Source organism: Psittacula echo (genome assembly GCF_963264785.1).
Source record: "Psittacula echo genome assembly, chromosome: 16".
NCBI classification, from domain to species: domain Eukaryota; kingdom Metazoa; phylum Chordata; class Aves; order Psittaciformes; family Psittacidae; genus Psittacula; species Psittacula echo.
This window is the reverse complement of record NC_137752.1, coordinates 821,384-1,077,183: the sequence shown is the minus strand read 5'-3', so window position 1 is coordinate 1,077,183 and position 255,800 is coordinate 821,384. Positions and strand designations below refer to the sequence as shown.

The window sequence follows — 255,800 nt, the reverse complement described above, 5'->3', positions numbered from 1 at the left end:
GCTGCCTTCAGTGCATGAGCATCACAGGGGACATCAGGGGATGGCAGGCGATGCTTGGGACCCCCTTCCTCTGTGCTGAGAACTGGAGGCATCTGCAGAGCTGTGACATGGGCAGCTGGTTGTTGCTGTGCGGTGGGGAGATGGGCACATGGTTCCCTCTTTGGGTCTCAGCTGAGGATGCTGATGCTCCCCTGGCAGCCAGTGAGCTCCTGCCTGACCTTGCCTACCCCAGGATGGGTTTTGGGTGATTCAGTACATTCAGAGAGGACCTCACACAACCCCATCCACTGTTTCCCCTGCACAGGAAAATTAAGGGGTGGTGGCCAGATGGTGGCCCTTACTTCACACAGCCTAATTCTCGCTGCCCTTTACTAGGATCCAGATTCAAAGAACAAACGTCCCTATTTTCTCCTCAAAGAGCAGGGTGATGGTCTCCCTCCTACCTCCATAATCTCCTCCCTCCTGCCACCTTTCTGCAAACCCCTCACAGAGCCAAGCACGTGCTGAGGGTCCTGCTCTGCTCCTCCCTGCTGGGTTGGAACTGGATGAGCTTTAAGGTCTCTTCCAACCCAAACCAGTCTGTGATTCTATGATCCTCCACAAAACCCCCTCCACTCTCTGTGGACGAAGGACTGTGCTACCCAGGGGTAAATACCCAAATCGAGCATTGCAATTGATCTTCACTGGAGAACAGCTCCAGCAAACATGAACCCCAAGGATACTGCTTCATGGATGCATTTAGGGATACCCATTTGTAAATCCCTCCTGTCTCCTCCCCTTTTCATCACTCCTGTACAAGATCCAGATGGATCTTAGAATAGTTAGGGTTGGAAAGGACCTGAAGATCATGTCGTCCTCTCCTGGGCTGCTGGCTCGGCTGACACTTTGATGGTAGGTCCTTCAAGGGACAAATAGACCCAAACTATTTATTCCTTTCTCATAAGGGGGAGAGATGCCAGGCACGAGCATCACTGTCACAAGGTGTGTGACAGGACTCACTGCACAGTGGCTGGTTCGGTGCATCTGACACTCAAGGAGCAGGCAACCTATACTCAGAGGAAACCATTCCTGTGTGATCCTCCCAAACAGCCCATTGCACACAGACAGAATCGGTGATGGATGCAGCCAGGATACCACCATGGCTGCCAGTGTAACAGTTTTCCCTCTTATCTCTTCTTAGGAATTGCCTCAATCACAGGTACAGATACTGGGGGTGAATTTCTCCACTGTTTTTACTGGCATCAACCCAAACAAAAGCAAAACCTGGTGTTTCCTAGAAAACTGGCCTGCTCTAGCAGGAGATGCTAACAGAGGTGGAGAGACCTGACCAAAGCTGTACATCCAGCCTGCCCACGGGCACTTAATGTCCTTTTCCTTCCCTTGCAAAGTGGAAATACTCTTGGAAAATACCCCTATTTGTTACTCGTTTATACAGCATGTAGTCCAAAGTGGCTCTGGGCCACAATCAGGCAGTGCTGTGCTCCAAACAGTAAATCTAAATTAACACACTTCCTCCTGTTCCATTACCAACTGCTGCAGCATCCCTGGCAGGGAGGCAGGCTCAGCTCTGCTCCTTGTCCAGGGGGAAAGGCATCCCAACGCCATAACTGATCCTGGGGGACTGGCTTCCAGCCCACAGCATCTCCCTGCTCTGTCAGCTCAGCCCGTCCTGGCACATCCCCTACTCACCTTCACCACCCGCAGGAGAGCCTCTACGGGTGTGCAGAGCACACTGGTCATGAGGATGGCATGGAAAAGTCATGGATTGGCCAAGCCAGAAAGGTGACACTGGAAAAGCTGCCTCGGTGTCTACCCATGCCCTGAAATGAAACTTTCAGGCAAGTTTCATTGATTTATCTCCTTCTCTGAGGCTCTGATCCCTTGGGCAGTGTGCTTTGGAGGCAGACAAGGCCACTTCCCATGGATTTTCACCTGCTGTCTCAGCACTGGGAATGCAAAGGACTGAGGGGATAGGAATGAAAGGCAAGCTGCATGTGTGCATCTGAAAACATGGCATGTTTGTTTGAAAGAAAACATCTTTCATTCTTCACAGGTCTTCACCTTCCTGCTCAGCAGTGGGTTGAGGAGCAGACACCGACAGACTTCAATTCATTCACTCATGCTTCAGGGAGACCAAGTGAGAACAGGTCAGAAACCAGCGGCGTGCGTGAGGAATGGTAAGAACCAGCCTCTTCCATCAGAGAGAAGAATTAGCACAGCCGCTGGAAACATGGGGAGCTGCAGAAGACAAATAGCAGGACGAGAACTGGAAAAGACAGAGGCAATGGCAGGAGCAAAACCAGACCCCATCCAGGTTGATATTCTGTAATGTCTGCTGCTTGTCTCTTTGCTTGCTGCACTGAATCAGTGCACGGCTGAGGTGAGGACGGGGTGATGGATGGATGATGTGTGAGATGGCAGCTCTGGTGGCATCCAGCCTTGTGGTTCCATTTCTGTGAGATACTGAGTCCTTTCCCCGCTGCCCCATGAAGTCTCAATCGACCCCAAGGCACAGTCTGCTGCTGTCAGCTGCAGTGCCCCGGCAGGAACAGATCTGTTACAGTCTTCTCTCCATCACTTGAGCTCCCTCATCCTGTGCAGGCAGCATGCGGGTATCCTGCCTTTGTGTCCTAGTGACTTCCCAGAGCCTATACAGGTGTATTCAGCATTGCCTGACGGTTGCACAGCCAGTTGCATTAGCAGCATTGTGTTTTCCTTTGCTTGCTGGTACAGCGGTATTTTTTCCCCCATCAAATGTTTCAGTCCAGGCTTCACAGCTGGAAATTGCTGTTTTTAAAGAGCAGAATGAGGCCTTTCCTGGACTTTTCAGTGCTCAAATAATTCAAGGACCTGAGGAAGAGATAAACCCCCCCCCACGCAAACTGGGTGCAAGAATGCAGAGATTTCTGCAAGCATTTCCTTCTTTCCTGGCACTGGAAAGCGGTTTTTGCACTACGTATATTCTCTTGGAAAGAAAGCAAACCCCACATTAGCAGATCCTAAGGGGCTTGCAGGCTTCCCAGCAGCCCTGAACTCACACAAGGGTCAATGCTTTATGATAACAAACTCCTCTTCTCCCCAAGCCAGGCAAAACTTCCAGCATGTTCCTGGTTTTCTGACACTTGCAGGGAAGCCACACTTCATACCCCCTTTTCCTACCAATAAACGGGGTCAAGGAAGATAACAACCACCATCAGACTCAAGGGAAGACTGCCTGGTGCAGTTCTGCAGCCTGATCTCTTTTAAAATAGCACTAAATTGTGCATCCTTGCTTGGGAGAGATTTCAGCTGGAAAAAAATAGCTGGAAAAGGTGAAAGTCAAGTCATTTTGCAGAGTTTACCTCTTTCATTTTAATTCTGGTACACAGCTACCAGGCCATCTGACTGGTTTATGGGGCTTTGGTGTGCTCCATGGTATTTCTGGAGGGCAGCTATTACATGGAAAGCAGAATTTGCTCTCAGATGTTTTGCAGCCACTGGAAAGATGCAAAAAGCTTCAGACCAAAAAAACCCAAAGAAAAAAGGCGAAAATAAAAAAAATCATTAAAAGGAAAACCAATAAATTCCTGAATTTCCAGCAGCAATTTCAGCTCATAGGGAGGGAAGTGCAGACAACAGCTTATGTTGCTAAAAATCCCCGTTTGCACTGTTTTGGGTTCAGCGTTTTAGCCAACTGCTAAGAACTTTAGAGTAAATCTCAGCATTTCCCAGGGCCCAGATTGCAGATTGGACCATATACCCTGAAATGTTTTTATTTAATTTGAGTCCACATTATGCTGCCTACATATGGTGACACACACATTTCATTTTATGTAGCAGATGCTGCTTTGCTATTGAGAATGTAATATACTGAGTACATTATAGTATCATTTGGTGTAGGGTAACTGCAGTGTTTTCTAACTCTGATTAGCCTTAATTTTAAACCTGATTTCCTAAGGAAATGAGGCCTGTGACATCTCGCTCATGCATGCTGGTGCACACTGCGCATCCCTTCGCTTGTCCATCACCCTCCTATTTCTTTAGAGCTTGGGGGCCAATTTCGATGCAGAAAGGGAAAAACCCAGTTTGCTTCCACTCACACTGCATAAAATTACTTTATGTGGGAGATTAACTTCATGGTACAAGTTCATGAGTCCTGGGAAACTGAGCTGACACAGCATTTTCCCCCGGACCATGGGCACTGCTGAATAATAGAGAGATAAGGGCAGTAAGGTTGCTCCCCAGCAGCCCCTGGGAAGAGGCATCACTCAGACTGAATTGTGCTGCTCTACACAGGGACAAAAGCTCATCTCAGCCTTAATTACAAGCTGATTAAAGCCTATAAGCAATTCCAGCTTTGCTGACCTCCCTGCTAAGCTCACCCTGTGGTACCCAGCTTGATCCGCAGAGACCAGCAGTGATGGTGTCGCATCGGGGCAGTCCCAAGTCCTGGCATGGAAGGGGTGATGCTTGGCCAGGGCTCTGGGATCTGGGATCCTGCTGATTGCATCCCACCCACCTGCTCTTGTTTGCAGATGATTTCCACAGGCTCAGCAGAGCTCTGTCAGGAGGCGGTGGGGCGCAGCTGTGCCTGGAACCAGTGGCACTGGGAAAGCCAGGGGACGTTTGCCTGCAGCTGATGTTGATGGAGCTCTGCTCTCCTCTGACATTTCTCTGCTAAATATCATGAGACAACAAACAGCAGAATAGCTGCATGCCCGTGCCCACCATTCAGCTGGCACAAACACAGAGGAGGAGCCACAGAGATGCTCCCAGGGCTGGAGCAGCTCTGCTCTGGAGCCAGGCTGAGAGAGCTGGGCTGGGGCAGCCTGGAGAAGAGAAGGCTCCTGAAGGGGAGACCTTAGAGCAACTCCAGTGCCTAAAGGGGCTGCAGGAAACCTGGAGAGGGGCTTGGGACAAGGGCCTGTAGGGACAGGCCAAGGGGAATGGCTTGAACCTGCCAGAGGGGAGACTGAGATGAGCTCTTAGGCAGAAGCTCTTCCCTGTGAGGGTGCTGAGGCGCTGGCACAGGGTGCCCAGAGAAGCTGTGGCTGCCCCATCCCTGGCAGTGCTCAAGGCCAGGTTGGACACAGGGGCTTGGAGCAAGCTGCTCCAGTGGAAGCTGTGCCAGCAAAGGAGCAGATCTGCAGAGGACAAGAGCTGGCAGTGCCACTGCACTCACCATGCAGGGACCCCACTGCCCCGGGCTGCTGGGACCTCGTCCCTCCCATCAGCTGTGCCCACCACAACAGAGGCGATGCCTGGGCTGATGCATGGCAGAGCCAACACCCGGAATCCATGATCCCTGCCACAAACTGCAGACTGCCATAAACAGCACTTAGTGATACATAATATATGAAAATGGCTCATGCTGAGCTTTTAAATACAGAAGAATATTTTTTTCCTCTTAGTACTATTCCAATATTCTTCTGCAGCTATGGAAGCACCATCATAAATATTTAAAATGAAGTTTATAAGACCCAATCTGTGCAGATTGAATATTGATGGCCACCAACCCTCTGACCTTTACATTTAGGGTACAGTGTGCATAAGCCAGCCTTATTAACCTGTACACCACAAGTCAGCCTGAGCTGGGGGTGCTCAGGCAAATTAGGGCCTCGGTGCCTTCATTCAGGTTTCTCCAGCAGACCCACTGCAGTTGAATGCTTCAATCAGAGCCCATCAGGGATTTTCAGACCCTCTGTCCGTGCTTCCCAGCTGGTATTTCCTTTTGTTCCTTTTCCTGAGGTTTCTGACTCACACTCGATGTTTTCACATTGGAGCCCTACGTCCCCTCTGCTCATTCGGCTCCTCAACCCTCCACTTTCCTCCTCAAAACCCTGCCCAAGACGGAGCTGAACCCACCCTGCAGAAGGATGTAAAGTAGGAGCTTGGTGCCTGTGCTGGGAGACAAGGCTGAAGCTGGGAGGACAAAGGCAGGAGCCAGGACTGGACCTCCTGCTGGGTCCATCTCAGAGGCACAGCAGAGGGGATGCACAGCATCCGTGCCTTTGTGGGATTTGGGTGTTTTAGAGTAAGGCAGGAGCCTCTCAAGAGCTTCCAGGCCCTTCAGATCTATTTGTAGGCAGGCGTCTGAAACACTCTGATCTATTTGCATATTTAAAAATAAGAGAGAGGCGAGAAGATAAAAGGGAAGAGTCTGCGCATGGCAAGCACTGACCTGCAGAACCCAGCCTCACAGGGAGCACCCAATGAAAGGAAGGTGGCACCCAATGAAATCCAACTCAAGCTACTGGAAAAGGCAAACCCCATGAATTTTTAAATCCATTTTTGTTTGTTCTTGGCCTGCTCCTGCCCTTTGCTTGTTTTTCTGATTTTTTTTTTGTTGTTCTTCTCATCAGAGCACCCGGCTTGTGCTGCCTCACAGGCAGGGCTGGGGATGCAGGTTTCTGGCTGTTCCTGCTCTAGCTGGACCATGTGTGTCAGGCCCCATGTCTTAAATAACCCAGCATGGATGAGCAAGGCTCAAGTGCTGTTTAAAGCTTAACGGGGTTGGTAACAAGTGCTTGTGGCTCAGTTTGGGCAGTCACGTGCAGAACTCATTTGCAGCATGATGCCAGATGAGCACCACCCAGATGCCACTTCCAGGAGAGGTGCCACAGAGGATGTTCACAGCCAAGCTCTTGTGTGTGCTGCCACCTTTCCAAATTGCCAAGTGCAGTTTTCTCATTCACCAGTGACCACTGATAATCAAGGGCAAAATGGGCTTTTATTGCTCTTCTGGTGATGGGTTTCCCATGATTTACGTCCACTTCTGCCTGGTGTTCCTATTCCTCTGCCATGGGGCTGGATTAATTGTGCTGCTAACGAGTGTCTACCAGGTGTGTGTTACAAATTATCCATGGGAGCTGGACATGGCTTCTCTGACTCCGCCAGATTTGTTAGCTGGAACTGATCCTGCTGCTACATTAGCTGGAAAATAAACAAAACCACAGCCAAGCTGGCTGCGAGCCCATTCCAGGAACCTGCTGGAAAAGGCAGAAGGGCCAATATTGCAATTAATAGGTCCACGGGGGTGTTTTGAGAAGCGCTTCAGTGTCTTCACTTTGCTCTAACCCTTTGCAATGCCTTCAGTGCTTCCTTTCAGACTGAGCCGAAAGCTGCCACAGATAATCCCTGCGCTTCCCAGCTCGCTCCCCATGGAGACCCACCAGCATCCTGCCTGTCTCCTCCAGGGCTGCTGACAGCTTGGAGGGGTGCAGGAACAGCTGTCTCCACTCTTTCCATCTTGGTTCCTTGTAAAGATACTGGATCAGAGAAGCCTTTTGCCATCCTGGGCTCCAACTGTGTCCCCCTTCACAGACAACCAGGCAGCAGCTATAGGTGCTCCTGGGCAGCCAGGGCTTGAGCAACCCTGGAGCCTTTAACTTGGGTCTTCCTCGATCTAACCCATTCTGTGCGAGCCCAAGGTAACATCCTCAAAAACTCTCTCCTCCTCTCGAAGTCGGATGGTGCCAGAGCTCCTGGAGGTGGAGCTGGCACCGAGGCAAGGCGCTGCTTCCCCTGCTTTCCCCAGGAAACCCTCCCAGCTGCCAAATCATCCATTGATGCTTCCTGCAGCCCAGGGAGCCAGGAAGAGAGGCTGTAATCATCCTTCTGTGTGTAAATAGTGGGGAGCTGTTCAGATGGGAAGAGCTGTGCAGGTCACAGGAGGTCTTAGAGGGTGTAAGAAGGAGTAATCGGGGAGAGCGGCTGTAGGATGTACAGAACCATGTGCTGGCTTCCATGGGCTGAAATTGCTGGGGTCCAGCTCTCATCTCAGGTGAAGAGGCAAAGAAAAGATGTGAATAGGTGGAACCAGAACTATTTATGTCTCTAAAGGATCCGTCCTTCTCACGGTTCTTTTGGGATCCTCTTTAATAAGCTTCGCAGATGAAAACGTTTCCTCAGAGCCATCCGAGGGGGTACCCGTGGGAATCTTTGGCACATGAGGATTTGGGAACGGTCTCGCTGCTTTGTTCCCTCCTGTATTCAGCAATCTTGTCTCCTATTCCAGTGGTTTTTGCAGGCTTCCTTTCATGGTGTCACTGTCTCTGAGCCTGGTGGTCTGCACAGCAGGAAGGGAGCTCCGGGAATTGCACTGGTCCCTGGGGATTCCTCCATCCCCTCCTGCTGACCCCGGGCTTGTGCTTTCTGTCCTCCAGCTCCCTGGTTTCTAGCACCTGCCTGGGAAAGGGCAAGGACCTGATGGAGTTAAGCCATTTGCAGGAAGGGGGAAGGTCACACACCTCATCAAAGCAAACCTTTGTGGGTATTTAACTAGCAGCTGCTTGTGGGCACTCAGCACATTAGCAGAGATGCTGCCATTTGTTGTGCAATCATCATTTCATACCCTCTCCTTTGCTTCCCCTCACTCCACAGTAACCAAAATGGAGCAATAAATATCCAGCCTGAGGGGGACAAATAATCCCTGAGCCTGACCTGCTCACTGCTGGAGCATAAGGGTTTGGAGGGGGCAAATGGCACAGGGACACCGCAGACCTCTCCTGTGACCCGAGGTGGGACCTGGAGGGAAAGAGAGCACGCGGAGCAATCCCAGCCAAGCTCCTGATGAACCCTCTCCAGTTCAAAACTGGTCCTGCTTCCCTTCTGTATCCTCAGGGAGAAGAAAGAGCCAAGTCCATGGGGGGAACTGAACTGTTGTCTCTGCTGCCTCAAAGGGACTCCAATAGCCATGGTTTTAAAAATTAAATGCTTGCATCCAGTTGTGTTTGCACTGTGAAACGTCCTTATCCAATGCAATCACTTCAAATCACTGTTCTTCATGTCCTCTGAGGCATCTGCAGTGAACAGAGGGCCCAGGTCAAATATAAACCTTCTGGCTTATTTGGGAATGTGCGTGTCTGTTACCATTGCATTAATGAACCATGTAAATCATAGCCAGTTGTTAAATAATGGAGAGGAGAAGGAGGGGAAGGCAGGAGGGACTTTAAACCCTTTGTACAGGGAGCTTTGCGTTACACGAAAATCTGTGTCAGTGCTGCAACTTGCCAGCTTGCAGGACATAAGTTTCCCATCCAAATATTGCTTCTTCAGAGGCTCTTGCTGCTCCCAAGAGACTCTGCGGATATTCATAAAGCCCAACTCCAGCAGGCCTTTGGAGGCAGTCACAGAAGGCTAATATGAATGTGAATATTTTTAGTTATAAAAAAAAGGAAGAAAAAGGTAGAGAGAGACAGGATGCTCGTCTTCTCAGTGCTGCTTTCCTGCAGTGCTGGGAGGCAGGGATCAGACTCTCCCGTCTGTCACCGACTCCCAAATACACAGCGATGCTTCTTGGCATGTCAATCACCCTTCAGCCTGCACATGATAAAAGCCCGGTCCTGAGAGAAGTGTTTCAGTTCCACATAATGCACTGCAATGACTTTAATATTGAAGGGAAGGGGGGAGCTGGGTAACCGGACATATTGCTTGGCTGGGACTGTGGTTTTCTCTGGCTGTCTCTCTTTCCTCTCCATCTGTCCCAAGAGCCAGCATCCTCTCATTTCACAGCCCTGCGATGCAGGCAGGGGGCTGGGTTTGCCATTTCAGTCCTGCTTGGCTGGATAAACCCTTCCTACCCCAGGCATTGTGGCTGACTGCTCATGGGCACCAGTGGAGGGGCCACACCAGAGCAGACATGCTATTTAACTAATACATATGCACCAGCGTTACACAGTTACTGTAAGGGCAGTGAATGGAGGGTCTCATTACTCTGTTTTTCACTGCTGCTCATGTCACCTGTAACAAGATAAATTTCCTACCCATTTCATCAGAGACTTGATTCCCGCTTGATTCCTCTGGAAGCTTGGCACTTGCTGTCCAGTAGAACTCTTTATTTGCTGTAGATGGGTTGAAATCCACTCCTCTCAATGTTCCTTTCCTGAAATGACAAACCAGGATGGTACGAGGCAGAACTGTTATTGCAGTTACCATTTTCCCAAGTCATCTTTACTAAATTCATCCTGATGTTCCTGCCTGCACTTTGGCTTAGGTTACTATTGGAAATCGTGTTTCAGGAGCTTTGTGTTTGGCCATCAGGTGATGAAGCAAGAGAGAAAAAATAAATAGCTCATAGTGATCCTCATCTATTGTAAACTCGAAGGGGCTCTTTCTAAAACTGGCTTTAAACACTTCAGGTTTCAAATGCTGTCAACAGAAAAGGAAGCATTTGCTCCTTTTGCAGTCACGTAGATGACCATCAGCTGCGTCCCTTCTGCAGCACCCAACATCCACACTACCTTCCAGGCTGTGGGTGTCATCATGGCCAGTCAATGGAGCAGGAATCTGTGTTAGGCCCCCAGGTATGGATACATCAAGCAGGGAGACAGCTTGGTTCTGGGATCTGGGTTTGCTGAACTGAAATACACTTGAAAAGCTTTGGAGAAGTGGTATCTGAAAGCTGTGGGTTGGGCTGACTGGTGACAAAAGGGACTTGGAGTCACAGTGAATCATCCCAAAGCACTGCATGTGAGTGAGCCGGTAGCGTTGCACCCACCAGGGATGAACGTCATCTGCGCACTGACAGACGCATCCTGCACCATCCCATTCAAAACATCCTGCTAAACACACAGAGAAAAACACATTCATCTCATGCAGCGACACTGGGACAGTGTTTTCCCTTCTGTCCTTATTGTCAGTATCAGATCGCTTAGATCATTTACCAGCGCTATGGAGATGTGTTTACTTACACTGGCTTGCACTAGGTCAAGTCTGGAATCAGTCATCCACAAGGTAAAGTGTGACAATATTTCATGCCCAAGTAATCTGCCTTGTGAAAGAAATGAAGCTTACATGGTGCTTGGGCTCATCTGATCTTTATTTCCTAAAGAGACATATTTCCAGTGCTCATCATCATTACTAACACAAATGTTCAGAGCTGCCTGCACTGGGAGGCTGCGAGGAAACATCCACTGCAGCAGCAGCAGCCCCAGTGAATTCAATTTGCCCTGCTGTAATAGCAGAGCAGGTCCCGATTACCCTACAGGGAAGCTGATGGACTGGGGTGCCTGGGGGTTAGCTGCCTTGTTTCCCATCTCAGCTCCACTGGCTGTGATTGCCCCTGTGGTCCCTACACGAGGGCAGGGGAGAGCATCTCTGCACTGTGGGTGCAGCATCTGCAAACCCCTCTTTGGGGGGACCAAAGAAACCAAGCAGCAGAGCAATGATAAAAAATTGAGCTTACTGGTCCATGATGGAGATATTGGCTGGCCATCAGGGTTCAGGCAGTTATAGCCGCATCAGGGAGGGCTTCAAAGCAGTGTGTCCTTTCACAAGCCTTTCCAGTCAACTGCCTACAAGATGACCTTCCAGTCTGTGGCCATGCCAGGGTTAGGCAGCGCGTGTTGGTGATGAGGTGGGAAAACAGGTAGAGGCATGGCCAAGGTGTGGTTAGAAAGTGGTTTTACCATTTTGCCCCTTGATCAGCTATTGCTACTTGAGCTCTGGTTTCCTACAGCAAGCACGCAGGCCTGGTCTGAAGCCTAATGGAGTATGTTGGCACGTGGGATGGGACTTGACTTACCGTAATTGCCTTCGGCACCAAGGATCCCACAGCAGAGCTCCCATTTGTTTCACTTGGCCTCCTGCTGACAAGCTGCACCTTGCTGCACAGAACCGACCCATCTCCATCTCTGCCGGGCCCACGGTGCTGCTGCAAGTTTCTCTTCCCATTTTGAGGCTGAAATGTGCAAATGTATGTATTTATACATAACTGCTTCTTCTGCTGAGGTGTCTTTAAGCCAAGCTGCAGTGAGACAGATATGCATTTTATTTATTTAATAAGGAGATGCCATCAGTGCCCCAAGCTGCACATTTTGCTTCTGCAGGAGTCAGGTGTTTACATGCTGGAATAATGACCCATCAGCTGAGCTGCTGCGGAGTGACAGGGACATTCTGCATTTTATGGCTTTCTGTGAAACAGTCCCTAGTCAATAAGCACAGATTTTCTCAGGAGGAGAAGACCTGTTTGCAATGGATATTTGCAGGGAAAAAGGGAGCTCTGAGCTGGAACAGAGCAGGACAACAGCACAGGGTGAGATTTGCCATGATGGAAACTCTCTGGGACCCAGAGCTGGAGAAATGTAATAACAACAGAAATTTCTATTTTCTCTGCTGAGATTAGTGGCTTTGAGGCTCCGTTACCCTGCCCTTTGCCTTGCATTTGTTAGCTTTGGGTTGGGTGTTTTTGCAGTGATTGATGCCTAATGCCAAACACCCAGTAGGCAGCATCCTGCGCTGTGGTGCGTGTTGGTGGCACAGCAACATCACCCCAAGGGGGTCACGGCTCCCTGCACACACAGTCCAGGCCCTACCTGCTGACACAAACGGAATTGCTGGAGAAGACCTGAAATTTCCACTCCTTGAGTGATTCCAACACTTGCAATGGAGCAAGAGAAAGGAAGTTCCAAGCCAGGCTGCAGTGTGGTGCAGGGGGTAATAAAACCAGCAGCAATAAAGCGTTTAGAAATGTTTGATAAGAAACTATTCCTTGCTCCCAGGCTTGCAGCTTCCCTTATTTTTCTCTTTCTTTGAAAGATTTGAGAGCAGTCAGGATTTTAAATACATCCACATAATGCAGCTTCAGCCAGCAAACAGGATTAAACCCCGGCTCCAGAAAACGAAAGGAAGTCAGATCACTTGTCAAAATTAAATTTGCCTTTGGATGCCATTACTTTCTACATTAAAAAGCTTTGGGGATTAGGAGATAAAGGAGCTAAATCCAATCTGGAGACAGGCTCAGAGGAAAATGTCAGCCCGGCAGTAATCCAGGCTTGTTTCTCTAATAGGATCTTCCCCAAGTCAAGGAAAGTGAGAATAATTATTGAATTCCATTCTGAAGTCTGGCTTTCTTATCGACCAGCTCAGCATCACTGGGTCAGTGCTAGATCAACTGGTGGCACAGACCTCACAGCTCCTACCAGCCCCAGGGCAGTTTGCTTTATCCTCCCTGCAAAACAGGCCCCACAGATCTATGTGTCATGGATGGATGGATGGAACAGCGACTGAAGCGTGCCCAGCCACGGAGCAGGGAATGGTCTGTCTGGACCCGAGTGGGTCACTGGGGGGTGATTGTTCACCACGACCCACGGCCAACAGGAAAAGTCCTCTCTCAGGTATTGTTTTCTCTAACAGTAATAAACACACACACATTATGCTGAAGCACAAATGTGCTGTTGCACATCCTTGTGCCATAACCACCGCAACCGCCCAACGCTTTCCATGTTCCAAAGACCCAGAGGAAAGGAGCCTTTTCTAGCACATTCCCCTTCATCTTTTGAAGCACAGCCACTGAGCCAAAATTACAGCCTGCCCCAAATATCCCGGCACCTCAAAGGCTGTAACCATGGTTGCACAGTTATCTGCAGGCATGGTAATCCACACAGACACGCATGTATTGACTCAGAGGATGATTTAATTCTTCAGCATGGTACAAAAGGCACGAGAAGCCCTGTGCTACCTGACACACTGATGGATTCATGGCAAGGTTTCCTTTAACCCTAGCACTGGACAAAGCTCTTTGGCTACCACCAGGGATGGAAATGAGTGATCAATAAACATCAAAGTGTGCTAGGGCTTAGTGAGGAACCGTACACGTGCTCTGCTTGCCAAAGCCATGGAGATCAGAAGATGGGCTCAACTTGGTCTTGTTTAATGCAGGCCCAGATGATCCTGGTTGTTCACAGATGGGCAAGAAGCAGGCACCAGATATGTGTTGTTTTTAATAGGATAAGGAGAGCAGGCATCTCCAGAGAGCAGAGAGATCATGCTCTGGGTTCAGCTGAATGCAGGTGCCAAACTGTGGGTCAAGAATTATTCATCCAGAGACACTCTTCTGCTGTAAAGAGAATCCCAAAATAGTCTTGGAAAGAAGCCCTTGGAATAGGGCTCTTCTATCAGGTAGGGAAATTAAAGGCTCTACTAGACCCCAGTGACTTTGGGGCTGGACAATGCACCTCCTGACGTAGCCGGGGCAGCTCTGAGCCTGTAGCAGGTGATACAGAAGGCAAGTAACTGTCTAACAGGATGAAAACTGATTTTAAATCCTCCTCTGTGTTTGCTAAATACTTTTTACCCATTGTCCAGGCATTGTTCCAACAGGGGAGGGCTGGGAAGACCGCAGGACCTCCCTTCCAAAGTTAAAGACCTGCCTCTATCCTTCAGATCTTAAATGTCACAGATGTGAAAAGGAGAGCAAGGCCATTGCCACCAACCTGTGTCATGCCCAGAGCTGCTGCAGGGGCCATATTCTGCCCCTGCACCCTCCTGCAGCCCAAAGCACACCCATGAGCAGTGCAGATGTCCTGGAAGGACCGCGTTTGGAGAGAGGCCCCTCTCACTGCGTGTGTTTCTCCTTTTGCAGCACTCGAGATGTTGGATCCTGGGGGATGTTAATTTATACAAATGACAAAGGCCAGCTAAGGGGAAAAACGGCAGCAAAGCCCAGCCAAGTGGATGTGCTGGAAGGGTTTCTGGAGCTGGCAATGGGGTTTAATGACAGAGAAAACCATTGGGTGACATGGTCCTACCAGGATGCCACTGCCAGCCCTGCCCCTCCTGCTTTGGCACAGGGACGTGGCTCTTCTGCCTGATGCATTGCTCTATTTAATTAAACTAGCTGTAGGGAAATGTAACGTTTTCCTTCAGTAATTCATCCCCCTGGCTCCCCCGGTTTGTCATTTTAATTACAGCCAGCCCCAGCCCCAGCTCGGATGTTTGTGGAGATCAGTATTAAATCAGGCTCAGGCCTTGGGGCCCCTCTTTTGCTTTTTCTTGGCTTTTTACAGCAAAAACCGACAGGGTCTGAACGTGTGTAAAGGACAATGCAGCCACCAACGCAGAGACCCCAGCAAGGGAAGGCTTTAGCCCGGTTTACTGGGTTGCCATGAGCTGGACAGTCAGTCAGGTCGGGGACGCCAATGGCCAACGTACAGAGAACCAGCTCCAGGGGAATGTGACCACCACCATCTCCACGACCTGGCTGCAGCCATCCCTCCCTCCCATCCTGGTAGCTCGGATTTTCCCTAATGCCTGTGCTGCACCTTCCTTTCTTCAAGAACAAATAATCTGCCCAGAGCTGCTTTGATCACCGGCAGTGTTTCAGTTATGAGCTATAAGGCATTCAGTGTTTTTCTTAAACCCACAGCTTCAAGGTTACCTGGGAATCACATGTTTTACTTTAAAACAAGCTTTTCTTGCTTGCCTTTAAAGTGCCAGAGCAAAGGTGGAAGAACACTGATCCATGCAGCAGCTAATGGCTCTGAAACAAAGGCAGGAGGGAAAGAGAAAGGAACCCAAGGAGAATTCCCTAAACCGGATGTTTCCACACAATTGCAAGGTTTCCCTGTGTCCAGTTCAGAGCAGCAGCACTCCAGTGCTCGGTGGTTCTGGCAACCAGGAGCTGCTGTGCTGCCAGGGCACAGCTTCATCAGTGCCTCAGTTGGAATTTCCCTCCCAGGAGCTTCTCAGCAGGGAGCAGCTGCTGGAGGTGCACAGGACCTGACCCAGCCTCTGCTGCCTCCTGAGCATCAGCACCCAGCACGCCCCTCGAACCAAACGCCAGCTCTGATGCCCATCACATGTACGCATGTGTGTGAGTGTGAAACTCCCCAAAGACAGCAGGTACCTTCACTTGGCATCAGACTCCTCTGCAGCACAGGAGGATGCTCGGCACTTCACGGCAGCACGGATGGGAGCACGCTGGCAAAGGGGAAGCAAAAGGGAGGCAGGACTGCCAGGTCCAACTATCTGAGAAACAGCAGATGGAAGGAACAGGAGGAAGTGTGACAGGAGTCAAGATGGTGATTTTGCACAGGGGGAACTGTTCTTTCCAAAAGCAAAGGCAAAACCACCCCAAAACCAATCCTGTCAACAAGTCCCTGCGATGATTGTGACCACGAACCCTCATAGGGACACCTGGAATTGGCCCAGGTTTTCACCAGCTCTGAGCTGCAGTTACACTGCCCTGCTGAGAGCATTCACTGAAGATGAAGTTATGAAAACCAGGGGCTGTGCAGGCAAAAGCAGGGTTTGTGTTTCTGTTTCTCATCCCATACACAGAACAGGGAGGAGAGTGGCTGCAGTGGTGAGCCCCTTGTCCCTGCCCTGCGCCTCCCCTGCAGCTCTGAACACCTTCAGCAGGAGGGCACCCATCCCCTGGACGCCCACCTCACCCTGAGCCCTAGAAAATGGGACAGTGCTTACAAAGAGAGGAATTGAAGCCTGAATACGGAAGCCTCAGAGAAAGAGCAGCCATATCTAAATGCCAAGCAAAGAATGGCAATATTGCAGCAACACCCGTAGCCTCTACAGGGAAGGACCAAAATGCTTGCACTCACCCGGAAGCACAGAGAGACCTAAACCCTTCTGCTTCCAGGCCCTCCCCTTGTACAGCCCCCGTGCTAATGACCTGGTGATTAAGAGTCATTAAGGGCTCATCACACCTGACTCAGGCTGGCTTTAGGCTACAGGAGCTTTCTGCAATGGGAGGTGGCTTAACCCTGTCCTTCCCACCCAGGATGTTTGTGAGACCTCTCGGGACGTCCTGTGCACCTTGGGGTATTACCCATGAGCATCAAACTGTATCCAGACATGGGGAAGGCTGGGGCTGATCCGGGTCCTGCTCCATGTGTCAGTGTCACACCTGGCACCTCCGACCACGAATCTGAACGATGCAAATAGTTTTTACAAGAAGCCATGCTTCTGTCTGAGCCCTTCGGCTCCATCGCACCCAGCTTCCCACAAGCAATGACTGGGCACGGAACAGGAGCCTGCAAAGCTGGGGAAGCACCGTGTCCCATTTCCAAGAGCATCCAGCCCCAGGATCAGAGCATTGCCAAGCAAACTGCTCCACTGCAGCTGCGGGAGGGGCAGACACAGCCCCCAGAGCTGCAACGGGGCTGTGGATGCTGTGTGCTTGCACTGAGGAACTCCCTGAACTGACCTTCCTGGTGTTTAGGGGTGGAAGGATGCCTCATGCCCACCGGCACGGCTTGATGTGAGTGCTACAGAAATGCTGAAGAATAAATGAAACGCATCCAAGTCCCTTTAGAAAGAGGAATCAATCTCATTTGCACCCCTCACCTGCAACTCACTGAGTGCTGATGCTAGGGGAAAGTTCCTCCCGTTTCCCTTTCTTCTCAGTGTGTGTCCCCGCAGGCATCCCCCCTGCTCAGCTCTCCTGACCAGCCATATGCCAGCACCACGCTGGGAGCATGGAGCAGGATCAGACCCTGTGAAGAGGATGAGCACAAGCACACAACATTTCTGTGCTCCCAACGTGCCACATTGTGCACAACCTCACCTACTGCTGCTCTCTCCTTGCTGCCTCCTCAGCATCCAAGGGCTGGTGGCTCTTGCTCACAAACTGTCCCGTCCCACCCAATGGAGCCAAGAGCTCACAGGATTCCAGCGGGTGAAGACGATTCAGCAATAGCAAATTACTGCTTCGCGTGGATATTCTTGACAAGAACATAGCAGGAATCAGCAATCTGGTTAAATTAGCTTTCATTACCGGGTATTTCAGTATCTTTCACCACATTAGCACTGAAACCTGAACCCTGCATCAAGGCTCTGTAAAAACAAGTTCTGCAGACTCCAGTCTCTGCCAGGACTCAGCGTGGTTATTGCAAAGGAATCAGATTTGCCCTACCAAGGCCACCAAGGAAAGCTTTCTGTGCGAGGCTCTCCTAGTGCTAAAACCAGCTATAAACCCAAGTTGACTGGAAGCCTGAAGTATTAATGGATCAGCCTCCTTCTGCTGGCCACGTGGAAGTAATTGCTATGGAGTAAGACTGAGAGAAGATCCATTTATATCTTTCCTGGAGTATTTTTCCCCAAAGGAAATTAGCACCTCTCTCCTACATAGGCACTGTATGGTTTCTAGTCTCTTTTTGTATGCTTGACACACTTCTTTTCGCTCTGTCTCTCATCCTAAAATGAACACACCTGCTGGAACGAGGGGGAAATGCTAAAGAATGGGAAGAAACGTAAATAGTAAGGTTTTGTCACACTTACTAGAGAATGCAGGGGTGACAGGGCCCTGCGGCTCCCCATGGAGAAAGCTGTAGGTGTTAACACACACACGCACACCTTCCACTAAACCAGGTTGCTCCAAGCCCCATCCAACCTGCCTTTTGTTATACTTACAGACAATGAACAAAAAATGATGATGTAGCATCAGTTTTATGGGCTTGGCTTGCTGGTACGGAGTAGGAGGAAGCCTACAAAGTCCAGTGCTCACCATGAGCCATCCATCCTCGGCTGCTGTACGTAATAGTCTGTTCCTAATGAAGCCTGAACTGAAGCCAGTGGAGTTGTACAAAGGCAAGGGGGGGGGGGGGAATAAACCAGGCATTGTGCTTTAAGTCTGCATTAAATCTTGCCTACTGAATCGGTATTAAATATTAGAGATCATTCTGTACCTGCGGGTGATGAGAGGCAGCAATGCTGAATGCAGCACCTGCTGTATTTCATGCTTAGGCCTCGCACACTGGGTATCCAAGAGAAATATGTTGGAAAATATAGCCCTGCACATGTTGTTAAACATGATCTATGTTGTACCAAAGTCCTCAGTGGTTCAGCACAGTCTGTTGAACCACTGTAATGAGGAGGAGGAGGAGGAGGAGGAGGATCCTTTATACAAAACCAGTAGTTTATGAATGTGGACTTCAGACACTAAACTTGGCTGCTACATATCAGAATAGATCTGGCAGCTCTGAGAGTGATTTGGAAGAGCAAATCCCTTAGCACATTGCCTCCGAAACGGAACTAAATAAATCCCCAAGGAATAACCCAGTCTGTGGTCCCTCCTTCCATCAGGCTCTTTGCTCTTGGCATCTTTTTATCTGCAGTTACATTACAGTGGTGCTACAGGAGGACCTGTCTCAGTTTCAAGTGTATCAGCTTTCTAATGGAGATGCTCCAGTTTCAACCTTTTGGAACACCAACAGAAAGAAGGATGCAATGTTGTCAGAGACAGGAGAGGAGAACGAGTATTTTCTTGGGTTGCTCACTGATTCCCATACATGTGCACTCACAGCTGGTAGTTTCCAGATCTCTCTCTGCCAGCCTTTTTCCACCATTCCTTAATGATGGGAGACATTTGCAGTGGGTTCAAGGGGTTAATCAGAACTTCAGACTGGAAAGTCTTTTTCCTGATGTTCCTGCTCCAAGAACTGAGCTAAGGAGTGACAGTAAATGCCTCCTGTCCATATGAAACTGGTGGTGATCTGTACCAGCAGAGCTTAACAGAGGAGGATTTAACTGGAAGCAAAACTTAGACTGGCCCAGGTTGTTCCCAGGGCTTGATCAGACACAACTGACACCATGAAGAGCTTTGCCAGTGACTTTATCAAGCACCTGATTTGATTCCCAGCTGATGCAGTAAGAGCTGCCCTTGCTCCTTTTAGTTACTGATCCTACCTTGGCACCTCCTCACACCTGAGGGGTCCCCAGTGCTCTTGGGGAGGGGATTCCCATGCTGGCACCCAGGAGCTGAGCAGAACACAGGGGCCACAGGGCACGGGCACTGCATTGGGGTCTGTCATTCCATCACTTTCAGGAGGAGCTGCTCCACAGACACAAGAGCCCCAGGTTTATTCTGCCCCATTTGCTTCTCAGGTGAAGAGCAGCACAATGCATAATCCTCTGTGACAAAGAGATTTTCCCCAGGAATCCCATAAAGGACTTGGAAAGGACATTTATGGCTTCATAAAGCACTTTGCTAACGACCTGCTTTACCACTGCTAAATCAACTGGAATCATTTAGTGCTGTCCTCTTGTAGCTTCCCACATTCGGTCTACAGGGGGAAAGGGAAAAAAAAGAGAGTGCTGACATTTGCAAAATACATCTCAAGCCATATTAGATGGTGTTAATTAAAATGACTTGCTGGGTAATGAGCTACAGGAAAAGAGAAATCAATCTGAGCCGTAGCAATGAAGCAGGTCTCCCGCTCTCCACCGGCATGGGCAGCACCAAAGGCCCCCTGGCTCACCCCAGCCTCCTTCACAGCATGTGCGTCCATACCTGGCCCTGATCGATACCACCAGAGGAGTCGAAGGATGCTGCAAGAGCAGAGAAAAAAAAGCAATAAAAGGGGAGAAAACAGCAAAGCAACGTGAACGAAATACACGATTTCATCCCCCAAAAGGTGCCTCTCGGGTGGTTAGACTGGAGCACAGATTAACAGGAAGGTGAATGTTTTATAACAGCATTGCAGGCAACCTGTGTATTCGAAAACTGAATCACAGAATGAATGTAACCCCATCTCCAAAGCAGCCCATCACAGGGCTCTATTGTGCAGTGAAGCTCGGCTCTGTTTTCACTCAGCATTGTGCAGCTCCAAAAGTCCTGTAAACATCTGCCTTGGTTTAAGTGCTTCCTTAACACCAGGGCTTTACTGAGCAGGAGCCTATTTCTGAAAATGCAGTATAAGGCTTCTGCCTTCTAAAGCTCTTATTGTCAGACCAAAATGGGCAAGACTTGCTGGTAAAAGGAGCCTGGCTGCCAGCGCCGGAGAAAAGTGGCCTTTATTCATCTTCCAAACAGGTACAATCAGGCAAGCAGTGATAAAAGCTCTCTGCTTTTCCCAGCCCAGCCCTGGAGGACAATATGCAGAGAGAGAGGGGAAGTTCAGTCTCCCAGGCCTGCCATCAAACCCATACAGCACATCATAAATAACAGTAATGGTCCTTTGCCATTGATTCTCTCTTGAGGCTGTCATCAGTTAGCAACCCGGGCAAGCGCAGCAGGGCTTGGGCAGAGCTGGGCTGGGCCTCCTACAAGGCATGGGTTTCAGTTGATTCTCTCTCGATTTGTCTTTGCCTCTGAAGCAATGCTGCAGAACCAGCAGCTCATTTCCAGACCTATTCACTAGACCATTACACGTCCAGAGAGGCGGTGGATGCCCCATCCCTGGAGATGCTCCAGGCCAGGCTGGATGTGGTCCTGAGCAACCTGTGATAGTTGAATATGTCCCTGCTCATTGCAGGGGGTTGGACTAGATGAGCTTTTCCAACCCAAACTATTCTATGATATGTCACACATCACATGTCACCATTTTACCTGTGTTTCTAACAGAAGCAGGGAGAGAACTAAAGCAGCACCAGAAGATGCAGGTTTTTCCTCTCCCCAGCTCTCACCACCCCCTGTGTATTCAGGCACACCACAGAGCTAACACACCTCTCAGATTTTCAAATAACTTATCACTGCACAAGTACCCAGAGCCTCCCAATCTCCTCCCCCTGTTCTGTCCTCCCCAGCTGTGTTTCTCACAAGCACAATGGGAGCCAGGGCAGAGCCGACCAGAATCAGCAGGAGGCTAAATAGGGAGAGGGAAGAGCATCTTCTGTTCCCAGTGCCCATGGGAGAGAGCTCTCCTCCCATCTTACCCTCACTCCCATTATTCTGCCATTAACAATGGACACAGCTGTGATGACTATGGAGGAGGAGAAGCCCTGGATGGGGCTTGATAAGAAACCCTTTCTGCTGCTCACACACACACAGAGCAAAGGAGAGGAAAAGATTCCTACCCATTGCCAGCAGCAAAGCAGGCACTGTTAAGGGGAGCTGGCAGTTTGGCTGTCAGTCTTCAGGCTGTTCACCAGCACTATCTGGTGTCACAGCACAGTGCCTTTGCCTCCTAATGTAGACCCAAATAGTTGATAAGTGCTGTCAGGAAAGGTTTGAATGAAGGCAACGGCACCAACACGCCTTAAGCAGAGGCTTTTATTTATTCCAGCGAAGCCTCTGATGCGTGACCCTGCGAATCTGAAGGATGGGCACATATGCACCTCAGATTTAACTTCTTAACTAATGTATTGATAGCGAGAATGGGAGCTAGGGCAGTGCTCTAGCAAGTCTGCTGCTGGTGATATACTGAAGGCGGCTCTGAAATGCCATTGCCGCGCTACAGCCCTTGGGAGGACAGGGCAGATCAGCGCTCCAGATTGAAGGCAATGTGAAAACTGGATCATGCGCAAGAACACATGTAGGGAGTTGTTATGAAAACCCCTCCGCCTCCCTGCTGACAGCGATAAATAGCCTCAGTTTTCCCTGGTGAGCAATAGGAGTGCCAGCTTTCACTCTGGGGAAGGCAGAGCCAGAGAGGAGAGGAGGACAGCAGGATGGGAGGGAGGTGGATGGGGTTTTGCAAAGCACGCAGGATCCAGCCAAGGGGGGACAGTGTTTTGACAGAGCTGGATGTCTCCCCAGGGCTGGGATGTGCTCGGCAGCACGGGATGGATGCAACCCCCCCCCCCCACATCCAGAAGGGAGCAGTTTTGCTCTTCACACCTCGGGAGCACTCAAGTATTTCCCCCACGCTTTTGCAGCCAGCAAAATTGTTCACATTTTCTTAAAGGAAGACATCAAGCAAACAAACGGCAGTGCCATGCTCGTCACTGCTTCCAAGGGATTCTCTTTGGCCATTATGAAGTCCAAGGGGTAAAATACAGAAGTGGGCAAGCTCGGCTGCTCCTCCCCTGCTTTCAGAGTAGCTCTGCTCTTGGAAGGTGTGTGTGCATCTTGAATTACCCAGAGAGAGGGTGTTTCAGTAACTAGAAGATGGGAGGATAAATATAAATCCATTTTCAGAGTGGAGTTTTACAGAAGCCGAGCCAAGGTTTGTGCACACCACCATCACTTTCATACCCAGACTTGAAAGGCTCCAGATCCAGCACAGAACTCCACAGTTCTCTCTTCCTCACCGGCTTTCATTTCTGTCCAAGAAGTAACACAATCCAGTTCTATGCCCCCAAAACCCACTGTGCGCCAGTGTCAGGAGCAGCAGGGAGACTTTGGCACGTAACTGGCATTGAGGGGGGAAGGAATCATCCTCTTCTTGTAAACTTGGCAGGAGTCCCTTTGGTAAAAAGCACATAAAAAAAGTGCCTGTGTCATTAGAAAAATGTATGGGTTAAAGAAATCATCCACAGAGATGCGATGCCAGAGGAGCCCGTTGCCTTCAGAAAACACTTATCAGCATCTTTGTCAGAAGCCTTATTTTCCTCTTTCTTCATAAACTACCAAAGATGATGGAATGCAGAAATAAATGATGAATGAAAGGCCTTAATTAAATACAAACCAAGAGGGACTTGGGGCACTGTATTTTAATTCAGGCTTCTGACAGCACTTCATAAGCCCGAGGACAAGGGCCTACACGCATTTTGTAATGCAAATGAACTGCTGCACCAGCAACCTTCACCCCCCACTCCAGAGGAAAGCTGAAAGCTGTGGAAAAAACCCCTCTGAGAGGCCAAGGAGAACTGGCCATTTGTGAGGAAAAGGCTGCAGTGAGCAGCGTGCTTGGGCGGCAGAGGTGAAGCCCTGGGGGGTGAGAGCATCCTCTGGTTAGGTGGGGGTTTCATGGGAAGTTCATGGGAGAAAGGGCTCCTGTGTCCCGAAACCAGAGGTAGTGGGAAGGGGCAGGGGAGAAAGGGTCTTTTCTGTGCTCATCTTTCCACATCACAGGAGGAGCAGTTTCTGTTGGGTGGGTCTAACCAGGCAGTGGGTTCACATGGCGCTGAACACACCTTGGTCCCGAGCAGCACAGTGCACCAGTGCCTGCATGTGCATCACCAACCTGGGGGAGATGCAGAGAAAGAATGTTGTTGCTTCTGAGCACAAGAGGATCACGAACATTTAGGGTCAAAAACCCCATTAAAATGATAAGAAATGTCTTCCCAAATACTTTCAAATATGCTACTCCAAACATCAAGCCTTTATGTCAAGCTGGGGCTGACTGGAATAGCTGCTCCCTGCAGCAGAGATGGTAAAGGCAAAAAGAAAAGGGTCAGCCACTGGTGTTGGACTATTTCACTGTAACCACAGAGCAGCCAATTAAACATTAGCACAGGAAGACTGCAAAGGTGTGTCCCAAAGGTAGCATTTCATCTCCAGTCCACATCACTGCACAGCACAGGAAGAGACTGAAAAAGCATCTCCTCTGTGTGCTTTTTCTTCTTTTCCTTCTCTCTTAGTCCTTCCAGATCTAATAAACAGGGCTAATAGACAGCTACAGCCAGAGATTTACTGCATTTAAGCCTGATGTGAGGATCCAGAGATGGAGCCCTTAAGCACTGATTTGTATTCAGCACAAGCTCTTAGCTCGGGGAGCAATGCCAAGCGCGGCACTGAAATTCCCGATTTCACAGTGGAAGACTTAAAAGGCTACAGGCACAATGTCATCAGAGATGGGCTGAACTCATTCATGAGGTTTTTAATAAGAGTCCCAGGCTCTCCGTTTGGGTTATGAGAGGATTTATGGGTTTAGAGAAGAGCGGTTCTCAATACATCTCATCAGGAGTTCAAACAGGAGAATAACTCTTTAGGAGACAAATGACAGTGGCCAGGGCTGGTGACAAGGGAGCTGGCTGCTGCAGCTGGATGTGCTCCCATTCCAGAGTCCCCATCAGGGCTCCTCTTTCCCAGAGCAGCCTGGAAGCTGGAGAAGTGTGGAGAAGCAGGATGCTCACTCACAGCCCAGTTTGTGTTCCCATTTGCTTCTGGTTTCTTCAGCCGTCAGGCATTTCAAAGAGCCTAGAAGCATTGCCAAGGCTTTTTCCTACAGCTGTACCATCAGGAAGTGGAACCTTTGTCCTATAAAATCCCAGCAGCTCACCAATTTTGGGGGTCTCACAAAGCAATCAAAGTCAAAGCTTTTCCAGGATCACTGAACTCATACGATAGAGTCCAAGACTGCACTGAAGGAAGGGCAGGTACCATTTGCATCTCAGCATGAACCCATCCCACACGTCCTCCTCAGAGGTGCCCCTGTGGCTCAGCTCATCAAACACTGGACTCAGACTCACTTCTCTCTGGCGGTCAAACTGACAGCTCAATGCTCTGCCATCAATATTAATCACCTCATTAACAAAGGCTTGGAAAGCCAGGCCAGAGATGGGGGAAGAGGAAGGGGAAAAAGGGATGGAATCAGCAACCCAATCTATCGCTGAGATTCTTCTGGTTCTGGCTATAGGTTTCTTTCTTACTCCCACCCCGACTCAGCCCGAGCTGGGGGGGGCAGATCTGTGCAGTTAAACAAATCAGTGGAGGAATTTTCTCCATGACATTCAGGGGCTGATTGTAACAAGGCAGTGCCAGAGGATTTTAATAAATCCTTTTAATTAAGTGATAGGGTTTAGTATTAAATGATGATGAAAACTATAAATCCTTGCCCAAAAACCTGAGTTCCGTGTGCGCAGACTGAAAAGGGCATTCCTCTCCTTTTAGCTTCCCGCCTTTTCCAGCCCTTAGTACAATAGGATTCAAACAATTAATTATCAAACAATCCAGGGAGCTATGTCATTTATCACCCTGCAAAGCAGTCTTGTCCGTCACCCCAAGAGACTTTGCTCATGCACCTCATGGCCAATCACAGCCAGCAGCAGTACCCAGACCTGCTCAGCCCTTGCTTCGGCAGGAACAGGTCTGTGTCCTGCTCCTACCCTCACACTGATCCCTGGGCACGCAGCAGGAACTTGCCTGTTCCACAGTACATTGCTTCTTGAAATGAGAAACATCCCTGTGGGACCAAGCTCAGCACCTTGCACAGTCCCACGGGAGAAGGAAATTGCTGCCAAGCAGGAGCACACAGGTAGAGCAACAGAAATCCCTGGCTCATTCATTTACCCCGACCAGACCCAAAGGCAGGGTGAGAGGAGCTCCTGGCTTGTTAAGAAGGGGGCTGGTGGTGAAATGAGAATCCCAGGAGGATGCAGAGGGAGGAGATGTGTGAGCCGCTGTGGAGCTCACACCGCCCTTCCCTTGAGGCTGTGCCACAGCTCTGCTGAGGCTATGTCTCAGCTGCGGGTTTATCTCATCCATTGAACACAGAGCTCATACAATTCAGCACAGGGAAACCTTGAACTAAGCAGCCAAGGGCAGGAAAGAATGGAATTGCCTGAAAAGTTTGAGAAAAAAGAAAGAAAGAAAAGCCATATTCAGCACTGTGCACAAAGCTTTACCCACTCAATGGGTCACTTTATCCATCACCATTTCGTTGTGTAACACAAGGGCTCTCAATGCAGCATCTAGAGAGTCAGCAAGGACAGGAGAGAAGAAACTTCACAACCAGAGAGATCGTTCCCCAAGATCGAGCCTTGTCACAGCCCTGGCAAACAGAGGCTCTTTGTTCCCATATTTACCTTGCTTCACCATCAGAATGGCTGCAGAAATAGAAGTGCTCATTTTCTCCTGCCAGGCAGCTCCCCCCCTCCAGTGGGACATCAGGGCAAACAGCCCAGGGTACCCGGCCACTGTAATCTCGTTTTCCGATGAGGCTGATGGTGATTTCAGGACGAAATCCTTTGGAATAGCTGCTGAAAGGCTGCAAAGAAGGTGAAGGAAACATATAAATAGGATAACACAGCACTAAGAAAATAAAGGGGTAGTAATAGGAACTTTCTTAATATGAGCTTTGCTGTTGCTATAGCAGGACCAGTGCTCTGCTGCTATTTCTGTAATCCACAGAGGCCACACCAGGACCGACACCACCACTCACCAGACAGCCCTTGCTTCCACGTTTAAAACATTGCTCCATCACTAAGCAATTCTCCCCATACCAAGCACCATCACAGGCAGTGAAATTTCTCCCATGAATCTTCCTCAGGCAGAGGGTGCCTTGGGGTCTGTAAATTCACTGAAATGGTTCATGTTCATTAAAAAATATCTATTGCTCCAATTAAAAGAAAAGCTTAAATCTTGATAGGGCTTTTTTCCATTTCCAATGCTGACAGCACTAAACCTGCTGACTTACCACCGCTTGACTCCAAAGGAGACCCATGCATGAGGGGAACTGCTTCTGAGCCCACCTCAGCTTGCAAGGAAGCCCCCAGCATCCGCTGGCTTTCGATGGGGCAAAAGCAATCAGGAGGCTTAGCTGGTGGCAGCCTGGTTTAGTCCCATGTGCCTCAGGATTAACCCTCTCAAACCAAGGTACATAGCACAAATATGTATGCTGTTCAAAAGCAAAGACACAGGTAGCCCTGAGGTCTCCCACCCTGGGGCTTTTCCTTTACTTTGCCATAAGCATCACCCCTCAGAATAGGGCTCTTTGCCCCTATTCACCAACATCACCTGAGTTACAAATGTTACCTCCTTATCGCCCAGCAGCCCAGTGATGCTGCACTTCTCTGCTTCCAGCCAGATGCAAAACCCTACAGGAATCACAAGAAATGCCAAGGTGAGGGAAAGAGGGACACAATCTGCTATTTACCCATCCCTTAGTGAAACAGAGGGTCATACATCTCCCAGTTAAAGTTCTCTTGAAAGATGGCAATTGCTGAAACATAACTTATTGCTGGTAAAACACAATTGTTTTCAATAATTAATATACAATATACCTTTAAGAAAGGCAGAGGTCTTGTGGGCTGGAGGGTGCAATTATTGTTTCATGAAAGATTGATTACATGTGTGGCCACTGATTTGAATAATGGCTCGGTTGACACTTTAAATGGAATGATAAATGAGGTTGGGTCCACTGCTGTGACTTGATGCACAAGTTGACTCAGGAATGCCAGTGAGAAACAGCAGCATCTTCCCAGCCCAAAAGGTCATCTGAAATATTAAAGAGCTGAGGATCAAGTAACTATGAATAAGGTCAAACAGAGTGTTATGGGGCTGGGACTGGAATTAATTGAGTGATAGTTGTCCTATATTAATGCATTCATTTCTATTTTGTCTTTGTTATGAAAGGAATCCAAAGGGATGGCGTCACTCCCAGGTGAAAGGCAGGGTGTTTGTAACCCACCACAGCAGAAGAGCTTCCCTGCCCAGAGGGAGGAGGAAGGTGCCCATTTGAAATGATGGGAGCCATCTGGAAAAGGTGGGGGAAAAGTGCTGTGAAATCTCTGGGAAGGAGAGGAGCCAGCTCTCCCCAGTGGCAGAGCCGGGGGGGGGGGGCAGTTCTGAGGCTGCAGCACAGCAAAACCCACTAAAGGCTGAGGGCACAACCCCTGCCTGCAGTGCTCGCTCCATCCTCCCTGGGCAGGGCTTCCCAAACCTGAGCGATGAGCCGGCTTGGATGCTGGCATTGCTGCTTGCACACAGGGCTGAGCAAGGCAGATCCAACTCCCCAGGCTGGGGCTGGCAGCCTGACTGCTGCAGGAGGAAATGGAGCCCTTGCTTTTCTTTCAGTAGCCATTGGCAGCTGCCTCCATAGTCATTGCACAGCCCTGTACCTCCAGCTTTCTTCAGAGGAAGCATGAAAGGAGAGCATCCAAAGCGCATTGTCCTGGGGATCAGAGAGAACTGTGCTCAAGGCAAATGAATGAAGCCCATGACATTTTGGCTGTAGCATCCTTGGGTTGTTGGAGCTGGAAGGAGCAGAGTGGGGGTGAAGGAGTCCCCTCTTTTTAGTGGCAAGTGGGGATCAGGCCAACACCAATATCCTTCTGCAGCCAGCCAGGTTTGCAAGGCAGGAGTTAACAGTAAGAAAGAATAAATACATGTTGGAAGTAAGTGCCTTAATTATAGTCATGATCAGTTTTGCCCTAGACTGCAGCGCTAAGGAGACCCTCTTCTATCAAAGTCAATTAAAGGGTTGCTATTCTCCTAAGCCCCAGCAATAAAACAAGAGCTGTACATATCCATTAAACTGCAGTACACATCCATTAAACTTCCTTTTGCTGCTGCAGTTCATTTACTGCCAGGTTTGGATTTGATTCTGATCTCATTTACGTGAGTTTTACCCGGGTGTAAGAGCAAAGCTTTGGCAAAGTCCATGTGGCTGATTTACTCCAGCCTAGTCCAGACACTGACATTGTTACAGAAGGGATGAGGCAGATACTTTCATTTCAAAGACGTGCAAATAATCTTTGCGCATCAATAAACCCAAGAGATTGATGGTTTGCTGAACAGGCGGCTTATTCTACACACACACAAATCTCTATGCAGCTCTTGAAACCAATTCCTCCTGGAGACAGGAAAGCTTCCTCCCTGCAGACACCTTTGGGAAGTTTGTGCAGAAGAAGAGCACCGTCTGCAGCCTCCTCCTGCCCCCTGGATCCTGGGAAGTAGAGCTGGCGGTGACAACAGTGGGTGCAGTGCTGGGACTGGCTGGGCCGTATGCACAAAGCTGAGCTCCCTGGGCAAAACCAAGCTCCATTCCCAAGCTAGCAGCAGAGAAATCCAGAGCTGGGAACCCCCGGGCCCTCAGCTACAGCCGCTGTCCAACTACAGCACTTAAGAAGACCAAAAGCTTTTTCCCTTGTCCGAAACCTGGCTGGGTCAAGAGGAGCAAAGCTCTTCAGCCGGGGCTTGTTTCTCCTCTGTGTTTTATCAGACACCAAGAGCTCCACCTCATTTACACTGTGCTGTCGGCCAGGCCAACCCTTTCACACTAAACCCTCAGAAAACGATCTTGAGCTTCTCCCCTTTACTGAGACTGAAATCTCTGTCCCACCTCCATCTCCCAGAGCCCTTCCAGTGCCCTGGGCACAGTCAATTCATGTTCCCTCCTGTGTGTTGAGGTTTCATACAGGCGGTGTTGGGGATGCTGCTGCAATGGCAGATGCAGCTCAGCCACCAGGCATGGACCGCAGCACATCCAGGAAGTTTAACTTTTCACCACTGCTGTTGGCATTTCAAAGAGCTCGTGGGGAATCTGCTCCTCAGTGCAAGACAAGGTGATGAAATTACCAGCACTTGAAAGGTGCCTTTGCTTTCTTAAGGTTTCCTCATGGTAGTTTTCTTAAAAGGAGCTGAAGATAACAGGGAAGTGGTAGAAAAGTAGAAAAGAGAAGGGAGAAATCAATGTTTGCTTGTAGGCAGAGCACAAGGGAATGGAGGCAGGTGGGAGGACACTTCCATGAGCATCCACATTTATTCCACGAGCATCCACATTTATTAAAAGCTTGCATCCCAGTGGCTTTCAAAGTTGTGCCTTTGGAAAGATTCATGCCTATCAGCAGGCATCAATACCTCCATCCCTTTACCTCTCTGCAGTGTCCACCTTTAGCATCCCTGGTTCTCACTCCCTGCTCCAAGAAACTGTGGATGCACAGACAGAAACGCTCATGCGAAGGCAGAAACCAAGGACTTTGGATGTTGTGCTGGATGTGCCTTTGGGGTGACCCGTGGCCATGGTGTTCATTTTGCCTGTAAAGCAGCTGCAAACACAAAGCTGTGCGCTCTGTGGCAATGAGCGGGGTGGTAATGAACCTGAAGAGAAAGAGAAGAAAAGGTCACCCAGCCCTGTCTGTAATGCGGCCCTGCAGAAAGACCCAGCAACTAATTAAAACTGTGGGCTTTGCAGCCAGGAATACTAATCCTTACCTCTGTACTGGCTTAATGATCTACCTTGGTGTGCTTCTGCGTGGAGGGGGAGACAGCCCATATTCCATCTAATTGGCTTTGTTTTCATAACTATGTCCCCCCCCGAGATCTATTTCTAAACCAATTTGGACTGTTCTTCCAATATCCTTTTTTTACATCCTTATGATCATCTCATTCGTTCTAATTTGGAAAGAGGTCCCATGAAAGAACGAAAAAAACCCTGAATTTCTTTGGGTTTATGTGGTGCATGATGTGAATTTCCTGTCAGCAAGACTCCGGCTCTCCTCCCAACAACCCTTTATGGTTTTTAATCCTGATTAGGAGTAAATCCTCCATTTTTAAGGGAGAAGATTAATAACAGCAGGAGCACTGCAATGGCTGTGGTGGAGTCTTCCCTTTAAAATCAAGATAGGTTATTTTTGTAACTGAAAAGTTCAGCTTCACAGAGGAATAAATTCACTCGCCCACAGGAGGCCCGGCTGCTCTCTCCCTGCCCTCCAGTCTGTTAATCTCGGGTTCGCATTCTCTGAGCTCTCCAAACCCTTGGGAAATACCCTCAACCCATGGAGCTTGCAAAGGGTTTTAGCCTTTCTCCTTCTCAGTTTAGTCTTTAATTATTAAAGACCACAGAAATCAAAGGTGAGAGCTTTGCAATTTCTAGCCCCCACTAACAGCTCTGTGCAGTGATTTGCAGAGCCAGAGCCGTGATCTCGCTCCAGAGAGAACGTGTGGGACTGTCTGGTTTATGAACACCCACCTGGCACTTCCCAAACTCTTATAGCAGCAAGCTATCAGGTTGATAACTGTGTCAGTGATCACTGCGGGGCGTTGGGGCAGGTAACGGACCCAGAACATGCGCTTTTGTGCATGTTTGCTTGCTTTTAAAAGTCACATTGCAGCAGCACTTAGCAAGGACATGCTCTGGGCCAGAGATGTAGGGGTTTGTACCTGTGATTCCTGAGCAAGGCTGCATGAAGGCCACCAAAGCCAAGTCTCTGTTTCAGCTTCCTCAGATGAAGATGCTGACCCCAGCCCTGGAATTCACCAGCAGACAGGGAGCTGGAGAATGATGCCAGGGGGTTGGAATTTACAGGTGCCTAAATCCCTTTTGCAATTCCCATTTGAAAGTGTGATTCAATTCTTCTCTCCGGTTATCTAAAGGTGAAGCAACCGGTTTCAGGTGTTCTTAAACTGGAGCCCCTCAGCTCAATAGGGAAGGAAGCAGCTTCTGAAAGCATTTCATCCCTGTCTGAGGAGACTGCAAGCAAGCTCCAGTACCCGATGCCTATGCCAGAAAGGATGTATTCCCTTTTTAATCAATTCCACACCATTTCCATAGCCTTGCTGTATAGAAGACCACATCTGGGAGTGTCACAGTGGTAAATGATAGCAGAGGGAAAGAATAATTTAGTGTGCAAGGCACAGGAACTAAGAAATGCTTCCAATGAAGATCTGATGTGCATCAATGGGGAGTTGATGAAGATGAACAGGGAGGAAGGCTGACTCAGAGAGAAGTGGGATGGTGTGGAGGAGGCATGGGGGATGCTGCAGGAAGAAGAGGACAAAGAACCCCTAATTTCCCTTCCCTGCTGTGGTGATGAGCAGGGGACCCCTTCCCTGGCAATATACACTAATGCTGGTGCCCTGGGAGCTGGAGCAATGACAAGTTACAGCGTGGGGGAAACCTGTAAAACAGATTGATATTTATGGGACATCGTTTCATTACAAGCCACGACAGCAAACCTCAAGCTGGGCACCGTAATGCTCTGTCCTGCTTCTTTTCCCTTTCCCCCCCACTCTCCTGAAATACAAAGCATGCTTCAGTGCTTGTGTATATATAGATATCTACATGCAACCTAAAAGCAATGGAATACGTGAGTCAGCAGCATCCACGTTCAGCAACAAGATCGCTCCTTCGAGCGAAGCACGGTGTGAACACACCGTAGCTCAGCCCTGCGACACCGGCCCCTCGCCAGAGCCCCGCTCGGGCTCGTTCCTCGGGGGGAAGCGGCGCTGCTGGTCCTGCAGCCCCGGCGCGGCAGCGCTCAGCGGGGACAGATGGACCCTGCCGTGACTCACGGTGTGGAGGCTCCGGGCGGCAGACGGCGAGAGGCAAAAACAGCTCCCCATGGTGGCAGGCTGCCACCGCCTCCTGAGCCAGCAGCGCGGGGCCCGGGCAGCCCCCGACCCGCACCCGTGGCACGGAGCCTCCTGCCCAGCTCAGGTCCTTGCAGGGACACCCCTCCAGGTGGCTGGAGGACCATAGAATGGTTTGTGTCGGAAAGGACCTTGAGCTCATTCACTTCCAACCCCCTGACACAGGCAGAGATGCCTCACCCTAGACCGTTTCACCCGAGGCTCTGTTCAACCTGGCCTTGGACACTGCTAGGGATGGAGCATTCACCACTTCATTGGGCAACCTGTGCCAGCGCCTCAGCACCCTCACTTCTTCCTTATATCTAAGATGGGTGCTCTCAGCCCTCATCTGTAGCGCTGGGCCCATCCCTGGAGCTTCAGCTGGAGGAAATTGTCCCAGAAAGCAGAGGGAGATGATGAAGAATTCATTTAGCACCGTGCACGCAGGGGGAAAGGTCTGGGGGAAGAGGTAATCAGTCAGAAATGATTGCAGCAGAAGTTTCAGGATGGTTAGCATATTGATGGAGTTTTTAATCATACGTTAACCTTTCCCCGTTCCTCCACCCTGGGAAAAATAGCACAGCGCTGCTTTGGTTCGGTGGAAAGGGCTGCCCTGGGGCTGCTCTGCCAGCCCCTGCACTCATTGCATTCGGCATAAGAAATAAGCGCCTTTGAAAGCACTTTAAGTGGCTGTGGGCCCCCCAAATCCCTGGGATCCCATCTGCAGCGCAATGCAGCCCTCGAGGAGCAGCTCCCTCCCCAGAAGATCCTGTTTATTCATTGATTTCATTTCCTTGCTGATATTTATTTATTGTTGGTGGGTTTATTTCTCCAAAGCAAACAGGAGTGGGTAAAGACTCAGCGGGGATAATAAATGCTGTATAGGTGCCAAAAATAAATTATCAACAGATGCTACACAGGAACTAAAGGTGCTAAAGAGCTTCCGCTGCTCTCACGCTCCTCGGGAAATGCTGTTCCTTCCTGCTCTGAAACCACACGTAGGGAATTAAACCAGTTTTCTCATGCAGTGTTTCACATGGATACTCCAGATATTGACCAAGGATGGGTGCTAAGGCAAAGGACATGTCTTTCTTGGTCTTGGAGAAAAATAGCTTTGGATAAAATCAATTCCTTTGTTCCTTAAAGCCTTTTATTTCACAGAGGTGGCACCTCCGACCTCTCCTGGAGCAGGGTCCAGGCACACAGCCCAGATGATTGTGTATTATTTCTCCTCCCTGCTACCATTGCCACAGGCTCAGAAATACGTCCTGCATGTGACACCAGTTGTGAAGGGCTAAGCTGAAACGTAACTCTGGACACGTCACAGGGCTGATGGATTCTGCATTGGCCCTGGCCTGCTGGGTCTCGTAAGCTCCTATAATTTCATTTTCCTGCTGTGATTTATGACCCAAGGGGTAAGGCCCTGCTCGTGTTATTTCTGGGGTTTGCAAACAGCTTTGCACTTTGGGACTGAGTTGACAGAGAACAAGAAAATGGCACTAACGGCATCAGCAAATTATGGGATGACAGAGCTCTGCAGAAAGATGGGACATGGAAACTTCTCACCAAGGATCTCAGAGTTGTTGATGACAACCAAAATACTAATCTGTTCTTGATTGCCTGTCAACCAAAATTATTCATCCCCGGAGAGCAGATATTTGCAAGGCTCTGTCTCTTTGGTATTTAAACATATGGGCAGAGGATCCATCCTGGTGATAAATGGAACTTGACAGGTCTAGAAAAATCAGTTACACCCCAAATCCAGACAGGGACTGGGAGCTTCCTCCCATCTCTGGGGAAGTTGGAGCCTCCTCCCCTCTGTGCACCACACTGGAAGAGAAACCTGCCCCGCTGCAGGCACATGGGAAGCAGAGCCCATCATGGATGAGAGATGCAGCTCAGGCTGTGCTGCCACAGCCAAGGGGTCAGTGACCACTGGGACCCATTGGACTGGCCAGCAGTAAATGTATTGACAAGTCAAACCTCACCTGGTGCAATGGGACACAGAGCACCTGGCATCAACAGCACATCAGGGCTCTGCACCAGCCAGGAGAAGGCACAGATCAGCTTCATTGAGTGCAGTCGAGAGAGCTTCTTTATGCAAACCTCTCAGTAAATCATCTACACAGTGCCTATAGATCTCATCAGTCCAAGGAAGCAATACTTAATGATTTATTCTTACAGCTGGCTGAAAACATTTCCCTGAAAGCATCTCTTTAAGGAGAAAATGGCTTCTTAACAATATGGACAGCTGGTGAAGTTTCTCATTTTGAGGATTTTCTCATCCAGAAAAGAGCCATTTCTGAGGATTTCTGGCATCTTGAATGATGAAAGAAAAAGTCAATATTTTGTCTAAGGTTTTCTCCCCCTTCCCACAAGGAAAGGGATAAATGTATTTCAACCCCATTTCATTTTTCATTACTGGTTATGTGGCCTCTACCACACCGGAGCCCTGTTCTAGGGCATCCACAGCATTACATGACACAGAAAAAATCTCCGACCCAAGAAGCGCACAGTCAGGCATGGGGAGACCTTAGAGCCTAAAGGGGCTGCAGGAAACCTGGAGAGGGGCTTGGGACAAGGGCCTGTAGGGACAGGCCAAGGGGAATGGCTTGAACCTGCCAGAGAGGAGACTGAGATGAGCTCTCAGGCAGAAGCTCTTCCCTGTGAGGGTGCTGAGGCGCTGGCACAGGGTGACCAGAGAAGCTGTGGCTGCCCCATCCCTGGCACTGTTCAAGGCCAGGTTGGACACAGGGGCTTGGAGCAAGCTGCTCCAGTGGAAGGGGTCCCTGCCTGTGGCAGGGGTTGGAGCTGGAGGAGCTTTAAGGTCCCTTCCAACACAAACCAGGGTGGGATTCTAGGATTTGGGAGAAAACAGGTACAAAAAGCTGCAGGCTCAGGGTGACAGGCTGGGACCCAGCGGCGCATTCAGTCCCTTTACCCACCTCAAAGTCCTCATGCCCTTGACCAAGTCATTTAAAGCATCCTTTCTCCAGCCACTGTGAGAAGGGGTTTGGATGTTACTCACGTCTGCTCCGGACTCACTCTTGCTCCCATAGCTCCTGTTTCTGATTCCTTGTCCCCACATTGGCTCCTATGTTCAGCCAAACTCTCGCAGGGCTGCAATGAACAATAACAGTAACTATCTAATGAGCTTCCCACTTCCACACCTTCAGTTTATTTTTCAGGCTTGATTACTGAACTCTGATTTCTCCCACATCATTTACACCATCCCGGCTGCAAACAAACAGGCAGTTTATTACCTGCAGTTTGCCTCTGCAAGAGGGCTGGGGCTGTTCTGGTTCTGATGGGTTGGAGCTCGGGTTTTTTTACCTCTGACTGGTATTTCTAAGCCCTTTCCTGGGTGAGGTGATAGTGCTGCATTTGTTATTGATAGTATTTCCATTTAGATGGAGGCTGTTGCTCAGTGCAACATGTGCACTGTTAAACAAGGCTCTTTCCTCCTGCAAGAGGCAGAAAATTATGTGATGGAAAAAAAATGTTGGGAAGGGGAGGGGGGAAAAGGGAGAAATCACAAAACTTGTTACGAAATCCAGCAGGATATATGCCTGCAATAAGACATCTACATCTTAATAAGGCTGTGGGTAAAGCCTGGATTACACACCCAGCTTTATATGCTATCTGCTACTCAGCAGCTGCCTCTCCTGAAAGCTCCTTTCTCTCTTGCCAATCTGATTAGCTCTCTAGAAAATCAGAAACAAACCAACATGAAATCCTTCGCTTTTACACAATAAATAGAAAGGCAGCCGCGAGCAGGGCTTGGCTCAGGCCCAGAAGAGCCTTTTCAAGTGGATAACGACTGCACAGGGCAGATGTTTCAGGTGGGTCCCCTTTTAGTCACAAATTGATATCTGTAGTGGAAATTAAAAGGAGGGATCCTCTGAACAACAGGGAAACGCATCCTGATGGGGTCTGCGAATCCCTGCCAGCCCTTGCCCTGGCCAGCAGGAAGAAGGCTCCAGAGCAGCAAGAGGAGGATGTGGAGCAATGCTCAGGCTGGGCAGGCTCTTACAAGCAAATTAAGGGGGCCCTGATCCCCCCCAGCTGGAGTCCCATCAGATCACAGCCCCCAGAACGGGTTTGGGCTAATCCAGAGCTTAGGTCCAGGACCCTCAGCCCCACTTACTTTGGCAGTTGGTGGCCTGAAGATGCTCCTGTCCCTCCTGGCTGGCAGCCCCAAGTTATAGGCAGTGGTTATACAGAGCACAGAAGGGGCAACTTACTGTGCCACGGGTGGTTTTAAGCCATGGGGACCCAATGGGACAGCTCATCTCCACCCACCCTCGGCTGTTTCCTATCTCTAATCAGAAAAGCAAAGAAAAGGAGAAAAGCCTTGCACTGAACCAGCTTTGCCAATCACATCTCACCAGCTCCGGGCAGCTGGGGCAGGATCTGCAGGACCTGTGCTGCCAGCCCTATTCCCATCATCCTGCCGAGTAGAAAACACCCCTGGAAACCACCTTCATCCCTGCAAAAAGCAGAATCCAGCCTGGATCTGCTCCAGAAATGCACTAGTGCCAGGGCTCAGCTGGCCAGGCTGTGCCTGCTCTGGGTGCTGGGGACAAGGAGGGACGGCAGCACCTTAAGCTGCTTTCTAGGACTAACGTGCTGAGCCGTGTTTCTGAGCCAGGCGGGGTCGTTCCTCGCAGGATCCACGAGAGGCTCTTTTCTTGCCATTTGCAGGGTCAGCTCCAAGCCTAACTCGCAGGTGTGAAGGAATCAGCTCCATATTGTACGTTGGCGGTTGCTATGGGGGAAGAAGTGATTAATTTATCACCCATTCCAAGATCTGAGGAAAAAAAGATAGAAAGAGACAAGGAAAAGAAGGAAGAAAAGGGAAAAAAAGCCTCAGACTCACTCTGCCCGAGCTGCATGGGAGCATTATTTATGGTCCAAAACTGCCACAGACATCTGAATGTAAAGCAGAATCACATCGTGGATAACATTGTGCCCTGATCAGAGGAAAAAGACATCTGAGAAGGAAGGGGAGGGAAATGGCATGTTTTCAGTGAGCCGGGGAGATTGCAAAGGGATTTTAATTCCAGAGATGCTGAACAAATTGCAGATGAGACTCTATGAGAATAAATAGCATCTGGTCATAGATCAGCACAACTTGATTTTCTCCCCTTTAAGTGCAACGGTATCAATCTTTGGAGGGGAGGCGGTGACAAAATCAAGGTGGCAAATGAATTATTCCTCACACCTTTCTCTTTACACAGGAGGAAATAAAACCAACCTTGCACTCACGGTGTGAGCTGGGTGAGCTGCTCTGCTGGGCAGGTCTGGGCTGGGTTAGAAACTGGAATGCAAAGCAGGAAAGAAAGCTTGGGGGGGGGGAGGTATTTCTATACAATAAATATTTAATAGTGCTTCACGTTTCCTTCTGAAGAAACTTATAGCAGGGATTAATTTCACACCTCTCCCTGTGCTAACGCCCTTCAGCAAGGTTAATCTTTGCCTGATACAAGTTTGAAAATGAAATCCATGCCGGTGTACAAACTTCCTCAGCAGTTTGATTCAATCCCTTTCGCTCGGCACCAACATGATGGATATGCATCTGGAATCCACAAACGCTTCCTCTTAGAGCAGATAATTCATGGAGAGGTGCTCCCCTCCTTCCCTCTCCCCCTCTCTCCCTGTTGTGTATCTTAATTAATGCTTCAAGTCTGGCAGCTTTTTGATTTCCATTTCAGAGCAGGGGCTCTGATCAGCCTCTTGAAAGGAAAACCTGAAAGAGGGACAGTTTGCTTTCTGGTGGCTGCTCCTGCTGTCTCCTGCAGCTCAGCATCAGCCGGTAGCAGCGAGGAGCAGCTCCAGGCTGAGTCCCACCAGCACTTCCCCAAGACAGGCTTCTGTCTGGGAGCCCCCACAGGAAGTTTGTATGGGAATTAGCACTGAGCCCAAACTCATCACCACACGTGTACATGGCACCCATGGCAGAGGGACCCCATGGCCAAGTCCAGGTCCCTGCTCATTGCCCAGGAGTTTTTCCACCTATAAAGGCACAGTCAGAGCATCTTTTCCCTTGGGGTCCCCAGGAGATGATGCCCAACCGCAGCCATCCCAATCCCCAGGGGCTGCAGGGCAGCACCCACCTTTTGTACAGCTGGGATGGTGGCTTGGCCACAGCAGGGGCTGTCTCCAAGCTCAGGCTGGCGGTCAGCACCAGCCCCATGCTCACCCGATGTGGTTACCCTCTGAGGTGCTCAGGGAAGGGTCCCCCAAGTACAGCCCATGGCTTTGCCCTGCCTGAGCCGAGGAAATGGAGAAAACAGGGAATTTGTGAAGAGCATCTGAAAAAAGCCAAGAGTGGAGCAGAAAACACTCTGCAAAGAACATCTCGTTGTCAAATTAACATATTAATAATTAGGCAGGATGAGAACAGGAAGTCCCAGCGCAGGGCCCGGGGATGGCACATTTGCTCTCTGTGTTCAGCTGTGTCGAGCAGTGATTCCAGGGGTGCCTCTGAGCGTGACAGCCTGCGCCTTACAAGATGTAATTTTAGCCCTTCAGAGCTCTCTTAGTTATGCATCTCTCCCAAAACAAGTGTGTTGGCTTCTCTCCGAAGGAGAAAAACAGCTTCTTCTTCAGGGTTCTCACGTGTTTAATGTCTTTGGGGTGTTTATTTTTGCTCTGGGCTATTTGAGAAAACCCATTAAGTACAAGCATAAATTGCTAAGTTTTGTTTGCTGTGAAGGTAGAAACATGCAGGGTCTGCCTGAACTATTGAGTTTGTGCCTCAGGAGAAAATCACTTTGCTGCCATGGTGCTCCAGGATGGGAAAAACCTGCAGCCCGAGAAGTTACAAGGAATAACTGAAGAGGCAATAGATACCATAATGAAATGACAGCACATCAACACTGCCCCTGATTCGGAGATAAAAAGCAAAGTCAGGTTTCAGTTCTGTGACTTGGGGAAACCCCAGTGAGACCCCCAGCTCCCCAGGTTGGTTTTGTGCCCAGAGAAGATGCTGGTGTTGCAGCTCTCCTTGGTGAGGCCAGGGACCACCATTCCACCTGGAAGTGCTGAGGGAGGGATGAGTTAAGAATAAACTATTTCCACGGCTGTAACAACCCAAAGGATTGCTCCTTGGTGCTTCTGCATCATACTGGTGGACCAGAGCTTGGCACTGGTGATGCTGTAGACAATCCCCAGTGGCACAGGATCCTGCTCCTCTGGAGAGCAGATGGAGCCCGGCCCGAGGGGAAGCACTACAGAGCTACTGCACATCCCGGGACTCAGCTGCAAGCATTGAATGCCAGCACTGGTATTCAAGTGTTGTGTTTTCGTATCATTGCTCGAGCTATTGAAGCTGCACTTCTGCACTCTCCAGCATCAGTCGTGCCTCCTGGTTGAAACCAGAGCTTGGATTAAGACAGATGCCTTGAAGAGCATTCCAGCTCTGTGGTTTTGGGCCATTGTGTAATGGCAGGAGAGCAGCTCTGGTTGAACAGTGACTGACAGATACTGAGAACATCAGCCAAGGTTGGCTTCAAAGATTGTTCTTGCTTTAAAGTAAGGAAAACACATGGAAAGAAAAGAGAAAGGAAAGAAGCAGCAGAAGCCCTCACTGCTGTGACACGATAATTTATGGGTATTTATGCTAAACCATTGCTTCCCACCTGCTGCTCTCGCACTGTGCAGCACGGCAGAGCAGGGAATGTGGAGAAGGAGAGCAGGAGAGGTGGCTGAGGCAGACGAGCTCAGATTCAGCGGGGCCCCATCCTGCCCTGCCTTCCCTGCACCCCGGCAGAGGGCGGGATGCTCTGACCTGCTCGGATCAGCCATGTTAAACAAATACCCCCAACCCTGGGAGCTGTCTGCCGGTGGGGTGCCCGGCTGGCAGGAAAGCGGAGCAGTGAATTTGCAGTGGCACCGTTCCTGTGCAAGGTGTGAAGAGAGAGGGGGTACGTTTGACTGGTGCTCTATCAGCTTCGGCTGGAGACTCTGCAGCTTAATTTTCAGGTGGTGGTGAAGTGCCAGGAGGCATCTCCAGCTCCCTTGCTCTTTCTCACTGACAGTCACACGGAGCTGGGTTTTTTCTCCCAGAGCTGTGGGTCAGGTCAGTTCTAGCCTTTTGATTGAGACGTTAATGAAAACCAAGTCAACCCAGGCTTGGCTGGGGAGATGCTGGACAAAAAGCAGCTGAAGAATGAAACCAGCTCTAGCTTGGCTCGTATGCTGCAAAAGCCTCGCCCTACCCAATGCTTTACACATTCTCTTCATGCATATTCCTCTCCCCTTCTTATTATAGCCTCCCACTTTATCTTGCTGTTTCTTGCTCCCCAGGAGAGCTTTAGTTCCACTAAAGAAACCAAACATTTTGCATAAAACACCCATTCAATTTTAATTCTGGCTTGTTTGCCCAAAGTCACGCAGACCAGAGGGGAGAGATGCCCAGGATCTCGTCTCTAAATTTAACCAGAGCCAACACTTCTTGTTTAGCCCTTATTTTTTTTTACCAGTCTCATGTAAACACATATTTAAGGAGCTGGGTGGAGCATCACTTTGAGAGAGAACAACAGAGCAGGGTGCATCCCAGTCAGGGCCATCCTGTTTGCAGAGAGCAAATGGTGTGATCACAGTGTGTCCCTGTATGGCACGGATCAGATCAGGAGCACTTACACGGCTAAGCTGTGCCCCACTCGTGTGCAGCACCCGCAGCCCAGGCTGTGGGTCCTGACAGGGCTTTAGGGACAGCCGGTGCTCCACCAGCTGAAGCAAAGCCAAGGGACTCAAAAGGAAAAGGCAGGGAGCCAACAGACACACAGCAGCAGGAGGACCCAGCCCTTCCTCCAGAACAGGGCTAAAGCATAACCTAAAGGATCATTCCCATTTAAAGGCAGGGAGCACTCAAGCAGCCACTCATGTTATACCTTAGGAACCAGCCGGGGAGCAAACACACACGTTCTTAAGCCCAGGTCAGCTCAGGTAACTGGGTAGGAAAACTCTTCAAGCTTCATGCTCTCAATACACAGAAAAGCAGCGTTCCCAGCCTCGCCAAGACCCTGTGCTAGACAAAACATCACAGGAGGCAGTTGCTGCCCAGGGTGTGAGTTTGGGTTGAGCAGCCCCACTCTCACCCCAACACTGAGCTCTCTTGGGTGCTCACACGGCTGCTTTCTGTGTGGATCTCCCCAAAATTACCCTCCACATTTCACGGGGCAGAGCTCCTGCACTGTAGCTCTAGCACCAAATCACAGACTTTGTTACAGGAAAAGGGGTGAAAAATACACCACTGCTTCTGGGTCTGGCAGTGCCAAACCCAGTCACATTCTTTCTTCAATCTCTGCTTTTTCCTAATGACAGATCAAAGCTCCTTTCAGCAGCAAGACTTTGAGGCACTTGCTAAAGTCTTTGCCGCAACCAGCAGCGATTGAGTGCAAATCACAACTGACAAGTCAGCACGATGAGCTTAGTGTCACCTTGAAGCATTATCAGGATCTAAGTTAAATCTTTCTAGCCAGGTCTAAGTAATTCAAGTTATTCCCCCCCAGTTTCTTCCTGTAGCTGTGGTACCTCTGCATTTCAGGGGTATGAGTTTTACCACTAATTGCAGCCAAAGAATAAAGGGGAGAAGTTGATGGGACACACAACAGGTCTGGGTCATTGCAAAGCTTTCTGCACAGGGTGGGTTTGTGCATGTGTGTGTGCACTGTACGCACCTGCAGGGTTGCAAATAAGGACATGCTCCTAAGGCCCAAGCATCTTCTTGAACCTGCAAACCAGTAGCGCCAACCAAATGTTCTTTGCAAGAAGCCCATGAGAACCAGAGTGATGCAAATCCAGTAGCAGTGGCTGACGGTGAGTTTGATGATGTGACTTCTTACAGTGGTTTCCAGAGGAGCCATCATCTTCTTGCATGTCTTTCAAGGAGTGAAACCCACAGAAGGCAAGGAGGAAAGGATGGGAAGAGCGTCTCTCATTTTGCTTCCCCCAGCACATCCACACAGCAGTGCTGTGGGGCCAGGGCATGAGTCTGGGGGTGGTGGAGCTCACCGGGAAGCTGCAGAAAGAGTTCGCGTCCTGAGTTCATCTTGGGGTGAGATCATCTGGAGCAAACGCTGCAGGACCAAGCAAATGCTCCTCAGGTGCTCGTGGCGAAGGCGGAGAGCTGGAGGCCACTTGATTTTCTCGTCCAGGTCCCACTGAAATCCCCAGGTTGGATTTTTGCACTGAGTTGATTGGAGTTTCTCACTGAGGGGAAAGAAAAGAGTCCAGGCTTGGAAATTCTCTCTCTGGTGGGTTGGGTTTAGTATCTTGCAGTATATACGTTACCTTTAAGCACTGTCACTGCTCCTCCGACGAACTCTTCAGGCTCCACTAAGCAGAGGGGTCTTGGGGAGATCCCGCTGCAATCAACTTCAAGAAGACATTCACATCGTGTTGGGTTCGGTGGAAACAGTAAACTTGATTTATTGAAAAATCATCTATTACATTTATTCCTTTATTACACAGGTTTAAAATATTTAAAAATATGGGCATTACACTTAAATTTTGTGACACGTTTATTGGACTTTGAAGAAATGTACAATATCCCATCCGACACTATAGTTTAAAAAGGGCCTTATGTACTAGAATTTGTTTTTTCCATAGGCTTTATTTTTCTTATCAACATTTGTTCAAGTCAATATATATTAAGGGAGGAGGGAAATAAAATTACACAAAAAGAAGGTCTGCAAATACAAGTAGTAATTTTATTGCAATATACCGTAGCTAAGTGGTCTGGGGGCATCGGAACAGTTCGGAGCTCAGTACAATTACAACACGGTGGAGTTCGACAGAGGAATTTTTTTTTTCTTTTCTTAAAGCAATGAAATAAAAAGAAAAAATAAAAAGAAAAAAGCTCCTTTGATGAAAATTTATAACAGAATCACATGACCTGGGCAGGCGCACACGTGTGTACATACATCAAGATATGGCTTTTCTGTTGCAGAAAGGAACGTGCAACCTTTCCTGACCTTCCCACTGCTCCTGAACAAGGCTGTTGCCAAGGTGACTGAGAAGCTGAATTCTCCTATATATTATTATCATATTCTCCTTTTCACTACTTTGCTGCCGGAGTCTGCAGGGTTTAGGGTAGCACCTTGTGTATTTTTTGTCCCCCAAGTGAAAAAACAACGCGAGAGAACAGAGCAGGAGAAGGGAGAGGGATGGACATGGCTCTCCCAGACCAACAAGCACCGCGCAGCATCGCCGCTGCCTCCAGCACGGCTTCGCCTCCCTTCCTTGGCTACTGCTGCTCTCTGCTTGGGAAGGAGGGGGAAGAAGACATCAGATATAGGCTTTTCTTCACAGTAAATGTGATGTCTTTTCCTTTACGGTGAAAGCCCCCCTTTGGCTCAAGCGCTGCTGGAATACTCCAGGCCAAGTAATTAAAAAAGCACCCTGCAACATCTATTTCCAGCTGAGAGATCTAACCGAGGAAAATGGGCAGGGGGAAGACACACGGACAAAGACATGGAGAAAGAAGATGGTGTCACCAGGTTGAGAGCCGAAAACGCTGCATGGGAAGAGAAAAATCCCATCCTGGCATTGCCACCGTGGGAAGACCAAGAGAACTGCAGACTCCCGGGAGCGCGGCGGGCGGCATCGCACCCGGCTTCAGCATCGCGTCAGGACAGCCAGCAACTACATAAATTAGCACCACAAACATGCAGCGAGTGGGTACAATCTGGTGTGGCTCCCACCGCCTAAGAGGCAGCGATATTCTTGGGGAGAAAGGAGGACAAAAAAGATGTGAACACTTAATACTTTTTGTACATGGACCGTACTAAGCAATGAGTGGGTCTTCTACATAACAAGTACAGAGGGGACATGCATTTATAATCAAAGACTGTAGCAAAAGCCTCCAGTCTGCGTTGAAAGCAGCTAAAAAGCAAAAGCTTGTGGGAGATTGGTCAATGGCAGGGTATCACCAGTGTTGTATTAAAGTCATTCAAATAGATAGCACCACAGAGACATGTAAAAATAAAAAGCACCTTTTTGTTTCCTTTTCTTTACACTTTATATTCAGAGAAGACCAATGGGTTTTCCCTTGCCACTGCAATCTGCCGCTGAGAATGGAGGGAGGGGGTTTAAATCATTATTATTTTAAAAGAATGCTGAAGGAAAAAAGGAAGAATTAATTTAAAACATGGATGTGAAGGTAAGCAGGTGGATAAAAAGGCAGAGACTCAAAGCAGATCCTACTTTTACTTCAGGGTTTTTGTAGAGACCTTGTTAAAATGTGGCTTTAGTTTCCTTACATTGAAGGGAATCATTCTACAACATGGAATTGCCACCCCATGGGCCCTCATCCTGCCAAGGCTCATGCCTGGGCACAACTCAAAGACCCTCCAGATGCAGGGTTGGGGTTGGGAAGACCAGGAGTTGATGCTTGGCTGGGCAGTGGTGGGAAGGGAGCCGAGTTCAATCCGGACAGGGTCACATGCATGTTTTGAAGCCAGAAACATTTCAGCATTTAAAATAATATACAATACAAATATTTACTTACAAACATACAAAAATATAAGCACCTTTAATACATGGGAGAGAGATGCCCAGTATGACTTTTCCCTATCGAATTCATGGGGTGTCATTTTCTAAAAGATGGAATTACATGATTCAAGGGAGATACTAAACCTTCTGGAAGTAGCCACGACATCTACTTGTTAGAGCTGATCCCAATGTGGTGGAAGTCAATAAAATGCCTCCAATGAGCTTTGGCAGGTTTGGTTTGCAGCCGGGACTGCTGGGATTTCCACGTCAGGCTGAACACTGGAGTTTCAAGGTTTTCCTCAATGATCTACAGGCAAGTGCTTGGTATCGCTTTGTGGCAAGAAGATGATGAAGCAGCAGAAGCAGCAGCATCCTTTGCTGGCAGTGGGGCCTGCTCGGTGGCCATGGAGCAGCAGCGGTGGGAGCAGCACATGGCCAGGTCCCGGGGCCACGCGTGCGGCGGTCGGTCATGAGATTCTGTGTCTGTGGTGGGATGGGTCCTCGTGGGGCTCGGAAGAACCAGGGCAGGACGAGGAACAAAACGAAACGGGGATATAAAATAACCCATCGCTGTCCAGTTTCAGAACGTGCATGTGACGAGGAATTCTTTTTTTCTCTTTTTTTTTCTTGTTTTTAATTAATTAAATGGCGCAATGAGGTTACGAGGTTGCTCATTTGGAGACTAGTTTTCAGGTGGCTCTTAGCCCATGAAGCAAGCTGGTCCCACCTCGAATCCAAATTTCTGTGATGCTTCTCCAAAGTCATTGAACATGATGTCGACTATAGGCACTTGTTCTACTTTGGGCGTGTTGATTTCCAGGATAGTCTTCTGATAGCCCTTCTTTGCCTGATAGGGAGAAAAGGGAGAGAGAGGAGCTCTGGTGATGCCTCCAACCCAATAACAACAAGTTCACATGGATAAGCATTCACCAGGCAAGCTGGGAATATGGTGATGGTCTTACCCAGGCATTTCTGAGTGGAATGTGAGGCACCCAGCACCCAACCACACATTTGCCCTGCAGATTTAGCAGGGAGGTTCTCAAGCAGGATGGTGACCACTGACGATGGCCCCACTGTCCTGAGCCCAGACTTTGGAGCAGAAGCTGCTGCCATGCACATCAAAAGACACTAACTCTGCTGTCAGCACATCTCACAGCTGGAACAGGAGCCTGGTTGTGCTATAGCTGTTTTGCCTCCCTGAGGACACGCATGGGTTGTTGAGCAAATAGAAGCGATTTAATTTGAATATATTAGTGTGACTATTATCCGAGTGCTAGCGGAAAGATCCCATTTAAAGTCTGATGGAATTCACAAGGTGATGGTGTCTTTTTAGCGTGCCTGGTAGCCATACACGTAGTTCCGAAATATAAATAATTATTAGAGGAGCAGAAGTGCCCCTGAGGGCGTGCAGAGCTGCACAAACAAATGGATTTATGGAGCAGCTTTAGGCTCTACTGTACGCTCTGATTTGTGTGCCTCAGAAGAACAGGCTGTATCACAGAATGAACTGTGATAACACATTCAAATAACAGCCTGAACATCAGCCTTTAGCTTGGTCCTGCCAGGACTCCTGTGACAACACTGTGCCAGGCAGCCCAACTTCATTTTCCACATGGTGGGGCTCAATCTTGCCTGTGGTTCAGGAATGATGATCTACCAGGGTACCAGAGATGGTACAGGAGATGCAGAGCCTCTTTCTGCAAGGCTGCAATAAGCTTCTTAGTCATCTTTTACCTCCTTTCTACAGCCCACAGGAACATCTCTTGCAGAGAGAAAATGCCTGGGAGAGGCGACCAAGCAAATAAACTCGAAGGAGCCCCAGTCCTCTTTCCATGCAAATATCCCTCATTAAGGAGATGAATGCCAGGCACCTGAGTCAAATCACTTGAACCAAAAGGGTTTTCAGCCAGCACATCTGCCTTAAAACATGCAACATGTGATCCTGCAACATCCCTGACACTTAAGAAGGGAAAGGGAGAGGAAAGGCACTTTCCAGTGAGGACGCATTGTGTTAGCAGGAGATATTAAGTACTTGAGGATAAACTCCCCAACATGGCTTCAGAAGTGGGATGGATGGATGGATGCTCTTTCCCTCTCTGCCAGTCTGTTAAAAGAAGTGATTCTAATCTGATTTTCCTCATGGCTCCTACAGTAAAACACATGAGCGTGCCAGAACAGAACCACTTTAATCTCATATTCTGTGGAGGGCTTTTCCTGTCAAACATCTCAATCTTTCTGTCCCGTGGGCTTCAAGCGCTGCAGTTCCAGAGGGTGAGAATTCCATGTGCCTCTGCACCACGCTGGGGCTCAAAATAAACACCAGCAGCACCTGCTTTGCCAGATTTTTAGCTCCTGAGGGCAGATTTTGCAGAGCTCAATCCCAAATCAAGCATCCAACCACTCAATTGAGAGCAGAGGCAAAGGGAGGATGCTGGGCCCCTTTGGAAACTCATCGCTTGCCTCTCTCTTTGTGAGCGAACAGGGGGAGAGCAAAGGCAAGGGGTCTTTTAAAAGCACCTGTGGTTTTAGGCAGGTCCCTTTACGCACAGCCAGCAATAAAGCAAATCAACCCGATTCCTAGAGGTGCTGCAGCTCCATCCCTGGCAGTGTTCAAGGCCAGGCTGGACAGAGCCTTGGGTGCCATGGTTTAGTGGGAGGTGTCTGTGCCCGTGGCAGGGGGGTTGGAACTGGATGACCTTAAGGTCCTTTCCAACCCCAACTATTCTATGATTCCCCTGGCCTCGAGCGGAACCACGTATTCCCAGCTTTAGGGAAGAACAAGCTCAATGTATCTCATGCTGGGGACAACCCTCCAGGCAACTGCATCAACAGACACAGGAAATGTAGAGGTGTTTGCACCGAGTCAAAAGGTGCTGGCCAAGCAGGGCAGGAGACGGACACCTCCCGCAGTGCCCAGCGCTGCGCACGTACCGCACAGCCATCGAGGGCAGCTCGGATGTAGGGGTTGTTGTCGTAGGACATCTCCTCATCGTTGGAGCCCAGGAAGCGGATGGCCTTGTCATAGCTGTTGGTGGTGGCGTCGTGCCAGGCTACAGACTGGTAGCAGTTGTAAGTGATGTTCTGGTGGGCTGAAGCACTCAGGAGCCGGAGGAAGGTCATCTGCACCACGCCAATGGGGTTCCCGTCTGAATCCACGTAGGAGAGCTATGGGAAGTGGAGAAGGGGAAACACTGGGCAGTGAGGGGCAATGCAACAAGTCTGGGGGCTCTGAGGACCACCAGTCTCCCCCATTTTTATTATCCTGTGCATGGGGCTTGATCTCACCACCTTGCTGAGGTGCAGACCCTGCTCCTGCCATGCCACAGATACAGGGCTGCAGGACGTGGCCAGTGAGGGGCAGTTTATTTTGTTTGTGGGATGCAGTCTGGTTGTGAGCTAAAAAAATCAGGTTAATTCATGGCAGGAGGAAAAATGAGGAGGGATTTCAGCCCTGGTTGCAAGAGGGTGCAAATCTGGGGATACGTATCTCAGGCTTAAGCCAATAGTGAGTATACTTCTCCAGCTTTTGAAGAGGAGAGAGAACAGATTTCTGTAAGGTCTGGGGCTCTGTCTGTTCTATGTGACACTCTTTTCTGACTGTTGTGGGTACTTCACTCTGCACACACGGAGGTATTTCCCATTCATTCTTCCTGGGCATCAACACGCTACCAGAGCTGCTGCTTGTTACTGTCCTCTATGGACAGTGGGTGTATTTAGAAACAACCAGGAGAAAAATACAGGCACACAGACAGTGTGGTGTTCTTCAAGGTGCCACGAAACACTGAGTCGTGGTGCGAGCTGCAAACAGTAGAAGAGATTCATAACCAGGCAATAAAACAATGAATTAAAAGGTAATATAAATAAATAGATATACCAACCGGTTGTCAGGATGCTGTTGCACTGTCCTCCTGAGAGTGAAATATGACTGACCATGAGAGAGCCGCGCATGCCAGGAGAGAGCTAACAGAAAACCACCAGCACGTGGAAGGATGGGCACAAAATGTCAAGTGCACGGCACGCACCCAAAGACGCGCGGCATTACTTGTCTGCAGGACCTACTTCTCTTATTTCAATCAGGGCTTAATCTGGGAGACTGACTGCTTGTTGAGGGGTCTCGGTTCCTGCTCTGCCTCTGGAGACTGCACAAAGCCCTGTCCCACCTTTGTGACTGGAGCCACTGGGAGCTGGCTGCCTGCATAAGGCTGGCTCATGGGAACACGGGTTTGCAAAGATCAGTCCTTTTCTCTGTGATAGTACTTCCCTGCAGCAGATGCCATATGGCTGTGAAGGGTAACAGGACAGGATGGGTGCAGGCCCTGTTAGAGCTACTGGGGACTGGGTGTAACACAGAGGGAAGGAAAGCAGAGTCCAGAAAAAAACCACATCTGCATCCCTTTTATCCCTCTAATGCAGTTTGGCTGCATCGTGAGAAACGGTAAGAAATCAGATCCAAGAACTCTGTGTCATTGATTAATGATGGTGCAGAAGCATCAAAACAAGATGTTTTCTTTGTGTTTCATTTCCTGTGCCCTTCGTCCTTCAACTATCCCAGGAGAAAGGTGAGCACACCTCATGCAAGCGCTGAGATTCACACGGAGCTGTCTATGCTCCCTCAGTGCTGAGCAGCCGGGTGGAAACCTTCCCCACAGCATCAGGGATCCCTGTGGGGCTCAGCCCCCCGGGAGACCGTGCTCAGGCTGCACGGAAAGACACCAGGGACCTTCTCGGTGGAGTACCATGGGCAATGCAGCACCCAGGGGGGACTCAAACTCATTCATCTCACCAGCTACACACAGATTTCAACTGATGCTGGATCCAGGCAAATGTCTCCCCAGTTTATGAACCTCATGGTTCCAAGTACTGACTGGGGAGAATGAGAGGTACTTGAAATTAAATACTCAAACTGCACCTTTCTGGCTCAGGTGCTTTGTGGTTGGCTTATGCAGGTCAGGTTTGCTTAGGCAGGTCTGGGTTTAGGCAGGTCTGGGCTGTTTAGGCAGGTCTGGGTTGCTTAGGCAGGTCTGGGTTGTTTAGGCAGGTCTGGGTTGTTTAGGCAGGTCTGGGTTGTTTAGGCAGGTCTGGGTTGTTTAGGCAGGTCTGGGTTGCTTAGGCAGGTCTGGGTTGTTTAGGCAGGTCTGGGTTGTTTAGGCAGGTCTGGGTTGTTTAGGCAGGTCTGGGTTGTTTAGGCAGGTCTGGGTTGTTTAGGCAGGTCTGGGTTGCTTAGGCAGGTCTGGGTTGTTTAGGCAGGTCTGGGTTGTTTAGGCAGGTCTGGGTTGTTTAGGCAGGTCTGGGCTGTTTAGGCAGGTCTGGGTTGTTTAGGCAGGTCTGGGTTGTTTAGGCAGGTCTGGGTTGTTTAGGCAGGTCTGGGTTGTTTAGGCAGGTCTGGGCTGTTTAGGCAGGTCTGGGCTGTTTAGGCAGGTCTGGGTTGTTTAGGCAGGTCTGGGCTGTTTAGGCAGGTCTGGGTTGTTTAGGCAGGTCTGGGTTGTTTAGGCAGGTCTGGGTTGTTTAGGCAGGTCTGGGTTGTTTAGGCAGGTCTGGGTTGTTTAGGCAGGTCTGGGTTGCTTAGGCAGGTCTGGGTTGTTTAGGCAGGTCTGGGTTGTTTAGGCAGGTCTGGGTTGTTTAGGCAGGTCTTCCACGTGCTGGTGGCTTTTTTTCCCAAAGAGAAAATGCAGGACAGGTAAATAAAGAAAGAAAACGGCAACACAAAGATGGAACAAAGAGTTCCAAGTAGCACTGAAATTCCTATTTAACAAACTAAAGGGCCCTAAGGTCTAGGCTGGCAATTCAGCCTCTAACTTGGCTGATAAACAGACTGAACAGGGAAAAAAAGCAGAGAAGGTGAAGAAATGGAGCTACTCGTAACGTTAACTGATGGAGTGCTCTGTAATTAAGCCATGAGTAGCTGCCCTCCAAGATGCTACGAGGCTGCAGCCTTGGTTTTGTGGCCTTGTTCAGTAATGCAGAGAAGCTGCAGAAGCCATATCCTTCTTGTGGGCAGACCCAGAGCAAAATGTGCTTAGTGGCAACGAGACGCGGCTTAGGAAAACAACGCGGTGGTTTGCTTTGTTGTTTGCCTTTAAGGTGGAAGTTTGGGCCCTCCCAGAAACCTCTGCCCTGCCGGGGCAGCTCAGTGCAGTTCAACAGAGCAGCTCCTGCTTCTAGGGCAGGTCAGGTTCAGCCACTATTTCCTGTTTTCCTAGCTCTCATTTGTCTGGGCTCATTGTCTGCATCCTGCTCATCCTACAGGAGCTGATACCCGCACAGGAGAGTGCTGTGGCTTAAGGAGACCTGGTGTACACTCATCAGCGCTGCTCTGACCTCGCTGCCCAGGGCTGAGGTTCTGCGGGAGTGATCTATCCACAGCATGGATGTCCTGTTACAGGACAAAACACCAGAGCTTTTTCTCTGTTCTATGTGTTGCTGCCTTGCTGGCTGACATCAAACATCTTCTGACCTTAGGACAGGACTTGAAGAAGTCCTTCACTGGGACTATGTCAAACTCCTGTCCACCAGGCTTGGCCAATGCACGTGGCTTGCAATCCTTTAAACCTTTTAAGTCCTTTAAAGCAACGACTTCATCTCTCAAAGCTCTGGGGGTGGCGTGGGAGCTCCTGATGTGGCTCAGCTCCAGCGCAAGAGACAAAACCCATCCTTAGGGAAACCCTGCCCCAGAGCAGAGACGTAGAGATTCACACCTCACCGTGGGTACAGCAAGCATGGGCTGCGCTAGCACTGTGCCCTGTTCCTGGGCTTCTAGTGAAGCCAATGGGAAAAGTGTCCCCACTGGGTTTTATTTCCTTTTCAGTATTCCACCTTAAACATCTGTACTGCAACGTGGGACAGGGATTAGTCCGGCATGCAGAGCGCAACAGGCCTGGCCATACCAAAGCAGATGAGGTGCTCTGATTCAGACTAGGGCCGAGGTTAGCCACTTACCAAAGACCCCCGCTTGTATTGACTATACCATGTGGAAGGCTGCTCTTTGGGCCAACGAGCCATTTTACTCTGTAAAATATGACAGGGGTTAAAGAAAACAGAAAGCACCAAGATGCATCTTACCAGTTTACCGCGCTTGAATTCACTGAACCAGGAGCCTGGGTTTTCCTTTGGCCAGGAAGTAATTCTAGCCTAGTTTGTGGACGGCAAAGGAGGAAAGAGAGAAAGAAGAAAAGAAAAATCAATTAAAAAGTTCCATTCGGTTCCCCAAGCAGAGTGTGCACATCTTATAGAGACTGCCCAACTTCCTTTACACTGCTTTCTTAATCCTTATACACCACTAACAAGAGCAATTGGCAGCGCCCTAAGGTGCCAGCAGCCTCTCATGCAGAAGGGACAGCGTGGTGCTGCCCAGCAGCGCCCTGGCACCAGCCTCCTTGGCTAAGGGCTAATGATGTCTGCCTCCTACATACTTTGGATGCAGAACCAGCAGTGCAGTCTGTTGGCAGGACAGATAAAAGGAAAGATAAGGAGGGGAAAAAAGGAAGTATCAGTGGTAAAGGATCTCCATGGGAGGGCTGGGGTGGAAAAGCAGCGCTGATAATGGGGAAGGCTGCTGTCTCTGTAACACCAAATCCAGATGCTGTGGGGCTGGGAAAGGCAAAGAATGTGATTAAGGAAAAGCCTCTGCCTGCCTCTGACACTTGTGTAGCAATAAGGAGCAGCATGCACAGTGCATCCCCCAGAGTCAGTGCTGGACCATCACACATAGTGAAGGTCCAGCTACCTGGAGCAATGCAGGGGGTGACCTTGACAAGAAATGAGCTGTTGGAGCATCCTTTATGGCAGCCGCATCTCATCAGCTGAATCGCTTTTCAGGTCAGAGCACAAGGGAGGAACGTGGCTGCTCCCTGCTCCCCGACCCTCTCACGAGCTCCTGCACTGCTGCCGTAAATCCTTCCAAAACCAACGGCCAAGCTACATACAGGTGTCTTGGGATCGTCCTTTCCTTGCCAGTACGTGAGCCATAAAGCAAGTCAGTGTGTTTCTGCTGGGTTAAGGATGGAGGGAAAGGGGGTATGGCTTAAAGTCTGCTGTGGCTTACAATAAAACCACTCAGCCAATACTTAATGCTGCTGTGGTAGCTGGTTTCATTCCTCTACGTGGGAAAAGAGCAGGCTGAAGCTTTTCCTTATTTACAATGTATTGCAAAAGTGGAGCACAATTTGTATTTGAGGAGCATCTCAGAGCTCAGAAAAGCAACTCCACAGCGGACGTGGTGAGGCCAAAGAGCAACTCACAGGAGCCTGAGCAGCCCCAAGATCAGGGGCAGATTCTGTGTTTTAGCTGTCAAGATTTAGAGGAAAGCCATGGCAAGTCAGTGCAAAGGAGAGGAAATCCATCTCCTGCTTAAACAACCAAAAACCCAAGGAAGATTTATGCTGCATGTCACTTGTCCTGCGCTGGCCCGTATTGCTGGTGGATGAAATGCAGGAAGCAAATGGCTTTCAGTGAACAGCTTTGTCTGCACCTTAACCCAGCCCAACTGAGGCACCGAGGGAGCTCCCCAGGCTGCTTCGCAGGCGTTTCTGCTTGGCCAGTGTGAGAGCTGGTCCCCAGGCACTGGGGAGAGCAGCTCTAGAAAACAGCACAGGGGACAGGGTACGGCTGAGCTAAGCACATCATCACACAAAGGACTCAATCAGCTTCGTGCATCCGCGCCAGGAAGAGCTCAGAGGCCAGTTGCAACCATTGAGGATCATTTACGCACAGGAAACACCAGGAAAAATGACAGGAGAGAAACGTTTGTCTGCTCTGCCTCAAGACACAGCAAGGGCAGAGGAATCAATGGTGCCTGTGCATGCAGAGAGCAGAGCAGCCTGGCTGCAGGAGGGAAGGAGTTAAATGAAGCTCACAGCTCCTGCACCAACACACACTTCTGCCTTTCTAAAGCAAAGCAAAAAGGTGTTAGCATTTATTATGCCTGGGAAATCATCAAAGACTTGTCCCAAATCACAGTTTAATTTTGACTTACTCGAAGAAATTATCTTTATAAACATATTCCTTATTTTAGACACCAACGCTGCATAACAAAGGAATGCTCTGGATCTTTAATCCTTACTTGCTATTGTTCAGTTCTCCTGAAATGGACTGTCTATGAATATTCATATTAGGAAACAATCTCTTATCACCATGCTATGGGAGGGGGGAAGTTGTACAGACTTACTCCTTCAGATTTCTTATCAGGGAAGATGCAAGTCTCTCCACCAGCTGTGAAGTTACAGTACACTTTGAAAGAGTCCCTGGAACATCCTTGGTTAGGATCAACCCAGTATTCACCTGGATGCACAAGAGGGAAGAGAAGGGAAGAAAGAGTCAGCACTGGGAAGAAAGGACAATCCAGCAGCCGTCTTATCAGGAAAGTTTCACCTCTGGCATAGGCCACTGTTTCTATATATTTTTTGGAAACCAGGTTATGATCTGACTCTACATCACACTGTGGCACCTCATAGGAATAGCTGATTTTCACCATATATCCCCATTCTTATAATAGAGTGTATATATATAGGAAGGAACCTGCAACGATCATCCAATTCAACTCTTCTCTATGTATTCTGTCAGCCACATTCCTCACGAGGCACCAGGGCCAGAGACCCCCCAAATTCCTTCTCTTCCTGCACTCGCCTGTATTTACCATATGGGGCTGGGAAAACTCAGGGTGTTTTCCCCTCATCCCCCCTGTCCTGGGACCCACCATCTGGGAAATCGGGGTGACAGAGCTGCAGATCCTTGCAGGTACGTGCTGGATTATGCTGAGTGCCCAATGGATGCTTCATTTGCTCTATTTCCAGTTTCAAGGAATTCAGCGAGCCGAAAATTTCCTCCATGCCATCTGCATAGTCCATGTAGTTGTCGGCATTCCCATCGTCCACCAGCTGGCTGGCGTCAATGTTCCGCCTGGTCCTCTTGGAAGACTGGATGGGCAGCGGCTGGATGACTTCTCCAGGAGGACCCTGATTTGTGGGGGAAGAAGATGCTCATTGCACTGCCAGTGGGGAAGAGACAGAAGAGGTGGCCAAAGCAGCCACCAGTGCTGAGAAGCAGCATCACAAGACATACACATGACATGTAAAACACCCGTGATGGCACTGATAAAAACCCCGGCCACCAAACTTGAACATTGGATCCATCTTCTCTTTACCCATTAGTAACTTCTCCCTTCACATCCTGCTTTCTGCCCAGCATCTCTAAGAGCTGTCAATGCAGGGACTCCTGATATGCTGAATCTCTGTCCAGAAATCTTCTAGCCCCTGATATTACAATACCCATTAAATGTGAGCCTCATTTCATGCTTCATGTAATGGGTTCTACTTACAGGAGGCCCTGGGGGCCCAGGAAGACCCGATTCACCCTTTGGACCTGTTGGACCCTGGGAGGAAAAACAAGGGAAAACCACGAGTCACACGGGGAAAAGCACTTGTCACTTCCAGCACATCCCAAACATTATTTCTTTTAATAGTCTCTTGTGGCAAAAACTGTCTTCCTGTCTCTTCTTTCTGTGCCCTTCATGCACATAAGAGGGGTCTTCTTGCATCTCCCTCCAAAGATGCTTAAGGAAAAGAGATCAGTGAAATGATTGGGGTTAAACAGTCAGATTTTGCTGAGGCTTCCTATGGAAAAGGAAGGCTGTTCCAGTGCACAGCAACGTGAACTCTTCAAACCAACCCAACGGTTTATAAATCAAATAAAATCTAAAAATTAATTAAACGTTGAATTCTGCATGGGAAGGAGAATGAGGAAGCTGCCCAAGAGGAATTTTTAGCTGCCTGCATGGGAGATCTGTAACATGAATCTTGCTTCACTGTCACATTCTCATTCTCACTGTGTTCTGCACTTCCCAGCTCGCCACCTCCCGCTCCACCGTCTATTTTTAATACCCGCCGCCTTACAGCAGGAGGTTTTCTCCCAAGGACTCTGCACTGGAATCCTCCTTGAGATCTCTGCTGCACTGATGTTCACTCAAGTACAGTGAGCGCAACAGAAACCCTCCCCAATTACCATTCCTGGGCTCAGGCAGCCTGAAAAGGCTGCACTTGCTAAGGCCATCTGTGGCCAGTTGCCTTAATGCCACTGACAGGGAGGAGCTGCAGTGGGTGATACACTTAAGAAGCTCCTCAGCTTCTTCATTTAACAATGTCTATACTCACTGATGATCCTTTAGCACCTTTGGGACCAGGCGGACCCTGTGTGGAGAAAAACCAGAGCAGAGTCAGTACAGTTCTAGCAGAGAAGGCAGCAGCAGAGTCCCCTTAGAGACAAGGTTAAACAAGGTGGATTTATAAATTCACTTCTTTTCCCACTTTTCCCATCCACTGGAGTTCAGTGTTATTTGCCAACATACAAAACGCATTTATGTCAGATCCATCTCTGTCACTGCTCCACACTCCTGCCTGGATGGGGGCAGGAAAAGCTGCTGGGTCATTACTACAGCCCAGGGCTGGTCCTGGCTCTGTGCTGAGGGCACACAGCAAATGCTGCTTACCCAAGGTGCAGCCTTTGGGCATCCAGTGAAAAATGTACCAAGAGCAAAAAGTGCAAGAAATCACCACGCGATTGTAGCTAACCCAAAAACCAGGGAGAGGGACATTTGTCTTCCATCCTGCCATGCCCACTGCGCTCATCTCTCGGCTTATCCATCACCCCCAGTACTTCCGTAAGTGTTGTAATAGGCTCAGCTGGGCAAACCCATCCCCATCAACTTCCTCACACAAGGTCAGGCCAGAAAGGCTCTGCTGGGTGTATCTGGGAGCACAAAGGTGACTCCACAAAGACTGTGTAGCTCCTGGGGAATTCAAAGGCAATTGTTTGTCACATACCGGTAATCCTGGTGGCCCTGGAGGTCCGATCGGTCCAGAAGGACCTGTGATACCCTGGAAAATAAAAGCAGAAAAGCATTGATGTGTATGCACCAGTGCTGGCATGTAACTACACAACTGACATCTGCTCACAGCTGATGAGGACTGAATGGAGCTGAATGAGCTGAATGAAGGACTCTATTCAAATCTGGAGGTTTAACTGGTTTTTAAGCATGTGCACAACCAGGGAATCTCCTACCTCATTTGGCACACAGTTGTAAAAACCTGTCCTCTGGATGCATATTTAATGGTACCATCCCTCCAAGTCTATTCAACCCTTTTCAGATGACCCTTGAGAACCTGTTTCCCACTAAATTGAGTGATTTTGGAGCACGTCCATCTCACATGTAGAATAAACCGCATCAATATAGAAAATATTCTTCAAGGTTGAGCATCTCTGCTATGCCATACCTGCTCAAAGCAGCAAATCCCACAGCTCAAAAGCATGTTCCATTAAGGTCCTATGGAATATTTACCTGCTCTCCTTTGGGTCCTGCTGAGCCCTGGGGGCCTGGGAGACCTCTGTCACCCTTTTCTCCCTGCTCTCCTGGTGGTCCAATAAGACCAATTAAACCTGGATGACCCTAGGGGAAAGCAGCAAAAGTTAATAATGGTCTCCCACTTAGAATCACAGAATCTTAGAATAGTTAGGGTTGCAAAGGACCTTAAGATCATCCAGTTCCAACCCCTCTGTCATGCACAGGGACACCTCACACTAAACCATGGCACCCAAGGCTTTGTCCAGCCTGGCCTTGAACACTGCCGGGGATGGAGCATTCACAACCTCCCTGGGCAACCCATTCCAGTGCCTCACCACCCTCTCAGTAAAGAATTTCTTCCTTAGATCCAATCTAAACTTCCCCTGTTTCAGTTTTAACCCATAACCCCTTGTCCTGTTCACTACAGTCCCTAATGAAGGGTCCATCCCCAGCATCCCTATAGCCCCCCTTCAGATACTGGAAGGCTGCTCTGAGGTCTTGGGTAGTTGAGGTACCCAAATGCCAAAGCCACCCAGCAAAGACATTGCTAGATACATCCCAAATATCTAAGCAAGGTTATAGGAGTTTGCCACCTGCAGGACGCCTCTACAACGGCAGACATGAGCACCAGGTCATGCAGTGAGATCATGTGTGTTATTCTCACCTTCTCTCCTTTAGGACCAGAGTCTCCTTTAAGACCAGGCAAACCTGGTGGGCCCTTTGGGAGACCGGGGAAAACAAAAGAGAGAATGAATTCATGTAAAATGCATTCACCCCTGTCAAAAACACATAGAATTTGATGGTCTGGACATACCATTGGGCCTGGAGGACCATCTGGGCCAGGGGATCCCGGGAGACCTTGTTCACCCTGTAAAACAGTGCAATTCCCTCAAAACAATTACTCAATGCTCCCAGCTGGGATTATTCCCATTATTCACCTTTCCTCATCTGGCCCCTGTGCCAGGGAACATTTGCCCTGGCTTCTCACAGGTGGTAAAGGCAAAATGATTTATGTTCCTTTCATGCTCAAATCCCTACTGGAAAAGGGACCTTGTAGGTCATGGAAACTCTCACCCATGGAGAGGGGGTGAGCAGACTCAAGTCTCAAATAAAATATGGTGGGAGGTGATATTCACTGTTGCATTATTTCCACTAAATGTGTTTTATCTGCTGTCAGGCATTTAAGCATCTCACTGGGAGAAAGGAATCTTCCAAGCACATAGGTTATGGTAAGCACCAGGAACAACCTTGCCCAGCAGCTTTCCCAGACTCTGCTCAGTTTGGGAATACTCACAACTGGACCAGGAATCCCTCGAAGACCATCAGGGCCGGGCTTCCCTGGAGCACCCTGGGGACCAATCGGGCCAGTCTTGCCAGGAGGTCCTTCCAAACCAGCTTCACCCTAGATGCAAGAGGCAGCATGGTTTAATAGGCACTGGGGCATCAAGCGATCTTCTTGAATACACCGTGGCTGCTGCCAGGATGTCACAGAGTAAACACTGGTCCATGCAAAGCACGTAAAGCTTCCAATACGTTCATTTTCCTGCTGCTCCCCATCATTTCTGCTGATTTCCAGCAGGAACAGCCTCGGAGACTGCGAGCTCTCTGAGCTGTCCTGTGTCTGGTCCTGGGATATAATCTAGCACAGGACATCCTCTGCCACCAGCGCTCCCACAGCTGCCACAACAACTGGGCCTATCATTTGCAATCCCACTCTCCATCTTCTCACCTCCCTTACCAAAACAATCCTGGTCCAGTAGCGCTGTTTCTGCCCTGGGAAGCAACATGGGGCTGTGCACGTCTCTCATTTACAACACATTGAATTGCCAAATATGGCACTTTGTAATTTCAAAACAAGTACAACGATCCCATGACCTCAGCAAGCCCTAATTATCTCCATGGAGTTTGTGAAAAGATGAAACATAAGCTTAGATTGAAGGCCAACAGCCCCAAATTCAGGCTAATTTGTTGTAACACGTAGAGAAATCAAATCACTGTCTTTCAAACACCAGCACTGTCAGAGGGAGGTCCCTTTGACCCTTTGACATACAAAGGGCAGCAGAAGTGAACCCCCATCCAGCTCTCACCTTGGCTCCTTTCTCTCCTTGTCTTCCTTCAGGACCAGCTGGACCAGGAGGGCCCTAGAGAAAGCACAACATAGATGCAAATCACAGTTAGATCCCACAGATCTGAAATGGTCTACTGGAATTAGCAAAATGATGCTACAGCCCCAGGGAAGAAGACAAAATGGAGACAAATATCTCAGAAAAGCTTTTTAAATTAGCTTCTTGCTAAACGAATCCCTGGGCTCTGCAGCAAGGCAGGAAGAGCGGGAGCACCTCATCCTTGTGTTTTCTTTTGGCTGTTAAGGTCTCAGTAATCCAGGGGATGTGGCTGACAATTTCCCAGCAAATCCCAATGGCTGGGATGGTGCATCATGATATTCCTTTTAATTATTTTTTATTTCACATGCTACTGCTTTGCATCTACTGGAGACCTACTACTAACATTAGTTTCACAAATTCAATACAAATACACTTGGAAGAACACCCCTAAACCATCAGCTTACCCTTTTTCCTGGGGGTCCGGAGGGGCCCGGCTCTCCCGTGGGACCAGGGGAACCCTAGATGGAGAAGGAAGGAGAACAAGCCATAACTGCACCACGAGACATGGGAAGGAGGAGCAAATGTGTAAAGCTTGAGTTGAGCTCTGGAGCTTGTGCTGAGCCGCGGCGTGGGCAGCACAACTCCCAACACCTCCTCGGGGTGCAGGTGGTTTCTTGTTTTATCCATTCCCACCAGGAAATACCAGAAGGCACAGCAAAGTTTAAATGAAAGAGTTTTGTTTTCCCGTAAGTTAATGTTTGCTTTGGGGATGTATTGCTAAGCAGCCTGGGTGGGTGCAGCAGCCAGGCTGACACAGGCGGGAGGGACAGGCACCAGGGGACCAGGGCAGCAGAAGCTGGTGGGAATTGGATGCTGTATGCCCTTGGACCTGTGCACAGGAACCATGGGGAGTGACGGGGAACAGAGCTCATCTATTCAGTTACTCACGGTCTGTCCAGGTTCTCCATCATCACCTTTGTCACCAGGAGGACCATCTTGACCCTAAAAAGGAAGAAGAAAGAAACAAGCAGATGAATTTAGGGTATGAATACAGCTGAGGAAAGCACAGCAGCAGCACAAGTGTTCAGTGGTCTTCATGCCACCAGCACCATCCCTTCCCATCTCTTGTTGAGAACACTGGTAACAGCAAATGTCCTATGTCAAATATTGCGGGCAGCAGCACTCATACAGCTACTATCCCAAAGGTTGTAGCATGGTCAAACAGTCTTACAGTGCAACTCCTTACTCTTTCCCACGTAAAGGAAGAGTAAATTCCAGAGGAGCTGCTGGTGAATGAACCGCAACTGCTGTATTTTACTAAACCAAGAGCTGAAGTTCCTCAACCTAACTGCCCTTCTGTGAGGCAGACACTTACAGCTGGACCAGGTTCTCCAGGAGGACCAGGGTCACCAGGGAAACCAACCGGACCCTGCAGAGAGAGAAGAGGGATATCCCCAAGTCAGAGACATTGCATCTGGAGCACTGTGGGGAGCACAACACAGGGAGTCAACAAACGGAGCAAAGCCCCAGTTCTCCACCCTCAAACAGTCCCAGATCACATCCCATCCTTGCATCTTCAGTGACTTCATCTTGTCCCAGCCACCAGCTGAGCTCTGCATCAGGCAAAGCAAAGGCAACACTGGGAGCTTCATTTGGTTTTTCATAAATACATGGACAAACAACAAGATCCTCGCAGCTTTGGGGAATGTGCAGGTCGGAACATTTTGCTTTTGCTTACTACACGATGCTTGCTTACTACATGATCACAGGAAGAGCCTCTCAAGGCATTTAATGACTAAAACACTTCACCATTCTTCTCCATACAATGTCTATTGTTTACTTCAAACGACTTCGAGACCAGTGTTCAGACAATAGGCTTCAAGCAGTAATGTGATACCCCCAAAGCCCATCTGTTGAGAGTGATGATTGACTTTCCTGCCTCCTCTGCTTAGCACAGCAGAAAGTTCTTCAGCAGGCAAGCATCAAAGAAGCTGGCAAGATAAATACTGTACCATTGTCATCTGGTATAAATCAGTATAGCTCTACTGGCTTCACTAGAGCTATAGCAGTCAACATCAACAGGGATCTGACCCTACACATACGACTCCCAAATTCACATATATCTCCTCCATGCTGTTTCAGAAGCTTCGTTCTGGTGCAGAGGACCTTGGAAATACAGAAGCTCAAGTGCAAAGCGAACCTACTGCAGGCTCACCATAGGGGTGAGCTTTCTGACAGCCTGCAAAAAGAACCAGTAATTCAAGTACTGCTGGAAGATGAGGTACAGCTGGGTCTTTTCCTCATGAGCACCCTAAAGAAGGGGATCAATATCATCTATCATTGGAGGAGCAATTCTGTGGCTGGTAAACTGCTCCAGATTTCCACAAAGATCTCTGGAAAACACCTTTTCATGCAGAAATCTCTGCGGGGCAAGACAAAGGAGCACTGCTTGGGCAGGAGGGGTACTTACAGGGCTGCCTTTGGGACCATCATCGCCTGGTGGACCTTTGGGGCCAGGTGGACCAGCAGCACCAGAGGGACCTGCTTCACCTTTTTCACCTCTTTCACCTTTAGGACCCTGTAAAGGAAAAAGGGTGCTTCTATTTTCCAGGAAAACAACTTGCCAATCTCTAACTCCTCTTTGGATCAATTCTGAGAAAGAAGCTTTATTTGTATCTCAGAGCACGAGAACATGATTTAGCAGTCCCTTCCCACGAAGGCTGAATGGTGTTCATGATGTTCAGCCGTGGGTAGCCCATGTTCGGTGACTAAACGTTACACTATAAATACCCAGGAACATGGTGATGTGTCACCCAATACCCAGACCAAGAACATGACTGGTTCAGCCCCTGCAGCTGAATCCATGCCTCTCCTACACCCCTTAACCAGCTCTTCAGAAGGCCACCCGTGAAGAAAAGCTCTTCTCCATCAGAGCAAGAGCCACCCTGCAGTGTACTTACTGGGAGGCCAACCTCGCCGGGAAGACCAGGCTCACCAGATTCACCAGGCTCACCCTGCAGAGGGGAAAAGAGGATGAGCAAGCCCGTACTTCTGCAGGGTGCTGAGGTTACTGACCCAGCAGAGCCTCAGCCACGTTTCCCCGGATGCTTTTTTACCTTCTCTCCTACTGCACCAGGGTTTCCTATTCCCCCAGGAGGACCCTGTGGACCATCTGCTCCTGGTGGTCCCGAGGGACCTCTGGGTCCAGGTGGGCCTGGTGGGCCCTGGGAGAGAAAGGGAAGACAGATTTAAGACACATTTCTTGGAGCAACGTCTGTGCCAGTAACAAATAGAGAAGTACAAAAGCATCTCACCATTTGCCCAACATCACCCGTTTCTCCCTTCTCACCAGGCGGTCCAGGCAAGCCCTGTGGAGGGGATGAGTTTGAGCTGTGAACATCTCAGATGGAGCCCCAGCTCTCATCACCCTGAGCCCTTCCTCGATGCTGCAAATTACCTGCAAGCCCACTGGGCCAGGGGGACCAGGGAAACCTCGGGGTCCTTCATCACCTTTCTGACCAAAGAGGCCTTGCTGCCCTCTGGGACCTGGCTCTCCATCAGCACCCTAAGAGGAAAGGGTCTAGCACAGCTTAGCAAGGACATGAGACAGATGCAAAGCCCCATCCCCACCACCTCCTTCTGCTGCCAGTGGTAATGCCCTGTGCATCAGCAGCGGCAGGCAGGAACTGCCAATCCTTGCAGTGCTCCCCAGGGGACTTTACAGTAAGAAAGGGGATTTCTGCCAACAGGGGACAATACTCACAGCGGGGCCGGGCTGACCGATCGGACCCTGGGGGCCAGTAGGCCCTGGTGGACCCTGTCATGAAACGGAAGAGCAACATCAGCATTAGGAGCTCAGAGTAAAAAGACCTCACCTGGGAAAGGCGATGCCCGTCAAGACAGCCTCCACTTAATGTGCATTAATTCCCAAAACAGAGGGAGGGAACAGTCAGGTCTCCCCGGATCCACCAGCATTCCTCAGCCCTGGTGCCAATGGCACAGCAGACACATCTGAATGCACTTTTTCTCCAACAAAACACTATCACACCGCTCAGCTCTATCTAGATACTTAAGTGTCATTTATCCTCCCCTGGCTCTGAGCAGTGATAGAGGGTGCCTGAGAGTGCTGCAGACAACCAGAGAAGGGGCTACAGCCCAACACCTGACTTGAATGGCAGGAGCTGCTAGTGGTATTTACACAGTACAGGGGGACATGGAAACATCCCAGTGTGTTCCTGGGAGCTGCAGGCTCACACCTCAGGTCCTCCCTCTTTTTTCCATCGTGTGGGTACTTGATGAAGCAAAGGAGAAGGCGAAGCAATGACAGAAAGCAATGAAATTGGTATTTTCTGTTTCCAGCAAGTCACACACCAGAGCCACGCTCCTCCAGGGAAGCAGCTTTGGCAGCATCCACTCCACTCACCTGCTCCCCCTTGTCGCCCTTGCTGCCCTTCTGCCCGGGCTCCCCGATCTCGCCCTGCCAGGTACACAGGGACACAGTTAGCTCACGTGGTGACCACTTCCATATCCCAACATTCAAGTTGTTTGTCTCCATTCCTCATCCCAGAGATCCCATGGAAATACCCCAGAATGTTCTAAAAAACCCAGAGATTTGGACACTCCTGGTGTACCCTAAAATGTTCCGCAGCTGCCACGCAATGCGAGAACCACCGTGTTGCAGCCCTTGTCAGCAGTGATGGGTGCTTCATCACCGAGTCCTCCAGACCAGAGGGGCTTAATAAGTGAGTGGGGGAAGGTAATTAATTGGGAAAAGCCAGGCACCCGTGGGCAGGCCGCCTGCTGCAGACTCTGGGGGGGTGATGGGTTTCAGATGGGTTTCTGCCCATCATCAAGAAATACCCTTTGGGTGATGGCCAGCAGCACATCCAACCCACTGATGGAGGCAGCATGGGGGCAATGGGGCACATTGCCCAGGTCCTTCCCAGAGCGACCCTCGCAGCAGGAGCTGCTCCTCCCACCTTGTCTCCGTCCTCGCCGGGGGGGCCAACAGGACCTGCAGGACCCGGCAGTCCCACGGGGCCCTGGATGCCATCCCGGCCAGCCGGCCCTTGGGGACCCTTCTCGCCCTGGAAGCAGAACAAGCAGCAGGTCACACAGAGCTCTCCTCCAGCCAACCCATTCCACCCCATTAACGTTTTATACAGCTGCTAGTGACCCCTGACTGCGTGGACATACACAGCTTTCACCGATACTTCATCAGACTCTGTGCTCGCTGTCTGCAACAAGACAAAATGTCCATCTTGAGAGATAAAGACAGAACAAACGTATCTAAATGGTGAATACCCAGATCAGAGCTGCAATTTCACTGCTACAGAGCAATATACCCAGATTTAATCTCAAGCCTCTGCCATTTCTCTCTGGATGACAAACAAGACCCCAAGTAATTTATAGTCCCACAAGCCAGTTTTTACTGATTCTGGCCCCAGCACTCCCTGCCTGCTCCCTCCTTGGCTGAACCCCAGCTAAGAGGGGCTTCTGCTTGGACATTACTTGTGTTCCTCAGACCTGAGCCTTCAACCACATTTGTTTGTTTTAAAGGAACCAAAGAGCGAATATTTTTTGGTTTCCTCAGACATAATTTAATTGCATCTGAATCCTGGGTGCTCTCCTCTGAATAATTAGATGCCACATAAATTGCCCATTCATCTACGCACTGATACATCACATAGGTGCTTGGCAGGACAGATGTTCAGAAAGCTGATTCACCAGGAAATTCTTGCCTCTGGACTAGCTGCTGGGGTTTAGAATAAGCAGATACAAGATACAGTGGCTGATAAACATTTTGATGACAACAATCACTGTAAGTGTCCTCATGTAGTCTGGAACACCTGATGCCAGCGTCTGCTTGTTTTGCTGGGTCTGAAAGCTGAGCTCATGTTTGAGGCATCACAGCAGTCCCTGCAGAGCCCCTTGGGTGTGAGCTGGAGGCCCAGCCTCCCTCCTGGGGCCGGTGCTGTGCTCTCCAGGGACAGAATGCTCATCCCAGCCCACTCCCTCCTGCCACACGTGGCATTTCACGCGCGTGCCTGGAAATGAAAGACGTGTGAGTTTGCGCGGGCTGATGGTGAACGCTCCGGAGAGGGACCATATGGCAGGACTCAGCCACGCTCTGCACGAGCGGCTCTTCCCACAGACAGGATGCCTGGGAATGAGAACGCAGCATCCCAGGAAATGGAGCTGAAACCTCCACAGCACTTTCCTGTGCTGCCCCTCAACCGAGGCAGAACAAGGGTCAGGATGGCTTTGAGTTCAATGGGAACTGCTATCACACCCTTGGAAGCAGTGGTGGGGCTGGCTCACTGCTCTGCCCAGGGACAGGTCCTTGGGCTGTTTGTCACTAGGAGGTCACAGAGCTGTCACTTCGCCTGCTCAGTCCTCATCCCTTTTCATTGCCTGGAGACATTCTGGTCCCTGGGGTCAGATCCAGTTTTGATAGCACAGGTGCCACAAACAGGGCAGCTGAGCAGCTGACAGCCGGTGGTTTGATGCACCCAAGATGAGAAAATTCCCTTCTAATTGAACTTCCTTTTTTTATACACCAACCCCAAGGCCTCTCCATGCCCAGCTTCCTACTGTGCACATTTCTGCTTGACCCACAGCTGTTTATCTTTATACTGGTACTTACTGGAGCTCCCTTTTCACCCGCGGGTCCTGGAGGTCCCTGGGGACCAGGTCGCCCTGGTAAGCCAATCGGGCCAGCTGATCCTGCAGGACCACGCTCACCAGGAGAGCCCTGTTCAGAGAAGGAAGAAAGGAAGCATTAACTGGAGTATTGAGCTTCATCTATACACAGACAGAAAGAAATCCAGCAGTCGGATGCTGCAAATGCATTGTCAGGAAGTGAGCACGTTTGATGGGGTGGCTGCCATGTGGTGTCATGGAACCATCAGCCTAAGGGATCTTGCAGAACTTTTATTAACTAAAATCTCTGGAAGGGCTGGGTTCTCCCCTGGATGGTGCCAGGAGCTCAGCTCCTCGGGGCTCATTATCACCTTGGAACAAGAGCATGAGCAACTTCATGGCCAGTGCAGCAGGGAGGCTTCAATGATGAATATTTTCTTGTAGGAGGGCTGCACTGAGCATGAGTCTTAAGTGGGGACAACTTTCAGAGGTGACTTAGAAGCAAAATTCTCCACGTCTTGAATCACTGCTGTTCCCTCAGCTTGTCACGTATGTTCACAGCTGATGCCACGGGATGACTGAGCTATTACATACGTGTCTTGTAAAATAAAGCAATATCCAGCAAGTTGTTGGTTAGCGCAAGGGAAATAACGGCTAAAGCTCCGAGCTGTGACTAACCCTCCGTTTCTACTTGCCAAGCTTGTAAATGTGTTAGGTGGTGCCTGTAAGGGCAAGGATACTCACTGCTGGACCGGGGGGGCCTGGGGGACCTTCGTTGCCCTTCAACCCTGGAGCGCCCTGGAGGAAGGAAAACAAAGTCACTCTGGGTGGTGGGTGCTGCAGCCCCAGGCATCCTTCCTTGTGATGGAGACCGAGCATCCTCTACTCACAATGGGGCCAGGGAGACCTCTCTCCCCAGGGAAGCCTCGCAAGCCGGGGGGACCGTCCTTCCCTGGGAGGCCGGCGGGACCAGGGTCCCCCTGCAATGACAGTGATAAAGAGCTGAGGACCTGCAGGCTCCAGAGAGACCCAGCTCCTCTCTCTGGGCTCAGGCTGTGATGAGACCCTGTGAAGCATCATCGTAATTTCTTATCTGAATCATCCCTCCCCATCTCTGGGAGCCAGGCAGGCATCCAGCTTGCAAGGAGGGTGAATTCCATAGGCTGCTCGTCCCTACCTTGGTTCCTTCTTTTCCAGTGAGGCCAGGAAGACCTTGTTCACCCGGGGGACCTGGAGGACCTGGGTGTCCCCGCTCACCCATTGGTCCAGTCTCACCAGTTGGACCCTGAAGAAACAGAGATTGAGGAGAAGGTGATTGGTATCAGCAGAGCAACCCATGAAGGAAGAGATGTAGGCTATCAATTTAGTCCTTTAGGCTGCAGTGGGATGGAAGACGCTCCTTCCCTTAGCTGTCCTCTGCAATGCCACCAGGAATCCCTGGAGAGATGCCTCCTTTGGCATCTAAAAGAACCTTGTTTTAGAATGAGTAACATTGCACCAGGCAGACTAGCAGCACTGCGAACCTCTGGAATGAAAGTGTTCACATAAATGAGATTATTACTACAACTGTTACGCCTAGGTTTTGGGGATTTATAAATGAGAACTTAGCAAGCTCTCCACAATTGTACTGATTCCTCCTTCTATGGGGCATAAATAATGGATTAGGCTTGTACTACACAGCAATTACTGACTGCCTCTGTGCTACACTCGGGCACTAATGGTGACAAGTGTAACATAAGGCCCAGTGCCCGAGGTCCCCAAGTGACCTGTTGTGGAGGAGGACAAAAGCCACATGCACCACTCTGTAACGTCCCTGCATGTTGATATCCTCTGGGACAAGGGTTGCAATTCCTGTCACGCTGCAGGGTGCCACTTAGTGTAAGCAGAGTGATAACATTGCAATCGCTCAGCAGCCACACATCACGCTAACTGCGTGCAGCAGAGCCAAATAAAATTGCCATAGAACCTAATTTGCACTTGAGAAGACAGACACAGTCGGCAGGGAATTGCCCCTAATCAGGGAATTTACAAATCAGGGACTTTACACTGTCATTAAAGAGGACAAATTAATTACTTTCTCATTAAAGAGCAACTTCCCCAGTAGCTCAGGGAAGACTCAGCCCAAAGCCAGTCCTTCTCAGCCTAGGACTGCCTACAGAACTGGTCCATGAGCCCTGCATGCCTGTGCTTAAGTGGTACAAATTCTGGTTGTGCAGTTACTGATTCCACCAGCCCCACTCTGACAGAGTGTGGCAGCACCTTACATTAGAGAGATGCATTTCTTCATAGCGACATGTAAGAGCACTCTTGCATCATGCTTGCACTGCCCAGCAGCTGTGCAGCCCTTGGAGATCTCATTTACCTCTCTGGCTGCTTAAGGTCTTTTAGGCCGGTTGTGTGTAGCTGGTCTCTCTCTCACCCTACACCAACATTACACCAGGAAAGCTCCATTAAGTTCACAGGAGCCACCTTATTTACAGGTGTTTATCTAAATACCATCCTAACACCTTAAAACAAGGTGGGCTGGGACCCACTGGGGTATTTCACACCCTGGCCAGGAATTCCAAAGCCATCCAGTCTGCTTTGGTGTGACTTTGCCTTCCCTGGAAGAGGGGTCTCTGTGCTGTAAAACCCAAGGCTCTGGCAGCCGCAGCTGAACCATCAGAGCTGCAAGAGCCTGTTGTGCCGAACCAGTGAAGATGAGCTGGAGCAAGCATGAGCCTTTGTTTCTTACCTGAGGGCCTACGACACCAGGGGGTCCTGGGGGGCCAGTCTTGCCTTGGAAACCCTGTTAGAGAAAGGTAAAAGAGAAAGAGATGACACCTCTGGCAAGGAGTGCCCCAGCGAGGTCCCAGGCTGCCACCCGACTGCTCCTCTGGTGAGACACTGATGGGGAATGGATGGACACCAAAGACAAAGGAAGTGAGAAATCCAACAGAAGGTGGAAAATTGTCTTTGTACATGTATACAGGGGGGAAATAGAGGAAGGAAAAGGGATTCTCAAAGCTCAGCTCTGTTGTTTTGATGGAGCTACTGTGGTTTGGCTGGAGGACTGGCCATATGTATATATGCTACGTTCATAAGCCCTGCACAGGAAATTGCTATTCACAAGCCAGGGTGAGTTTCTTCGTGCTGAGCAAGTCTTAAAAGCCATTTCCCTTCTGCTGCTCCCTGTTCTGGTGCTGGCTTAGGCTCAGCTCTGCTTTAGGCTGAGCTCACAGGAACTCAGAGGCTGGGTGACCACCTTCCGGCACTAACCTCCAGCCCTGCTGAAGCCCACCACCCACCAGCCTGGGGCTGGGTGAAGCTTCATTCCCTTCATCACCTCTGGAAAGCAATTCCCAATGCGTTTCTCTCCAAAGGCTGATGAGTAGCAAAGTCTCCAGTACTTGCAGTGACATTTTGAAGAGTGACAATACCCAGCTCTCACCATGGCAGTTGTTTAGCTCTCCTAAGCCACTCTTTAAAAAGCACATTAATTATCATTCCTACTATAGCATGCTGACAAGCTTGAGAAATGGCATTTAGGGCACACAGGCTATTTTCTCATCGCCACAAAGGAGGATCAGATAAATCCCAAGCCAACGGTAATGTATCACGCTAAGAAATCTTCTCTGTGTTATTCTAGCTGTCTGCAGATCACAGAAAGTATTCTGCCATTGATGGGGAAATGGCAAAATGTCTTTGTGAAATGAATGTACAATTTAGGCTCTTATCATGGACAAATACTGTGCAGGACTTCCTCTAGGAATCTGAAGAAAGGGGTTTCCTTTTATCCTGTATTGAGCCTTGGGACAGGGTCTTTAGAATCTGTCATGGGGGTTTTCGTTGAGCCAATCTTTATAATCTAATATGGCCAAATATTTCAGCATCCTTCAGCGTGCCTGTTTGATACTAACTGAAAAGTAATATAAAGGGAAGGAACTGACACACAGATTTCAGGTCTAGGCTTCCCTGCATGAAGGTGCAGAGTGCCCTGACAAGGCCACTGCTGTGGGAATGGTATTTAATTTGGTTTTATGCACTGTAAAAGAAAAGGGAGACAAAAAAGGGGACTTGGCTGCCTGGATCTGCACATCCGTGTGCGCCCAGGAGGATGCAGGGACAGTGATCCGTGCATCATGGCAGATGAAGAGAGGTTTTGTTTTCTGGAAGGGTTTGCCTGTGATGGACAAGCAATAACTGAAGGAAGCTACTAGGGAGCACTTTCAGAGCCCAGATAATTGAATTCTCCATTCTCCATCCATATTCATGCAGCCTTGGGGGCTGATACTTTATTCCCCAAAGCTGATAATAGCAGACGTAAGGGAAGATTTACTGCTTCTTCCAATTGGAATGTAGGTGTCCTGGATCTCATGGATAACTCAGGGAAGGAAGACTAAATGTCACAGTCAGGCTGTGGCAGGTGAAAACTCACTTTTAAGTTAATCCTGACCTGAGGGCTGTGTGTTCAAAAATACCACAACCTCTGCCTTAAAGTCGGTCTTATGGAGTGTAACTAAATCTCGGGTGATGCGCTGAGCAGGATTTGCATTGCCTTGCTTAGCAAATGCCAGGCGAGTTAATTAAATTGTTGTGTGATAAGCTGAGGGGAAAAAATGCATCATGTGCAAAGCCTTTTGATGCTCATTTGCTCAGAAAGGCTGTGGAGGAAAAGACAAAGCTAAGTAGAGGAAACTGGGGAGGGTCTCCTGTAAAATTAACACAGAACAAAGAGTCTATGTGCTACCATGCAGCATGCAGTGCTGGGGAGAGGGACATCCCCAAACAGGGAGTGAGCTGGACTGTAAACAGCCCGGGAACAAAAGCAAACACCCCCAGAAATACCAAACAGAAAGACGCTGATCACTGCATGCAGAGGAGACAGAGCAGAAGGGGCATTTTTGCTCAGGGTATCCTTCAAGCCAAAAAAGATGCAGGAGACAGACCAGATGCACAACAGCCAGGGTATCATCATACCTTCCACATGCCTCATCGTTCTCCCTTGGTGAGAAACAATGATTACATCTGTGCAACAAAACCTTTTAAAATGGACAAAGCAGGATGGGTACGACCGCGAGGAGCAGCCAGGAGCTGCTCCAGGGCTACAGCAAGGGGTTATTGCTGGGGGGGCTTAAGCAAACCTCAGTGAGGCTTTGGCTAAAAGGCAGCGTCAGCAGGGATGCTCTTACTCAGGTGCTGAGGCAGCGGCTGCAGGAACCAGGGTGGACTGAAAAACTAGAGCAAAACCCTTGCACCTCTCATCTCAGCCAGGAGTTGTCTTCCTCTCACAAGCATGGCCAAAACTGGTCTGTAACTCCTCTGCGGTGCAACAGTTCTTGGTGTTGGCCACATGGTGCATCAAAAAGTGAAAAGTGTTTATTTCTCCTCATTGAATGTTCCAGAGAAAACAAAACTGCCCCTGACCTAACACAGCTGGGTTTGGAAAGCTTGCGAAGGATGGAGCCTGTCTCACATTAAAAAGCCTCTGCTATCACAGCCCTAGAGTTAAGTCTCTGGCACAGAGATGTAAAACCGCCACATCTCCCAAGGACAGAGTGGGAAATAAAGCACAGACTTCACTCATAGTGCTCCCAAGAGCATCGGCACAGCCTCCCCCTTCGGAGAGCAAAGGGACGAGCACTTTGGCAAGTCCTTGGGGTACCAAACCTGGACGTGGGGCTGATCAACCACCCCCAGCTTCTCCTCCTCAGGAAAACAAGAGCCATAAAGTGCTGGCCTGTGCTGGTGCTGACCCTGACTCAACCCCAGCCAACATCTGCCACCTTGTGAGGAGCTGCCCCTTGCACTTATCATGGCAGAAACCCAACTGCCGCTGATGTCGGTCACCAGCATCGCTGCATCTCTGCTCACGTTTTCTCCATGCATTATGCATGTGTTGACCTCTATGATTTACTGAAGGGACCAGGGAGGAGTTGGTGCACAACCTCCAGATAAACCATCATTAGACCGACCCGTCCTGCTCAGAAGAGGGTTGCTTCCCATAGACCATCCCGTGCAGCTGGAGAGACACAGACCTTCAGGGAAACCAAACGTTGGCCACATCTCCTCAGCTGCACAGAAGGGTTTAGAGAAACCAACCGGCACGACGAGGCTCAGGACTAATGATCTGCCCAAGGGGTTTGGCTACTTACGGTTTCTCCTCTCTGTCCGGGGTGACCAGGCAATCCATCCTTCCCAGGAGGACCCTACAGCAGAAAACCAGGGTGAGAAGGAACGTCACTAAGTGCTCAGTAGTCAAACTGTGTAAGGACTGAATCAAATCTGCTCACCTCCTTGCATTAGTTTCCATCTGTTTTATAGTGAAATGGAGGTACTAGAACCCTAAAAGATACATCCCTTTCCCACACATCTCCCAAAGCAAAGCTTTATCTTGGAGGTCCAGAGCAGGAGCGAGATGCTCATCACAGGGAAGGAAATCACTCTGAAAAGGGTTCTGACTTCCTCCCCAGTGTGTAATATTGCAGAGACAGAAGTGTTACTCTGTTGTGCTGTCCCCCAGAACACAGGGAAAATACAGAACAGAGCAGCCATGAAGGATCCCAGTGATATTGAGTCATTAGGAAATGAACATTTATAATCAGCTGCAATTTACTCGGCTATTTAAAATCTTGAAGCGTGGGGTTATTATCCTGATGTCTCAGTAATGCCTCTTATTGGGTATGGCATGAAGCTGAGCTGGCACAGCCGATCACAGCTGGATGGGAAAGACTTGATGTGTTTCTTTGCATGCTCTACAAAGAGAGGTACTTACAGGGGGGCCTTTTGGTCCAGGAAATCCAGTCGGTCCTTGAGGCCCTGGTGGTCCCTGGGAAGCAAAACAAGCCAGAAAACAAGGTGAAGGAACCTATAATGCTTTACTATGAAATATTAGCTCTGTGTGAACAGCATGTGAGCTCATAGATATGGGAAATCACCTACTTCTGCCACAAATAAATGCCCCAAAGTGTGAGATGCAGCCGCATGAGGCCATCCCTGGTAAAGAACGCATGGAGAGATGGGAAACACCAGGCATGTTTGACTGACTGGTCTGTCCAGCTGCAAAAAGCACTGCAAACCTGAAAAGGGCTTTCAACCACCTCATGCCTTTCCCTCCCAGTGCTATGGAAAACAGGTCTTCACCCACCCCAGCTCAAGTGAGAGCACCTGGACTATTTTCCACCTACTGCACTATAATGTGGAGAAAGCAGCATGAGGTTCCCAAGGACCATCTCCTCCAGCCCAGGGCTGCACAAAACCCACAGGTGACTTCTCCCTTTCCCAATGGAGCAATGCTTGCACAGGACACCCAAGGTCCTACTCAAGCCTTCCTTGCAGCTCCAAAGAGCTGCCCACTCCTCTTTGCTTAACAGAGCACTTGGTAGGATGCTCCTGGCAAACCCCCCTGAGCACTAAGTCCTGCTTTATCCCCACCAGCTTGACTTACCCTTTCTCCAGGAGGTCCAGGGGGGCCATCACCACCAGAGTTGCCCTTTTGTGAATAAACAAAACAACACCATTAAAAATACATAGCTCCCCGTTAAGCTGCTGTGCACAAAGACTTCAATGGCACTGAGCCCATGGTGACACCCCACCGACCCACCCCAGCCCCTCTCTAGCAATAATTCTGTCTCAGGAGCAGCATCCAGTGACAAATGACCCACTGCTCATTCCCCCCACGTTGCTTAATCAGAACACAGGGAAGATAACATAGAATCATAGAATAGTTAGGGTTGGAAAGGATCTTAAGATCATCCAGTTCCAACCCCCCTGCCATGGGCAGGGACACCTCACACTAACCCATGGCACCCAAGGCTTCGTTCAACCTGGCCTTGAACACTGCCGGGGATGGAGCATTCACAACCTCCCTGGGCAACCCATTCCAGTGCCTCACCACCCTCTCAGTAAAGAATTTCTTCCTTATATCCAATCTAAACTTCCCCTGTTTCAGTTTGAACCCGTTACCCCTTGTCCTGTCACTACAGTCTCTAATGAAGAGTCCCTCCCCAGCATCCTTGTAGGCCCCCTTCAGATACTGGAAGGCTGCTATGAGGTCTCCACGCAGCTTCTCTTCTCCAGGCTGAACAGCCCCAACTTTCTCAGCCTATCTTCATAGGGGAGGTGCTCCAACATCAGTGAGCTCAGGACATTCCCACCACCTCCCGGCTCCCCTCCCAGAGGTAAATGCTGCAAAGACGAGGGATTTATCAAGAATTCATGCCGACACAAAGCCCAGGCGTTTATTTCTAAAGCCAGCAGCGTGGTGGTGACAGATCCTCAACACAAAGCTCTGCTTCCATACACCCAGTGACTGATGGTCAGGTAAGTGGTGCCTGGAGCGGGGTCTGCAGCTGAGCGCGCCTCCAGACTGGCAGGAAAATACCTGTTCTGCCCCTTCGCCCATGGCACAGCCTAAAGCCTCTGTGGTGGTTCAAGCGCTACTTAAACACCAACACCAGGGCTGAGGGGAAGTGTCAGCAGGTTGTAGGGCTGGCAGGTCCCTATAGCACGAGGCTTCTCTCCCTTCCTTCTGGTTGCAATGGCCCTTCACTGGTGCATGTGCTTGATGTCTTGCTGAAACGCGGCCAATGCGTTTCTGGGACCTGCATGTGCTTTATGGTTAGGTTACAAGCCATTTGGCTGGGTGATGAAGCTCAGGAGGGCTTGGCTTTCAAAGTACAATGGAGAAAGGAGAGATGGGAAATAGAGAGCAATGAGCTCAACAGTCCCTTATACCAACACTTTTTAAGACACAATTCCAGCAGGCTTCTCCAAAACCTTACCTTTGGGCCAGGTTTCCCAGTGCTTCCCCTAGGGCCTCTTTCCCCACGTGGACCCTTGAAAAGACACAAAAGACAACATCTGAGCCTTGGTACTCACAGCACTACACCGTGATCACCCAAGCATCAGTGAGTCATCCCACCAGCAGCAAGGAGCCTTCATCACTGCCTCTGGAGGTCTTCTGAAGACTTTCACTGGTGAGACCCAGCCCCAGATCTCTGCACCCCCTGTGCTTAGCTTTAACTGCTGTAGGTCAGATCCTACCCAGCAAGGACACAAATCAGATCCCCCTTTCCCCTGGCCTTAACAAGCTTTCAAATCACACAGGAATGAAGAAATGGGTTGTTACCGTTGGACCGCGTTGCCCCCTTGGACCTGGTTTGCCAGGTGTCCCCTGTAATGAAAAAGAACTGGAGTTAGTAACCAGTATTGCAGGCTGAGCTCACTGCAGATAAACCCACAGGAAAAGCATCCTGAGTCCTTTAAAACACCCCAAAGACGTTCAAAGATGACCATGTAGTCTTCTAAAAAGCCAGCAAAAAAGCTCTTCAGCTCTGCCACCCCAAAACCTATCATCCCTTTTCCCACTGAGCTCTGCTCACCCTGCTCCTGCCATGGGGAAGGGCTGGTCCTCACCCTGGCCGGAAGCAGGGCAGGATGCACACATGGATGCACACACGGATGTGCACACGTGCTGCTAGATCTGTGCTGTTCAGTGTTTAAGGAACGACAGGAGCTGAGCAGGATTCCTGCTCTGAGCAGTTATTTTATGCCACAGCAGCCAATTACGGTGCCCCACATATTTACAGACATTTCTTCATCTCTGTGAACTTTGTGCTAAACAAGTAATTGAAGACATTGTTTTGCAGCAGCGACAGAGCATCAGGCTCATGAGACGTGACAGACACGCTCAGCGTCCTGTAATGGGGGAATCTGATTGAGTCTGAGAGAAGAAAGACAGAGATGGCTGTGTCCTCACTCTGGCAGCACGTTAAGCTCCATTACCCTGAGCCTGAAAGAAAATTAATGGCCTAGAGCCTGCTCCCTGAAAACACTATTTTGGCTCATGTCAAGTTACCTAGAAAATCCCAACAGGTTTAACTTCCTTCCTTTGGACCTGCAGTCCATGACTGCTGTCACCTGTTAAAGGAGGTAAAACCTTGCTTTCTGTGCAAGGAACACAGGCTGCTTAAAATACCACTCACCACTTTCTGCCCTGAATCCATCATCTTGTAATCTCACCTGCTCCTATTTGTGCTCATTAACCAGGCGAACATGAAACGGGAGCTGGGAAACTTTACAATCAACTTTCTTCAAGCTACTAAAATTAGTCCTGCTGAATCCTCCTTGCTCTGCGGCTCCACTTGATAAACCCTGCTGGCATCCCTTCTCTAATGAATTACAGCAATCAGTTTCAACTCCTCCAGTTGGACTTCCTTTCGCTCCAGAGGCTAAGCTCAGAGCAGGTGGAGAGGCGCGTGTGCCGCGTCCCCGCAGGTACCACAAACCCTCCTCTCCTCCTTCCTCAATTCTATTTTTAAGCAAAACCTTCCCCTGCTTATTGCTGTCATTAATCACGAACACAGCACCGGGTGCTGCTCTGAAGAATTTATACAGCACTGTAAATGTACACAGACCTATATTTTTCAAGCCGGGATACCGAGGGAAAGCATCTAAATTCACATTATTTCCCAGGCACCCAAATAAATGGTTGTATTTCGGTCCCTCCACACCCCCCAGGCTCTGTCAGACGGGGCGAGCAGCAGATCTATTACCTCATCCTAATGGCAGGGGCCTATTAGCTCTAAAAATAAGACCACTTATTCACGTCTAACTATTGATTTTATGATCAGGGTTTGCAAACATCCGAGCAGCTCCCCCGAGCCTGGCTGCGGGCACCGAGCAGCCACGCTCCTCATACCCAACAGGTCACACTTCTCTAACCCACCAAGCAGCTTTCCCCCCCTCCTTTTTAACGTCACCAGCCCTTTTGTGCAGCTGAATAGCCCGGAAGCTGAGGTCTCAGGACCAGGGAGCTTTAGTGCTGTGGGTCCTGCCAGCACCAGAATTCAGGTGCCTGCTCCGTGTGGGCAGGATCTGCTGGTTGGGTTCTTCTACCTTTGGTTTTCATCTTTCTTTTTATTACTTAAGGCCTTGGGAAGACTGCTTTTGTTGCTGAAACAATGAGCTGGAAAGCTTATTTCCATTCCTACAGGATGATTGTAAGGGAAACGTGGGATTCAGATTATTTTGGGCATAACTGTGTTGAATAGCACAATAGTAATACTGGTAAAAAGATGAACAAATGGGGTTTGCTTATTTCAGCTGCAAATTGAGTTACTCCACAGTCACTGGAGAAGCAAATCTTAGAATCTCTTTCTTGACTGCATGTGGACATGCTTAAAACCATCAGCAAATGTTTAGTGGGCTCAGGAGAAACAGAGGGAGATTTCTGCGAGGCAGAGACCATTCTTTGCTTTATCAAGCCTAAATCAATGAGGCTTGAATTAAGTTGATGGTCTCCATTTGGTCTGGCGCTGTGGGACCCCAGCTCAGTCTATTGTTCTGTATATAATTGCTTTTCACTTCTTTCATATTGGATACTTAGGAGAAAGGAAAATAAAAGGAGGATAGCGAGTCGGTTCCTGAGCATCACTATTTCTGCTATTTGTAGAAGATCTTCAAGCTGTCCCTTTCCTAACCAAGACATTTGTCTGTGAAAATCTTCTCTCTCTCCCCTCTTCCACATACAAATACACTGCTAAACCAAGCAAAAGCTGCTGGATCAGGTGTGAAACAGCAGAAATGGCCCAATTACACACTGGAGAGAAAAAATAATTCAAATTACCATAAACCAAACCAACATGTGGTGCCAGATTGTGCTCCCCCTTAGGGGCCGGGGTGCCTGTCCCTGTCCCTGCTCCCCACACACAAACCCCCTCATTGCTCTCCATATTCCCATCTCCTTCCTTTCCACCAGAGATTTGGGGCTGCTTGGTGCCAGCCCCACAGTGCTCCGGAGCCCAGCTAGGGACAGGGTCCCCCAGGCACCTCTCGGCTCCTGAGGTGGGACAAGAGGAGCTTCTGACCTTGAAATACACAGAAACCTTTCCAATTCCTAGACTGAAGAAGTGTGAGGCCTGCAGGTGTGCAGCCAAGTGTCCTCAGTGCCTCCTCCTAAGAGCACAAAGCTCATTTAGAATAAGAGTAAGCAAACTGCTGACGTTTTGTCTTTTCTTATCATCACTTGGTCCTGACACTGGTCCCCTTCCCAGCACACTCCTGCTCCACCCTCAGTCCCTCATCCTGCTGAACACTGCCAAAATGCAACCAGCCCAACCCTTGGGGTTTTCTCCAATCTCATAACCCACCAGCAGTCTGGTACCTGCTCCGCTCCCTGACAGGTTTCCCACCCCAGTAACTTGCCTCTGCATCCCACCAGAATCAAAGTAGCAGCTGCATCAAGAGGGATGCTGCTGCTCGGGGCTGCAGAACAGCACATCTCCACCCCGCTGCGGTGCTGAGGCCGTTTTACACCACCTGAAAATCCAGCCCAAGGATTTTATTGCTGTACAGTTGATAAAGCCGGTGGTAATTACAGAGCTACAGTGAATTCAAGGCTGTTGTGGCAGCTGCTTTATTCACAGCTCCCTCCCCCCAGCCAGAGCTGAGGGAGGGATGGGGATGCTGCATTTTAGTTCAGAATGAAATGAAATTACTCAGGGGGGAAGAAAAAGGGGGGGTGGATATAAACCAAATTTCAGTGGCATGTTATTAATGCAGTGCAAAGTGATTTACACTTTCTGGGCTCCTATCAAACATGTCTGTTAGAAGTCATTTGTATTTAAATGAGAGTACAAAGGAAACTAATTCCACTCTCTCTTCTCACCCCCCCTTTTGTGAGCAGAGCTGGTGCAGAAGATGACTTCATGTTTGCACTCTGAATCCCCTAATTCTTGTCAATTCTTCTGTCTTCCACAAAGGAAAACCACCACCAGTGCATTTAGACAATCCCTACTAGGAAGCAAAGTCTGTGGAGTGGGAGTGAGAGGTGGAGACAAGTCTGAAGGATGGAGCCCCCACATTTTAAGGGTGTCTGTGAATTTAGAAGAGCTCTCATTAAAAGGAGAAACTTGTGAGACTGTTTCCAGTTATGCATTTTGAATCTCAAGTTGGGCTAAAGATGGTTCCTGCTGCTGCTGAACAGATTCACCCATCTCCAATAATCACTGTTAATTAAAATGCTCTTTGTGCCCCGAGCAAAGTCTGACGGTGCTGGAAGGATCCAGGTTTGGAGTCTCTTAAAATGCCTTGAGGGAAAATTTACGGTGTTTAATTGGGAAGCTGCTGTCTGCAGCACTGACTGTGTGTTACCAGCATCCTCCTCTCTCACAGCCAGCACTGGGAGTCTCCTGCTGGTCCTGGAATGACCCTCTTTGGGCATCCCCTTTGTGTAAGAGCAACCAGGGCACCAGCCCAGCAGGCACCCACAGCGCAGCATTCCCTGCATCCTGCCCGAGGATCTTTCTTTGGAGAGGGAAGAAAATCAGCCAAGCAGCTCGACAAAGCGGCCCTTACCCGTGTGCCCTTCTCTCCGTTGGCTCCTGGAAATCCTGGGAAGCCGATGGAGCCCTTGGGAAAAGAGCAAAGAGAGAGTGAGTGGTTCAGGACACTGCCAGGGGCAGCTCTGCCCATGCACACCAGGCACCTGCTGGCCTGGAATAACCCTCAGTGAGCGCCCGCTGCCATCCACAGCTCCCAGTGCTTCTTGTATTAAACCCTCCTTTAGTAAAAACAAACCCAAAGACAGACCCGAGATGACCTCAGAAACTGCATCTCATCCAAAAATAACAGCAACAGAGGCCATGCCTCACTCCGAGTCCCTGCGAAGGCTCAAGTCCTGGTTGTGCCGGGTGCCTGGGGAACAGGCAGCTCTTGTCTGGGAGCTCCTAAGTCACTACATTTCACATAGAAATTTAACTCCTGGCTTGTTCCTTTGTGACGTGAGCGCCTGGAGAGCTGCAGCCGCTGCTCTTGAAACAGGAATTAGGAAAGAAATGGAAAAACACCCATCCCAGAGAGAAAACGCAAATTCAAACATAACCCATCACCACCACAGCCAGCAAACAACCTCTTGCAGGTAATGAGGTCTCCAGTGCTGAACAAGCCTGCTTGGGCTGGGTGTTTTTCTCAAGCAATGCACATGAATAATAAAGTATGATTCCTAAAATAAAGAAGTTGACAAAACCATGAGCTCCCAAAGCCTCCAGGGCGTCTAAAACCGGGGCTGCAGCCTCGGGCTCTGCAGTGGGATTCGCAGGTCTCATTTAAAGAGCACACTTGAAGCTGGCCCAGCTGAGGGTGGGTGTGCAGTAAAGGTGGGTGCAGATCTGCGAGTGGCAGGCTCATTTTCATTTCAGGGAGACCCTGATTCATTAGCTGTTCTCCTTGATTAATTACTTAACACTAGCGCAGACCTTTGAAGATGCTAAACAGAATGCAAGGAGAAGGATTGTTACACATACTACTAGCATGACAGCTCATATGGAGCCTGTTTATATCCCTCCCCAACACTGTCCTGCACCCCCTCACATGCTGCAGCTCTGTCCCATCACATCTCTTCCCACTGCTTTCCACAAGACTGAAGTGATGCAGAAGCAATCACTGACTTCATAGAATCCCAGACTGGTTTGGGTTAGAAGGGACATAAAACTCGCCCAGTTCTAACCTAAATCTCCCCTGTTGAAGTTTGAGCCCATTCCCCATTGTCCTGCCCTTGCCTGTCCTTGTCAAAAACCCCTCTCCATCTTCCTTGCCAGCCCCTGCAGGTATTTCCAGCGGCAGAGGGCTGGGGGCTGGTTTTACCCCTCTGTCAATCTGCCCTGCCCGGGTGGGAAGGAGGGACCACTTGTGGTGGTGACGCTGCTGCTCCACCTTGTCCATTACCGGGGCTGAGCCCTCAGCGTGGCTCCATCCACTACCACAGCTCGGCCGGGGTCTGCTGTGCTCCCGGCACCCCCTGGGCCCCCCCCAGACCGAACCCACCGAGTTACCTTTGGGCCCTGCCTGCCCGGGTAGCCGGGCAGTCCTGGCACGCCGAGCTTTCCCTGGAACACAGGTAGAAGTGTGTTAGCATGAGCAAGGGAGACCTTGTGAGGAGCTTCAGAGCTGCACCAGCAGAAAGGGGAGATGCCAAGTGCAGAGCAGTCAAGAGCAGAACACATGATATGGGTGAAATAAAGCTGTTGGGGCACCACAATCACCCTCTGCCCTCCCTGGGGTAAATCAAGTGGGTCTGATGCAGAGGGATCACCACAGATGTGTCGGGGACCTACTGGTTCATTTTTGCTTTCATTTTCAATGGGATGCACACAGAGATCAGGCTGGAGTCCATGATATTCCAATTTTTCAGTCTTTCTCCTCTGGTCTTGTTTTCAAGACATTGTACCCAAGCAGATAACACCAAAGGGACCAATATCTCAACACGCTCAAGTCACGCTGCTGCAGTAAAACCATCAGCCCTTGGTCTCCTCTGGTCTCTGTGTGGAACAATTCTTACCCCCTTCACACAAAGCTCCTGCAGCTCCTCTTCATCGCTCTGCCCTAAAATCCCCCCTCCCCATGCTGGGCCCTGCCCCACCACCCACCCAAGACACTCAAAGCAAAGCAGGGTTTACAGTGAAATGTCCCAGGGTGATTCCCGTGGTTGAGACTCACCTTCTCTCCAGCAGGACCAAGAGGACCAGGATCGCCATTGGGGCCAGAGCGACCTTTGGGACCTTCAGGACCATCCTCACCCCGGGGGCCAGGAGGCCCGATTTCCCCCTGTTAATGACAAGACAGGCATTGATGGGGCAGGCAGGTCCCAGACCCCACCGTCGCTGACAGCAGTACCCTTGTGGCTGCAATCCATCACAGACTTACCCGGTCTCCTTTGATGCCCATATCCCCTTTGAAGCCAGGGAAGCCATCTTCACCCTAGATAGTGGAGAAGGGAAAACACAGACAAGGTGTATAGATGAAAAGAAAGCAAAAAAAGCTTCTCTAGCCTCACTGTATGGCCCCTACCCAGGGAGGACGAGATTGGGTCCCTGCACTGCCCATCACATTGGCTTCTGTGAGCCTTTGGTGTGCACAAATGAACATGAAACCCAGCCAGGGTGGGACAGTGAGGTCCCAGAGGGGTCAGAGCAGGTATTCCCTACATCCCATCCTGGCTGCAAGTCAGGAGCATGGATTTGGCCCAATGTGACTGACACCACCAGCACTGAGAACCAAGTATTTCTGAAGCACAACTGGTTTTGTTTTCCTGGAGGATGTTTTACACCACGCTTTGAGGCAACCTCCAGGACAGTGGCAGTATTTCTTTCAGGCAAGAAGATTCAATTGCAGAGCTCAAATCAATAATGTATTTCATCCCACAGCAAACCTCTGGCAGGCAATGAAGACACAGGTTTCCAGAAAGACTTTTGAAGTTTGGAAGGTCCCTGCCAGGATTCCCTAAGCTAAAACTGTGCTGACGAATTGCTGCGGGCAGGAATGAGGGAACATGGATCTGTTTATGGGACCAAGGAAGGTTTTTCTCCACCACCTGGCTTTTCCTCTGGGAGAAACAACTGCATCCTTGGACACACAGAGATAGACTGGGCTGATTTGCTTATTGGCTTGGGGTTTACAAGATCAGCACATCCCCTGCACCATCCCCTGCACCATTACCCTGCTGTAACACACCTCAAACCCTTCAGCTCCATTCCATCACTCCAGCTCCATGACAGTTGTGTCATGAGGAAATCATCCCGACACTGCGCCTGAGCTATAAGTGACGGCTGGACCCAGCAAACAGCTCAGATCCTGAGCATGCCATGGAGGCTCAAGCACTCCCTGGTCCAAGCCAAGATGTGACAGAACATCACGGCAGGTCCCAGCACGCACCCGCTCCAAAATCAAAGAGGAGACCAGTCCTTTGGGTGCTCAGCCCCTGCTTCCTGAGAGAAACCTCTTGTGCAGGATAAAAGGTCACGGGGAGCATCCTGAGGGACCAGTCTGCAGAACTGCTCAGAGGCCACAGGAAATCCCTGCAAACATGCAGTGCTAACTCACCTTTTCACCTTTGGTGCCTTTCAATCCACGAACACCATCTGCTCCCTTGCAGGAGATAAAACAAGATGTTACACATGCATAGGTAAGCTTAAGAGTGAAGAGTCATTCATCACAGTGATTTGTGCTTCCTGTGCTGTTGACAATGGTATCTCTGCAAACTGTGATGTTCCTAACACATTGCTAATCAAATATCAGCTGCTGATGTCTGGCCGGTAACCAGTGAGTACCTTATAGACACAAACTTGACTTGGTAGGTGGGGTTGGTGGTTTCTGCCCATTCCCTGCCCAGAAGTTACATTTCCAGGGCTAAAACTCACTATGAAAAGCTTTTCCAACAGCCCATCCCCACAGACGCCTTGCCAACATGCTGAGATCACTCAAGCATACACATTAAAACCCATGCTCGAGCTGTGCACAGGCACCTGGGAAGTGAATCCACTCTGAGGACATTGCCAGAGATCTCCATGCTGTGCTGCAGCACCGTGTCCAACACCCCCAAGGGTTAAGCCTCGCTCTTTTCTTACCGTGGTTCTCATGTCTGTGTGTGCACTGTCTTTTATAAAGCACATTTAAGGACCAAAACATGGAAAAAAGCAAAGGTAACACAACCACTGTGGGCATTTATGACATGGTGCCCTCCAAAGCTTCACCACGGCAATGAGCCATGGTGTTCAGCACAGAGGTGCCGAGTGTGGGCAGGATCTGCCCCTGCTATTGCCACCAGCCCAACCTGCAGGATCCCCAAGCTTCCCATCCATCCTGCCTCTTGGGAGCAAGCATCATCCTTCAGTACCTACCCCAGCTGCACTGGGCAATGCATCTCTGACAGTGAATAGAAGCAGCTTTGGTTGTTTTTCCTTTGAGTACCAGTATTTTGCTTGGGGTAGTTTAAATTTATTCTTCCCTTCAGCATGTCAAGAAAAAGTATAATTAAAAGCACATCAACGTTTGTGCAGCAGGACAGGGGCTGGTGGGAGCTCCAAGTTATTTACAGCTGCAAACCCAATGAGACATGTATTTCTCCCGAGCTGGAGGCTTGTGCAGTTAATAGAACACTGCTTGTAGGAAGCAAAACCTTGTCTGTACTCACTATGGGTTTGGTGCACGACTTCCTGTAGATCACTCTAATGTGGAACAGTTCCACTTTAATGGTAAACACAACAGCAAACCATTCCCTAATGGACCACTATGTCTCAATCTGCAACCTTGCAAAACAGGAGATGGAAGCTTGTGTTGGCTAAATACATCCCTTTAAATTTTGAAGGCAGAACAGCAAATGGGTCTCTGCTATTGAAAAAATATACAAGAGGGTTTAAGAGGGCTTCGCTTCACCCACAGTCCGTCCCCAAGCTGTGCTTGTATCTGCTAGCACAGATTCCTGCAGATTCATTGGACCTCTGGGATGCAGGATGCATCTGCACCTGAACTAACACATCTTAATGGGCATAACAGCCACTGCTGAATGCGGAAAAAACATCCACAGCCTTATCATCAGCATGTGAGTGCTGCAGGCAGCAGGAACAAGGAAAGAGTTGGAATTCAATCCAGTGAAAAGAGCACATTGCTGAGATGCTTCAGCTTCACCTAACAGGGTCTTGGTCAGGAACATGAAAAGCTTGCTTTGTTTTAGTAATGGGCTGGTTTATTAACAAGCCTTGTTAAAATCTTCACATTCTGGCTGAGATTTACTTTGGTTGTAAACTGGAAATGACCAGAATGGGCCTGAGCCATGCTCAAGAATAATGAAAGAGAAATCCCTGCAAAGCACTGAGTGATGCTAGGAGGGGTTATTGAAAAGCGGGGGACTTGTAATCCTCATGGCCTGAGAGAAGATGATGGACCCTGAGGTGGTCCTAATTGCTCTGGTAGGGCATCTGCATCCCCCATCAGTGTCCATCTCCAGCACAAGCTGGAGAACTCCAGTTGAACAAGCAATGCCATGGACACTGTTTCTGTGTCCTCCTCACCTTGACTCCACGTGGTCCTGGGTAACCGATGGGGCCCTGGGGACCTGGTGGACCCTGGGGTGGAAAAAAGGCAAACAAGAAAAACACGTCAGAAATCAACAGGAAGGCGCAGCAATAAGGAAAGTGTGTGGAAAGCACATATCCTGGCCATGTGGCTGCTTTGGACTGGATGGAAATGGTAGCAGCCATCTGAAAATAGCTCAAAATAGCCAAGAGCTTTACAGGAACATCACCTGGAGCAAGTGCACAGGACTGAGCCAACGGCAAAGATCCAAACCATAGGAAAAGGGGATGAAAAGAGTCAGGGTAGCAACAACTCTGATAACAATGATTTGTGGTTTGGTTTAAAGAAAATAGTTCTCAGAGAGAAAGAGCATGTTCTGCTGTCTCCCCTCTTCCAAACCATCCTGGTTTTGCAGTAACAGAGAGCTTGCAATGACAATGATCACAGAGAGGGGTTATTGCCTGAGGCACAAGCCTCGGGGTGATGTCCTTTGGCCTGAGCTACGTGGGACAGGAGATGCTCACAACGCTCCTTTCTGGCACTGCAAATCCCCAAGGACACCAGGAGCTGTGCTAGGCCACGGTGCCCGATACATGCCCTGCAACAGCTCCTGCTCACCCTCACTGCCACGCACCTGCAAATGAATCATGTTCTTTGGTGAACCTGGCTGGCTTTTAATTTGCTCAGTTCCTAACTAAACATAAACCCCTCTACATCCCCCAGCCTGACATGGACCAGCTTTTCCAGCCTGAGAGCCAGGCAGAGCTCATGGGTCCAACAGCATCCCAGACCTTATGGGAATGCCGGCTGGAAGAGACCCGCAGCACCAGCACCACTCCGAAATCACCTCACTGGTGTTTGCTAAACCTCCCCCAGCACAGGGAGCACCAGCACAACCACTCACTGGCTTCTTGTACCCTGCAGAGGCTGATGCTTGAATTCCCAGCCCTGGCTGATGCCAGACAAGCGGCTGCAGCCGTGGGTCGTGTTCCCTGCAGCACCCAAGCACGGCTGGGGCTGGCATCCATCAAACCCGACTGCTCCCATCAAAGCCAGATGCAATGTTTTCCAACCAAATGGGACACAGCGGGAATGCAGGGAGTAAATCTCCCGGACAGACGGCCGCGGTATAATTCATGTATAATTCAAGGCCTCCAGCCTCTGGCAATATTCTCAAATATATTGTTAAAGAGGGGGTTTGAGGGGGAGGGGAAGGAAAAGGGAGGCCAGGAAACACAACGAGAGTTATTTTCCTCATTCCCTGTGCCACGAAGGGTATTTATTTGTGTCTGGTTAAGGGAAGGTTTCCCTTCACAGTTTCAGTTTTTATGTCTGCTGGGTTATGGAGTGCTGCCGGCCGGGAAAGCCGGGAGGAGCAGAGGAAAGCCCAGCCCAAGCACCAGCAGAGACCCTCGAGAGATTAAATCTGGGCTCAGCTCCCAGATCTCAACCAGGTTTGTTTCTTGTCACTGCCACTGACCCACATCCCCCGGCTGCCCGGCCGTCCCCAGAGCCCCATGGACATCTGTCCCCCTCCAGCTACAGCAACCTTCCCCTTAGCAGTGATGAGGGCCATGGTGACACCTACCTGACTCCCCTTCTCTCCAGGAGGACCTTCCTTGCCAGGGTGACCCTATTCATAAAAGAGACCAAAAGGAAAACGGGTTTAGTGCACATCTGATGCTCCAAAGCCAACAGCTCGCTCAGGCAGCTATGATTTATTTGTAAGAGAAGAGCTGCTCTCCAGGAAGCTCTCCCTGATGCTAGCAGCCCCTGAAGCCAACTTGTAAGAGTGACCTTTCCCCAGCAGGAGAGCAGCATTTGGGCCCTTGCTGGTGTTCTACCAGGTTATTTATACTTTTACTCTTCCCCACCTTCAGCTGAGAAGCACAAAGCACGTTGCAGTGCTCCTCACCCATTAGAGCAGCTCAGTGAGTTCAGCAGCACAGCAAAAGGAACAAAGGGTAAAATTAACTCCATGTGTGGGCAAACCTGGGAAGGGCGCAGGACCCAAGGCTGGTCAGAGCCCCCCATTCATTTCCCAATCCCTAGAGTCCATTGCAGGATCTCATGACAAAGGCTCAGCTAACCTGCATCCCCTGCAACCATGGCTGGCTGGTGGCCAGCATTCCTCTTGGGATTTGATGCTGAATAACTCAACATCCAAGGGTTTCCAACACATTCTCATTCATCACCTTTAGAACCCTTTGGCTGGGGTCGTAGTCAGTAGCAAACAGTGTGAATTGACTCAGATAGAGCTTGGAGGATTAGAGAGAAATGGGGGGAAATCCATGAAAGTAATTTTTAGTGTTGATTTCCCGACCGCTGGAACCCAAAGGAGCCAGGGTGGAAGATGACTCTCTGGTTGGTAGTGCCTATACAAAAGCAATAACCCCCCCCAAGGGCACTCACTGCACACCCAAGGACCAGTTGTTTTATAAAGATGATGAAAACATTGCTCTAAAGCCCCTAAGACCTTCTGCACTCAATGGTTTCTTTACTTACAAACTCTCCTCTAAATGCATCAATTACTTGCTACCAATATAACAAGGAAAATCCTAAGAGTATTTTCCACCATTGCTCTTCAGAACAGGCATGTCAAACAAGCCAGACTGCATGAAACAAGCTGGTTTAAACACAAACAACAGTTGTCACTTTTACAACAACAAAACATGCAACCTGAACTTGTCCTGTGAGTTTAAGGTCACCGAGAGCATCAGTGCACAAAGAGGGTCATTTACCCGTGCCTGCCTTCAGCTCCTGGTAGCTGCACCCCCAAGAGGCAAACTGGAAGTGCAGCAAGATTTCTAAAGCTTTGGTCCGCTCTGCACTAAATCATCACCAGTTTCAAAGTGCCCATCTCGGTTACTGTTGCCAAGACCAAAAACTGATGGGCAACTCAGCTGGCTTTTGGAGTGAGAAAGGCCCTCAGGGATTTTCAGGTCCAAGCCCAGTTTCTATCAAGAGAACAGGGGCAGGTTTTTGTCCCTGGAAAGAGCAACCCGTATGCTTACAAACTACAACCTACCTGCACACTATCTGGCTACCTGTGGCAAAGACCCCATGTCCACACACCCCCACACATGCTCAGCTTGCAGGTCTTATCCAGCCTTCAGTATGCATGAAAACAGAATGGGCATCTTCTCCAGCTGAACTTCCTGGAGGCTGCCGCAGGAATTTCACATCAAAAGCTACAGCTTTAGAGATGTTGTGGGATTTGCTTTAGCTGCTCTGTTGACTCAACTAACCATTGCCTGAGTGTTCGAAACGTCCTCTGAAGGAATGACAGTCCAAGGGTGGGAAATGTCATTTCTCTTGCCATGCTTTTCATCTGCATTATGGGATGTAGCTATTTTACATTTATCACTCCTAAAACCAGGTGCCTCTGAGGTGTGTAAAAGTGAGATCAAGTTTAAAGGCCAGAGATTAAGACCGATTTCTAGAGCAAGGAGCAAATGATGCTTAAAGCAGGATTAGGAGGAAGCTGCAGGAATCCAATATTGACATGCAATTTCAACCTGCTCTTATCACCGTTCCACAGCAGTGCCCAGCGGCCCTGAGCAAGATGAGGACCACCCCATGCTCGTGCTGCACTGTGCATAAACATGCTCACACACAGGAGAGCATCCCTACCTCAGTGAGCTGCCAATTGCTGAAACGGGGGGGGAGAAACAGGAGGAGGGGAAAGAGAGGCCCCAAGAGATGGTGAGAAGTACCAAGTGCTGCACCGTGAGGCTCAGCAAAGCTTGGAGCAGGGACAGAGCTTCTCAAACTCAAACCCTTCAACCCAGCCTTGCAGGCTCACGTGCTTCACTAGCCCACAGTGCACCTCAGGGTGGATGGGTGCAGGATCAGGCCCCCCAGCCCCGGTGCCAAGCAGAGACCCAGAAAAGAACAACTTACCGGAGGACCATCAGCCCCAGGCATGCCAGGGAGACCGGGTTTGCCCAGCGGCCCCTAAAAACAGATAATCAACACAAGCAATGGTCAGAGCCTCAGAACATTGGAGGACGCAGCTTTTCAGACACAGTTCTTGTTTTTCCTAGCTCTGAAAGGCTGCAGAGGGGTGAATCTGTCAGCAAAGCTGCTGTGATTGCAGGCAGTCTGCTTATTTCTGTGGGCAGAGTTGTTCCAGCATCCCAGGATGCTGCAGTGTTAGTGCCAGCACCTTGTGTGTACAGACATGGTGCAGCAGTGGGAGCTCAACACTGGGGCATGAAGCATCAAGCTGTGTCCTGCCAAAAGGCCAAATGCTGCACATGTCTAAGGACAAGTTGCAGGATAATGCTCCTTTGCAGGAGAATTATTGATAACTGGAGTCCAACACCAGCGGGGATGCTCTGGGGCACACATCAGGATGCACACTGTGTCCTCCTCAGCGGGAGCTCAGCAAACATCCAACAGTTACTGCTCTGAGGGCAAAACTGTTTCCCTTGTTTAAATCCCGATGGTCTCAGTGCTTCTGGGGGTGGAGGGACACCCAAAGGCAGCACCCACCCTACAGCAACAGCAGTGGAAAATCAGGGAGAGCTGGAGCAGGCAGGGAGGAAGTGGAGGGATCTTGGCTGAGTGAGCCAAATCCATGGGCTCTTCCCATTACCATCCCGCTCAGACTTCCAGGCATTTAGCCCACAGAACAAGATAATTCTCAATCCTCTCCTAATGCTTTACCATCAGAATGTTTCTTTTAAGGGGGGAAATGAATGCAAATATTATGAATTAGAGGTAAACCGTGCTTTCTTGTCCCTCTTGTCTGGAACGAGAGGCATTAAACTTTCATAGACACGGCTGCAAACAGATGTTGCATATGGAGCAAAGGAGCAGCTGAGGCAGCACACACGTATCAATGGCAACAGTTGTCTGAAGCCAGAGCTCGGGATTTAAACTTACTTTCTCTCCTGGGGGACCGATCGCGCCTTGTGGACCTGGAAGACCCTGTGAAGAGAAGAAAAACCCGGGGTCATTAAGGAACAAGTTATTCCTTGCAAATGCATCTCGGCAGTGCCGGAGCTGAGCATGATTCTAGTGCCTGACACGGCTGCGGACTTGCCCAGGTCCATTCATCCTCAACATGTCTGTGAGAGACGATAACATTTCATCTCCTCCCCCAGGGAGCTGCACCGCTCGGCCCCAGGATGGAAAAGAGATGCTCTAAGAGGTGAGACTTGCTGAGAGCTGTGGACAAGGCTGGCAGCAAGGCCTGGACATCTCTGTCACCCTTCTGGCTGCAGAGCAAGTGGACCTTGAGATCCTGAAAGTCAGGCATGAGCCACAAGATGTGAGTTGGCCAAAGAGATGGCTGGGACCTGGGTCTGGCTTTGCCTCATGGCAGCAAAACCCAGGTGAGAACCAGGGGATGTGGAACTGGGAGTGTTTTCAGGGAGAGTTAGAGACAGTGATGTATCATGAAGGCAATTCCCAGCAGATCTCCATAGCACTGGTCCTGTCTCTGGTGGGGGAATGAAGTTTGCTCTAAACCATCATTCCTTTCTCCTCCCCATGGAAAAAGAGTTTTCCTCTTACCTGAGCACCTGGGTTGCCCTGCTGTCCTGGGGGCCCCGGCTCACCTTGAGGACCCTGCGAGGAGATAAGGGCAGAGCTGAAGGCAGGAGAGATGAGAACGGAGCCGAGGCTTCCTCTGGCTCCTGCCCCTGTGCAGCATCCCAACACCCTCCCTAACCCTCTGCTGGGAGCTGAGAGCTCCTGGGAAAGGGAAACAACCTCTCTCTGCAGTGGGACAGGAAGAAGGGAAGTGATTCCAGGGCACACTCACTTCTCTGCATGGACAAGCAGCCCAAAGGAGCTGAGCAGGGCTCTAACACTCCCTGTCTCTGCACTGGCTCTTGGGCAGGGAGCTCATTTCATCCCATCAGTACAACGCATGAAGCACAATGATTTTTTTTGCCTCTCAGTTAAATGACTGTATTTTGATATTCATTAGAACAACACACATCTCAATGAAAATGTTTGATCTTTCATGGGGAAATAATGTCTAATTCCACCAGAAATTATAATAAATTAACATCCATTTGCTGCAGGAAGATACTCTCTGTGGTTTTCACAGGCTCTGGCAGGAATCTAGACCAGGCTAAAAAGCAATTAGAAAATCTAATTTAATAGAGTACATTTTACATTTCACTCTATACAATATCTCAACTGCCTGTAAAATTTGCAGTGAAAACTTACCACATTCCCCTTGGGACCAGTTTGTCCGTCCATGCCAGCCACACCCTGAGGAAGGATTTAGAAACAGCACTAAGAAAAGATCTTGTTCTTTTGCACCACAAAGGCAGAGAAATGGTAACAAAAATAAATAAAGGAAGCCCTTTGGACCAGGGGGAAAGGGAACACAGCAGGTGATTTGCCCCCAGCAACAGGCAGGCGTGGAGCAGCAAACGAAAAGGAAAAGCCCCATCCCTGGCAGTGTTCAAGGCCAGGCTGGATGGGGCTTGGAGCAACCTGCTCTAGTGGAAGGTGTCCCTGCCCATGCAGGGTTGGAGCTGGGTGAACTTTACGGTCCCTTCCAACCCAAACCAGGGTGGGATTCTATGAAAAGAGCTCACTTGGGATGTGAATGCATCGCTCAGTGAGGCAGCAGGTGAAGGCAATGGGGCTGTGCTGCCTTATGCCAAACCAAAAGGCAGCTGGGATCAAACATGTCCTGAGCATCTCCATTAATGGGGTAACATGGTACATGGTCCACTGGAGATGTGCTGCTGGGGCTTCCCCTGCCACTGTTTTGCTCTGGGGCTGAGCAGGATACAGGCTGTAACAGTGTGCTTGTGAGAGAAGAGACCATTTTGGAGCACATCCTGAACACTCATTAAATTTCAGCAGGAGTAGGAGCACAACGTGAAGATGCCTTTGCATCCCAGGAGGGGTTAAGGGCTTTACAACGCTCCCCATTACACACTGACCCCTTTTGCTCTAGCAGCAGCCTGGGGTTTGGTTTTCAAGTTCTGGGTCTCCAGCGAGCTGCAGTGATTTATAGGAGAGCACCCGTGTCAGCACTCCCAGCAGTGCGCAGCAGACAAGGTGACTGTCTCCCGGATAAGAAACAGCACATTCTTCCCTTGGCTTTTGCCCGAAATATGAACAAACTGCTTCAAAGTCCCACCAGCCCTCAGGCAGAAGTTAATGGCAAAGCTGCTGTGTTAATAACTCTCATTCTTCCCTTTCAGCCTGAGCAAGGCATTAATATTTACTCAGGTGCCCCAAATCTTGAGCTGCTTTAAATGGACGTGACACCACTGAAAATGGGGGGGAAAATGGCCTTGGAGCTTTAACTGTATTTTTTGAATACCACTGCTTTTCATTGCACAGATGTGTGCGATTATGCAGCTGCATTATCTGCTTGGATGACTAACGGGAACAGGGTGTTTTGCCCGAGGAGGGCTGCAGCCCCAGGAACTCACCGGTGGCCCTGGGGGTCCTGGCGGCCCCTTCGGTCCCAGCAGTCCTCGGGGTCCCTGTTGGGGGAAGCAGATGGAATTAGTGCTCCTGGAGCCCTCTGTGCTGCTGGAGCGGGATGAGCATCAGCGGGGGTGGCACAGCAATGACCCTGCTGCTTTTGCTGCCACAGCAGCTCTCCTGGTTTACAAACCAGTACCAGGCACAATAACACAGGCACAGACACGTAGGGTTCTAACCCTAGGATTAGAAGAAGTCCCACTTAAACCAACATTTTATTACTAATGTAACCATATCCCTGGGTTACCCTGTAATGCACACGATGACACAAACCCCTTCACAGCCAAGTCACTCCAGCCAGGGAGTGTCTGAAGAGAATGACCTGATGCCATTACTGGAGCAATGGGGTTAGCATTCAAACTCTCCCCAGGTTTCATTTTTAGCACTGACAAGTCTGTACAACTCAGCAAGGCTGGGAAAGGTTTTCAGCCTGCAGCATAAATGTGCATTTCCAAAGGCATTTGGTTCTTCAGCCTTAACCACCCAGGACTCCTGGAATCACGGTGTTTCCTTTCCATTTGTGGCTTTCGCACCAGGTTGAACCTCACATCATCTTCATGGAAAGGGGTAGGATTGGAGCATCACACTGAATGAGCAGAGACATGGCAGGGGACTTGTCTTCATTCAGTAGGAAGCTTTGCAAATACCAGCATCTCCTCTACCTGGAGCCTTCAGGTGGATTTGTAGTAAAAGGAATGGGATGGGGACCTGTGCGCCCTCAGCTGTGAATCTGGAAGCTCACAATTAAACACAGGCTGTTGCTTAAATGAAGGACCATAGAACTCGGGACATCTACAAGGATGGTGCTTGTTCACTGTCACAGAACAAAATCATTCCTGAGTGAAGGGCAGCTTTATCTGTCTGCCCAAATATTATATGTCTCTCTTTTTATGATGCAGAGAGAACAGAGGAATTAAAATGAAATGTTACAGGATAATAAAGGAGACATTAAGGAAAAGTCTGATCTCGGATACTGCAGGGATTCTGATTCTGGAAAAATGCAGCAAAACCTGGATACATCGACCAAGAAATCTGTCCCTGGCACCAGGGACCTTCATGGGCCACAGCCCATCCTGCTGCTCTGCTTGTATCACCCAGTGATGGGAACCACAAAGAAATGGAACAGGATGAAGAGAAACCGATTCTGAAGTCCCACCACTTCTTTCAGTTACCAATGAAATTGGGAAGAGCCTCTTTTGGCTGAGGGCAGAGAAAGAGGCAAACGTGCACATTTAGGGTGTAGATATGACAAAAAGCTTCCTCTGGTGCCTTCATTCTTGGCCATCACAGGTATTTTTACTCACATTGCTGAAATAAACATGAACTTCCCTGCATGCATTATCATCTGTTAAGCTCCTCTTTTGTTACTGTCTTACCTGAGCACATAAATGCTTTTAAGAAGTTAATAACCCGTAAGTTATTGCTTAGACATGTGCTAAGGAGACAGCTGAGTTGATTAATCTTTCCTAGAAGTTCATCAGACATCTTGTCTATAATTTAGTTCCAGTGAGTCCGTAAATGCCAGCCCTTTCCTTTCTCACATAAAGTGTGTTCAAATGTTCTCATCAATTACTCTCAGGCCACCACGCTGGGCCTTAGAACAACAAAATAAGCCATTCTGAAAGCAAAACTCATGGTAAATGGAAGATAATGTTCTTTTCACAACAGAAGGAATGCATTTGGGATGAAATCAGCACCCAACAACTGTACTACACACAGAGATCTGCAGCCAGCCAGAAACAGAGTTTACCATTGCCAATAAAGTCAAAAATAGTCAGTATCAGGGGAAAAAAAGTACTTTTAGGGTCTCAAATTGACGCCCCAACTGTTTCTTTTCAGTGGTAAACTCCCTGAAAGCATTTGTTACGTTAGTCAGGAGATTTTTGTCCAACACCACCTGCATCTTTAGAACCTTACTGGTACCAAGAAGCTCCCTCCTGCTCTAGCCCTGGCTCCGCAGCTCTGGTGTTCACAGCATGTGGAGGCCAAAACACCCACAAACTCTGCAGGTTTCTGAAGTTTTGTGCACTGTGAAGTGAATATTGAGCCCACTGAAGTCAGGGCTCAAAGTCCCCTCAAGCTCAGTCCTGCCAGGACTTAAAAGGAGTTACTGAGGACCCCAGCACCAGAAGAACTGTCCCACAGAACCACTAAAACCACTGTTACCATATCAAGACCTTGACCAAAGCAGTGCCATCAGTGTACATCAAGGCAAAGGAGGAGATACTCACAGGTTCTCCAGGTAGACCTCTGGGTCCAACTTCTCCATCATCTCCCTGTTCAGCAGCGAAGGCGCAGAAAGAAACGGCACAAGAGACAGAACAAGGCAGTTATATTTCAGTCACATCACAGGTGTTTCACTCTTGTTAAACAATATTCACGCAGAACACCAGCTTCCCTGGAGTAATAGAAGGGCAGCCGTGCATAAGGAAGACCTCGTAAGCCTGGAGACTAATCCTGCGTGGGCAGAATTTACCAAGGATTAGAAATGCTGCAGGGATACGTCGTAATTCATGTCCATGTTTATAAAGATGGATTTTGGTAACAGAAAGGACAGCGTAGAAACAATTCAGGGCATGTGAGTTAATAACCACAAGATTTAGTCCCATAGTGAATGACAGGAGAGTATGGGAGCACCACGCTCAATATGACTGAGCCAAATCAGCTCCTCAGATAAAGCAGAGGCAGCAAAGGGGTAATTCTTCATCCCTCCACTCTCTATCTCCTTCTGATGCCCACGGATCCCTCACAAGTATGAGCTGGCGCTTCCCCTGAAGTGCTTTTAAATCACCCAAACCCTGAGGCTCCCTATAGGAAATCAATCCCAGTAGCCAGCCCTTGTAAACCCTCCTCTTGTGCTGCTGAAATCCACGCTCTTCCTTCCAGCCATTGCCCTCGGAGCTTCTCTCCACACACCTCAATGGTTTATTTTTCTCTTTCGGATTAAAGTTCTCCCACTGCTCATTCTTCCCCCCCAAGACACGGGTTTGCTCTTTTCACTTTCAAAGCATTTACAGCCACAACTAATTTCTCCTCACAAACTCGTGGTGAGGAGTGCATTATTATCTGTGCTTTACAGAGGAAACAAACAGCCAGAGTGGGAAGAAAACATCGTGGAAGGGGATTAGAGCAGGGGAAATCCCTACTCGCTCCTCTGGTTAAACCACAAGCTCCTCACAGGCCCTGCTTCAGCATTTGCAATCTCTCCTCTTAAACCAGCCCTTCTAGACCTAGAACCACTTAATGTGAGCTTTGCTAAAGGCCTGTGACTGTTGACTAAACAGTGTGGAAGGAGAAGGGAACAATTTAATCTTTGATTCCCTTTCTGTCTGGAATCTCTATTCCCCAAGCCTTGCTGCAATCTGCTGGGTCTTTGAACATCAGAACTGATGTTTGCTCACCTGGAAGATGATCATTTTCCTTTTGTTATTTCATTCTTTTAAGGAAACCTGACTTTTCTGAGCAGATCTTTAAACACAAATTCTTCTTTTCACTTCCTCTCCCACCTCCCTGCTCCCTCCCGCCCTCCATGGCCATCTGCAGCATCCCCAGGACACAAGGACCAGCAGCAGGAGACCGGCTGCTCCTGCCACGTCTCTGCCCGATGTGGCATCTGCTTCTTGTTTACAGGAGTCAGTTCTGAATTCAAAGGGATTCCCAGTCCAGAGACACACTTACCCTCTCCCCATCCTCTCCAGGTGCCCCAGGGGGCCCGTGGGGGCCTGGCTCACCCTACAAAGGGAAGGGAGAAAAAGCCTCAGAGAAGGTGGACACACTCTGGCAATGGAAAACACTGGGGAACGCTGATAAACCAGGTGATGGATGTGACTTTTCTGCCTGCCCTGTGTGCTGAAGGTGCCCTCACGGTTCCTTTCTATGTGCTCTCCAAGCAGCAGCTCCCCTCTACCTGCTCTGGGCCATGTGTAGGCTCCAGCATGGGCAGACTGATGTCCTCTAGGGTAAGAGCTCATGGCATTTATTGGTAACACTTTGGCAGGGAACGGGGAACTGAGCAGTAGCTCCTTCAGGAGCAGGGCTCAGGCTTTGCAGTTACTGCTTCACCCAAGCCATGCTATTCCGTTTCTGGCTGATTAAGCATCTCTCTAAGGCACCATCTTCCCTTTCCTGTGTAGCTTGTAATCACGATGCAATCTCCGCTGTTCAAACACTCCCTTGCTTTATAAAGCCATGGCTGTGTTCTCTAGGGAGGGGAGGCATGATCAGCCTGCCAAAATAACCAGCCTCTTGTGTTTTTTCCCCTTTTGTTTAATTATAAAGAGAAAAATCCCATTATAATTTTGGGCAACTTCCATCCACACCCGCACTGTCTGAACGCAGGGTTTGCCTCTTGCTTTATTTTTCAGTCTGCATTTTATTAAGGCAATTTCCCCCCCCACCTCCCAGCCTTTCCAATTTCAATCAGGCCCAGAAGGATCTCACAGCTTCCTGGGATGTGAATGCTGCACCTGGGAGGGATGCTCTGACATCCCACATGCTCTGATGGGACATGGTCACACTCTCCCAGTTGCACCACTGTGCCTCATCCCCAGCAGTAGCTGTGGCTCCTCCCAGCACTCCCCAACCATGGGCTCACCCCAGACAGTGGCCAGAGGACAAGTGGAAGGTAACTTACTCTATTTCCTTTCTCACCGGGCAAACCAGCCAAGCCATCAAACCCTCGGTCACCCTAAAAGAGAAACCAGGTTAGTTCACATTCCCACCTCCTGTTGCATGTCTTTACAACTGGGAGGGCAGGTTGATCTGGCTGAGGTGCACCGGGGGAATGGGCAGCTCTTGCTCATTGGCAGGCCCTGGAGCATCGCTCTGCCTCTGCTCACTGCAGATCTCCTTCTCCTTCCCAGTGCTGCTTGTTATTTTGCTTCCCCTTCTTCCCTGCATCCCTCCTTTGAGGGCAGTCGACACTCATTAAAGCACTTTACCAGATAAATGATTTGCAGTCTCCTGTCTCTATATCAAAACCCCATCTATTCCAGCTTTAAGTATCTACATAATAAAGTACTTAAACCTTCTAATACATGATTCCCTGAGCAAACTTTCTCCGCATTCAATTTCAGTGGCACAGCTTCTTCCTTGCTTGATAATACCAGCAGATCACAGCTGAATGAAGGGATTTTGTCTCAAGTAAAAATACAAGGCATTAAAATTCCTCACCACACTTTCCCCATTTGCTCACCCAGGCAATAGGGTGGGGGGGTTGTAGTTATATTTTAGGACATTTCCAACTGCTCATTCATGCTTGTTTTCCATAATTGGCATTCCAAAGTATTTGTTCTCCAATGGCAGCCAAGGGAGCACAGTTCATTCTTAAGAGGATCCAGCAATTAAAAACATGAAAGGAAAACACGGATTGCTATTGTGCCTTCTAGGTGTGTGTCTAACTTCTCCCTCTCAAATATGGAGCCCCTGCACCGGTTCAACCACCTCCTGCAAGCAAGGTGGGCTCCTGCTGCCAAGGATCCCTCAGCTCACTGCTAAAAGAGCAGATGCAGATTCCAAGAGCACATCAATGCACGGTGGTACCTTTGGTCCTGTCTGTCCCGGCATTCCCCGGGCACCATCGCTGCCGGCTCGTCCCTGCAACAGAGAAAAGCAAAGTCAAGCACAAAGGACAGGGCAGGACCCAGGGACATTTGCTCTCTGCTCTGCGGCCGAGTGAAGCTTTATTTAAGTCAGAGCTCTCTGAGGAACAGCTTCCCTTGGGAAGGAAAACGTGCTGGTCTGGTTTGGAAGGAGCATCCCGGGCTCAGCCTGGTGTGAGACACATGGCAGCAAAGCTGCTTCACTACAGGGGATGCTGGGACATGGTCCTTGGTTTTAATTTGAAATCATCATTTCCCAGCACGTCTGAAGAGATGATAATCACTACCTTCACCAACCGGAATATGCTCGGGAAAGCCAGAAGTGGGTCACACAAAAGACTTTCTCCTTCCTTCCTCTGACAAAGCGACGAGCCAGAGGACGGTGTGAAATGGAAATGAGCATCAGGGATGTCGGCAGAGCAGGTGAGCACCGTTTATACCAGCTCCAGCAACCTCCAATGCCTGGATCCTCCCTGTGCACTACTGAGACCTGGGAACTGTCCAAACCAGCCCATTGTTCATGCAGCTACAACCTCAACAGCACAGAGGAAAAGAAAACGAGGACAAAAGACGGGGAGCGTGTACTTGCAGCTCTCCCCACGCCACCCAGCCCTTAACTCCCATCCTCATCTGTGCCTGCCCAGATGGACAGAGAGCTCCTGGACGAGGCACTGCTGGCCACCGGCCTGCTCTTGTGCAACGCTCTCGGTGCTCAGGAATTGTTTGGCAGCAGAAACAGTTTCTAGCAGGGACCGCAGCTCCCGGGACACTCACCCTGCGGCCTGGCTTTCCTGCTGGACCAGGAGGACCCTGGATGCCTCGCGGACCCTGCAAGGCATCAAGGAGAGAGGAAGAAATGCACCATCACCCATAGGCATGACGGAGGGACCCAGCGCTGCTGGGGCTGCCCGGGTCACCAGGGCTATGAAATGGGATGTGGAGTCCTCAAGCAGAGCCCATGGCTCAAAATACACAGGGAAGACTCAGAACTGAGTATCTCTGCACAGGAATTACACAAGGAAGCTTTTGCCCTGCAAGCAGCTCCACGCAGTGGAGATAAATTACTTCCCCCACTATTAGAAAGTGGGAATTTCCCTTTATTCCAGGATTTACGGCTTGGGGGAACAATTTCCTGAACATCAGCAAACTCCTCACACTCCAACCCAGCTCATATTTACAGGACTCCCCCACGGATGTCTCTGCAGGAAAGCAAAGGGAAGGGAAGGCCTTCCACCTGCAGGATCTTACACTGCTAGCTTAAAATTATGTCTCAAGTCTGCATGTGGATACATTTATATGCAAAGCAGATGTTCCCGCTCACATTCAGCTGGCACTGGGTTACTGACTCGCTCCTTCACAACAGCATCTAAAGCAGGGCATTCTGCCCTCCTTTCCCCCAGATCTCCTGGTTGCCCAGTATGCCCATACTCACCTGAGGTCCCATTTCTCCAGCTTCTCCCTTTAGTCCTCCACTGCCCGGGGGTCCCTTTGGACAGAGAACAGGATTTATTACATTTTTCCACACCAGAGCCAGAGGGAAGATTCACACCATGTTAAGAAAGAGCCATTCATGCAGGTAACCCAGAGCATCCATGGCTCTGCTCCATGCTCGCTTGCCCATTCACTTACCATGGGGCCTGGCCGCCCCGTCAGACCCATTGGACCTGCTGGTCCTCTCAGCGCCAGCTGCAACACAAAGAGAAACGTTGCTCAGTTGGTGTCTCTGTTTCGCTGCTGCAATGGGACAAAGCCACCATCGTGCCACCAGCCACACGTTCCCTCCTTGTTTAACCCGGCCTTGAACACTGCCAGGGATGGGGCATCCATAGGGGTGTACAGACAAACCCTGCCCCAGACTTTGCCACGTGGAGGGGTGAGGAATTACCTACACCTAAACCAGAGGAGAATCTGCCTCTGCAGCCCAGACCCCCTTTTCCATCATCATGCACAGACACAGTAACATGGATGCTTCCAGCAACAAACCATTTAAGGTAAATACCAGAACTGTGCCTGGCCAGGCTGTAGGGGCTCGCTCACATGTATTTATGATCCCAGTCCAGGTTAGGAGGATTTCTTTCTTTACCATCCTGAAAGTTCAATTTTGGAGGAGTTTTTCCCTTGGTTTAGTTACTACTTAAGACCCTGCGAACAGAACAACAATTCTATTTGCACCAGGGGGCTTTTAGCTCCGTAATTAAGGAGTCATGGAACCATGCATCAAGTCAGTAATCCCCATGGTGGGTAATGGGGCTGGTCCACACTTTAAAGCATCACTCAGGCAACTCGTTCCCTCGTGACAATTGAACACTAAAAGAGTTGTCATTATCTGTGTACTCCAGTAATTAAAATCTACCCGCAATTGCACTTGGAACGACATAAATATTGCACAAATGCTGCGTGTCGTGGCATCTTTTCACAACACCCCGTTAAAAGGGAGATGCTCTGAAATGCTGGCAGCTGGGACAGCGAATGCTGCCTGATGAAACCCAATTTTAAAGGGAATAAATCAACCTGAAAATGTAATTAACAAGGATAACAAGAAAATCTACCCCCAAAAAGGAAATAAGATGTCCTTCCCCCGCAGGATTCCTCTTCCATTCCTGCCATATCCTGTAGCTTCCCCACAAAAGCAATTTATTTCCCTTTCTGCTTCGCTATCAGGGTTTTCAGCTGGAATTATCTAACAATAGGTAGAAGTTAACCAAGAAATAGATGGGTTTTTTCCTTTATGGAACTATCCAACTTTTCATCCCCAGCCCAGAAGCCGCCCGGGATTTGTTTGTTTGCTAAACTGAACATTAATTCAAATAAAGAGAACCACCAAAACCAAAAGAGACAAAAAGGATTTGGAGGGAGGGGAGGGAGGCGCTTGGGGTTTTTCATTACAGGCCCAATTTTCAACAAGCAGAAAACAAAGAACAAAACCAGAGAGCCTGAGCAAGCAGATGCTTCTCATGAAGTGCTCGCCTGGTCACATTCCCAGCAAAAGAAAATGCTGATGGAAAACTGTGGGCAGGCTTGAAATTAGGAAAATAGGGACTGACAAGGTAACAGCAGACACACAACGCACTGGTATTATCCTCAGAGCAACATTCATGGACAGGAACACGCAGCGGCTGGTGGCATCAGCGCTCTGTACTCTACCTGAATACGTATAAGGTCAAACTCCTTTGTAAGAGGGGGGTTGGATGGAAACCAGAATGGTGTCAGCTAAGCCAAACCCCTTGTTATAAACATAAAAGGGGCTCGTGCCCCCCAGCTGGGTGGAGATGCCAGTGAGCTTTAGTTCATTCAAGGGTGAAATAATTTGCTTTTTAGCTTATCTCAACAGCCTGTGTTAAAAGCGACCCCCAAGCACTGTGGATGGTGCAAGACATCTCTGACACATTCATCCTGCTCCTCCTCTTCCTCGGGCACCTGCTGCAAGAGACATCCCCACCAGCCTTCACTTACCCTGGCCTGCTGCAGGATGGCTTGGGCTTGAGCCTCCTGGGCTGAAACAAGAGGTCCTTTGGAGCTGGCATCTCCTCCTCCGCTGAAGCGAAACTGATGGGAACAAGATGCAGAAAGCAGGTCGCAGGGTGGCTGTCCCTCCGCCCTCACACTGGCCTGACCCCTCAACAGCTGTTCAATGCGACCAACCCAGCACCAGAGCTGTTCTTCCAGACCATCCAAGCAACCATTGCGCTCTTGGGTCACCCCACTCACAGGAACGACCCGACTGCTTCCCATGTCCGTACCCACACAGCAGATTCTACCAGCTCAAAGTAACACACAGTGAGAGGGGCTGCGGGCTCTGAGCTGTAAGGACCTCACACACCACCCTTCAAAACAGAACACAAAGTTCTCCCAGGGCTGATACTCCCCATGTGGATGCTTTTGGCCAGGAGACCCCCGGAGATGGGGTTGCATCAGGTTATTTGGCTCTAGCTGTCTCTTTGCCCCAGGACAAAGGCTGTATTTCCCAAGCATGGCAGTGTGCTTCAAAGAGCAGAGTCTGGCCTATTGTTCAAGCCAGGATCCTTCAGCGTACAAAGGACTTTAAAACCCCCAAGCTTTACTGGTTTATTTTCCCAAACTTGAAAGGGAAGGAGTTTTGTGTTTAATTCTGCCTCTCCCACCCCCGACAGCCACAAGCCCACTTCCCAGGACACACACCCTTCTCCTGCTGTAGCTGCATGTGCATTTGCGGTGCATTTGGGGTTTTGCAAGAAGGACCCCAGGCTGTAGAACCTACTTGGACCGTTCTTTCACCTCCATTTCACCTCTGCCTTTCGCTTGGTTGGCGCTAGGTACATGACCACACGAACTTGGCAAGCAGCTTCAAAGAGATGCAATTTATAGGCCTACAGTCGGTCACTGTAGGGACCAACAAACGTATTGTAACGGCCAGCTAAGCTCCATGTTGAGCACTCGGCCCAGGCTGTCCCAGGCACCCTGCCAGGAGCCTACACAAGTATCGCTCTCCCATTTGGAGGTCGGAGAAGGGCACTGTGGTTTTTCACTAAAGACTCTTTCCCTTTGGTACCTAACCACTCATTTGCAGCAGCTGGTTTCCATAGGGTTTTCTTACATCAAAGCAGGCACAAAATATAACCATTCCTTTAAGCATCCCAGGACCAAGAAGGCTGACTCGGTACTTGCTAGCTTCAATGCACATTAACCACAGGTCATCAAAAGACAGCAGTTCATTCAGGTGCTTACAACTGTAGCACCTGCTTTGAAGAACTGTTTGAGGCAGCAGGAAGGGTTCTGCCCTTGGAATTGTCTTCCGTTGCTTCTTTATGACTCACTCTCCAGCACCATGCCCAGTCACAAACACTTAAGCTTATTCATCCCTTCTGGAAGTTTTGACCTAGCTGCCCTGTGCTTCTGACCAATGAAGAAGTGACAGTGCTTTGCAGAGAGTAAATTTACCAGGGGAACTATCTGGACCCATCTTTTACACCAAGGGAAATGTGTCCTTGATGGAAAAGAGATGGGAGACTTCTACAAAAACAGGCACTAAGCGGTAGCAAAGCCAAGAAGCCAACTCATTTAAATGCTTGTACTTACTGGCAGCATGAGCATTGTCCCTGGTGGTCCTGGCAAACCATCTGCTCCTGGGAGACCCGGGCGACCAGGTGGCCCCTACAAGAAACAAGAATAGAAATAAACTTCTATGGTGTCATTTTAGTCATGTCCATATGTAAGTAGTCATGCTCGCAAAGGCTTATGTCGTGATACAATAGGCTCGCTATCTGGACAGGCAGGTGCTGAGTGTGTGGGCATCCCAATGCCATGGCAAATTTTGTGGAAGCCCATTTGGAACACACACGATTTTCCTTAGGGATTCCCTCTTGTTACATCCTGGCCTCCGTATTTCCAGAGTCTGCCATATGCAATTTTTGAGTGAGCACTGAAAGTCTCTGCAATGTTCCAAGTTAATGGAATCAGTGTTTAGTTGGGTCTGTTAAAACCTATTAAAAACATATATGAAACTTCGTAACTCAGGTCAGTGAGATAGAAACGTGGAAAGATAAATACATTTCTGCACATGTTCAGTCATCTGGGTCATTGCATTTTTCTCTCTTCCGTCTTTCTGTTAGTCCTATGAGGCTACTTCTGTCTACAGTAGAGTGAGTGATCCTGTCAGTGGCTGTAAATCAGCAGGACTCTGAGGATCTCCATGGAGCTGTGCTGATTAACATCAGTTGAGTCTCTTTAACTCAACTAAAGAAACAAGCATGCAGTAAAAGATCTATTGATGGAGCTATAAATAATCAAATATGGCCAATTTTCCTAAGACAGCCCATAGATTATTTGTATTCCCAGTTGTGCACTTGGCAAGAAGTTGAAGTTAATCCAAATTTGCACATCCATCCAACAATCCTACATGCAATGAGGATGACATCCAACTACTCAATGTGCATGCCTGATTACAGTTTCACATCAGCTCAAGGAGCTGAAGGCAAGACAACTTATTACATCCAACTGAGGCCAAGAGGAGCCCTGGTGCTCAGTCCATGGCAAGGCAGGAAGGGCAAGCAACAGGCGCCTATGTCAGTTCTTGCTTTCTTTGACCTGCCCGATGCCCTCCAGCCCTCGCAGACACCAAATAAAAGCAAAAGTCAAACGCTGCCACAAATCAGACACCTATGGACCATCTACAGGGACACCAGAGCCACACCTTGACCCAGTATGTTGCACACTCACCCCACAAGGCAAAGGGAGGTGGGTAAAGGTGGGAAAGGAGCAAGGGAAATAGAAACATGTCACAAGATCCCTAAAAATCAAAACGTTTTTAAACAACCAACCAACCAACCAACCCAAGCACCTGGTGTTTTATCCCTGCTCCACTGTCTTCCAACAAGATCTTGGTGCATCTTTTCGGTCCCTGTTCTTCCCTTCTCTCTATGTCGTGTTCAACTTAACATTTCCCTCGTCACCTCCCTCTTAAAAAGGGACCCAAAACACTCAAGCACTAAATTAGAGCCCAGCTCCAGGGTGGGGGTGAAGAGCTGCTGTGCTCCACCCTGCCCCAGCCAGCCCATCGCCCAGCCGGGCTGCGGCTGGACCCACACCGCAAGTACAGGGCAGAGCCAAGGGCTGCACCACAGCCAGCCCAGAATAACAGTGCTGCTCCCCACGCTGCAGCAACAGCACTGCCCAGGGAGCTAGCAGGAAGAGAAAGAAACCCAGCAGCAGGCTCGGTGTTGAAGTGAGTCTGCACAACACACCGGGATGCCCACTTTTCAGGGCAAGCTCATGATGTTACATTCATGCTGTTTACTCAGCCTGGCTGACACTGAAGCTCTTGACTCCGCTGCTGCGGTGCAGAGGCCAGGCCCATCTGCTGGAGCAGAAGCACAATAAATAATTTAGGCCAGTCTCATTTTCTATAATAAACTTTGTTTCCTTTCTCTCTTCTCCTTTAACGCCAAGTCCAGCAAATGATGGATCAGGAAGGAGCTTATTTATCTCTCTGTACGTACTCTGCCTGACAAACATCGGTGCAATGTTTTTATACATAAACACCTCCCTTTGTTCCATGTTGGGTCTGTGAGGTCTCTTCCTTGTGGGGTGGAGCAGTGGGGGGCCATGGGCTGGAGGAAAATCAGCCCCATAAAGCACTTTGTAAATTGAAAGTCATGAATGCCTTTCAGAAACGCAGCACGCCAGCCCCTCAGCTGGTGTAAATCTGTGTCACTCATTATGTAAATAGAGATTTGCTGATATATAGCAGCCAGGGATGGGGACTTCAACTTTCATTTGGTGCAGTGCTCTAAAATGCCATGCTGAGTGCAAACACTAATGCAGTATTTCAAGGCAATGTTTACACTGAAACCTCGGTGTTAGCGCTGAGGTTCCTCGAGCAGCAGGCAGTGACAGTGGTGCCCAGCAGCCCACACTAGTGAGGGAGCCTGAGTTTGCTTCAAGTGTCTCTCTCAGACTATTTTTCAGCCCTGGTCAGATCATTCTACAACAGAATCCCTTGCAGCATTTGGGGTCTCGTAGGTCCAGCAGTGCTCACTGGTGGTAAAACCGGCACCCTGAACACATCCAGCCTTTCAGAGCCCCAGTGAGGATTTTAGGAATCCTATTACACCTCTGAGATGCAAACCTGTCATTGGGGGAATAAATCCTTGGGACACAATGACTGTATGGTCTTGGAAGTTACAGCTCTCGTTCTGTGATCAGCCTTCCCCATGGACAAGCTGATCAAGCCCAGAGCACCCCAATACCCGGATTTCCAAGCGCACAGCAGGGCTGGTGCAGAGCTGCAGTTTGCTCTAACGCTGCAGCTCATCATGTTCAAAGGAGCACATTTCCCCCATTCCACTTTCTCCACTCCAGTGCAGAGCACCCATCACAGAGCTTGCTGGTCTCCTCAGCGCCGTATTTCCTTCTTCCCACTGCTCAGAGAAACCCAAGTCATCCTAAACCGCCCTCCTCCCAGATGAGTGCTCTGAAGCCTCCCACAACCAGGCTGCTCCGCAGCTTGCCCGGTGCCACAAGCTCTTCTTTGTGTTGGAAAATAAGTGGGATAAACGAACAAACTGACATGATGAATAAAACAGAGCTAAATGAGTGTTGGCCAATATTAACATAGCTGAATATTATTGGTATATTAATTCAGTGCACCTGCCTGATTGCAAATAAGAAATCCTTCTATCAGATGTAGGCATAGGCAATGTTCCTCGCCGCACACATTGAAGTGTCATGTAAATTCATGAGCTATGTGCAGGGTTAATAATAAACAAATTAAAAGAGGAGCTGCTGTAATTGAAAAGGAGTATTTTAATGCAGTTGCAGCTCCGGGCTCTGCAAGTTCATCACTTCTCGATGCACAATATGCTGTGTTACATTCTGTTCTGGCCACACAAAAAAGCAGGATATGCTAGAATGTAAATCACGCCTCGTTTCAGGGTGTGGAGCAGCATCTCTGGGGACAACGTGTCTGCTGCTGCCTGGCTTTGCAAGGCCACTCCAGAGGAGCCTGGCCAAACGCCTGCATCTGCCTGGCCCAAGGGCAGGAGCACAGACTGCCTGCAGCATCCATCCCGCCAGGCAACTGAACACTTGGGAGCAGCAGCAGCAATGTCAAGGGGAGAAAAGGACAAAGCTGGGCAACACACAGGACCCTTCCAGGATGAAGACCCACCAAGAGCCTGATGAAGCCACACAGCTCTTTTGACTAGTCCTAGGCCACTGCAAGATGCAAACCACTGCCGGGACCTTGCCCATCCTCTCTGAAGTCTCATACCCAAGGAGGCAGAGGCCTTCCTTGGTCCTGCGGTTTCTCAGGGGTTAATCCAGCCTCAGTGAGTGGTGGCCCTGGCTCCTGGCCATGGGCAGAGCCTGCAGCTGCCTATTGACTTTCTGAGCTTGCACACACCGATCAATGGAGCACAGTCAGGGCCTCTCGTTCTCAGTCATGTCACAACCACAAGAAGCATTATTACTGCTCCATCAAAACCCAGTAACACACCCCGGGAGTATGGGTGAGCTGGGGTCCTTACAGCACTGCTCTGGGGGAGCCAGCAGGCTCCAGGCAAGTCCCCAGGCACCGAGAAGGTGACAAAAAGCCTTCATTAAAAAAATACAGGGCCCAGGTTAGAGCCGTTGCCACAGGAGCGTCCCAACACTGAAGCAGTCTCCTCAAGCACACCTTAACCCCACAGCAGACACTTCCCAGTGCAGGGCAGCAGTGGGTTTGTTTCTGTCAGTGGCTGTAGGTTGCAATGTCCGTGTCATGGGGCTGGGAGGTGAATAATGAAGGCTTGGAGCCAGCTGGTTGCTTTGTCCTCCACTGGAGGAAGGAGACTGCCCCCAGGGAGGCACTCAGGTCCCAGGGGTCCCAAACCCACCCTAAGGGGATAATTTGGAAGACCACCAACTGCAGACGGGCAGTTTCCCATCTCTTCCTTATTGCAGACAAGAACCACCTCTATGGGAGAGGAATGACAGCAGGAGCAGCACTAGGGAAGGACAACAGCTCCGGGGTACCTCGGACAGGAAAGGGAACAGCTGGGTTTCTGGAAAGGGAAAAGCTGGGACACCTCGTGTTGAGGAGCACCTCCTGTGAGCTGTGTCCCTGCTGCCCCCTCCCTCCTGAGCTTTCCAGGAAGAACTCTGGAAAAACAGGCTTCCAGCCAAGCCTGCCTTCACAAACCCGCACGGAGGGAGGCACATTATTGCCTTTTACACTAAGGGACTGTCGGGATGCCTCAGGCCACAGCCAGCTCCAGGTGGAGGCTGATGTCAGCGCTGCTGGGAGCCCACTGGAACAGCAGAACACCAGAAGCTGTTTTGAAAGCGCATCTGACTGCGCTCGACATCAAGATGCACCAAAGCACCCAAACGGTGTCAGGCTCCAAGCTCCATTTGTTTTGCTCACAAAGCTGCTGAAATCAATGAATTTACTCATGCGAAGTGACTGCTGCTGGTCCACACGGCCCCTGCACCGCTGCTCAGCTGCCTGCAGCACACCCTGCTCCACTGGGCTGCACCGAGCAGGAACCACTCTGCTCCTGCCAGCGCAGCTCCACATCGATGCTCCATCACCCAAACCAGCATTGCTCAAGGGCACTCCTCTCATTTCAGACCCAAACTGAGCTGCTCCGGCAGCCAAGAATGATCCCATCTAAGCTCCTGTGCAAAGCCAGAGGCCATCAGTGCTATGGTGAGTGTTCCACTGGATGTCAAGGCACAATCCCTGCTGGGTGCAGGGCTGGAAGTGATGTGCAGCCTGTCCCATTGGGTACCAGACAGGCACCTGCTTGCCTGGCTGTCTCTGCCAGGGAGGGGGAACAGGCTAGAACAGGGTGAACAAAAGCAAAACCTTGTGTTGGTACAGGGTCATTTCAGAGACTCAGCTCACATTTTGCTGCTCACATGGTGCTGGTGCAACACCTACTGATCCAAGGCTCGAGTCCAGCAGCTCCCAAAACCACAGGCCAGATCCCAGGTGAGGACCTAGCAATAATGAATAATGATGCAATTGTGACCAAAGTGTGGTGCTAAAATGTGGGATTCAGGGCCTTGGTCCACAAAAGTGCTTTGGGAGCAGGTGAGACATCGCAGAGCTGGAGGCTTCTGCAGGCAGCAGTTTACAAAGCAGTTGCTGCCAGTGACAAAACTGATTTAAAGTAACATCAAAACCAAAGATGCAAAGCCCAAGTTACAGCCCCACTTTGCACAGGCAAAATGACCCAAAGAGGAATAAAACACGAGTACTCACTCTCTCCCCAGGGTCACCCATTAAGCCCACAGGTCCAGTTGGTCCTGGAGGTCCTGGAAGACCCTAGCATAGAAAAGACAGGTTAAAAATAAGCTGCTTAAAGCTTTCTCTTCAGTTCTGCACCAGGAAATGGACGCAGAGCTCTCTGCACCCTTCCTGGGTATCTAGAAGCAACAGAGCCCTGGGCTGGCGGCACACGGAGCCCTCCATGTACATCAGCACCTCAGAGCCACGTGCACCCTGCGGTGCAGACAAAGGGACACTTACTGCTGGGCCTTCGGGTCCGGGGGGGCCTTCCACCAGCATACCCTGAGCAATGGAAGAGAAGACAGAAACATTAGCAAGGCACAGCCTCACGGTCACTCTGCCCACAGGGCTGGAAAGCGCAACCCTTCCTCTGTGCTGAAGTATTCCAGGTCTTGCTGCTGGGTGTGGGTATCCCCGAGCTGCAGCGTCTCTGCTCTCTCGGGATGAGAGGCACAAAAGTCACTGCCCCCTGAAGAGCCAGATACCATCTATTTAAATCACATAGGGCATGGCAAGACAGCCGCAGCCCCAAGCTCACCCTCACCCAGCACAGGGTCACCTTCCCAACCGCAACCCTTCGCCCTCAGCACATGGCCAGCAAAGGGCAAACCCTGGGGCACATCCAGCCTGGATGGTGCTGGAGCAGGAGAAAAGCTCCTCTTCAGGAAGAAGCTGTTTCTAGACCCAAGCAGCTTAAAAAAAAAATGTTAATAATCAAATAGTGGGGTTTTTAAATGACTTTCCCAGCAGCCTGCGTGCTGTGATTTATCTGTGTACCCAGGAAATCACTGTGTGTGCAAAATGGTAGAATAATGTTATTCCAGTCCTTTTAATCTAAACATTTTGTCATAACTTTAAATCAGGTCTATCACATACTCAGTAGAGTCGAGTTTTTCTCCCCCCCCTCCTCATGAATACATAAGAGGCAGGAAAGAAACCTCTCAATAATCCCAGCAAATGCTTTCCTGACAGCATCAGGACAATCTGCTGGGAAGAACCCCATGGTGAGCACTGCCCTGTTCCCTCTGTGCCAGTGACCGTGACCCCAGCAGCATCCAGGGTGAGCCAAAGCCATCCCAGCACTGCCCAGTTCATGGGCAGCAAACAGGGACACTTATCCTACGGGGTGACATCTGCCTGTAAGACCCTGTAGATAAGCAGTGAGTTCGTATGGGAGAAGCCAGGAGGAAACAAGTGCAGGGACTGGCCTTAGGTCACCCTTGGCCGGTCTCCTGGACTCAGCTCTGGTGCTAAAAGCCTCAGCTGACCCCATGGCAGCCACTACAGCAGAAGAGGGCTCAGCTGAACCCGTTTGAAAAGGCTACAGGGAAATCCAGGCATTCCTGCCCCAAAAGCCACAGTTTCTAAGCCCAGAGGAGCAAAAAAAGGGGTGAAACATGAACCATCCCTGCTTCCATTAGCAGGATGCCTGTTTCTGCACCACTAATGCGTGGCCAGTGCTGTTTTCTGTCTCTCCCAGTGTCCATGCTATTCATTACCACCTCGTATAAAACCTGGCTCCCACCTCACTTGGAAGTGTGAGGGGAAATTTGCTGCCGCTGCCATCACAGAAGGAAGCGCCTGCGCAGCCGTTCTTCACCAGGAAAGAATTTAGGTCTCGGGCTTCATCCTGTGCCCATTTTGACAGCAGTTTTCCTGCCTGCCATGGAGACGCTGCTCCTGTCTGGGTGGGAATCAGGGTGAACCCTACACAGCATTCCTCTGACCTGCACTAAGTGTCAGCTATTTGCTGCTGGAAGCTACCGAGAAGATGCTGGTGGAGAAAGTGTCCCCCAGGACATCCACTAAGCACTGGCTCCTTTTTGGGCAAACAACGAGGACACTGTGCAGGGAACCCCAGAGGTCCCAGCAAACCTTTTCCCACATGGAACCCCCAGGGTCCATCCCTGCTGAGACCAACGATGGCACATTTTGCCGTGGCAGGCTCTAAACCAGACACCAGTAATTGTGTCTGGGCTGATGCAGGGCCACAGCCCACACAGGTCTCCCCAGGACACACGTGGGTTGCTGGGTGACCATGCCATGGGCTGAGCATGCTGAGGTTCTGCTTCCCATGGCCAGCTGCAGAGCCTGGGGCCGCTCCTCAGCCTGGGGTAAGGGCCGGGGCTAATGAGCCGATTTGCAATGCAAACATCCTTGGCATCCTCCCATATTTATCTGTTGGTTTATGTTGAGCTCAGGCTTTAGGGACATCTGGAGATTCTCCTTGGCAAGAAACCGCCACTGTTTATATGACTGCTCATCAACAGGAGCAATGGAAAAGTGGGAGGGTTTGGGGACCAGGACTGGGTTGGGGGGGGGGAATGCCACCAAGGGCGATGCCTTGGGGGTACAGCAAGCAAACCATGGAGTTGGGACTGTCACAGGGGAAAAGAGAGCATTGCTTCCAGTCAGTCAAGACCCAGGTGCTACCCACAAGTGCAACTCATGTCACAGGAACAGCCCAGACACCGGCTGCAGCACACAGAGGTGTGTGCAAGGGCTGATCACACCCTGCCTGGGGCAGGCAGGAGCACCAGGGCCCCCCCAAGCACAGGCAGCCTGGAGCCTTCAAGGATGGGGGGTCCCCACCATCCATCAGCCCTCCTCACCCTGCGGCTGTGCTGCCCCGCTGCCTCCAGCAAGTGTCAGCACCGAGCAAGGATTGAAGGACAGGAGGGTGGAAGGGAACAGAGAATAAAGCCCTGCAGGATCCCACTAACGCCTTTGGGTTTCTTCCCCCTCCGCTGCAGCTCCCATCGGAAAAAAAGAGCTAAAGAGCACAGCGAATCCGAGTCTGTGCTGCAGAGGAACCGCACGGCGAGGGACAGGGCGGCATTTGGTCTTGTTTACTCTCTGGCAAAAGCGATGCATGCTCCAGTGTTTTGAAATAGCAAAGGCAGCCAAATTCTTTCTGGATGATTAAACTTAACTGTTTTGTTGGCTTTGTAGCCTTTCAGATGGGCTCTGGACAGGGCAGACTGGTTTCTGCCATCATTTCCCTGAGGTTCAGCTGCCCCCCACCCTTCCCACACCTCTGATAAGCAAACTGCTCACTCCTTTTGTCTGCAGGGTGGGAGCGAGCCCCAGGAAGGAAGAGAAGGAAAGGACAGAAAAGCTTTTACAAGATGCTCAATTCAGGCTTGTCAAGCCCTGCTGCTGCACAACAGCTTCCCCCTGCTCCCCCCAGCAGAATGTCGGTCAGAGAAGGAAAGGGAGGAAGAATTAAAGAGAAAGAACAGTGATGGGAAGTGCTGCTGCACTGGGCCCTTGCCAGAGAAACGAGGTTAATTGAGCTGCTGGTTAATTGAGCTGCTGGTGTGTGGGAGCATGCAGGGAGGCGGCTGCAAGGACCTGCGGTCCCGGCTCCAGGCTGGGAGGAACACCCATGGGAGCACCTCGGCATCCTGGTACCCAGCAGGGGACACACACACACGGCCATCAACCCCCAGCCTCTTGCTCTGCCCAATGGGTACCGGTGAGCAAGCCCCAGCTGGCCCCACAGTGGCTCCGTCCTCACTTAACAGGGTGCTCAGTTGGGCACCCACAGTTTTTGCTGACTGCAGAGGGCACAGGAAGCTCTTTTAGAGAGAAAAACAGCCCCAGAAACAGGCCAGGAGAGATCATAGAGTGCTGGGTTCTACCCCAGATGACATTGGGTTTCTCTGGAGGCTGGTGGGACCCTGGAGCAGGAGCAAACCCATCCTCTCCCACAGCTGTGTGCTGGGAGAACCGCTTCATTTCCAGAGAGATTAATTCATTAGCGGCACAATTAAAGCCAATCCCAAGCTGCAAGGTCAGGTCAGGATGTGACTTGGCCACCAGCACTTGGGGAGTGGGGTCACTGCGAGCTGAGGGCACTACAAACCTCCAAAGAGGTGAGACCTGCCCTCTGCCTGATGCTTCCCCTCTGAAAGGCCTGGGTTTATTCTGGTAAATAAGAGATTTCATGGGAAATCCTGAACTTCTTCATGATTTCAGTCACTGCTCAAAGGTTTTTAAAAGAAAAATGTACAGTATTTTGTATTTGAAGTGTTTAAATGAACCAAGTAATTCCTCCATGGGAAATTCTCCTCCCAGCTGTACCAGAGCACCCCAGGCCACATCAAACATACCCCTTGGACTTTTCCCTTGGGAAAACACTAACACCAAAACACCATTTGCTCCTTACCGGCTCAATAATTGCGGGCTCCCCTTTCTGTCCCTTCTCGCCCCGTGGGCCACCGATCTGCAGCACACAAGGGAAACACAAAACCAGAGTCAGAGAGGACATCACCCCCATCAGCATCACTGCTCTGAGCAGGATCTGGAGATCCTGGACCAACTTCTGCCCCAAAAGGATGCTGGTGCTCATGTAGAAGAGAAACAGGCACCTCCTCACCCCGTGCAGAGCACGTGCAGTGCAAGTGAATGAATCCAAGTGAGATGTTCTCGCTGGTTTTCACATTGCTGATCTTTATGCTGTTAATGATGGGGTGACAAACATTTTGAGCCAGATTCACCTTCTATGGGAAATAAACTCTCTTACCCCTTCATAGATGGTGTCCTGGTTGGCAGGCATGCCAGGGCCAATATCAGGAGAGACTGTTCGGTCGTAATAGTTATCATAGTAATTCCCATCATATTCTTTTATTGTTTCCTCAGTGAAATCTTTATCCAGGTCGTCTCCTCCCTGAGCAGCCTGGAAGCAAAAGAGCAGCAACACTTCAGGCTGTGCATGTTGGAATAAGGGATGCAGGGCTTGCAATGTGAGGAGGATGTATTGTAACAAGAGTTGTAAAGAACAAGGACAAGAAAAGTTAAGTTCTGGAGTTCTAAAGTCTCCAGGGACCTCTAAGGGTCTTCTCCAGTGGCAGGGAAGAAGGACGGGAAGATCTTTACGTCAGAAACACCCTGGCTTTCCCCGGGATTCCTCTGTCAATCCCTGGAATAACACTGAGGAAAAGCTTGAGTGAGGAAAACGAAGCAGAGCACAAAGCACCAGCTCACATCAGGAGCACTCTGCAAACTCTGAAGACCTGAAGAAAGAGGCAATGGAAGTTTCTAACTCCAAGCCCTCCTCATCTCTCACAGCCTCAATAACAGAGATGCTGGATCATTAAGCACCAGAATTGACACATCCAGTCTCATAGTCAAAATGCCCACCAAAACCTCGATCTGTTGTTGTGAGTATCTGATTACAGGAGGAAATGTGGAAAAATCCAAGTTCGCTTCTACCAAACCTCCTGTTTGCTTATCCCGGGATCCAAACTGTGACCGGAATTGTGCAAAAAGCAGAAGCAGAGGTTTTTCACAAATCCGATGCATTAATCCCTGAATCCTTCCTGAATCCTTCCAGCAGCAGATGCTGGGCAAGCACATCCAGACAAGCATCAGAATTTCCTTGCTTCTCTCCATCCCCCTGTGCTTTCTGCAGCCTGGCAGGCAACTGCCTCTTGGCATCATTTGCTCCGAGCAGCACTGTGAAGAACATGTGCTGCTGCTGATGGGTTTTTTGTTTCTTTCCCATCCAGGTAATGACCAAAATGATCCATAAATTGAATTATTTCCAGTGCTTCACAGAGAAATTATCTCCTCCCTACTATGAATTCAAAATCACTTAAATGCCACCATCATTTCCAGACCTTGTTTTGGTGCCAAAACTGCTCAGAACCACTGAGCACAAGCATCTGCATCCAAATTCAAGAGGTTTTAAATAAGAATAAGCCTAGTGCTAAGGCTCTGATACCCCATCTTCTTTACCTTTGCAAGCACCAACCAGTCTTTGCAGGAATTATAGCTTGGCAATTACTCAATCAGAAGGCTCAGAAAAGTTAGCATCACTTTTCCTTTGTGCTGTTCAAATGGATTGGGTGCTATCACACTCTCTTTTATCCTGTTTGCAATCTTTTATCTGGGTTTGCACTTCGAAACCTTAAAACCTGTTTATCTCGCTACAAAGATTCTGGATATAACACAGCAAGCTTGTTCCAGACTGCATTGCTTTAAATGAACATCAAAAATGTCCGGGATGATGTTTTGATTAAGGTCCCAAAATCCATTTGCATGGGAAGATTTGCTTGAATAACTGGGCAGAGGAGGAGCGAAATTCTCCATGCTGAGAGCTGCAGGTGCTTTGGAGGAAAACCAAAATGAAAGCCAAAAAAGTCAGCTCCTGAACAATGCTGGTAGACAACTAAAACCAGTCTGCAAGGGAAACAGGAGGCCCAAAAATCAGTGCAGAACACTGTGCCTCTGCTTTGCTGGTAACAGCTTCATTTAAATCTCCTTTTAGTCCTCCCTTTAGAGAAACAATGCAGATATGAAGCCCTGGTATCTGCATCTGGACAAGTAAAGCAAACTGCCTGATGAATAGCAGGCAATGAGCAGAATCTACCTGCTCCCAGCTCCTCTTGTTCTCGGGAGCATCGCTGCCTCCTAAATCTCAGAATTGCTTTCCCGGCATTTATCAGCCACGATGAACCCCAGCCCAGGAGAGCTCAGCGCCTGCTCCTGCCTCTCAAACCTCTCGCACTGGTTTCACTTGTACAAAGCTAAATCCCCTTTCCATTCCCATCGTAGGAATTAAAGTCTTCCCAAAATGCTGTCAGGTGAACTCCAACAGCACCGGGCTCTGCCAGCAGGAGCCTGGGAGGTGAAATCACACCGCACATACCCATAGCCACGAGCACTTTGCTTCCTGAACCAGCCAAAACACTTATGAGATTCTTAATGGACATTTTTTTCTCTTTTTCTAAAGAGCAAACAACCTTCTCCAGCCCCCTCAGCAGCTCCCAATGAAAGCCTGTTCTTAATAACAGGTATTAGGCAGGCAACTCCATGCAGGAGGTGCCGATCCCCACTTCCATACTGCTCACAAAGCAGCCTGGCCTGCTGCTGGATTAGCAGATTTGGCTTCCCCAGGAGTTCCTGGTTGCAGGAAGGACCCTTAGCTCCCACTCTGAGGTTTCAGCCTGCAATCCATATCCTCCTGGGTGCTTGTCCCTCAGGCTGGCTCTTCCGGGGACTCTTCCCTATGTCACACTGCATTAGCCTTTGCCTCAGTGCATGGGAATCTCCTTCTGCCAGGCAAGCTGTGTCCTTTGCTCTGCTCCTCAGCTAAGAGATTCACTGGAGCAACCTCCCACCCCGGGAGCCATCCTGCAGCCTTCCCTGTCCAAATGCCATCTCCTTTGGAGCTGCTGAGTGGAACAGTTGCACTCTGTCCCTGTGAGATGCTTTGCTGAGAGAGGGTTGAGCTTTCACACAGGAAAGTTTCACCATGTGTTTCCCTACCTGAACTTTCCTCCTTTTATTTCCTTTTCCTAACAACCAAAGCAGCCCTCGAGCCTCTTGTTTCCTCTTCCAATTTTTTCTAAGGTCACGCTATCCAATCTTTAATTCCTCTCTGTTAGAAAGTTCAAGCTTAGCCAAGGATTTCTGGCTCTTTGTCAGGAAACAGCAAACTTTCCCGTCCATGGGTTCCCTCAGGTTGGCGCTCACTTCCTTGATATACTGGAGCCTTTTCTGTTTCTCTCTGTGCATCATTTTGGGTGGCTCAACCTCCTCCTCCGCCACAGTTTCTACACTGATTGGCTGGACACGACCCCTCTGCATCACTGGCCCCAGGGCGCTGAGTCCCCCCATAACCACCACAAAACTCTGCCAAGTCCCATCCTACCTCCCAGGAAACATTATCCTGCTGTCAACTCCCTTGCTGGTGCTCCTGGATAGCAAAATTGGCCTCATGTAGCATTATTTCCTTACCTAGTGAGCTGTACAGCACGTGGCTGCAGGGCAATTTGTCTAAGTCTCATCTGAAGATGAGACCCACATTCATCTGCTTGGTGTACATCAGCCATGGGACCTGGACTGCTCTCCCCTCTGAGCAGCTGTGGCACAAAGCAGAGGTCCTCACTCTGGTGGATGCAGGAGTTTGAAATCAAGGGTTGGTCCCAGTGTTGAAATGGATTTTTTGAGCATTACAATCTAAACCCCTGAAGATGTTCAGTGGGAACGACAAGATGAAAAACACTGATGTTTTCCACCAAATCAACATTTTAAGGATTTATATTAATAGCTTTGAAATAAAATGATTCTACTTAGATTTTAACAGCAACCCTCATTTTTCTTCTTGTCACACAAGCACTTCACAGAGGGAAATGCAGATGTCAGCACGAGCGCATTTTTCCAGGGGAATAATCCTTCCCTAAAACCTCAATATCTGAGTTCCACACCCTGAAATATCTGGAGCGAAAATATTTTACAAGGAACTTCCTCTTCCAAGAGCTGCCCAAAGCACTGCCAGATTTACCACATGGGTGAGCACATCCTCGCTGCTCTCAGGACTCTGAAACACCACAATTCATCAAAGCCACAAAGTGAAAGGTAAAAGCATTCACTGAAATTACATCGCTCTCGTTGTAGGTGATGACGGTGCTTGTGGGGAGCTCGGCTTCCACAGCGTTCTCAGTCAGTCCCCCCTGAGGGTCTACTTCTTCATTGTAGTTGACATCCTCGTAGGGCAGAGGTGTGAAGTACTCCTCGTTAATGGTTTCATAGTTGTACTCATCCACGAGGGGATCACCCACTGTAGGATCCTCTTTGGTCTGCCTGTCAGGGTCCCCTCCATCAGGAGATGGTGTGGGAGCAGGATAGTCCTATCGCAGGAATAGAACACCAGAATCAGAAACAAAAGCAAACCTTCCGCACCAGCCTCCACCTCCCCTTCTACAAAGGTGCCATTTGTGAACCACATCTTTGCCATTGAATTGGTACCTGCTTGGTTTCAGGTCTCTCTCCAGCAGCCACTTCAGGAGTGCTGGGTTTGGTGGTGGGAGCTTCTGGCTTTACAGATTCATCAACATCTTCATAGTAGGGGTACTCATAGTAGTAGGTGTCACCTTCGCCCTCCGCGTCAGTGTACTGCAAAGAGAAGATAAGAGGCAGAAAATAAGCTGGCAGCACCCAAACGCATTCCTGCCAGCTCTTTTAGGCATTATTTCATATCAACAGGGCCACACTGCGATGCAGATCCATGCAATGAAATCTTTCCCTTCCTCTTGCTCATCAGCTTCTATGAAACCTTCACCAAGGCTTTGGGCTGCTATGGCAAGGCTGTGATTTGAGGAGGTTCTAAATCATCTCTCGGCCCTCTGATCAAAGATGACGGCCCAAACCTGCAGCAGTTCAGTCACCCATGATAACACAATACAGAAACATCAACTGCTTTTAGCCTTGCACTGCTGGGACCTCCCAGGTCACACGTGTGACACAGTGAGAGAGGTGGGAAGAACACACTTGAATTGTGCAGCTGCTCTGCGAAGCCGGGGTACTATTTGCACTCTAAGCACTAATAGTATCCATGTGACTTCCCATCCACCCGCAGCCCACAGGGCTCCAAAAGCGAGATATTTTCAGTGTTTTCCACAAGGCGTCAGTCATTCTTCAAACTGAAACACAAACAGAACGCTCGGTTACAGCCAGGCATGGCAAATTTCTTTGCCAGTCCATCGCTCTCACTGGCAGCAGATGCCGGCGCGTGGAAGAGTTATTCTTACATGGAGCAACACAGCCCTAAAACAAGCCAGCCCTTGTTGAGCTGCTGGCTCCAAGGGAAGTTTCATTTTCCTACTACCACTTATTTTGACTATACTGAGGTCTATTTTATTTTACTTATTTACTGTTTCTCCAGCAGAGCTGGCACAGCGGTTACAGCACTTCCCTGGGGCTGGGCACCCTGCGAGCATCACCCTCCTCCCCAAATCCCTGCTTAGGTGGGGGGTTTTCATTCAGTCCCAAAGCTAAGCCAGAGCAGGCTGCTGGCCTTACAGCTTCCTAGAGGGGAGATTTAGACAAGATCTCAGGCAGAAGCTCTTCCCTGTGAGGGTGCTGAGGCGCTGGCACAGGGTGCCCAGAGAAGCTGTGGCTGCCCCATCCCTGGCAGTGTTCAAGGCCAGGTTGGACACAGGGGCTTGGAGCAAGCTGCTCCAGTGGAAGGGGTCCCTGCCCGTGGCAGGGGTTGGAGCTGGAGGAGCTTTAAGGTCCCTTCCACCCAAACCATTCCAGGATTTGTGGGGATTTGGCAGGAGTGCACAGATCTGAGACTGGCTGAAAGCAAGAGAGTGCATGGACCAGCAAGTGGGACCAAGAGAGCAGCCAAGATACTGTGAAGCAGCTGAGGATGGCAGACCCTTCAACTGCTGTGAGCTGAGCCTGAGACCTCTTAAGAGGGTGTAAAATTCAGGTGATGCTCTTCTGGAAATCAGCCACACTCAGGCATCTCTAATGCAGCAGCAGAAATAAGAGGGCATTTTGTACCAGTCCTTCCTTTCCTTATTTAAAGAAAAGATCTGGGGCTAACTCCTTGTAGAAAAATTACTGAGCACAGCAGCTTATACAGATGAGTTGGAGCCAAATGAAATTCAAATGTCAAATGCACGGGCAGAAGCATTTCCCCCTCCTTGAACACCTGTTCTCAGGGAATATTGGGAAAGAACTGCTACATCTTTTTACAAGTCCAACAGTTAAAGTTGGAATCTAGAAGCAGGCGCCTGCTTTGGACAGGATTCACCTGCCAGGGAAGGTCGGGGTTCCACACTCAGCTCAGGTCATCTCCCCTGCATGGCTTTGAGCTCCAAGCGAATATTCATTTCAGTCTCTGGAACTGGGAGGATCCCAGAAAGGAAACTCCTGAGGGCAAGAGCCAAGACCAGAACCTGCACATCCTACAAACAAGCTCTGTCTCAGCCTTAACAGATCAGTTGCAGGGAAGCACAGAGGGAGGAAGGAGCAGAGTGTTTCCAACTGCTCTGTGGAGCTGGATGCTGCTGCCCAGAAGCATCCCCAAACCCCACAGGAGCCTTACGTATTCATCCTGGTTGGGGTCCTGGGACTGGGGGGAGTCGGGGATGGCGGTGTCGCAGTCGGGGCTGTAGTGTTCGCAGTAATCATGGGCTGCTCGCGGGTCCGCCACGATCAGGAGCTGCTGGATGTCACCCTGCAGGGAAGGAAACACAGAGCGTTAGGGGACGGAGCGATGGAGCATGGGACCGCAGATGAGGGGACAAACACCACCAGGAAATGAAAAGCAAAATGCTTGGCCGTGCCTCCCCCCTGACACAGACACATCACCTGAGACGAGCCAAGGGAAACCCTGCTGTGCTCAGTGCCAGGTCAAGCAGCCACTTATCTCTGTGAGGTGTGAAGCCACCGTGCTTCCTGCCCAGTCCCAAATGCACCTTCCCAAAAGATAACCACATTAATTTCCAGGTTACTGCAGCAGCCCAGTGCAACATCTGGGCACCTTTCAGATGCTACACAAGTTACTTTAAAATTGAGCATTGGGTTAACCTCATTAGTCATTGTTTCCTGTGAGCAACCTTTACAAAATTAGCAGAAATGTCTGCAAAGTGGTTTTCAACTTTCTAATTTAAGGGAAAAATATTCTGTCCTTTGCTTTTTTCTTTTTCACAAACCCACAGAGCAGTTCTGTCACTGTTCTGGCTTTTGCTTTTTCAGTGTAACCACCAAAACTGGGGATGCAGCATTAGGAACACAAAAAACGCCAAGCTTTTGTCTCAGAACATGGCCAGCTCTGGCCATTGCCTGACACCGTGACCCATGTGGGGAACGTGGCCGTGGTGTGACCCTGAGGACATCTCCCAGCCCTGAGCAGAGACCTGAAGGAGCTGAGGGTTTCTAACACCATCCATCACTATCCTCATCCCTGTCTTCACAGGCATTCAGAGCATCACACCAGGCTGCTCCTTTGGAGCTGCCTCCACTGCAGGATGCCCAACCTGGCCAAGGCAACTGGCTTAAAGTTGATTGATGGGAAGATCCTTCCAGCTGCTATTTCTGCCCGCAGGACTTCAACCACCCTGCCCCTCATTGACAGCCACATTAAGCCATTAATGCCCCTGTCACTTAGGTGGTTGAAGCTCCCCGGTTTCCATTGGATTGTGGGGAATGTCTGGCACTGTTGGGATAAGCTGAAATAAAACAGCCACAAAAGCAGACTTGGTGCTTGTCTCTGAGAGGCAAGGAAGGAAGGCTGAAAGCTTTTTCCTCCTGATAAGGCTGGATTTACACCTCAAGGAGAGCTGATAGTCTGCACCCTATAAGTGACCAGGACTATAACTGTGTTTCCTTGAGGAATAGATAAAGCAAAGAAAGGCATGTTGGCTAAACACAGTGCAAAAGGTTAAGCAGAAGAGAATTTGCTAAAGCTGAGTTTGCTTTTAGTCTCAGCTGATGGCAGCTCCTGAGCTATGCATGGGGACAGATCCTGGCTCAATGCCACCCTGCTTCCCTGCAGTACATGAGGAGCTGAGCATCCTCTGGGTTTGATGGCTCAAGACATTGGCAGCATCTTGGAGCACATGGGAAGGCATTCCCTGCACATCCCAGAGCCACAGGCTCATGTCTTGGGGCCATGGCACAAACCCCAACCTCCCTCAACACACCAAAGGACAGTGTTGGTCCAGCAGCTGCTGCTGAGTAAGGGGAGAGAATGAACAAGGGAATCTTCCTGCTAGTTCTGGGTCAAGAACCTGAGAAAATCAGTGCGTAACTGAATAGATTTGGTATGTGAGGGGTGCCAGAAGAGAGAGGGAGCTGCCTCAGACAGCTCCGTCAGAGCTCACCACGCTCTGTGAGCACCATTCAACATGCCTACTATTTTCCCATTTCCTTTTCAAACCCAATCAATCACTCTGCCCAGCAAAGTCCATCCTTCCCTTGTTTCAGCAGCAGCATTCAAGCATGCAAGGTCAGAAGGAAAACCAATGGACCCAGCTTTGCAGGGATGAGAGCCCCAGGGAGCATCTGAGCTCTGGTACAGGCATGGGCTTAGCAGCTCAATGATGGGGGAAGGAGGAGAGCTCACAGGGTGCTAAACCATTCATCTTTGTTTCATTACCAGCAAGTGCGCAGCACTGGTGGATACCCAGTGTAGAAAACAGGAGTAAAACCTTGTTAGCAACATTCCCACTCAACTGACCTCATCCCTCAGTGCAAAACAATAAAATGGGCTAATTTAGCCTGCAATAAAAAGCCCCACTCTCCAAACTCCACAAAAGATGCACAAAGCTCTGCTGTCAAGAGCCCCATTGCTTTGATTTAAAAAGCTACTTTAAACAGAGCGGGCCATGCTGGGAGCCTTTTGTGTCCTCTCAAGTGTGCTGCCGCTAATAGATTTCCCCAGGAGATAGCTGCCCCCAGCCCCGCACCCTTCCTCACTCGAGGCTCTATTTGTTGCACTGCTGTGCTTACACAGGACACCCCAACCCCTCTCCTTCCTATGTCAGCATCTGCTTTTCTCAGCAGCAGCAGCGATAACGGAGATACCGTTACACATGCAACACATGGCAACAGCAACCGCTTCTCCACGAAGCCTTTGTAAGGGAGAGAACTTCCAGTTACACAGAGGAAGTGGTTTAAAGACTTTACGAGCCAAGATATTTCAGGGTTTGAGACTCATTTTCAAGTAAAGAGGTATCTAAGTCAGGGAGCAAGTCAGTAACACACTGGTGTGGCTCCAAAGGAGATGTCACCAGCACAGCATCCTCCAGGCACCCATGCAGGTGGGTGAAGTCCTCCTTTGGCATAGGAACAAGTTGGGCATATCTGGGTACAGAGGGCTCCAGGAAGTGCCTCAGTACCTGGGGTACTTGTTAGCACACAGAGGCAAGGCACGGTTACACACATCCAAAAAGTCAGTCTTTGCCTGAAAATAGCCAATTTCATCCATCAGAATAACTAGGCTTTTAGAAAAGGAATAAATCCTATATTGAACTTTATTCTTAGAGCTTCCGATGAAAAGGAAGAGGCAGGACAGCACATTTATGGAAGTGATTGTGAAGCCCAAGGCTTTTATATGCTCCACCAAACCCATGAAGGCGCTGTTAGGACCAGTGAGAATTTGACATTTATGGCAAAGCCATTTATGCCTGATGATTCGTTTGCTTTATAGATTAGGTCCCACCGAGCCAGTTGAATTCAAGTCCCCAGCCAGCTCCCAGACAAGGCTGGAAAAGCTCTTTGAGAGCATTTTTTAACACTTATTCTATATGCGTGCAGAAATGTCACATCACTTCCAATGACATCAACTGCAGTAACGTGGGGAGATGACTGTGGTTCACCAAAACAAACAGCTGGCGAGGCCAACCCCAGTGACTTCATCTGGCACCAGCGGCAGCTCCGCAGATACTGGGATTCTTCAGGGCTCCCACTGCACCGCACTGACAATTATGGGGCTGTTGTTTCACTGCATCACCCCTGAAGTCTTGGAGCTTCTGAACATTCGTAAGCATAAATCCTGCTTGGTGTGTTGTTTTAAGCTCCTGCATTTAAATTGGAGCCACAGGCCCAGGATGTCCAACTGTAACACACCAAAAAACTATCTGAATTATTGGAAGCAATTGGGATGTTGCTGGGTTTTCTTATGAGAAACTCATTGGTTCCATAAATGCAAACCCATCTGGATGGCTTCAGAGTGGCAGGGGTTCAATGCAGCTCTATGATGAAGTGAAAGCTTAGGGATCCCAGCCACCAGCAAGCTTCCAAAATACCTAATCCCTGTCTGGGAGCCCTCGGATGTTCCACTTGATAAAGGCTGCCATCAGCACTTGCCCTGGACACAGGCTCTGCCCAGGACACAGCAGCTGCCCCACGCCAGGAGGCTCCTTGGTTGCACTAAGAGCTGTGTGAACCCAAAGTCCTCATTGAAGGAAAGAAGCAAGGGGTGACCCAGAGCTCCCCATGCCCCAACTCTGCCACTGCAGTGAGCCCCAAGTCAGATGTACAGTAACCGCTGAGAGCATTGGGGCATCCTTACCCTACTGGCATCATCCCAGAGCCCCTCTTTAAACACAGCTGCTCCAGAAAAGAAGCCCAATGGCAGCAACAGGGTCAGATGAAGCCTTGTCACCCCCACCAGCCCCTGTCCTCTGAACCCCTCTCACTGGCCAGACCTGACAGCAGTGTGCTCACCAGACAGAGCAACTTAGTACCTAAAGGGCATCCTTTGGGCTTCCAAAAAGCCTGCACTACAAAATGGATGTGAAGGCAATAGCCGAAGGTCTGGCTAAAAAAAGCTTGATTCACATGCAGTCATGAGTCAGCTACAAATACTTGGTGGTTTGGGTGAATCCAACCCAGATGTTTGCTTCCCCATCCTGCGCAGTGGGGCTGCAGGAATGGACAGGGCAGCTTTGCTGTGAGGCTGCTGCTATTTCCCCTCTCGGGCTTCAGTTACCACAAAAACGGCTCCTTCTGGTTTTCAGCACTCAGATGGGAGCCTCTTCTGAGCCCTCTTTAGAAAAAACAGCTTTAATTAAGCAGAAAAGGGATAGAAGCTTCACTGGAACCAAATATAACTTCAAGGAAATACCTCTCAAGGGCTGACAATAGTTCCTCTTTCTCACTGCATCTATCTGGGAGAGCGGGTAGCCCCAGGAACCCAGCTCTCCACCCCCATCAGTCTATTCCTGCACTCCCAGTCAAAGCTCAGCCATTCACATTTCTGGTATTAGACCTACAGAACACAAACTACAGCATTATCTGGAGAACCCACATGGCTCTTCCCCTGACCACAGCAACAAGAGGAAAATAAACCCTTTGGCTCAAAGGTAAACAACCTTCCCAGTAATTTCCAACCTTTATTTTATGATCCCAGGGAGGATGCACACAAGGATCCATCAGCTCACTGTTAGTCCTGGCCACTGGATTTGAAGGACTGGGGCAGGAAAGCACAGTCCCCTCCTCTAATGTCTTTTCTCCCTCCCTGAACTCTCCTAGCCTCCACTCCTAGCTGCTCTCAACACCCAGCCCTGCTGCAAGGGATGGAATCACAGTCGGGCAATGCCACGTCATCCTTCCTCCATCTGGAGCTGCTGGATCCTCGGGTCAGCCACTCCATGGCTCTTCCTTCGAAAAGAGGCTGTTTGGAGCAAGGGGCTGTATTTTCTATGCGCTCACAGAGACCGCAGCGCGCTGTAGGTCTGTCAGGGTAATACAAATTACAAGCAGTTTAGCAAGGACTCGTTACTGGAAGGGAAAGGACAAGCAATTCTCTAAGAGGAGAACAAAAGCCAGATGGCTTTGCTAATTCTGGAAAGCTCTCCTGAAGAAGCTGTCACTCTGCCAATACCCAAATACCAGTCAAGGACTCAAGTCATTAGCAGAGCAGGAGACACTAACACAACGTTCATTTCCAGGCAGCTACTCCCCCCTCAGCCTCACTGACCACAGTGTCCATCACACCCCACCCTCATGCAAACACTCCCCTGGCAGCACTGGCACAGCACCGAGCACCCTCCGCCTTGATGGAGCTTATGCCAAAGTCCTTGTTTAAGTGACAAGGCAGAGCTAATTCGCAAGGACAACATAGGCAGGGCTCACCGGCAGTATGGACCATTTACCTGGCAGCACTCTGTGGGTGATGGGCAGACCCATCCACCATTCCAGCTTCCAATCCCCAATGGGGGAAATATTTTCTTGCCTTTCCAAATGGCTGAGTTTGTCAAACCGTTAATCACTGCTGACAGCCCAGAGCCACGTTGCTCTCCCCACTCCCACACAACATCTCTCCAGCCACCCATCCCTCAGCCCTCTGCCACCCTGATCCGTTCAACCATCATGTCCTGCCCCAAGACTTTCTCACACAGGGACTGGCAATGCCCTGCAAAGAACAGAAAAGGGGCAAGATGAAAAAACCTGACCAAGCTCAAATGGATGTTTAATGATCGGGCAAGAGCCCAAGTTTAGCTCCAGACCTGCCACTCGGACCACATAGTCCTGTCCTCCCTGCACCACCTCCCCATCCCTTCCTTGCCAACACTGATTCATCCCCAGGCACTTCACCAACTGAAACCTCCATCCTTTCAGGAGACATCCAATCACCAGCTTAAAGATCCCCAAAAGCTCCAGGGCTGCTTTATGCTTTGAGGCAGTTGTACTCCACCTTATTCAACCTTGACCCTGACTGGCTGCTCAGCACAACATGAGCATCACACAGTATGCTACAGTGTGGCTCCCACCATAAGTCATAAATCAGCATTACTTCCATGGAACAATGTGTCTTCCCTCGCTAAAAGCTGATGCCTAGACCTTGGAGGACAATTTTTCTCTGGAAATATACCACATGGGTGGAAAAACCCAGATAAGGCAAATTAGCAACCTGGCGTTTAATTAAGGTCCAGGAACTTACAGGACACAAGGCAGAGAGAAAAACAATCCTTAAGGAAAAGGCAGCTCGGAAAACAGGTGGTGTCGGCAGAAGCACAAAAAGCACCAAATCTACAAAACATTTACAGCAAGGCTATTGTAGCAATGCACTTCTCCAGGGGTTTTGTTTCAGAGCTGGAAAAGCCGCTGTGGGGACAGAGCAGCATCCCTCCTCCAGCCATGGTGCTGATGGGGCAGGACGAGAGGCACAGCTGCCGGTGAGCAAGGGGGATTTTTTCCAGCAAATGGGAAAATGTAAGGTAGAAAGAAACCAGGAAAAACACACCTACATGTGTTCGGTGTGTTACCTTACAGGAAGGCAAATGTGGCCACTAGAGCAGAAATGGGGCTGTGGTTTAACCCCCTTGCACCAGCCAAGAGGCTCCCGCAGGAGCATCCCAGGTCAGGCAGTGCAGAGCAGGAGGCAGTGTCCGGCCCACGCACGTACCAGGGGACGCGTCCAGCTTTCCCTTGACTCATGATCTTAAAGGCCTTTTCCAACTTAAATGAATCCATGATTCCATGTCTGGTGCTGCAAACCACCAGACACCGCGGGCGTGCTCCGCAGGGAGCGCTCCAGAGCCGACAAGCACTCTGAGTAACTGCTGCGGCTGAATGGACAGGGGAGCAGGACCCAGCTCGAGCAGAAATGACTCCTCAGCTTCTGTTTATCCTCACGCCCCACAGCTCTGCACCCGCAGCCTTCCATCAGCTGCTGCAAGCGTGGTGGCATCACCCTCACTCACTCCAGTTCTTCAAAACAGAGTATTTGCGAGCTTTGATTTTCCCTTCCCCTTCAAGCTCCCACTCCTTTAACTCAGGTCCCTTTTAAAACTGTTGGCCTTCCATGTGGCCAGCACTCTGCTGCTTTGTCTGCATTCCTCCTCTTTTGGTGGATCACAAACACCAGAACCCTTTCTCTGAGCTAGGAAGGGATGCCCAGGGCAAAGCAGTAGCCAAGCAGCAGCAACTGCAGGAAAGGAAAAGGCAGTCAAAACACCGTCAAAAATAAAGCAAATACAAAAACCTGCTAAAACCACCCAGAGACACAGATATCCTTAAACCATCATCATCGTACTCAGCTCCACCGGCTATTTTTATATATTTCTGTCTGTTCAACAAACCACAATCTATCTGCAAGGAATTTCTGGGCATGAAACACTCCATTATGGACACAGAAAGCAGAATGCAATGAGCAGTGTCCCCCTGCTCTGCAGCCACAGCCGGGATGGATGGACAGGGAGAGGGGCTGCAGGGACCAGGGGGACAAAAGGCTGCTTTAATAGTCCCTCATCCTCCTCTACAGCCTGACCAAGCACTGCAGTAACTTAGGCAAAATAATATGAGAGGTTTTTGCAGCTATTCTGCAAAGAGGGGAAAAATAACAACACAAAGCTCAGGTTTGTAAAGGGTCAAAAAGAAAGAAAGAAAAGAACGCCTCGAAAAAAAGAAGTCCCCTCCTCCCCACCCCACTAAAGACACGACGTTACCATCAAGTTTCACTTTCCTATTGTAAAGTCACTCTTGATACTTGCAAAATGAGCGTTTTTAAGCTTTTTGGTGAGTGTGCTCTGGGCAGATGCTCTGAGCCCCCCCAGCAGATCAGAAACACATGGGAGGAACAAGGCATCAAACCCGCACGGGTTTGGTGAGCTGCACGACTCCTCGCTCAGATTTCATCCCATTCGAGTGGCTAGTGTCTCTCTGAAGCAGCAGCTGCATGTTTGGTCACCCACAACATCTGGTTCATACATGTACACCCATGCATACAGAAAGTCCTTAGTTATTACCCAGGAACATGGTCCTTTTCCAGAGCACTTCACCTCATGTGATGCACAGTGACGAGGATGCAGCCCCTTACACACCATCTGCACACTTCTCTAAGCTCCCCTTTGAAGCCACAGTGTTTGCATTTGTGTTTTGCACAGCCATGCTGCCTATTTAAACGTGTATTTTCAAGCATGACATCTATAGGTGCAGCTGTTAAGCACTAACTCAAACCAGCTCCTTCACTGGAGGAAAGCATCCAGATTTGGGTACTTTTGAAAGACTGACTTCTTTATGACTTTGTTTCCACTCCTGGCACAAGGCACGCACCCTGCCAAAGCCTGTCACAAGCCCTGATTATTGGGATTTCCAACCCCTGCAGCAGATGCAAAGCCACAAGACCTGCTTGTGGTACCCACCAAGGCTCCAGTTTCAGCCCCAGCCGTGCAGGAAGCCCACACTTGCAGTGGGTGAACACGAGTTCCAAAAGGACCACAGGGCTGGCGAGTGAAGAACCGTGTCCATCGACAAGGAGCAGGCTGCTGTGGCTGTCCTGGCCAGCTGGGGACCATCCACTGACACCCTCCTCTTGAGAACCCATTTCCAGATCTCCTGCAGTGACACCTTCCCAAGAACAGCAAAGGGGCTGGAGCTGGAGCTCTTTGGCTCACTGGGACTGGGTCACCAGAGGTTCTCACAGCTGTGGGATGGAAACCTTGCAATGAGATCTAGCTAGACCATGCTACAACCCAGGCTTGACTGGAAGGAGTAACTGCTTTGCTGGCTTCTTTCTGAGCACTAGCTGGGCAAAGGTGTGCCTGCTATTTCAGGGGAAGAAGGGAAAAAGAGATAAAAAACCTGACTCCAGAGAGCCCTTCCAAAGTGACTCAGTTTTCTTTGGCTGCTCCCAATCTCCCATGGACATGGTAAATGCTCTGACTCTCCTTCCCCTGTCCCGTTTTGACTGAAAAAATAGGAAACCAGTTCTGAGAAGAGCTGGAACGAGAGAAAAGCAGGTTTAGACTCAGCACACAGGGCCAGCTTGGCAGGAGGACGTGGCACCCTTGCACCATCTCCTGGGGAACATGTGAGATGTTAAGGTCAAATCCTGTGTAGGTCCTTTGCAGACCTGATCCCTGCATGCTCCTGGTGTCCTGATCCCTGCATGCTCCTGGTGTGGGATCCACTCGGGCAGAACCAATCCTTGCACTTTGCCAGCAAAAGGAGCTTGAACTGGGTTTATCCCTAACACGGATCCTACCTAGAGGGAAGCATTTGGAGTAGAGCTGTTGTATGCATGAGAGGGAAACACCTTCACCAAAAAAACAACCCAGCCTTCTGGCCACCTCTGTAATTACAACTGCTAGCAGCTAAATACTCATCTCTGTCATGAACACCAGAAACCACATGGAGGGTTATTAAATCTGAAGGTTTAAGCTAACACATGAGGAAGCATTCTCCTCTAATCCATTCATTAGGACAGCAGTGCATTTTTTTGGCTGGTTTCCCCTGAAAGCAAGCCATGTGTGATCCCTGTGCAGCCACAGGTGTGTCCATCCATCCCAATAACTCCTGAACCTCATATAGCTGATTTCAATCACTTCTGACAGAGGAAAAAGGCTCAAGATAATTAAACTCCCATAAATGTCATGGAAACAGACAGCTTAGTAAGAGAAATGCATCGTTCAAGTTCATTGTCTGAGGGAGGCTATGCAGTGAGTTCACATATGGTGAGCTATAGGCATACACAGTAAAAACACATCACTTTGATGTTCCTACTATAAGAAAAGTTAAAGCAACCACAAAACAAATTAGAAGGAATCTAGACTTGACTAATCTCAAGGCATCTCTGAGACTCCCAATTCCCACAGTAACTGGAGAAAGATGAGCTGAAGCACCACAAAATAAGCAGTTCTTGTTGCTGTTCTGCCTATACACAGAAAACACCCTCTTCTCCTCAATTTTCCAGACCCAAGAAGAATGGAGGAGAAACCCAAGTGTGCCCAGGTCTCAGCTGGCCAGCTCCCTGAGGAGCATCATGGACACAGCAGAGCCCAGAGGTTTGGGTGCTACCTGTCATCAGGGGATGGCCACGGCCAGGCTGTCCTTGCCACCCAGGCAACCTCAGATGAGCCTTTACTTAAGAACAGCGGCTTATCCATCTGCCCAACAGACTTGTAATTGCCACTGTCTCACCAGCAAACACACTGGGATCAAACCCCTGGAGTTATTTTTTCCCTCTATGACCACACAGCAGCTTGTCACTCTGTGATTTCTGCTTCAAACTCCTCATTTGGTAACTTGAAATCAGCATTTACATCATACTGCACACAAATTACAGTGCTGATCCCTAAAAATAGAGGCCCCACAATCACCATGTACTCTGCTGTCACTGTTTTTACATCTAACCCGAATACAACTTTTATAGCATGGTCACTGTTAGGCTTTTTTGCCCCTCCCAATTACAAATGCTTCTCCCAGGAATAGTGTAAATCCATAGAATAGCATTGAAAGGAATGCTTTAAAAACTGCCCCAGAACTGCACTGCTGAGCCCCCAGGTAATCGATGCACCCACCATCTGTTCACAATATTGCTACCACCAGCTGAGGGTGACCTCACAGCAACAGAATTCAAACCCAAAGCTATCAGATATAGATCCAGAACTTAAACATGGTTTTCTTTTCTCCTTTCAGTTGTCTGTTCCAAAGAGTTTGCCAAGGAATGAGTGGAGCCCCACAGCAGAAGTTTTTCAAGCAGCTCCTTCCAGTTGTTTTCCAATAGGAGCTGATTTGGCTCAGGCCTATTCACACGGTGCAGTTCTGTTCCCTAATTGAAGCATCAAGTCAGATTACGCTGCTGAGCCCCCGCAAGCAGCAAATCAGACTATCCAAGAAAATCTCTTGACACTCGCTTGGATGTGCTTAAGCAGGACAATTCAGGAGGCACCTGGGAACGGGCTTTGCTGCTGTCACCTCCTCGTGACAGTCAAGGGAAGAAGTTTTCTTGCGAGGATAAAGCTAGGGAACAGCGTGACAAGGTGGTGCTGTCCCTGACAACCATACCAAGTGCCCAGTATGCCAACGGGGCTCAGCCCCCACCAACCAGTGATGCCGGACCGGCTGGGAAGGTACCAGAACAAAGCAGTGCTTGGCTTCAAATCAGCGGTTGCAGTGAAAGGTAATGAAGTGTTTTGCCCTCCTCTGCACACACCCCCTATGTGCTGCTCCTGCAGCCTGCACCCACACCACCACCCTCCAGCACGGTGCTAAGTGGAGCCCTGAGGCCAGGCTGTGGGGACCAGCACAGGTCAGCATTGCCCCATGGGCAGCATCCCACAGAACTCACACGCAGTTCCATTAACAGATAGCCTGCACGCTGTGGGAGGCATTTCCATAAAGGGAGGAGAGCGTCAGCCTGACCTTCCACTGCCCAACATGGAAATTCAAAGGAAGAAAAGCAAACAAAACAACAAACATGAAAGCCCAGCCCAGGCCTCCGAGAAATGAATAGGACAAGATGAATGGATGCCATTGTCTACCATGATCTGCCAGGCCTTGAACCAGCAGTTAATAAAGCTGAGCGGGAGAGGATGGAACAATGAGCAATTTCTGTACACGGAAGAGCACTGCTTTTCTGAAGCATCAGTGTCCTGCGCTCCATAGAACAGCCTCAAAAAAGTGATTTTCTCCATCTTCCTCACTGCATTAATTAGGAATCCCTGGAACAAGCCCAAGTCCCCTTGACCTCCACTGCTCTTTGAGCACCAGGCAGCCCAGTTATCCTGCACCAGTGCCACCACTCTCCAGGTCCCAGTTGTCACCCCATTGCATCAGGGCCCAGTGCCCATGGCCCCATAGCCTGGCTCACATCTGAGGTTCTGCTCTGGGCAGAGCCCTTTTATCCCAGGTCCATTCCTCACATGAAGTGAGGAAATCACAGCGTTTTCCTTGGAGAGGAGATGCAGCCTGGAAGGAGCGTGCAGTCTCCATATAAACCCAAATTAGAGCTCGCAAGGCTGCCAAAAGCTACCCAGCCCTTGCATTCCTTCTTGTGGTCATGCAGACCTCACCACATACTCAATGTCCCTATTTTCTTTACCATTTCATTTAGTGCTGCATTTCCCCCATCCAGCTTCATCTCCTGATGTCACTGCCTTACCAAGAGCTGATTGCACCGTTCCAAGTTTCCTCTCTCCCTCCAAATCAAATAATCCACTAATAACCGAGCTAAAGGGCTGACTTTTTCCCTATAGAAGTTATTTTTCAATGACATATGTGTGAACCAGAAGGGATAGTTTAAAACCAGATTCTCCCTCATTACAAGCTGTGGCACAGCACAGCGCTGCTCTTTTGTGTCTTCCCCCTCCGCGCAGAGCGATGCCGGTTCCTGGCTCCGGTTTCACGTTGATTTATTTCCCTTTCATCTATGGAAAATGAGGAACGAGATCAGCTTCTGCTGGCTGCGCCGCCCACACCAAGCGGGACACGCCAGTGCGTTGTAAGGGGGACTCTCACAGTGGAAAATATGGAGTAAAGTGAAGCTCTTGGCTTAAGTTACACAGTTGAAAACCCGCTGTTGGAGCAGCGCTGAGCCAAAGTGGAGGCAGTTGCTCAGTTTTTACTCAGCCCTGTGTAAACGAGGTCCTAGTGTCTGCCTGGGAGGTGTTGGTTCCAACGAGTCAGGAAGATCTGGGCTTTGTTCCCACTCTGGCTATGGTGGAGGTGGGGGATGCGAAGGGAAAATGATGGTCTAGGAAAGATGGTCGAGAGAGACTTGAGGAGCCTTGGTACAGAAAAGGAGGTGGTGGCAGGAAAGCAATCCAGTGCAAGGTCTCCATCAAACATCCAGCCATAGCCATCTATGATGGCCAAACAACAGACAGCATTTCACAGCTCCATCAGACAATTCACAGCACTGCTACAAGGGCAGGAGGAGCAGCCAGGGAGGCCCCACATTGCTGCTCTGTGGATTCCCCTTCCTCGCTCCCTAAACACTTCCCAAACTCCAGTGTGAAACCCCAGGTGAGCCCTCAGACAGCTCCAAAGCCCACGGCTCCTTTTGGAAAGCCTCAGCCTCCCCAGTCTGGGCTCACTTCCATCACTAAAGAGTGGCTCTTTGCTTCCAGCAGCACTTCAGGGCTTCCTGCTCTCACCCCACAACAGCTGGAGCTCTTCTGAGCACTCAGGTACCTGAAAGCCCCCCAACCCCTTGCTTTTACTCCATAGGTTTTTTCCCTCGTAGCTGAATTCTGCTGGGACCTGAGCTGCCCTTTCCTCTGCCCCATGGACAGGCTTCCCCCCCCGCAACTGCTACAACCCCAAGATCCACCCTGAGGTTTTGTCCTCAGCCCATCTCACCGAGATGGCTCAGGATCAAGGGCTTTGTATGCACAGAGGCTTTTAATCATGACTTGGAATGTTTTCTGCCCCAGGAGGTAACTACAGAACCCAGGTTTTATGGATTAAAGGGAATGGGGGGAAAATGGGCCTGGCTGCCAAAGCTATCTCAGGATAGAGGTGGGATTTCTCGCTTGGCCGTGGGGATTTCTGCTGACACATGCAGAATTTAACTTCACACCAGATTTTGGTTGGGAAAGAATTTTCCTGCCTTTGGCCGGGGACAATCACCAAACCAGGGAGCAAGACGTGCTGGGACCACCCCAGCAGGGAGCTTTCCTGTAGGTTCCTATGGCTGTTTCCCACCATTGCTGCAAATTTGGCCAGCGCTGCTCAGGAAGGAGCTGACATTTGGGCATAACACCTCTTGTTCATACACATTCTCCCTCCTTCTCCAGGAAACTGGACCATCTCCTTTGTCAATGCTCACACACCTCTCACCTCCATGCTCCAAAGTATTTGTGCACTTATATTTCAAAGCTGTGTAGCTGGCTCTTATATCCCTGCAAGACAACCCCTGTGCAGCATCACCCACCTCAAACTCAGCATTCAGACTCATGTTTAACACAACCCCCTATGTAGCTCCCATAACTAAGCTAACCGGGCTCTTTCCCCCCCAGGAAGGGAGCTGGGTCTGTACATCCTATGGCCTGAGGAGCAGGTCTGAAGTTCACCCCAGAAATGCGGTTACCTGAACAGAAATCATTCCGCAGCAGGAACGGATGCAGTGTGAGCGGCATGGGCAGTAGCTCAGCATCACAGCCCAGGTTCTGGAATGCTGAGCAGCAAAGCAGGAAGAGGATAAATATAATTTGCAGATAAATTTGCTTCTGCCGGGCATCGAAGCCTCAGGAAACCCTCGCTGTGTTTGCAGACATTCCCGAGCAGAGAACACTGCACAAAAGTAATATTCACCATGAATTCTCTCATCTCCCCACACATTTCGCTTCAGTGGCCAAAGCACTGTTTGTTCAAGCAGCCTTGACCTCCCGAACCACAGCCAGTATGTGGCTACGTGTGGAGAACAATGAGCCCACGGTTAGAGACTTTTTTCCGTGTTCTTGGAGGGAATAGCAAACACACATACACCAATACACAGACCCCATCCAATATTCTGCACAACGCATTAGGAATACCCTCTTCCAGCTCCCATCCCCAGGGTGATGTATTTATGTGAACATATACATTCGATCCCGCTCGGCTCTGTCAAAGTGAGTAGTACACCTGCACACTGGGGATGTCTGGAGCGGGCCAGGATTTTCCTCTGGGCTCTGGCAAGCAGCCCGGACTGCCTCAAAAATAAAGTGAAATAAAAGAGCAAGGCCTCCCCATGTGTGAGGAACATGTGTTTCATTTGTTCCTGCCTAAGGGACGAGGGAATGGGTTGAACACAAAGTCAACTGGGAGGCTTCTAAGTTAGGATGGTCTTCTCTATGCGGGGTTTACTCTGCCCTCGCTGCAACAAGAGGCTACGTGCATAAAACCCTGGCTTAGAGAGAGGACAGACTTCAAGCCATGTCCTGTAAAACAGGACAAAAGCAGTAAAGACCTAAATTCCAAGGAAGCAAGGACACAAGCGCACCTCACTGCAGAGCTCAGTGCTCATCATCCTCTTCCTGTCCCATCAGTTTGGCTCAGCCAAGCCTATACTTCCTACAACAGCTTGCTGTAACAATGCAAATCAATCAATGTTTTGAGCACAGAGAGGAGTTTTGTTCTATCCACAGATTTCTGTTCCAGAAATTCACTCTTATGCAATAAGGCTGATCCGTGTGTCACCTCCCACATGGAACAACATTCCCAAATTAGCAGGGAAGGGGAAACATGCACTGATTTGGGCCGGTGGCACACTACTGCTCACTGCTTTCAATAACCCTTTCCCATACTGCATAGAGATGCTGCCAATAAAGTTCAGCTGGAAACTTCTCCCCAGCAGCATGAGTATTTGGCTTTTCCCCCATGCTCAAGCTGAGGACAATCATCTTTCCCTAACACGTCCATTTGGTCTGCTCTTCAGTGCCTTCCCAACATGCTCAGGGTCCCCTTGCACTGCCCTTACTGCTCCTGAAGCACTGTCCTGCTGCCTGCAGACATCCATGTCCACAAGGCCACTTTAAACCTTGGCATTGTGTCAGGGGAGAGGAGCTGGTTTCCAGCATTACATCACCCTGTCTGGACTCAGCACTCAGCCCGCTGCACCTCAGAGTTTCCATGGAAGAAACCAAGCCCCCTCCTCCTACTATTCAAGGGGGGGAACAAACTACCAACAAAGCCATCAGCTGCAAGAGTAATGACACCAGAGCTAAGAGCATCAATCATGTGTAACGAGCCTGCCTGGGTTGCTGCCTGCCAGCATTTAACTACAAAGCTCTGCCAGGTGAGTGTCAGGAGCAACCAGACAAAACTCTATCCCTCAAACCCCATAATTCCTGTGGTGATGGAAATGGTTTTGAGGGATAAGCTTCGCCTTCCAGAGACCGCTCAGTTTTCCTTGTTAGCAGTTTTAACTGATTACCCCACTCTGCAGGAGGTATCCCACAGCAGGGAAAGTTGTGCAACAGCCTGCCTGTCCTCTCCATGCTGTGGCCCAGGACAGCAGTGATGGAAAGCCCTGAAGGTATCACTTAGCATCCCTCCCCACTGGCAGTTCTCACCCAGCATCTTTGCTTGTGTCCTCCAAATGGCAAAAGCTCATTCAAACCAATTATCCTGCAGGAGTCTCCCAAAGCAAGGCAACCATCAGGCTCCAAACTGCCTGTTTGAGTCATGGCACATCCCTGCTCTTGTGACCACAGGCAGGGAAGCCAGTACTTCCTCAACCATGTCCTTCACCAGCCATTCAGAGGGTTAATCCTGGATTTTGATGGCTGCTCAGTGCCCCATATCCTCAGCATTCCCCCTGTTTTGTTGACAGAATCATGAGGAGGGATGCCTCAGCAAGAAATCGCTCTGGGTTAGATGCCTTTTCCCATCTGAAGCATTGATTAAAAAGCCCTTATAATGACACTGAAAGGGCTGATGTTTAACTTGGCCATATTAGAAGATAAATGATGCACTGCCTAACTTAAACATCGATAAAGCTCTTTCTGGTCTGTTGAAACAGTAAAGCACATCTCCCCACACACTGCACACCATCAGAGGCCTGAAGGCATTTGATAGCAGCAAGCTGCAATAATTATCCACACATGCCAATGCAGAGTTTCTTTTCCAGTTTATGAAATGGAATTTACCACTGAACCAAAAAAAAACGCCCAAAATCAAAATAGTTAGAAACTATTGAATATGCGTATTTTGTAATCATGACTAATAAGGCTACATCATTACAGGCAACCCTGACCCAACCACAACGCTTGACTGCAGTCCAGATGGCTCAACTGCCAATTACCCAGCAAACCTCAATGAAAACCAAGAGTCTGAGCAAAGTGTATGCAAACAGTCCATCTGATGTTTGAACCCAGGCTCCCACTTGCCGTGCTGGCACCTGACAGTTCGAGGTCAGATGAAACAGCATCAGTCCAGGCTTGAAAAGACACCACCTGAAGCACAGATGAACTTTTACAAGCTGGTTTGCAGTTCTCATTCTGGATGTGGTCCTGCCCCTCCCTCAGAACAGACACTGCTGAAACCAGACGATGTCCCTGGGCACCTGTGTAAGGTGATGCTGCGTGCAAGGCTCTGCCAACTGAAGCTGAATATCACGTTTGGGTTTTGATTAGACTGACTGCACTGCTTGGACTCCGGCACAAACCCCTCACAATTAATTGCAAACCCATCCAGAGTTATAATCTTCAGTAACTGGAGACATTTTCTAGGCAGCATTGCTCTTCTGGAAGAGCCTCATTCTGTGATTTAATCCATATGTCTCAAATGCACCATTTTGCTTAAGAGAATCCCTTTGAAAAAACAAAAGCAGAAGAAATGACGAGAAAACCAGCAACTAAATGGAGAATTATTGGGAGACTGGGGAAAGCTGCAGACATCTTCAATACCGAGCCCTCCTGCTGGCTCAGAACATTGGATTTTCCATCACCTCACACTATGGTATATGCTGGGGGTGTAAAACATCCACTCTTTGCACTCCCTTAAAGTCTCTACAGCAAAAGAGGTGAAATCAGATTTGGCAGGGCCAGGAGGGCCAGCAGCCAGCCCTGAACTGGCTTCTTCCAGCAGGCTGTGAGGCAGGAAGAACACGGAGCATGTATCTGCAGCGCATCTCGATGGAGACATTCACATTAGCAAAGAACCGTAATTATAAAGAAGTGCTTTTTGAAGGCTAACAAAAGCTTGATAAGCAGGAGCTCTGCCTGTTCCTCCAAACAGGAACAGCAGAGAGCTGTGCCAAGGCAAGCTAGGGTCTGGATGGGAATGAGACACGGATTCAGACCTGAGGCTCTTGCAGCACATTTGCCCTCCTGAGCTGAGTTACCACCAATCTGTCTTCTCCTAAAGCCCACTGTGCTGGCAGCATCACTATCACTGCCCTCCTGCAGTAGATAGAGGCTGTTTGATACGCTAACGGCAAACCTGCAAAAGGAAGCTCCTGCATTTCTCCATCCTTAAACATTAAAATAATACTGTTAAGACGCACACATACATACAGGAACCTGTTTTAATTCATACACCTTTTGCTAAGGCAAAAAAGATCCAATTTTTTAACCTCAGAGGAAAGCAACACGGAGAAACTTTAATAAGAGCACTTTCCAGAGCTGGAAATGCTACAGCCAAGAGCATGGGAAGGGAGGGAGGAACCCCTGATGATGGTGAAATGAAATCTGGGACTATCAACCCCAGTGATAATTGGTTTTTAAGTGTAAACAAGGCAGAAGATGAAAAGAGAGTTGGCATTTCAACCTGAGAGCAACACAGCACCTGAACAGCCCCAATGTCTCTGTTGAGAGCACTGTAGCATCTATTCTGCTTTGTCTTGTTGCGCCTTGAAACACTAAGAGCACCTCTGGCACCTTGCCTGGGCTTTCTGGCTCACCTCAGCACAAATCTCTTTCCCTTCAGCCCCGATGTCTTGATTTCACCAGTGGTCTTCAAGCACACAAAGGAGGAGAGAAAATGAAAAGCACCATCGTTTCAGCATCATCCAGATCCCAGCAGCGCAGCGGATCTCACCCCGGGATGAGCTCTGGCATGAGCTGACAGCAAATCCTCTGTCAGCCCCTCACATTCCACTGCACTGGCAGAGCCGCGTCTGCAGGTGTCCTCAACCCCCTCATTCTGCACCTTGTTTGGCAGGATCAGAGGAACACTCCTGGTTTTACAGTACCAACCAGACCAGTGAGACACCGTTGTGGTACCCAGGTGGACAAAGGAGACCAGAGGAGCCAACAGTAAAAGATGTAAACCTTAAAAAGCAATATACACATGCACTGAGCTTTTCCACTTATAGGAAAAACAACTTCATCTACACCAGACACTACTGCAAACCAATGTTATTTCCAGAGGGTCAAGACACCAGGTTCCTTGTGGAACAATCACGCAAAATCTTACACAGATGAACCAAAAATCATTGACATCAGATGTACCCACTTGTTACCAGGGTATTGTCACCAGTTTTACATACCACCACCTTAATGATGCCAACAGTAGCTCTGCCAGCCGGGTGCTGTGCAGTGCTTTTAGCAGCACAGCAGCCTCACACAACAGTCTCTTCCCAACAGATCAGAAAACAAAATGGGATATCAAAGATCAGTTGTGAAGTGCAGGTCCGCAGAACAGTGCTGAGCAGCAGAGCAGAGCTGAGCCACGCACTACTGCAGAATCCAAACTTCTTCCTGTGGGATTACATGCCATGCTTCAAAACACCACCGCAAAGGGGTTAAGTTCGCCTAATCCAGCCCCAGGACAGTACCTTTTACCTGCCACAGACACTGCAGCACTTCCCATGCACAGAGCTCTTCCAGCTGCATGTTATGGGATTTCTGTTCACTGCTGCAAAACAGCCACTGCTGGGACTGAAGCGCAGCTCCAGCGACCTTCCTGCACCAGGGCCTGAACTTTGCTTCAACCCACATCTGCTAAACCAGTACAAGAGCCTCAGCCCAGAGCCAGCTGAGCTGCTTCTCCATCAGACCACCACGGCAAGGGGCAGGTTGGAAAAGCCAACCCAAGGGAGGTGCTGTCCGTGTCGATGTTCAAATGGATAAAGCTGCCCACTGTTATGGCTAAGCACAAACTGGGCCAGACTTCGGGTAGGGGTGCGAGAGAGATGGTATCGGAGCCAGACTGCTTGCCCTGAGAGAAGGAGGAAGGCACAGGGAGGTAAGTGCTGTCCCCTGAACCCAGCAACAAGTTACACACGGAGCAGAGAAGCTCCTTGGCATGGGCATCTTCCAAGGATGCTCTCAAATTAAAGCCCACGAAGCACCCAAATAGCCCACAGCCAGGTTTCATAGGTACAATGTGCAGCAGAGGTGTACGTGTAACAGCCAAGTAAACCTTGAATAGGGCAAAGCTTTGGTCTGACGGTGGCTCAGCTCACTCAGCTCTTGCCCCAGCACAGGCTCCCAGGGATTCATCAGTCCAAGCAAAGGCTGATGGGGCAGCCCTGGGATCAATACACAGCTGCCACAGAAGGACTCACACTTCAGCTTGTTATCTCCACAAGAACTGGTGCGATCCTGCACAGAAAAGTGAGTCCTGCAGGATATGGAGCAGGCAGCTCCTGCTGATCCTACAGGCCTGGAGTGGGCAGCTCCTGCAGGGCATCACTGCGGAGTGGGGCCGCATCACCAGGATGGCTTGGAAAATCTCCCTGGGTTTCAGGCAGAGGATGCTTTGCTTTCTGGACAAGGGATTTTCCCAGACTTCATTCTCTCTGTTCCCACATCACGAGACCGTGCTACCCAAAGCACACCCAAAGAAACAGTTAAAGCCTCTAAAACCAAGATCATTCACATCTGACTTCCTCCCAGTGCTGCTGTAGCCACAGGAGCACTGCTTACTGCAGCCTGCAAGCAGAGAGAAAGTGTTTATCCTGCACCATGGGCTGTTTCTTTCCTCTTTCACTCTCGCTGCAGAAAGCCCTTTGCAGTCTCACAACAGCATCCCCTCAGTCACAGCTTGAAGCCACCGCCACTTCCCAACCCCGGTGTGAGCCTGTCCTGACATTTGTAACCTTCTGTTTTGAACAACAGCTCAGCACAAAACTCCACTTGTGTAACCTGGCCTCCAGGCTGGGCCCCCTCTCAAACCTCCGCAGCCATACAGAGACCCACACAGCCCCAGCCGAGGGCCTGGCAACGGGAGGAAGTCGTTTTTCCACTGCAAGAATGCTGTGCTGGAGAAGTACTCGGGAACTCCTCTCACCTTCCCCACTGGGCTCCTGCTGCAGCAGGGTACGAGTCAGGATGTCCCCATCTGGGTGCTCAATGGGCAAACACAGCAGAGCTGCTCCTCCTGCAGCCCCAGCTGGACCTGGAGCTTGAGGAGTCACAGCTTCCAAACCAACATGTGTTTTGGGGTTATCGGATTTCAGTCCTGACCAGGAGGAGATGAATGCCCACGACTTACAGCCTGGCCCAGTGCTGCCTTCCGCCCCACTCCCAGCAAACTGGGCTATGCTAACTTGCAGCAAAAGGGACAAACAGAAGAACTAGCCAAATCCATGGGTGCAGAAGGCCCTGGGGAACATCACGTTAGCTGAGGTTTGCAGAGCAGTTACCACCAGCACAAGCAGCAGCCTCATTTCATCACTCTGCACTCAGTCCAGAAATTATCAGCTTTCCAGGAATACATCATTGGACAGTGAACACCCATTTCCCATTGTTCCGAGCCATGATTTTCCCTACAGTTTCTGCTTCGGCTTGCAGAAAGAAAGGAGGGACCAAAGGAAATTAAGTTGCTGAGTTATGAAGGAAATTAGGTTATAGTCCACTGCCTTCGTGGGACCTATTCATTACCTCCAGTTTAAAGCTGCTGCTGTCTTGATTAGTGTGTGGATGCATGAAAACCCTTTTTGTCTGGCGAGAGTGACAAAAGAAGAAGGGACAGATTCCAGGACTAGAGAGGGAGGTTATACGCCTGCTGTGTAGTATCAGAACATTTGCTACAAGGCAGAGAAAATACTTGCTAATTGTCCAGTTCTCAGTGGCCAGCCCCATGGGAAGCGCTGATGGGTGCTGGAAGAGCACTGACACCCATCACTGTGCCTTCCCTGGCCTGGCAGAGGAATCAGCAGCCCAAAATCCAGGTAAGCTCTAAAACCCACCTGGGAACATCCCAAACCTCAGGGGCGCTCCACTTAAAACACAGCATCCAGTGCAACCGCTGACGTTTTTGGCAGAAGGTCCAACCTTTGCAACAGACACTCCGCTGCCCATTAAACCCAGCCTTACTTCCCGTTTTAATTGTTAACCTTCCCAGGGAATATCTATTAATTTGATACAATTTAGAGCTTCAGCTCTAACTCTGTAACTGGGATTTTGGCAGCAACCTTCAGTCCATGCGTTCTTGCTCTGTTTACAGCAGACCAGCTCCCAGATGTTGGCAATGTTAAATAGACTGGAACTTTCCTCCTGAGTGGCAGCAAAATGCAGACAAGAGCTGGCTTGGCTTCAGCTCCAATTATCCAGTGCTAGAAGATGCGCCCCATCCCTTTGCTGGGTTGGGGAGGCCCAGGAGATACAGCTCTTCCTCCACATAAATGCAATAAAACTAAGGAGATAGAGATCAATAGGTCTTAGTTTACACTCCAGTGCACTGGCACTGATTTCAGGGAAGAAATCCTAGCTTGCAAGAAAGATCAGAGACAAGATTCTCATACACATGAAAGGCTCACAAGTGCAGCAGAGCACTGAAGTCGAGATTGCTGGTGAAATGCATATATTAAACTGGTTGCTGAACTATGGGAAGAACTTCTGCCATATGTACCTTGGCTATAAACAATCCTCTATCTCTTTGCTTAAATGAGAGGAGCTCATGGTTAACATTCCACCCATCACGATGCTGGTTTGATTTTTAAAGGCAGTTGCTGTGTGGGAGGTGACAGGGCTGCCAGGCAAGCTGGCGAGGAGAGACCCCTTATGTCACGGTGCAAGAAACCAAGAACTGATGGACAACGCATGTGAAAAGAGCAAGCTCCTACTGCCTCGGAGTGAACTGTGACTTGCAAAGAAGCTGCTTTCCCCAGCCTCTATTTACCACCCCTGCAGCTCTACCTAAATCCTAACTGGGATGAAGGAAAACTTTCCCATGCTAACTGAGCTGAAGAGCCTCAGATACACAAAATCCCAGTGCAGGGGCTAGTCTGAACCCCAGCAAGAGCATGAAGAGCAGAGGCACTCACTGCAGCTGAACATCTGGCCCACTGTTTGCATCATTACTACAGAAAGAACTTCCCTAGTTGAAACAAAAGCTTACAAAGATATAAATGACACACAACAGTGTTCCATAAAGCAAAAACACAATGCAAGTTCCAAAACTGAGCTGCAAATACCCCATCAACCAGACTCCAGCTCATCACCTCTGTCAAACATCTCCAGAGCCGTCCATTGGCATGACTTACCTCAAAGACTTCCTCATCCAATATCCTTGTTCCAAATACGATGATGCCATTGACGTCAATGATGGGATGGTCACTTCGGTCCAAGAACTTGGTTATCTTCTTTTTACAGTCCAAAATCAAGGTGACATTTTTCTTCTGCACACTGATAGCTACTCTGTGCCACCTAGAAGAACAGCCCCCAGATGTGTTAAACAGAGCCCTGGGCTTTCAAGAACAAGCTAACAATTGTATAACAATGACGCTTTCACAAACTGGTCTGCAAATCTTCATGCCAGCCACCATCTGCAAGCACATGAAAACCATCCTGGGGAGACTCTGAAGATATCACTTGAAATAGAGGCTGATTGACAGATGATGCCATTCACTTCTCATCCCTCCAGAACATGTAGGAGCACACCAGTTCTGGCTTCAAAAAGAAGCAGAAGGGAAAAGCCCACCAATAACTCCCTGGCTATTCCTCTTTTCCACCCTCCTCATGTCCTGCAAAAGACTCAGTTGGATTTTCCAAGACAAACTGATTTCTTCAGGCTCTTTGCAACAGAAGTCACTGTTCCTGCTCCCATAAGTGCCAGACAGTTTGCACCGAGTGGTGTTTCTCACCTTACAGATGCAGTATTCATTCACCAAAGGACACTTGGCAATAGTCAAAGGTGCATATATACATTTAAACATACATGACTTCTAGTGTACACAACGTTCAACATGCTGGTATTCATATAAACAATGTACTTTTTCCTTTGTGCACAAAGTTTCACTTACTTGCCATCTGCTAGGTTAATGCCTCTAAAGAGAGGATAGTCTTCTGGTCCTGGCTTTCCTGTATGGTCTTCATACAGGAATACAGGAGATCTACCCAACTCCACACCAATTTGCTGGATCCCTTGCTCATTGTAAATTGAGATCAAGAAGGACTGACCTCCTTTCTTCGCTTTTACAGTGGTTAGAATGGAGAAGTCCTCTGGGAATGGGGAAGCTGGAGTGGAAAAGCAAAGAGGTTAGTCAGGTTTCTTTGAAGATTAAACCCTACAGAAGCAGTCCTGTTGCCTAATAACCCCTGGGGACACCTCTCCAGATGTGTGCAGACCAGCAGCCCGAAAAATATGGGGCAGCACCTCAGTTGCCAGGTGAAGATCAGGCTTTCCCCCAAAGCCTGTTGGGATAAAGGATTGGGATGGGCTGTACCCCAAAGTAGATTGCACCAGCAAGACCAGTGTAGAGCAGAGTCCCCCAAGGGCTACCTGCTCTAACGGCACATTAAAAAGCCAAGCATAGAATTGAGCATCTCTGAGCATCATTCATTTATGATCAGAAAGGCATTTTTCAGCCCCTGTTGCAACCTGCCACAGAGCCAAAAGCCACCCTATGTTTGAACTTGCAAGCAAAGGATGGCAAGGGATCTGCTGGTTTGGGATGAGATCACAGTGCTGGGGAAACAGGGACTCTAAAAACCCTGCTGTTTTCAATCTGTGCTATTTGCACCTAACCCTTTCTTAGCATGCTCTAGAGCTTTTTAAGAGACAAGGCAAAAACTGTTTCACGTATCATGAGGTCCCCAAATTAACTAAAGATGTCAGAGGGACAGAGGAAATGAAGCAGCTGGGTGCCAGCTCAGCACACACAACATTGAAGGGGTTTATTTAAGGGAATAGGGAAGTTGCATCAGGTTGTGTCTGCTCCACATGAGAACAGTGTCTGTGGCTTCGGCTTTCAGGACTGGTGCAGACAGAAAGATCTGCAAACAGAAAAAAACCTGGCAGTAAGTAGGGGACACTGATTTGTCTGCATGTTAGAAAGCATTCAACATTTCCTAGCTCTTTCTGCGCTCAGGAGAGCCACCCTGTCTGATCTCAGGCAATTCCTGTCTGTAGTTTTGCAAGGTTTGGAAGCTTAAAGTCTGCAGTAAGCACTGTCAGCAGAGAGCAGATGCTCTGCACGGGAGGAAGGGTCAGTCCCCTGAAACACTAGACAAGTGCGTGTCAACTTTCAAGTCACAGATCACACCCTGGCCTGGACACAACTCCTCTACTTGGGATTTCTCTGTCACTCAGACTGGGAAGATGAGCCCAAGCTGAACATCCTGGATGCACATCCCAAACAGGACATCTTAAAAACACCAGAAGGAGTAGTAAAGGGGATTTCTTGCTCAAATGATCACTGAAGAGGAGACCTACAGGGCATAGCCTGCTCAGATGCTGCATTTCAGGGGACCTTTCCTTTAAGGTCCAGGCTTTCGGAGACAAGGGTTGCATTGTATCCCTGGGTATCTGCTTGAGAAATCTTAAACCCTGGCAGGGTAAAGTGGGGCAGCGGAGCCGCAGACACCGTGGTGTGTGCTGGGACCAGCGACGTGTGGCAGCCAGCAGCAAGCAGGGACGGGAACACCACAACCCATCAGCTCTAAGCTGCAGACACGTAGCCATGTAAAGCACAAGAACTGTCGAGCTCCATGCCCATAAGCTTCAAATAGATTTCCTGCACCCCTGCAGGCTGTTTTTAGGTAGTACCCCAGGGCTGCATAAGGGATTTTGACCCAGGGAGGGGACCACGACCATGGGAGCGTTGACCACAGCAAAACCAGCAAGTTCAAACACATGAGCTTAACCTCTCCTCTTCTGCCTGGGACTTGCTTTAACTCCTATGAACAGTGCTCTAAATGCATCTGCCTGCCTAGCACAGGGAGCGGGAGGCAGGAGCAGGCTGGGCTGCATCAAACCCAGCACTGCTACAAACAGCTTGTGCAAACAGAGGACACAGAGGGGAAGAGCTGAGGATACCTACAGAGACACACACTGTTTGCACCAAGTTAATATCCCTCACCTTAGTTAAACATTTGGGAAGAAGCATAAGGCAGTGTTCTGAATAGAAGACTCACAGTCAGTAATTAAATGCCATGATTATAGCCTGATTTCCCCCTAGGACACAGACCTAGATGTTTGGCAAATGCAGGCATCCTATTATCCTGCCTCCCATAGGAACCACTGAGCTTTATCTGCCTCCTGCTGTACACAAATCCTCCTGTAGAGCTGAATCAAGACCATACGCCTTCCTGGTTCCAATTACAGGCTACAGTTTTGGGCCTTTTATGTAAAATAGTTCATGTCCAAAATGTCATTAGGAAGCCACAACGGTACCTTCGGCCTGGACAAGCTGCCAACTCATTAAAAAGCTGCTTTTAATTTTTTTTCATTATTAAGATGTCTCCATGGTGATGCGAGTTTTTCAACCCAAATAACCATAATGGATGAATTATAGCTGACATTACTCTGTACTGCTCTGCTGTCCTGGCAAAACAACAATGGCTTCACTGTCACAGCTAGAAGTGACCCAGGCTATTGAATGATGCACACAGCCACACCGGCAGCAATACTGATAAATGCATCATAATAAATATACGAAGCACTAATAAGTACTAATAAATACAGAGTAATAAATACAAGAGGATTTGGGTCAATTGATAAAGACAACGGAGACAACCCCTCAACACCGGGTCTGGGATTAAGCCCTTATCTTCAATTAATTTCTTCAAATGAGCTCATGCTGAGAGATGCTGCACATCCATCCCATCACTCAACAGCACTGCTCCCACGCTGAATTTAGCGCAGCATCACCTTCTTACCCCATGGCCAAGTCCTTTCACATTCACCACATGCAACCGCCTGCAAAGGCAGCGAAGGGTTAAGATCCCAGTTCTGCAGATGGAGACCTGGGAAGTGCTGAGGAGGTCCAGGGTGGGTACAGACCCCTCCACCCCACACAGCTCCTGCACAGCACATCAATGCTGTGGGCTTCACTTGAGTACATTGCACCCCTGGTATGTCCCAGTATGCAACCCAGCAGAGCCAGGCTGAGCTGCTGCTATCCCAAGCATCAGGACCAGGAACTAAAGGCTTCTGTACTAGCTCATGTTCTTCAGGATAGGGACAGACAGGACTGTGTTAACCCAGACCCTGCAGGTGTAGCCAAACACAGCCTGAAATAACGAGCCCTGCTGCTGAGCTGGGAAGGAAGAAAAGCTCTGGCTGCTGAATAGCAAAAAGTCAGCAAAAGCAATGAGCTGAGCCAGTTCCCAATGCAAACACAAAGCAGATCTGTTGTGGAGATGGTGTCATTCCCAGAGTCACTCTTCAAAGGGAAACAGCTCTTCAAGGGTGCCACCAACTTCTGGCCTTCTTCATCTGAGCAGACTCAGCTTCAGAATGACTTGTTTTCCTCAGAGAGGACTGCTCGAGCTATTATAGAAAGGTTTGAGCTCTTAAACATACACCTATGCAGACACCCACAGGAAGTGTGGAGAATACTGAGTTTGCTTGAAGAATGCAAATGACATTTTGCTGTTTGCCACTGAAAGCTTTGCCTTTCTTGCCTCTGCTTTTGCTGGGAAGCAGAACTTGAGGGAGTGGGGACAAAGAGCATCGCAGCAGGATTTCTCACTCTTGTGAGTCTGTAGAAACAGATAAACTTTTACATGTATCTTGCTTTGCTGGCTGTGGCAGCTGAACGCAAAGCCCATCAAATTGCCATCTTAGAAAAGCACCAGCTTCTAATGAGCACAAAACATCACGTGCAGTGTACATTTGCCTCGGGTACTCTATAACCCGCCTGTTAATAGGAAATCACTAACCCCACATTCCCCTGGTACGCTGCATTGCAATTACTTTATCATCTTTATCTCCTCTCTCATTCATCTGGTGGTATGAGCTGAAGTCACATCTAGCTATGGAGATGCACTGAGAAAACATCTGTTCATCTGATGGAAAACACTGGGGGTTCTTCACTCTTCCCATTTCCTTAGCAAAGAGCAGAGAAGACTCCATGACTTTGGAAGCCTCCAGAAAGGGACAAAGCTGCTTCCATCACCCCATGGTTGTCCAGATGATTAAATGACTGCAAAGTTGCCTGATGACACAAGGAAACACCATCCAGATCTTCTCACCCAAGGAAGACAGCAGACGCAGAGCCAAGAACTCAATGAGGACATGTAAGTAAGGTGGGACAACCGTAAGAAAATCTCCTACAATGCCGAGTTCTCTCCTGTTACCGTGCCTCAGTTCTGCATGTTGCCTTGTTCTGTTAATCTCTGTCATAACTGGTGCCATCCAGTCTCCTTACTACATCAACCAGAATACTCCATCCTTGTCTTTATTTCCTGGGATCACTACTGTTTGCTAGAGGTGATCAGGCAAGATTTCACAGTGGCCACGACAACTACTGGAAAGCTCTCAGATCCACTACAGTTGTATATTCCAAAGTGGAACCACTTTCTTGAAGCACTTCTGAAGCAGATGATGCCAGTTAGGCCAAAACTTTAAGCCCTTTCAGATACATGGAAAGAGAGTACATCAAACTGATTAGACACGCACTGGTCAGGTTGAGCTGATCTTGCCTTGGGACAGACAGATGAATGCAGGGGCCACTGCAGGGCTCCTGAATGAATGTTCATCCCTGGGATGAATATTCCTCTGGGACATGAAGGCACAACCTGGCTGAGGGGTGCAGTTGAGCACATGATGGTATTATCTATAGTCAGAAAGGACTGTCCTGCACCGGGCAGCAATAAAGACAAATCCAGGGTCTGTTCTGCACTTCTGCAGATACTGAAACAGGGCTTTAAGCAAAGCCAAGCAGCTCCTTTGCTAAGGGTTAACCGTGCCATGGAGGGTTACCAGCCCACAGCACAGGCACAGATGCTCTCATCCCATACGCGAGACACAGGGTATGCTCCTGCTCACCACAGGTTAAACATAATTCACCTGCTTATTGTCACAGCAGGATAATAATGAAGTCTGAAAACAACCTTAATGATAACAGATGCAATGAAGGAAATACAGGGCTGGAGGATGCCAGCGCAACAGCGGTCCAGCCTCAGAGTGCTCACTCAGGCCACTGACAGGCTGGCTCTAATAGATACAGCATGTTCATTAAAAGTGGTGGCACACACATTGCCGGGGATCTAGCTAATGCATTTTTATCATTAATTCTCTCACAAACGCCAAAGGAGGATGTGTGTGTGTGTCTGCTTTGCTTAAGTCACCGCTGCTTCACAGAGCAGTTACATCCAGCATCTTTCTGCCTCATTGCTAAACCTTCCTCAGCAAAGGCACTTTCCTCAAACCTAACAAAGTCCTACAAACCATGCCTACCCCCAGCATCCCTGCACTCCTCCATGTAAAACAGGGATGCAGCAGTGGTCCTCATGGTACCTGTATGGTACATGTTCAAGGCTGAAGCTCTTGGGCAGTGAGTAGTTTGGGTCTATAATGTGTCCAGTCTTTTTACAAGCACATTTTACTCTGCAGCAGTGATTGGCCATTGGGCTGAAAAATTAAACCCCGGTGCATCCTCAGTGACAAATGAAACAGCAGCAGCAGCCCACACACTCTTCAATGGCTTTGTGAACTTCTGCATTTAGTGGCTTTCCCTAAGGAACCTCCCATTCCTTCAAACTTCTTTCCTTGGGACATCTGTTCTCGTGGGGCAGTCTATTTTTTACATGGTGATTATTTATGCTGTGAGAGACACCACAGCCACAGAGTAAGACCCCACTGTGCTTGGCACGCCACAAACACGATGCAGTTTGCGTTCCTTTGCATCTTCCAAGTCTCTCTCCCCAGCTGGACATCACTGTGATAATGAGACAGTAGAAACTGTCTAGCATGGGAAGAACAGATGTAGGCACTGGCCACATCTGCTGTGAAGCCCATCACCATGTGCAAGTGCAATGATAAAAGAACCACTTACTGGGATGTTATTTGATGGCTGAATGTTTGCAGCCCCCTGAAACAGTGGAATCACTCCCTGCCAAGGGATTATCCAAGCACACTTGGAAAGTGAAGGAATCGTGCAGTGCCCTACATGTGCCGGCAGAATCTGAGAAAAGCATCAGATATTTCCATATGACAGATAAAAAGCCGTGGACTCACCAGGATACAGCTGCTTTGTCGGTGCACTAAGCTGAGCATCTTTTGTTACTCTGTAAGCAACATCTGCTTCTTTTGAAGATCTTCTGCTTGTGCAAAACCCTGTTGTTTTTGTTATACCATCAGGTAAATTATGAAAATCTAATACCTTCAAGAGGTCTGCAGGTTCAGCTGTAAAAAGAAAAGGAGAAAACAAGAATTAGCAGGCAACAAGAGCGGCGCTTGTTCAGATCCAAATCACTATTAGTCAGCATCACACCAATCAGTCATCCCAGTTCTAAAAACAGATGAAATATGTTTCCAATACATCTGCAAAAACATTGCTAATACCAGCTTCAAAGCCAGGACACTGTGCTGCTGGTCAGAGACGCTAATTCAGTGCAGAGAGGAACAGCTGTCTGCATGAGGGCAGAAGGCAGAGCACACTGTCAGCTACAGAAGTTAGATTTGCTGGATGTCTTCACTCAATCTCCATCATTCAAGTACATCCTGGGGATTAAGCATTAGACAGGAAATTCATGATCTGAGAGAAAGGCTTTAAGTCAGAAGTTGCCCTCATGCTGATGCAAACATTCCCATTCCTTTTCCTTAAGTTGGTTGATCCAGAAAGCTGTTCTGAAGCAAACACCTGAGCCAGCTTCCCTGGAGGGTTACACACACCACACACAACCTCCACTCACCAGTTCACACTAGCTGTGGTAACAGGTCAACCACAAGCCATGCCTCAGGGTATGTTATGGCAGAGCAGGATGCCAGCGTGGTGCTTTGATGCTGATGGTTGGTCCTGCTGCCCATAGGCTCACCCACAGCCTCGCAGCATTTGAGCACAGCATCTAACCCTGCCCGGGGTGAGACAAGGCAACACGAGGCAGGGATGCAGCTCATAGAATGATCACAAATAGCCCAACTGCATTCAGAGAGGTGTGTGGCACTACTGCTGCTGCAAAAAGGACACATCTCCCAGTGCAGGAAAGACAGGGAGGATTTGCAAGGGATGTGCCATATGCAACTGGCTTCATCCGTGGGGAAGGGCTACAGCATAGCCATCAGCGCTGAACACAAACACCGCAGGCAATGGAAAGAAAGAGCATGAACAGATCTTTTACAATATGAAAAGTTCTGGTTACCAAGAAGATCAGCCTAATATTTGCATGGAAAATCCGTGCACATTGTTCGGCAGTGTTTAAAAGTTTCCACAATCCTGAGAAGCTGGGCTCTCAATGAGAGATTACAAACATATGGCAGATCCAAGCCAATGCTGCAGATAAACCAGCTGAGAGCCTGGCCTGAGCAGCACACAGCTGCGCTGCTTCCTCATCTCTCATTCCTGTTAGTATACAGATGACACACATTCGTCTGAGCTGTCCTTGACACTTGGATCTTCCCACTGCCTTCAATCATGTTTCATTTCACACAGAAATATCTGCATTCATAGAGCCCAAGCTGCATTTAAACAACTAAAATTACAACCAAACTCCAGCTTTGCTTCCAGCTACCTCCCTGTGCTCCAAGAGATTCAAATGAGCCAGCTCCTAAGCTGCCTCCAACATGGATTTAGGGAGGAGAGGGGAAAAAGGCAAAGGCAAGGGGGAGGGGATGTGAATTCCAGACTCCTGACATCAGCCGGGTCCCCACGCAGGGTGCAGGGGTTTGGGCCTCGCTCACAGCACTGCACATAAACCACCCTGCAGAGCGTGGCCATGCTGGGGCCGGGGCTGGGCAGGAACAGAAACGTCTGCAGAGGAACCCATTGTCCAAAAGCTTGGCTGTTGTTGGGACAGAACCTGTGTGAGCATCATCTCCTGTGGCAAAGGGGCCCCGGCAGCCAGCAGAGCCAGCCATGGGCATCTCATAGGGGAGGAGTGTAGAGTGCTGGATGAGTTAGGTGCTGCTCGTTATCATGATCATCTTATAGCTAAAATTGTGCCATGCACTGACAGGAACGTCGACATGAAAACAAAAGATTTCAGCAGCTCTATACATGAACAGAACGTTTGCCAAAAGCTCCCACAGAGGTCAGAGCATGGCGATGGGCATTCAGTGAAGCTGGACCTGCTGCAAACAGCTAGAAGGCTCAGCACTTCATGCCCTGCTTAGGGCCCTTTGAGCAACACCACCCTCATTACGAGAACCTTGGTGCAGCACTTGTGTAAGGGATGATTCAAACACAAGCCGAGAGCCCCCAAACACAACATGCAATTAATTCATTTTACAGGAAGATCCTCTATACCTCCGTAAGGATGATGGATTAGGTCAAAGCAAGATATTGAAGTAGAACAGTCTGGGTATTGCACAAACTACAAACCCCACAGTACTGGCAGGAGAGGAAAGAACGTCTGCTCAGATGTACACGAATGTCTCATCTCTGCTTGCTCTTGGAAATCAAAGAGGATGCAAGGAGGCAGCTGAAGCCCTACAGAGCACTCACGTTGCTCTTCATCACTAAGAAATCAGCTTGAGTAGGACTTAAACAGCATGAAAGTCTCCAGCTCCTTCCAGAAAGATGAGCTTCACACAGCAGCAGCTCCAATTCCTGCCCAGCTGATCGGTTTATTTATTTCCCTGGACTTTTCAGCCAAATCTAAACTCAGCAAGCTCCTGTTAGGAGCTCCGACAGCATCATGCACATTGGACAGAAACCAGACTGACCAAAACCAGGTCCTACAGGGTATTCCTTGCAAGCTTGCACTGAGCTTGGCCTTCATCCGAGGACTGAATTAGCTGTTGCTTTATGAAAGCTTTTTTCTTTACTTGCTCTCCATGAATGACATTACTATGCAGCCTTACACAGGATCCTTCTTTCACTTGAGATGCGCAGGGCTTCCCAAAGAGACCAACTCCTGCTGAGCCAGAGGAGGGTGGTAACAGACCCAGTACACAGAGGCAAACCCTAAATAGCCAAATAGCTAAAGTGAGGCCAGAGGCTGCCCCAAAAGCCTGCAGCCAGCAGTGTGGAGAGCCCTGGAACAAGACTGAGCCTTACTTCCCACTTTACATCTGGAAACCTGCCCAAACTCTTCAGGGCTCCACCACATTCATTTGGTTGCTCGGGAAAAGCTTTGCCTGGACATCCCCACAGGTCAAAGCCAACCCTTCAATTACATTTGCAGGAAGAAAAGCAAGGGATGCTTTCCCACACCATGCGCAACCTGCTCCTTCCTCTGTGGGCCTGGACCACGCACCCACCAGTCAACCCACACCCAACCTGGTGTCCTTGCTGTGATAAAAGCTGTACCTGCAGTGGTTTGCATACTTCAAGTGAGGCAGCACCTGCATCCTCCTCTCCACAGACCCCTTGTCTGGTGGAGCCATAGAGGATGCTGCACACTTGGTGCATTGCTGAAAACAGACTTGCTTTTCCAACTACCTTTCGTAAATGGGCAGGAGGCCCTCAAAGATCTCAATGGATCAGAAGCTGAACAGGTTTTAGCAGAGCAGTTTAATAAACTGAAATTACACACGTCCCACTAGCAAGCTTTCAGCATCTTCACTGAACACATCCCCAGAAACATCCCCTTTCTTCAACTTTTTGCCTTACAATACCCTTCAAAATGGAAACAAAATTCTCATCAGCATCCCGAGACACATTTCTGGTGCACAGCTGACCTGTCCTTGTAGTAATACAACCACCAAGACATGTGTGTGTCTAAAGAAGAGGTCACCAAACTTAGCAGTGGAGAGCCATTCTTCTATATTTGGTTTCATAACAGCTAAAGGGCATCCAAAGACCTTCAGGACTTAATGACACAGCACTTGGTCATCCTATGGTTTATGTGCAATTATTGCTAAGTATTTGAGGTCACAAGGTGAGGAATGAATAAGCATTTATGTTCCCAGCTCATTCCAGGTGCCCTCTGCAGCTTTTCTCATCATTTAATACAGAACCCACCAGTCTGGTATTTATATCCAAGTGTCACATCATCAGTGATGCAGGTTTACTGGGAGCAAAGCCTCCCTATATGAACAAACAACATAAAACAAACTCTCCATCTTATCCTGCAGCAAGTAACTACAGTAGATAAAGTGAATAAGGATTATTTCAAGAGCAGCATCTCCTTGAAAAGTACTTTAAATCCCACAGAAAAGTAGGGAAAAAAATCATTTTCCCAGGCAAAGCAAAGCAATCCACTGCAGCCGATCTGCCCACAATTAACCAACTGCTTAAATCTCCTTCTTTCTCCTTGGTCTGTCTTTAAACCAGAATATCACCAGCATTTGCATTGTGAGGAGATTTCAAGAGGTATAATACGGCACTTTGCATACACCCAGATGACAAGGATGAAGTTATTGCCATGTTTCCCCCCATTAATATCAATATACCCTGTGCAAACAACATTAGGCACCGCACCACCCTGTCTCACTGCATTACCTTCTCCAGCAGGAAAGGAGGATGCTACAGAGCCGCCTGAATGCACAGCAAAACCCCATTCCCGGGAACAGAAGTTTATTCTTAGCACTGAATAAACACTCAAGCGTGTCCTCTGGAGGCCCACACTCAGACCTGCAGCAAGCAGGGTACAGCGTGCAGAGGAAAGGATGCCCTTCCACTCTGTTCAGGGCTTCTCACTCTCCAGAGGTTGACATAGATATCATGGCTTATCCTAGGAATTAAACACCAAGGGGTAAAGGCTCCTGTGCTGAGATCCATAGCAGACAGCCAAGCGCAGATGAGAACTGGAAGCTGCTTCACTTAGCAATGGATTTATACAGAGCCTGGAGTCTCCAGGTCCTGCCTGTGGGATTTCAATGATTTCGACTCTTCTCTAAACAACTTCCACCACTGCTGACCTCGCGGCAGCCCTTGGATAACTGATGAAAACAAGGTGGCAGAGGCTAAGACAAAATACAGACTAAGAAATAAGGATGTAAAGCTCCAGTTGCCATTGTTCAAGCATCCTTTGGGGGGACTTAATACAGCCCCTTAAATTCTTCAGCATCCCAGCAGCCCAATAAAATGAAATTATATATTTGGACAAAGAGGAAAGGCATTTTAAGGAGGAAAATTGATGAATCTGAAGTGCAGGATTGAAGATATAAAAGTTTGTTCCCTAGGAAGGAGCATAATACAGCAAAAAAGGCCAGCTACAAAGGAGGTCAGGCACTCATCTGGTGCACATCAGCTCCTTCCAATAGCTGCAACAGAGCTGCGGCAATTCACACTGCTCTAGATAGCTGAATATTTCACCAGTGACTCATGTCATCCCCTTATAGGGTTGTTTTAAAGGCCCAAATAGTCCCAACTGTGAACAAAGGAAACCATTATGCAGAGTCGGATTCGAAAGATCGTATGCATAATCCCAGAAGGGAAAGAAAAACCCCAAACTGATACTGGAGCAGCTCTGCAAGACTACATTAAACTCAAAGAATCAAATCATCTTTGTTCCTGTGAGCATAAATCTTTTTCTCTTACATTAATCAATCATTTGGGTATCTAACAAAGCAGTGGTGGCAGCAGCAAAGAGCCAGCACAGAGCCGGCCTCCCCTGCACAGAACAGCATCAAACCACGCAAAAAATCTCTGCTGGAAATGCCATGTGAAAGTTAAAGGCACAAAGCACAGAAAACAGGCAGCGTTTGGGATGGGGGGAACCCCAGCCCCATGCAAAAGCAGCAAGTAGCCCATTCACTGTAAGGAATTGAGGGTTTCAGATCATCACCCGAAAGGTGAGGACAGCCGCTGCTGTGTGCCAGGAGCACACAGAACAGAGCACCCACGGGTGGGTCGTGCCCTTTCCAAGGAGCTGCTGACCCCCATTCCCACAGATCCTGGTTAAAAGCAGTGAACAAGATCCAGAGCAGGGAAAGGGCAGTAGAAGGGGCCCAGAAGGGCAGGTCTGAGGGTGCAAAGGGGGCACAGGGTCCCTTTCCCTGCCCATGGGACGGGTGGGGTTTGCACTGGGTATCACCAGCGCTCCCCAGGAAGGGGCTGCAGCACAAATCCTTCCTTCCAGCCCCGCTCCCCGCTGCAGCAAACCATCCCATCCACTCAAGAGAAAAGCACAAAGCTTTTTAAGACGGAGCCCAAGCCAAGCTCCCAGCCCATGGCAGCGCTCACTGCGACTGTTCAGTGTCCAAGCAGGTTTTATGGGCCCGTCCTGACAGCAGGGTCAGAAGAACGAGGTGAATCACCAGCTTCAGCCATGTCCTTGCCCCTGCTCACAGGCCCAGGGATGCCTCACATACCACCCTGCCCACTCCTCCCATCCCAGCCAGCCAGGGCCCAGGGGAGCTTTCCAATCCCCCACCCGTCAGGATCAAGTATTTCTGGGTCACTGTGACATTTCTGGAAGGTTTTCCAGCACGAGTTTCATTGGTGCCTTGCCCTTTAAACAACTGAGGGCGAGCGGAGCCTGAAACTTGTGAGCTGTTAAAGCTACAAACTCACACACTCAGCAGATCTGCAGAAGGAAACTGTGACGGAGCATGACTCCATCTTTGGAATGATTAACTGAGAGGTCTTAAAGAGAGCTCGGGTTTAGGAGCAGTTTCTGGAAGCCGGCCACAAAGAGATGCGAGTTATGAGCAAATGAACAGGCTCCCTCCCCTCCTGCCTCCCAGCCCAGGTCTCTGCATCCTTTACTCAGAAAAGCATCCTTCAAAATCCTTGCAAGGTCCCCGATTGCCTCAGCCCTGTGGGAGCACAGAGATGGATGAGCAAGAGGTGGAAACGGCACCCAAGGAATCAGCCTGAGCAGCATCACTTTGGGTCCTGTCACTCCACTGTGACCCTGCTGCACAGTCAGGGCAACACAATGAGACACAGGTTTCACTGCAGGCTAACAGCAGCTTCAAGCAAAGTGGCATTTACTGTTCCTACAAGTGATCGTTATTTTCTGCCTGGGCCTTACAGGACACTGCCTTCCTCGCTTCCCAGCATGGGACTTGCACCTAAGCCAGCAACAAAGGGCTCCTGCAGCTCTCCTGCAGGTGCATTTCAAGGTGGAAAAGGGAAGTTCAACCTTTTGGCTTTGCTCTAAGGAGTGCACTCATTTCCAGACGATGTGGCACTTGGACAGCATTTGCATTTTCAGAGTGCTTTGTAATGATGAACATTTAAAGCTCAGCAAGATTTAATTAGGGTCTGATCTTGCAGCACATCAAAGTTTTGTAACCAATTTTAATGGGGCAGAAGACACAACTCTCCCAAGGGAGGTAGAAGCTGACACGGTCACCTCACAGACAGGAAGAAACCACACATGAAGACCCGACAGAAAAGCCTCTCGGAGCAAATATGAGCATCCTCCTGCAGCTGCAGCCATCTGCAGGGCACTGCCAGGGCCACCATTTGCTCCAGCCTGCTGCTCATGGGCTCTGCAACACATCAGACTGCACCTTTCTTCCTCTTTTCGGTACCCAAAGCTGCTTCACACTGAACCAAGAACAAGGGCATCATCCTTTGATGAAACCAGGGAGACCTGGCTCAAGGCAGGGCGGTGCAAAGGATCACGTTCCCTCTCAGCATCTTCTGCCATCTAACCCAAGGTAGTCTGGAAAGAGTATATATATAGAAACAGCCTCTCTCCAGCCTTCCCATAGCCATGCCCATCCCTTCCGCTGTTGTTGTGCTGGAAGTGGATCTCCCAGCCAGGAGCTTCATTAAGCACATTAACACAAGCACCTGCATAATTACAGTCATTCCCACCGGGGTAAACGGCGGAGCTCCAGCCGGGCTGGTGAATGAGCAGCGCTGCGCTGGCTCCTCACCGCAAAGGGAGCGGAACCAGAGGGTTTGCTGCACCCGGCACCCGGGCAGCCCCGGAGCACTCACTGCGGAGCTGAAGACCCATTTTCAGGCGCTGTACGGTTTAGGGGTCTGTAAAGTTAACGGGACCGAGCATAAGTCATTTGGAGTATTTCATTGGTTACTTTAATAGAGCCCAACACCATCATTTCCAGCACTGCCACGTACTTTAACAGAGGGAAAGAAATACAAAACTAATTCTCTTAGATGCTTTCATCAATGAACTCTTGCATTTGCTCTTTATCTATATCCTGTTTTCCTCAAATACGTGGCCAGAAGGCGAATTCCAAGTTACGATCCGCTTGACTTCATGGAAGTGTTTCTGAAGCTCACTTTCCTGTTTTCTTACCCTCCCTTTGCAAGGTTTACAGCCCACGTCTGCACCAACATGGGTGCTGCTTCCACAGCCAGAGCAGGAGGAGGAAGATGCAGAATTAACCACCCACAGCCATGAGTTTCATCAGTTCTCAGCAAAACTACAGACCAGCCAAGGAGCCTGATGCCTCAAGCAGGGAGAAACACCGCCTGGGTTACTAGCTCCTAATGATTTTCTCAGTTCTAATCCATATGTATTCGGCAGATCTCACGCCCGATGAGGTGTTTAAATGGATTTCTTTGTTAGCATCACCCAGCAATTAACATTATTTCACTTCAGGCCAGCTGAGGGTTTTTTTACGCATCAGCTATAATAATATATAATCTGCTGATGTTCAACCATGCAGAAGAGGCAGCTCATCCAAATACAACAACTCCAGCTCCCATTCCCGTCCGATTCCCAGTCCCATTACAAATAAAACACGAGTTCCTGGTGTATTTCCCTAATACCTACGTTAAGAAATGGCACATTGTGAGGGCTTGCATTAAAACACACGATTCCACCCCCATCCCCTGGTCCAAGCAGCACCAAACGGTGGCGGTGGGTTTAGTGCCATTAACGGAGCACATCAAGTGGCATTAGGGTAACATCCAGAAACTGCAGCTCAGCCTTGACAGACCTTTGTGATCTCTGACCGCCGGTCATTAGCGGAGAAACCCAGCTCATTACCCCGGAGCAGCCGCTCCATTACACGCAGCTATCAGGAGCCAAAGAGGTGCAAATTACCCAGCTCCAGCCCCTCCTCCTGCACCGCCCCACCTGGATGGGAGACAAATCCTCCATCAGGAGCCTCCTCTCACCACTGCTTCAGGAACCGATGTGAAAGAGATGATGGGTTTTGCTCATCACGTACCAATATTCCTGTAAGACGATGCCTTTCATCTGTTCAAAACCCACAGCAGCCATCATTGGTGTTTTGCAGCAGTGACCAAGTCACGCAGGGACAAGAACTCGCTTCACAAACTGTGGGTTCACGCCTACATCCCCCCCTTCACATACTCCCTATTAAACGGTTTACAATGTGATTTGTACATTCGCTGTTCTTGGAAATATCAGCTGCACCCAATAACCGAGATGTCATTTCACGCCTTCCATTTGACGTGGAGAATTCAAACCCAAAGCTAACATCTTATTGAAATCTGCTACTATAAAAGCTAACAAGAAATATCCAAGGTATCCATCCAAAAAGCTTTCCCAGGACTCGAGCGAACACTGGCCCAGACAAATATTTACATAATTATTCACATGGGTTTGTTTTAAATAAAGAGCCTTTTATTATTATTACTTTGGCATCAACCATCTAATTAGAAGCCAATGACAGTTATAAAAAATCACTGCGAGCTCTCTCAGCAGCACTGACAAGGAGAAGTACTTGAGTGATGGGCAGCACCGGAGCTGTCGCTGCTGCCTGGGGCAATCAGGAGAGGGGACCGTCAGAAAAGGGTCCCGGGGGGAATGGAGGAGGGATGGCTTCTGCCCCCGGCTGTGTGCTGGGAAAACGGAACACTGATGAGCAAAGGGTGAATAAACAGAATGTGGCTAAATGTAATCCACTTCAAGATGAAGATAAACGCACATCAAGGTATTTATGGGGGCCTGTACTGAGAATAAATACGTGCACAATCCAGTTTTAAGGTGAGGTTTCAAGTATACTGCTGAAAGGGAAGAATAAGAAAACACTTCTAGCAGTAGGAAACAACCAAGAGGCTTGTTCAGAGCCACCTTTGAGTGCTCATCACTGGTGCTTGGTCAAACAAGCCTCTGTGCAGGATGGTCCTGTGGAGCCTGATGGAAAGGTGACCCTGTGCATCTGCAGGGAGCACCTCAATTGCTGTGAGCCCATTTAACTCAAGCAAGAAAGCCATTAGTGCTCCCTCCTAGTGAAAAGGCAGACTAGAAATACCAGGTAACCTCCCACAAAGCACCAAAAAAAGACACATGAAAACACATTTTTTTTAACAATTCCACCTAATGCATGGAAGCAACTGAAGATTTCCTTCTGCACTATTCAGCTAAGGTGGTCACCAGTGCTGCGTTTCTGGGTTGGGAAGAAAAGAGCTTTGTATTTCAGTAGCTCTATCTCTAGGACATCTTTTCTCAGGCAGTAAGCAGAAAACCCTCTAATCTGGGAAAGGGTAATTCCAGGCTCAAGCTTATTCTCACTTGTCTGGAATTGGCTCATGGCACAACCTCTAAATCTGCTTGGAGGTTTAGAAGCTCAATCCCAGCTTTGATCAGTCAGGCCTGCAATATTTGCAGACTGCTGGAATGATGCTTTTTATACCCTAATACATACAAACTGCAAGTGCCTTCAGGAAACTGTGCTTCTGCATCTTAACTGCAAGCAACCGAGATGACATTGAAAGAGCAGCTTGGCAACTGCATGAGCTGCTTGGCACTGCCATGGGGTGAGCACTATGGCAGGCAATGGATGGGCTGACCCTGGCAGCAGTGGGGTGCTGAGCCCCTCAAAGCACCACTCCCTGCTTCCAACAGGGCCAGTCCTCACTTCCAGGCTGGAAAAGTGAATAAAACACCAAACAAGCAGGGCGACATAAAGGGTGGCACGTGCACGCTCTTGGCAAAGGGAGCCAGTGGGGTTAACGTCTGTCTCTCACACCAGTGCAGAGCAGCTCAGCTCTCACCATTTGCTCATTCAGCAGCAGTTCCCACTGCTTCGTATTCTCTGCCTTTCCAGTCATGGAGAGGGAAGCTCAGCAAGACATTGGCCCCCTTCAGTGCAGGTTTCCACCTTCCAGGTTGCCAGTGAACTTCAGATCCTAGTTCACACAGTGCCTTAAACCCAAGCACATGGATTTGGGGGAATTAGCAGTATAAAGGAGGACACATGGGGACCCAGCGTGTAAAGAGTGATGGTTCATCCAAATTGTTCTGATTTTCCAGGGCAGAAACTGGACAACTCTACAGCGATGCTCCATTTAAAGCCAGGGAAGTGCAGAACAGCAACACCCTGATACACTGGCCACTAAAAGCTAGGCTTTTTGCTAAGACTGAAGAACCAGGTTTCCATCAAACAACTGAATTCTCTAAAGGGAAACAAACTCCAGCTTTGTAAAGAAAACTGCTGAGCAGAGTTGAGGCTTTCCACAGAGCCTGGCACAGCCACACGCTCCCCACTCTTCCAGGCCCTGCTCTCACTGAGGAATAGTATATTACTTTGCTTTCAAACAATCCCAATGTGTTAAGTGGTAATTTACTCACAGTAAGGTGATGAGGCTGGCAGTATCTGTCCCTAAGAGGTGGGTAATCAAAACAAACTTGTATAAGAACACAGCACAAGCAGCATTCATTTACATGATGTTGAGCAAGGCAATCACAGCACAGACACCCAAGTGAGATCTAACATCAACCTCAGGCAGAGCCACTGCCCCAAGCTCCAGGGGTGAGACCCAGCTCTTGCACTAAGATGGGCAGCCTCTGGAAGCCATTTGGCTTCAAAAGTCCAACCAGCATCACTGAACTAACCATAGACTGGTTTTGATGTGTACTTGACTGCAGCACAAGCAGAGCCCACATCGTTCTCACCCTTCCAAAGGGTACAAACTGCAGCAGGTAAAAGAGCAGAGGAGCACAGAAATCAATACCCTGACATATTAACCACTTCTAATCGGTTCTGTCTGTAGCATCAGACATTTACCTTGACATCAACCCCTCTTTTTTTGTTTTAAAGGCTCACAACATTTCTTGTTAAATTTATGTTCTTCTGTTATCATAAGCAGCATAATACAAGGGGCCTTGAGCAAGGTCAGAGGTGTCAGTGAGAGATGAAGTACATCTGCAGCTCTGAACATTGAACTGTACCAACTTGACCAGCCAATACACTTCCCTGAATCACCTGCACTGGACATTAAATGTTAATTAAACTTGCTTTATAAGCCTGAAACTGGAAGCTCCTCTGCTGCTGCTATTCAGTCCCAAATGCATCATAACCTCCTCCCCAAGCACACGTACAAGAACCTGCCTCAACTACCAAGACAATCAGCAGACCTTCCATAATAATGCATCAGTCATCCTGTTCTTTTCTTGGAGAGACTGTGCAGCATCTCAAGGGGGTTTTGCTACTTCAGAAGGCACCATGGTTAAAGGGCACACAACACTGATCTCTGCCAAACACATCTTTGCACCCAAACAATACATCCAGAGTGGCTGCCCCATACCTGGCAGTGTTCAAGGTAAGGCTGGACAGGGCTTGGAGCACCCTGCTCTAGTGGAAGGTGTCCCTACCTGTGGCAGGGGGTTAGAACTGGATGAGCTTTAAGGTCCCTTCAACTCAAACCAGTCTGGGATTCTACAAAATAAAAGGATCACACAGGCAAAGGCACCAGAAAGAAAGAGCCCTTTACAATGTGAAAGGATGAACAAGGATGCTCTGGAAGTGCAGCTGGCTCCAAGACACATTCAGAAGCGTTGGCAGCCTGCACCACATCCACACCACATGGCAGTCCCCATTGTGATACCAGCACAGCCAGCTGAGGAGCTGCAGGCAGAGGGAGGAACAGGCAGTAACTGTGGCAGGGGATGAATGTGGACCCGCAGAGATGTTTGCTGTGGGGACCACAGAAGAAATTGGGGCTGCAGGATGCTGTGCCAGGGCGGTCACTAGAAACAGCAGGAATTGCTCTCCCAGGTAAGCCTGTGCCTGTACAAAGAGTGGAGTTTTGATCAGCAGCAGCAAAGAGATTTGGGTTAATGAGATATTGATGAGGTGGGAAAACAGCTCCGATGTACATCACCAGGATACCACAGAGCAGATCCTCCTGTGGTGTAAGTCAGCACCGCTGTGCTGGAATCCTGACAGGAGGGGACCGCTCACTGCAGGGAGAGATTCTTCTACGCATGGAGAAACAAGTCTCAGCACATGAGGAGTTACCAGGTCCTTTGTTCAGATGTGATCCCTGAAAAGCAGCCAGCCAGGATGAATGAGGATGCCACTAAGAATATTTCAAATTCAATTACGAGAGCAGTATTAAAATACCCACAGAGCAAGTGTTTGAGGGAGTCACAAATAGCTGCCAGCTTCAGGCAAAAGCAGATGGAAAGATAATCTCAGCTCCAAGCGTGCAGCCTCATCCCAGGGGAGCCTCCCAACACACAAGTAGGAAACATTTGGGAAAGTCTGGAGTCTTGCAATTAAAGTTCCTTCCAACTTAATCCAAGGAGAGAAGACTGGTGTGAGCCAGCGCAGCTGGGCATGCGCAGGTAAAAAAGGGAGCTGGAAAACTTTCCCTAAACATACCCCCTGGGTAACGCAAAGGGTCAAAGGGAAGAAAGCAGCTACAAACAGGGTGAAGTCCAATTAAAGGATCAAAACATAAGTGACAGCTACAGAAAGGCAGGAGCTATTTGCATACAGAGCAAAGGGTCACTGGCACATGTTCTCAAACACCCCGAAGGCAGGGAGGGGAGAGACCCTTTGTGCAGGGATGGGCTCATGGGAACAGGATTCCCGGGTTGCTCAGGGGCGTTACTGTACTTAGCACAAAGGGGAGAAACAACAGAGGGCAAGAGGAGATGGGGCTGCTTCTTTTTCTGGGTCTGGTAGACAAGGGAGGGCTCGCAGTATTGGGAGAGACACTGGGAAATGTGGCCATTGAGGAAGAGGAAGCATCAGGCCCAGGTAACAGCCTGAGAGGTGCAGGGACCATGGGGTTAAAATGGGGATTCCCAAGCTGGGCATGGTTAGAAACTCTCTGATAACAGCTATTTCCCAGGTAAATGGCAATCTGGCCACCTGCTTAAATAACTGCTGCAAGGTGTCCTCTAACAAGGGTGCTCAAGAAAGGCAAAGCATGATTAGAAGGAATTATCTAGAAAAGCCCCTTCAAGAACGTGCTCTTTTTACATGAAGCAAGATGCAGGGTGGGATTTAAACACACTTTAAACCCCAGGCACAGTTATTGTTCCTGTGAAGCCTCAGCTCTGCATGAAGTACACTAGAGCTCCACAGTTCCCAGAGCCACGATGCCCAGACCCTGCAGCGAAACATTAACCGAGATCTGCACTTTCTGTTACTGCTTCCGTTCACCAGGACTGTCCTGAGACTCAGCAACCCCATTCCCAAAAGCTGCTAAGCTCAAATTCAATCCTTCAGTGCCCTGATTCAGGCACTCAAATCCCATGTTCATCCCTGGAGCTTTGCCAGTGTCTGAGCAAAGCAACCGCTCTCCAGCCCTGCCCAGCTTCCACCACTGCTATCCCCAAAGAGCCTGAGAACTGAAGACATTGTGCAAACAAAACCCCAGCAGCATCCTGTTGCAGATGGAGTAGAAGGGCAAAAGATTAAGGGTAGGTATAAAGCTCACTGGAGCGCAGCAATGGGAGATACCTGAACAAGCCCCTGGATACCTGCACTGCAAACACAAGCAGGCAACACCAAGACCCTTCCCAGGGTCTGCTGCACTTGTGCCATGCACAGCAGAGAAGAAATCCAAGACAAAGTCAGTCTTTCACTCACCATTTCAAGCCAGTCTTCCCCCAGGAGACATCCCTCCCTCCCTCCCTCCCTCCCAAGACCAAACCCAGCTTCCCCCATCCAGCTGTGAACCCAGATCTTTACAGTGCTTGGAGCCATAGTTTAGTGGTTGTGTGACAGCTCCTCAAGGCTGCTCCTGCCATGGAGCCTGCAGCTTCTCCCCACTGCTGGTGAAACAGAGACAAGACTCACTCCCTCACCTCAGTCTGCGAGTAATTCATTTCATTGAGTTTGACATTTGAAGTAAATGAAGGAGCATGCTCCCACCATCTGGAAAGTGCACACTGACACTTCCAATCATCTGTGCATCCACTCATGAGTGTAAGTAATGCTTGGTATTTTTACATATGGAGAGAAGGTAAACGACACATCAAGGCATCAATCCATGCAGACACATCCAGCAGCCCAGCACCACTCATCATATAGATGAGCACGAGGCATGCTGAGTAGTGGCAGCAGCCAAGCAAGGTTAAGAAAATCTCTGGGAGTCTGGAGACAAGGCAAATGCCAAGAAGAGTTATCAGGATATTTTGAGAAGATTGATTTATGCATGGAGCATGCTTGATATTCATCACTAAAATAAGACATGAAGTACTTTGTACAAGGGCACACACAATAGCTTCAAAGTAATCTGGGTGTATTTTACATGCCCTCATTTATTACTCCAAGGGAAGAGAGACTTCTCCCTAGCTACAGGACAACAGATCTTGTCCTTACAAAAGTGCAGAGGTCACTTACAGTACATCCCTCTTCCCTTCGTTAACATGCTGAGATCTCTTTTCCAGAGCAAGAAGGGAGGAGACATTCCCTTTGACATTAAGGCAGACATCCCAGAAAGACTGCATACAAGTCTCAAACCCATGAGAGTTTGGGAAGGACTCTGCCCTTTTCTGGTGCCACCCAGGCTCCGCCAGCCCATTCCTGTCAAAATCCATCAGGACGTGCATGCAGAGAAGTTCCAGTTGCAAAGTCCATTGATACATGAGTGGATAATGGAACACAATTATTTCATACAAAACATCACAAGTCAAATTCACCACTGCACCAACTCAAAGCAGCTGTAAACCCAGTTTAAGTGTTGCTGAGGCTGGTGGCATGAAAGAGGAGTTTAACCAGGACCAATCAGCCTAGAGGAGGAAGCGCCACTAAAGCTGGAGCTGCAGTACACAGACTGCATCCTTCTTGTCCCAGCTTTGCCATTGGGCTCAACTCCTGTTCCTGCAGACATCCAGACTCATCACACTTCAGCCCTCAGCACAAAGGAAAAGGGTTTCTGCTTTTCACACCCACCCTTGGTGGAACATCAGTTTCTCCAGTGCCAACTGCCTCTGCTCTAACATCTGCCTCATAGAGCATCTCCTGCCCCACATCCATCCATCCATCCATCCATCCGTCCATCCATCCATCCGTCCATCTGCTTGCTCTGGGAAGCTTCCTGCATGACAAAACATTTCTGAGTGTGGTAGCACCGAGGATGCTCTCAGGCCGGTCAGCCCCACATGTCCCTTCCTCCCAGCCTGCCCATCCATCACCAGCAGATTTCCAGGGGCACAGTGAGGACCGTGGCTTGTCTGGAGCAGGTTGTTTCACCCCCTGAGCTCTCCGATGATTATTTCTCACTAGGCTTTACCTCCTAGAAGAAGAATTTTCCACATGCCTTGCTGCATCCTGCACTGACTGACACTGCACAGGCACGACATCCCGCCTGCAGTCACACTCTCTCCGCTGTCATTCATTGCTCACTAAAATGAAAAGTGTTGAAACGGATCTGATCCCCAGATACATTTCTTAGAGCACCTCTGTAGCATGAGAGAACCCACTTTAGTTTCATAGAAGCTCCCCCTCATCTCCCAGGTCTATTTTCAGCCTTTGCATTGACTAAAATGTCCCATAAGATACCCAGAGGCTGGGCATTTTGCCACCATCAGAAGAAAAATAATCAACTTGAGCCCAGCTGTCACAACAGGGGCAGGTAAATGGGGCCCCACATCCCACCCGGGCTCCTTAGAGGCCACATGAGCTAAAGCAAAGATGCAGCAGATTTCACCCCCCCAAAAGCAGATGTTTCAGCTTCACCCATGAAAAGCTCAGCCCCAGGCTCCAGAGTGGGCAGCCCAGCTCAGGCAGCAGAGACTCAGCTATTTCCAGGCTGCAGGAATCCTGCTCCTTTTAGCAGCACTACTGCTTGTTATTTGGGATGAGTGTCCCCAGGGCAGGGAGGGCCCCGGCTTGTCTGGCCAAGGCTTTGGAGCAGGGAGCTGCAGGGAGGGCAGCCCGCGGGGTCACTCAGTGGGCAGTGTATTGGGAGCTGCTGTTCTGACTCTGAACCTTTCAGAGCATCTCTCAGTGCTTGGTGTGAAAGTTTAAGTACCTTCAAAGGAGCAGCCCAAAGTTCTTCATGGATATTTCCACACCCAAAAGAAGCTCCAGTTTTTGTTCTGGTTCATATTTCATGGGGAAAATCTTAACCAGCACAGTGTTATCCAAGCCTGTTCCCCACAGCCACAAGAAATCACAATGGACTTTCCTAGGCTGAATCCCAATTAGTCTGTAAAATGCTCTGTAAACTGCCAAGAAAACGTAGACCTATGGGCAGTGAAGGCAGCGAGTCAGAGCAGTGGTAGAACAGAGATGAATGGCTGTTCTGTGATTCAGGCCTGATGATTCTGTGCTACTTCACTGCCCAAAATCCCAAGGTCCCTGCCCTGCATCCACAGTTCCACGTGGACACAGTCCTGCAGCAGTGAAGGGCTGCAGGATGCACACTAACACAGCCTTGCCACAGGGCCCTAGGCCAAGAAAAAACTCAGTGTAAGCACCAGAGTCAGACCAACAATCCTGGCGTGGCTTTTCCTTTGGTGCCCAGGAATCCCCTAGGCAGGGACCACTCAGAGACGCTGGGTACCAAGAACCACATCCAGCATCCTCAGGTAGTGCTGTCTGCGGGGCTTCTTGGCTCTGCTTTCTCCTTGAGGAAGGAAAGGTTGGTCCTGCCCAGCCACAGCTCTGCTCCACAGTCAGACCCTGCTGTGGGAGTGTGTCTATGGCTGGAAAAGCAAGGGATGGTGGAATGCTGCAGAGGACTTATCCCTCAGCGCTGGCACTGGCAGAAGGGTTAAGTGCGCCTGCTGCCTCTTCTATACATAGTCTTGTAAGACAATAGCCTCCAGTGCATAAAGGCTCTGCTGCTTCCTGATGTAGCTCTTCAGTTAGAGAGCACTGGGAACATGGATGTTTCCAGAGCAGATATGGTCCTTATTGTTTTTCTGGTTTGCATCCTGCAGGGAACGGGGACTGAAGTTTCCAGACAAGCCAGAGCCTGTTACAAGCGCCGGGGCCTGCTTGCTCCTCCTCCAGCCCCAGCTCCTGAGGTCAGCAGGGAACGCATCCAGCAGTTGCAGAAGGACAGACTGTTTTCATTTAAGCATCTGAGAGAGGCAGTGAGGGACTCTCTCCCGACGTGCACAAGACGTGATCCCTCGCCTCTCCCCATCCCTGCAAACCCCGGCTAGAGAACATTCCGAGCAGTTTTCCTATATGAGCACTCGCCAGCGAGTGCCAAAGGCAGTGACACGGATGAAAGCCGCTTCCTCCTCGCACCCTCACGTTGCTTCTGGAGCACAGGAACAGTGAGGGGATTCTCCGTGATCTGCCCTCCCTGTTACAGAAAGCAGAACGCCCAACGGGATCAAGGGAAAAACAACATCGGCCTCATCAGGAACAGCTTCTGCAGCCGCAGGGCTCCAGGCAAACAGTCCTTATCCTTCAAGGAATCGACAGCTTTCCAATAGGAGACACTGAGCAGCGCACAGTCAGGAACAGATGCTGTGCTTGGGGAACCCCAGGGGTACGTCCCGCACAGCTCCTGCCTGCAGCAGCTTCTCCCACCCAGTCCCACACCAGTGAACACAGAGCAGCTCTGCTGCTCCCACACATCCCATGCTGCCAGAAGCTGTGTCCTGCCTGCCTGCGGCACAACTCACCCACCACCACCTCACCTGTCTGCAGAAGGCTTTAACTCCCATTAATACCAAGACTAAAGTCACTGACCCAGTGCTTTGCTGCACAAGCCAGGCACAGTCCTCCCATGCCCATGAGCTGCAGTGCTTGGTCAGCATCATGCTACTGCATCATTAGCAAATGAGTCCCAGTTCCCAGTCATTTGATATCACATGGAATTTATGTTGAATTTTCAGATCAAAGCTACACTGGCAAACTCACTTGGAAGCTGTTTATGGAAGTAATCTTTCATTAGATGGGCAAGGAAAACAGGTGGCTTGATTTTCTATTGAAGGTATATTTTGGTGGCAGAGAATAAGGCAAGATTCTGAAGCTTTAGCTGGCTTTTGGAGGAATCTGGTTTGCGCCAGAGGAGTGGCTTCAGGACAGAAAAATCCAGTGGCTAGAAATAAGAATTTAAGTATTTCTAGCTACTGTCTCTCAGGATTCAAGTTCTGGCGGCAAACACCAAAGCAGGGGGCAGACAGCATGCAGGGTTCTCTGCCCCAGCACATCACCTCCTCAAACACATCATGGGCATTTCCCTCCCAGTGAAAGGCAGTTGGCCAAAACGCTGGTAACCCCCAAGAAAGGTGTTTTAGCCATGTGGAAAAGGAAACCCACAGGTACAGGAGCCCACGACTTAGACTCTGCCTCATTAAAAGCAGCGTTAGCAACTTCTGAACTGGATTCTGTGTCCTGGTCTCTCAGCCACCACCCCTGCTTTACTGTAACTGCCCCAGCAGTACCTATTAAAGGAAAACTCTGGCCACGTCCCCATCCCACCCCCTTGGCACTACCCCACCGGAGCTCACCACTCCCCTTCCACAAGTACAACCCACGAGGCACAGCCCCGTTTCAGCGCTCTGCCAGCGCGGTTGGACCAGCTCAGGGGTCGCTGAATGAAGCTTTGGGGCAGGAAATTAAAATGCTGAATTTACAGCTGGGCACTGACTGCGGGCAGGGATGGGCAGGCTCACACACACACCCCAACACCCCGCAGGCAGCTCCTTCCCCAGGGATGGGGCAGGAACCGCACTGGGACCCCACTGACACCCCCTGCTTGAGGTGCACACGTTTTCTCACCAGCATTTCCAGAGTGACACTGTCCCATGACAGCACCTTCACAGCACTACCAACCCTTGCTCTAGGCGTTGGAGGAGAGCAGCCCGACCGAGCACGGGGAATCTCCACGTTGGTTTGGAGGAGGCTTCTGCTTCTGGGTACCACTGGCTCTATAAAGCAGTTGAGAACAGGAGTTTACCAACCCTACAAGCTCCAACTCCTTGCTTTGCAAAAGAGCAGCAATGAGCCCAGGACTTCAGAGCATCACCCTGGCTCTGTGCCCAGGTTCCACCAGTAGCTCTGCTTGGAGCCGCAGCCCCTTGGTGCTTGAGCACTTGAGCAGATCCCAGCTGAGATTCCCTCCTCTAACATCCCAAGCACAGTGGAAGGGAGCTGCTTGGCACCAGCTGAAGCACCTCGCTTGGAAGCACCTTTTTTTCCACTTATTCTGAGTAGAATGACACTTGTATTCACAGTGACTCATCTCCTTGACCTTTCCATTCACTCCTAATGCTGCAAGCTGGAAATAAGGGCATACAAACAATGCATTCATTATTCAGCTGGTGAACTGCAGCCCTCAGACCAGATCTCTCCCCTGCAGCAGACAAGAGCACACACAGCAGACGTCTCATTCCAGCACGTCCAGGACGAGCCCCCTCGAAGGCCACACAAACTTAATTCACATCCGAGGGGTGCAGCTGGAGGAGCAGCACCAAGAATCACCACGTAAAACGCTGCAGGAATACAAGAAATGCTGGGAAACTGGCAGTGTCACCTCCAGGAATTCAGCTGCAATGAATTCTTACTGAGGTATTGTCTTGGAAACAAAAAAGGAGGTGGAGGGAGGAACAGCAGAGGAAAAGAGGCCAGCGAGGCTCTCGGTGAGGATCCATGGGCTCAGCCAAAGCTCAGCTCTCTCCTCTACATCCACACTCAGAAAACAGACACTCCAGCTGATACACAAGTGAAACACTAAATCTGGCCACTCAAACTGCGCCTGACAGGGGTCCAGAGCCCTCAGTGACCTCTCCGCTCTCCTGGGGTTCCCCCCATCCACTTCTTACAGCATTTAACATCACTTAAAAGCCAAGCCAGGATGCTTGCTACTTTATATGCCCTGACAGAATTAGCATCTCCCTGGCTGCAGGGCACAGCTTGGTCCTGCAGGAATGGCACACAGGGTCATCCCAAGCTAACAGCAAGATTTAGCTGCATTTAAGCTTGGCAGATCATCCAGGCCTTCAGCAAGCTGCAGCTTCCTAAGGGGAAAAAGAGGTCCCCCAACCCTGCACCACCATCCATAAGTAGGAAAACAGGGAGTTCCTTTGGGTGACATCCAGCGCAATGGCGAGCTGTCCCCTGAGCACAGCAAGACTAAGGTTTTGCATTCACATCCTTCTCCAGTGCATCCAGAGCAGCAGGGCTGAGCTCCACAAGGAGCATAGCATCAACCATGGGAGACCTCAAGAAAGCAAATCCAGCAGGATGAAAACAGCCTGGAGCAGAGCACTCAGAACAAAATACACTGGAATGGCTTCTACATCAGCAAAACAGCTGAATGTCACCACCCCACAGCCATCACGGTGGTCTGTACTGCACACCATCACGTAATCTGGAAGAAACCTGCCCAAATTCCAAGCAACCTTCTGGATTTGAGGGTGAGGCACTGGTGTTGCTCGACAGGAAAACACCATCCCAGGGAGGAAAGGTATTTTAGTAGAAAACTCTAAGACCACAACCACAAACATAACCTGGGGCACAGGGATGGAAAGAGACTCCTGGAACACTTCAGTGCTTGGAAGCATGTCTTGGTGATGTATCAGCATTAACTTTGTGTTAAAGCAGCACCACAATGGCAGGTTCCATACAGGAAGACAGAATCAGGCCCCAGGGCATGGGAAACAGGGACTTGCCTAAAGGACTGGGAGAAAGTCCACAGCAGCGTTTAGGAACCAGCACTGATGCAGCTCATTCAACTCATTCACTCCCCAAACCACCCTTTTTCTCTCCAGTTTATTACACAGTCTTGCAGGAAAACTCCACCATTCCAGATACATGAATGCCATTTTCCCAGCTTAGAGAAGTTCCATCTCACCATTGTGAAAGCTTCCAGATGATGCTGAGAATCCTGTTGGCTTCTGGAGGCAAAAAGAGCCCAGACTCTGAGCGACCAACCTCAAAAATGCCTTTTGTGCAGCTCCTTCATTTATTTATTTTAGTTCTCAAGATTTTCCAGACACATCCACAGAGAAACCACAACATCACTTGGACACTTTACTCAGGGCTCGGCTCCATTTCAAGAGCCTCACAACTTGCCAACAGTAACCCAGTGGCTAATTATACCATGTTGCCAACTGAAGTTTTTTCCATATAACATTCGGTTTCAACCAAGTTTTTCCATTCTTTCATGTCTCACTCCTCCTGGGTTTGCTCCTTCTTCACTGGCTTTTTCTTTGTTTCACAAAGGTTTATTTTGTTTTTAAGAGGAACTGCTTGCAAACCCAGTGCCCATCCCAATAGCTGGTAACAGTAAAGCTTTTGACACAAGACAGCGTCCACCTGGGGTTTCCTTCCAACAACATCTCCTAAAACCTCTCCAGAATGGCACCGGCATCCCCCAGCACTGGGGTAAGGGCTCAGTAAAAGAGCTGAATGACAATGCCCCATCCCTGGCAGTGTTCAAGGCCAGGCTGGACACAGGGGCTTGGAGCAACCTGCTTTAGTGGAAGGTGTCCCTGCCCATGGCAGGGGTTAGAGCTGGATGGGCTTTAAGGTCCCTTCCAATACAAACCAGTCTGGGATTCTATCACCTATGCAGATAGTGCAGGGAAACCAGTGGAGAGTTCAATCTGAGCTCCACAAGAAGCATACCCCGTGTGTGCACATGCCCCTGACACTGACCTACAGTGGGACAACTGCTGCAGGTCTCAAATTTGACCCAGTTCCAGCAGGTGACTGTTTAAGGCCTCAGCATTCCCAAGATACCCTCAACAGGAGCAGTAAGAGAGCTGCAGCAGTCAGGCCTTTCTTAAACACACGAGTAGAGGTCTGCACCGGATAAAAGCATGGAAGTGGAAGTCTTCCTCCGAGGTGTGTTTTGTGGTTAATTCCTTGTTTATTTCCCAAGCAATCCCCATTCAAACAGCAGCTTCCAGTTAGCAAAACCTGGGTATAGAAGAGTTTTAATCTTGTTTTCCCCAGAACCCAAATATTTGAAACCTTTCTTTGCAAAATACTTCAATTTACAGAACAAAAGCTGCACCCTGAGGATCAGACTCCTCCTGAACAACCGAAGCAAGAGCACACGTGGGCGAGTGTGTACGTATGTGATGAGGTGCCAAATTCATACTTGCAGTGCAGCAGGGATTTCCCCTGTCTTCGGGGCTGCTGCACTTCAAAGGCAACTCACAGGGAGCACCTCCACAGGTAGCACACATACACAGACTGGTCCTTGCCTTTCTACAGCCAAGTACCAACCAGCAGGTCAGAGAGGCTCCAAATGGGAGCCTCTGGAAGCCTCTGGAGGCCACGTATCCCTTACCTGCATCATCTGCTTGGCCAAGATCCTGGTCCATCTCTGCAGCTGCAGTTTGCTGCCAGCCAACAGCCCATGGTGCTCAGCTCCCTGCTCTTCCCAGGTCCCACTGTTCTCCAGATGTATCCACAGGCAACCACACAAACACATGAATAATAAACCCATGAATCGTTATCGTGACACCTCATTTGGGCACCTTTACACACACACACACACACACAGACTATCCCCCATGGTCAGCTGGCCTGTTCCCCCTTCCCTTCATTACCCTTACAGGTTCTGCTCACGCAGCAGCATTCACAGCAGCATTGCTCCACGCAGTGTTTCCAAGTGTAGACTTTCCTGTTTGCATGGTGTGATTGACATCCATCCTCCACCTGCTTCAGGAAGAGCAGCACCATGGCTCAGCCCCAGCATCCAGCTAGCATGGGGAGAGGGAGAATACAGGGAGCAGGGCAAAGAACCAGGGCACAGCACAAAAAGTAGCTGTTAAAAGAATTACCAGTTTACTCTGTAGAAAGAAACTCCTCAGGCTGAAGAGCAGTTCCTGGAAAGCATTAAAGCACTCCCACAGATTGATTTCTGAAGTCCAGAGAAAACTCAGATTACCTAAACCCCATCTATTAACTTGTACTTCACACAAAGGCCTCTGCATTAGGGGCATACGCCACAACAGCACCTTCTGCTTCTCAGCATCTGCCGCCACGCTTTGGCTCATCTTAAAGATTCTATCTGTAACTCAGAGCAGTTGTGAGAACACACACTGAGAGTCTGTGCCCTGAACCCAGGCCGCAGAACAGACAGGGACACTTCGAGTCACCAGAGACGGACAGAGAGCATCAGGACCAGATCACATCTTCTGTGTTAGAGAAAAATCAACCAGGTGCATGCTCCCGAGGGTGACAGGACATCCATGGGCCATTCAGAGTCTGGGGCTCTGGGAGGGTGGCAAAGATTCTCATGTGGAGGTCTATGAAAAAGAGAAGCTACTTGAGAGTTAAAGCTTAGTCTGAACATCACACACAGACATGGCACTCAGCCTTTTAAAGGAATGAACCCGAAAAGTCCATCTCCAACAAAAACAGCATCTAAGAGGCAAGGACGGCACCATTTAAAGTAAGGATGCACATCCCCTTTGTCTGCAAGCAGTAGGAGTAACACCAAGACAGTCTTGTTTATCGGGTTACCCTCCAGCATTACAGAGCAGAGGCAACAATTCCAGCCGTGACAGTGCACAGCCGGTAGCAAGGGCTTGGAAGTCACAGCATCCAGTTGCAACCTGGCACTGCGTTGACTGCGTAATCTGGGTTTTACACTGGGAATCAGATCTGCCTCAATGCCAGACTCGCACAATTCGATTTCTTATGTAAAACAATATCAACACTTCTGATTGGCAAAATGTTCAACAGAACACTTCTGACTGCCCAGGTAAAGACTGTTCTCTACCTCATTCTGGGAGTGGGGAAGAGCCAATGGGAGAAGCAGCAGATGGTAACGGGACACTTGATAGTTTCCAGCATTTTTATTTCTTTTAAAGGGCATTCCATGTATCCTGATTCCACTTTCCTTCGCCACTAAAGGAAACCGCTGCTTCCAAAAATTTTCACCCAGAAACCTGATTCAATTTTATGGGGATTTGTGGAAGCAGAGGCAGATTCCAGCTTTGTCTGCGGGCTAGATTTGGGTGACATCAGCTGCTAAAATATGGGAAAATGTGAGCTGGAAGGGCAGTGTTCCGAGGCACGCAGCTCATGTCGCCTTGGACATAGCTATTTCTCTGGAAACCTTCCCTGCAGGGTGTCTTTCCCCTTTCTTTGTAGCCAACTGACGGATCTCCTATGAAAGATGACAGAGGGGATCCATCTCTCTCCAAACAGAGAAGCCAACTAAACTGAAACAGAAACAATCTGAGCTGAAATCAAACCAAAGATCACTTGGAAAGGTGAAAAAAGAGCTATAAAGAGCATTAGTCAATGCCATCAGCAGCCCCAGTCTGACTTCTCCCTCATCCAAATTATCTGATGTCCTATTAGGAGGATCATTAGGAAAACTCAAAGCCTTTCACTGCAAAAGTCACTACTTGGAGCTGCCCATTGGCCCCACAATAGCTCTTCAGCCCTGCACGGAAGCATCAGCTCCCACCAGCTCCCTGCAGCTCACAGCTGGAGCCACAGGTTTCAGCAAAGCAACCAGGTAACCGCTAAAAGGAGCAGGTCTGATGGTGAAGCTGCCTGACGGGATTTATACCAATGGGCAGAATGTGTGAGGATGTTGTGAAACCATTCAAATATCAGCACGGACAGGAGAAAAGGGAAAAAATATGCTTTGGAATGGTTGAGATAGGTGATAACGCAGTTTTCAACTAATACAAAGTGGCCTGATGAGGTGGCTGCATGAGAAGGGAGCTCCAGAGGAGCAATTATTGCTCCAGTATCCTAGTCACAAACTGCTCCAGCAGCCCCATACTTCCTCTGTACAACAAACTCTCACTGCAGCCCCAACCACCGTTAACTTCACCATCAACTTCTGATGGTTTAGTAACGTTTTATTCCTCAACCAGCAGTTTATTTTCCATCGTGAAGAGACTCTGTGAGCAAACCATTCATGAAAGCATTCCTCACACGCCCACCTTTTCTTCCTTAAGGTCATTTTAAGAACCTAGAAATTACAATAGTTCGTAATGACGCTGCTATACACAGAATCCCACACGCGTTTGTCCTGGTAACACACAAACCACCCTGCAAACACTGGGCTTCCCGGGGAAAAACACCCCGAGCCCACAGAACTCCGGCTCAGAAGCTGGATGGATCCCAGAGCTCCACTCTCAGCACTTCACTGTTTCTCGTTACCCCGCAGAGCTCCACTGGCTTAAACTTTTCTGGTTTCAAAATCCTTTTTTGCCAACAAACTGCTTCAGAGCCTGTCCCTTGAAGCACAAATTGAAGAGACCCCGGAGCACCGCTGGTTCCGAGAGTCTGCTCCAAACTCAGAACACACTGGGAACACAGAACTTTTCCAGCAGACTCACGGCTCTCCCCCTGCCCTGCCCTGGCATTTCCAGCCCACAAGGGCAGGCAGACATTTGGAAAGCAGAGCTCCACGTACTCAGAACCCAAAGCATCAGTGGAACGAAATGAAGTGGATGTCCCACTCCCGCAGGGTTAAAAAAGACATTCCAGGGTTTTTCCTGGCTGCGTGTCCAGCGCTGTTGCACATCTGGCACTTTGCAGCTTCCTCTTGCCACGCTCAACAGCCACGATTTTAGGGAGAAACCCTACAAACAGGGGCTGGGGAGGACCGGGGGGTGCCCGACTCAAGCCCCTGCGCCTGCGGTGCGAGCAGGGAACTGGAACTGCTGCTCGCTCCTGCGCTAAAAGTTTCTTCTCCCCAGGGAGAAGGCACAGGGCGAGGCGAGAGATCTCCAGCTGCCTCAATACCGATACAGCCGCCGACAGACCAAGAGCTACAGCTCCAGGAGCACATCCTGACTTCTGCTCCACAAAACCGAGCCCGGCAACAGGCGGCCCGGCTCCAAAGGCGAATAAAGTCTTGCTTTAAGTTTTCTCCCCCTTTTCCGGGCCCCTTGACAAATGGCACTCGGAGACTCGGGCGGCTGAAGGAGGATCGGGGGTTTCTTTCCCTTTTCCCACTCTTTTTCCTCTGGAATGCAGCGGGGCCAGACAAACGTTTTATCCCGCACAAAGCCCCCCCGTCCCCGACCCCGCAACGCCGCTGTGCCGGGGATGGGGGGCTCCTGGATGGTCCTTACCTGCCCGGCCGAGGGACAGGGCACCCAGCAGCACCACAGCAGCGGGCACCCACCACCTCCGTATCCAACTGCGCCGTTTCCACCGCGTGTGCGTATCCATGGTCCAGAGAAACCGGGCACCCGCTCGAGGGGGAAAACCAATAAAAATAATAATATACAGCTATTTACAAGCCCCCCCGAGAGCAGCCGCTTTATAGAGCCATGGGCGGGCCGAGGGCAGCGGGGGCTCCGCACGTCCGCTCCGGCTCCCGCCGAGGAAAACTTTGCTTCCTCTCCCCCCACCCCTTTTTTTTTTTTCCTTCTTCTCCTTCTTTTAAGCCCAAGGCCGGAGCCCGTCAATCCCGGAGCAGCGCAGCCAACCGGGAGCGGGCGCAGCGGGACGGGAGCCGCCCCCAGCCCGCCCCCGGTAAATTTGAACCGTGCGCCCCCCCCCCCCCCCCCCCCCCGACTGGGAATTCCATCGGGAATCTGCTCCCCAACAAGTGCCGGGGCTTGTGGAGCATGTAAAAGGCGAGGATTTGGGCAAAGAATGAGACTGTGGCTGCAGAAGTGGCTAGAAAGAGAGCCCAGACCTCGCTCTAGTGGTGGCATAGTCATAGTAGGTGGCACAACACTGGAGACCCTCAACAAAACCAAGATCGGGTCACCTGGAGACCAGAGATGGAAGAACCACCAAACACAACCCTCTCACTTAACTAAAACACTTTGAAGACTCTCTTGCTGGTATCCGTACTTGCTTTACCAGTGCCATTAAAGGTCTGAAAACCATTGCCAGCACACATCCAGGTGACAGTCACACTTCCTGTGACTTCAATGGTTGCAGAGATTTTTCATGGAGCAGTGATTTCACCTATAAGCCAATACCCTGGGCCACAGGAGAGCATCCCAGCCCTCCCCAGTCCTTGCACAGCAGCATCCTCACAGGCTTCCATCATCCCAATGAAAAGCAACCATTGCCATCACCCAAACTCCACATTCTGCCTACCCTGGGCTCCACTTTGCATGTCTATGCATTTAGTCAATGTGAGAACCTGGGTAGTCACTGATCGTCCTGTTTATTATATACAAGGAGGGCAAGGTATGAGTTCAGAGTCACTTGTCCTATCCCTGTCTGACTGAAAAACTGCACAAAAAGGGACTTCTGAGCTTTAGCTGTTCACTCAGGATAAGTCTGACCTTCTGGAATGAGAGTTACTTAGATGGATAATTGATGTCAAACTCACTTATCAAAACCTACAAGCACAGGAGGCCAAATTCCACCAGATCAAGGGAAAGGGGTGCTCCCAGTCCACTCAGTTTGTAGCCTAGCAAAGAAGTTTTCTAACGGGGAGGAGCTGTAGGAAATCCCCCGCTCTGCCTCTGAAACCATGGAGATGCTTTTGCCACCGGCAGCATCCCGGTGAAACAGGAAGCAGTAGAGGATGAGCCACACGCAGGAGGAGAGTCTCTGCTGAAAGAGCCTTTCACCAGGGAGGTGAGAGGCAGGTTGGCTGCAAGCCCCCGAGCCCGGAGGCAGCTCGTGCTGGCTGCTGCCACGTGCGCAGTGGGGACCGTGCCAGTGGCACCCCGGGCATAGTTCTCAGTGAAAGCCCCTCCAGGTCCTGCCTTTGATGAGTAACCTGTGACCAGACAGGTTGGGCAGGGCTTGGAGCAACCTGCTCTAGTGGAAGGTGGCCTTGCCCATGGCAGGGAGGTGGAACTGGATGAGCTTTAAGTTCTTATCCAACCCAAACCAGTCTGGGATTCCATGACTAGAGGCTGGTGAGACAAATTAAGCAATGCTCCATCTCCAGGAGCCTGGGGCAAGCTCTTCCAGTGCAAGTAACACCCGTGCATGCCTGCAAACACCATTGCAGAGCTCCACTGGATGCAGCCCAGCAGTGACAACATCCATCACCATCACACCTCCCTCCTGCTTGGGAATATCCCACTATACACAGCAAAAGCTCCTTCCACAGGATCACAGCTGCCTCTGGAATGCATCAGAGAACCTATTCCATAGGTGAGACACACTGCATGGCAGGGATTCTTTCTCCCCCCCTCCATTTGTATGGACCATGAAGCATCTGGATATGGATCATCATGAGGCATATGGATATGAAACTAGGACAGGTAAAAGCACCACAGACCCTGAGGACTGCAAATAACCCTCCTCTTCCCAGTAACCCTTATTATGATGACAAAGTGATAACTTGATCCACAGTATTGATGTGGATGCCCGATCACCCCTGAGAGGCACTGACAGAGGTGGGCTCTGATTTCAGCCTCAGTTACACAAACACCAGGACCCTTGGTCTTCTCACCCCAGCCTGGCATTTCAGACCGTACAAGCAGCTCATTGTTTTGGAATGAAACCCTGGTTTGTCTTCTCCAGCTCCAAGTGAAAATCCCACCAACACCTGAACACTGTCACCAAGGCGCTGACATTCCCCACCCTTCCAGAGGCACACAGCTATAGGAAGGGGGATACCTAAAGCATCAACACACTGCAGACGAGGAAAGAGAAGCAGCTCAGAGCAGTTTACTCGCACACCACTCATTTTTCAAGGGCTCTTAACTCCAGGATCAAGCCAGAGCACCCAGACCTGGACCCACATCAGATGCAAAGCACCTTTTGCTTTGCACCAGCTGAGAACCCAGCCCGGGGAGCTTTTCCTGAGCACTAGGTCTGAGTTCCCAGTTGCTCTCCAGGTGATTTAGAAGCTTGCACAGACCTGTTTGCCCCTCCTTAACAATAGCAGAGAAATACGGAAATGGGCCTGTAATGGTAAACTGGAAAATTCCAGCATCCACATGCCCGGTTCATAGAGCCAACCCTTGGGTTAGAGTGGCCCAGATCATCCGGTGGTGTGAGCTCCAAGTGGGTTTACACGAGCTCTTGGTTGACGCCAACTCCGAGCCCTTCCAGCAGCCAGGCAGGGTAACGTGAATAGCCAAAGGAATACATTGCAGTGGAGGCAGATGGCCAAATATCTTTAAGGAACAGCAGTTCATAGAAGTATTTTCATGACTAAATGCATCTTGAGCCCAGCTGGCTGTTTATGGGATGGAGGAGACATTTGTGAGCTTTCAAAGGAGCTTACGATACATAGGTAGGGTTTGGGTTTTTTTAATAATTTATATGCTATGAAACCAGACATGAGCATTGAGCCAAAATACCCCAAAGGGTGGTTGTAGTTAGTTATTCTGTAGTTATTCTGTAGTTATTCTGTAGTTATTCTGTAGTTATTCTGTAGTTATTCTGTAGTTATTCTGTAGTTATTCTGTAGTTATTCTGTAGTTATTCTGTAGTTATTCTGTAGTTATTCTGTAGTTATTCTGTAGTTTAACAGTAAGTGTGGGGATAATCAAAGAACAGCCCTAGGAGTTGCTGATAACAGGTTACACCCTATGGCCAGCTGATGGGAACAGATTCAACATTAGACTTAGAACTACCTGAACTGTTGCATAAATAATCAGGAAAGACAAAACTGCTCTCAGGAACTGTTTCAGATGCTGTTTATGAAGAGCACACATATCCAAAAAGACAATTTTCCTCTGCATTCATCAATTATCATCTGCCTTCACTCTTTGCAAACATATAAACCCCTTTACATCCCTACCCAGAACTCAAGTTGTGTGAATGGTCTCATGCTGAGGTCACAATCCTGCCCTGTGACCTCACAGCCGTTGCCATGGAAATGGGCACTTTCCAATTCGCTTAAGAGAAAAAGAGAATTTAGAGTTGAGACACCTTGGATTGAGAGGCCTGAAAGATAAATCTCTATTTCCCACTGAGGAAGCACAGAGCTGGTATCCCAAAGCTGGCAGCTGCCTCAAGTCCCAGTGCTTCATACTCTGTGTGGTCTTTAATGTGATGATATTTACTGCATCACCCAGGGCCATTCAGACATGCTGAAGAGCTGCAGCATGGCAGCAGCTTCCCCAGTGCCCTAAAAACCTTTCTGAAAGCATTGTTCTGAACAGAGGCCGTCACAAATCTGCAGTTATAGAACATGGTGATGGGCAGCACATCAACACTGATGGCTTGCAGCATTCCAGCATCACACAAGAGCAGACTTACGTTCTAGTTAGACTGCAGGCTGCTGGGGACCTGTGAAGAGATTCAACAGGTATCTCCTGAACATGGAACATGCACAACACCACAAAGAGTTAAAGTTCTTTCTCCCAGAGACACAAGTCACAACACAGAAGTAGAAATACCCCCTCCTGCAGTTCAGCACCTGCTTTGGCTCTTTACACAACAGCCCTGGTGCTGCACAGCTGGGAGCCGGACAGCCACATCCCAGCTGCTCTGCTGGAAACTCAGATCTGAGTTTTGCCATGAGGTGGCACCAGGACAAGCCCATGGTGGGAAGAGCGGCCGGCACAAGGTGGGGCTTGTTTTTTTGTGTGTTTGAATGTTTCACAGTCAAAGAGGTTTGTTTAGTAAAGGAAATAGCAGCATAAAGAGAACGGACTTTCCACTCCTCCTCTTTTTCCAGTGTTGTTGCCTTCTCTTCACTTCATGTTAATGACTCCAAGCCTTGTAAGTGTTTGAACCATGCGATCTATTAAATGCAAAAGGAGAAATTGCACCATGGTGCCTATTGAGAAGGATGAACTCAGTTCACCTTCTTCCCTTTTCATTTGGTTCCTCTCCATGCCCAGTGCCAGCCTGGAAGATTGGTAGGAGCTGCCATTCCCTCTTCACATCCCTGTGTTTTTATTTCCTCATGCCCTATGATCTGCGGTCAATGGCCCAGGCTAAACCCTATATAATCTGTCTAGACTTCAGGGAGATAATCCATGGTGCTGCAGAAAGCTTTGTGTTAAACCACGAGGCTGCACGTTAGCAAGGACCTGTGACTTACCCTGTGATCTTCACAGGGCCAAGAATGAAGAAGCTCCTGAGTGCCTTGGACTAAACCCTCACTGACCCCAGTGGAGGTTTGGTTGAATACAGACCACAGAGCTCATTTTGTAGCTCCAGTTCCTCATAATCATGCCTGAAGATTAAAGGTGAGCCCAAACCACAAAGCTTATGCACAGGTCCAAACTCACCCAGTGACATCTGGCTTTAGGAGTTGAGCTTGGGTGCCCATTAGGAACACTTTCATCTGGACCACTGTGGTGGTCATTTCCAAGCCTATCCCCAAGGAAGGCTCTTCCATTTTGCCCAGGGATGAATGAGGATAGGCAGGAGTCAAATGAACAGATGACAATTTGCTTCTCACACACCTCCACTTTTTGTTAATGTTAACAGTGCTACCTGTGCATACGTGAGGGTACAGCATCAAACAGGCAGAGTTCAGGGTATGTGCGGTATTACTGGATGGAAGCCAAATAGCACAAAATTCCAACTGAGATGTCAGGAAAAACAATCCTTACACGGAGATCTCCTCAGCCATGGAAGACCTGCTCATGTTCTCAAAGGAACTAGTGAAAATCTTATTGCCTGAGTCATATCAAATCAATCTGGACAAACCTATAGACTGTTGGGAGCAATCCTGCCCTGGTGTGACTGTGGGTTGAGTGACCACAGAGATCTTTTCCACTGATGGCTTCCACTAATCCTGAAAATATTTGGGTGAATTCCACAAGGAATTGTGGTCACAGCACAGAGAAGCCTCAGGGCTCCTACTCCCACCACTGAGCAAGGAGGTTAAAGCCTTCTCCTGCCTTTGCTGGCCTGTACAAGACATCCCAGCAGACCTCCTGCCTGCTTTGCCTGCTGATCAAGATGCACGATGGTCCCTTTCAGGCCAAGGAGCATTATTTACTCAGTCTTACGCACACAAGCTGGCAATAAAATCACAGGTGGGTTTTCATCCCTGTAAGCAGTAACAACCCCCAAACGTGCATGTTCTATGTATGTCCAGACACACCTCAAATGAGCATCATTTATGAATTATTCTGCTCAGGCCTAACAGTTGATAAAAGCACCCCAGATACTGATTGCATCAGCTGATGGTCCCTTCATCTTCTGGCCCTTTCATCCTCTAATCCTGTCTCAAAAACAAGAATAGAGCAACCTAAAGCCTCAGCAGGTTATTTTACCAAGCATATTTTCCCTTCTTCAATAGTTCTGTCTATTAACCACGTACACCATTTCCAGGCAGCTATTTCCATTTATAATTTTGTTGCATTAACTGTACCAAAAATGGCACATTCCGTAGATTCCCCTTTGATTTCCCAAGATTACAGGTTCATTCCACCAAGGGCTTCTGCAGTGACAAACCCTTCATTTTGTTGTCTTTTTCCCCTTGCTGAAGTAGTGGTTTCGAAGCGATGAGAACACAGGGACGCTATGCGCACCACCCAGCTATCAAAAGGCAATTCAGGCTCAGTAAGTCTAAGCTCCTTTCTAAATAGAGAGGGGAAAGAAAATGTCAGGCAAAGCAGTCGTTTCTGTGGATGAATCACTCAAGGAACCCAATCCAGCCTCCGAGTGGTCTCGAACATGACTAATTTTCACTTCTGTCTGTTCAGTGTTTCCAGTCAGTCACCTTCTCAGACGCATCGGCACCTTTCCATAAGTCCCCACAGGAACTTGCTCCCTTCTCTCCCCACTGCTGGGTTTTCCAGGTTGGGAAGCTCTGGGGAGAGCCAGACAGCAGGGCAGAAGGTGCAGACATGGGCCAGAGCAAGGTGTCAGATCATTAATGTGTTTAACCAGAGACCCAGTACTTGTGCCTCCAGATCAAGCACTGATGTACCACCCTAGGTCACCCCACCACCTGCTAGCCCTGCTCCAGTCTCAGCCTCTGTCTTCAGTGGGGTTCCCAGGATGCAGCACCCATGTATACACCTTATTTCTACAATAGATGCTCAACCATTGCTTGAGGAAGGATTCCCTTAGTGCTGGTGCCTTTGTGCAGCACCTACAGTCTTCTGAAAGGGTTACCAGGTTTTACAGCCAGCTGAGACTGCAGAGCACCTCTTCCAAGGCATCCTGCTTCATTATATTTGAAGTCCAAGCCTGGGTTTGCTCCCAGTTCAGTTCAGATCCAGCAGCATCCTAAAGCCTCCTAAAGCTCCTGTTTACGTATTTTAGGCACTGCTAGCATTCACTTTTACATTTCTCAGGCACTTTGAGGAAGTCCGAGCAGCTTGGGTCACACGCTAGATCTTCAAGATCAGCAGTGTGGAACGCTCCACCAGCATTCCATGTCCCTTTGAGGATCACATCCAGAAAGGACATCCCTAATTGTCCATTCAAAAGAAACCATGTCAGGGAGCGGGTAGCAAACAGACTATGGTCTGCTCTGCTTCCTATCTTTGAAGTACAACTAAAGGTACCTTCCAGAAAGCACAAGCTACCTAGGTGGATATAGAGACAGGTGTTCTGCCTGCAGCCCCCTCCCCATAGGTGGGAGATCTCTTGGAGCACTTCCACTTGCCCTGTAGGTTATAAGGATCTTGTTGGGTTAAAAGGCTTTGCTGCGTCACCAGACAACTTCCGGGTGCAATCACAGCCAAGGCTTTGTCACTCCTCGAGGTTTAACCTGGGAAGCAGCACTGTACCTGTTAGGGCTCTGCAGACATATAGAGAAGCCCCCAGACACCCAATTCATGTAGACAACAACCAAACATTAATAGGTATCTGCATAATTAACATTTGGCACAGATTAAGCTGGCACAGGGATTCATGTGGTCCTCATTAGGACCAGATGTGTTTGGGCTGGTTTACTGCTGGTGATCACAATAGGGATTTGGCAGCACATCTGGCAGGAGGGTTGGGAGACTCAGCTGGGTCCTGCCCCTTCCCAAGGACCCAGCCCTGGTGGCTGCTCACCTGGATCGGTCCCTCCGACCTCTGAACACCACAGAACAGCCTCTGCTATAGATTCATCCTCTCAAATCTAGTCAGATTCATAGAGACAAATCAAAAGCAAGCTCCCAAGCCACAGCAGCAGAGCCCCTTTGGGAAGGCAGAGCACTTGACAGCTCATTGCACCTCCCAGCTGTGCAGCTTCCATATTTCAGGTGTCTTTAACCCTTTCCTGCCCCAGTTTATTTTATTTACCCACCATACAGCTTGCTTTCCTCTGGCAAGGCTTCCCCATGGCTTTGTATTCATAAATCATGAGGCCCGAGGGGTTCATGTTTCACAGAGGCCATGGGGCTTCAATGAATTAAGTCTTGTTTGAACTGGAGTATCTTTTTTAGCAAACCAAACAAACTTCTTGACCTGACTTGTACTGCAGCAGAATGAGCCCAGAAAGAGCTCCTGGCTGCAGTGGGAAGGTATTCCGCTTGAAAAGTCAAGTATAACAGCTTCCTCATGGCACTGCTGAGAGAATGGAAGGTCTGAGGAGACACCCTCCTCTCAGACATTCTACTGGGTCCAAGGCTGCTTTACATAAGGGACCTTTATACCCTCCTGGCAGTCCTTAAATTGCCATCAGTGCCTTCCCGCAGTTTAGGACGCTTTTCTTGGTGGCATGTTGGGTGCCACTGAGCAGTTTTTCCTCCCTCTTGGTCACTGGCTTCACCAGCAGGAATGTGTAAGTTATCCAGATCAGCTCAGCTGAATTAAATGGACACAGCTCCAAAGGCAATGAGAATTCACACATTAATGCTCACAGCATCTCTGCCCCCATGCCTGCCTTTACATGAAAAAGTCAACTATTTAGCCCCCAGACATGGCTGTGATTTAATTTCCAGGGTGACACTAAACCTCGCTGCTGCCAGACTCTCATTTCACATCTTCCCCAAGACCCACAGCAAATTCAGTCCTTTTCCAGAAATGCTTTTCTATTCATATAACAATTCTTGTCCAGCTCATGCACAGCTCTCCTGGAGGGCCTCAGACCCTTACTGATCAAGTCTATGGGCAGTGCTAAGGAGACAGCTGCATACACAGGGCTCCCAAGACTTGATTTATGCAGTGTCAAACCTAAGATCAGAAATTGTGGGACTATTGCCCCAATCCTGTGCTCTGCTGAACCAGGTATTTACTTGAGGGACAGTTTAGATTCAACTTTTAAGGATCTGTGTATTTAAAAAAGACAGAAGAGTCTTCAGATGAAGGATCCCATTGACAAAGGTCACCAGCCAACATGACTAATCCATTATGCTGTTAAACAACTCAACATGCAGGGGTTAATCAGTGCTAGCCCAAGGTCTAATCCCTCTTCCTGCTAAATAACTCACTGAAAACAAACTCTGCCTGCTAATGTTCTGGAAAGGAAGATAAATGCATGCAAGGCTTGAGAAGGTTCAGTTTTCAGCGCTCTCAGTTACTCTAAAGCCCCACCACTGTCAGCCTGGCCAGATGTTATTTCCATCCCTGCGAGGATATGGATTAGGGGAAGGCTGGCTGACACTTGGCCAGTTTGCAGGAGTCAAAGGACTGGAGTCATCCTCAACCTGGGTTGGCAGGGCTGTCTTGCATGGACAAAGCCAGAGGCACTCTTCCCTTGGGGTTTCTGTGCATATTCCAGACCCCTATTTATAGCCGTGATTTGTGCTTTTACAAGATGGTAATTTCATGCTGCTCATAAATCTCTCCCTGAAAAGTGGTTTTTGTAGGTCAGCAAGGAGAGGAAGCCAGCAACCAAAAGTGCTGAACTCCTGCAGAATCCCTGCAATCGGGCCGCAAACACTGTAATGCAATTAGGAGGAATCAAAGAGCCTTGTGTTGTGTCTCACGTTGGAGGGGGACATGTTGGTTCCATGAGGACCAGTGGCTGCTGCCTGCACACTGAGGAGGTTGTTTGGGAGCTGGGCAGAGGGTGACACCATTTGCTTACCCAGCAGACAGCTCACAGCAGCACAGTGCCAGCCAAGTTTGCACTGGCAGGTCATATCCCTGACATTATGTCATGGAAGTGCTCATCCCTTTTGATGTTCCTGTGTTTCTTACACCTCTCGGATTGTATTTTCCCTCAGAAGGGAACAGAGGCTCAGCAGAAGCTTATTTCCTTTGGCATTTGAAGATACTGGGAGGAAACTAATATTAGTTTAGACTTTACAATGCTGTGAAGCCCGCAGTAGGAATGCTAACCTGTCCTAGGATGATGCTGTGTCCCACCAGTTTTGGGGCAGCTTTGCAGAAGTCCAATGCCTTGGAATAAAGGGCCACAGTGAGTTACTGCAGGTCATGGCAGCTTTTCACAGGCAAGTGCTGCAAGCTGGGATCCTCAAAATGCAGGGGCTCAGACACCACATCTTTTTCCCTGCCAATGCTTCTAACACTAATAACTAAGGGAAGCCCTTAGGGACATGCCCATCTTTGCATTTGTTACACTTGTACTGCATCACCAAAGTAAACCAGCTTTTATTCCAGATATCTTACTGTTACATGCAAACAGGCTTTTCCTGATCAGCAAAGAGGTACTCAATTCCCAAAGAACATTATTAAAAATAAACCATTTTCCATCTCGCATTCAACTGCAAGTGCACTCCAAGTAACCCCACTTCTCATCACAGCAGTTTTGCCTGCCTCTGACAAGCAGTAAGTGACTTGCAGGATGTTTGCTGTTTGGTGAGGCACCCGCGACACTTGCTGCTGTTGTAAGCTGATGTTTTCATACAGCAGAGTAGCTGTGTGGTGAACCCCTCTACAGCAAGCTGCAAGCTCCTAATGAAAGGCCTGTGCAGAGGCAGGCACTGCAACCAGCATCTTCCCCACGTCTCCTGCTGACTCGCCTAACGCAGCAGGAAGCAGTCTAGCCGCTCAGATACCAGGAGACATCAGCAGGGACCGGGCTGAGGACTTCCAGCAGCCTGGGTTGGTAGCTCTCCATGAGAGCCAAAGGAAAAAGCCTTTTGACTGAGTCACTGCCATGGGGAAGAGACCTAAAGCGCTTCCCAGCTCCTCCACTGACTCTTTGGTGAATCAGAGGTTCACAATCAGTGCCTGCACTCACTGCTGAGCTGTGAGAAAAGCACAGAACGTGGGATACTTTGAGACATGGAACTGTCGACCTGATGTGGAGCACGGATTTAAACCTGATTTAAACCCCCTCCTTCCCAGCGTGGAAGACAAATGATTCAGTTTCCACAAGGTTTAGTCCCAGAGAAGCAGAACTTGCCAACTGCAGAGGAAGCAAGCATCAAAACCATTCACATGCAGCTCTGAAAATGATCCTGTAAATCTGTCACCTGCGACTTCTCATTGATCTGCGCCAAAGCAGGGTGAAAATAAGAATTAGAAGTGATGCTTTTCAGGTACAAAGGGCTGTGGTTCAGCTTCGCACTAATTCTGGAGTACAGCGGGGTTGGTGAAGGGTGCACATACAGCATCACACTGAAAACCGCTCAGTCACATCATATAAAGTTCAGGGGTTCTGGCATATTGTGTAGTGCCTGAGTTGTGTCCTCATGCCAGATGTGCTGGTTCAATCACTTCCCAGTGAAGCTATACACTGATCTCTTCAGCATTTTTGCATCCCCAAATGAACAACCAAATACCTCTGAATATCTGTATTCCTCAAGTCTGCACTTTCAGCATCGTTGGAGCAAATTCCTCACACAGGTTGGAAACACATTTCTAGAAGTATCAGTCTGGAGTCCCTGTATCATCATTATCCCACACAAAAACTCTCACTGTGTAAATCAAGCCAGACAAGCCCCATCGCTGCTCTGCATTCTCTTTGCAGGAGATGCCAGCCTCCCAGAGGTACCATTTGAAAGGCCAAGAGCAAGCCCCTGATCACAGCAGGGACTTGCTTTGGAGGAGTTGCTTCCTGTGGCTCATTCTATCACATCCATTATTCCCATGGGACATGACAAAAACCCAGCTGGTGGCTACTTTATTTACTGCCAGCTGCAACTTTTGAGTGCTGCAGATCTAATACATGAAGCCTGATGAGCTGTACATGTGTCCTCCTTATCATCCTGCTCTGGCTCTGCATTTACTGGAGCCCCATGAACACAGAAGGGTTGATATCTTTCAGTACGCAGTTCAGCCTCCAGAGACCCTGAGCATCTCTGCTCACTACAGATGTTTGGCATGTGGCAGCACAAGAACCATTTAATAGCAGGACTGAGATCAACATTTGTGTTGAACACATCAGTTCAGTGTAACTGAAGTTACTTCACTTGAAGATCCTCCCAAAGCCAGGCAAAGATGGCAATTCATGCACAAACAGAGCTTTGCCAGGGATTCTGCAGACAGCAAAGCACAATCAGCATCTTCCACATCAGCACTGAAAGAACGAAGAGCTTGGGGTGAAGTCTGAGCCATCTGCACAAAACCCTAGGGGCAGGTTATCTGCAGAATTAGCCCAGCAGCTCAAACAGTGGCAGGCAATGAGAGCATTGGCAAGAAGAGAGGGCTGAAGAGCCACAGGTCTTTAAATAAATGAAGCTCTTGCCCCTTTGCCATGGTTTTGCCTCATTACACTGCAACCTTCTCTTTCCAGCTCAGTATTGCCCGGCGTAAATTTGAATTAGTACTGAAAACCTTTGTATCAGGAGGGCAGGGAAGACTATTGCTGCACTTCAGGGAGAGGGGCAAGAAGAGGATAAAGCCATCACCTGAGCCTGCTCAAATCCTGCATACAAGTGTGGAAATTCAAGTTACACTGCTTGCAGTGAACAGGCAGCACCACTGAATGTGCCCCTGCGTGTGCAATGGAGGCATTTCCTTTACTTCCAGGGAAGAGTTAAGCAGGAACACGTTCAGGATATTTAGTAAGGTTAACTGAAAACCTCCTGCAAGAACAAGAGCTGCACAGCATCAGCCTACTCCTAAGAGCTGGATTTACTATGACTTTACTATGGTTTTACTTGCTCTGCGCAGAGGTTTGACAGTGCCGTTCCAGCTGACAACACAGCGTGAGGAACCCACGCCAAGGCTCAGTCCCACTGTGGGATCCAGGCCACAACCTTAGTGCTGGCTTCCAGAATTAGCCAAGCTATTTGCATTTCTCATACATTGCATGGCTTGCTCTTGACGCAAGAGGAGAAAGGGATTTCTTCCTGCCAAGCACATCTTGCTGCTAGAACACATCCTAATGAGTCTACCAGCCCCTCGATGCATGAGGAGGTGGCCTATGGAAAAACCTACAGGTCTGAAGGCTGTTGGACAAACCTTCCTTTTTCCCCCCTTAGACCAGAGATGGACACAGGGAGCAGCTGGGATGTTGTTTTAAACAAGAGCAACCAATGCAATGAAATGTGAAATTTATGAGCTGGTCAGCTCAGGAATAACTGAGTTCAGGGCCCCCCGGGGCCCAGAGGGCTTCTCAGCAGCAGAAAATCAGCTCTCTTCCTCTAGGATCTATAGGCTGCAACGGAGAAACTCCTTTGGGTAGCCCAGGGACTGATGTCCCACAAGTGGCATCACGATACAGAAGTGAACTCCCGGTCCTGAGCTGGAACAGCAGCTCCCAGCGCTTCCCCTCCACCACAGCTGCCTTTGTCATTTCTTCTGGGCTTTTGTTTTCCCAACTGCCTCCAGCAGCAGGAGCCTGGAATTCTGTGAATCAAAGCTGCAGCAGCAGCTCCCAGACCAGCTTCAGCTCAGAGAACACGAATCCAGCAGGAAAACTGCACCCGCAGCAGGGAAAGCTGCCACGCCGGGGGTGTCCCACAGCCCCCAGGGCCATGGCAGTGTGGGGGAGCAGGGGATGCTCCCTCAGCACTGCCCTCAGAGCAGCCCTCCCATAGAGCACTGCTCCAGACACCAGTTTGCAGAGGAAATAAAGACATCCCAGAGAGCAGGGCAGCAGACCACAGGTCAGCCCTGCACTGAGCATGTGTGTGCACCGAGTGCCAGAACCTCCCCTGCTACTCCTCCAGAACAAAATAACAGCAAAGCAAAACAATAACTGTAATAAACACAGCAGCTTCCAAAGGGATGGATTTAGCCAGTCCCAAATAACAGGATATGTGTGGTGCTCACAGTGCTGTCCTTCTCCCTTATCTCCCAAAACACAGGGCAACATTGGGCAAAACCTATCCCTAATACATCTGTATTGCACAGGTATCAGCCACCTCCTGGGTACTTCCCACACCTCCTACAGCACAAATGCACCTCACAGGGTCCTGCTGCTCCTGGCCCAGCTCCCTGGCGCTGGCACCTTTGCACATCCAGATGCGCAGGGCTGCAAACAGTCCTGCAAAATATCCCATTCCCAGCTCTGAGGGGCTGGCTGGAAATCAACCAACTTCCAAAGCTGGAAAGGGAAAAATTGGGATTCAAACCAAAGAGAGCAGCCCAGGAGGTGCTGGGACAAACCTGGCTCCCACAGAGGCTGGCCAGCCATGCAGCCAGGCTGCATTTCCCTGCTGCTAAATGGATCGAGACCTTCACCTTTAGGCTGGTGACACCAGTGCCGAGCTCTCAGCTCCTCCAGGCACATTTGCAGCCCAACAGCAGCTCTGCCACTCCGGCATCACAACAGAAGAGAGTTTTTCCCCTTCCTCCCAACAGAAAAGCTCCCCTAGATCTTGAAGCAATAAATCACCAGGTACCATCACAAGAACTCAATACCTGGCATTAGTGAGGAGCTGCCAAGACACTTATTTTGGAGACAGAAACCAGTGCTCTCAGAAACCCCAGTGTAGTAAATTAATCCCAGGAGGCAACAAGCTGAGCTTTTGCTACTGTAAATAGACTTTTTCGTTATTCTGGAGCATTTTGAGGCCAAAAGACTGTCCCAGCATATTGGAAAGTGTAAGTAACTGTCTCACTTCTCTGCACAGGAGGAACATTCAACAAGCAGAACAAGACAGATTGATTAGTTCTTCCATTTAGCTGGCAGGGGCTGAAGAGTGGCTGCTGTTGTATCCCTTGCTGGGGAGGGAGGACACACATCCCAGAGCCTGTCTTCACACTTCCCTCTCCCTGCTGCCACTTTGACTTACAGACTGCAAAGGGGTGCTGCAAAGAAGAGATGAGCTTTGGCTTTGAGCTGGTTAAAGAGCAGCAGCTTCTCTTATGCCCAGGACAAGCATTGGTGCACCCCAATGTGCGTTTACAAGCAGCTTGAACTCGCAAGTGCTTCTCACCTGCACCTAATGAGTAATCGGAGAGAAACCTGCACTCACCAGCTCTGCAGCACACAACCACCTCCAAGGAGGAGCCAGCAATCATTGCTAACAACTGGAACTCATCCACCACGATTGGGACCATGAGACACTGGAGAAGGCAGCAAACCAGCGCTCCGAGTGCACCAGCACAGCTGCAGCACAACACCGCAGCACTGCGGCACCCCGACCCTCCTCACCCACTGCTCCTCAAGGGTGCAGCTGGACCTAAGCACCAGCCTTCAGGCAGAGCCTACGAGTGAGTTCTCAGTAACTTCCATCCGCACACACAAGTTCACAAGCACAATCACTGTATCCACATGCTGACGAGAAACCAGATTTTGCCACCGGCAGCCAAGGGGAGCATTCCCATTGATGAAGGTATAATCATTTTCCCATCAGCTACAGTGGGAAGCAAGGACATCTCCATGGTTTCCCTTCCCAGGGATCCCAGGCAGTTGTCGTTTGGTTTCTATTTAAGTGGATTCACACCCCTTGACTTTAGTGTGAAATCCAGGTTCAAGTGAACCAAACTAAGCTGTGAGCAATAAACATCACAAACCAAGATATTTCAGCTTCTTTCCTATCAGTATTAAGCAAAGCAGAAAACAACCCAGTCACTGGAGAGTTCACTACTACATTTGTAAAGCCACTCTTCATTCACAGGAACAGTTCTTGTCCTCTAATTAGACCCCAGTTGAGCAGAAGCTGAAGCTTTCCAGCTAACAGCAGCCTGTGCCCTCTAAGCAAACCCAGCAGGAATGCAGCTCTCCAACAGCCAGCACAGCCTGAGGAGCATCCTCAGCCCCTCCGGTCACAAGGAGCAACTGCAGCTTTATATTTTACATTCTGTGCAAAATAACGTGCCAGACTATTGCTAGGGTGCTGCTGTAACACAAATACACTGCTTTCACCTTAGTGTGTGTGAAATTAATGCTTCTTTTCATACTGAGAACACACAAATAGCACCCCCTCACATTAACATCCCTCTCTCTATAGCTGCATACAGAGGCATGTCTCTCATTCCAAGATCCCTCAGTAGCAGACTTGCCCTGATTTAAGCTATAATATTCAAGGACCACTCAGAAATGTCAGGACCCAGCCTGGCCCACATCAAAAGCATCCTGGCTTATTTTAGATCCAAACACAAGGAACATATAAAACCACCAGAAGAAACCACTCCTTTTGCCAACACTCCTGGGGGATCCCTCCCCATGCCCAGCTGCCTGCAGCCTTCTGTGTACAAGGGACTGCCCAGACCTCACCAGAGGGGACCACTTTATCCAGGAGCTCCCGAGGAGCATTTCCCACCTTCAGCACTCGCTGGGGATCAGCACCTCGAAGGAGCTTCGCAAGGACACCGGGATGAGAACGCTCTGATGACCCCCAGCAGCCTCGCAGGAGGCAGGGGAAGAGGCTTCCTAAGTGCCTGCTCGCAGTAGCCACGCCAAGGGAGGGGCTTCCTGTGGGCTTCTAATAGAGGCCACTCCTGCTTTGCCGGGTCCCTGAGATGGGGCTCACCTGGCAGCTGAGCTGTTGGTGATGTTGAACGTCAACCTCCTGCTGCTTTCTCCTAAGCTTGGCTATTCCAAGGTGTTCCCTTTCCTTCCTGCCCTATATTCTCCCCAAGCAGAGGCAGGGTTGGAGCCCACCCCATGCAGAGCCCTGACCTCTGGCAGCAGGGCAGAACACGCCATGGGATTTATCCCCGTGCAGAGCAGCAGAGGCTCTGCTGCTGCTGCTGGTGGGAATGGGAAGGGCTGCTCCTACCGGAGCCCTGCGGTGCTGTGAGGTGTCAGCCACTGCTTCCCAGGCTCATTTCTACATCAGGGATGCGCCTTCTGCAGACCCCAGTTCCCACACAGTGTGAATGAGCACGGGATTGGAGATTATTTCCAAGTGGTGGCACCTTTTCCTCTCTACCATCACACGTATGATTCATCACAGAGAGACATTTCAGGGCATATCAGCTCCGCAGCTGCTGCCGGAGCTTCACAGGTTCAGGAAGTTTCTGTTCCTTTGCCTTTCCCTTCCCTTCCCAAGTGCCGTGTTCCAGTGTTCAGCCATTTCCCTGCACATCATCCCCCTGCACCACAGCCTGCACACCCTGGTGCCAGAAAACCCCTTTGTGCAGTCAGCTTGGAGCTTTTGTAAAGCACCGAGGGGCCAGGGAAAGGCCCCCCCGTAAATCAGCATCCAGCTGGAGATGTGTGCTGCGATTACAGAGACAGGGCCCAGGTTAACGGATGAAACAATGTGTGCACAGTAATGAGCCAGCAGATGCTGAGTGGGCAGATTTCTGCTTCTATTTACAACTGTGTGATGTCCCTTGGCATCAGAGCTCAGATCACAACAGAAACCAGAGATACAGTTGGAGCAGGACAATTTATGTCCAGCCCTAATGGACATTTGCCCACATGTAGGATGATAGCATCTGCATGGACCTGTGGTGTTCGTGGCCCATCCTTGTTCACTGTGTATCCGTCTGTGTAACTCACCAACACAGGAAGAACCATCCCAAACCCTCCTCGCTCTGTTGCAGAGCAGCCCCTGGCACAAAGCTGCCCACTGAGGCCGGGGTTATTGATGCCAGACAAAGGTTTTTCCTTCATTTGCCTTGAGTCCCAGCTGGTTTTTCGAGGTTGCTGTCAGGAAACCATCATAGAGGGCCATGGAAGTACGGGAAGTGTGAGCCTTGGTGCAGAGTTCACTCTCTCAACCTTACTTTGCCTTCTCCCTGCCTTACATGCAAGCCGGTACCTAAGCACAGGTTTGTTTGGGGCAGGTGCTTCCCATCCCTCCACATGGGAAGCAGGACCCACTGCATGTGGGAGCATGGAAAACAAGCATGGGAACCAGCTGCAAGCATCCCACTCCTGGGCTGGCTCCAGTTTATGGGCCAGGCTCCATATGTTTGTACTCTTCATCTCCATCCCATTTGTAGTGGTCAGGTGCCGCCATCAGAGCCGGATCAAAGCCCTGACCTGCTGGTTAGTGCCTGCATCTGACATTTCCTGCCACCACAGTCACATTTCAGCTGCTCCCTCCAGGGCTATAAATGAGATAAGGGAATGTATGTTGATCCAGCAGTAAATACAATGGTGTAAGTCAAAACCTGAAGCTACCTTGCAGACACAGTGCTCGAATCTGATCACTGGTGACTAAAATAAAGTGTAAGAAGCAACTCTCATACAGAAGAAGGGATGAGATCTTGGCTTCCAAAAAGGTTTTTGTGCAGCTGAACAGTTAGGAAAGTAGTTGGACCTTGTGGTACCCTTGGTTTGAATCAGTGATAACGTTTGTCTTTCTCCAGCTAATCCCCTGTTAAGCTGCTGCTTCTCCACTTCCCAAATAGCAGCAGGTTCTGGTGAACAAAGCACTGTGTGGAAAACTACGCTCTACCCATCTTTCTGAAGGCTCCCCTGTTATAAAATAGATGCTGTTCCTACCCCTGGTTGTGTCAAGTGTCTGGTCTGATGCAGAGCGGGGAGCACACACAGTTAACACAGACATGGAGTGACCCTGTCTGTGCCCCCCCGAAAACTCCCTGTGTAAATCCCCAGGTCTGCACAATGCAGCAGGACGGCAGGAGGTTTCCAGGCTCCTTTTCCACTCAGTTGCTCCTCAGCTGTAGGAAACCTCGGTTTGTGAGCAGGGGTTTGTGTCTCTGGTGTGACCAGAAGAAAACCACACTCCCTGCAAACCATGCCCGGGTCATGTTGCTGTTCGGGAGCAGAGGATGCAGCCGGAGCTGGTCCTCGACCGGTGCTTCCACAGCAAAGATGAGATTCCTGTTTTATCCTTTAGCGAGCAAATGCTATTCCTGTCCATTTTAGTTGTGGGGCAGCTCAATAAGAAGTAGCTCAGGTGAGGATAAATGCTGGCTGCAAATGGACAAGGCAGAACTCTTTCAGCAAACAGTGCATTTAGGAAGTGAGCCCCTCATGGCTTTATATGACAATTGTATGGGAGGTTTCAGGGTTTCTTGTACAGCCTTGGTCGAGCTTCCCCAGCAGAAGGTTTAAGCACAGCCAGGCCTGAGCCAGGCCTGAGCCAGGAAATCTGGTGACAATGGAGCTGGTCCTCTGGCTTTGCTGAGCTCTGGACCAGGTCCTGGGTTTGAAACGGGCGCAGTCTGATTCAGGCTTTCATGAGCTGACAGAGCGAGAGGAGCGTCCAATTCTCAAGGAAATAAAACCCAAGCAAAGCTCAAACAAAGGCTTTGGGACCAGGCTCCGGTTTTTGTCTCCAAGAATGCCTACTGGCTTGCAGAGCAAGCTGGCAGCTTTCCTGCCCTGAATAACGCAGCTTGGAAGATGACAGCAGCGATAATGTGGGACTCCTCAGCAGATATCGGGTGCCAGCTCGCGAGCAGCATCCACCCCCTGTGACAGCTCTCGGAGGGAGCAGGACAAATGCAATCACAGCCAGGTCTGCGGCTGCAGCTCTGTGCAGGCTGCCAGCCAGAGCTGGCATCGTGCTGGGATCCATTGAGCAAAGTGCCTCAGAGAGCGGCAGAGCAGGGCTCAGCATGGGAGAGTCATTCTCGAGGCGGGTTATGTGTTATATTATCCTTGCTTGTTCACAACCGGCTTCAGGAAACGAGCTGCCTGAAACGGGAGATGACAAAGCAGCATCAGTTTCCCTGTGTGTGTTGCTGTGGGAAGTGTGATTTCAGCCCAGAGGGATGCTGCAGTAGAGGCAGCTTAAGCTGAGGTAAGCCCCATCAGAAGACTCTGTGACTGGGACAAAGTCTCCTGTCTCAGGAGCAGAAGGAGCCATTCCAGCAACAAACCCTAGAGAGTCAGTGGCATCTGATTCAGTTCTCTGCAAAGGCTTTTGGAGATGTGGCATATGGAGAATGCTGTAAAAATCCATCTTCTGCTCTATAACCCCTGTCACCGCACAAGCTGATTACCTATCAATGTGCCAGGGGTTTATAAGGCAATTCATTCTTCTGCGCTCGAAGGACCACACTGTGGAAGGAGAAAATAGAAGCTTTGCTGTTGTTAAGCCTTTCCTGTATTGGTGTTTGCTTGTTTTACTGGTGTTCTTAAAGCATCCCTTTGCCATGTGGCATCCTGGTATTGAATGAGGAATGGAGCTGTTCTGTGTCTGAGGAGCTGGTGCTAAAGAAACCAGAGGCAAATTGAAAAACTAACAACTGTGTTTCGTCAGGGAAAAAAGAGGCTTTTTTATGTGTTCAAGTGCAAGAGCACAAGCAAGCAGTGCTAGATCCTGATTTTGATTAATAGTTGGCTAGAGATAATCTTAAACTATTGGAGATTAGGGAAACAGCCCTCCAACACAGAGATCTTGGAAGGCAAAACCTGTCTATGAGCCAAAAAACTCAAGCACCAGCTTAGAAACCAAATAAGAGAGCAGAATTGATGTGGAGTCTCAGCTGGTGACAGCAACACTGAAACCTGTGGAGCTGTGCAGCATCCATGGGCAGCCCTCAGGTCTGAGGGCTGATGTCCTTGGAACTGGAGCAGGGATGATCGTCGGGTGTTTCTTCCCTGTTATAAGGTGGGGATTTGAAATGCACACACTTACATCAGAGGCTTTAAAAGAGCAGTTGAGGCTGGTGGTGTCCAAAGAGCTGCCAAAAGCCCAGCGAGAGCTGGTCCGGAGACCCCAAACCAAACAGGTCCCAAGGGACTCACCCGTAGCGTGCAGCTTGCTCTGAGCAAGCCAGCATCTCCACCCCAGCCTGGATTTAAAGCCTCCAAGTAATTGGGATGCATTATATCCCTGGGGAATCTGTTCTGAGGCTGAATTATATTCACTGTAAAAAGGAATGGCCTATTTTCAGCTTTCATTTTCTGTATATGTTTGAGGGGGGTGCAGAGATGAGGAAAAGAGGAGAAGCACAAAGTGCTGTGGAGCTCATTAGGAAGGTGTACACAGCCAGGGCCAGCTTCCTTCCTCTTATATGAAAATAACTCTCAGAGTAATATTGAAGAGCTCTGTTCAGGTCTCTGAGAGCAGGACTGACCTCAGCCCAATGCCTTCTCAGACAGAAATCCTCCGAAAACCACATGGCTTTTCCCACCAAGAGTCTGGACAATCATTTCCCTGTATATGATTTCCCTTTATTTTCCCACTGGAAAAGAGGCAGCATTGGCACCTCTGTACATCTGCAATCCTGCAGTGCTGCAGACCCGCACCAGTACAGCTCTGCAGCAGCACAGTAGTTTTCCAGTTGCCAGGGCCGAGGGGTTTCTGTGGGGCAAGTCCCTGGGAGCGAGGTCTCCATGTGCAGCTGAGTCTGGGGATGCAGGAGGACGCTGGCCCCCGGCTCCCTGCTCCTCTGCAGGGCACCGACCCACTGCACCCATAACTGCTTGCACCCACAGAGCTGGGCAGTGACCTTTGGGAGTCATTCCCACCCTGAGCCCAGTGCTGTAGAATAAGCTGTGCCCAAAATTCCTTCAGTGCATGCAGGTTTATGTTGGCCTGTTCGACGTGAGCTGCAGGGGCCAAGGCAAACAAAAGGGGAGAAGTGATTGTAATTCTTTGATGCACTAAGGGCAGTGATGCTTCCAGGAAAAACACAAGGGGTGAGATGAGGTTTTATCCTTTGTGTGTTGCAGCACACATCTTATTTTTTTTCTTCTAAATCTGGTATAAAGCATCACTTGTGACCTCTGCTCGGGGATGCAGAGTGTGAAAGGCAGGGACAGCAGCAGAGCTGACAGCCACATCTGGGTAAGGGGTGAGACATGGATTCATGTCGAACCCACTGTATTGACAAAGGAAACATTGGTTGTGGTGCTGGGGCAAACGTGCCCCTAAAGCTGGGAGCTTTGAGCAGCAAGGATACAAAGGTCCCCATTTATTGTGCAGAATTCAGCTAAGCTGGAACTTTCCCCAGTGGATCTGCAATGGTGCACGTGAATGCCCACACGGAGACGGGAAGGAAGCCAGCCTGGCCAGAGCTGAGCCCATCAGGCTCCTCTTGCTGTCCCGTTCAGTGGAGGTGCATTTTGTGGACACTAAAGGATGTGGCCATTGGGCAAAATCTGTACTGAGCCTTGCCAGGGGCCAGTATGAAGTGCTAGGAGCCTGATGCTCATTTGACAACAGCCTCATCCCACTTACATGATTGAGCATCTTTACCCAGTATCTGCTGCCTGAAGTCCAGCATCTCCGTCCTGTTCAGCACAAGGGCTGTCCTTCCCCAGAGCAGCCTCTTTGGGCATATCCTCCTTTTCCAAACAAAAAGCAGCTTTGGCTGAGTTGTGTTCAACTGTTTCCCAGAAGGGACAGGCTGTTGCTTTCATGGTTTGGCAGGACAACAGCCACACTGGGGGAAATCTTGCTTTGGACCTATTGCGCCCTAAGCCAGTGGTGCTGAGCAGCTCACTGTGACCAGAAGTCACTTGTTTCAAGGGCAAGAGGCAGTGCAGCACATGAGCAGTGTGGCTGTTATAGAACTGGGACTATTGGACCTGCAGAGCAGGAGGCTGTGTCGGTAAATGGGATGAGATCTTGTTCATGATGGGGATTTAGCAAGCTGCTGTGGCCGTGCCTGCTCATTGCTTGCCTAGATTTCCCTCCACAAGTGTGCAGTGGGGGCCAGCAGCATCTGTAATATCCATATTCACATGTCCTGATGTAAAGGAGAGGAGAAGCGGAGCCTGAGAGCTGTGTAAGTGCAAAACTTCAAACTAATTTTGCTGAGAAAAGCATCCCCTCTGCAGATATCCCTCATTTCTGTGGCTTAACCTGGCCTCTGCCTAAAGCAATCATTCACGAAGGTAAAACACATCCTCTTTTACAACTCACACGACTCCACTCATGTGCAACATCTTTCCAGGTCAGTGAATTTCGCACCAGGCAGGTGCATGGTGCCGAGGGAAAGCCACAGTCACGGCAGGTCCCAGCCTGTCCAGAGCTGTTACTGCTCCTCCTAACACAGCCTGTCAGAAGCCATTAACAGCAGCCTTCAGCTGCTCTGGTACCGTAGAGCATTCTGCTGCCAGGTCATCTGCATCTCCCAGGCAGATCTCACACTGTAGCAATTACTTAGCACAAAAGGATACTAATTAAAAGGCTCATTAATAGGGCAACTGGAAGAAGCATCTAAGCAGAGATCTGCCTTTGATGCAGTAAGTGCAGGGAAGCGCTGTGGGAGTACTGAAGTTGTCCGTGATCCTACTGGTACCAAGGGAGGAAGGGGTGGCACAAGCCCTGCAAATGGTGACAATGAGTGAAGCTGAGTTTGCTGTGAAGTTCAATTGCAGTCCTGAGTAGTGAGCTTGATGCACATCCTTGGTGCTGGAACTTCTGCCTCATTATTAATATCAGCATAAACTGCCTTTAGGCTCGGGATAGGTAACACTGATTTGAGTCAGTCAGGCAACACTGATTTGTTGCTGTATTGAGCTCCAGCACAAATAGGACCTTAACCAGGGAAGCAAGAGCCAGCTGCTGGGAGGGGTGAGGATCACCCCATACCCTGCACTGAAACTGGGGAAATGGGGAAAGATGTAACTAAATGGTTGAAAGGAGGAAGGAGAAGGAAAAAGGAAAGTCATACACCAAGTTCTGCTGTGCGAGGATGGTGCTGGGTGCTGCAGTGGGAAACTGGGGGTCATCCAGCTGGCCCCGGGACACCAGGGGTGATTGCACAGGTCCCCCCATTGCAGACCATTGTGTGAAGCGAGTATGAGCAAAGGCAGCCCATTGAAAAAGGGAGGGAGGAGCAAGAGGAGGCTGTGAAGCGCAGTCAGGGACGCAGCTGGCCAGGCACCCGACACAGTGCATTTTCCATGCAAAAGGGCCAGAATCCACTGGCCAGACAGTCCTGCTTGCAAGGAGCCGGGCGCAGGCTAGAAAATAGCCCTGAAGTTCAGGAGAAGGTCAAGTTCCTGGCGTGCTGTTTGGCATGGGCTGTCCAGTGGTGCCTCCATGGGAGCCAGGAACACGTAGGCAGGAGCTAAAGCAGAGGAGACAATCCTGAGTCCTGCCACAGACTGCAAAAGCTGAGGGGTATGGAAGCACGTTCTTGCAAATGAGCTTTCTGGAGGGGTTTTTCAATTCTCTTTGGGCCACATGGGCCAGCCCCTTCTTGAGATTTCTCAAGCTTTGGCAGCTGGCGAACGTGGAAGATGGAAAGGCTGGAAAGAGAAAAAACTTACATGGGAAAAGAGAAAACAAGTATTAGTGACCATTCCCAAGCATCTTTTTCCATGTTATTTTGTTAGGTTTGGTTGTTGTTGCTATTTTTATTTACATGGTTTCAAACTGCTTTCTCATTCATCAAACACATGTGCTCTGTCCTCAGTTCAAAGAACAGGGGAAGCGATGGGAGAAAAGCATCAGCTCTCTGTGCTCACATCCCTTGTTGACAGAGAAAGGGAGAGCATGAAGCTGGATCCCGGAGGAATAGGACCAGGAGATGTAAAGAGAAGGAGACAGCTGGGAGCACTGGGGTAGGAGGAGGAGAAGGAGAAGCAAGAGGTAAGGAGGATCTTCAATAACAGAGCGATGTGGAACAGAGACCCTTAATTACAGAGGAATCTTGGTCTCATTTAGTGTTAATTCAGCCCTGGGAGCAGGAAAACCACGTCAGGAAGATGAGGGCAGGTTTTTGATGCGTGCCCCAGAGGGAGGGCTCGGCGCAGGGGCACAGGCTCTGCTCTGCCATCGCAGGGAGTGCATTGGGCTCTGCCCGTCCCTGGAGCACTCACAGGGGTTGAGAGAACACGGTGCCTTTGGCACGTTGAGCTGCTGCAAGCCTGGGTCCGACACTGAATCCCCTCTGCAAAGAGCATGGCTTCCACCGGCCAGCCTTCCTCTGAGCTTTGCACCTGCAGCTCAACACAGCCAAACCCCGAGGGCCTCAGGAAGCAAACACAGAAGAAAGAACGAGCTCACAGGGTCATGAAGCTCTAGGAGGAGGGTGAGCCTGGGCACGGGCTGCTGCCTCCACTGCTCTAAACACACTGAGAGCCAGGGTGGAGGGGTCGGACCTGAGACTCCCCTTCCAGCTCCGCTTCCTAGGTACCTGCTCTACAACAACCCCAAAGCCAGCTCTGAGGCCTTCAGCTCTCTTTTCTGTGGCCTCCGGTGTGGCAGGAGCTGTTGCACAGGAGCTGTTGCACAGGAGCTGCCAACCCCTCAGCTGGAGGCATCTCAAGGGGTGATGCTCTGTGCTGGAGCTCTCCCGCAGCATCCTCTGCAGCTCCTGCAGTGTCTGCAGCAGTGAATGCCGCTGGGGAAGCTCCAGCCCATCACAATGACTTTAAGGGACTTTGGGCTGGTCCCAGAGCAAACACAGTGCGTTGCATGTAGAAAATCAGAGGTGGCTTTGGAAAGCCTGGATCAATCAGGGCACTCTAAGAATGCCCTTGGCACACCGAGTTTGCATTTCACTGCCTCTGCTTGACTCTTTCACTTCTGCACTCTTGTGATTCACCAGAACTTTCTAAATACACTTAACAGCGTTTTGAAGTGTTTAGATTTGCAGTGCATGTGTTTATTAACGAAAGGCTTCTTTTTAATATTGGCCCTTTCTTTCTCCTTCAGCTGGCAGACAGCTCCAGCAGCTTGTACTGATCCTGATCAGATGTCTAAAACTTTCCATGTATGATGCCAAATTAACATCTCTGACCATAGAAATGGCTGTGGATAAACATGGGTATATCTAGGAAAAACAACTGTTAGGGAAAGGATACACAGAGCTGTGTGTGCAATAAAAATGCCTCAACTTCTGTGTTAGAGCCCTGCCTCATGTGAGATGGAGGGAGTGGGAGCAGGGGTGTGAAAATAGGGGGAAGGATCCAGTTCTGCCCTCACTGCCCATATCCAAGTGCCCGCGGGGATGGCAGAGGGTCAGGAAGGGGTAAAAGTTGTGTAGTGCATGAGAAGGATGCAAATGGGGGTCAGTAAACTGCATCTCCGTGAAGGCTGATACCACGCTCCTGCACCCAAAGGCAATAAATAAGCAAAAAGCTCCCAGAGCAGTGGTTAAACCAAGGAGAGTTGGCAAATGCTGTTCTCTAACATCTGCTGCCTTTAGAAACGTGTGTCTGTGAAACACGAGCATCGCACAGGACTCTGGAAGGTCTTGTCTGGCCCTTGGGAGTCACAGCACAGGGCTGATGGAGCCCCCCGAGCTGTGCTGCTCTCCCCTCCACAAGGACAGTGGTGCAGCGGAGATGGTGCTGATGGAGAAGGTCTCATGGGTTAGAAATGAGCTGCACCCAGCGCTCAGGAGCAAAGCCAAATGGAGGTGAGGTATCAGTCATGGCACACCTTGCTGAGCAAACACAGCTCGGTTACATCTGTTTATTCCCTCTCCTATGGTGTCTCCAGCAGCTGTTTGTGTCTCTGTCAAGCATCCACTTGCATCCTGTTATTCCCAAATCCTTTCTCTGATCCAGGGACTCTGCTAAAGCAGAGCAGCCTCATCCCCAGTTTGCCATGGAGTGCCAAGCCAGACACAGCGGTCTCGGGGATGAAAACTAAGCCTTAAAAATCAGGCCTGTGGCGAGGAGCCCTGTCCTCCTCTCACACTGAATCTGCTGGCTGGCTCACCAGGTGCTGATAAAAGTGATGCACAGTGGGGGAATGTTACTCCTCCAAAGCCTGGCACTTTCACCAAAAGATGTCATGGGGATGTGGAAGGCACAAAGGAGGCTGATTTTTGCATGCAGAGCAGCAGCATTGCAGGGAGGAGACAAAATTCAGCTGCAGACTCATGGAGACTGTTGCTGAAGATGCTTGCTCAGCTCTCATGATCTCCAGACAGAAAAGCTCCCTGCTCTTAGGTAAGTGCTCATCCCAAACTACTAAAGCTTTTTAACTCTGCTGACTCCATCCTGAAAGGATGCCTTGCCCTGATGACCTCCCCTCTGCCTTATTCGCTGTCCCAGTAACGGCAGCACAAAGCCCCTTGGTGAATGTCCACAGGTCCCTGGGACAGCCCTCGCTCCCCAGTGGGATGTGTCCCCATAAGCACACACTGATGGGGCTGCCAGCACCCTGCCGTGTCACCAGAGCCAGTCCGCAGGTCGGTCACATGCAGATGAGAAGGTCTGAGGCTCCATGTGGCACCCGTCCACCCACAGAGCCCCAAGACCTGGCTTCAAAGCGAGCCCTGCATCCTCTTCACTTCTGAGCAGCATATGGTCCAGAGCAGACACATTCCACAGGCGAGGTTGCCATCTGGGCTCTGTCCATCTGTACTGAAGCATTGAACTGCAGCTGATGAAACATGAGGGCTGGAGCTGAATTTTCCAATATCTCATAAATGTTTAGCAAAACTACCCACTCGGTCTTATGCGTTTAATAAAGTCTTGTTGCTGTTGTTGTGTTCTGTATTCAGAACAACGTTTGATGAAGCATAGGAGGAGGCTCTGCTTCCAGCTATGCTGGATTTCTGCTTGTGGGAGTGCGAGGAGAGCATGGTCTGTAACCCTAATTGCTGTTTAAAATACCCCTGCATGAAAGTGGCCTTTTGGCTGGTTGGAGAGCGGAGCTGTCAGCAGATGTGTCCAGATGCCTCATCATAAACACGAACAAACCTGAGTGTTTGCACTCCCAAGGATGCAGAAGGCAGCAGTGAGCGCTGGTGGGTGATGCACAGGGTGTGCTCCCAGGAGAACCAACCCCATGCATTTACCATCTCCTGCAATCAGATGCTTTTCAAAATCAGCAGCAGCCACCCCCTTTCCTCAGAAATGCCTTCATGAGCGAGGGGCAGAGGCACCCTCAGAGTGCTCAGAGCCAGCCCAAATGGCACAAGAGAAGCAAATCTCTGCTTTCCCCTCCATCTCCTGGCTCTAATTTACACTAATGATGGGGATGTTATTTTTGATTTCTCCTGTGATGAGGAGAAGGGCTGGGCCCGTGGTTACAGCAGGGAAAGAGGCTCAGGGTGTCTGAGCTCTGTGTCAGTGATCCTGGCAGCTTCAGGAGGGAGAAATTGGGTCCATCCCTCCAGGGGCACAGGAAGGCTCCTTCAGACCATCTGGTTCTCGGGCACTGCCATGTCCCTTGATGCAGAAGCAGTGGTAACTTGTACATAAAGGAGACATCTCCCTGGTGAAGAGCCGAAAGCAATTGCATGAGTGGTGCTCACAGCATCAGCTGAACCTCTTGCTGAAAAAGCACAGTTCAGCCAGAGGACCCCATTGCAAGAGGAGGGTAGGAGACACTCAGATGACCTGGGCATGGCTGGCCACAGCTCCCTTTGCTTTCACTCAACAAGCCCATGCAGTTTTCAAAGCATCCAGACAGCATTCCTCTGCCTCGTGAGTGAATGGAACTGGCTTTTCCAGAGGCTGTCTGCAGCCCAGATGCTTTCAAGGGACAACTGGGCTCTTCTTTCCAGGAGATCCTTTGATCTCTCCCTGCAAACGGACATAGCATTATTATTTCTCTTTTTTCTGTATGCATTGTCATCTATGGGAGATGCAAATGATGAGACATTTGGTTATCATAACACAATGGTTTCAATTAGCTGAACCCTCCTGCCCTCTTTAAATCAACCGGCCTGCCTATCAAAGATGTTGTGATGGCATCTGGGGCACATGTTGTAATCCTGAAGCTGAAGAGGTTCTTGTAAGCCTCATCTTCCCTCTCTGTGCTGAGGTTGTTCATGGAAAACATGCTGCTTTAATATACCCCAAATTAAAATGTCATTCAGTCAAAGACCTGACCATTGTGGATGCCAGGGGTTTTTGTAAGCAGAAGCCAGAGCAGGGTCATAGAAAACAGTGTAAAACACTTCAGTGTGTTTTATTTGTTCCCCTCACTGCTGGTTCCACATCATAAAGAAGCTGGGAGATGGTGCAGGATGGCTCTAAAAGGGGACAAACCAGAAGACATATCTGGCCACACAAACCAGCCATGCCTGCAGTTCCAAGCACAGCACTGGACTACACATGGGAACGAGGGCTGCAGTGGGATGCCGGGATGCCAGGACATGCCCTACACCAGGACCTCAGATCACCACCCTGGTGCCCATCCCCATCCCCAGCAGCTGGCTGCCTCTCTGCAGAGTTTTCCTTGCAGAATCCACATTCTTTTTCCTGTCTTTGGCTTGGCATTCAGGAATTTCCTCCCCTGCCCAGGCCCACCGCTCCCCCCTGAGCAAACACTCCTATCAGCTATCCACAAGGCAATTTCCTCTCCTAACGCTGCTCTGCTCACTGGAAGGGAAGGCCAAGCTGCCATGCACCAGCCTCCCGATGTGCTTCTCCTCTCCCTTCCCTTCCCTTTTCGCAGCAATAGAGCTCAGGAGCTGAAACAATCCCCTCTGATCCCAGCTCCAACCATTCTTTTGCTGCTAAGAAAAGCAGTGGTGGAAGCAGAGATGGAGCATCGCTAGTTTCTGGAGATGTGCTTTCAGTGTCCTGCTACCCCTTGGCAAGGAAATGTGCTGAAGGAGATGAGGTTTGCTTTGTTTGCTTTGCAGCACCTACATGATGCAACCTCCATCCCACAAGCACATTTTTAGACTGTGAGTCAAGTTTCATGGAGGTTTCGCAACCCCCTTCCCGAATCATGTTTGATTTACAGCTACTTTCCAGCAGAACACACGGAAGGACTCTCCAGCCCTGTTAATAATATCTGGAAACAGAGGCATTATGCAGTGAGGGATTCTCTCAATATAAATCAAACTGGGAGTCCAGTTCTCATGCCTGGTGCTGCCTGGAAATGGGGTGGAATGGTGCACAGTTTTATTCTTGTTACTTCAAAGAGCTCTCAAGCTCCAATTAGTATTAAGAATCAAAGTGGAGATATCTTGATCCAAGCCCGAGATTTAACTCCGAGCTGCTGGGGACAGAGGCTGAGTCCTGCCCATCATTCCAGGAAAGCTTTTCCACACCATCTCCAAGTTTTTCTTCTTTTCTGGGAATAGGCGACTGTGGCAGTTTCAGCCCAGCTAAGGGTGGATTTGGATATCAGGCTGCGGCAACCAATGCTGATTTGGCTTTTTGGTAATCTAGAAATGGTGGGAAAACAACCCAACTTTGCTTTGAGCATCTCCCCAACTGGAACACATCTGCCTGGCTTTGAGGAAGCATCCAGGTTTGAGGCCAAGCTTTAAAATGTTTGTTCTGTTAAAGTCAAACTCCCAGCCTACCAGAGTTGGTATTTTCAGTGTATCACACCTATTTGTTTGCTGGTTCTATAGGAATGCAGATCTACAGCTTGTTTCTAACAACTCGCGATTTCACAGTAACTTTGGGTGTCTATGGAGGTGAAATAGGGAGGTTCAATGCCCGTTTCCAAAGCACTGTCATGTCTTTGAACCTGCATTTCCTGGTTGAAAAAGCTTTGTGAGAAAATGTCACCTATCTCTAAGAACAATTCAAGCAACTAAAAAGCTAGGAGAAACAACCCAATGGGCGTGTGTGCTGCATATAATCATCTCCACATACAGGATGTGCTGGGAATGTTTTCATAGCTGGAGAAGCAGAAGGCTGTTTCTAGGAAATCATCTCCTCAAGGCACAGACTATATGAAACGCTACAGACCGCGACTCTTCTGACGTGGACTGCACTGACTCGAAAGTTGTGTAAGAATGAAGGATCCTGCTTTAATGGACCAGCAAGATCTTAAGTGACATCCAAGGTTTCCACAGCAAGGGAGGGAAACACCAAATCCTTCAGCTCACAGCAAAAGAGGGAGAAGAGCAGCGAGAGATGACGCGTTTACAGAAACATTCGCAGGCCTGGATCCTTTCCAAAGCATTACTTGGTGTGAAAGAATGTATTAAATAGCTTTATGAAAATGTATGTTGAAACACACAGCTCCATATGTCCTGTGTCATCACCTTTGTGATACACCCCCCGGCCGGGATCCCAGGTCCAAAAGGCAGAGCAAGACTGGAGGTGCACCCATTGCTCCATCCCGCCGGGCGCTGAGCATCCACAGGATCCTGCCTGCTCCTCCTGGCAGGTACACACACATTTTGGCTCCAAAGGTCTGTCTCTAGCACAATTCAAATGCGAACCCATCTGTTCTGCTTGGTAAGGGCCAGGTCTGCAGCACTGCAGGGATGAGGATTGCTTTCTGCCTGAGCTGACATGCAGGAGAACCTGCAGCTGATCAATCTTGTCCTCATGCTGCTGCCATAGGGAACAGTTACAGCTGTCCTGAAGGCAGCTGCGCATGCAGGTCAGGGGACCGGAGATTTGGCTCCTGTGATCACTGCACCAGGAACCGCTGGCACTGAGCTGCTTCCAGCGATGATGCCAGTTGCCTTTCCCCTCCCAATGGCACAGCACCAGGGTCCTGCTGATGGGTGCGTTGCTCAGTGGTTAAACACATTGAACAACAACCCCTCTGCCTTCGTGGCCTCTTTGTTTCATTGCTTCCAGGTAGCGCGGGGTCAGCTCAGGCTGAGCAAGTGGTGCTGGTTAACAGCTGGCACCGTCTGAGCAGAGGGAGCAATTGAGAGTCAAACCCAAGCCCTGGTGGGATGTGTCTGTGCCAGGAGTGGGACCTGGTCCCCCTGCCATGGCCTAGGAAACCTCAGCAGGGACTTATCCTGCTTTTTCCATCAAGGCTTCACTTCACAGGTCCCCTGAAGCTGTGGGGATGTCCAGACCCAGCCAGACAACAGGTCTGGTGAGCCTCTCCCACATCCATCCATGGCACAAAAGCCCATGGGATGGATCTCTTCTGGGCAGAGAGGTCCCCAGGCTTCCACCCCAATCCCTGGGGTGAACTCAGACCCTGGGTGACCGCTCTGGCTTCCTGCTATTCAAACAACAGCCTCATGTTGGGATTCCACCGATAAAGTCAAAGTGAAGCTATTCCAGGCAGTGAGATAAAAATCCCCTCTGAACTTGCAACCTCTTCAGCTCTCTGGGGCTGCGGCAGAGCTCGAAACAACTTCAAATGGATGGAATTACAGGGCGCCTTTACAAGTTGTTTTGCTGTTTCTTTACTGCAGAAATAAATCCCTTTGTTCTGTCAGATAAAAATGTGCAAGAAAACCCAGTCCTGACACAAACCCTGCGCCTGGTTATTCCTTAAAGTAAACAAGGGAAATGATGTGCATAAATACATCTCTAAGGGTACTTATGACCACGGCGCATTTCAGGCTGCAGCAAGGGTCCATGTCCCCATAGGGCACAATGTTCGGGTAGGGGCTGTAGTTGGGGTATCTGAGCCGGTGGGATTGGGGTTGGATTCCTGACTACCCAGGACTGGATTCGGGGTCTAATTTCCCAGCTTGAGCTTTGTTTCTGCAAGGGTGGATTAATCCAGAAGCAGCATCCAAACCACAGTGCTGGGAATGCATCAGGGTGTCCGCAGGAGATTTCTGGCTGAAGTGGCCGAAGGTCAGAGATTGTGACACTCCAACTCTCAGGAATTCTCCATCGTGAGCTTCTTTTAGTTCTTTTATTATCTCTCATCCCAAACTAAAAGCCCTGGCAGAAAACCTCCTCCTGCAGCTTTGCTCTCTTTCTCGTGTGTCATCTTTTTCTTGCCTCATCACTGGAACAGAGAATTCCTTCCATTAAGAAGCAATGGAAAAATTATGGTGAGAGAAAAATGAAGGAAATTGGTTTTCTGCCCCCTGACATGTTGCATCTGCAGCAGTGATTGAGGAGAACTGGCAATTTCCGAGGTTTTCCGAGGAACCTGTGGCGTCTCATGCCCAGCTTTCCAAGGAATTTGAGTGGCTGAGAAAAGCACAGCCCTGGGTAAGGACCAGCAGCCTGAGCCCTGACATCTCCCCTGCCCTCCTCGCCAGCAGCGGGTCTGCTCAAGGGTTAACAGCACCTTTAACTTCTATCAGCCACGTTGTGACTCAGTTTTACATCTCGTCTCCTCACAAAGCTCCTGTCGATGTCAATATCCTCTCAGGGATGGGGTTTTCCCTTTGATGCTTGATTTTCTCCTGCTGCCTGTGTGCATGTACATGAGGGCTGATCACAGCCTGTGACATGTATCTTAACAAGGGAATGGGACGTTTTGTCTCCTCAGCATCCCCTGCTTTGTGAGATGAAGAAGCTGTCACAAGATCTCCTGCATTCTGCACATGGAGTGTACAGTTACTTGGCTGACAATGAAGTGACTGTTAATTGCAGCCAATGCAGCCTGCTTGGGCTGAAGAGAGCCCTAAAGTCCCTGCACAGGCTGAGGAGGTGTGGGGAGGTCAGTGCGGTGGTGCTGGGGTGCAGGACACATCCCCATCCCAGTGCCCAGACACGCTGCTCCAGCCGTGGCCATGCAGATCCTCACTGCCGGGAGGTTTCGGCTCCAGACTGCCACGTTTCCTGGCAGCTTCCCTGCAGCAGGGCTTGGGAGGCTGAACTCCTCCTCCCCCAGCAGCGGGATGGTCACTCCAGGTTCACGGCTGCTTCTGGTCCAAGCTTCATTTTGATGGATGCCGCTTAGATGAGGATGAGAAGTGGGATTTGCTGTGGGCTCTTCCTACAGACCGTTCTGGATAAAGCAATGCTCTTCGCCCTTGGCATACACACAGCAAAATGCCATAAAAATATCCCACAAAACTGCTATTGATGTTGGCATACCCGGATGGCATGGGCTGTATCCAGGCGGAGAAAACTGGCCATGAAAAATCTGTCCTAATTTTGTCGTATTTCTTGATACAAATATTGCCAGCTTCAGAGTTTGGAATTCAAAATCTGGGTCCAGATTTCCTTTGGCTGTGGCTTCCCCAGCTCAGGATGGGCTGACACACCGGGGGAATGAAGGCACGTACTGAAGTCTGAGACAGTCTGGACTCTGCTCAGAATCCACAAGTTCAACCCATCCCTTTGCAAACCGTGTCCTATGGCTGCCTCCTGGGGCTGGGGGGAAGGTCGGTGTCTGGGAGGACAGATGTGCACCGAGGCACGTTCCGGGTGTGCCATCCCCTCATAGTAACACACAAGTAGCCAAGGGCTCGGGTGGATGCTGTTTTAGTGCTGCCGGAGGAGGCCAAGCCGACCCTCCCGTGGTAGCTCAGTTAATGGTAATTGAACAACGTGCCCCTGCTCTGTTTCTGGTAAGAGCGCTGACCACACAGAGCACGACGCTTTTCCGTGTGCCGTACCTCACCGGGAAAGAATGCAAACCCCACGAAGAACAACTGAGGTCTGCACTTTTCCCAGTCCCCACATCGTTTTCCCCAGTAGCTGGAATGTTTCTGATGTGGCATTTCCTACCATCCGGCCAGCAGCTGCCAGAGCAGGGCTCAGGAGCAGGAATGGTGACACTGAGTAGACTCCATCGCTGAGGGCTTTCCCCGTCCACTGCTTAGCAGAAGTGGGGGGATGTAATCACAGCCCTTCCACAGAGGACAGAGCTGCTGTCTTCCTCAGCCTGTCATAGCTTGGTTTTATAAAGGACTGATGTTATCATTCAAGTTTAAATCTCCTCCTTGCTCAAATCGCATGCTACAAGCAGTAAGTTACACAAGGCTTTGGGGTTCCCCAGTGTGAAATGGGGCATATAAATAATGAGCAGATCACTAGAAGACTAAATACATTTATCTCTTGATCAGCAAAGAAAGCAGTATCTTTCTAAACATAGATGACTTGAAGGAAAAGATGGTAATAATAGTAATAGTAGTAATAATAATAATTGCAATGGGTAATATGATAATTTGCTATGCAAATCTGGCAGCCATCAGGGAAGCATTTTACCAGCCTCTGTCCATATTACGGAGTTTAATTAATGTGATATATGGACAAACATGATTTTTATTTCCAGGACGGGAGCTGCAATTTCCTGAGGCTTGGAAACGCAGATGGTTTTGAGTTTAGGATGTATAAGGATTTGTTTATAAAGAGCATTTCACTGAAGGTTGGGGGGGTGTCTCTTTCTTTAGTTCAAAGTTTAATTTGTGTGCTTTCAGATGAAGCTCAGAGCTTCTGATCAGATGCTTGCTGGGAGCAAGGGTAGTGAAGGGTTGAAATATGCAGACAGCCACAGGACAATAGCTGTGGGAAGCCTTGTCTGCCTTTGAAATGAGCTGTCATCCAAGGAATGGGATGGTCCCAGGCTAGAAGAAGCCGAGGGTGCTGACAGGGGATGGGAGCAGGGATCACAGCCCTCGAAAGCAAGACCCTGATCCGAAAATAAACCTTGCTCTGTGGCACAGGCTGCTCAGCCACCAGTGTGGTGTGGCACTGGGAGGGCTCCTGTGCTGGTTTTGAATGATACCCTTGGGATGACAGTGAGAGAGCTCCTGGGGTTAGCCATCCACAGGCAGAACAAGGGCCCATTTCATCTATTCCTGGGGGTTTCTCTGCCTTGTAAGGTCTGGAGCAGTGACTCACATCTTAACTGCATTAACCCCCTCTTAATGGGCCCACGGATGGAGAAATCATTAAGGAGCTGACAACATCTCTAGCTCGAAAATCAGCACACACTGAGTCATTAAATGTTCCTCAATCTGGATGCAAACCACTTTGCTGTATCTCTAACCCTTTTTCCCACCCACTTTTTGCAAGCTTATGTTTCTCATTAACTTCTTCAAGTCCCACCACCTCCACAGAGCTCAAGATGTCAGGAAGCATTATTCCAGATGTGCAATGCCATCCTCTTTTTGATGCTGGTTACACATTCATAGGATGAATTATTTCTTGAAAAGAAAGAGCCATTAAGCCCAGCAGAACAGAGGCTTTTAAAAGGCACATGAGTTCTCACTTTTCTCATCCTGGCATCTTTTTAATGCTGCCGGTCATGGGAGCAATTGCAACCTGGCTCCTCTACAAGGACCAAAAAGCTTCTCTGGTTTTCTCCTTCAAGCCCTTTTCGGAGTTAATTTAAACTGAATTAAGTCTCAGTTAGTGTCTGTCTTTGCCTTTGTTCAGTTCACCAGGTGAGAAAGTGGTCATTTGGAAACCTGCTTTGTGAGTGCTGAGCAAGCTGGGCTACCCGCCCCAGCTCCGTGCCCGGCACAATCCAGCTCTGCTGCAGGAGAAGTGGGCTTTGGCAGAACTAATTTTGTACCCAAACGCTCCAGAGCCTTTTTTCTCTCAAAATACACCCAAATATAACTGGTTTTGTTCTTAGTGGTGTCTGAAGAGCTTCAGCTCCTCTTTCCCAGCAGGATTAGCCCTGGCTATCGACTGCGCCGGCATTTGAGAGGCCAATACCTGTAGAGTTCTTCAATAAAGTTGCATCTGACGGTGAGTTCCCATTGCCTTGAGCCTCTGTAACCAAACACAGGGCTGAGTGGTGTGAGTGATGGAAACAGTCAGGCCGATTGTCAGTGGATGGAAACGGCAGACTCAACTTTTGCTCTGCTCAAGGGGATAATTGATAGGGAACCTGATTTCCAAATCATGCCAAGGGCCGGTGATAATCACAGTGCAGGATATGTGCATCCGATGCCTCCACCAATCAGAGTGGGTTTGTGCTGTCACAGCTGCCTGGAGCACGGCTGATCGGGATCCTGATGCTTTCCTGCAGGCTGAGTTCCCATTGCCCTTAGTTTGAGTCTGTTCACACTGTCGGGAACCACGTCCTGCTCACAGCCCCGCAGCAAACTTGCTGTAAACTCCACGATGTTGCCAACATGGCTTGAATTGGAACAAGCTGATCTTCAAATGGAAAGACTCAGTTGCCACATCAAGTCCCCTGAGGCCATTGTTCCTGCATGACAGCGCTCCCCTTCAGAGGGTTTGCTGGATGCTGGGTAAAGAAACACTGCAGGCTGCTGGCAGTCCTGGGCTCAGGACTGGGAATTTTAAGCTACATTGAAAGCTTAAAGGGTCTCTGCCATGAGCAGAGCAACCCCAAGCCTTCCAGAATCATAAGATGGCTCAAAATATGCATTTACTAGGAGTCTTGTTCCCTCCCCATTCCAAGCTTCAACCATTATGGGCCTGATTTGCTCTGGGATCACTAAGGATGAGAATTTCCTATTTGTATGGAAAAGGAAGCAGCTATTCTTCCACAGCCTCTGGGGCCACCAGGAAAAAACCAAATGTTCTGAGACTGCTGATGGAATTGAGGGCTGACCATGAGAACTATCCTACCACCGTCAGAAACAGGAGATCAGATTTTGGGAGTGATATAAATCGCTCCATACCTAAGTCCTCTAAATCAGGACCTAAAAATGCAGAAGGCTGTCTAGACGTCTTTTAATCAAGAGCTCATTCTTCTTCTGCCTGCTATTTAGCGTGTAAGCACCATGGCTGAAATCATCTTCCAAACACATTGACTAGAGAATTGCAGGAGGAGGCACCACCATATCATTATCCTGCTCAGAAGAGCCTGGTTAAAAATACACCACATATCCATGCAGGCTCCGGTGCTGAGAGGGGCAGCAGCTCTCAGATGCAGTCACCAGCTTAAAGGGAGCTGATAATTCTCTTAATTAGGGAGAAGCAATCAGCTGGGATTCTGTGGGTTTCAATCTGTTCCATATTCCCAGGATTATGCATCAGTGAGAGATTCCTGGTTGAGATTTGGGCTCCCATCTTCCAATCAGGGAAAGCAATGTAGCCCCTTGGGAATCATCTCATTAGTATCCATTGAATGTGGTGGGACATCTGAATGGAAGCAGGTGATGTCCTCACCCACAGCATTTTGGAGTGGATATAAGCAACAGCCATAAAACATCTGCTCCACAGGAAGCAGTTGTGCTTACAGATGTGCTTTGGTAGCTGCTGTGTGAGTGCCCATGCCCTGAAATTATTTCCTGCTCCCTCCAAGTGTCAAACAGGATGGTAAACAGCTCTATTTCTGCTTCTATTTCAAGCCAATGTCATCTTGGTTCTGCTTATGTTCAGTTCGGGAGCCTCAGACCGTGAGCTAATTTGGCTTCTTGGGCAGAGGCAGGAGCCAAATGTAAAGAGGTGGGGGGAAAGAAGGAAAAGAAAGAGAAAGCAAACAAGCTCCCTGTTTTCCAGGGCTGGGACGGCCCCAGCTCTTTCCATCCCATCCCTTAGCAACATAACCCTGCATTTTCTGTGATCACTCCCTGCTCTGGATTCTGCATGTGGCTGATGAGGGACTGGAACGGTGGCTTGTGGCTCACCACAGTCAAGACTGTTTTCATGTGGTCTCAGTCCCCTCTGAAGGATACAATGCTCAGGAATGAGAATACTACAGCTCTCGTGACCCACAGCCTCTCCCTGCTCCAGGGGAACATTGCGTTTCGGTGAGGTAGGAGTGCTGGGGAGATGCTGTCCTAGCGCCTCTTCCAGGTTATGTCTAAAGGCATCACCAAAGGCTCCCTCCATCCCTTCCTTCAACAGCTTTTCCACCAAGCATCACCTACCTCATGTCCATGAGCTTCTGCCAAGTGCTCCAGCCCCTGGAGAAACAGAGTAAGGGAGAAGCTCCTGGAAAAATGACTGCTCAAAGAGTGGAGCTCAGTCAGAAAGGGGGGTTTGTGCACGTGCTCTCTGTGATTTTTATTTGACAAGTGCTGACTGAACCTAAAGCTTTTCAGTGAACAGAGTAAAAAATATTTCACCTTTTAGCATCATTCGCAGTTCCAGTTTCTTATTCCAAATGAGGAGAAGGACGGGGGATTCTCCCGGGACAGGAAAACTGACTCTTTCTGTTCCTTTTCCCCAAATCTTTTCAGCACCTTAACATAAAGCCAATTTTCTGATAGAAAAACAAAACCTGCAGAAGCCATTCTGAGGGATGGCTCAGAACCACACATATATTTATACATATACAGATGGACTGATAAGGGAGTTATCTGTCCTCACCACGGGCCACCAGAACATGATAACTCCCCAAAGCCCGAGCACATCTGATGTGTAATTCTCTCCAAGTTACACCATGAGACACCTGTGTTAAAAACCAGGGCTGAGGAAAAGTACTCAGTGATGATATCGGTACCAGCCATGGCAGGAGATGCTCTCAGTGACCCCTGCACCTGCGCTGAGTCCCACCAGCTTCAATTGTTCCTTTGCTGGCTCTGGCAGATGGGCACCATGTAAAATCAGTGCAGGACAGGCAAAGAACGGAAAGAGACTCTCCAAACCCAGGCACCAGAGGGGTTCCTGTCCCTGCTCACCTGGGCCAGTTTCCTATGGGGGCACATGGCAGAGATGTAGCTGATTTCTACCACCTTTATCCTACTTGCACCAAGCAGATCAGATCCTCCCATCTCCCCACACGAATCCAGCCTCAGCCTCCTGCCCAGAGGGTTTCATTAACAAACAGCCAAGATCTTCCCAGACTCTCCTTAGTTCTGCACATTGAAGAACTGTCAGCTCCCAATGCTGGGAAAACGTCAGGCTCTGTCAGGCTTCACATGGCTCTTTGTTGTAAGACCATTGGAGAGCTAATGGCCATTCATGAACTCCGAATGTTGCAACACGAACCTTTTTTTCCCAGCATGATTTAAGAAAAAGAAGTTTAAAAAGGCAAGAAAGTCTTTTAGCAGAGACTCCAACAATTCCTTTAACGGGAATATAAACGGGAACAAAATCAAACAGCAATTAGCTGTAATTATACTTTAGCCTAAAAAATCCCACACATGTGAAATGGTTACCAGAGCAATTACTGAGGACTTCTGTGCGTATTTGGCTGGCATCATTACAGCGAGGGTGCCCTTCAGGAGAGAGCAAATTCCTTCCCCTCCTGGTTGCTGGGTTTTCCTCTTCCCTGTGGACCTGCCATCCCCAGTGATGGCTTTTGCAGTGGCTGGAGCTAAGCAAGGGAGAGGTGAAGGTAACAACCCTGAAATGCTGCTGCTGGAGTGAGGAGATTGGGGCAAAAACAGAGGAAAAAAGTAAAATGCAGCCCTTGTGTGTGCTTGTGGGAGGGTGATAACCGAGGGCTCGAGGCATGAGCTGGGGCCTTGTGTCCCCTTTGTGTTTGCACACTGGCTGCAGGGGGCTCGGGCATCTGAAGGACGTCACGTTTTCCCTGGGAATGCCACACGAGGCTGCGGTATGAGGACAAACCCCAGGGGTTTCCACCAGGCAGATGGGGCTGGGGCAGTTCGGTCCTGCTTGCAAAGCAACAGCACCCATGAGAGCGGTGACAGCGTGAAGGGCAATTCCACCTGTCCCCATGGAGATGTATTGTCAGGCAGGTCAGAGCCTGTGCTCAGGGCTCATTCTTCCTCCTAAGGCAGCGGAACAGCCGGCGGCTGATTCCTATTCCAACCAGCACCGCTGCTTAATCTTGACTTACGGAGGAAACATACGGAATGTATTGAGAAACCATGGCAGTGCTCTGTGCAGCTCTGCTGTCCCTCTCCTTGGAGCAGGGACCAGCAATATTAAACATCTGTGAGTCTTTAGCACAGGCTGACTTACCGGGTGAGCTCTTCCCCATGGGCCACTGCTCAGCCCAGCCTGCAGGTACCATGGAGGACGTGGCATTCCTTTGGCTGGGATCAGCCCACTCCCCAGGAAACATGCTCTGCTTTCCCAAGACATGGGCTTTGCAGATGGAGCAGAGCTGCCGTCACATCCAGACCTTCCCAAGGCACTTGGCTGTGAGGTCTGGCTGAGCAGAGGCCACAGGTCCTGCCAGCCTGGGTGATCCATCACGGGTGGATCAGTGTCATGATCTCTGGTCTTCAGGAAGTGCAGTGTTCTTTTAATAAGCCCAAACCAGCAGCTCCTTTCCTTGTGACCGGCTGCGGCTCTGCAGTGCCAACCCATGTTACAGGGGCTGTTCTGAGAACCCCCCTGCCCATGGCGTTAAATGGGATTCCAGCACTGTGGCAGGTTTTGCTGAGCTCAGCACAGGGCCAGGCATTCCCCGGGGCTGTTGGTGTTGGAGAGGAGCAGGGAGCAGGATGGGTGCCTGTGCAGAGCTCAGCTCGCAGGTGGCTGCCAGCATCTGTGAGCCTGGAGCAAGCGTGCTCCAACCTGCCCGGATCAACACAGCTGCTGGGAGGATGAGGAGCCAAGACCCGGATCCACCCTTTCATCCGTCCTGTGCTCCAGAGGGGAAGGAGAGCAGAGTCAGGGTCATACGGGGCCACCGTAGTTTCCAAACACTGCAACAGCCCCACCAGAGGCTACTGGGTTCCATCGCTGCCTTGGCCCTCAAAGCACTTGGGACTGTCCCAAGTGGAACAAATATTGTTGGCCCAGAGACCCTGAGCTTCAGTCTCTTTCAAGACATTTGTGATAGCATCAGGGCTGAGCAGCAAAGACTCAGCTCTGCACTAAACACCCTGGTGCACATGGCCAGTGGACAGGACCCTCTGCCAGAGACTTCGGTGAGGTGCAGCGGCTGCAGAAGGCAGCAGTGGAGATCAAGTCCACGCTCCTCGGCAGCTGTGATGGGAAAGTCTCCCTGTCCATGCCAACAACATCTCCCGGACAGCAAACCTGCACTGGTCTCCTCAAGGTGCAGAGCTCAGCACTATCCCTTTTTAACCCAGAAGGTTAATGACTTCAGCGTAAAATCTAACATTTCTCGAACTCACCCAGCAGATCTTATGTCAACTGAGCATTCTTTCTGAAGTGCCTGCAGTGTTTATTCAGTGCAGCCACTGGTTTATTCTAGTTAAATATCTGTTTCAATTCAAGGCAAGTTCATTGTAGGTTCCTATTTCCTCACTGTGGAGCTCGAGGATAAAAACCCCACTTGACAGCTGAGTAAATGACACCGATAAAGAGCTCTACTTGGCCTGTGAAACAGCTGAGAGATGTGGAGCAGTAAACTGAGCTAAAGATGTGCGTGTGTTCTATATTTGTTGGCACTGCTCTGGTGTGGACTCCGTGCCTCTGCTTTCCTATGGCTTCAACCAAAAGCCAGGCTTGGGTACACAGAGAACAACATCACATTTCTTAATTGTAGCTGGGATTGCTGCTGGGAAAAGTGGCTCATTTACTTCTGAGGGCTCAGCATGAGCTGCAAGACCCCTGGGATATCTCGAATGGAAAACATCTCTGTGCTGCCTCCCAAAAAGAGGAAGAATAAACTGCCAAGGCTGAAAACACGGGCTCTTTCATGGGACCTGGAAGGTTCCTTTGTACGTGATTGATTCTCCTGCACAGACATTTCTAGATATTTTTTTCTGGCTTTTAAGTTAAGGGAGAAAAAAGACACTGAGCTCCGTGCCCTGGAAGGGTTTTAAATCAGCACAGCCCTTAGGTGTGTGCTTTGTGGTGCTGCCTGAGACTCCACAGAGGTAAAACCCTGCGCTCCAAGTGCAGTGAAAGGATGGCGAAATAACCACGGACCCTCCTAAGGGCTTTGGGAAAGGTTCTTTTGAGCTTCTAGGGGGCCATCTATAACAGAGCTTTGTGGGTGTGGATGTGTGTTCACTTGGGGTCTGAGCCAGCGGAGCTCAGTGGGAGTCCTTTGAAAGTCCTCTCCTACGCCCTGAGCAGGCCCCGGACTCGGCTTGTACTGAGAATATTCATGGGGAAGGATTTGCTTAAAGGAATGTTTTGTGGAAGGAGCAGATTTCCAGAGCGTGTTGATAGGAAGTGATTACTGACTCCATAAATAAGAGCGTTTGCACTGGCAGGAGTGAATTAAGTGAAGAGTGCATTAGGAGTGCGGGTCATCCAAAGCCAAAACCAAAGCAGGAGAGACTTTTAACTCCGAGGAATTGCTCACATGATAGCAATCTTCTCCAATATTTGAACTTAGGATCACATCACCCGGGTGAGCTGCTTGCAATGCAATGTGGCAGGAGGGAGCAGAGGCTGGGCAGAGCATGAGCTGCACCTTTGCACCTACGGGTAAATATGAAAGCTCTGCTGGTACTGGAGGAGTGAGAGAAGTCAGGGAAGTCCCCCTGGATGCATTGGGAAGGACCATGTCAAGGAGAGCCCGCCGGGGCCGGGGCCCTTCTCCTGCGCTGGGCTGCGCATGCTGGGTGATTGCTCTCCTGGCCTTCCCCTCGCATCAGCTGTGCCAAACATTGAGTGGAACCATCTGAGAAAAGCTGGAAGTGTATCAAAGATGTGATCTGAACACACTAATTTAGTCCTCATCTGCAGTCCAGAATCACCATCTGCTCAACGTGTCCTGCCCTGGTTCTTCACCGCTCAGTGAGGACTGTGTACAGCATCCCCAAGCTTTGCCTTTGGTTCTGGTTATAAAATGAACCCAGAAACCTGATTCCTCTCTTTCTCTGGTCTAAGTTGTGCTGGTGTCAGAAGAGGAGAAGCAAACCCCCATGGAAATATCACAAAATGGTCAGAGTCCCGGAGGGATTGGTTTATGGGGAAGAATTAGAGCCTGGATGTATAGCTTGGCTCGCAGAGGTGAGTTAGAGAAGTGGACATGATAGCAGCCTGGAAGGATTTCAAGGGTGTGAGCACAGAGGACTAAGATGAAATATGTGGGATGGTACAAGGGGGTATGACTAGGAGCAAAGGAATGATGTGGAAGAGGGGAGGACTGTGCATTACGAGGTGAGCGAGATCAGCCTGTGGCCCAGTTTCACACTGTTGTCATGAAAACCTGGGAAATATGGATTTTCAATTTCATTTACTGTGCTGAAGTGCCATTAAACAGGACTGGGCTTTGCCAGCTGGGCTGGGGACTTCCAGAGCAATCATAGACGCTTTTTGTGCATTATCCCTCTTTGCAACTTCATTTATTGTGCTGTTTGAGGAGTTTAAGGGTCCCCTCTCGGTAGAAGTAAATACAGGTATTAAATCAGGGGTGTGCAGAAGTTCCTGGGGTGACCACAGTCAATTGGTAAGAAAACAGATCCATACTCTAAAGGATTTTAGTGTTCGATATGTGTGACCTGGGATCTCTTTCTCATCTCTGACTGCACTACTCTCTATTGCAGCATCGAGAACACGATCTGGGAACGGCTGTATTTTATCTTAGCGAGAGTAGCTCATTAAAGCCCTCTTACGTCATGCGCTGGGAAGCTGCTGCTAATCAGGGACAGATGAACTGATTCAGACAACATTCAATCCTCTTTCAACTTTTGCCCCAGTTTCCAAGCGAGTCCTTCCCCATGGAGTGCCACAGCCTGCCTGGAGCCCCGGCCTACCTCTTCCCATGGCTTCAGTTGTGTGCTGGTGACTCTGGTGTGCAGGCGCAGGCCTTGGCTCCTCCAGAAGCACAGGCGCTGGGATGCTTTCTGGCCTACTTAAAAGAGAGCAGAAAGAGCCATGCATCCTTCTTAGCACGGGAACCTCAGGCTGAGTGAGCCTCGAGGGGATGTGAATAGAAACCGAAGCTTTAATTTGCTGCAAAAAAAGGCAAAAGCAATTTACATTAATCAAAAACCTCTTCAGAGGCTTCCAACCCAGTTTTTACAGACTGGAGGAGCTTTGCAGACAGAGGATTCCCGCTGCTCGGGCTCACCAGGTCAATGTCTCTGCTGGCATCTCTCTGCTGCCTCTGCAGCGTGGTCAGAGCAGCTCAGGGCAAAGGGCTGCTCCAATCAAACAGCATCTCCTGCTGATCCTCACCAAATCACCTCTATCCGTGGGTTCTTCATCAGCTCTAATCACCTGTGGCTGAAGGAGCATTTGCCTATAGAACAGCATCCAAGGGAAAACTTGGCATGTCACCATAAGTACATTTACTGCTGATTTATGAACAGGCATGTAAGCAGAAAATCGGGTTTGCAGTGTTGGGATAGACACCAGCAATTTTCCCTTAGCCAAGCTGAACCCCCAGGCTTCCTGGAATCCATTTATCACTGTGCTCCCCCTCTCCTTGGGAACAGCTCTGCAGCAAGCAGAGAATAATTCTGTATTCCACAAACCTTCTTCACCCACTGCTGGATCCGGGGAAAGCTGCTCCAGTCACTTCCCTGACCAGGATTTGCTCTTCCACAAATCCATCTATAAAATAACAACAGGAATCTTTTGTTTTGGAGACAGGGGTTTAAGAAATGCTCAGAACAATGAGCGTAGGTGACAGTCCCGTGGCAAATCAGTGCTTGAGTCAGGACTGGAGTTTTACAAGACAGTTTCCAACACATTCATTTTCTAACAAGGAAAACTTGATATTTTTCCCAGAAAAACATGCACGAATCTCATTTCTCTGTTTCTTGCTACAACAATTACTTTCGCTGCATCATCGCCCTCAGAGTGCTCACAGCTTGGGTGTTCTCTGGGACAAGAAAGTGAAGAGCAAGATTCAGAAGAACATCTACATGTATACGTCCTGATGTGCATGAGTTGGTGGGTTTCCTGGGTACTCCAGGCCACAGCATTCCTTGGGGGAAGCTCTCTCCAGCTTCCATGACACCCATTTCCATCACCATGGGCATAATGTGGTGTTGGGGGAACGCTGCTGGCTTGGTGCAGATGATCCCCAGGCTTTCCCACAGCCTTACACACCATTGCCCACGGCTGTTTGGGACCAGACTGAGCCTCCAGGCCCTCTTTGGAAGCCTCCTCACAAACATGCACAGAACAAACCCCAGGAGGCTGCTGGGTTTATCCTGGCAGTGTTTACAGCTCAGCCACCACAAGCCAAAGAGGAAGCGGTTCTGCTGCCGATGTGCAGGAAGGGGCCAGAGGTGTTTTAGGCAGCTTTCTAGTTCTCATCTTGTTTGCACTGCATGATGCTTAGGGTCTGACTAGCACTGGAGCTCTCCTTCCCCTCCAAATGGGCTCTGGTTTTCGTAGGGAAAGCAAGAAGGCTTCAGCTACCACCAGCTCACACCACGTCTCCAAAGAAATCTGTCTGAAGGTTCCTGGTCTGGCAGTGATTAGTCCAAGATGGGGTGGGAGAGAGGGGGAAAGGGGGAAAAATCAAGATAAGAAAATGTTTCTTGTAGGAATATTGTGGTTATTCAGTTCATGAACTCGCTCATCTCCAATTTGTCTGCAGGGAACAACATGCAAGGCAAGAAGAAATTGAAGCTTGTTTCAGGCCGTCACCAACACTTCATTCTCGCGCATGACCTCAAAGACCGGCAGTGAACACCCATTCCCCAGCCCCAGTGTCACGGCCAAGAGGGAGGAGGCTGGAGGACACCATCTCCATCCACTCATGGCAAGCAGGGATTAAACCCATTCCTAGAGGAGTATCCAGCAAGCGGGCTGGCACAGCTCTGACTATGAATTACATTGACCAGAGTGTTTGAAAAACAGCATCTACAAAATATCTTGGCTTCCTTATTGGTGAGTCAAGTGGAAGAGCACAAGGAGCACGTGGGAATGTGGCCGCTACAACAGCATGTAATTCATTCTGCTGATGCTTTTGTGCATGAAGAGCCTCCCATGCACAGCAGCACAATGCACGGGACTCGCGGGCTCGATTCCTGCCATGGCGGTTAACAGCCTGATATGCGGCTGTAGGGAAGAAATCCAACCTCCAGATCTCTGCTTCAGTTGTGTCCAGGAGAGGCACGGCCATAGCTTACTGCCTGTGCCTTCCCGTCGTGCCAGCACCAGAAACATGGGAATTGATTCCCAATGCCTGTTAAAGCCATAGGGAGGGGATGAGGCAGCATCCTGCAGCTCCAGGGCTGTTGCAGCCTCTTATCTCAGGTGTTAACAATGCCAAGCTCCACCTCTGCTCTGAGCCCCATCTCAAGCCGCTGTTCAAAAGAAGAGTGGAGAAGGACTCCAGCTAGACTTTCTGTGGATGTTGTCTACATGAACAGAGGTGTTTGCAGAAGCCTTCTGGGTAATGGAGATGATTAAGACATTACAGTGGTCTTTCCTGGGACAACTCAGAAATAAGTGCCTAAACTAATGGGAGTTGAAGGGGAATTTGTTACTCATTTTTACAACCCTCTCTGCTGCTGGTGTGCAGCATCTTTGCTGCTCTTCCTACCAGAGCCACAGGGGAAAACACTGTGTTAGTGCCGATGTTAAGATGCCACTGAAGGGGAATGAGGGTGTGAGAGGAAGGCTCTGGGCAGCTAACACATTTATTCAGGATGAATAAGCCCCTTGTGGTAAACAGAGCTGCCTAATCTCCCTCTCCCATAGTGTAACTGCTCCGATGGTATCAGATCTTTGCTATAACTGGCAATTTTTCCTACCAATTACCCGCCGGTTCCAGTCCATCTCCTTCTGAAATAACAGGCAGGTCATTAATGTCAAATTCCAATAGGATGATAAGGGAATTTATTACTGAGATGATCATCAAAGCCAGGGTGATGAATGGGCTCAGAAGGATTTTAGGGTATTATTTCTCAGTGTTCACCAGGCAGTTATCTCCTTCCTTCAGCACTTTGTGTCTGTAGCTCAGAGCCTGTCTCCTCTATGGCTCCTCAGCTTGCTTTTAGGGTTTGTTTCTGTATGAGGATGCGCATGTTTCTTCAGGCTCTATTTTTGTTACAGATGCTCTTGTCCAGGAAACAAGGCAATGACAATGAGATCCATCATGGGGATCAAGCTTTTGACTGGGTTTGTTGTACTTGGCACCCGGTCAGCACACAGGTCTACGATGAAAAAGAAGCACATTTAAGGTACTTTGATCACTGCTGAAGTGCTGTGTAGTGTGTTAAAATGAGCTGCTTTGCTTTTGGAGCTGCAGAGGAGATACAGTTTACAGATCAGCTCCCCACTGCTGCTCAGATCCAAGATTTAGGTTGTTTGAGTTCCTTTTCTAGAAATGAGCTTTACAGCTTTATCTGAAGCTGTTTAACAGCAGAGATGGATCAAAGCGCAAGATTCCCAGCTACAGCCCAATAAATTTGAGGCCCAGGCTGGTGGTAAAGCAGGTTGCCATCTGAAGGGCTGGTCTAGTCCATGGTACAGTTCAAGCTTTTCAATGATCCCAGCCATCAGGAGATGCACAGCCTCTTTCCTTCCCCCAGCCCAATTCAGACCAGTGGCCAGCCGCAAGAAGCAAAGCAGAGCCATGGGAACCCCTGTTTTGCTATTTCTGGTGAGGAGGAAAAAGAATCTGCTCTCTTCAGGCAGCCCTAGGAAGCCTTATACCCGACCAGCAAACCCCAGCAGATCTTCACACCTTGTTTTCCTTTCTGAGCCAGATTCTTCAGTGTCCTTTTCTCATCAGGTACCCTTTGTTGGATAACTCTGCCCGAGCAGTGTGATGTACAAAGCAGTCATTTCCAGCTGATAGAGCCCCAGCACAGAGAGCCACTGACAGTGGTGGAAGAGAAATACAGCTGAGGATGCAGGTTTATGGTTTGTTTCTGCAAGAAACATGATCTGTTGAAGATTTGGAGCTGTACCCTGATGGTGTCCTAACAAGGAAGGGCAGGGGACGCTTCCCAGGGCTCGTAACCAGCTGGAGGATTTAACCCGGGCTGTTTTTCTCATTCCCAGAGATACAATCAGGGCTAACGCATCCTTTTGTTGTTAAAACCGGCGTGGATTTTTCTTCTGGGGCAGAAAAGGATCATTTCCCAGTGGAAAGTGCTGCCCCTTTCCCCAGCTCTAGCTCTGGTCAAGCCTGGTGCTGTTCCTGCCTGTGGTCTGCACACCAGCACAGCCAGGCCTTGCAGCTCTGCCAGAGCACGAGCTGGGGGTTAGAGAATTGCTCCCACTTTGTGCGGGAGAGATCAGGAATTAGATGTGGCTCTTATTTTTAGCTGTATTTTTGCTGCTTTTTGCTTTTGCCTCTGCAGGGAGCAGGTAGGAGATGGGGAGGGCCACGGGCAGAGAAAAGCTCCCAAATCTGCCTAAATCAGAACAATTCAGAAAAAAAATGCCCATCTGGAAAAAAACCCTTCATTTCTCTGAGTAAAACCCTTCTATTACAAAGAGTAAAGCAACTTCTGTCTGAGGAAGTGACTGCACCTCTGGAAGTCTCTCTGTGTGTTACGAGGAGCAAATGTAAAGCAATGAAACAGCACCTCAGCATCATCCCCATCAGAATCCCACCCTGAGATTGCTGGAGGGAGCCACCACCATTATCCAGTGGTTTCTACTTCCCACCTGGCTACGGGTGGGTTTGGGTGAATCAATTCATCTCTCTGTGCTCATGTTTTTCCTGTATAAAGCAGAGATCTCAATCTCCTATACCTCTGCTCTATATAAAGGCAGCAGGAGGAGTATTGCTCTGCCAGGTCACACTGGCCCTTGTTGGAACAAGAGATACTGATGCTTAGAGATCACTAGTCTGAGCCAGGTGGGCCTCTTCTATGATATCTTGCAGGGAGTAAAGTCCTAGGTGTTTAGAAGCAAGAGCCCTCACTAAAGTCAGAGAAAGACACAGTTTATGCTATATTTAAAACTGACCAGAGGGCAAGTGTTTGATCTGTGTTCAGCCTTTCCCCATTTTCTTCTGCAGATAGTCACATTTGGGGATCTGCAGTCTGGATCTAATACATAGCACAGTATTAATAGATGTTGGAAAAGGTTGCTACAAGCTATTACTGAGGCAAAGTAAAAGGAATCAGATGTTTATATCCAATTATGCTGTTGTGCAGATCAGGGGCCAGGAGACAGCAGGGGCAGTAAAAAGGAAAAGTGTCTTTTTGCGAAGGGAGATGGCTTTGAGATGAATGGATGAGAGGGAGGCACCAGGGGCTCGGGTTTCCCTGGCATCCCTCTTGCCACACAGAGCAGGGGAGAAGCGAGACCCAGATCTGCTGAGACTCCCCCTCACTGGAGGCAAAAGGGGGTTCCCTGCCCATGGTGCCTCCACCGTGACCATGGGGTTGGTGCATCCTCTCCACACAGACTTTGTTCTGAAGCACACTCACGTACATCAGCATCGTGCTTTTGTGTGCTCCATCCCAGCCCTCCCACAGAGGTTTCCCAGGCATCAGCGGTGCTGAGCCAGCCTGCACCAGTGGTGCTGGCCCCTCCCCTGTGCTGGGGCAGTGTGTATGGCACCCAAGCCCCAGAGAGAGCTGCTTGTGCCCCTGGGGACCACAGGACTGGCACATATCACCCAGCCAGTGACATGGGAAGTCACCATGATCTCAACTGGAGCTCACTCCTCGCTACAGGCCTGGCTTGTAAAACCCCCTCCAGCATCCCTAGGCAAGGTCCCAGCCTGTCCATGCGGCCCGTGGGAGGATGAAGGCAGAAAGAGGGAGGGGGGGAGAGATAAACAATTTCCTACACAGTTGTGGCTCAAGCCCATCTTACAAGAAACACATGGTCCCTGACACAATATTTAGCTCCACTGTAACATGGTCCATTTGGAGGCTGGTGGCTGTGTGGAGAGCTGTAGTAAAACATTCTTTGCTGGTAACACACACAGAGAAAAAAACCACCCTTAGTAGTAATAATTGTGGTTAACTCCATAAAGGCTGGAGGATGCAGTGGCAGCGAGCTGCTTCTGGAGCAGGAGGTTTGCCCAGCATCCCCAGCAAACCCCAGCTCCACTGGCTTGAAATGCTTGTCCCAGTTGGTGCTGCCCCCCTGGCTTTGCCCCATTAGAACAGAGGAGAGGAGCCAGGGCTGGATTTTTCCCTTCAGTGTGCAGTTCCCTGCTCAGAAAACATTCTCAGGGAGGATCCTGACGTGGAGCCAGAGAAAAAGCCTTTTTTTTTTTCTTTTTCTTTCTCTTTTTTATTCAACTTTCCTGCTCATTAGCTCAGGAACTTACAGTTGGAGTTGTCACCGGGCTCCTCTTGCCAACATACTGCAGGGCTTCGTGGAGTTACATCATTTGGCCTCGGAGGAGCAGCTAAGTGGAAACACATTTGGGTTTGCTCACGCTGCTCCAGCTCCTCACTCACTCCCCGTGTCCATGGGCACAGAGCAGGGGGTCAGGTGGAGCCAGGGCCCTGCACCAGAGCATGAAATCCCCCAGACCTCTTGTCCCATGGGCACCGAACCCCCCAAACCATCCAGAATCCATCTGCAGCGTGTCCAGAGCATCCCTGGTGCTGGTGGGAGCGCGGGAGCCGGGTGCTGAGCTCATCCTGGCTGACCCACAGCTTTAATCCCTGCTGGCTCTTGCTTCTTCCCTCGAATTTCTCCTGGATCCATGTCCTTCCCCCTCCCAGCTCATCCGGATCCAGCGTGACCCCATGGTCAGCGCTCCCTGCCCTTCCCACTCCTTCACTCTGCCCTGGAGCACAGCAGCTGGTCTGCCCAGGCAATATTGATCTTTATTTCTACTATTTCTCCAGGAATTGCTCCTTCCCAAGTAGCACCAGTGAGGAAATGGCTGTATCTGGTGTGCTCCATCACTCTGGCCCTCATTAACGGCAGGAGGAGGCAAAAAAGGGACTAGATGGTCATAAAGGACCGTTTTTGTCTTTCAACATCCAACGCTGAAGTGTTCTGTAAAATAACTGAAGGAAAGGGAAGTTCAGAAGCATCTTTGCATCTCTCTCTCCTCTTTCACAGCTGGAAAGGTCAAAGAGAGGGGTTTCATTTACAGCTGCTACTGCCCATTGGTGATGCCCCAGGATGGAGCGAGCCACTGTGTGCAAGGGGCAATTCCTCCCATCCTCAATGTGCAGCTCTTTCCATCCCTGTCCTGGCATCGCCTGCCCTACACTGCCTGAGAAACAGGGAGAGGTGGAAAAGGTGATCCCAGCCAGCGTGAACACCACAGGACAGCTGGGACCAATCCCCCCAACCACACACTTGCTCCTTTCCACAGGGTCATCAAAAGCTGAATTAATCAGTCTGTTAATGCCTGTTCATGTAAAAGTTAAATCAGAGTTTAGTAAAGAACTGCAGCCACCTCCAGCACCAACCCAGCCCTCACATAACCAAGGGCAAATCGGATCCTGCAGAAGAGAATTTATTACTGATGTAGCCTGAAATATTTCTGACCATGACAGTTGTGTGCAGTGTTAATGTTACCTACACCAGCTTCATTTGCTCCTCTATTAGTCTATTAACATCACAAGGGTGGCTGGAGCCCAGCCATGCCTGCAGTGACTCCACCTTGCACGATGCTGGCATCTCTCTACTCAAAGCCTAGAGGAGGGAGATGATGAAGCGAAAACGAGCGTCCCCGGTGACAGGAGTTTTAATGAGTGGGTTTTTAATGAGCTGCAGGAAGATGTCTGTGCCCCAGCCTGCCCAGGAAGGGACTCACACAAACCAGAGCTGATCTGAAGCTTCCCCATCAGTCTGTGTCAGTGTGAGCCCTGTGGCTTATCTCTTGGGTGCCACCAGGAGCTGCCCATGAATAAATCATGATTTATAACCATAAAGCCCAGAAGCCGTCCTGTTGGGGGCCAGCCCAGCCTTGTTCCACCGCCCAGGCCACGAGCTTGCTGGAGGAAGTTCTCTGATTGATGCTTTGAGGCAGCCCTCACCAAGACAGGCAACCCCTCTCCCTGCTTCCGCTTCCCACTGGGACACTGACACCGAACTCCTCTGGGCTGGGGACTCACCAATGACCTTAAAGGGAATCTGTGGCCGTGGTTCGGGTTTTCTGTACGCTGATGTTTAGTCATGAGAAAGCAATTTCTGCACAGAGCGCCCCAAGCTCCTCTTGCTCCTGTGTGGGTTGGTCTCAGAGGATGCGGTGCGGGGATGGCTGCAGTGACTCAGGACTCCGTGAGCCCACGGGAGGTGGAGGACCCTGGGGACGGGAGTGGCAGCAGTGCCCAGGCCCACCGGGATCCCCCCCCAGCGTCCCCCGTGCCCGGGCGCGGCTCCGGTGCTCCTGGAGCTGGGGATAACGCAGCCGTTAGCTCCATCTAGTGATGCCGCTGCGGCCCTCGGAGCGGGCTGCCCGGGAGGGGGACCCCGAGCCCACACGCCCCGAACCCCCCCGCAGCCGGGCTGGGAGCAGGAGGGCCGCGGTGTGAGCTGTGCGGGGCATTCCAGCCGTAGGGAAGCAAGAAGGGAGCGTCGGAGACTGGGAAATAGGGAATTCCACCCCAGTGAAATAGGAAATCCCACCCTGGGTGGTGCAGACCCTCTGGACCCTGCTCACATCCAGCGCTTCCTCTATCTCCTGCAGACAGTGCCCAGGCGATGGGGAGACCCCCCCTGCAGCCCTGATCCAGCTCTGGGGCAGCAGCACAAGAGGGACGTGGAGCTGTTGGAGTGAGTGCAGAGGAGGCCATGGAGCTGCTGCGAGGGCTGGAGCAGCTCTGCTCTGGAGCCAGGCTGAGAGAGCTGGGCTGGGGCAGCCTGGAGAAGAGAAGGCTCCTGAAGGGGAGACCTTAGAGCAGCTCCAGAGCCTAAAGGGGCTCCAGGAAAGCTGGAGAGGGGCTTTGGGCAGTTTTGCAGCTTTAAAGGCAGCCCAAAATGCCGTGTGTTTGCTCCCCAGGCAAAACAGCCCGAGGACACCAGGGATGGAGGAGGCCACTGCTGGTCACTGAAAGTCCCTCCAGTCCAGCAGGCTCTGCAAGAATGTTTAATCCAGGTAAATGGAAGGATTTGGAGGTTTTCATCAAAGCCCGGTTCTCGTCTGGTTTTGAATGCAGAGCTGTTGTTGGTGCCAGGCACCCAATGACACATCCAAGTACATCTGAAATATTCTTTAAAACACGGACATTAAGGTATAATGACAGTGATGAGAATTCTCTATATTCCAGAGCCCACGTGCCTGTCCCCACACCAGCTTTCCAGGACAGACCTCCACAAGCATCTGCTTCCGCTTAAAAATCATTGGGTTCCAGCCCAAAATAACTTCAAAGATTTATCGACTTCCATGATTTCCAAAGAGCTCACAAAGAGCAGTGGAGAGCCTGGTGCTGGCTCCGCTATCCCTGTGGGATGAGGCTGCGCTCCTGGTCCCACAGATTACAGAATATGGAGCCAGTCACTCCCCACGTGAATATGAACCTGAAACTATCTCTACCATGAAATGTTAGGAATTCAGGATGACTGCAACTGCTGAGCAGATCAGAGATCAGACCAATGGCCCACATCACCCAACATCCTACCCCAGCAGTGTCCTCCCATTGCCTGTGAGAACTTCCCAGCCTTTACATGTTTGTGTCCTAAAGCAGGAGGAGCCACAGCTCCTCCTTGCATTTGTTTCAGTCCTTCTTGTAAGTGGACAGGCTCCCTCCCCAAATAGATGCTGAGCATCCAGTCAAGCCCTGCGAGTGTGTGGTGGCTGAGAGTGCCACGTGCACAGGCTCAACATCACTGCTGAGGTGCTTCTTCAGCTTTATTTCATTCTCTTTTTTAATGCATGAGAAGTTTCAGCAGCACCGAGTTTTCTGTCAAAATCCTACGTCAGAATTTCTGTAGAGATGTCTTCTATTTGAGTTTTTCCTCTAGAAAGCTTCTGAGCACCAGAAAGGGGTGATTTGAACTTTCAAAGGGAAGGGTTTTTGCATTTTTGTCTGTTTGGCAAAGACCCAAACTTATTCTCTTAGGAAAAGTGTGAACTGAGAGAGGGCAAAGTTCCTTCTGTGATCCCAGCACACAGCATCAGGAGGGTGCTTACACAAAACAGCAGCAACAGGGCTGAGCCATTTTCACCAAACTGCATGGGGCAGGGGCACACCGCTGGGCTGGGAGCCAGGAGCAGCCACCATCCAGCTCTTGGCTCTGCAAACATCCCCTGGAGTGAGCATCTGCATGGTCCTGCCAGCTGGGATGAGCCTTTCCTGCCCCTTACCCTCTGCCCAAGCAAATCCTTGCCTCCAAGGCATCCCTCTGTGGTCCTGGCTGCCCAGCGGAGGAATGGGTTCTTCAACACCCTGCTTTGTGCAAGTTCCTTCCTGGGCAGGCTGTGGGAGTGGGATGCAAGAGATGGGCAGTTGTCATGGATGGCTGGTGGTGGGACTAACGGCTGAGGTGCTGTGACAAGGGGAGGAGGAGGGGGTATGCAAGGGAATTGGTGGCTGCTTGGGATATTTCTGGTAGGATTTCCCTCCTTGCTTCCAGGCTCTGTTGAAACCAGGGTGCTGTTTTCTGCCTTGAAAGCAGAGGCTCCTTAAAGGGGCTTTTCTTTCTCTCCACCAAATATAGACCTACTAAAAAGCATGGCTCTGCTCTCTGCCAAGAGCTCCATTTCCGTCAGGATTTCAGGGAATACTTAGCGTCTCCATTCCCTGGGAATTTCTGTCCAAGAGTTTTATGCTTGTTCTTGCCCCCCTTCACTGGAGGTCTGCGGGGAAGTGGTGCACAGAGCTGCTGGGCACCATGTGTGAGCTGCTCCTCCTGCTCTATGGAACACAGTGCTTCCTCCAGGCCCTGCCAATCTTTCCAAGCTAAAGCAAGACCTAGAGAGCAGGACACATCAGTTGATGTCAGCCTGGTCTAACTGCAGCCACTGCGATGGGTTTCCACCAGAGATATGGAATCATCACGCTCTGCACAAGTGAGAGCTCTGTCGGGTCTCTGCTGAGCAGTGAGCAGGCAGGAGGATGCTCTGGAACTGCCTCAGCACTGTGGTGGTCTCTGTGCCCACCAGCATGGCAAGGTGATACTTCTGCCTTGGGTTCTAGCAGGAAATACAGAGGGAGATATGGGAGAGGACGGAAGGACAGCCTCCAGCAAGGAATGGGAAGGAGAACAAGCTCCAAACAGCTCAGAGCAGAGTGAACAGAGCTGGCGTGTAGCAGGAGCGTTCCCAAGCCTTGGGATCAGCAGCGGGACAGAAGAGTAAATTGGACACATATTTTCCATCCTCAGCTATCCACATTGCCCCTAACCTGATCCCAGTCAGATACACAGGGGCTGCTGCCAAGGAGCTTGTATGACTCATTTGAAAGGGAGCCCGCACAGGAACCGTGCGTTCACATCCAGCTGTCTCCTCTCTGTTGTTGTTTAGGGAGGACATTTGTGCTTGCTTAACTCACCTAGGAAGGGGCAGCAGGGCCCTGGACACAGGGGAATCTGGTTGTCAGCCCAGCCTGGGAACATGCTGTGTATTCCTTAACAAGATGGAGATGGAGTGGAGCTGGTGGGAAGCACAGCGAGGGCTCCGGAGGCGAGGGCAGCAGCTTCCTGCTCACTGCAGTGCCTTTGGCCTGTGAAGGCTCGGCTGTTCCCCACCAAGCACTGCTCTGAAGGGGACCCCGAACAAACTGGGCAGTGATGTCCCTGGGGCTCCACTCACAGGTGAGGGACAAAGCCCTCACCTCTCACAGAGGGACCAGCAAAAGTGAGGTGCAGAGAGCGCCAGATGCAACCTAGGAGTTTGCTGACGTCCAGTGGGCAGTTCAAAGGGATGTGGTCAAATCTTGCTTGGGGAAATCCCAGGTTAAATGAGGCCTGAAGCCCACCAGCACATCCTACAGCAGCCAGAGACCATTGCAGCAGTGTGTGCCTGCTCTCACGGAGCCTCATCGCGGTCTTGAATCACAGCAGAAGGAATGCACTCCAGGAACCTCCCTTGCTGAAGAGGGGACTCACAACCCTTCATCCTCCCTACCCTGTAACAGCCGGGTGAGTTAACTCTGCCTCTACCCTGCAGCCAAGCACTTTGCTGTCAGGAGCCACAAGAGGGCATTAGCTTTGTATTTTTCCCTGCCCAGAGAAATCCAAGATAGTTTCTGGATAATGTTCCATGTTCTGTGCCCAAGTAGAACTATTGGAATATTAGCTTGTGAATCCTAAAGCTATAAGACAGGTTGGCTGCTGATGGAGGGTCCTCTTTTTGTTCTTGCAATTTGGCTTTGTATTGGAATATTCTGCTTCCATGGAATAACAGGAAGACAGAGACTGTTCCCTCTGTGAGGGAAAAGAAGAACATTCTGAAAACTACAAAACCCCATCAAACAAACCCAATCCAAGACAGTGCCAGTGCCTGGAGAAACGGAACAGGGATTAAAATCCACACTTGGAAATGTGGCAAAGCACCGCAGTGATTACACCTCATGTGCCATTCCCTTGGTAAGAGAGGCAGGCTCAGCATTCCCATCTCAGTTTGGTTTTGAAGGACATATTTCCTACCCCATCACATCTGGTGTCACTCCCAGGCATCCCACTGTCCTCAGCTGAGCTCACTGCCTCGAGCACTATTCCATTTGCGGGATGAGGGCCGTATGCTCCAAGTACCCTGCAAGCGTGCAGAGATGTTTTGCAACTATAAAGTGCCATTAGGCCAAGCCCCTTAATTAGGAAATCATGCAAACCAGATGATTGCCATCAGGCTGGAGCAGGACACAGACCAGCAGCACAGTGCCCTTTCGTCTCCAAAGCTGTGTAAATTCTTCAGCAACAGCAATGCTGAAACAGAAATAGGAGAAGGAATAAATATAGACCAAAGCGTGTAAAAATGAGCCTCCTAGAGCGGTGTCCAAAGAGGAAGGTGCTATTGAAAACGTTACAGCTGCTTTGTCCATTCAGAATTGAAAGGCAATGGTTGGTCTGTGTCTCCCATCCAAAGTGGGACATGTCCCATTGACATCAATGTGTGACAGCAGGCTGGCAGTTCACATCCTGGGATCTGCTGCAAAAGGCATGCCCTAGGGAAGTGTGAAACCCTGAGGGGTCAAAGGCAGACCTGGACTGGTGTTTGCCTTGTGCTGTTCTCCTTAAGCCATGGGAATTACCGTAAACACAGCCCTGATGCTGGTGGGACCTCTCTACCAGGACTTCTGTACAGGGGCACACAGAGAAATGGGATCTCTGGGCAGGGCATTCCCTGCTGTCACGAATGGCTGAGCTGCACTGTGAGCAGCTGTGGATAACCGGAGCCATCCTGCCCAAACTTCATCAAAACAGAGCAAGTCTCTTAATCCCCAGAGCCAGGGAGCCAGGAAGTTGGAACGTGCAGCCCTTGGGCCACCGGGAATCAGCCACCAGCACTGCACCTACGTGCACGTACCTGAGTGCATCTGCAGGTGTCTGGGGGATGAACTGTTCTGAGTCCTCTCCACAAGGAGCCCTGAAGTCGTTGGGAAGGGCTGGAACCTCTCTTTCCTGGAGGGCTTTGGTGTACTTCCAAGCCATGGAGGCTGCCAGGTTCTCCTGCTCAAGGGGAAACAACAACAACAAGCATTAATCAAACACATTTCAGGTTCCTGTTGCCAGCACGTGCCTGTGGTGCATCTGCTTCCGCAGCTGCCATCTGCTACCATGGGAGATGGGTGGATGCCAGCCATCGCCTGGCAGCACCAACACCTACCACAACCAGGCCAACCCCGCCAAGGCAGGGTGGAGCCATCACACACACCGAGGATGGGAAATAAACCTCATCTCTGTGGGAAGCAATTCCCAAAAGGAAGAAGGGCACATCTCCAGCTTGCCCAGCCTCCTCTCCTGGTCCAGGGCCCTTTGCTGCCCTCCATCCCTGGTGACAGAGCCAACACTGAGCAAAAATATTAAACACCCTGATGCAGCTGCATCATCCAAGGCAGTGGCATCCTCGACATCTCCTGTATTTTTCAGAGCTGCCTTCTCCTCTTTAATATGATCTGTTTTGAAGGCCTTATAATAAGGCCATTAATTCTTTAGCTCATGCTGTGAACTCTTTAATGGAACATGACAAGAAAACAGTGTTTCTTTCCTGGGAGTAATTATTGTTTGACTCTAAGTCTCTACCTTCAGCAACAGCTGTGAGAATAGTCCCATTAAAGGCAGGTGAGGACTCTAAATCTTTAGAGATGATGCCTGTTTTTTAACCACAAGGATACCATAAATGACCATAGCTGTGTCAGTATCCCTATTTCAGAATGAAACATTTTCCCCAGGCCAGAGTAGCGGCCCCTTGCCTCAGCTGTGGTGGAGGGATGCATCCTGCACTGCAGGCATATGCTTATAGTTCCAGGAGGAGTTTCCTTTAAAGCCAACCACATGTGGAAGCATCATCCAGGTGAGCTGCACCGAGCAGCCAAGGCCTGATCAGAGCCTCCTGCAATCCCTGCACAAGGCCAGCAAGGAACACCCCTGAAAGGGATTCAGGGAGAAAAGCTTTAATAGAGGTGGATGAATGCGGGAGAATGGGGCAGGAAAAAAAGGATGGAGGAGGTGCAAGAGCAGCAGACAGGGAGCCCTGGCCTCGAGCTGCATCAGGCAAGTGCTTTGCCTCCACTTTCCCTCCTCACAATCACAGACACTGCTGGAAAATCCTCATCAAACAGAATTAGTTTACACGGTTTTGCTGTGGAGGATTAAGCTAAACCCTGGTTTATTATTGTCGGGTTGCTCCCGATTGCTAGGCTACGCCGTGTTGCTGTTGGCTGCCTCAGAGCCCACATGTGCAGCCGTAGGTGACTCATGAGAGCTGGACTGAGCATCTCAGGCTGCCTTGATGAGCTCTGGAGAACATTCCCTTCTGCTGAGGCACGGCCCCGGCTGCTGGGGCTTCCGACAGCCTGCACCAGAACCAGCACCAGCACCGGTACCAGAATCCAGCACCAGCACTGGATCTACAGGAGGAGTGAGCCCCAGGCAGACCCAATTGGAATCTGAGCACCTGCAACGCTCATGGATCTGTGGATGAAGAGCACTGGAGGGACCCAAGGAGGGTGCTGGGAGGTGTTGGGGACATTGGGACAAGGGGGCAGGACCCTAGCACTGGAGCAGCCCCGCTCCTCACCTTGGCTGCAGCTCGCATCACCGTAGCCCCATAAAACAGTTGCAGCAGGAGCAGATTTCCCTTTTCAGAGCAAATCCCAGGGGTTCCCTCACTGAATATTCCTCTCTGGACAGCCCAGCTCCTTGTGAACCAGCTGCACTTTGCATGTGAAGCCCTCACTCAGGCTTGTGCCATTTTTCTTGATGATTTGGATGCTGCTTCACCTGGTTCTTGGCTCTTTGAACCAGCAAGTGCCAGGAGTGATGAGGTTCCATGGGTGACAAAACCGGCCGTGGGGAGACACGTCCCAGTATCCCAGGGGAATTGGCTTTCCCGCAGCCAGGGCCAGCCCCAGGGCCAGGCTGCAGCCCTGGGAAGTGTGTAGGAGTTCAGGAGTTCAGCCTCGGCTGATGTGAAACGTCTCCAATCTGCAAAACTGGCCCGGAGAAAACCGTGTCCCGGCTGCTGGCTGCTCTTTAAAGCCAAAATCCCAAAGAGCGGAAAAAGAGCTCGGAGCTGAGCAGCCCCTCTGCGGGCAGGGTTTGCACTGAACTCAGCTCAGAGAATCAGCAGCCACAGCTCCCATCTCTTTGTTCTAACAGGGTTTTGCTCCAGGAATCCAAGAGCTGTGCACAGCTCACCGGCAGCTCCGTGTGTTCACTTGCAAACATGGACCCAAAGTTCAGACCCTGCGCTGCTGCTCCCTGATTTTCAGCAGCTCCTGGCAGCCGTCGGAGGCATCAAATGGCTACAAACCTCATTGCAAGCACACAAGACTCTGGGAAGTGTGAGTGTCATTCTGGAGGGTGGCCTTACCTCTTGTCCCTGTCCTTCAGCAGTGCTGGCCTGCCTCTAACCTGCCCCTCATGTGGATCCCTGCTGGCTCCCTAGGCGGTAATAAATCTGGCATTCCAGCTTGCACAGATTTAATAGAAGGAGAAAGGCAAAACTGTTCCTCAAAAGTCATCTTTTGATAGCAGCTGTTTCTGGGACACAAATCCCATTTTGTCCTGGTTTGTGCAGTGCTCAGGATGCTCAGCACAGCAAACTTGGTTCATGAGGATGGATGGACGACGATTGGCACTTCATGTACATCACCCTCTGCTCTGGGGGCATGGATCCTGCTTCAATCTCTATGTGTGGCTCTTTCCAGCTTCTGTTAAGCAGCTCAGAAGTGACCGGGGTTGCAGTGGTGAGCAGAGGCAGTGCCTGTGTGCAGGGCACGGGGGCCACACAGTAAGACTGACATAATCTCTGTTTCTCCTTTCCAGCCATGCCTCGCCTGCACCCCTTTCATCCCTCCTCTCAAACCTCCCTGCCAGCCTCTGCCAAACCTGCCTGATGCCCAGAGCCCCGAGGGGAAGAGTTCTAAAGCAGCTTCATGTAAATGTGCAGCTGGATCCTGCACCCGCCACATCCCGCAGAGCCAGCGAGGCCAGCACAGCCCTACGAGCCATCAGCGATCCCACACCGCCCTGCTCTGGGGCTGGGCTGGCAGCCAGGGGCTCAGACATGGCCTCAACCTGCCATCTAGTGTCTTCCTCCCGGCTCTGGCTGCCGGAGCCTGCAGCAGGGAGGGAGCCAGGGGTGGGTTCTGCTGTGAGGCAGAAGGAGGTGCAGCAGCAGCTCCAGGGACCCCTGACAGCAGCGTGGCAGGAGGATGCTTGCCTGGCTCCTGTCGCCAAAAGCAGATGCAACAACCTGGGCTACACCCTGTAAACCCACTGGTGTCAGTGCCCATAGGCAGTGGTCCTCCCGGTTGCTGCCACGGATGCCTGGTGCCTTTCCCACTCATGCTGGGATGCTGCCTGCATCCGCCTCCTCCCAGTCACTCTCTATCCAGGACTGGGTGATCCCTATGTGCCCCGCACAGTTGCAGTTGCTGGAGCTCTGCCTGGGATTTCTCACACCCATGTCTGGATGGGGCAGACAGCCCACCGGCTCCCGCAGGATCCTGCTTTCCTCAGCATCTTGCGGCACATTGGGATGGGGTTGACAAACTGGGCTGGGAATAAGCCTGGCTTTGCCCTGTGTTTGCAGGATGAGGGCAGGCAGGGGTCAGCAGGGACATCAAGGGTGTTTCAAGGCTGGAGGGAGGTTTTGCTGTTCTGTTCTTCCTCCCTCTTTCCAGAACTACTTTTTTCCCACAGCACGGATCATCTTTATCGGCAACAAGAGCCTGACCCGCACTGCTGGTTACCCCCTCTGTGCCTCCCAGCTCTCCATTGCCATCTGCTGTCTGCATCCCCAAAACCAGCAATGTGTGTGATGTGTATGATGGGACATCTCAGAGGGACATCCCCTGTCACAGACAAGGCTGTCACCCATCCCAGGCAACCCTAGTGAGAGCCTTGCAAAGGGTCCCCCGAGCACATATGGAGACATCACCCTAATGCAAAGTGCTGCTGGGATGAGCTGGGAAATGGCAAAAATCAGAGCTGATCCATGAAGCTTGGTGGGTCTGGGCATCAGAGGCTAGAAAACCAGAGCTTGCTGCTGCTCCTGGTTAAGGGTTGACCTGATGTTTCTACTGCAAACACAGCAGGAAAGCTCCTAGGAAAGGCTGCTTGGAGGGAAATCCCAGCTCCTAAATCACTGTCATGCCTTAGGAACTTGTCACTGTGAGTGTCAGATCCTTGCGCTTTCCCTTATACTTTGCTCCCAAGGATCTCAGACACAAGTTGCCTCTGGATACAGAATGGTCCAGATGGGATTTGCACACAGCACCACTGGGCAAGTGCCACGCTTGGAGGAACTGACGCATCCAGCTCAGCCTCGGGCTGAAAAGTGTTTACAGAAACCAGCAGGTTTGAGGATTAAATCAGCGCAAACAAAAGGGCCCGCTCCGGGCACCGCCGGCAGGGCTGGAACGATGTCATGCCAACAGGGAAGGGGCGGCCTCGGCTCTGTCAGCGCTCAGATGGAGCTGCCAGAGAAGACCATCGGGTTCTTTCCCCCTCTGAGAGTCTGACCCTGAAGCAGATGCAGGGGGACACCCTTGGGTGCACCCCCGTCTCCTCACACCAGGCTCCTGCCTCTGAGGCCAGCAGGCTTTGGGGTGATGCCCATCCCATGGGACAGGATGAGCAGTGCTGGGATGGCAGCACCCCCAGTCCCTCTGCAGGTGGGCTGCCTGGTTTTGGACACAAGCTGTGGCCACCTTCACCCCTGTCCCCAGAGACAGGGAAACACGCTGAGCCTTAGCCTGGGTTAAGGAAGTTCAAATCAAAGCAGCTTTAGGAGAACTGGATTTCCCCCTCTCGGTCTCAGCTCCCGTTTGTTAACTGCCCTTTCAAATTGCGGAGTTTGCCATCAGGTGGTGAATTACCCCCAGGCCCTTTAGAATAACAGATTTCTCGTGCCCGAAAGCCACAATGGTTTATTTGTTTTGTAAACCAGGGCCTCTCCTGCTGCTGCAGACCAGACCCCTCCTGAGCTGAAACCCAATGCTCTGCACGGAACAGAAGCTCTATTCATTCCCCTGCCCCTCCAGCTCGGCTCCTTGAGATCCCCCTGAGGCTCCTTTATGTGGATCCAGAGGCTGGAATGAGCGATAATGCAGAGAATGGGCATATGGGTCTTTTTGGATGTGATGCTTTATCCCTGCTTACCACTCTAGAATGGAGTTTTGTTCGTAGAATGCCCATGGACTCCCTGCAACCCTCCATGCACTTGAATGCTGCACCCTGTGCTTGGTGCCAAGCGGTGAGGCAAGGCTGTTTGCAAACAAAGGAAGGAACTGGCCTGAGTGAAATAGCCCCTCTTCCTCTGGCAAACTCCACTGCAGGATCCATCACACCAGCTGGAAGTGCTGCAGCACATCGTGAATGAGCTCCTGAGGGCTTCAGGTCACAGGAACACAGAATCAACCACGTTGGGAAAGACCTTTAGGAGCATCAAGTTCCACCATTCCCCAGCACTGCCAAGGCCACCCCTAACCCATGGCACTGAGGCCTCGTCTCCAGGGGTGTGAACCCTTGCAGGGACGGTGACTGCAGCCCTGCCCTGGGCAGCCTGTTCCAATGCCTGAGCACCCTCTGGGGCAGGAATTGTTCCTCAGCTCCATCTAAACCTGCCCTGGTGCAGCTTGAGGCCGGTTCCTCTTGTCCCATCCCTTGTTCCTTGGGAGCAGAGCCCAGCCCCCTCCAGAGACCCTGAGTTTGGGGGAGGCTCTGTGCAAAGCTGCCCTTTCAAAACCAACCTTCAGAAGTCACTGCCCAGGTTGCTGTATCATCCTCCAGCACAGCCACTGCCACTGTGGAGGCAGGGACCTCAGCACAGCCATGGTGGGAGACCCGAGTGAAAGGAGCACTGGAACCACTTTGGCTTCTTTCATTCTCCAGGCTGAGCCAAGAGCTGAGAGCAGGCAAACCTGCGGAGACTCCACCTCTCCATCAGCATTTTCATGCTAAAGAGGATGTTACGGCCCAATGCAAACAGCACAGGGGTGACTGAACATAATTAAAGCCCTAACAACAAATGTAGGACTTGGGTTTAAACTGCCAAACCCTCTCCTCCAAACCTCCCCGCAGAGGTAAGAAATGCTGAGCAAACCTGGGGCAAAGGAGACAGCACTTTTCATTTCCTAGACTGATTTATGCTCTACAAACAGTCTCACATGCTGCCGCTGACAATCTCACGCTGAGTTACTTAGGCTGCCTTCCTGACATAATGATACCTACAGATGGGATGGAGATTGGGTGAGCCTCAGAAAGAAGCAAGGGAATATTTCTAGTTGACAGCTTGTTTTCTTTGGTCAATGCATCGAAGGGTTTGAGTTCATTATTTCATGTCTAGGCTCAGTTCCCAGCCACCAAAGGGACAGCTGAAGTAGTGGGGTTAGATAGAAACTGGAATACTTCTCCTGATTTCTCCCGAGCAAGTTGAGCAAGATGTGCCTGGGGATGGCAGTGGATTAATTGCTATAATCTGAGTCCTGAAGTCCTCCAATGAACATTTTAATTGGGTTAAAAAGAGGAATTTGCTGCTTTAAACACTTTCTGAGCCAAATGCCCTCAGCTGCAAGGCACCCATGGGTGCTCTGCTGGTGCTCCTGTCCAGGAGGAGATGCTGGTGGGAGTGGATGGAGGAGGAGGAAGAGGCAGTAGCAGCACAGAGGCAGCAGTGGGGATGTGGCAGACGGGGAGCAGCGGCTCCAGCTCCCAGCCCTGCCCCAGCTTCTCCGTGTCCTCAGGGGGTTCAGGTATGGAGCGGTGCCCTCACCATCACACTGCCTGCCTCATACCCATTCATGATTTAGGATTAGTCTTGGCTTCAGACAGTGAGGCTGGAGCTGTAACATGAGCTGATGGCACAGGGCAGCAGCCTGTGTAAAGAAGAACAGTGAAGGAATAGTATTTTCTTCATATGACGAATAGGAAAGCAAAGGCGGGTGTTGAAGAAGGTTAGAGGGGGCTGGGTGCCTCCTGTTAAACACCCAACTGATGGAAACTGCTGCAGCTCAGGTCCCTACATATCTTTCCAGGGCTGTCTCTGTGTCTCTGTGACACAAAGGACATTTGAACAGGAGAATCCCTTGCAATTCTCACCTGCACCCCTGCCACCCCTGAAGGATTTTGAGATTTCAAAGCCTTTCAGGATGCTGAGGACATCGTGTGCAGGGCGTCTGTGGTGTGTTAGCGAAAGGTCTAACCTGCATCTCCAGGAGATGCTCTTTAATGTCACTGCCGAAAACCCTTGTAAAGGGCTCAATCCCATGGACACTGTTAACAGCTTGAAAAGGTCAGGCTGATGAAATCAGATGCACACAGGACAGCTGAGGTGTGCGCTGCCTGCGTGGACTGCATGTAACTGGGTGTTCATGGATCACAGCCACCCTGAGAGCACAAAGCAGGGAACGTCCCTAGGAGCAGCCTGAGCAATCGCCCCCATTGAGGTGCAGCTCAAAAGACCAAGAGGAGCCCTGTGAGACCGAAGCTGGATCACTCTAAGCCACAGCTCCAGGAAATCCTGATCCAGCTCATGTTAGAGCGAGTCTCTGACACACCCTGGATCAGACACGCTGGGATCTGGAGCTGTTCATTAAACAGAAGAAAAGAACCACATGAGACACTCAAATGGCTGCTTTACCCCCACTGAAGAACAGCTCACACATTTACCTAACGCCCCTGCTCAGCCTCCAGCTCCCCCTGCATCAGCAGTGGTGGCTCTGGGCATCTCTTGGCACGGGATTTCCCCTCCCCATCTCTACACCTGATTTCTTCCCATGGGAACTGGAGGAAGGGATTTTTTCATTATTCCCAAGCCTATTTTCCGGCAGTTTAACCCCTGTCAGCTCAAAGCCCAGCTCTCCTGCAGCATCCCGCTTTTCCAAATGGAAAGTTCATTAAATCTGACAGCAACATCTTGATCTTTTCAAGAGGCTCTGTCTCAGGCTCTGCATGGAGACTCCACATCCAAACCTCCCACAAGGAGCCGGTGTCAATGGGCAGGTTGGCTGGAAGCTGCGTGCAAACAGCAGTCCCCGTGGTTGCTAAACTGGGATCGACAGCTCCTGCTTGTCCCCTTCACTGGGGGGAATCGAGCCCCAGCGCTGCCCCAGTGCTTCCAGGGCTTGTGGTAGGAGCAGCCTCTGCAGCACAGAGCAGCAGCAGTTCCTTTGGATAGACACAGGAGGCATTTCCCCTCTCCCAGGGGAGCAGCCAGGCCCAACCAAGCCCAGGAAAGCAATAAAGAAAAAGCCCATCTGGACGGTGCCTTCTTCTGACTCCGATGTTAAATAAAACACCAGAGACTGATCTCTCCCTCTTTTATTTCCAAGCAGCCAGTAGGCCCTTCATATTTTCCCACTGACATCATCCAACATGGTTTGAATCTACAGTGACTGGTAAAGCCTCAAAGGCATAATTGCAGTTGTCTTAGGAAAGTGAAATCATATGGTGCTCCTGAGGCCCTCCCCCTGGCTTCTTTCCTGTTCTTTTTTACCCTTCTTTCTTTTTTCCGCTTTTAACGTCCCTCACTCAGCTTCCAGATGTTTCCTGAGGAAAAAAAGGAAGAAGCAAAGAGATGGGAGGAGGGAGCTGCGCTGGAACAGGCCACGTGGCAGCGGGAGCTCTGCAGCCAGAGGAGGGGAGCAGTGGATGCTGCAGCCTCTCTGCGGAGCAGCCGGGCAGAGCCTTCGCCCTTCTTCTGCTCTGAGCCCTTCAGGGCGTTGATAAACACCATTTCTACGGGTTGTCAATGCCTCTGTGGGGGTCATTTCACCCACCCATAGACATTCAGCTTAAGGGGTTATTTTGCACCTAGAGAGCCTCACGTGAGGCACTTGCATCAGGTTTTAGACCCCCAAGTGCTGCCGTCATCCAACCCCATTGACTCACACATATGATGGAAGGTGAAACTGTATGGCCATGCTGGAGCACCAAAGTGGGACCGACCCTGCTCGCTGACACCAGAGGAGCAGCTCCATCCCTGCCAACAGCCTCGCTGCAGGCAGAAGCACTCACGCCACAACTCAGGCAAGCACAGCCCAGGCATGGTTTGAATTAGGGCTGTAATTCACTGAGCTGGCTTGGAGGAGGGTAACACCAGAGGAGGTGCCTGAAAACCTCCCTGCCTTCTCCCCACTGAGCTCCTTCCCTTGGGGAGAGGGAAGAAGGAGTCGCACCCTGCTGAAACGCCTCTTTCCTCCTGAACAACCCCTGATGTGCTGGAACAGAGAAGCTGCAGTCCCGGAGGACTGGGACAAATCCCATCAGTGGGACTGTGCCCCATGGCTCTCCCCGCCCTGCAATGGAGGAGAAGTGCACCCAGGGCAAGAATGAGACCTGGCTGGAGAAGCCAGAGTAAGCAAAGGGAATTTGGCCTCTGAAAGATTGTCTTGAATTTCTAGATAGTCTGGACATCAGCTTCTAAGCCTAGGCCAGCCAGATGTTACTATTGCAGGCCCCTGTCCAGTTGTGCACCAAGGTCTGTCTGGCTGCACCACTGTCCACCTTCAGCAGAGCCATCGTCTTACTCCCAAGGGAATTCAGCATGATGAGCCCTTGAAATGGACATTTTGGTCCATGTACCACACGGCACCAACCAGCACAACAGCCTGGGAGCTCAGGCAGTGAAAAAACGAAGGAACAGGGGCAGAGAGAAGGTAAGATACCTGTCTGGTATTCAGGTTTGGGAGCATAACAGTCACAGATGCAGCATTAGCAAAGTGCTAAGCTTTGCACAACGCTCCCTGTACTACAGCATGATGGTTCTGGCAGCAGTTTCACCCTGGCTCCCAGCCTGTGTTCCCCTGCTCGGGGCACACAGACACGAGTGGGTGCCTCCTCACCACTGCTGACCCTCGGGACAGACACTGGGGAGAGTAGAAAAGGGGAAACGACAGAGACCGGGGTGAGCAGAGGGGGCACAGGCGGAGATCCGGAGCGAGACGCAAGCGACGGGAGGCAGAGGGATGCGGGGAGGGGGGGCAGGACCAGTTGCCAACGCGTTGCCAGGGCGTTCCCAGCCAATGGGAGGGCGCTGCGGCGGCGAATGCGCGGTGCTACGTCGCCACCTGGTGGGCACAACGAGGCGCTGCAGCGGCACCACCGGAAGCCCTCGCGCGGGGACCGCGAACCCCGGCGGGGACCCTCGAGTGCGGGCTGGGGCTTCCCCAGGAGCCCCCCGGCTGCAGGGTGAGGGTCCAGCGCGGGTTCCAGCCTGGAATGCAACAGCGAGCACAGCGGTGAGGGAGTTCTTTTGTCTCTGATTTTGACAAACCCAGAGGGAGCCCCAGTGTAAAAGCTGAGCTTCCTCCCACGGGCTCAGCATCATCCATGGACTCACCACCAGTCCAGCAAGGCAGCTGCTTCCTCCAGTCCTCCCAGACCTGCTTAGCAGCGGGTATGGGTTCTATCTTGTTCACACTAGGAAGCAAAGCTGCTCAATGACAGCTTCCCAAGACATCCTAAGAAACCTCCTGTGCTCAGGATCAGTGCTCCAAAGGCCTTGTGCTGTTTTCTGCTCAGGGGAGAGGTGAAGGGCTCCTTTCTTTGCTCTGGTTTCTTCTTGGACCCTTTGTTCTTGGCTCCCAGCTTAGCTCTTCTGCCAAGTGCCCGGGTTGCAGGCCAAGCTGGGATGGAGAGCTGCAGATGTCACCAACAACAGGGTGGTGAGCTCCACAGCCGCTCTGTGCTGTGACTGAGGGCATGTATTCACAGGCCAGCTCCTAAACCAGTACTTATTATAGTGATGGTCAGGCCAAGGCTGCAGAATGAGTTTTCAGCCTCTTGTTTAGCTCCTTAGAGCCTGGATTTTGACTTTTAAAACACTTTCCTAAAACTCTATAAATAAATCACATTCTGTGCGCTTGAGTTAACATTAGCCTAAAAACCACCCTCCTTATAGCTCATGTCAGGCAAATAAGACAGGCTGGATAACAGGAGAGAGTGATTTATAAAGGCACCATATGGGAGCTTGTCTAAGAATGATAATTGATTAGTGAGCAGCAGAAATATTGCCGTGGTGCAGAGTGTGGATGCCTCAAAGGTTTCGCTGCTCCTGGCTCTGGTGTTCATTCCAACCCGAACCCTGTAACATCACCCCCCATCCGCACCCCAGTGGCACCCAATTCCCCCAGGAGGGATGGTGCTGACCCTGGAAGATGCTGGTACCTCGAGGACGTGATTCACCCCAGCAGAGCAGGGTGTCCTGAGCCTCAGCATGAAGCTGGGGTCTCTCGGTGCTGTTGATGCATAAAAACTGCTCCTTACAGACAGAACTGTGGCCTGAGCTGCCCCGGTAGGCAAGAAGAGAGAAACAAAAGACCCTATTAGAGTGTGTGATGGAAACTCTTATTTCTAGCAGCAGGCAGCATCCCGTGCCCATAGACAGGGGTTGTTGAGTTAATTAGAAATGTATATTTGATCCCCAGTCAAACAGGGCCCTGCTCAGCTTTAATAATTGATTTGTAATTTATTTGCCCATTAATTCTTCCTCTTTCAGAGTGAAGCCAAGAGCTGGCGCGCACTCGTCCATCATCCCAGCCAGCCCCTGCTCCCACTGAGCTGTCGGGGTTGACAGACTGAGCCTTGTGCAGGCTGTAATTAGTTACTTACTTCAGAAGCCTTTTATAGGAGCCCGCACGCCTCTTGAGGAGGATTAACAAAGGGTTGATTTCCTGCGGGCTCCGGCGCGTGTCAGTGAGAGCCAGGCCCCGGGAATTATGGATTTGCTTTCCATAAGGTTTGCATTTCCAAGGTAAGTGATTTGGCTGTTGCAGGCACCAGGTCCCAGGGCTCCATTCATCACGGCGCAGGAGCGGCTCTGGCCGAGCCCTGGGGAGCAGGCTCAGGTTTAAACAGAGGCTGCAACACTTTCCCTCACTGTCACCACCTATTACAGCAGGAAAAGGGGGTTCCAGGGTGCCCATTCCCGGCTGAGCAGACAGAACAGGTAACCCCAGGTGGCAGCGAGCCTCCTGCTCCCTTCTGCTGTCACAGCATCGGGGGTTACAGGCTCCTTCCTATTTGCTCATTCCTTTCATTTGCCCTGTGTTTTCTGAACGTTGGGGGCTGAGTCTGAGTCACAGATTTCCAGCCTTCTGCTGCAGAGTGACCAGAAATCCTCATTATCCTCCTCAGGAAAACGGGGTTTCCCAGACGATGGGGAGATCCTGGGATCCTGGAAACCAGCAGCAGCCCCATGGACCAGAGGGCAAACAAGCAACATCCCAGCAGGGTGGGAAAGGGCCCAAACAACAACATCTTGGCAAGTGGGAAAGTGTTTGGGACAGCCACGAGGGACATTTCACAGGGCTGAAAACCACGTTTTCAACAAGGAAGCACACAGCTCCCTGTTGTGCTCAGAGCCACTGCTCCTGCCCAGTGCTGCAGGGCAGAAGGACCATCTCCCCTCCCACCTCAGCAGTCCTCATCCTCCTTCCACTGGCCTGGAAACCTCTGTCTGTGAGAAAGCACTCTAATGATAGAGGCAGTAATTGCACTGGAATAGGGCAAGAATGGCAGCTTCCGACAGGGACATGGCAGAGGCAGTGGCAAAGCCCCCCCAGGAAGGTCGGGAGGCCCAGAGACAATTTTGGCAGAAGCGAGGCCATGGAAGAAGCCAATCTTTAAGCGTGAAATCTCACATGGAGCTGCAGCTATAAATAAGGATGATGGACTGATTGCTGTAAATCATAACCCTGCTGACATCCCCGAGCTCTCGCAAGCAGCAGGGATGCTCGTGGGGCTGGTTGCTCTCCCTTGGCAGAGGCAGGAGATGGATTAGTCATTCGTTGTGTCTCCTGAAACCACCTCCTCCCTCCTCACAAGGCGATGGCTTGAGGAGAAGGAAGGAATTGAAGCTCCTGTGAAAAAGGCTGCGACAGGTCTTCATCATTGAGTCCCCCAGACCCACAGGCTCAAGTCCTCGTGCTCGTCGGGAAAGGAGTCAGCAAGGCTACTGCTTCTTTTGAGCAGAAATAAATGAGAATTGAAATCATCCTGCTTGGAGGTTAAAACCCTCATTTCTACCAGGTTTACTGGATGACACAGGGCCGTGCAGTAGTTTGTCCTCTGGATGGATCAAAGGGGATGTGTCTGCTCCCTTTGCAGCCAGGTTCACCCTCGGCCATGGGCTGACCTGGTCCAGCAAACCCTATGGAGCAGCAGAGCAGGGTGATCCGGTGCGTGCCTGACACAGAGCGATGGCACCTTCCTGAGCATGGACCTCCTCCAGGCCCAGGAGCCCACCGGGGCTCAGCGGGCACAGCCCTACATGGCAGCACCTGGTCCTTGGCTTGGGTCTGGACCCTCCCCGAGTGCAGCAGCTCCTGGGGCAGCATCGCCCAGGGCTGCTCCCCAGGTCAGCCCTTCAGAACCTTTCCTCCAACGTTCTTCTCTCCAAGCCCAAACCATTCTGGGCACGAATCCTCCCCCTCCCCGTGCTGCTGGAGCTCACCACCAGCTGTGTATTTTTAGCTGTTAAAAATGTCACCCTCCCCTGCTCTGGGCACACGTAAGTGCTGTAAGAAGCAGCCGTATGGACTTGCTGTGAATAGCAGCAGCCTGAGATGGGCTCCCTGCAGCCCCAGCAGTGTAAATTACAGCCTGCCCCCCCTTACCTCAAACGATGCCTGGCTGCTTATTGTTGGCTTTCATCTTTATTGCCTCTTAAGGTAAAACGGTTGGAGTGACAACAGCAAAGAGCTTTAGCCACAAATTGTCTCTCCTGACGGCCTCCTCCCACTTGTCAGCAGGCTGAGGTGCTCAGAGAGCCCCAGCACCTGTGAGGATGCTGAACGGGCTGTGAGCACCTGCCAAGCCATGTGGTGCCTTCCTCACCCCCAAACCACCCTCCTGCTGCCACAGTCCGGTTTGTGCCTGGGGACACAGTGCTGTGCGAGGTTAGAGCTGAGAACTGGTGGAACTGGGCTGCACTGGCTTTGTAAGACAGAGCCTGCAACTCGTGGTGAGCACTTGCCATGTGCTTGAAGGAATCTCCTGTCGAGCCTCTTCCAAGGGGCGGGGAGCTCAGGGCAGAAGGGATGGGAACTCCCAGCAGAGACAGTGCTGCCCTGAAATGAATCAAGATTGATCAGCCCATGCAGACCAGATCCTCGCAGGCAGGGGTTAATCCATGGGGTCTCCGGGGACCCACCTCCACCCTCCAGATAGCAGGAAATGGTGCGCAGCACATTCTTTGCCGTAAGGAGGGGAACATTTCTGGAGCAGGAACAGACAGGCCAGAGCAAGCTTTTCCCATCCAGCCGGGTCTGACGGGAGGATCCAGTTTCAGAGGATTAGGTAATGTCTTCGGATCGCCCAGGAACCCACGTCCTGATGTGTCTGCGCAGGAGAGCTGGGAAGGGGAGGCAGCTGCTGATGGCCACGGACACACAGGAGCAGCTCCCAGCCTGGCCCCACACAGCCTCCATGCTGGACACAACACATGGGCGGATATGGGGAAGGGATAGAGCAGGAATAGAGCAGGGATGGGGCTGCACTTATTGCAAGGCTTTTGTGTTATAAATGAAAAAGCCCAGACAAGCAGAACCCCAGAGCTGGGTCCTGAGGAATCACAGTGACTCAAACCCAGCTTTTTATAAGAAAATAAATGAAGTGACTTGGCTGCTTTACTCATCGGCTGCTCTACCTCTAGCAGGCTCCCAGCAAACACTCCTGTCTTCATCTCATTTTCTTCAGCCTAATACCCCCCATAAAAGAAACGCAGCAGAAAGCCGGCTGATGACTTTAGCGCATTTCCATCTGACCCTCCCCTGGGTTTGGGGTTGAGTGTTGAGTGAATGAGCTTTAAAAGCATCTTTTCATTTAGTCTTCCACAGCAGAAAACCTCCGAGCCAAGAATCATACCTCACTTTGTCAGTAGAAAAACAAGATGTGGGCTTAGTGGGATTGAGTTGCGTTGGAGCACAGGATGGAAAATCTTGCCTATGAAGCCAAACAAGGTTTCACTGCCAGTGGTGCAAGGGGGAGAACTGGAGGGGTTTTGTGGCTGGTGTTTCTTGCCTGTGCCTTGGGATCTCAGGCTCTTTGGAAATGAAAAATCCTCATTTTAGGCGATGCTTTGCTTGAAGCATTTTGTTAACCCTTTGCCACACTGCAAGGAAAAAGCAGGCACTGTGTTTTGAGAGGGGAAAATGAGCTCAAGCACTCAAGATGTGGTAGGTTAGGCAAAGGGCAGCTTTGCAGCTCCCACTGCAAGAAGCAGCTGAATCAGGACAGAAATTTCAGAGTCAGGGCAAGGAGACGGGAAGGAAATGGAGGTGACCAACAGTGGAGCATCCTTCAGAGACAGGAAGCTGCTCAGAAGGGGCTGAGGCCCTGCCTGATGCCCGGGAGCATGAGAGGGATGCAGAGCTTCGCTTCGGGAACTCCGCAGCCTGCGGGATGCCGTCAAAGGAAGGAGAAACAAAATGCCTCTTGTTTACCACAGCTTGTTCGGTCCCAGCCCTGAGCTGCCCTGGAAGGGGGATCGGGACCGGGCAGGGGCTGCAGGGCCGGGCAGGGCTCGCTCCGGTCGGGAGGTGGCAGCAGCACTTTGCTGCAGGCGAACCAGCCCCAGGGGCTCCCTCCCAAAATCCCACAGGAAAACTCCTGCAGCACTGGGGCAAGGCAGGGCCATCAGCTGCTCCCCACGTGCCCCGCACTGCTCGGGTCCTGAGGCCACATTGAGATGAGCTCTTAGGCAGAAGCTCTTCCCTGTGAGGGTGCTGAGGCGCTGGCACAGGGTGCCCAGAGAAGCTGTGGCTGCCCCATCCCTGGCAGTGTTCAAGGCCAGGTTGGACACAGGGGCTTGGAGCAAGCTGCTCCAGTGGAAGGGGTCCCTGCCCGTGGCAGGGGTTGGAGCTGGAGGAGCTTTAAGGTCCCTTACAACACAAACCGCTCTGTGATTCCATTAATTCTGTTTGTAGCAGGGACTGTCCCTGATCTCCCATCAGGTCCCACTGGTGCGTGCACTGGGGGCTCTCTGGAGGTCTGTGAGTGCATGGCTTGGGGATGCCATGGGGGCGCCCATGGAAATGCCCCTTGGAGGACACGCTGCAGAAGGTCAATGTTCCCTCTGCAGCCCCAGCATGGGGGGAAGCTGCCGGTGGGACCCCAGCCTCAGCTGGGGTGAAAAGGTTCACCTGAGAGAGGTCAGGAGGAGAAAACCGACCTGCTTTCCCTGGCAATTACCGAGTGATAAATGACCGGTGACGGGGCTCATTTGTCTGTATTTATTTGCAGAGCCACCCCTCGCTGCAGAGCCAAGGCCCGTGGAGGACCAGGAGCGCAGCCTGAGGAGTTCAGAACACCCTGCTGACACCTCACTCCATCTCTGTCAGCACTGGGAACACACAGAGATTAAATGGTCGGCCTGGTGCCTCCAAGTAAGAGGCATTTCCAAGAGCAAGCACCCCACGGATGCTCTGCATCCCCAACACAACATCCTCCACCCTGCATCCCCTCAAGTACCCAGAGGACCAGGAATGGTGTTTTGCAGGGGAAGATGACGTCCTCTCACAGTTCCACACATCCAAGAGCTCAGGGTTTCAGGAAATGTGGTACTGGGAACTCTTGATAAACCAGAGAGCTCTGCCCCCACTTTGTGTCTCTGTGTCTCCCTGCTGTTCCCAGGGCAAGGGCGAATGCTGCGCACACCCAGCCCTGAGACACAACAAAAGCCCTGAGTCGCTGCGTGTGAGTGATGTTTGATTGCATTACAACCACCCTTCATTATCAAGGCATCAGCAGGGGAGTCAAAACAGGCACTTTGATCCCTGCAGAGGCTGAGAAACAGCAACGAGCAAATCTGGCCAAGGTGCAAACCTCCTCCTGCCTCCTGGGTAGCAGAGCCCTTCCCGAGCGGGTTTGGGTCTGGGGCAGCCGTGGCCTTTGGGAGGGCAGCAGCAAACACAGCAGCAGCCAGCCACAAGGAAACAAAGCCCATCAGTGGCCACCTTGGCTTTGCTTTTCTTTCCATTATTAACATCTTTAAATATAGAAACAAACCCGGTTTTCAAAGCAAAGGCTGGGTCTGGAGCCAGTGGGCAGCCCATGGAACAAGGCTGAGCATCCCCTCGGATCCCAGCTTGCTCCGCCCTGGGAGATGGGGGAAAACCCTCGGGGAGGTAAATATTTACTCTCTAAACACAAACTGCTGCCTGGAGGTTAACAAGGCACAAAGCCACCCTCTGCACCGGGAGCCATCAGCTGGGAGTGTGGCCGGGTGGGTGCCTGCTCCCTGGGGGCAGCGGGGAGCAGGACAGGGGATGGATGTGAGCAGCAGGATGGGGCTGAGCAGAATCATCCTGCTCCTTCTCAGGGCTTCCAACTGAAAAACCACTGCAGGCAAGTGAGAGACACGGATCGTCACTAACCACATTGAAACTCTCTATTTTCCTTCTCTACTCGACTGGCTCTGCAGCCATCGGGGAGGATTTATCTCCACTGTAAACCCATGAGCAAGTTCAATCTTGTTTGTACCTGGCAACAAATCCAGGTTAAACTGAGGCCAGTGCTAACGGCTCCTGTTCACACAGCCGCTGCTCGGGGGCCCAGCACCTCCTTCGCCCTGCTCCACGGCACGGATGTGGCTCCCAGAGGGATGGGGCTGGACAACAGCATCCACTGGAGCTGGTCAGCACACACTATTGCCCTTCACAGCCAGGCTTGGGTTACCTGGGCTCAGCCTTGCAAGGATGATCCCCTGGGAATGGGGGTGATGGGGACCCGCACTGGGGGGACCTGAAGGACTCACTGCAGACACATCGGTGAAGAACAAAAGAGGACTTGGACTGGGTTATATTTTAAAATGCTCATATATTTTCTCCTTTTTTTTTTTCTCCTTTTTTCTTTTTCTCTTTTTTTTCTCTTTTCCCACAATTCTGGTACAATTGTTCATCAAACACTGGCGTTTCCAGCAGCAATTCCTGGGTTTTTTTCCTTTTTTTTTTCTTTTTTAAAGTGAATAATAATACACGGTAGTGATTTCACAGTAAAACAGACCTGCGGGAACGCCGGATATACGTGACAAAAGACACCCCCAGACCAGCCCCTTCCCTCCCCACCCCCCAAAAGGAGATCTTGGAAGTGGGGGGGGAAATAAAAAGTTCATTCCAAAAAATTATTTCAAAAGAGATTTCATATAAAGCCTTTAAAACGCGTCAGAATTCCTCCCTCCTCTCCAGATCCCTGGCCCTGGGGCTGCACACTTGAGAGCAAGAGAGAGAACGGCGAGGTTATAACAATCTCTGTAGAGGAAACAAAACCATCCAGAAAGAAAATAGCCAAGAATACAGAAGGGATAAAATTACATTTGTACAAAAATAGATTTTCACTTTATTGATGCTTTAGATATTTTTTTCCTTATCTTTTCTTTCTTTCATTCTAAATGTTAATGTATTTTATTTGTTATCTATGCATCCCATAGCCAAGGCATCCGTCGCTAAGTACTGGGAATTGCTAAAGCCAGTCTTAAACCCACCTGCTGCTCAAAACACAAACACAAACAAGGAAACAAAACAAAAAGGCATCTTAAAATAGATGCAGTTCCTTTGCCACGAGGAATAAAGATCCAGATTTGGCGTCAGCCAATGCGGAGAGGGCTGCGGATACGATGTACTCACTTACATGAAGCAAAAAAACCCCAAACAAAAAAGCGAGGGAAAAAATAGGGAAAATGGACTTAAAACAAGAAACCACAAGAAGTCTGTAATTGCTACAGTTATAATATATGTATATGTGAGTGAGGCTATTTATACAGTGTATATATCTACAGTACATACATGTATACACACGCACATACGTGTCAGCTGAAGCCAGCCCACGCTCGCCCAGCACTGATGGGGCCAGCACCAGCTCCTGAGCCGCGGTCCCGTGTCTTGGGCCCAGCACGGGCGCTGTGTAGGGCTGGGGCTCCCTGCACCCATGGGTGCTGGGGGATGCTCAGGAGGCCTCAGCACCCGCAGGGGTGGCCCTGGACTCACTGGGTTGGGGTTCAGGCTCAGCTGAGACGTGCACACACACAAGAAGGCAGCGAGGAGCATCCAGGGTGCAGGCGGAGGCTGCGGGGCTGCTCTTTGAGCTATCTTTAGAAAATTAAAGATTGTCCCACCAACGAGAAGGAATTACCAAAAATAAAATTTCAGCAATAGATCACCCCTCAAACCAGATGTCTGCTGGAGATCTGGTTAAATCACAGTCCTACCTCCCTAGCGAATCATGTGCCTCTTTTAACCACGTATCACCTCCTCAAACAAGCCTGGAGAATATCAATCATTAATAAGATGAGGACAAAACAAAAAGCCCAAAGTGAAAGAGAATACAAATGAAAGACTCAAACTCATGCACAAGCACGCTGCTTAAGGCTTCTGTGGCAGATGTGGCTGGACGGATGCACAAAAGCTTTTCCTGCTGCCAGGGCTGGTGGTGTTGGGGGGCTCTGGGAGCTGATCACATGCATCCAGGACCCTCTGACAACCTGTGTGGCTGCTGGGGGCACCAAATGGGCTTTATGAAAGCAACAGGGTCACACTGAGCTACAGCGACACGAGGGCTCCTCGGCCCAGGACAATGCACAGCCCTTCCCAGTGCAGGACCTGAGGCTGTGCTCTGCTCCAGTGGGGAAACTGAGGCACGGAGACACCACCCCCCCCCCACAACCCACAGAGCCTCCCCTTTGCACCACGGGACTGGCTGAGGACACCCCTTGCTCATCACGTCGTCACGTCAAATGCTAAATGGGATGTGATGGGACAGGATGGCACGGCATGAAATGGAACAGGATGGGATGGCATGGCATGGGAGCTCCCGCTCTGCAGCCTGGCAGTGCCCAGGGCTGCAGCCATCCAGACCTCAGCCTTGCAAAGCCACCAGAGCCCAGCACCAACCAGCCCCCCCCAAGCCCTCCATCAGAAAGCAGCGGTTCCACCCCACAGAACCGCGGGTTGATTCCAGCACAGGGAGCGCCGGCCCTTTCACAACCCCCCCTCAGCCTCCCTGCCCAGCGAGCTCCAGGCTCCTTCCCACTGCTGAGAGCGGGGCTGGGGGCTGCAGTGGCTCTGGGCTCCCACCTCCCCATGCCTGCGCCAGCCCAATGCTGGCACGGAGCCGCCTGCTCGCGTTCCCTGGCACCTGCTGCATGTTCCTGCCTCTCGCTGCCTGTTCCTGCCTCTCACTGCCTGTTCCTGCCTCTCGCTTGGTTTTCTTGGCAAATCCCTGCAGGGTGAAGCTGTTTAATAATATTTTTGGCTGCGCGCAGGCTGCTGGAGGAGCGCAGCCAAGCACGAACCCAGCCCAGCACCACCCCAGCCCAAACCTGGCTGCACTGGGGTCACTGCTTCGGGCCAGGCTGAGGGCAGGCGACGACCCAACATCCTGAGTTTCTTTAGCAATGAGATGGGCTGCTCCGCTGCAGGGATGGAGCTGCCGGGGGGGTGACAACCGCGTCTCCCCAAAACCAGAGGTGGGAGCTGCTCCATCCCCCTCCGGCACAAAGAGGTTTGAAGAGACAGCTACAAACCCACAGGGAGCAAGAAGAGAAATACCTCTGGGACCTAACACTGCTGCTGTAAAGCACAGAAGATACAAAAGTGAGGGGAAGCCCTTGGCCAACCACAGGCACCTCGTTCTCGGCTCCGAGCACCCCTCGCTGTGCTGGGACAGCCAGTCCTGCCAAGGGGGGAAACCCCGACATCCCTCATCACTTGCTCTGCTGGGTTTTGCTCCCTGGCTGACCTCTCTCTAGGGAATCCCATCCCACGGGGTGTGGGCACATTCCTGGGACTGTGTCCCTAATTCCCATCTCCCTGCTGTCACACCAAGCCTCAAGGGAAGGACCGCAAAGAAGCCAAGGTGCTGCTGGTGCTCTCAGCATCCCAGACGGGCTGGGGATGGGCATGGGCTGCTCCTGCATCCCCATCCATTCGGGAACTCTCAGCCCCACAAATAAAGGAGAATCAGGGCAGGGAGAACCCAGGTCTTGCTTCACCACTAACGAAAAGCCACAGTTACTGGCACTCCCACTAACGGTTGTTTGCAGTGTTTTGCAGAGCTGCTGAATCAACAGGAGCAGGCTCCTGGGTGAGCTGGAACCCCTGCGCAAGGGGAGGGCTTGTGCGAGGCCAGGGCTCAGGGTGTTTCTCTGAGCCCACCCCACCAGCTGGAAATGCCCCTCAAACCTCACGAGACCAGGTCAGGACCCAAAGCTCAAGGAGAAGCCGTTGCTGACACCAGCTCCTGCTGCTCCAATGCAACAGCCCATGAAATCAAGCGTGGTTCCAGCAGGACAGGCTGTACCCAGCCTCAGGAGCAGGGCCATGCCAGATACTGGATGCACTGCTGAGGGCTGGGGTCCAGCAAGACCCTTGTGAGCTGGGGAAGGGTGATGCCACGTCCCTGGCAGCCTTAAAGCATGTGCTGCAGCCAGCTCATGTCCATGGGGGCAGCTCCACACCGGCACAGAGGCATCTTTGGGAAGGGCAGTGATGCCCGGCTGCCCTGGGGACAGCAAAAAGGGGTTTTTCAGGTGCTGGTGCCAGGGGACCCTCTGCAGGGCAGGTGAGAGGGAGTCACCATGTTACTGGGGAGGGATCCAGCTCAATCCCAAATCCTCTGCTCCCACCTGGAAGAAGAAGGCTCTTTGCAGCCCTGGGTGACCCACATGGGGCAGGGCCAGGCTGGCTCTGCCCTGTGAAGGAGCCCCCAACACTGCTGCCACCAGGTACAGACCAAAAATCAAATTCTTTTTTGTGTTTTCTCTTTTTTTTCTTCTCTTTGTCAAAAGCTTCATCCTCCGAACAGAGCCAGCATCACCCGGCAAGTCCAACCGCTCCCCTCGCTGCCTGGGGC

The 255,800-nt window shown here is 50.1% G+C and overlaps 1 protein-coding gene across 2 annotated transcripts; it reads right to left on the bottom strand.

Annotated features, from left to right (window-relative positions):
* Window positions 1-45,123: 45,123 nt before the first annotated feature.
* On the bottom strand, window positions 45,124-176,500 carry COL5A1 (collagen type V alpha 1 chain; the record flags this gene model as incomplete). 2 transcript variants are annotated; one of them, XM_080630674.1, is made up of 66 exons in its annotated part: window positions 45,124-45,737; window positions 47,822-48,055; window positions 51,950-52,018; window positions 54,054-54,166; window positions 54,582-54,840; window positions 55,203-55,256; window positions 56,035-56,070; window positions 56,704-56,757; window positions 57,219-57,326; window positions 57,886-57,939; window positions 58,036-58,089; window positions 58,516-58,623; window positions 59,309-59,362; window positions 59,791-59,844; window positions 60,275-60,328; window positions 60,702-60,755; window positions 61,797-61,904; window positions 62,287-62,340; window positions 62,443-62,550; window positions 62,641-62,694; window positions 62,784-62,891; window positions 63,090-63,143; window positions 63,750-63,803; window positions 64,306-64,413; window positions 65,973-66,080; window positions 66,713-66,766; window positions 66,859-66,948; window positions 67,146-67,253; window positions 68,703-68,756; window positions 72,103-72,156; window positions 72,723-72,776; window positions 73,395-73,439; window positions 74,731-74,784; window positions 75,078-75,122; window positions 79,307-79,360; window positions 80,782-80,835; window positions 81,446-81,553; window positions 81,653-81,706; window positions 82,829-82,873; window positions 84,796-84,849; window positions 86,388-86,432; window positions 88,703-88,756; window positions 89,690-89,734; window positions 90,323-90,376; window positions 90,986-91,030; window positions 92,215-92,268; window positions 94,501-94,545; window positions 95,948-96,001; window positions 96,903-96,956; window positions 97,811-97,864; window positions 98,644-98,697; window positions 99,302-99,355; window positions 99,499-99,555; window positions 101,323-101,415; window positions 102,925-102,999; window positions 108,593-108,655; window positions 108,860-108,901; window positions 112,791-112,847; window positions 113,148-113,330; window positions 117,010-117,258; window positions 117,377-117,523; window positions 119,466-119,597; window positions 142,506-142,668; window positions 143,265-143,478; window positions 149,426-149,593; window positions 176,401-176,500. In XM_080630674.1, the coding sequence occupies 66 exons, from the start codon at window positions 176,498-176,500 to the stop codon at window positions 45,591-45,593; spliced, it is 5,544 nt and encodes a 1,847-aa protein (XP_080486800.1). In that variant the 3' UTR covers window positions 45,124-45,590. The 2 variants fall into 2 exon arrangements, with proteins under 2 accessions (XP_080486800.1, XP_080486801.1); XM_080630675.1 differs by having other exon boundaries at window positions 113,148-113,300.
* Between the last annotated feature and the right edge of the window lie 79,300 nt (window positions 176,501-255,800).